Genomic DNA, 258,255 nt, shown 5'->3' on the forward strand with positions numbered 1-258,255 from the left:
TGGAGCTCTGAAAGGAGCCACTGGTGTAAAAATTGAGTGCCGCTGTCACTTTCACAGCCACTGGCAGTGGATGCCCTTCATGTCCCTGTGGCGCCAAATCCTGCAGCGGGTGGCAGATGTGACCAACTAAGCTGCATGCCTCCGTGGCTTACAGAGAGTGGAGAGGACGGAGAAGGAAGTAACTGAGGTGCCTTTGCTGTGCAGAGGGAGGAGCAGCACCCTCTGGGAGAAGGGACGGCTGGGGCTCCTGCACACACCGCCGAATAGCAACAGCGAGCCATTGCTGGTTGGCGCAATACAGTCCGCAGAGGGAGTCACATATCATCATCCCTAGACATGTGCAGTCTTCGGCGAAACTGGTCTCGGTCGAGTGCAGGAATGAAAGACAGCGTTTATAGACCCCGGGTCTAGCTAGGCGCCAACCAGCGATGGCTCGCTGTGGCTCTTCAACGAAGTGTGCGAGAGCCCCAGCTGCCCCTTCTTCCATAGGTGCTGCTCCTCCCTCTGCACAACCAGGCACCTCAGTCACTTCCTTCTCCGTCCTCTCCACTCTCTGTAAGCCACGAAGGCATGCAACTAGGTCACCAGGCTCCATGATCCTGATATACCCTTCCTGCAGGATAAAAGAGAGAGGTGCATTAGTCAGCATGGGTGTACTAAGAACCTGTCTTGGCCCCTTAACGCATCCCAGAGAGTGCCGGCCACCACTTGGATGGCCAGAGTTTAGTGCGCTGCATGGCTGCCTGAAACCCCACCCACCTCCACCCCACTCCACCCGTCCAATTGGTGGCAGCTTTGCCCATTGGACTGCATGCTGTGCTCTCAGCTCAGGCACAGGCATTCTCCTAACCCGCGCTGCAAGGCTGCACTGTTAGCTTGAACCATTGGGGAGACTGGTCCAAACCGGGATGATGACATTGCAAGGGGCTGTGAGCGCCTCCACCAGTGACTGATCCATGACCAGCTTTAGCAAGGAGATTGTACAATGTGCCCAGTCATCCAACTGTTCTGCAGTCCACTAAAATGCTCATGAGTTTTCAGTCTGTGCAGAGGGGTGAAAAGCTCTGGATCACTTGGTGGCACTTTGATGCCTCTGCGTTGCTTGAGCAGGCAGAGAAGCTCAAGGTCCAGTCGTATCAATGTGGCTGCGCCTGAACTGTCTCAGCTGCAGAGGAATGGTCATTTTATACAAGGTTCCCCTAATGCGTGGCCGCTTTCTTCGGCCACCCCCACCCCCTCCACGCATATACTTGTGCATTACCTTCAACCACATGACAGCCCTTTCCACCCCCCCCTCAACGTGCCACAACCGCAGAGCAGCCCTTGCCCCCTCCCCCAAATGCACCTTACCCTAAGGCCAACACTTGCACCCCCTCCCCAATGCGGCTCAACCACAGAGCAGCCCTTGCCCACCCCACCCCACCCTTACCAATCAAGCGGACTGCTTTGTCCTGGACGGCGTCAATCTTTTTGAGTATTGTTGGAGCTGCACTCATCCAGACAAGTGGAGAATATTCCATCACACTTCTAACTTATGCCTTGTAGATGGTGGACAGACTTTGGGAAGTCAGGAGGTGAGTTACTATCTGCAGAATTCCCAGCCTCTAACCTGCTTTTGTGCCACAGTATTTATATGGCTGGTCCAGTTCAGTTCCTTGTCAATGGTAACTCCCCCAGGAAGTTGATAGCGGTTGGTTCAGTGATGGTAATGCCATTGAATCTCAAGGGAGGTGGTTAGATTCTCTTTTGTTGGAGATGGTCATTGCCTGGCACTTGAGTGGCGTGAGTGTTACCACTTAGCAGCCCAAGCCTGAATGTTGTCCTGGTCTTGCTGCATATGAGCACGGACTCCTTCCATTTCTGAGGAGGTACATATGGTGTTGAACGTTATGCAATCATCAGTGAACATCCCCACTTATGACCTTAAGAAGGGAAGGTCAATGATGAAGTAGCTGAAGATGGTTGAGCCAAAGACACTAACCTGAGGAACTCCTGCAGTGATGTCCTGGGGCTGAGATGATTGACCTCCAACAACCACAACCATCTTCCTTTGTGCTAGGTATGATTCCAATCAGCAGAGACTTTTCCCCCAATTCCCATTGACTCCTGTTTTGCTAGGGTTCCTTGATGCCATACTCGGTCAAATGCTGCCTTGGTGTCAAGGGCGGTCACTCTCACCTCATCTCCTGAGTTCAGTTCTTTTGTCCATGTTTGAATTAAGCCTGTAATGGGATAAGGAGCTGAGTGGGCCTGATGGAACCCAAATTGAGCATCAGTGAGCAGGTTATTGTTGAGTAAGTGTTGCTTGACAACATGTCGATGACCCCTTCCATCACTTTGCTGATTATCAAGATTAGAATGATGAGGCGGTAACTGGTTGGGTTGGATTTGTTCTGCTTTTTGTGTACAGGACATAGCAGGGCAATATTCCACATTGCAGAGTAGATGCTAGTGCAGTATCTGTTCTGGAACAGCTTTGCTAAGGATGCAGCTAACTCTGGAGCACAAGTCTTCAGTACTATTGCCAGAATATTGTAAGGGTCCATAGCCTTTGCAGTATGCAGTGCCTTCAGCTGTTTCTTGATATCACATGGAGTGAATTGAATTGGCTTAAGATTGGCACCTGTGATGCTAGAGACCTCAGGAGGAGGCCGAGATGGATCACCCAGTTGGCACTTCTGGCTGATGATGTTTGCAGTACTTCAGCCTTGCCTTTTACACTGATGTGTTGGGCTCTGCCATCACTGAGGATGGGGTATTTGTGGAGCCTCCTCCTCCTGTTGGTTGTTTAATTGTCCACCACCATTCACAACTGGATGTAGCAGGACTGCAAAACTCAGATCTGATCCGTTGATTGTGGCATCGTTTATCACATGCTTCTTTCACTGTTTGGCATGCAAGTAGTCCTGTGTTGTAGCTTCACCAGCTTGAGATCTTATTTTTAGGTATGCCTGGTGCTGCTCCTGGCATGCCCTCCTGCACTCTACATTGAACCAGAGTTGATCTTCCTGTTTGATAGTAATGGTAGAGTGGGGGCCATGAGATTAGAGATTGTGGTTGTATACAATTCTGCTGCTGCTGATGGCCCACAGCGCCTCATAGATGCCCAGTTTTGAGTTGCTAGATCTGTTTGAAATCTAGCCAATGCCCTTCTTTGATACTTCCTTTGCACATACCCTGTGATGGAGTCATATCTCATCAACCTTAGTCTGAACTGCCAGATTTTGGGTAGCATCTTCTTTCATGTCCAGAGGGTCTATGATCTGTTTGAATCAATCCCATAACATAGTCTGAAATTTTTTCGCAGGCCAACGTTGCTGCCAATGTTTCTTTTTCTATCATGGCGTATCTCTGAACTGTTTCTGTTAGTGACCTAGAAGCATAGTAGGCTAGGTTAAAAGTTGTTTAATCCTTTTGAAAGCATTTTGCTGGTTCACAATCCAGCACAATTCTTGACCCTGCCTCAGCAACTGTCTCAATGGTTCATTGACCTCTGCTAAATTTGATAGGAACTTGCCGTCTTGGTTGACCATCCCAAGGAATCTTTGAAGCTCAGTTATGTTCCTGGGTTGTGGAAATTTTCTGATTACTTTTGTTTTTTGTGGATCAACTGTGATTCCAGTGGCTTGTACTTTGTGACCTAGAAACTTGATCATGGATTTGGCAAACTCACATTTTTCATTCAATGTTAGATCTGCATCTTGTAAGATTCTCAAGCCCGCTCTCAATCTGCAGTCATGCTCTTCTCTCATGGAGACATGTATAAGTATGTCATCCATATGGCACATTACATCTTCCATGCCTACTCGAATGTGAGACATTGAAAATTTCTGGAGCGGATGCTATTCCGAAGAGCAATCTATCGAAACAAAAACAACAGAATGGTGTTATAAATGTGGTCAGCAATCTGGATTCATTGTCCAAAAGCAACTGCCAAAATCCACTGTTTGAATCCAATTTGGTAGATAATGGACTCTTGGTTAGTTTGGCAAGGCTCTCATCCACTGAGGCCATTGGGTGGATCTCACATTCCATTGAAGATAGGCTTGCGGTGGACCGTGGTAGAGAATCCCCTGGTAGATTTCTCAACTAGTACATCAAGGAAGGGGAGTTCATCTGACTAATCCATTTCATTGGTGAAAGGTAAGATTGTCAGTCAGGCTCACAATGTGGTGCATTTGCCACACTGGACACTACATATATTAATACATAGGGCCTTGTTCTTTGCAGGCAGAAAGAACATGTACATGCATTGCGCCTGTTTCAACTAAACAGAATAAGTGACAGCCATTCACTAACTAATTCCTCAGGGCAATGCCTTGACCAATCAGGGTCAAGTTGCCTGGTTTAAATTTAAAACAATGTTTGGCAGTTAACTGTCAATCACCATCAGTGGTGCATTCTCCAGTGCAATGCAACTTGCCAACCAATCATCACTCTCTTCACATACAGTAAATAATTGTTGTTTTCCCCCTTATATTGGTATTCATGCAAGTGGCCTGATGAGTGCAAGAAAAAAGCTGGGACATGTCTCTTTTTTCAGCAATATTCAAGATCCTACTGCACCAAGTAATGTACTGACCTGGTCTTTTTAATCTTTTTTGTGTAAACATGAAGCAGTTCTACACCTTGTGAACCTTTTTCTCTAGTTGTCCCAGTTCTGGCGCTGTTGTAAGCCTTCTGCACTCTGCAATGGTTCAGGGAGTGATAGTGTGGGTTCCATGCTTCTACTGAGCGCTGGAATTGTTCCTGCTTCTGTACTGATGTTTGTTGATTGTTGGGCCTATGCTTACTGCTGTCCAGTCTCTGTCTTTGCCTGTGTCTCAGCTTGTATCTGCTGCTCTTGCAATGTTTCGATGTCTTGGTGTCTTAATTTTTTTATTGCTTTTGCCCTTCGAGAATCTCTTCTTTCCAGCCCTAAATCTTTTTTTTAAGGAATGTTGGGTCTTTTACTCACTGCCACCATGTTTTGTTGTGCGGTTGGGGCCTAAAGGATGGTTTTGGGGATTTTCTATTCTCCCAAGTTATGCTACCCGAGTCTGTAGTTTCTAAAGACCATTACTCTTCATTTACAGCAAGTATTTAGACAGTTGGATCTCTACACTTTTCCTCCTTCTTCCTCCTTCTCCTCTTACTTCTGTCATGTGATCTGACATCATTATTACATCAGCATCACGTATGCCTCTGATGTTAGCCCTTTACTCTACAACTCCCAGTCAGCCATGAGATAGAAATAATATTGGAGCCTCTACCTTCACTATCCATAGCTCCAGACCACAACATGCATGTAAAAGAGCATGTTGCCACAGCAACTCGGACTCCCAGTGTGAACTGTCACATACCACCACCACTCCAAACTCATATCAACCTGCTTTCATTTCTCCCTATTCCTCCTCTTTCTGGACTACTCTTTATTCCAACGCTCTCTGTCTTTCTCAGTCTTCTATGCACATGGTTTCATGCTTCATCCTGGTCCCCCTGCCCTTGCCAAATTAGTTTAAATTCTTCCCTACAAAACCCGTTATCTTCCCTATGAAGACATTGGGCCCAGCCCAGTTCAGGGTCAGATGGGGAAAAAAGTCCATGGCACAATAACACAGGGACTGGAAAGAGTGAGGTTCATGGTCCAAAGGGCCTTTTCTCCATCCAGAAATTCTTTCGAAGAGTTTAATCCAATAGTGTTTAAAAAAAATTCTTCGTAAAGCAGATCTTTTCCTTTTGCTTCACAGCGGTTACTGAGGAAGAATCCAAAGCCATGAAAAGCCAGAAGAAATTATACCTGGTCACCCTGCTTCTCTTTGCTTGTGTTATCCTGTACAGACAACTTAAGGTCATCATCCACTTTCAACAAATGACGGGTATACCTGATGCTGATTACCTCAACCCAGACACAACACCCGGGCTCATGTTTATAGATTGCAGCAATAAGGTGGCGCCTTCAGCACTGGCACTTTGCTCCGTGGAGTCAGCAGCTCGTGCAAATCCTGAGAAACCCATTTATTATTTCATGAGTGGTTTCAGTGGGAATTTATCAGATTATCCAAATCAATCCATGACCTTCCAAACTCTTTTATCAATGAAAAACATCATCCTATTACCCTTGAACCTCAAAACACTCTTCGAAAACACCCCTTTGGCTGATTGGTATCAAAAGGTAAGGGATCACGGAGCTATCATCAGCTCATACATCAAACTGATCACAGCTGTAGTTTAGCTTGATTTAAGTAAGGAGGCTTTTTCTGATTATAACAGTTGAAGGAAATCCAGGGGTGAAGAATGACCACGTGCTTTATTGAAGATTCAGGTGTTGACTTTCTGCCGTCATCTCACAGGTTTGAAACATGCTCCGCTGCACCCACACCCCGAATTTTCACCACTCCCTTTCCAGAGGCTGTGCCAAAATGCATCCCCCTATATTTCTCTGAAAAGAGAAACATGTTGCCAAAGCTTTGCGTAATGCACTTCATCAGGACAAATGCAAGAATGCCAAATTTAAAACAATCACAACTATTTATATTACAGTAGAGCAAGGTGCTGAATGGTTGGCAAGTTAACTCTGATTGGCCAAGGCATTGCCATGGGGAAAGCAAAGGGGAATTATAGGCTCTCCAGCTCCCAGGTAATTGAAGAAAGGCTCCAGGCTTGGACATGTTCCTTTTGTTCACAGAGAACAGACCACTGTGTATCAATGTATATCACATTACGTCAAAGTCACTTCTGAGATAGAGCAGCCCAACATGCTTCCTTCCTCAATGTACTAGTTGAGAGATTTGCTAATGGGTTCTCCACTACTGTCTAGCACAAACCTACCTTCACCAGTCAATATACATGCTGGGATTCATATAGCTCCTCCGCTATAAGATCGGCCTTATTAAAAATCTTGTAAATAGGGCCTTAGTCATTTTTTTTATTCTTTCATGGGATGTGGTCATTGCTGGCAAGTTCAGCATTTGTTGCCCTTGAAAAGGTGGTGATGAGCCACTGGCCTGAACTGCTGCAGACCATCCTGTAGCAGTTTGTTACAATTGAGTGGACATATCAGAGGGCAGTTAAGAGTCAAATACATTGCTGTGGATCTGGAATCACATACAGGCCAAATCAGATAAGGACAGCAAATTTCTTTCCTAAAGGACATTAGTGAACCAGATGGCTTTTTAAGACAATCAATGATAGTTTCAGGGTCGCCATTACTCAGAATAGCTTTCAATTCCAGATTTTTTAAATTAAATTTTTTCTTTTAGTAATTAATTGAATTTATATTCCACCAGCTGCCATGGTGGGATTTGAACCAGTGACCCCAGGGCATTAGCCTCTGGATTACTAGTCCAGCGATGTTACCACTACACCAGTAGCAGGGGTGGCATTGGGAGGCCTGCCCACCCTAAGTGGCCAATTAATGGTTATAAAGCTGGCAGTCTGTCAAGAGGGGTTGCCTACCTTACCCTACCCTGTGCCCATCAGAGGCCTTCCCCCTCCACCCCCACCCAGGATCTTCCAATCCCCGCACTTCTCCTGCATTCCTCAGCCCGGTCCAGCCCAGCACCCCCCAACTCCCCTTAAGATCTGGGCTCCATCGCAACATGCCTTCTTCAGGACTGACTGCAGTCACAGGAGAGGGCAAGGCTTCCTTGGCACTGCTGGGACCAAAGAGCTGCTGGGCATTGAATTGGTCGGTAGCTACCGAGGATGGACTTCCTCCACAGATGGCCGTTAAGTGTCCGCAGGTCAAGCCGGCTAAACAGACCCAGAGTTCCCTCGACTTTTACACCAGGGCGCGGGGATCCTGCCCTGCATCGCCCACCCCCATTAAACCCAGCCCCATTAACTCTGTTTCTCTCTCCACAGACATGGAGTACTGTTTTCTGTTTTTACTTCAGGTCAGTACTTTGTTTTTTAAAAATGCATTAATGCCCTATCTGAGCTGTCCTCTAGTCTAGAACATTAGTGAATAAAATAAACCTTGGGGAACCTGACTAGTTATTGGACCCCAATGGATGACTCACTGCTTTTAAAACAGTCTGATCTGTTGCACTCTTTAAATATAGATACTCTGTTTGCTTGTACCAAAACAATGAAACCTCATCAGCAATCGATGATTTCTCCAGGACCACAAGCAATTTTTCAGGACGTAGCCTGAAAATATGCTCCCTAATCTCCTTCAGATCCCTAGAATTTATGCCATTTGATCCCAAGGCATTTGTTATTCTTCGATCTCCGTAAATTGACTTCAGACTCCTTTCATATATTAGGTATCTCACAACAAATGAATCTCCAGTTAGTACTCTGCTCTTTAGTGAATATGCCTCAGAAATGTTCAAAATACAAATGGATCTCTGTGGGATTGTTCATGATAAGATGGATGCATAGTTTTATGAAGACAGCATTATTATACCACGTGTTACGTAAAGAATTTGATGCCCCATGACATTATCCACAGAATTACATTGAACAGCATCAGAATTTACAACATAGAAACCAACCAGTCAGCCCACTTGGTCTATGCTGGTGTTTATGTTCCAAATGACCCTCCTAACATGTTATTTAGTTCATCTCACCCGATCAAAATATCCTCTAGTCATTTTTCCCACAAGTACTTACCTAACTTCTTCTAAATGCATCGATGCTATTTTTGCTATTCATGGCAAATTGGACACAGTTTTATACAGGCAGCAGTGTTATACCATGTGTTATCTGTTATGAGTCTGTGCCATTTTGTAAAGGGAGAGCCGGAAGCCAAGGCTTAAACAGGTTTTCTGCTGTAAGTCTGGTGAAGTTACAGTGTTGGACTGGGAGCAGTTCTGGGGAACTACTCAGGCATAGAATCATAGAACCATAGAAGATTAGAGGACAGGAGCCCACTCGGCCCATCATACCTGTGCCAGTTCACTGCTAAGTCAAACAAAAACTAACCCCACTGCCTTGCTCCCTCCCAAAGCCCTGTACGCAAACTGTAGAAGTTTATATTGTTTTGAAATGAATCAACATTAATGAGTAATGAACCTAAACAGCACTATGATTGTAAAATTAATTCAATATAATGCTAAAATTCGAAACTTGATCTTTATAATTAAAGGGAGATAAACTAGCTAAATATGAGAATAAAACAAATAGAGTAATTCAGTCTTAAAACTGAACTGTCGATTTTCCAAAGTATGAATTGCTACATCAACAATGTACACCAAAAGTAATAGGATATGAACAAATAGAAATCCCAACATTGAAACATCAGCTGGGCTGTTAACAGAGCTGTTAACATAGGATAATAATAATAATAGTCTCTTTTCACTAGGATGATCTATAAGTTCTCCACATGAAGAGAAAACATGTTTTAGCTATTCACGGAACAAGGCATTTACTGTCCTTACCTAATTGCCTTTGAGAAGATCATCATGAGCCAGCATCTTGAACTACTGCAGTGCATAGGTGTGGGCCTCCTTCTGAGATTCCCACCATTACAGATGCCAGTCTTCAGGCAATTTGATTCACTCCGTGTGATGTCAAGCAATGGCTATAATACTGAAAACTTATGCTCCAGAACTAGCTGCATCCTTAGCCAAGTTAATCCAGTACAGCTACAACATGGGCACTGAGGTGTCAGCTGTGGCTCAGTTCATAGCACCCTCGCCTTTGAATCAGAGGGTTGTGGGTTCATGTCCCACTCCCGGAAAACCAAGAACTGTGAATGTACTCGAAAGAGTTACATGCGATCTGTTGATAACTCGAAAGAGTTACAACATGGGCACACAGCTGACCTGAATTAGGGACTGTGCTTGATTTATCCCTTGTTATTGTTAATTGTTTTGACTCTACAAGAGTTACAACATGGGCATTTTAAAGTTTTTCCTTGATTTTTACAGCTGACCTGAATTAGGGGCTGTGCTTGATTTAGCCCTTGTTATTGTTAATTTAGTTAATTGTTTTGACTCTACAAGAGTTACAACATGGGCACCTAGCTAACAATGTGGAAAATTGCTCAGGTATGTCCTGTCCACAAAAAGCAGGACAAATCTAATCAGTACCCATCAGTCTAATCTCAATCATCAGTGAAATGATGTAAGAGCCAGTGCTATCAAGCAGCAATTCATCAGCAATAACCTGCTCAGTGATGCTTAGTTTGGATTCCACCAGGGCTACTCGACTCCAGGCCTCATTACAGCCTTTGTCCAAACATGGACAAGAGAGCTGAACTGCAGAGGTGAGGTGAGAATGACTGCTCTTGACAGCAAGGCAGCATTTGACTGAGTGTGCATCAAGGAGCCCCAGTAAAATTAAAGTCAGTGGGATTCAGGTGAAAAGGTTTCCACTGATTGGAGACATAGCTAGCACAAAGACAGTGGTTGTGGTTTTTGGAGGCCAAATATCTCAACCTCAGGATCATTGCAGGAGTTCATCAGGACAGTGTCCTAGCACCAACTATCTTCAGCTCCTTCATCAATGATCAAGCCAGGTTGAAAAGTAAGCTGTGGGGAGGACACAGAGGGGATGCAAAGAGATATAGACATGTTAAGTGAGTGGGCAACAAGATGGCAGATGAAGCATAATATAGGGAAATGTGAAGTTATTTACTTTGGTCAGAAGAATAAAAAAGCAGAATTTTTTTAAAAGGTGAGAAACTCCTAAGTGTTGATGTTCAAAGAGACTTGGGTGTGCTTGTACAAGGAACACGGAAGGTTAGCATGCAGATGCAGCAAGCAATTAGGAAAGCAAATGGCATGTTGGCCTTTATTGCAGGGGGATTGGAGTACATGAATAAAGAAGCTTTGCTACAGTTGTACAGGGTTTTGGTGAGACCATATCTGGAGTACTGTGTGCAGTTTTGGTCTCCACATTTAAGAAAGAATATACTTTCATTGTAGGTGGTGCAGCAAAGGTTCACTAAATTGGTCCCTGGGATGTGGGGGTCATCCTATGATGAGAGACTGAGTAAATTGGGCTTATATTCTCTGGGGTTTAGAAGAATGAGAGGCGATCTCATTGAAACCTACAAAATTCTGTTCTGATTGTTTCCACTGGTCAGGGAATCTAAAACATGGGGGCACATGGAGGATAAGGGACCAATCATTTAGAACTGTGATGAGGAGAAGTTACTTTACTCAAAGGGTTGTGAATCTTTGGAATTCTCTACTCCAGATGGTTGTGGATGCTCCATCGTTAAATACATTTAAGGCTGGGGTACAGATTTTTGGTCCCTCAGGGAATTCAGCGATATGGGGAGCAGGCGGGAAAATGGATTTAAAGCCCAAGATCAGTCATGATCGTATTGAATAGTGGAGCAGGCTCAATGGGCCATGTGGTCTACTCCTGCTCCTATTTCTTGTGTCCTTCTGTTCTTCCCTTCATCATCGGGCCAGAAGTGAGGGTGGTCGCTTAGGATGTTCGCTGATGATTGCACAGTGTTCAATACTATTTATAACTCCTCAGATAATGAAGCTAAATGCTGACACAAATTGCTTCAGTATCTGAGTACTGAACATTGTATGTTCATCAGCAAATATCCCCAATCCTGACTTTATAGTGGAGGGATAGTCATTGACAAAGCAGCTGAAAGTGGTTGGACCTTGTGCGCTGCCCTGAGGAGCTCCTCCAGCAATGTTCTGGGGCTGAGATCATTGGCTTATAACAACCACAACCATCTTCCTTTGTGTTAGGAATGACTCCAACCACTGGAGAGTGTTCCCTCTGATTGCCATTGACCTCAATTTTGCTAGGGTTCCTCAAAGGCTGCCTTGATGTCAAGGGCAGTCACTCTCACCTTATGTCTGGTATTCAGCTCTTTTGTCCATGTTTGGACCAATTGGCTGTAACAAGGTCTGGAGCAATGCTCCCTCTAAGCTGCATGAGTGTGCACCTGCCCTGCAATTGGAAATGTGCCGCATAATGTATAGGTTGTACACAAGCAACATTCCCATGGCTGTGCATCAATCTTAAAGCGCAGGGCAACAAGCCAGTGGTGCAAAGCAAAGAGAGTTTGGAGGCAACATTTGTCTGGAGAAGATTATTGGTGAGTAAGTGTCACTTGACAGTACTGTCAACATCGATTCCATCAGTTTTCTGATGCTTGAGAGTAGACTGATGGGGCAGTAATTGGCCAGATTGGATTTGTCTTGCTTCTTTTGTGAGATCATGTTCCTGAGGCAAGGACGCAGGAGACCATGATCTCAAATGGGAAACTCCACAGATCATGGGAAAGCTTGTAGGAGGCATTCAGCAGAGACTGAGGCCTTTTCTGTAGAATGAGAGGGAAACATGCAGAGTCAGTTCACCCAGACTGCCTTCACAAATCTTTTTTTTATTTGTTCATGGGATGTGGGTGTTGCTGGCTAGGCCAGCATTTATTGACCATACCTAAGAGTCAACCATATTGTGTGGGTCCATAGTCACGTGTAGGCCAGACCAGGTAAGGATGACAGATTTACTACCCTAAAGGGCATTAGTGAACCAGATGAGTTTTTATGACACTCAGGAATGGTTTCATGGTCATCATTAAACTTTTAAATCCAGATTTTTATTGAATTCAAATTTCACCATCTGCCATGGTTTGATTTGAACCCAGGTTCCCAGAGCATTATGCTGGGTCTCTGGAATACAAGTCCACTGACAATACCACTATGCCACCAGCTCCCCAATCTTGTATTGGCTGGTGAGAGGGTGAGATTGGTAGAAGGCTTGAGGCAAGTCACCTCCCTGTCTTCCTTATCATTTCATCTGGCAAGTGGAAGGTGGCCTAAGCAAGCTTATACTTCCAGCCTATCAGTGGAAGGATCTCGAGAACAAGTGAACAATTATATTTCAATATTAGTTTAGAAACAGCCATGGAGAGAAGTAGCGAGTGATTCAGCAGTGTTGTTATTTTGTAAATTATTTTCTTGGAAGAAAGCTTCAGGCTTCTCTGTGGATGGTTTTAAAGACTGAGAGGGTTAAAGGAGAAAACGTTGGGTCGTACTGGGCAATGGAAGAGGGAACACATCTCAATGATCACCTTTAACTCTGTGTAATGCAGGTAGACCCAGATTTGGAACAATACTGGATTCACGTGCTCTCAGACGCCTGCAGGCTAGCCCTCCTGTGGAAATACGGTGGCATATACCTGGACACAGACATCATATCCTTGAAGCCGTTGACTTTCACAAATTTCATCTGTGCCCAGCAGGAAAATCTAGCCAATGGTGCAGCTCTGGGATTTAGCCAACACCACAGTTTCACACAGGACTGCATGATAGATTACGTCAACAATTATCAAGGTGAAATCTGGGGTCACCAAGGCCCTTTGCTAATGAGCCGTGTATTGAGACGCTGGTGTAAAACAGACGACCTTGATGAATTTATTGGTGTAAAGTGCAATGACATTTCTTACCTGCCTCCAAAGTTTTTCTATCCAATTCCATACGATGAGTGGGAAAAATACTTTGAACATTGGACACTGGAGAATATCAGGGCCACTTTCTCAAATACATACGGGACACATATCTGGAATTTTCTGAGCTCTGGGAAGCAGGATAATATGAATCATGGGAGTGGAGCACTATTGGAATACTTCTTCCATAAATATTGTCCGAGAACATATAAGACTTTTTACACAAAGCAATGATTTAATTCGAGCTTCTGTTTTGCCAATTTGCATATAATGTTTATTGAAGAATTTATTTCACACTGATTCGCAGTTTGAAAAATGTCACCAACAGTTCCCCTACTAGTCCAGTAATTCCACTGTCTGGTTTGGTACTGAGTCACTCAGGCCTGAAAGGTTCCAGATTCATTTCCCACAGCCTACCTGGTGAAGCAGTCTCCAGATTGGATGGAATTTGGAACATTACAATTGGCCAAAAGGCACCTGGACTAAGTGGAGAGCATTAGTATCCAATGTTCATATTGTTGTTCACTGTCCATGATTTTATTGGGAGATGCTTGTGTGTATATGTTGAATGAGGGTAGGTTCTGACTTGGCTATGAAGTGCCATTTGGTTGAATTCTTTGCTGAGCCTCACTAAGCTTGCATGTGAAGAATCAGCACTGGAGTGAAGAACTGGCTTCTCTGACTCTGCCCACCAACATGAGACAAAGCTTTTAAGGAGTGAATTACAAAAATTGGACAAGGACAGAAGTATACAATTTAATCCCTAGTATAGTAATGGTACAAAATAAATATCAGAAAGCTGGGAATGATAAAAAGTAATTCAGTACATGGCCAAATGTAAACAACTTCCAAAATTCACAGAACTGGTAAGGACATAAAATAGTAGTGTGTAGGTGGAAGAATGAATGCAGACCCTACTCTCCCCTATCACGAACTCCAATACATCTGCTTGTTCTCCGGAGCATTCTACAGCATTTGTTCATCACCCTTAAAAGTAAACGAATGAGATTCGACAGCATTGCAGTTTGCTTTCCACAGTTGACATATCCAGGCACCCAAGCATACTTTAGTTATAAATATTCAAAGAGTATTAAATGGAGGGGTGGTACCAAAAAGGGGATTTACACATGGAGGCAGAGAGCATGGCTAAGGTACTAAATGAGTACTCTGCATCTGTCTTTACCAAGGAAGAAGATGCTGGCAAAGTCAAAATTAAATAGGTGGCAGTGGGACGCTGGATGGGCTAAAATCTGACAGAGGAGGTATTAGAAAGGGTGGATGTACTTAAAGTTGATAAGTCACCAGGACCAGATGGGATACATCCAAGGGTACTGACGGAAGTAAGAGTGGAAATTGTGAAGGCACTGGTGATAATCTTCCAAACTTCCTCGGATACAGGAGTGGTGCCAGAAGACTGGATTTTGTGTTTTATGCCCCAGAGATATTGAGAGATGATACACCAGCTTCTATATGTGTAACGGGAGCTTTATTCAATTCTTTAAAATGTCCGCTCTTTCATGGTTACAGCAGCTTACCTCAGTCTAGTTTCTTTTTCTAAGTGACTACACCCAGGTTTAACCAATCATATACGTGAGCTGTCAACAGTCAACAGATGCACACAACCAAACACCGAACAATTGGACACCACAATGAAGAATTGCAAATGTTGCACCCTTGTTCAAATTAAAGTATGAGGGGTAAGCCCAGCAACTACAGGTCACTCAGTTTAACCTCAGTGATGGGAAAGCTTTTAGTAATGATAATCCAGGACAAAAATGTGGATTAATTAAGGAAAGCCAACACAGGTTTGTTAAAGGCAAATCATGTTTCACAAACTTGATTGAGTTTTTCAATGTGAGGGGAATATTGTGGCTGATGTGGTGTACATGGACTTCCAAAAGACATTTGATAAATTACCACATAACAGACTTGTCAGCAAAGTAGAAGCCCATGGAATAAAAGGGACAGTGGCAGCAAAGATACAAAGTCAACTGAGTGCCAGGAAACAGGGAGTAGAGTTGAACCATTGTTTTTCAGGCTGGAGGAAGAATACGTTCCTTCAGGGTCGATACTAGGACCACTAGCTTTCTTGATCTATATTAATGACTTAAACATGGATGTGCAGGGCACAATTTCAAAACTTGCAGATGACACAGAGCTTAGATGTTTTGTGGGAGGAATTCTTCCCCTCCAGCCAGAGGTGGGGTTTGTGGTGGGCAGGGGTGGAGAATATGCCAGAATGAAAAAAGAATTGTCTCCGACAATGAGAAATGATGGTGGGAACATGCAGTCCCAAGTGTCATGGCAAGTTGCCTTTCCTGCTGAAGCTCATTGGGAATTGATTTGCATGTCATGCATGCTAATTAAAACAGCACCCCCCCCCCCCCCCCCCCCCCCCCAAGCATCTCTTCCGCTCTGCCAGTGGGAATTCACACTGGTCCAATTCACGACCAGAAAAACCTGGCATTCACATGGTGAGAGAGTTTAGCTCACTTACCCAGGAAGCCACAGCCAGGAACACTGGAGAACCACAGGATCCCAAGTATGATGCGCACCAAGGAGATGAGCAGAGCTCGGGGGTAGGGTGTTTGAAGACATGGTGGAGGGGGGAAACCAGGAAATGTTGGAGGGGTGTGGGGGAGGGAGTTTTTCAGAGGGAGGGAGTCAGTGCTGTCAGTGCTGGAATCTTGGCGGGGAGTGGGGGGTCGAACCGAGGGTACTAGTGGTAGGAGGGTACTGTCACTGTGAGAGGAGCAGTGGGATGCAGTAGGGTGAGAGGGTGAGGGTCCTGGTATGGTGGGAGTAGTTTTCGTCTGGGGAGGGGGGATCATTCACAGAGATAAGAATTTTCACATAGATCTAGGGAGTGGGCAGGGTCAAGATGAGCATGGGGTCTGTGACAGGTGTGGGCATTTGAAGTGTATCGGCAATGGGCTCTATGGTGATGGGGGAGGTTCAAGGGTAACTGATGGGAGGGTGAAGGTAACACCCGGGGGATAGGTGGGTGTCAATGGTGATAGGGGGATAGGAGGTGGGTTACAGGAGGAGGGTAAAAGGTGGTGGACATTGTCTGGAAGATGATGTGCACCATCCTGAGGCAAAGGCAGATCAGGATGTCTACGCCCTAGTTGTCCAACAGAAAAACTTCTAGGTTAGGAGGAGGATCATCAGTTGGGTGGAGCTGAAGGTCAGCTCAACTGGACAACTGAAGGGGAACCCTGATATTCTATCCTGACATGGCAAAGGTCTTTCTAAAGGGTCTAGAGGGCAGTGGAGGGAAGGGGAATCGTGAGAGTGGGAGGCTTCTCGCAGGTGGTTTGCTGGAGCTTTGGCAAAGAGTGATGCCTCGATGCGCAGGCATAATTCAGGTGGACCTTTGGTCCCCCACTGGAAGGGAGGGGAGTGTGGACAGCCAGTAATCCAAGCAGCAGCAAGAAAAGCCACAGAGACCTCCATAAAGTGAGATGATTCATATATTTATAAGGGTGCGATAACCATATACAATTAACGTTTCGAGTCCATATGACTCTTCATCAGGACTAAAGAAATATAGAAATGAGGTGAAATATAAGCTGTTTGAGGGGGGTGGGACAGGTAGAGCTGGATAGAGGGCCAGTGATAGGTGGAGGCAAAGAAGAGATTGCCAAATATGTCATAGACAAAAGGACAAAGGGGTGTTGACGGTGGTGATATTAGCTAAGGAATGTGCTAATGGTGACATTAAGGGTAGAAAGCAGGATGAGCAAGTGGCAGATGGCCCTAGTGGGGGTGGGGTGGGGGGAAGGGATCAAAATAGGCTAAAAAGTGGAAATAAAACAATGGATGGAAATAAATTTTAAAATAATAATAGCGATAGGTTGGAAAAGAAAAATATATTTTAAAAATATATAAATTATTAGAAAAAAGGGGATCGGAAAGGGGGTGGGGATGGAGGAGAGAGGTCATGATCTAAAATTATTGAACTCAATATTCAGTCTGGAAGGCTGTAAAGTGCCTAGTCAGAAGATGAGATGCTGTTCCTACAGTTTGCGTTGAGCTTCACTGGAACATTGCAGCAGGCCAAGGACGGACATGTGGGCATGAGAGCATATATATTTTTAATATATTTTTCTTTTCCTACCTATTTCTATTATTATTTTTAAATTTATTTCCATCTATTGTTTTATCTCCACCTTTTAACCTATTTTGATCCCTTCCCCCCGCTAGGGCTATCTGTCACTTGCTCGTCCTGCTTTCTACCCTTAATGTCACCATTAGCACATTTCTTAGCTAATATCACCACCGTCAACACCTCTTTGTCCTTTTGTCTATGACATCTTTGGCAATCTCTTCTTTGCCTCCACCTATCACTGACCCTCTTTCCAGCTCTACCTGTCCCACGCCCCCTCAACCAGCTTATATTCCACCTCATTTCTATTTTTCTTTAGTTCTGATGAAGAGTCATACGGACTCGAAACGTTAACTGTGTTCCTCTCCGCAGATGCTGTCAGACCTGCTGAGTTTTTCCAGCTATTTTTGTTTTTGTTTCAGATTTCCAGCATCCGCAGTATTTTGCTTTTAACTATATACAATGATTGTACACCTGTGTGAATATAATACTTCCTAATTTTTCTTACCCTACCACTAAGTCTAGGTGCTTCCCTGACATCTGCAGCAGAGATGGAGGCAGCCTGCTAACTACTATGCCCTCTTGTCAGTGATGATTTTGACAGGCGTCCTCTGGAGGGGGTTCTTTGGGTCTCTTGCCCTGGGGCAGGTGCACCCTCAGCAGTTTCAGAGGCTGGAGCCAATGGGGTCGCAGCCAGAGGGGAGTAGGAACACATGGATGTCCTTGGAGTGTTCTAGTGGAAGCCTCAGGGGTTCCCGCTGACTCTCCTCCTCCCTTTGGGTGCCCGAAGGCCCCTCCCTGACTCCGTGAGAAGAAAAGGCACCTGGAGCAAGGTCGAGGTGGCCCACCCCACTCTCGTCTAGCCACTACACAAGCTTGCCCATGGCTAGAGCAATGGAGTGCAGATCAGAGCGCATATCCAGCAGAAACTCCACATTCTGCTGGACCAGGGTCTCCATGGCATCCGCCATCCTCCCCACGGAGACCTCCATGCACTCAGATGCCAGAGCCACAACATCAGGGAGCACATGGATGCGCCCCTCCTCTCGTGCCACTCCGTTGAGGGTACCTGACACCTCTGCCTGATGTCCCCCTGCGTCTCTTTGATACTCCAGCATCTTTTCCATGACCTCTCCCAAAGGCTCATCCTCTGACTCAGACTGAGCAGGGGCCTCTTCTCCAGCAGTCCTCCGAGTGCCCGAGATCTTGGCTCGCACTGCCTCACCTGCTGAGGACACACATATCTGTGAGGTGACCACCAGGATGAGTGTTTGAGCCTAACCTAAATATATCATGCTCCAAGGTGTATGTCTCTGGGCTGGTGGAGGGTGCAGGTGAAAGCTGTGATGGCTCTACAGATGTGAAGAAGTGCTCGTCATCATCAGAGCTGTCCTGGGGGCTGGGGCTTACTTCTGAACCAGGGGGCTGGCCTCCCCCTGTTCCTACTGGCACCTGGAATGGAAAGAATAGAGAATGAATGACAGTCTAGGCTGGCTCCTACACTGCACACAGCATCGCCCTCAGGTTCCGATTTGCTGAGACTGAGCATGCCTCCATACTGGATGCTTGGGGAGGCCGACCTAGCCCTCGGCACAGGCATGGCCACAGTCACCCCTGCCAGCTCAGCAGCTTGCTGCTCAACTTGTGTGAGGGGTTGGATGTCGGGCATGCCCTTTCCCCTCTTCTCAATCTTTCACCTGTTGTGCACTGTCATCCCTGTATAAAGATAGATGGGTTACTTCTGTTGCGAGCAGGTTGCATGCTGCTAATTCTGTGGCAAATACATGACCTCCTGACTCCCCAAAGCCTGTCCACCACGTACGAGGCACCAAGTGAGGAGTTTGAGGGAATATTGTCCACTTGCCTAGATAAGTGTAGCTCCAGTAGCACTCAGGAAGCTGGACAGCATCCAGGATGAAGCAAGCCGCTTACTGACACCCCATCCAGCACCCTCAACATTCAGTCCCTCCGCCACTGAGCCATAGTGGCAGCTGTGTGTGCTATGTGAACAATGCACTGCTGTTAGTTCCCAAGGCTACTTCAGCAGGCCCCTCCAGACATGTGAGCTCTAGCAGCTAGAAGGGCAAAGGCAGCAGAGGCATGGCATCAGTAGCATATGCAAGTTTCCCTCTATTCCAACCTCCCCGCCATCCCACCTCCCCCACCCACTCCCATATGGCTGTGGGGCTTCAGTGCGGCTGGGTCAGCAGCCCGCAGTCGGCTCCCCGCCAGCAGACCACACGTGCTGCAGTGGGGTAATGAGATAGCACCCCAGCACCTTCCCAAGGGCTTTTAAGGATGGGCAACACAGGTGCTGGCCTTGTCATTGTTGCCCACGTCCCATGCCAGATTCAGAAAAAATGGTGAGATGAGTTTAGAGAGTAGAAGGTTCACTTACCTTACCGAGGCAGATTAAATCATTCATCCACTTCCGCCACATCAGGATGTTCCTCCTCTGCATCCCGCTGGCACTGACCACCTGGCGACCTCTTCCCAGGTGGGTGCAGTCAGTCAGGTGGGCCTCCTGTTCCCATCCCTTGGAAAGAGGACGTCCCTCCTGTCCTCTACAGCCTGGAGGAGTCTCCAGGGAGGTATCACTGAAGCTGGACTAGCCATATAAATACTGTGGCTACAAGAGCAGGTCAGAGGCTGGGAAACCTGCAGTGAATAACTCATCTCCTGACTGCCAAAAGCTTGTCCACCATCTACAAGGCACAAGTCAAGAGTGTGATGGAATACTCTCCACTTGCCTGGATGAATGCAGCTCCAACACCACTCAAGAAGCTTGACACCATCCAGGACATAGCAGCCCACTTGATTGACATCCCTTCCACAAACATTCACTCCCTCCACCACCGACGCACAGTAGCAGCAGTGTGTACCATCGACAAGATGCACTGCAGAAACTCACCAAGTCCCCTTAGGCAGCACCTTCCAAACCCATGACCACTACCACCTAGAAGGACAAGGGCAACAGATACATGGGAACATCACCACCTGGAACTTCCCCTCCAAGCCACTCACCATCCTGATTAAAGCAAAATACTGCGGATGCTGGAAATCTGAAACAAAAACAGAAAATGCTGGAAAAATTCAGCAGGTCTAACAGCATCTGTGGAGACAAAAAGAGAGTTAATGTTTCAAGTCCATATGATTTCTTCAGAGCTAAAGAGAAGTAAAAACGTGATGAAATTTATACTGTTTAAGGGGGTTGGAGCAGGTGAAGCTGGATAGGAGGCCAGCGATAGGTGGGGACAAAGGAGAGACTGACAAAGATGTCATGAACAAAAGAACAAAGTGGCTGTTAATAGTAGTGGTACTGGCTAAAGGAGGTGCTGATTAAGGTAAGAAAGCAGAATGTGATAACAGCAAGACAAGGGTAAGTACTCTGAAAAGAACAACATGAACAAGTGATACTCACGCTCCTGACTTGGAAATATATCGCCGTTCCTTCACTGTCGCTGGGTCACAATCTAGAAACTCCCTAACAGCACTGTGGGTGTACCTACACCACAGGGACTGCAGTGGTTCAAGAAGGCAGCTCACCACCATCTTCTCAAAGGCAATTAGGGATGGGCAATAAACACTGGCCTAGCCAGTGACACCCACATCCCATGAATGAATTAAAAAAGCGTGAGGCCAATACTTGGTGTCTCCTCGAGGCCATTTCAGTGCCATGAAGTTCTGGCGCATTGTTTCACTGGCTGTCCAGGTGCCTTTTAAATATGGTACCCGGACATGACAATGGGGTACGCAACTTCCTGCCCGCCCCACCACGAGACGCATCATGAACTGCATGCATAATTAATCAGGTGGGGAGGGCACGATTGCGCAGAACAGATAAAACGTTCTTTTACCCGCCCGCTACCGCACTTAGTGCAAATCTGGGATGATTCCGCTCCGAGTAAAAAGAGCCCTTTGGAGCAGTTGTGTTTTGCTTAGCATTACTATAGATCTGAAAGTGTGCTTGTGAGCTAGTGTGTGGGTGTACTCAAGAATCAAGGGGGAAGGAATCTCGGAAGGTGGGAGTGAAATCCTGTGTGATGGGTCATTGTTAAAGTCGTCCAAGTGGGAGTGACCTTTGGAGAGAATTCCAAGGAGAGGTCTTTGAAGGTGAAACTGGGAATCCCTGGTGAGACAGAGTTTCAATGAGATTGTTTGGCTTGGTGTTTATTGACATCTGGGTGGGTTCTTGAGAAATCCATGGACTCTGTCTCGGTTGCATCTGTCTTTTACTCTGCAGTGTGTTGTGTTCAACCACAGTTCGTCTGTTAATTCACATGAACCTCATACTTACCCTGAATGTTAGAGTATAAGATACATATTATGAATAGTTTTATCTTTCTGAACTTGTATAGCAAAGTTTGTTTTGTTTGTTCAAAACCTGTGGAATCTTGTGGCTTTATTCCCAAAGCAGGTGCCTTGAATCTCAACCTTCATCTACTTTAAACAAAAACTTATTAGTCTCTAACCGGATATTTCCCCACATCCCAGGGTCTGGCCAAAGATCATAACAAAAGTGGACAGCAAACAAACCAGTAGCAACATGAGGCAAAACTATTTTTATACAGAGTGCAGTTAGGATCTGGAATGCACTACCCCAGAGTATGGCTTTACGAAGGGTATTGGGTAATCATGTGAATGGAAAAAAATTGCATGGCTACAGGAAAAGGGTAGGGAAGTGCGACAAGCTGAGTTGTTCTGCAGAGAACTGGCATGGGCATGATGGGCTGAATGGCCTCCCGTGCTGTAACCCATTCCATGATTCTAGTTCCCTGATGTTTGACCATATTTGTCCTTGTTTGACCTGTAAACTTCAATCCTATTCCCAACCAGGTTTATATATATCCAAAAATGTTTTGGATTTCCAGCATCCGCAGTAGTTTTTTTGTTTATATATATCCAGCTGCTTATTGAAGGCATACATACTAAGAGCTTTAAATATTTTATTGAGCTCTCGTGTTCACTATTACTTTCCATCACTTTGACAAAATTTGAAATATATCTTGTTCCGGTTGTGAATTCTTTAACAATAAAATCAAACTATGTACACCTAAATAGGTTCACAGAAATCTTTTTAAATTATGCCAAGAAAAAGAGGATGGTAAGGGAGGAAGTGGATATATTAACAACTGTCTATAATTGAGGACAAGAACATGTTCAAAGATTATTCTGCTCCTCAAAAGCACTTAAAAAATGGGAGCTGGAATAGGCTAATTGGCCCTTCGAGCCTGCTCTGCCATTCAGTAATTGCCATTACTGAACTACTACAACCATCCCACTTTCCTGCACTATCCCCATTTCCCCTTATGCCCTAAGTATCCAAAAATCTATCTTTGTCCTGAATATACTTAGCAAGTGAGCAGCCACCGCTTTCTGGATACAGAATTCCAAAGATTCACAACCCTTTGAGTGAAGACATTCTTCCTCACTTCAGTCATAAATGCTGACCCCTTATTCTGTCACTGTGACCTCTCGTTCTGGATTTACCAGTATCTACAGTTAAACCTTTTAAAAGAAATGTTTCATAGAGATCATCTCCCATTCTATAAATTCTAGAGAATATAGGCTTAGTCTACCTAATCCTTAGGAGTTCCCAGGTTTCAGACTAGTAAGCTTTTGTTTTCACTCCCTCCAGGGTAAATACAATCTCCCTTTGGTAAGGACAACAAAGCTGTACACAATACTTCAGGTGTGGCCTCAGCAAGGCCCTAGATAATTGCAGTAAGACTTTCTCACTCCAATCCCTTTGTCATGAAGGCTAATCTACCATTTGCTTTCCCAATTGTTTCCTGTACCTGTACATTAACTTTCTGTGATGTGTGTACAAGGACACCCAGGCCCCTCTGAACACCAACATTTCCTAGTCTCATATCATTTTAAAGCTCTGTGTAGTTTCAGTTCAGTCCCTCTGGAATTTTCTGAAGCTCTTTCCTGGCCCCACCCACACCCCCCCCTCCCCACAACGTGCATGCCCGTAAATCACAGCCTCCCGTTCCCCTCTACATACTTGCTGACATTCCGATTGCTTTCCTTTTCCTTGCCCACTCCGGCACGTGCTCAATCATCCCCCAATCGCTTGAGCTTCCCCCACTTTCCTGCATTTCCCACAACATCTTCTCTGCCACCACTTGCGCCCGTGCTTTTTTTGCATTGCGCTCCATTTTGATACTGAGTCAGGCTCAGCTGCTCACGGCCGCCCCGCCCTTCACCCCAAGCAGCCGCCTTCACTCAGTGCTCTGAAATGGAAAGGCAGAGGGGAAGGAAGTTTCCTGACAATCCGGGATAAGGAATGGTGATGAGAGTGTAGAGTGAACTTCCTCGAGTTAGGCCAAATCCAGGGAGCGATTGTGTGAGAGTGGGTCTGATGGGTGTGTGGAATTTTTATTCATTGCTCAATACAGTTAATTTCTATTATCCAGCATGAGTGGGGTATGGGTGATGCCATCGGTTAATCAAAAATGCCGGTTACTTAAGAGTTTTTGCATTTTCAACTAATCAGAGAGCTCCTGGGTGATCTTGTGGTGATGCGGGTGTTGAGGTCTCTTGAGAGGTGCGGGAGCGGAGTGCACAAACCTAGTGAGCAGAGCCAAGGGAAGATGGCGCTCCAGAAGCAGAACAGTGGAAGGCTGAAACCAGAGCAAGGGCAGACCGCTGATAACAACTACCCATGAGAATTTTTAGTGGTTGTGTGGGAGTGGGGACATTTTACTGTATTCATTTTCTAAAGTTAATTGTGTGGAGGCGTTGCGGGGGTGGGGGAGGGTGGTGGCAGTGAGAAGGGTCACCAAATTGAAGATTCACCTAGGGCACTAAAACACTCTTGCACCAGCCCTGTTTTGAATTCATCCATTCCAGAACCCTCCCAGTCACCCTGAATTATTTTAAAGTCCTATTGCTCCACTGTGAAATGATAAGGCAGCAGACGTACAGGGAAGTCCACAGATTGATGACAGTCAGAAACTTGCAGGAATTGATATAAACAAATATATTGTGATAGATAAAATAATGGTTGAAGCCCGACAAATGTCCAGATCCACATGGTTTCCACCTGAGATACTGGAAAAGGTAGACAAGGAAATTGGAGAGACTTTAATATAAATCTTCTGAAATTTACTAAATTTAGTGGTTGTACAGGATTGAAGAATCCTGCTTCAGACACCATGAAGTAGGCTTCCAGTCTGGAGTATGTTAACAGCAAATCTTTATGAACAACTTATAAATATGTACATATTTACAGTAGAAGGTACAGGTATGGAGCTGACTTCGTTCTAGGTTTTAACCCAACTGTGTCCATCTTCAGATTGACCCTGACAGTGAGAAACCAATGAACTACAGGCTACTGAGTTCCATGCCAATATGGGAAAAAACATGCTGCTATCCATTATCAGAGACAGAGCAAGTAAACACTTGGAAATATAAAGGTTGATCCAGACTGCCAGCATGGTTTTGTAAAGCAGTTCTATTCTAACAAATATAATTGATGATTTTGAAAGATTCACCGAGGTGATGGATATAGAAGGACTGATTGACGTTGTATACATGGGTTTTCCAGAGGGTCTGTGATAAGGTTCCACACAAGAGATTGCCAGCTAACATTGAGATGTATAGAACTGCAGATGCTATAATGAATGGATCGGAAATTATTGGGCAATGGAGGCTGAAAATTGGGATACAAACATACAAACATATGAAATAGGAGCAGAAGTAGCTCCTTGAGCCTGCTCTGCCATTCAAGAAGATCATGACTGATCTGTTTGTGTTTCGAATTCCACATTTCCAATTACCCCCGATAACCTCTGATTCCCTTGCCTAAGGAGAATCTATCTACCTCTGCCTTAAAAATATTCAATGAAGGCAATTTCATTGCCTTCTGAAGCAGAGTTCCAAAGTTGCACAACCTTCTGAGAGAAAAGAATTCTCCTCATCTCTGTCCTAAAAGAGCAGCCACTAATTTTAAAACATTCCTCCCTAGTTCTGGACTCACTAGCAAGATGAAACATCCTTTCGACGTCTACCTTGTCAATACCGTTCAGGATCTTATACTTTAATCAAGTCACCCCTCACTCTTCTAAACTCCAATGGAAACAAACCCAGTCTGTCTAAACTTTCCTCATAAGACAACCCACCCATTTTTTAAAAAATCATTCACAGGATATGGGCTTTGCTGGCTGGGCCAGCATTTATTGTCCATTCCTAGTTGCCCTTGAGAAGGTGGTGGTGAGCTGCCTTCTTGAACTGCAGCAGTCCATGTGATGTAGGTACAGTCACAGTGCTGTTAGGAAGAGAGTTCCAGGATTTTGACCCAGCAACATTGAAGGAATGGCGATATATTTCCAAGTCAGGATAGTGAGTGACTTGGAGGGGAACTTCCAGTTGGTGGTGTTCCCATCTATCTGCTGCTCTTGTCCTTCTAGGTGGTAGTGGTCGTGGGTTTGGAAGGTGCTGTCTAAGGAGTCTTGGTGAATTCCTGCAGTGCATCTTGTAGATGGTACATATTGCTGCTACTGTGCATCAGTGGTGGAGGGAGTGAATATTTGTGAATGTGGTGGCAAACAAGCGGGCTGCTTTGTCCTGGATGGTATCCAGCTTCTTCAGTGTTGTAGGAGCTGCACTCATCCAGGCAAGTGGGGAGTATTCCATCACACTCCTGACTTGTGCCTTGTAGATGGTGGACAGGCTTTGGGGCTTTAGGGGGTGAGTTACTCGTTGCATGATTCCTAGCCTCTGACCTGCTGTTGTAGCCACAGTATTTATACTGGTCCAGTTCAATTTCTGGTCAAATGGTAACCTCCAGGATGTTGATAGTGGGGGATTCAGTGATGATAATGCCATTGAACATCAGGGGGCGATGGTTGGATTCTCTCTTGTTGGAGATGGTCATTGCCTGGCACTTGTGTGGCACGAATATTACTTGACACTTTTCAGCTCAAGCCTGGATATTGTCCAAGTCTTGCTGCATTTGGACATGGACTGCTTCAGTGTCTGAGGAGTCGCAAATGGTGCTGAACATTGTGCAATCATCAACAAACATCCCCACTTCTGACCTTATCATGGCAGGAAGGTCATTGATGAAGCAGCTGAAGATGTTTGGGCCTAGGACACTACCCTGAGGAACTCCTGCAGTGATGTCCTGGAGCTGAGATGACTGACCTCCAACAACCACAACCATCATCCTTTGTGCTAGGTATGACTCCAACCAGCGGAGAGTTTTCCCCCTGATTCCTATTGACTCCAGTTTTGCGAGGGCTCCTTGTTGCCACACTCAGTCAAATGCTGCCTTGATGTCAAGGGCAGTCACTCTCACCTCACCTTGGGAGTTCAGCTCTTTTGTCCACGTTTGAACCAAGGCTGTAACGAGGTCAGGAGCTGAGAGGCCCTGGCAGAACCCAAACTGGGCATCAGTGAGCAGGTTATTGATAAGCAAGCGCTGCTCAATAGCACAGTTGATGACCCCTTCCATTACTTTACTGATGATTGAGAGTAGACTGATGGGGCAGTAATTGGCCAGGTTGGATTTGTCCCGCTTTTTGTGTACAGGACATACCTGGGCAATTTTCCACGTAGCCGGGTAGATGCCAGTGTCGTAGCCGTACTGGAACAGCTTGGCTAGGGGCCCGGCAAGTTCTGGAGCACAAGTCTTCAGTACTATTGCCGGAATGTTGCCAGGGCCCATAGCATTTTCAGTGTCCAGTGCTTTCAACTCGTTCTTGATATCATGTGGAGAGAATCAAATTGGCTGAAGACTGTGATGCTGGGAACCTCCGGAGGAGGCCGAGATGGATCATCCACTCGGCACGTCTGGCTGAAGATTGTTGCGAATGCTTCAGCCTTATCTTTTGCACTGCTGGGCTCCTCCATGATTGAGGATGGGGATATTTCTGGAGCCACCTCCTCCAGTGAGTTGTTTAATTGTCCACCACCATTCACGACTGGATGTGGCAGGACTGCAGAACTTTGATATGATCCGTTGGTCGTGGGATTGCTTAGCCCTGTCTATCACTTGCAGCTTATGCTGTTTGGCATGCAAGTAGTCCTGTTTTATAGCTTTACCAGCTTGACATCTCATTTTTAGGTACGCCTGGTGCTGCTCCTGGCATGCACTCCTGCACTCTTCATTGAACCAGGGTTGGTCCCCTGGCTTGATGGTAATGGTAGAGTGGGGGATATGCCGGATCATGATGTTACAGATTGTGTTTGAGTACAATTCTGCTGCTGCTGATGGCCCACAGCGCCTCATGGATGCCCAGTCTTGACTTGCTAGATCTGTTTGAAATCTATCCCATTTAGCACAGTGGTAGTGCCACACAACACGATGGAGAGTATCCTCAGTGTGAAGGTGGGACTTGGTCTCCACAATGACTGTGCGGTGGTCACTCCTACCCATACTGTCGTGCACCGATGCATGTGTGGCAGGCAGGTTAGTGAGGATGAGGTCAAGTATGTTTTTCTCACCACAGACCGAGTCTAGCAGCTATGTCATTTAGGTCTTGGCCAGCTCGGTCAGTAGTGGTGCTACTGAGCCACTCTTGGTGTTGGACATTGAAGTCCCCCATCCAGAGTACATTCTGCACCCTTGCCACCCTCAGTGTTTCCTCCAAGTGATGTTCAATATGAAAGAGCACTGATTCATCAGCTGAGGGAGGGCGGTACGTGGTAATCAGCAGGAAGTTTCCTTGCCCAGGTTTGAACTGATGCCATGCATCAATCTATCAGTCTAGTAAACCTCCTCTGAACCGTCTCCAATGCATTTATATCCTTCCTTAGACCAAAACTACACACGTTATTCGAGATGTGGTCTCACCAATGCTCTGTATAACTGAAGGATAACATCCTTACATTTATATTCAATTCCTCTCATGATAAAGGGTAGCATTCCATTAGCTCTTTTATCCTGAGGGAAGAATCAATCCTCAGGATGAAAGAGACATTCTCAGATTGGTGAGCAGTGAACACTGGGATTGATGCTGAGGCTCCAGTTTCCTATTTATAAATGAATAGTGAAATAAAAGGGCTTTGTCCAACTTGCTGATATTACTAAACTAGGAGGTACGAGAAAGTAGAAAATTGCAAATTGTACAGATTAAATGAGAGAGCAGACTGGTAACAGGTGCATATGACCATAAGATCATAAGATGTAGGAGCAGAAGTAGGCCATTTGGCCCTTCGAGCCTGCTGCGCCATTCAATGATATCGTGGCTGATAGGATAGTCCTCAAATCTCAAAGCTACTGCGGATGCTGGAAATCCAAAACAAAAACATCGGTGGAGAAGAAATCAGTTAACGTTTCGAGCCTTCACGGCCGTTCTGCCGAAGGGTCGTGAAGGCTCGAAACGTTAACTGATTTCTTCTCCACCGATGCTGCCAGACCTGCTGAGTTTTTCCAGGTAATTCTGTTTTTGTTTCGGATAATCCTCAACTCCACTTTCCTGCCTTTTCCCCATAACCCTTGGTTCCATTACTGATTAAAAACCTGTCTATCTCCGCCTAAAATATATTTAATGACCCAGCTTCTACAGCCCTCTGTGGTAAAGAATTCCACAGATTAACTACCCTCTGAGAGAAGAAATTCCTCCTCATCTCTGTTTTAAATGGACGACCCACTTACTCTGAGATTACGCCCTCTGGTCCTAGACTCTCCCAGAAGGGGAAACAACCTCTCAGAGATAATATATTTTAGACTTAAGAAAAGCAGATGGGAGTTTAATGTAAATAGGGAAACAATGATGAACATATTTTTGGGCTCCAGATACATAGGTAATTATGAGATAGTTCATTGGTGCAATACATGTTAAATAAACATTGGAAACTTCACATCATCACAAGTGGTCTAGATATAAAAATTAGGAATTGGTATTGCGATTATGAAAAGCAGTGCTCATCAGTTTTGTGTGTTCCATGTTTGGTAGAGCTTGAAATGAAGGGATTGAATAATGATGGGAGACTGGTCAATTTGGAGATGTAGAGGCTGGGGTTGATCTGATTGAGATGTTTAAGATTGTGAAGGCAATTGATTGGGTCAAGAGTGATTGACTCTTCCCTCAGGTAGAGGACTGGAGAAGAAAATTACCTTGGAATTTGAGTACAAATCGTAAAAATGTAAATCCAGGAAAACTTATTCACACAAGGGCTTATGACAAAAAAAACACAGTCCCAGATGGCCACAGATGCAAAGTGAATTGAGGTGTTGAAACAAGAGATAGATACTTAATTGGGAATGAAAGGTTGTAGAAAAGGAAGGGAGTTTGGAGTAAAAAACATAGAGCTGTCATGGTTAACAGAAATGGTCCAACTGCCCACTCCTACTCATATGTTCAAGGTGGCTGCAGGCTTTCAGCTTGTGTTCAGAGACTACCATTAACAAAACATGGAAAATGTCTTGATTGCTTTTAAAGTAAAGGAGGCATGTCCAAGTATCGTGTCTCCCACAATATCAATGCTCATAGTCCCTCAGGATGCATCAGTTGAAACTATTTAGCATGTCATTGTTACCTTAGTGCTGGGATGCTTGGAAATCATCACAATCATAGCAACCCTTGTTTTCAATGCAACAATAAGAAAGCAGGAACAAGAGGGAAATCAGAAGGCATCAGAGCCGGATTGGACTTACCGGCCATAAAATCATTTGTATAATCTCTCCAAATAATTTAACCCTTAGAGTTCAGCTATCTTTCTGGTACACTGCACTTTCACATAGTCCATCTCTGACACTTCCCTTCCCTTCCTTAACCTCTCTATCTCAATTTCTAGTGTTAGACTGTCCACCAATATTCATTACAAGCCTACCGACTCCCACAGCTACCTCGACTACAGCTCCTCACACCCCGCTTCCTGTAAGGACTCCATCCCATTCTCTCAGTTCCTTCGCCTCCGTCGCTTCTGTTCTGATGATGCCACTTTCCAAAAAGGTTCCTCTGACATGTCTTCCTCCTTCCTTAACCGAGGTTTTCCACTCACAGTGGTTGACAGGGCCCTCAACCATGTCCGGCCTATCTCCCGCGCATCCACCCTCACACCTTCCTCTCCCTCCCAGAACCATGATAGGGTCCCCTTTGTCCTCACTTATCACCCCACCACCCTCCGCGTTCAAAGGATCATCCTCCGCCATTTCCGCCAACTCCAGCATGATGCCACCACCAAACACATCTTCCCTTCACCGCCCCCCCCGGCGGCATTCCGCAGGGATCATTCCCTCTGGGACACCCTGGTCCACTCCTCCATCACCCCCTACACCTCAACCCCCTCCCACGGCACCTTCCCATGCAACCGCAGAAGGTGCAACACCTGCCCCTTTACTTCCCCTCTCCTCACCGTCCAAGGGCCCAAACACTCCTTTCAAGTGAAGCAGCATTTCACTTGCACTTCCCTCAATTTAGTCTACTGCATTTGCTGCTCCCAATGCGGTTTCCTCTACATTGGAGAGACCAAACGCAGATTGGGTGACCGCTTTGCGGAACACCTTCGGTCTGTCCACAAGCATGACCCAGACTTCCCTGTTGCTTGCCATTTCAACACACCACCCTGCTCTCATGCCCACATGTCCGTCCTTGGCCTGCTGCATTGTTCCAGTGAAGCTCAACGCAAACTGCAGGAACAGCACCTCATCTTCCGACTAGGCACTTTACAGCCTTCCGGACTGAATATTGAGTTCAACAATTTTAAATCATGAACTCTTTCCTCCATCCCCACCCCCTTTCCAATCCCCCCCTTTTTTTTCCAATAATTTATATAGATTTTTCTTTTCCCACCTATTTCCATTATTTTTAAATGTATCTCCATCCATTGTTTTATCTCTACCTTTTAGCCTATTTCGATCCCTTCCCTTCACCCCACCCCCACTAGGGCTATCTGTACCTTGCTCGTCCTGCTTTCTACCCTTAATTAGCACATTCCTTAGATAAAATCACCAGCTTCAACACCTCTTTGACCTTTTGTCTATGACATCTTTTGGTTATCTCCACCTATCACTGGCCCTCTATCCAGCTCTACTTGTCCCACCCCACCTTAAACCAGCTTATATTTCACCTCTTTTCTATTTTTACTTAGTTCTGTTGAAGAGTCATACGGACTTGAAACGTTAACTGTGCTCCTCTCCACAGATGCTGTCAGATCTGCTGAGTTTTTCCAGGTATTTTTATTTTTGTTTTGGATTTCCAACATCTGCAGTTTTTTGCTTTTATCACTGTATGTCCTGCTGGTTTTGGGGCTCTGTTTGGTTTCTTATTGCTGTTGGGTTGGGGTTCCCTTGGATTCCATTTTTTTTTTAGCTCTCCTGGGTTCTTTCTTGGTAAGTACCAGGGAATTTTCACAGGAGGTGCACAATGAGTGTAGCCAATGGTCACTTTAATTTTAAAAATTCAGCAGATTTTACTGAAATGAATGAAAGAATGGAGATTAAGGTTTGTAGAAGATTATTCCAGTCTCTAATTGTTAATTGGTTTTCTAATCTCTGCTGTGTTTTTCATTCCTGATGTGTTTGGGCATCAGTTGTTGTCTGATAAGGCTCCTGTGAAGTGTCTTGTGATAAGGTGCTGTCTAATTGCCAGTTGTTGTTGTTGTTGTTGCTCTCCAGCTGAGATTGTCCCGCGGGGGGGGGCGGGGCGGGGCTCCTGCGCTCTCCGGGTGATTGACAGTCGGACAGACCGCGGCTGTGCGGAGTGACGCCAGCCAGCTCAGACCGGAACCTGCGCGCCACGCGGAGCAGGCCGGGGGCTGTAGTCCTCCCCGCCCGGAGCCAGCCGGCTGCGCGGGCGGCCGCGCCGGGCTGGAGGACTCCAAGTGCCGGCGTGCGCCGCGGCACGGGGCCGCGCCTGCGCGGTGAGCGGGCAGCAGGCGAGCTGGAGACCCAAACAGTGAGGGGCTGATCGGCGTTTCGCGGAGGCTCCGGGCGGCCTTTGGCGGCGGTAATGTCCCCCTGGGCCTGCTTGTAGAGGCTGTGCTGTAACCTACACCCTCAGAGAGCATTAGCACTGCCTGACTGGCACCCATGGAAATGGCTCACATTCGAGACTTCAGTATACAGGTAGGAGCAGGGGCAGCTGCTGGCATCTTATTGGATGTGGCTTGGCCCTGGGTTTTTTCCCCTCTATTTCTCTCCTCCCCACCCTCTTACTTCAAAAAAAAAATACAGATGCCTTCCCTCCCTCCCCTTCCCTTCCCTTTCAGTCATGTCAATGGTCGCTTCCATGTGTTCACATTCCTGGTGGCAGGTGCTCAGGGTTGGACCAGCCCTGTCGTCACCCTCGAAGGATTCTCTGATCGACGTGTGAGTTGGTATTGCCCACTTGATCAAGTGTGTGGCTTCAAGGAACCTTCCTAAAATTGAAGTCAATGGGAGTCAGTAGGGAGGGGGAGGGGGAGGGGGGGGGGGGGGAGAAAAAAAAACATCTCCACAGGTTAGGAGTCATAGCTAGCACAAAGGAAGGTGGTTCTGGTTGCTGGAGGTCAATCACCTCAGTCCCACGACAATGTTGCAGGCGTTCCTCAGGGTAGTGCCCCGGGCCCAACCATCTTCAGCTTCTTCATAAGGCCAGCAGTGGGGATGTTTGATGATGGCAAAGGTGTTCAGTGCCATTCGCCACTCCTCAGATACTGCAACTGCCTGTGTCCATGGGCAGCAAGACCTGGACGACATTCAGGCTCGGACTGATAAGTGGCATTTGTGCTGCCCAAGTGCCATGCAAGGACCATCTCCAATATGAGAGTCTAAACACTTTCTCCAGATATTTAATAGTGATGCCATTTTTCAATCCCGCACCATCAACATCTGGGGGTTACCATTGACCAGAAATTGAATTGGACCAACCATACAAACACTGTGGCTACAAGAGCAGGGCAGAGGCTGGGATTTCTGTGGCGAGTAACTCACCTCCTCACTCCCCAAAGCCTGTCCGCGATCTACAAGGCACAATTCAGGAGTGTGATGGAATACTTTCCACTTGCCTGAATAAGTGCAACTCCAACAACACTCAAGAAACTCAATACCATCCAGGACAAAGCAGCCTGCTAGATTGGCACCCATCCGCCACGTTAAACATTCACTCCCTCTACCATTCCCGCATAATGTGTACTATTTACAAGATGCAGTGCAGCACCTTGCTTCATTGACAGCACCTTCCAAACCTGCGACCTCTATCATTTGGAAGGACAAAGGTGGGAACACCTCCACTTGCAAGTTTCCCTCCAAGCCACACACAATCCTGTTTTGAAACTACATTGTCATTCCTTCACTTGCTGGGTCAAAATTCTGGATCTCCCTCCCTAACAGCCCTGTGAGTGTAACTACACCACATGGACTGCAGCAGTTCAAGACAGCTCACCACCATCTTCTCGAAGGCAGTGATTGCTTGTCTTGCCAGCTGTGCCCACTCCCCATGAATTAATAAAAATGAAAGCACCTTTCTCATACCCACACAAAAAGATGAATCCATCCTCTTGTTGTAAAATGGAGTTTTACAATAAGATATCGGTGTTGGTTGGAAACCTTTCTTTTTATTTGAAATAGCCTGACTGATATGTTTGCACTAATCCTGTGGCAAAAACTGAGGTGTTTTTAATTAGCACTGCATAAAGCTAATTTGATAAAAGGTAATAAATTCATTCCAGTGCCTTAGAACCAAGGGAGCTGTGGACATTTTCTTTTGGACAAATCCAAATGTATCAGCAGTTTGTAACAAAATGTTCTTGTGCGGGAGTCTGACTATTGGATCATCTTGCTGTGATTGTGGTAGAGGCTTCTCCTACAATGTATGTGCTGACCATGGTCAGTTCTGCTTTTCTGCTGTTTTCTACATTTTTTCATCATTAGGTCAGGAGCCAAGGCTTATGGTTCAAGACAACTTAATGCAGGCTGTCAGGGAATTTCAGGTGCTACTTCTCCATGATTTTGTTAACCAGCTTGTAAGATGCAATAGTAAATAAAGAAAAATCTGAAATAAAAGCAAAAAATGCTGGAAACACTCAGCAGATCTGGCAGCATCTGTGGAGAGAGAAACAGAGTTAAAATTTCAGATCTGTAACCTATCATCAGAAAAGCCCAGGGCCAGCAGCATCAACATTGAAACCATGATGTTGAAAACCCAGCAATGGTGAACTGGATATTTAATCAGACTAGTTTGTTACATATGCCTGAAGCAGCTTTTACAGGCATTTGAAAGAAGGTAAGCACAGCAGAAATGCTTCAAAGATATTCTGGATGGCACCATTAAGAACGGCAGCGTTCATATCTTCCTTTTCAATCACTTGTATGTGACCTGGTAGAGGGGCTTGAAGAGACAACATGACCAACTGGACAACAGGGGAAAAAATGAAAGTACATGTGAACTGGCAGAACCGTTCTGCAATCAATCAACTGATCAAGGTGGACTCGTATGCCTATCACGCTTTGGACTTGTCATCTCAGAGCCATGCATGCTGCCAATGCCGCATCTAATTTAGCTGAATGTTCCAGCCTATGATGGCGATGAGATAGATGTTGGCACTATAGTGCAATGGACCAAGGTTAAAGAGAGAAATCAAGAAATAGTGATTGCGTGATGTAACTTTTTGTGTTTAAAATACTGCAACTTGGAGGATGTAGTTCAGACTGACCCTTGTTGAAACAGTCAGATACAATCACTGGTATCAGTGCCTAATTGTTATGGATGGAAAGAAAGAGAGGGTATTAAAGGCAGCCACTAGTAGATGAGAAAGCCTGGAATCTATCATTGTTGCATACCTAAATAAACATCTGGATTTCTTTTTCAGGGTAAGATGCATCAAAGGGCATTGCTTTTGAATGTTTCCCTTTGCTTGTTATATGTTTCCTTTTTGAGCAGTGTTGTACATTAGAAATCACTGCAGATGTAGTCCCAGCAATACTGTTTTAGCCACGTGTAATAATGTCACTGTATTAGAAAATGCATTATCTATCATATAGGTAAATGTACTTGTATATATATATTTCCTTAGCAAACATCTGCCATCATCCAATGCTAAACTTTGCAGTTCCACTCTTTTGCCAGAGCTTGGAATCCTGGTATGAATTTATCAGACACACAGCATCTTAATGCAACTTATGAGTTTCCGCCCAGCCAGTATTTTGATTTTGGCAGAATGATTGCCTGGAATTTTGACTTGCACAAGACATGGGAGACCCACTCCTTGGCCTTTGTTATGACGTACACTGTTGGAGCTGCTCTCTATTGGCTAGGCTTTCTATTGCTGGCTTGGAGCAGTTAACCTGGCCGTGGTGTCAGCTCCTCTTTCCATACAATGTTGTTGGTGTTTCCATGGTGCTGAAGTCTGGCACTTTCATCCGCCTTTCATACCATTTTAGGTGATGACCAACAAGCAGTAACCGAGGAATTAAAGCACGCAACAATCAAAAACGTACGTGCACAATCTGCCATTACGCCTTAGCCTTTTTTGGAGTTTGTTGGTAAAGTGCTAACATTCACTTGCTTATGAACCATGCAAATATGAATGTTGAAATCATGCATCCAGCAACTGTTTCTAACTCATTTTCGAATCAAAAATGCAATTAGCTACATCTGGATTGCCAATAGTGGCTAACATATTGGATAATGCTGGTTTGGAATGCAAACAAAAACTGGATCAGAGCAGCAGTAGATGTACTTCTCTTTATTCTCTTATGGTCTTATTGTTAACTCATCTAACAGCACCCTCCATTTTAAATCAGTGTTTGAGCTTTTAATTGTAGAATTGCTCCCCTTTAACCAAGCCACTCATCTGAGTGAAAAATTTGTTCATAATCTCATGTAAGTTCTTCATTTTCCTTATAACAGAACTTTTTAATTTGTTCATGGAATGTTGGCGTCGCTGGCTAAACTAGCATTTATTGCCCATCCCAAAGGGCATTTTAAGAGTCAACCACATTCTGTGGAGTCACATGTAGGCTAGACCCAGGTAAGGACTGTGGATTTCCCCCCCCTAAAGGGCATTAGTGAACCAGATGGGCTCTTACGACAATTGACAATGGTTATTATTAGACTTTTAATTCCAGATTTTTGAGTTTAATTTAAACTCTGCCTTGGTAGGATTCAAACCCAGGTCCCCAGAGCATTACCCTGGGTCTCTAGATCACTAGTCCAGTGACAATACCACTATGCCACGACATCCTAAACAATATGTGAGAATAAGTTGTTGGTCAATAGTACCTTAATTTTTCTGTTTTGTATTTACTTCATGGATGCTGGTGATTTCAGTCCTCAATCATCTGATAATCTAATTGCAAATGATGATGAAACAACTGTCATATCATGTCATAATGCCAGGCACCAATGTTGAAAAGGGGGATAGGAATCTTCCAGTTACCGACTCGCTGATTTATTTCTCAATTTAACCTGTAAGATGGTTGCAATGCCATTATTAGTTGTAACCTGTGAATCCTGTTCATCAGTGACAAGTAGAGCAGTCAGTATCAGCACAATACCACAAAATATGTAGTTAGAACCTCAAATGAAATCAAACTCAAATATGTAAAGATTTTGACATGAGTGTTTTGCACTATACATATTACCTTGCTAAATTTTAGTGCCAGGCTTTTTTAAAAAAAAAATCCAGTCATTATCTTCTGGCTCCCTGACCTCTAATTGATCTCAAGAACTGCTCAAGAGCAGTTAGCCTCCAATTAACCTCAAGAAGGCACGGCATTTAGAACTTGTCTTAAAGAGAAGTATATATGTGTGCCTTAGCAGATAAAAAACCTGTACCTTACTATGATATTCATGTCCATATAAAAAGCATATTCTTTGAGTTACTGTAAGCAGCATCAGGTGATATCTCCCAGTATAGATTATAACTAATAACAGATGCCGGGGAGGGATTTCCAGGCTGTAATCTAAAGTGATAAGCAGGCTACTGCTGTAAAGTGCCTGAACTTATCTCTCCTGGCTACAAAATAATCCTGAAATGCCTTTCTGCATGTGATGTTCACCCCTCTGTTGAGTAAAATGGCAAAGAATAGTGAATACTAATCAGTCTACCCCTGGCATTGCAGACAGGGAGTCAAAACCGAGTGTAGTTTTCAAGTGAAGTGGGGTTAGAGGATGGAGGATAATTGAGCCAGTGACAGATGTATGTCTGTTCTCATTTTAAAGTCAAAGTTCTGTCCCTTATTTGTGCATAATAACCTTGATTTTTATATAATACTTAGTTACATAGCAACACTGAGGGCAATTTGAGAAACAGGGAAATAGCATTGGTTAGAGTATAGAGGCTTCTCTGCAGTACAGGGTGAGGAACTGCGGATGCAAAACCAAGAGGCTCCAAACGCCACCACTGGCAGGGGAATATCATTACAGCATGAGAAGTTCACTTCAGCAACTTTCGTTATCATTATGGATACAGGAATTCATAGAGTAAAAGCTGACACAAAGATCTGAAAATAAGCAGTAAGTTCTTGAAAACAGGAAGTGTGTGTAGGTGTAAGATTTCCCATTTGTTATAAACAATTCCAAGTTATGGTAGACAGAAAATGCCAGAAATACCCTGATTAGGCAGCCACTGTAGATAGAGAAACGGTTTCTTTCTCTACTTATGCTGCCCTACCTGAATATTTCCAACTCTTTCTGTTTATATTTCATATTTCCAGCATTAACATCATTGTGCCATCATAAAATGGAGCTCCGTTCCTCACTTTCTATCCTCTACAAGGAGAGTAGGAAGGGATAGCTGAAGATGATGTTCCTGGATTGATTTGGCCCATCTGCTCTTTGCCTGGCATATGTTGTCTGCAATCTGACAAGGGCAACACGGCTAATACTTTTCCCACGATGCTCAGCAGGGAAATGGCTCAATAGTTGTTGCAATCGCTGCAATCACCTTGTACAGGGTCACAATCTTTGGATGACGCATATCCTGGGGCAGTGTCCTCCCTCCAGCAGAGACAAATAAGTTTGTGCAGATACTGCAGGGGTGCTGATTTTCCGTGCTTGATGAGTTCAGACGATATAGCATCATCACTTGCAACTTTGCCTATGGTAAGCGTCTAAGCACCTCCACTGTGGGTCCGCTATCTATCTCTGCCATAACAAACAGGCATTCTGTAGTGTCTAGAACTTCCTTGGTAACTACATTCTCCCGAGAATACCACTCAAGGTAGTGTTCCACCCATCTCTCCAACTGTTTATGGCAGTCACAGTATCTTTACAGTGCCGAAGGAGGCCATTTGACCCATCAAGCCTGCACTGATGAGTCCTTGATGACCTCCCCTGTCTTTGTTTTCAATGGAGACGTTTTCTTTGCTGATGGACGTGTTGCCTTTTTTATCCCTTCATACATGCACCTAGCATTCCATGTGTTGAAGGACATCTGGCTGTTCTGGCAAAGTTGTAATCAATAGTTAGTGCCGCACCACCGAGCAGCCTGTTGGATTTTGAGTGACTCATAGTGCATTCTGAATATTCTCGCTCGGATCTCTCTTGTAAATGACGAGATCGGATCACTTGGCTTCAATGACAGGTCCCATCACAGTGATTTTAGCCTTGAACCAGTCAGCAATCTTTCACTCTTATTTCCCATGTTGTTGACAGTGCAGTATTGTAGATGGTGTCTTGAAGTAGGTTCCATTCCACCTCTGTACTCTGTGTAGGAATGCCAGAGAGCGCCTGTTCAATTGAGTCGAGAAACTGTTGGGTTTTGTCTGGTTAGGCAGTATGCCTCACGATGATACAAGGACGGCAATTGAATAAATAAACTTCATCCTAACCCTGATGCACCCCAGTGAGTGATCTATATCACAGTCAGCACTGTGGTGGCTGCATGTGTTCAGAATGCTGTTGTGAACCCGAAATTTCTTAAATAGTGATAGGCATTAGAAGATCCATAAATGTCAATATGTGGAGATGGACAAAAGTAGAAAAAATAAGAACAAGGTGAGAGGGGACTGGCTCAATGGAACAGGAGCAGACTGAATCATATGCTGAAAGAGTCAATCACTGGCCGGGCAGCTAAATTCATGTGGCAAACCTGTTTTAATACTTTCCTATAATGGTGTTCTAAGTAGGGTATATTTTTCTAATGGAGTCTGATATGATTCAACAAGTTAATGGGGAAGTTACGTGAACTTTTCTGGTTTAGTAGCACCAAATTGCCACAGTCTCCCAGTGTCAGGGTCTCCTGCAATGGGCACTCAAACTTGTTAGATTCGATTAAAGGCAAGGAATATCCTTGGCTTTAAACCCAGCTTCACCAGCATTTGTTAAACCCAATGTAAAAATAACTTGCCTTTATTGGAGCTGCCAGAATAGTCTCTAACTTCAGTGTAAGCAACTGAACAGATTGATCGAGTTATGAAATATGATTGAATGTTATAGAAAATTTTAATAGGATTTAAAGTCTGACTGAGAGATATCCAGGTAAAATTTAAAACTCTTGCCACGTGGTACGGTGCATTATTCTGCGCAAGTAAGACTGTAAGTAAAGTTTGAGATGCATGACACTGTCCATTAGGTTGGGTAATTGCCTTCCAATACTATACTAGTTTTAGGGTGCTTAGAATAACAGAAGTTACTGATTGTTTGCTGTGGTTCAACAGTATATTTGCTTTGTTGTCAATTCCTGTCAGACTGCTGTAATTCTTCCTTTTGCAAGCCTCTGCATCACTATACAGCAAAAACTGTTGACTAGGGGCTGGTTTCAAATCTGTAATAGATTGATGGGCTCAGAGTATAGAAGTGAACCTTGAGCAGCTTACAATAGATGCATCCATGAGGACCCTGTAATTTTATTACAGCTCAGAATTATCCCTGGCCAATATATGTACCAGTCCATACAGGATAGAGGCAATATTACATATCATTCCATTTGTTCCAGGCACCATTCCCTAGAAGAATCAGTGATCCCTGCTACATGCTCAGTGATTGCTGTTCCTCATTGTATATTGCTCCCACCCCACTGTGGGTTGAAAGAGTGTCTGAGAATAAGAGAGACAGAGAATATTTTGCTGTTTTATAACCTTCATGCTACCAGTGATCTCATTGAGTGAGCTGAACTGATTCCAGATCTGGGAAGAGGCATGTGGTAAACCATAGAATGTTGCAGCTCAGAGACAGCTATTCGGTCCATCGTGCCTATGCTGGTTCTTTGGTAGAGCTATGCAATTAATCTCAATCCCCTGCTCTTTCCCCATAGCCCCACAGTTTCTCCTTACTCTATCAAACTATTCATGATTTTGAACACCTCTATCAAATCTTCTTAATCTTCTCTACTCTGTGGAGAACAACCCCAGCTTCTCCACATAACTTAGTCCCTTATCCCTGGTACCATTTTAAAAAAATCACTTCTGCATCCTCTCTTAAAGCCTCAACATCCATTCTAAAGTGTTGCACCCAGCAATAAACAAAACATTCCCACTGAGGCCTAACCAGTGGTTTATAAAGATTTAGCCTAACTTCCTTGCTTTTGTATTCAATGCCCCAGTTAATAAGGCCGGGGAGTCCATGTGCCTTAGTTTTAACAGCTGCCTTAATTTGTCCTGCGATCTTCAAAGATTTGAGACCCCCCCAGGTCTTGCTGTTCCTACACCTCCATTGAAATTATACCATTTAGTTCATATTGCTGCTCTTCATTCTTCCTTCTAAAATGTATCACTTCAGTTTCATCTGACCATTCCTCCAGTCTGTCTGTCCTCCTGAAGACTGTTACTGTTTGCCTGCTTATTTACTACATTTCCAGTTTTTTACCATCTGCAATCTTTAAAACTTTGAAATTATGTCCTGAGGAGATTTGATAGAGATAATCAAAAACATGACCGGTCTGGACAGAGCAGACAGGGAAAAACTGTTCCAATTGGTGTAAGGATTGAGAATGAGAGGGCACCAATTTAAGGTAATTGGAAAAAGAAGCAATAGCAACATGAAGAAAAACATTTTCACGCAGCGAGTGGTTAGGATCTGGAATGCATTGCTTGAGAGTGTGTTGAAGGCAGGTTCAATCGAGACATTCAGGAGGGAATTGGATTGTTTATCTGGAAAGGAAGAATGTGCAGGGCTATAGAGTGAACGCAAGGGAGTGGCACTAGGTGAATTGCTCCTTCAGAGAGTCAGCACAGACACAATGGGCCAAATGGCCTCCTTATGCGCTGAATTCTTTGATTCTGTCTACTGAAGTCCAGGCCATTTACATATGTTTATACATTAATTTTACATCAATATATATCAAAAAGAGCAGTGATCCTAATACTGATACCTGGAGCACACAAGAGTATACTGCCATCCTGATGGGGAAGCCTCATTCCTTGACTTTGACCAATAGGGTAAGTACGAGGTGCTTGCGACCTGTGTAGATGAGAACAAGGGCTGCAGGGTGGATGAGCAAACTGACCATAGCACCTTGGTGTAGGATGCCATTAAAGTGGGGATGTCAAGAGGAATGTAGTAGTGATAGGGGACGGTCTAGTCGGTTCACAACCACGATCAGGATCTCCAAAGGTTGTGTTGCCTGCCTGGTGTCACAGGTGTGACATCTTGTGGCTGGAGACAAACTTGGAGGGAGAGGATACAGTTGTCATAGTGGTGCAGGAACCAACAACATAGAACTTGGAATGATCTACTGAGAGAGTTTGAGTTGTTCAAAACACAGAACCTCTAAAGTAATTATCTGGATTCTTACCTAAACCACCTGCCAATTGGCATAAGGTTAAGCAGATTAGAAAATTAAACGGATGTGGGAAGTGATGTGGGAAGAAGGGGTTTTGATTCATAGGGCACTGGCATCAGTATTTGGGAAAGAAGGAGCTGTTCCACTGAAACCAGTCTGGGTTCAGTGTCCTGGTGAACGATATAACTAAGTCTATAGTTAGAGCTTTAAACTGAAAGAGTCAGGGGAGGATTCTAGTGAAGGAGATTTAGAAATTTATGGAGAAAAGTCGGGACAAGAGAACAGTCTAACGGTTTGGATAAAAACAAGTGGAGTGGGTTAGGAAGTAGAGAGGTCAACAGTAATAGGGCATCAGTGAATAAGATTCATGCAAATAATCAGAAAAAAATTAAATTAAAGACTCCTTGCAAATGTTTTGTGTATTTACATGAAAAGATAGATGAACTAATGGCACAAATAGGGAAAGATGATTTCAGTCTAATTGCTGTTACAGAGACATGGCTACAAGGTGACCAAGGTTGACAAATAAATATTGTGGAAACACAGAATTTCAACAGACAGAATGGAAAAGGGGAGGGAAAGCCTGGGTAGTAAGTGATGACATAAGAGCGTTGGTGAGAAAGGACCTTGGGGGGAGATTAGGAATAACAAAGGTCAGAAAATGCAAGTGGGACTAATTTAGAGGCAGCTGAACGGTAGTTATACTGCTGGGCCGAACATTAAGCAAAGGACAGCATGTCTCTTTTTTCAGCAATACTCAAATAATTGGAGCTTGGAGCAAAGGCAATATAATAATTCTAGGGGACTTTAATCTTATATAGACTGAACCAATCAAATTGGCAAAAGTGGTCTGGAAGATGAATTAGTAGAATGCTTTCAGGACAGTTTCTTTGAACAATACATTGTGAATCCAACTACGGGGGATAAAGCTATTTTAGATCAATTACTGTGTAATGAGGCAATGAGTTTATTAGTAATCCTAAAGTTAATCATAAATACAATTGAATTTTTTATTAAGTTTGAAAGCGAAACACTCAGGTCCCAAGCAAGAATCTTAAACATAAAACAAAGCCAATTAAGTGGGTATGAGGGGGGGAGCTGGCTAAGGTTGTTTGGGCAAATGGACTAAAAGTAATCATGTTCAATAAAGATGCGTTCCATTTAAACAAAAAAACTTAGCAAGAAAGATCTGTCTGTGGCTTACTGGGGAAGTTAAGGATAGTATTAGGTTAAATGAGACTTATAATGTTGCAAAGAACAGTAATAAGCTGAGGATTGGCAGTGTTTTAGAAACCAGCAAAGGGAAACCAAAAACTTGATTTTTAAAAGGGAAAAAAGAATAAGAGTAAACTAGCCAGGAATATTTTTTAAAAACAGTTTGTTAGAGCTTTTACAAGCATATACAAAGGGCAGTAGCAAAAGTAAACATTAATCCCTTAGAGGCAGAGACAGGAGAAATTAACATGAGGAATGAGGAAATGGCAGAGACTTGAACAAATATTTTTGTCTTTGTTCACATCTGACATTCCAAACACAAAGGGTTAAGCAAGGGGCTCATTAGAACGAGGGACTTATGGTAATTATTTTCAGCAGAGGAAAAGTATTGGAGAAACTTAAGGGACTAAAAAATAGCAAATCCCCAGGGCCTGGTTGCCTACATCCTAGAATTCTAAGAGAGGCATGTATTGGTTTTGATTTGCCAAAATTCCCAGGATTCTAGAACCGTCCCCGCTGATTGGAAGTTAGCAAATGTAACACCAAGATTCAAGAAAGGAGGGAGAGTTAAAACTGAGAACTACAGGCCAGTTAGCCTGACATCAGTTATCAGGGAATGCTGGAATGTATTATTAAGTCTAATCAATGCAATTAGAAAATCATTTAATGATCAGACAGAGAACCATGCTTTTACAAAAGGGAAATCATGTTTGACAAAATTATTCATTTTTGAGGATGTAGGGTAGATAAAGGGGAATGAGTAGATGTACTATACTTGGATTTTCAAAAGACATTCAATAAGGTGCTGTACAAGATAAGGGCTCATGGAGTTGAGGGTAATATGTTAGCCTGGAAAGAGGATTGCTAGAGGAAGCAAAGAGAAGGGATAAACGGGTCATTTTCAAGTTGGCAGGCTGTTATGAATGTTGCAAGGATCAGTGCTGGGGCCTCATCTATTTACAATCTATATTAATGATTTAAACAAAGAGACCGAGAGTAATGTATCTAAGTTTGCTGACGATAAAAAGTTAGGTGGGCATGTAAGCTGCGAGGAGGACACAAAGAGATATAAACAGATTAAGTGAGTGGGCAACAGGGTTGTAGCTGGATTATAAAGTGGCAAAGTGTGAGATCATTCACTTTGATCATAATAGAAAAGCAGAATATTTTAAAGAAGGCTTTTTAAGAAAGCTCCCCCTTGAAAATCATGTTCTGAGGGTCTTGAACAAGCAACACAGAAATTTAGCATTCAGGTACAGGAGAGCAAGCAATTAGAAAGGCAAATACCATGTTGTTCTTTATTGCAAGGGGATTGGAGTACAAGAATAAGGAAGCCTTACTACAATTGTACAGAGACCACACCTGGAATACTGTGCTAAAAGCAAAAAACTGCGGATGCTGGAAATCCATAACAAAAATAAAAATACCTGGAAAAACTCAGCAGATCTGACAGCATCTGCGGAGAGGAACACAGTTAACGTTTTGAGTCCATATGACTCTTCAACAGAACTAAGGAAAAATAGAAAAGAGGTGAAATATAAGCTGGTTTAAGGGGGGTGGGACAGGTAGAGCTGGATAGAGGGCCAGTGATAGGTGGAGATTGCCAAAGATGTCATAGACAAAAGGACAAAGAGGTGTTGAAGCTGGTGATATTATCTAAGGAATGTGCTAATAGGTGACATTAAGGGTAGAAAGCAGGACGAGCAAGATACAGATAGCCCTAGTGGGGGTGGGGTGGGGGGAAGGGATCGAAATAGGCTAAAAGGTAGAGATAAAACAATGGATGGAAATACATTTAAAATAATGGAAATAGGTGGGAAAAGAAAAATCTATATAAATTATTGGAAAAAAGGGGGGATTGGAAAGGGGGTGGGGATGGAGGAGAGAGTTCATGATCTAAAATTGTTGAACTCAGTATTCAGTCCGGAAGGCTGTAAAGTGCCAAGTTGGAAGATGAGGTGCTGTTCCTCCAGTTTGCGTTGAGCTTCACTGGAACAATGCAGCAGGCCAAGGACGGACATGTGGGCATGAGAGCAGGGTGGAGTGTTGAAATGGCAAGCGACAGGGAGGTCTGGGTCATGCTTGCGGAATACTGTGCGCTGTTTTCATCTCCATATTTAGGAAAAGGTATATTTACACTGCAGGCAGTGTACAGCGAAGGTTCATTAGATTGATTTCTGGGAGGAGAGGGTTGTCCTGTGATGAGAGGCTAGTTAATTGGGCCTATACTCTCTGGAATTAAGAAGAATAGGAGGTGATTTCATTGAAACATACAAGATTCTGAAGGGGCTTGACCGGGAAGACACTGAGGTTCTCCCTCGTTGAGGAATCTAGAACATGGGATCGCAGTCTCAGGATAAGAAGCTGATCATTTAGGACTAAAATGAGGAGAAATTTTTTCATTCAAAGGGTTGTGAATCTTTGGAATTCTCTACCCCAGAGAGTTGTGGATGCTCCATTGTTGAATATATTTGAGGCTGACATAGACAAGATTTTTGGGGTCTCAGGGAATCAAGGAATATGGCGAGTTGGCGGGAAAGTGCAGTGGAAGCTGAAGATCAGTCATAATCGTAAAGAATACGGATATATGATGTACTCTTGCCACCACTTCTTATGGTCTTTTTTTCCATATGAAAAACAACTGTTCGCCATTACTAGATGTATCCTAACTGGACCAGGTGGCTATTCTACTTTGAGGACTACCAACCTTTTAATTACTACCTCTTTTTTTCTTATTTTATACTATCCCAACATTGTTGCTGCCTCCTCCTTTACTGGTACATTGGCAGGGTTTTCTTCGCCAGTGAAGATATTTAGTGTATTTAGTACCTTAACCATGCTCTCTGCCTTCACAAGAAATCTTTATTTTTGGTCCCTAGTCAGCCCCACACTTCTTTTGACTACTTTTCAACTATTTGTCTATATAAAAGACTGATTTTCAAACCATGAAGGATTAGAGATCCAGAGATAAGCACTAATGATACTTCTTTCAAGCTGGCATGTGTTTCTCTGTTTTCCACTTGCTAAAACCGAAGAGTAGCTGTTCCTGGACTGGCTAACTCGTGTAAACTCTTCAGCTGTTTTAAATCTCCCTTGTGCTGGGAGATTTGGAAGATTTGTTGTGATTTTTTTTTTCCCCCCCTCTATTTAGGGATTGGGTTTCATTTGTCACTGGCCTTGTGTCTACTGAAGATAAAAACCCAGAGCTGTTTTTTTTTGTGAAATACCCTCTCTCAATTTTAACACATTCTACAGGGTCGTGTCCTGTTCTGTGGTCCAGTTTTGCAGGCACTGGCTGTCCATTGGCATCTGACCCAAATGACTATTCTTCATATACGATCCAAGATAGGAGTAGGTTATTGAATTATGAGAGACATCTGACCCCAGTCCAACCACACCTGCACCCAGTTTACACACTACAGCTTTCCACTGTAGTAGAATTGGCTGTACGATCCCTGGCTGATGGTTTTTTTTTCCTCTATTTCCCAAGCCAGGGAAATGCTGATGCTTTTTATAGCTTCTTAGCTGGGAAATCAGCTAATTCAGCACAGACCAGGGTTCGAACTGAGATTCCCTGTTCTCTGTGATGGCTCATTTCTACACTCAGCCTTGCATGTGCCCACTGACCTATTTGTGACAAAAACAAAAGTACCTGGAAAAACTCAGCAGGTCTGACAGCATCTGCGGAGAGGGATACAGTTGATGTTTCGAGCCCATATGACCCTTCATTAGAACTAAGACATATAGAAATGAGATGAAATATAAGCTGGTAGAAGGGGGTGGGACAGGAGAGCTCAATAGAGGGCCAGTGATAGGTGGAGGCCAAGAAGAGACTGCCAAAGATGTCATAGACAAAAGGACAAAGGGGTGTTGACAGTGGTGATATTATCTAAAGGATGTGCTAATGGGGACATTAAGGGAAGCAATCTAGTGGCAGATGGCCCTAGTGCGGCTGGGGTGGGGGGAAGGGATCGAAATGGGCTAAAAGATGGAGCTGAAACAATAAATTGAAATAAATTTAAAAATAGGAGGGAAAAGAAAAAATTTCTAGTTGTAAAAACATTATAAATTATTGCAAAAAGGGGGATCGGAAAGGGGGGGAATGGAGGAGAGAGTTCATGATCTGAAATTGTTGAACTCAATATTAAGTCCGGAAGGCTGTAAAGTACCTAGTCTGAAGATGAGGTGCTGTTCCTCCAGATGGCGTTGAGTTTCACTGGAACATTGCAGCAAGCCAAGGATGGACGTGTGGGCATGAGAGCAGGGTGGTGTGTTGAAATGGCAAGCGACAGGGAGGTCTGGGTCATGCTTGCGGACAGACCGAAGGTGTTCCGCAAAGCGGTCACCCAGTCTGCGTTTGGTCTCCAATGTAGAGGAGACCGCATTGGGAGCAGCGAATGCAGTAGACTAAATTGAGGGAAGTGCAAGTGAAGCGCTGCTTCACTTGAAAGGAGTGTTTGGTGAGGAGGGGGGAAGTAAAGGGGCAGGTGTTGCACCTTCTGTGGTTGCTTGGGAGGGTGCCGTGGAAGGGGGTTGAGGTGTTGGGGGTGATGGAGGAGTGGACCAGGGTGTCCCGGAGGGAACGATCCCTGTGGAAAGCCACCGGGGTGGGGGGTGAAGGGAAGATGTGTTTGGTGGCGGCATCATGCTGGAGTTGACGGAAATGTCGGAGGATGATCCTTTGAACGCGGAGGGTGGTGGGGTGATAAGTGAGGACAAGGGTGACCCTATCATGGTTCTGGGAGGGAGAGGCAGGTGTGAGGGCAGATGCGCGGGAGATGGGCCGGACACGGTTGAGGGCCCTGTCAACTACCATGGGTGGAAAACCTCTGTTAAGGAAGACATGTCAGAGGAACTGTTTTAGAAAGGGGCATCATCAGAACAGATGCGACGGAGGCGAAGGAACTGAGAGAATGGGATGGAGTCCTTACAGGAAGCAGGGTGTGAGGAGCTGTAGTTGAGGTAGCTGTGGGAGTCGGTAGGCTTATAATGAATATTGGTGGACAGTCTATCACCAGAAATTGAGACTGAGAGGTCAAGGAAGGGAAGTGTCAGAGATGGATCATGTGAAAATGATGGAGGAGTGGAAATTGGAAGCAAAATTAATAAATTTTTCTAGATCCAGACAAGAGCATGAAGCAGCACTGAAGTAATCATTGATGTACCGGAGAAAGAGTTGTGGGAGGGGGCCTGAGTAGGACTGGAACAAGAAATGGCTCGCCTCACTTCCTCCAAATAAAAGGTGTGGCTATGGGTACCCGCATGGGCCCCAGTTATGCCTGTCTCTTTATGGGGTATGTGGAACATTCGCTGTTCCTCTGAAGTGTCTTCCTTCTTCCTTAACAGAGGTTTTCCACCCACGGTGGTTGACAGGGCCCTCAACCGTGTCCGGCCCATCTCCCGCGCATCTGCCCTCACACCTTCCTCTCCCTCCAGAACCATGATAGGGTTCCCCTTGGCCTCACTTATCACCCCACCATCCTCAACGTTCAAAGGATCATCCTGCGACATTTCCGCCAACTCCAGCATGATGCCACCACCAAACACATCTTCCCTTCACCTCCCCTGGCGGCTTTCCGCAGGGATCGTTCCCTCCGGGACACCCTGGTCTACTCCTCCATCACCCCCAACACCTCAACCCTCTCCCACGGCACCTTCCCAAGCAACTGCAGAAGGTGCAACACCTGCCCCTTTACTTCCCCCCTCCTCACCATCCAAAAACCCAAACACTCCTTTCAAGTGAAGCAGCGCTTCACTTGCACTTCCCTCAATTTAGTCTACTGCATTCGCTGCTCCCAATGCGGTCTCCTCTACTTTGGAGAGACCAAACGCAGACTGGGTGACCGCTTTGCGGAACACCTTCGGTCTGTCTGCAAGCATGACCCAGACCTCCCTGTCGCTTGCCATTTCAATACACAATCCTGTTCTCATGCCCACATGTCCGTCCTTGGCCTGCTGCAATGTTCCAGTGAAGCTCAATGCAAACTGTAGGAACAGCACCTCATCTTCCGACTAGGTACTTAACAGCCTTCCGGACTTAACATTGAGTTCAACAATTTCAGATCATGACCTCTCTCCTCCATCCCCACCCCCTTTCCGATCCCCCTTTTTGCAATAATTTATAATTTTTTTACAACTAGAAATTTTTTCTTTTCCCTCCTATTTTTAAATTTATTTTGATCTATTGTTTCATCTACACCTTTTAGCCCATTTCGATCCCTTCCCCCCCACCCCACCCGCACTAGGGCCATCTGTCACTAGATTGCTTCCCTTAATGTTTCCATTAGCACATTCTTTAGATAATATCACCACTGTCAACACCCCTTTGTCCTTTTGTCTATGACATCTTTGGCAGTCTCTTCTTGGCCTCCACCTATCACTGGCCCACTATAGAGCTCTCCTGTCCCGCCCCCTTTTTACCAGCTTATATTTCATCTCATTTCTATATGTCTTAGTTCTGATGGAGGGTCATACGGAATCGAAACATCAACTGTATCCCTCTCCGCAGATGCTGTCAGACCTGCTGAGTTTTTCCAGGTATTTTTGTTTTTGTTCTAGATTTCCAGCATCTGCAGTATTTTGCTTTTACCTATCTGTGAAGTTCAGAACAGCATTGTTTTTGTTCAGTGTTGAGCATTTTTAAATAAATTACCATTTCGTGTATTTGGACACTGGTGGATGATAGTTCTGAATAGAGACTTGTGGCTGGGTGCTCAGTTTATGCCTTCTCCAGAGCTTCTCCACGATCTGTTTGGGAGTGTATGGGTGGAGCACAATAACACACAAACTTGACAACATGCAGCACAATTAATCTTGAGAAATTTCTGCACATGGACTATTACACCCTAAAATTTGCTGGTTACAGGACACCTTTTCTCTTCCTGAGCTAAGGAATGTGGTAATGTAGTGGTTATGTTACTGCACATTTTAGCCCAGTTACCTCAAAGATATATTGTTCTTCAATATTTACTGTTGATAGTAACAGCAAATTGGGGTGATGTGTATGAAAAGTAGAAAGAAAGCCTCTTACCTATCCAGTGTCATACTTGACCTTTCATTCCAAGAATCCTTATTTTACCTGCTAAAAATATAATAACATTTTCAAAACCTTCTGAAGAGCCTTGTTCAGATCAACTACAATCCCCTTGTCTACCAGGTCACTGTTGTCTTCAAGAAACCCAGCAAGTTAGTCAAACAATAATGGCTTTTTCCTCATTGACTTTTAACAAGTGGGCTTTTCAACCCTTTACCTCACCTGCTGGATCTATCAAAATTGTTTCAAAAACTTTCCTTCCAGCTGACTGGTTTACAGTGTGTCTTGCTGTTTTTTTTCCAAATCCTCCTGATTTTAGTGAACTTGCAAAAGTATCCATTAAAGCATCACTAATTTCAGTCCCCATCTTTTTTGAGAAGTGCACATTGTGTTGACCAGGTCCTCTGTCTCTTAAGATCATCAAGTGAGTGGTCAGAATTTGGAATGCATGCCCAGTCGGGCGGTGGGAATAGATTCATTAAAGCTTTGTAAAGGGTCTTGAATAATACTTGAAGAAAAGATTGCAGGGATGTAGGGAAAGAGTAGGGGAGTGGGACTAAATGTTTTGTTCTTCAAAAGAGCTGGTGCACCTGCGCTGGGCTTTTATGCTGTATTATTCTATGATTCTAATTGGTTGCTATCCCAAGACCCAAGTTTCTTGCTATAATAAATAAATAAAAACAGAAAATGCTGGAAATGCTCAGCTGGTATGGCAGCATCTTGGAGAGGGAAACAGGGTTAACGTTTCAGGACTGTGACCTTTCATCAGAAGTCAAAGAAAGTTTTGATCACTTTAAGTCTCGAGCATTGCGAAATAGACATAAGTGTGCACACTCACCTTGTAGGAACGTGCCGATTATCTAAACCCGGAGATCTTGGGTGTGTGTTGGCAAGACTAGAGATCTAGGGTCCCCCAGGTATGTACTGAGATACTTCTGGGGTTTAAATAGTTAAGAATTGTGTGGCTTACCAACACAGAGCACTAGTCAGCGTCCGTCCCACTGCTAGTTTTTTTATTCATTCAAGGATGTGGGCTTCGCTGGCTGGGCCAGCATTTATTGCCCATCCCTAACTGCCCTTGAAGGTGGTGGTGAGCTGCCTTCTTGAACCGCTGCAGTCCATGTGGTGTAGGTACACCCACAGTGATGTTAGGAAGGGGGTTCCAGGTTTTAGACCCGGCGACAGTGAAGGAACGGCAATATATTTCCAAGTTGGGGCGGTGAGTGACTTGGAGGGGGAACTTCCAGTTGGTGGTGTTCCCATCTATCTGCTGCCTTTGTCCTTCTAGGTGGTAGTGGTCGTGGGTTTGGAAGGTGCTGTCTGAGAAGCCTTGGTGAATTCCTGCATTGCATCTTGTAGATGGCACACACTGCTGCTACTGTGCAGCAGTGGTGGAAGGAGTGAATGTTTGTGGATGTGGTGCCAATCAATCAGGCTGTTTTGTCCTGGACAGTGTCAAGCTTCTTGAGTCCAGCTAGGACCGTCTGACCTCTTATGGCACTGCTTGCAGGGCTGTATGGGGCAGTGGGAAGAATTTCAGATCCCAATAACTGATTACATTGAACCTCACCACCTGCACCCCACCCCCCCCAAATACCTCCTGGGTGACAGATCAGTGGTGAGTCAGTGCACTCCCTCCCTGTAATAATTGCTCCTTTTCATTACAAATCCTAATGGCTTTATCCTAGATCCTGCACACGGGCCAAAATGTTTCCTGACAACCTTTGAAGGCGAACTATTTGTGCATGTTTCTTATACACAACAAAGCTTAACTTGATTTATGGGTTCAAACCCTGTCAAGGAGTTGAGTACAAAATCCAGCCTGCAAGAGCACTAAATTGTAGGAGGTATGAATCTTTGAGTAACAAATTATATTAAGGCCCCATATGCCTATTCTGGTGATTTATATGCATGTAAAGATCCCATAAATGCTTTGAACCAAGCATGCCCAGTATCCTGGCCAAAATTCCTCTATTAAGCATTCTCACAAACTGTTTAACTGGTAATTCAACTTGCTGTTAAATATATTATGTCATTCCATGTGATGAACTTATAGGTTTTAGAGACAGAATGAGGCATATTCAAGCATGCCCTTAGAGGGCCACCATAATTTTGAACTTGTTCCTTGTCTGCCAGCATACTCATTGGAAGACAGCTAATGATTGTGCCTGTGGGTGAACGGTAGTTAGTGCAGGACAGGATTTGTGCAGCAGAGCTTTGGACAATTGTGTATTTATGGAGGATGGGAGGTCAGCAAGAAGAGCATTTGGGTAGTCAAGTCCAGAGGTGACAAGAGTGTGTATAAGGGGTTCAACCTACTGGAATCAGTACCCAAACAGGAATATTCATCAAGGGCACCAGATGAATCCTTAAACTTCAATTGCTGGCCAACAACTTGTCTGGCATTTCCCACCCAGTTTATGCCTCTGAGTTTGGCTCAGCAAGCTGTTTTACATCTACCAATTTGAAATTTATTATTATTTTTGCAACCAACCTCCCATCCTTATTAGCACAAGCTACAGAGTGAATTAAGTTACATTTTCTTACCAATTATAAAAAAAGTAATCTCAGACAACATAGCCATAAACTAACAATTGTTTAGTATCATTAGAACCATAGTTAGCAGAACTTAAACAGTGTGTGTGCAAATAATTAATTGATAAAGTTACTTCACAAAATAAGTAACAGAGGTTATAACTGTTAACGGATTATAAATTTACAGTAGAGATCAGTATCTGAGATTGACATAAATTGGCGATCTTAATTTAGGATTAGACCTTGATAGCTGATAACAAAGTCAGATGGTCAGTCTGTTGCACTGGTTAACATTTATATGTTTGTAATTAGCATTGTTTCCAGAATTTTCACAATGTCATCCTTATGAACTAACATGGAAGCAGTGACTGGCTCACCTTCCTTTGGAAAGGCATCAGGGTGATTAACCTTCTATGTGTAGGGATGCTACTGAATCCTATGCTCCTGTGTAAATTCAGCTACCATGTTGGTAGCTGTATCTGATGGGCTGTCTTAAATTTCACTTCTCTTGATTGCAGAACCTTGTTTTTCTAAGTGACACATAGACTTCTGTGACATTCCCTCTCTTTTGGAGATGCACATTCTGAAATTACAGGAACATCTTTCCCTATATACTGGACCAGCTACTGTACTCTATGCCTTCTACTATAAGAAATACTAAAAAAAAACTAAAATTAAATTTAAGAACTAAGCACTGAAGATTGAAAACTTAAAACTGGTCTTGAGAATCAAACACAGCACCTTTTGTGTGCACAGGGATTCAAGAATTGTGCCTTTGGACTGGGATAATTACAAATATCACTCCATTATATAAGGGAGACTGAAACTAGTGTTATGATCCCAGCTGATGTTATTAATGGACGAGTCAGATTCCAGAATGGAACCTGGCCTTAAAGATCTTTTTCAAACAGTGGAGGATACTTACTGAAACAGATTCACAGGAGTCTGCTGTTAACTTTTTAACAAAAAGGTAAAACATTTATTAAAGAAGAAACACTAACTATATTACACTATACAACACAAAGGTTGGAAAGATTTCAAAACAGACACTAAGGAAAAAATGATTCAAACTCACACTATCCCTTTTATCCCAGCAATACCCTTACAGACCCAACACTCCAGTGAAAAGATACCACTATTTCCACACCAAGGATAGAGCTGGTTCAGTTGCAGAGAGGCTTCTTTTCCAGTAGGCTTCTGAACATTCACTAGAAGTCTTTGCACAATTGGTAGCTCCCTTGTGATAGCCAGAAAGCTCACTCTAAATTCACGAGTATTCTAACTTTAAAGCAATACACATGAGTTCCTTAACAGTCTGGCATCATTTCCAGCTAGAGAGAATCTTAGACCTTTTCTGTCTTCACTCTGGTAAACACATACCAACTGAAACTAAAAACTGCTTTTCTTGCCTCTCCCTGTGTCTGAGTCTCTCTGATCCCCAGTTGCTAGGTAACAATTTTTTCCTACTTTTTTTTTGTTTTAACTTCCCTAAACTACTAGCCCCTTGATAACCACCTCTTCACTTTAAGAGTCATAAAACCTCATTAAAAATGCATGTATACAAACAGGCCTCCAGATTTGCTGGATCCATCTCAAAAAGAAATTCTTAAATTGAAACCAAACCCAGGTTTTACCTTTCTTAACACACACATTTTTAAAAAATAAACTTAAAGCTATATCTTGTTCCTAACACCCACAAATGCAAATATAACTTACTGAAAACTATCTCTAGTTCCTAACACTAGTTGACTCCATACCTGTGCTTAATTGACATCAATTGTAGTAGGGAAGTTACTGGAATCTATCATTAGGGACAGAGTGGCAAAGCGCAGTCAAATGTATCAATTAATTAAAGAGCATGGACATGGACTTGTAAAGGGTAGGTCACACCTGGCAAATCTAATTGAATCTTTTGATGAGGTCGCCAACATGGTGGGCAGGGAATGTCTCTGGATGTTGTCTGTACGGACTTCTAGAGGCATTTGATAAAGTTCTGTAATTTTTCTCATTCTATTGATTCCTGGAATTAGAGGGCTGTCCTTTGAGGAAAAATTGAGTAGAATGGGCCAATATTCTTTGGAGTTTAGAAGAGTGATACATGATCTCATTGAAACATATAAGATTCTGAGAGGGCTTGCCAGGCTAAAAACTGACCATTTCCCCTACATAGAGAGTTTAGAATTCATGATCTCAATAAGGAGTCGGCCATTTAGGACTGAGGAAGAGAAATTTCCTCTCTCGGTGGGTTGTGAATCTTGGATTTCTCAATCCCAGAGGGCTGTGGATGCTCAGTTGATTGGTATATTCAAGGCTAAGATTGATAAATTTTTGAGCACTAAAGGGAATCAAGGGATGGGAGGGAAAGCAGAATTGATGTGCAAGTTCAGTCATCATCTTGTGGAATGGCAAAGTAGGCTTGATGGCCTACTTCTCCTATTTCTTATGTTCTATACAAAATTATTAGCAAAAATGAGAGTGCATGGAATTGGAAATAACTTGTGATGTTGGTTAATAATTGGTTGGGAGGTGGGAGTTCTTTCTTTGAATTGGCTGGATATGAAAGATGATTGACCCAGGGATCTATACTGGGGTCTCAACATTTCAACACATGTATTTACTGGATATCTGGAATTCCCACCCCCAAAAGATGGTGGATGCTGGGTCAATTGAAATTTTCATGACTGAGATGATAGATTTTTTTTAGATAAAGGTATCAAAGGATATGGAACAAAGGAGAGTAAATGGAGGTGAGGTACAGATTACCATTATCTTCTTGAATGACAGAACAGGCTTGGGGGGGGTGGGGGGCTGAATGGCCTTCTCCATTCCTAATTTTCACCATGCCTGGAAGAAAGTTTTATTACGTAGATAAAGGAGGCCTTGTCTTACGCTTCTCGTTTAGCAGAGTATCACTCCAGATTTTTCTTTTGGCTGTCTTCTATATTGCTATAATTTGTGTGGAACTCAGAACAAGAAGTTTTAGAATTGCTGGATGCTTTTTGAAGGTCAAGGAAATAACATAAGAAGTAGGAGCAGGAGTAGGCCATTCGGCCACTCGAGTCTGTTCCATCGCTCAGCAAGATCATGGTTGATCTGATTGTGACCTTAACTCCACTTTCCAGCCTGTCTCCCATAACCCTTGACTCCTTGTCAATCAAAATCTGTCGAACTCAGCCTTGAATATATTCAATTACCCAGCCTCCATTGCTCTCTAGGGAAGAGAATTCCAAACACTAATGACCCTCTGAGAGGAGAAATTCCTTCTCATCTCTGTCTTAATGGGAGACTGCTTATTTTGAAACTGTGTTCCTTAGTTCTAGATTCCCCTGCTTGAGAAAACATCCTCTCAGTATCTACCCTGACAAGCCCCCCTCAAAATCTTATGTTTCAATAAGATCACCTCTCATTCTTCTAAACTCCATTGAGTATAAGCCAAACCTGCTCAACCTTTCTCCATAAGACAAACCCCTCATCCCAGGAATCAGCCTAGTGAACCTTCTCTGAACTGCTTCCAATGCAAGTCCCTCCTTAAGTAATCCTAATTTTGATTTCTTACAGAATGCCCGCATGGATCCTGAAGAGCTCTTTACAAAGCAGGAGCGGATTGGGAAAGGCTCATTTGGTGAAGTGTACAAAGGAATAGAGAACAGAAGTAAAGAAGTTGTGGCAATTAAAATCATTGACCTAGAGGAGGCAGAAGATGAGATCGAAGACATCCAGCAGGAGATTACAGTGCTTAGCCAGTGTGATAGCCCGTATGTCACAAAGTACTACGGCTCTTACTTAAAGGTAAGAAAGGAGCTTGGAGTAATGGTTAAATAAGATAGCATCACTACTCACACCTACATATCTATATTCACTGAATGCTCAACTCAGAGCTTTATTGCCACTGTTGTGTTTTTTTTAGCTTCGAAGCTATTTAAATCCTCCAATGCACAACTTCCTAACTGACTGACAGACACAATGCAAAGAATTCAGACAGTAGGTGTATTACCCCAGGGAGGATGGGAAGAGATAAGCTTGCTAGGTTCTGGGAAGTTAGACCAGGCAGAGCCTAGCAAGAATAGGAGGTGGGTATGGAAAATAGGGAAAAAACTCTAACTGGGGGGGGGCTAGTCAATGATACTAAAATGCTAGGGTTTTAAAAATATATATTTTAAATGTTTCTACAGTGAGCCTACAAAAATTGAGAGAACTTTCATAGTGCTCTTCATTTCTGTCCTCCGGGAATAAATCTGTGTAAATCATTTTTGGCTTGATGTACGACCTGAGAAGGACCAAACAGCCACCCAGCCATAGAGATTTCATTTTTTTAAATTAATAGTGCTGGAGAGTTGCCATTGCAACACATCGGTTCAGAGTGCATGTTCTTGGAATTTCTCTTTTGCTGAGCAGGTAGTTTAAAGTTGGTGGTGATTCTTCTATCCAGCAAAGAGTACTGTTTATCTGTGCAAGTCTTCCATTCAGTCCCTGACTCAAACTTCAAACTTTCAAAAATATATTAAAACAAATTAAAGGAATCTTTTCTTCTATATTCCCCTTGATCTTGGCCTCTCTCCAAGGGCGGCATCTAGGGATTTATAAGCACCTGTTTGTTTTTGTTTTGTCTAGTTGTTGCTTTGCCAGTTGCCCCTTTCAAACTAGTTTTAACATGTATGCAACTTTTGCATCCAGTTATAATGCTGGAAATGTGCCGGTCCTGCTCCAATACAGAGCTGCTAGTTCTGTCACTTGAAAAACTTGATAGACCTGAACCTGGATTTTAACTGCAAAGTTGGGTGGGAACAGAATCAGACAAGGACAGCTTGATGCCACGCTCCTGCCCACAAATCATTTTGAGAAAGCTACTGCCAAGGGACGAGGCAGTAATGCACCCACAGGTGGCTGGTAGCCAATTAACGGGCCTATGAAGGCCCCCCTCCTGAGCTGACTGGAATTTTCCAGTGGGCAGCTGGGCCCCACACTGGCAGTTAAGGGAGTCAGCTTGCAGGCATTGGGGGGGGGCGTGTGGTGCAGGGGTGCAGTGCTTCATGCCACTAGGCGCACCCCCTGCCCCCACCATGGCAGTTTGGCCACAACTGAAGCTGATGGCTGTCGATTGGAGGGGTTAGCCTTCCATAATGATGGCCAGGCAGCTGTGGCCTTTTTAAATTTATCTTTTCTGGTCTTTAGAGGGTGCCTCCATTGTGAGGCTCTCTCTCTTTCTCTGTCTCTCTCCCTGGGGTGGGGCTGCCCATTGTTGGAGGGCCTCCTATTGGCCCTCCAGCCTCAGGGACTCACCTGCCATCCTTAATTGGATGACGAGTACACTCCCTGGCTACCAATTGGCCATCTGTACAAAAATCACAGTGGACATGTCACAACCACACCATTTGGGGCCAGTATGCAAAATTGATCCTATGTCGTGGTCCCAACCCTTGAACAAAAATTCAGCCCTTGGTGTTTGATTATTTCACTATATTTGACTAGTGGTTCCTCTTTGAATTTGAGAGATCAAATTTTCAAAATCCAGTTGGAGAACAGAGTCTCCTTTATATAGTGGATTTCACTAACTCAGTCTAGTGTCTCAAAGTGTTCATAGCCTAAGAAGCACTTTCAAAGTGTGGTCACTATTCAATGTAGGAAATGCAACAATCAATTGCACACAGCAAGCTCCCCCACACAGCAATGAGAGAAATAACCAAATAATCATTTTTGGTGGTGTTGGTTGAAGAATAAATGTTGACAAGGACACTTGGATAACTCCCCTACTCTTCTTTGAAAAATGCCATGTGATCTTTAATGTCTACAGAGGACAGACAGGGCCTTGGCTTAATGTCTCATCTGAAAGGCAGCACTTCCAATGGCGCAGCTTTCCCTCAATGCTGAAGTGTTAGCTTGCATTGTGTTCTCAATTTTCTGGAACGTGACTTGATCCTTTGATCTTCTGACTTAAGCAAGAATGGTACCACTGAGCCACGGCAGAAAGCTTACTAGTACAAAATAATAAAGTCGAAAAGAAGATCTGTTTTAATCAGGAGCAATTGGAAAACCCCATGAGAGGAGGTAGGATGAACTCTCAGAAAAGCAGGTAGTTAATACTGGCCAGTTGAATATTCCTTTAAGTAATACTGTATATTTAAAAGCCAATTAAAAGATTAGCTTATTTCTTAATGTTGCAATCTCCATAATTTTGTTCACTCGAGGAATTAGGTAGACAGTTGTCTACTGTGTATGTGGAACTATATTATGTGTGTGCTTGTTTCATCTTTTGTGATGCTTTTATCAAACTTGGTGAACTGTAAGATCTTATGAAGGCATGGAAGAAGCCTAGTAGCTCGAAACAGCTACCAGTGCTTTGTTTTCCAGGCATATTACCTGATCTCAAGGTAAGAATAGACACTCTAAATTATTGGATTAATCTCAGGGAAAATCCTAAGATCTAATAGCATACCAAATTCAAGTAAAATAGGCTTCTCTTGAAAATCTTTTAGATCCTGGACTAACCTTTTTAGAAGCTAAGGCCTTGAGTTTATTCCTTCCTTGACATTTGTTTGCTTTGTTCAGCTTGGCTGCCCTTTCCAGTACTATACAAGCCTCTGCCCATTTGTGAAATTATGTCGTTGTTTATATATTTTTAGACGGTATGATAAATGGTCAGGGTGGTGCATTACTTTTACCTTTGCATGCGGTTAGTAGTTGGATACACTGAAGAGTTGCATACTGGACATTTTGAGGAGTTGAGGGTTAATAATCAACCTTCCTTGTTTCTTAGAGCAACAGGCTTTACAGTGTGGAAAGGATGACTTTGAAGTGGCATGAGAAGAAAGCATGGCTTATCTTCTGCTCCAATTATCTGCATATTATCCACCAGAAATCCTTATGCAACAAAATGATTGGAACACCTTGTAATAAATATAAGCAGAAGGATCTATGAACTATCGTATAGAAAGATAATAGTTAATAAAGTCTCCACTTCAAAGGATTCAAGGCAGTTAAGTTAGGAAGACTTGTTTTAGAAAAGTAACTTTGAAGTAAACAATTAGAACTATTTATGTAAACAGACTATTTTTGCAGGATTCGGGATAGATGCATCATGAGATCTTATCTGTGACATGTACCTTCGATGTTAGCAAAATATGGCAAGTAATAGAGCATGGTTTTCAGCAGTTTTTCAAAGGATTCAAAAGATAGAATTTGAAACTAAAAGCCACTCTGTGTACAGTATAGATTGGTCATCTATACTGGATATCAATTAAATCTATTCCGTGTACTCCTCCCTCAAGTGTCTTGTGCTTAATTAAAACATGTCATCGTGAAACAGAGAAGGCAACAGGTTGACTAACAGTTGAATGTTAAAATGACTTGGTGGTTATGCTGATGCTGGGTGTACGAGTGGAGGAATGGTATACATCTCCAGTGAAGAAATCTGAAACAAAGTCAGAATTCTGCTGCGAGATAGTGAATAGTGGTTATTGGAACCCGTTCTCCAAATATGTGCTACCAATGGACAGCCTCCTCCATCGGCTCTGCACATCAGGAAAGAACAGGTAAGCTACCAGATGCAGAATTGGTAGTTAAATGCTGGAGCAGATACTGGTGGTTTAGGCAACATTGGGCAGGGGGGATGGTGAGTGCTGTTATCTGAGATCTGCTCAGACGCGTTGTATTAGCTGTTTTTTCACTGGTTCCTGGAAAATAAATTTTGTATTCCTGAGATGACTATATTTTGCAACTGTGAATCACAACATTTTCAAAATTTGCTTCAGAAAATACCATTTACCTAAGAACATAAATTGGAGCAGGGGTAAACCATGTGGCCCCTCAACCCTCTTCCACCATTCAGAATCATGGCTGATCTTCTGCCTCAATTCCATTTTCCCATCTACTCTCCATATCCTTCGATTCCCTGAGAGACCAAAAATCTGCCTATCCCAGCTTTGAATATATTTAACAATGGAACATCCACAACCCTCTGGGTTAGAGAATTCCAAAGATTCACAATTTTTTTGAATTAAGAAATTTCTCCTCATCTCAGTCTTAAGTGATCGGTCCCTTATCCTGAGGTTGTGCCCCTGTGTCCTAGATTCCCCAGCCAGGAAAAACAACCTCTCAGCATCTACCCTGTCAAGCCCCTTCAGAGTCTTGTATATTTTAATGAAATCATCTCCTGTTTTTCCAAACTCCTGGGATTATAGGCCCAATTAACTAGCCTGTCATCATAGGTCTACCCTCTCCTGCCAGCAACCAATCTAGTGAACCTTCGCTGTACTGCCTCCAGTGTAAGTATACTCTTCTTTAAATATGGAGACCAAAACTGCACACAGTATTCCAGGTATGGTCTTGCCAAAGCCCTGTATGTTTGTAGCAAGACTTCTTTATTCTTGTACTCAAATCCCCTTGCAATAAAGCCTAATATGCCATTTGCCTTATTAATTGCTTGCTGTACCTGGATGCTAACCTTCAGCGTACCTTGTACTAGCACACCCAAGTGTTTCTGAACATCAACATTTAAAAGCTTCTTTCACTTTTGCCTCACATCTTTGGACACGAGTCCCCCCCCCCCCCCCCGCACCCCCTGCTCAATGGACCCTTTCACCTGTCTCCAATAATCTCCCTCTACCTGGACCCATCCCTCTGGCCTCTTGCCTGTTCTTGATCCTTACAGTGAGAACTGTCAGCGTGACATCAGCTGTCTTAATTTCTCTGCTCCCATCACCTACTCTAACCTGTCTCCTTCTGAACTTGCTGCACTCCGTTCTCTCAGGTCCAACCCTGACTTTGTTATCAAAACTGCTGACAAGGGCAGTGCTGTTGTTGTCTGGTGTACTGATCTCTACCTTGCAGAGGCTGAGTGCCAACTCTCAGATACTTGTTCCTGCCTCCCATGGACCATGACCCCCACCATCAAACATCAAGCTGTTGTTCCCAGGACCGTCACTGATTTCCTCCTCTGGAGATCTTCCCTCCACAGCCTCCAACCTCATAGTTCCTCAACCTCATACAGCCTGCGTCCACTTCCTTTCCAAAATCCACAAACAGGGCTGTCCTGGTAGACCCATCATTTCAGCCTGTTCCTGCCCCACGGAAATTAGTTCTTCCTATCTTGACTTTTTTTTAATTCCCTTGTCCAGTCTCTTCCCACCTACATTTGTGATTCTTCTGACACCCTACATCATTTCAACAATTTCCAGTTTCCTGGCCATAACCGTCGCCTCTTCTCCATGCATGTCCAATCTCTCTACACCTCCATCCCCCACCGGAATGGTCTGAGGGTTCCCCGCTTCTTCCTTGAACAGAGGCCCGAACAATCCTTTCCACGACGACTCTCCTCTGCCTGGCTGAACTTGTTCTCTCACTGAGCAATTTCTCCTTTAACTGGTCTCACTTCCTCCAAATAAAAGGAGTGGTTATGGGTACCCACATGTGCCCTAGTTATGCCTGTCGTCTTGTGGGATACGTGGAATATTCCTTGTTCCAGTCCTACTCAGGCCCCCTCCCACAACTTTTTTTTTTCCAGAACATCGCTGACTCTATAGGTGCTACTTCTACTTCTAGCTCTCATCCAGAACTGGGAAAAATTCATCAATTTTGCTACTAATTTCCACCCCTCTATCACCTTCAAGTGGTCCATCTCCAGCACTTCCCTTCCCTTCCTTGTTTTCTGTCTCTATTTTTGGGGATAGGTTGTCTACTAATATTCATTACAAGCCCACCGACTCCCACAGCTACCTTGAGGAGGTGACCAGGTGTGTAGATGAGGGTAGTGCAGTTGATGTAGTTTATATGGATTTCAGCAAAGCCTTTGACAAGGTCCTACATGGGAGACTTATAAAGAAGGCAAATGCACATGGGATACAGGGTAATTTGATAAGGTGGATTCAAAATTGGCTTAGTTGTAGGACTCAGAGGGTGATGACAGAAGGCTGCTTTAGTGACTGGAAGCCCATGTCCAGTAGCGTACCACAGGGATCTGTGCTGGGTCCCCTATTATTCGTCATTTATATAAACGACATAGGTGACTATGTGGGGGGTAGGATTAGTAAATTTGCGGATGACACAAAGATTGGCCGGGTGGTTAACAGTTAGGTTGAGTATCTTGGGCTACAGGAAGATATAGACAAGATGGTCAAATGGGCAGATAAATAGCAGATGGAATTTAACCCTGAAAAGTGAGAGGTGATACACTTTGGAAGGAGTAATTTGCTAATTAAGTATTCAATGAACGGCATGACACTAGGAAGTTCTGAGGAACAAAGGGACCTTGGCGTGTGTGTCCTTAGAACTCTGAAGGCGGAGGGGCATGTTAGTGGGGTGGTGAAAAAGGCATATGGGACACTTGCCTTTATCAATCAAGGCATAGATTACAAAAGTAGGGAGGTCATGTTGGAATTGTATAGAACCTTGGTGAGGCCACAGCTGGAGTACTGTATGCAGTTCTGGTCGCCACATTATAGGAAGGATGTGATTGCACTGGAGGGGGTGCAGAGGAGATTCGCCAGGATGTTGCCTGGGATAAAACATTTAAGATGTGAAGAGAGGTAGGATAGACTTGGGTTGTTTTCGTTGGAGCAGAGAAGACTGAGGGGCGACCTGATCGAGGTGTACAAGATTGAGGGACATGGACAGGGTGGATAGGGAGCAGCTGTTCCCCTTAGTTGAAGGGTCAGTCACAAGGGGACACAAGTTCAAGGTGAGGGGCAGGAGGTTTAGGGGGGATGTGAGGAAAAACTTTTTTACCCAGAGGGTGGTGACAGTCTGGAATGCGCTGCCTGGGAGGGTGGTGGAGGCGGGTTGCCTCACATCCTTTAAAAAGTACCTGGATGAGCACTTGGCACGTCATAACATTCAAGGCTATGGGCCAAGTGCTGTTAAATGGGATTAGGTAGGTAGGTCAGGTGTTTCTCACATGTCGGTGCAGAATGGGCCACAGGGCCTCTTCTGCACTGTGATTCTGTGACTATACCTCCTCATTACCTTACCCCCTGTAAGGACTCTGTTCCACTCTCCCAGTTTCTTTGTCTCCATCGCATCTGTTCTGATGTTACTTTCCACAACAGCACTTCTGACATGTCTTCCTTTTTCCTTAACCGAGGACTACACACCCACCCCACCCGCACCCAAACCCCCGCTCAAACAGTGGTTGACAAGATCCTCAACCACGTCCGACCCATTTCCACACATCAGCTCGCATCCCTTCCCGAAACCATGGTAGGGTTCCCCTTGTCATCACTTTCCGTTCCACCAGCCTCCACATGCAAAGGATTATCCTTCCCCCAACTCCAGCAGGATGCCACCATTGAACACATCTTCCCCTCCCCTGTAAGCATTTCGAAGGGACCATTCCCTCCACGACACCCTGGTCTGCTCCTCTATCACCCCCAACACCTCATCGCCTTGCCATGCAATCACAGGAGTTGTAACACCTGCTCCTTGAACTCCTCTGTCTCCACTGTCCAAAGCCCCAAACGCTCCTTCCAGGTGAAGCAACAATTTACCTAGTCTTCTTTCAATATAGCCTACTGTATTCGCTGCTCACAATGCAGTCTCCTCTACGCTGGGGAGACCAAACGCAGACTGGGTGACCATTTTGCAGAACACCTCCAATCAGTCCGCAAGCGCAAACCCAACCTCCAGTTCGCTTGCCATTTCAATTCACCGCCTTGGTCTCATGCCCACATTTCTGCCCTCTGCCTGCTGCAGTGAAGCCCAATGCAAGCTTTAGGAACAGCACCCCATCTTCCGATTAAGCACTTTACAGCCTTCTGGACTCACTATTGAGTTCAACAACTTCAGACCATGAACTCTGTCCTCCATTTTGTATTTTTTTCCCCAATACCAGTCTGTATCTTGTTTGATTTCAGACAGCACTGACCTTTATTCTGCTATTAACACCGACTCTGGACCAATCCTTCGTTTCTTTACTACTCTCTTTACCTTTTGTTCCATGACACCTTTGTAATTTAATCTCCCCAACCCTCTAACCTATCCCTGACCTTTTCTTTTTGCTTGACCTAATCCTCCTTTTTCAATAGCGTAAAACACCTCCCATTTCTGCCTCTCTTCAGTTCCAAAGAAGAGTCCTATGGATTTGAAACATTAACTGTTTCTCTCTCCACAGATGCTGCCAGACCTGCTGAGATTTTCCAGCACTTCTTTGTTTTTCTTTAAAAGCTTGATGTCTTTTTAAAAATATTCTGTTTTTTGTGGCTGTTTGCCTTAGATAAAAGTTGCAATTTTTTTTAAAAAACATTTAAAACCTGATAGCTTTTTACACAAATGAAGCTTATTAACTCTTGCCTTTCATATCTTTTTCTGTTTGACTGCAGGGGTCTTTACAAACATCAAGTCCTATCTTATTGACCAATCTTTAAGTCAATGTTAAATATTTCTAACACTTTCTGTGGATAAAAATCCCAAAAGTTCATAGTTTAATCTAACCTGTATTTAAATTATATTAAATTCTGTGTTTTAATTAAAGTTTTTCTTAATATATCAAATTTCTTAATATATTTGAAATTAAGTATCTTATCTTTGGGAGAATAAAAACCAAGGCCAAATCCAGACCAAGAGGCTGAGGCCTGGAAACACAGATAATTATGTGGTGCTCAAATACAGAACTTTAATCCGTATTAATTGTGAAACATGTAATTTTTTTTTTTAGTGCTTTCATTATATCAGATGCCACACATTTAGCCTATGTTTTCCAGGCTGACATTAAAAAATAGGAAAGTTTCAATGAAGTGTTTGGAACATTCAATTGATTTATCTTATCCTTGTTAAGAATTGTGCATGACTGGATTAAAATTAATAAATTTGAATTGTAAAAACTTGGTATGTCATGAGAAAGAAATTTAGATTGATTTAGAATAAATTATAAGTGTGACTCGGATGTGCTTTTTACAAAAATATGATCGGCAGGTTGTGTTCTCAAAAACATCCTGCAGAAAAATTATTCAAATGCAGTGAACAATTCTGAATAAAAGATCTGAACTTTGGCCAAACCCTTTGCTTATGCTAATTATTTTTGCCAAATGAAATATAGAATTCGATTTAATCTTCTCAATTCAATATCTTATAGTTTGATATTTAGTGAAAAGATATAAGTTAAACCATCTGTTTGTATGGTGTCTAGAACCCCTACAATTGGTCACTCTCGGACAATTTTTGAAAACAAAAGTAATTTATATTCAATAAATAATGTAAAATGTATTTTATACCTGTCATGAGGGTAGATAGAAAGAACTTGTAAGCAAAATGTTCATGTTTAAAGCTGCATTACCTTGAAAGAACATCTGCTTTCTGAACAAAATGGAGGGTCTTTAAGGAGGGGTGATACACAAGAGGCCCGAGTAAGGATCGAATGAAAAATTAGGGAGGGGGTTTTGAGGAAGTAACAGTGATAGGAAGGAATGCTGCCATGAAAGTTTTTAAACTCATATGGGACAACTTTAAATTTGAGTTGTGGGGGCAAGAAGACAATTATAGGTCAGCAAGGTCATGAGTGGTGGGTGGGCTTGATGTGGGTTTAAAACCCATCTCTTTGACCAATCTTCTTTGACTTGCCACTCATTTTTTTTCGGTAGCAGCTCTGCAAAGCCCTTTGGAATTTTTCTTTCCATTAAAGGTGCTATATAAATGTAAATTATTGTCACAACCTTTTCATCTCATATCAATGAAATTGGCTGAATAAAGTAATTATTTTAATCATACCAAGGTATATTATGTGCCTGAGTAGCAGAGCTACTTGTGTGCACTTTTATTTAAAAGCAGCTGAACCGAATGCAGAAGATTTTTAAGCCTCTGCATGTTTCCAGCACCATACCCCAGTGTCCCAAGCCCTCTTGATTCCTCGGTTTTTCCAGTCCTCATCTTTTTCCCCTGTGATATTCCATGGAGTCCAGTTCTACTCCAGTACAAATATATTCTAGTCCATCGTATGCCTCCTTGTCTGAGTGTTTCCTAGTTGTCATGCCACAGCAACCAAGTTCTCTCAGACCTTCATCCCTTGAATAAGCAAAATATTGCAGATGCTGGAGATCTGGAATAAAAACAAAGTGCTGAAAAAACTCAGAAGGTCTGGCAGCATCTGTGGAGTGAGAAACAATTAACATTTCAAGTCCAATAAGACCGTGCTTTGGAACTGAAGAGAGACTGAAATATAATGGGTTTTATGCTGTTGAAAAAAGAGGGAGGGTCAGGTGAAGCAAAAAGGGAAGGTCAGGTAAAGGATGGGGGAGATTAAATTACAAAGATGCCGTGGAACAGAAGGTAAAGACAATGGGAATAGTAAAGAAACAAAGCATTGGCCCAGAGTAGGTGTTAATAGCAGAATAAAGGTCAGTGCTGTCTGAAAGCAAAATGTGAGAACATCTCTTGAATCCTCCTGACCTTAACCTCTTTTTTGTTATTTCATTCCACTCCCTGACCATTTCCAGGCATTTGTCTCCTTCCCTCCCCTTCACACCCCTTTTCCAGCACCAACCTTCTACATCTAGCCTCTGATCTTGCTGTGTACCTTAACTAGCAAAAGTGAGATTTTAATTGGACCAGTGAAGCAGCATGTGTGAGAAATAGAAAGAAATACTGGAAATGCATAGGAGAGAGAGAAGAGATGACAGAATGAGTGAGATTGAAGCTATGAGGAAAAGAACTGGACAGACATCTTGTTGAAAAATGTTCATAAGCCATACAGCGAAAGAAGAAAGGTGAAAGACAACATCAAAGAGCATGACATGAAGAGTTGGAGTGGAAAGGAAGAATTGGGATTCCCAGTAGGAGATGGGGTAGACCACTCTAGTGGTTAAACAACATTTCACAAGGCAGCATCACTTTGAGATATAGAAAATTTGTCCTGTGGGGAAAAGGGCGGAGAAAGAAAGAGCAATGCCACACAAAATCAGCTTTCTGTGTGGCATGGTGTCAAGCTTTGTCATTATATGGTTGTATAAACTTATATAAGCTGTGTCCTCTGACTCACTGTGAGCAGTGGCATGGTAAATTTTAAAACATGTAATATTCATTACAAAGAAATATTGAAACAAGGGCATCTTCTCAAATCATTCAGTCTCAATTCCAAGGAAAAGCCTTGGACCCTGTCAGAAACATTATTAGCATCTGTCTTTGAATCATTCTGTTAAAATAATGTTGCTCACACTAACCTTTGTATCCCTGTTCCAAATCACACTCATCACAAACATAGGAATGCTCCTGGATACTTTGAAAGACATCAGTTTGGAGTTGAGATCTATAATCAAAACTAGATTTCAGTGCAATGGCATAGAATGTTTTGGTGTCACTGAAGTGTACTGGTGCCCAGGTTTTACATCCTTAAGAGAAATTATACTTGACTTGAACTTGAACTCTTCCAATCTTGCTGTTCCCTAAGGCTGGGTCTGCTATTCTTCCCATTCTGGACTGTGTTTATTAGCTCAATGATGGCTACAGAGCTCATTAAGGTGTTGAGAACCAGTTGCCTGTTACTGCTTTTTGCATTCTGGGGAGAGTTCCAAGTGAGTTGTATAAAGTTCCCCTTGCTTCTAATCGCAATTATGTTGTTTGTTCAATCTCCAGGGCACAAAATTGTGGATAATCATGGAGTACCTGGGTGGAGGCTCTGCGTTAGACTTGGTGAGTACTGTTTGTCTGAATATGTCCCAACTCAATATGCTAATAGCACAAGATTAGGACACTGAGCTGTAAACTGCAGATTTCAGTCCCAGTTTCAATGTGAAACAATATCACTGGAATATGCTAGTTTCACTGAAGGAGTAAGCGTTTAAACCCCACTACCAGGTTGGTCTGCTGACTGCAACACAGGAGCACTTGACTCTCAACCAAGTGATCTATATTTGAATTCCAGACTCAGTGTTACTTTACCTGCACTATGCAAGACCTGGGTCCCTGATCTATAAGCTGTCAGTTATTCACCTTAATGCTCACTCATGCCTGGTTTAAAAAGTAGTTAAGCATGGTCACAGCCATGTATCAATGGATTTATGTAGTTGCTTTGTGAGCTTTTAATTTGCTGTGGATAATACTTTGACCACTGTCAACATAGCTGCATTTGTGATCACATGTTCCTTGCCCCCTCTCCCCATAAATCATGTTCACTATTTAGGAGTTTGCTTACTCAGTTGTATAATGGGCTTGCATGTTTGGTGGCTGATCAAATAGACCAGGAGTGTCCCAGGTTCAATATTTGCTGAGTTTTCTGATCTCACTCCGTGGTGGGATGCTGAAGGGAATGATGACCCTCGCTGTCAATGCTCCTGCTTGGATGAGGTACCTGAGGGCACCCTGCCTCTGTGGAACCGTACTTCAGACAGAAGCCTATGCATTCAGCAGGGGAGGAGAAATTTGACAAAATATTGAATAGCTAAAAAAAGTTTGCTTATGTCACTTTCCATCCCCCACTCCTACTGATAAAGACCACTGTCTATGGGGAAGAGAGAATTGTAACCTGAGTGATCTCCCTTGGTTTCTTCCTGTCCTTACATTTTCTTCAGCCAATTTTCTCTTCTCCCTAGTAAAATCATCGATTACTTGCCAAGGTATGGTTGTACAAGAGGTACCTTGCTGCCCTGTGTAAGTGACACTTTTACATGAACCTTGACGGTATTTATTAATGGCATTTGACCAGTGGAACATCACCACTGAGCTTGGTCCTGTCTTCCCTGGAATCCGTACCTACACATGCACTTGCAGCTGGGTTATTGGCCAGTAGTCGTGAATGATCAGGGAATCCTGGCTGACTCTTACCCTCTGTAACCCAGGGTCGGTTGAGATCAGATAGATGGGATTACCACCATCTAGAAGTTCTCCTCCAAGCCACACATCACCCTGACTTGGAAATATATCGCTGTTCCTTCACTGTTTCTGGGTCAAAATCCTGGAACTCCCTCCCTAACAGCACTGTGGGTGTACCTACACCACATGGACCGCAGCAGTTCAAGAAGGCAGCTCACCACCACCTTCTCAAAGGCAACTTGGAATGGGCAATAAATGCTGGCCCGGCCAGCGAAGCCCACATCCCACGAATGAATAAAAGAAATATAACTTACTGCAGACTGGTAATTGAACCAAAGATTTTTCGACTTAATATAGCTGAGTTACTCACTGGAAACACTTCCTGGTTCGCCAGGGGAGCTCTCTATTGTTAATGAACAGTTGTGATCTTTGCAGCTGAAACCAGGCCCTCTGGAGGAGACTTACATTGCAACAATCCTACGAGAAATCCTTAAAGGTTTAGACTATCTACACTCGGAACGGAAAATTCATCGAGACATTAAGGGTAAGAGCACCACAAGAGATGGGATTGGGCAGCATGTTGTTCTGCAGTAAGCAGGGCAGCAACTGTGCTTCGTTGTTCGACAATTTTATAACTTCTGTGTTTTGATTTCCAAATTACTACTTAGGAGGGAAAAGAGAGACACCATCAGAATCCTCACAAAATCAGGGAATTTGCATTGTCAGGAATTATTTTCTGATGAGCAGATTGGGAAAGGAAGACTTGTATTTATGTAGTGCTTTATCGCATCTTAAAAGTCTCTAGAAATGGCAAGGTCTTGGTTAAACATCACAGCTCTGAGAATGGAACGGATCCTCAGTGCTGCACAGGCATGTGAGCCTAGGTTAAATGTCATGTCGAGTGAATCCTAACCACCTAACTCAAGAGAGTAGAGACCAACGGAGCAAAGAGAGGTGGATCCTAATGCAGAAAGAAGCTGGGAAGAGAAGAATGAATGAGAGAGAGAGACCTTATTGTTAGGGAATGACACAATAAAGAGAGAGGCACAAACTTTGCTGCCTCTCATTTCCAGTTGCAGCCTCACCCACCCAACTCTCACACCCAGCTCTGACCCGACACATTTTAGTTGCTGCTTGTCCTGACTTTTTTTTTATAAAAAGAGAAATACTAATGGACTAGATCAGTGAGGGAAGTGTCCAGAGTGAGTGGGGGAGGCAGCCAGAAAAAGCTGAGCTTGGAAAAAGCAAAGTACAGGAAGGTCATGCAGCACCTAACCTGTGCTAAACCTGGCCCCAGAGGTTTTGACAATGAGACAAAAAGTGAAAATGCTCTGTTCTTCATTCATGCATTCCTCACACATGGTTGGAACTTGACCATGCTTCATTAATTTTCTCATTAAAGTGTGCATTTTGACACCATGCTGAGCAAAGTCTCATGACCTCCTGCCCCTTGCTTTGCTGAAGCCCCTGGACCTGCACCAATTTATTTTTAACCTCTGAAGGATGCCTATTATCTGAAAAATAATGAAAACCTTACAAGGTCATAATTTATCTTTCCCCACCACTGAGATTCTTCAACTCAGTGAGCACAAAAAATCTTAGAGATTCTTTTTGTGAGGCATGGCAAATGTATTTTACACACTTATCCTTACATGCCCATATTTTAACTGAGATAGGAAAGGAAAAAAAAATGGTCACTGATTGTTTTTGAGCATTTATTTCTTGGGGTTCTTTTCACAATTCTCGTTTTCCTTGATTGACCTCCCGACCACAGGTTTGGATGAATATACACATAAATAAAATCCATCCATTCTAAAAGCCTGACTTTTTTAATTCCCTCCCTTTCCCAGCCACACTTCAGCTATTTTATGCCCTGTTTAGGATCCTTTCCTTGGGTTCATGTTTTGTTCCCAGCCTACTGGCGCACACTCTCATTTTCACACATTATCTGAAGCAGGGATATGGTGGCTGCAATAGAAAGCAGTTAGTTTTGATGTTCTGTCTGTCGTGTCTCCACAGCTGCTAACGTATTACTGTCAGAGCAAGGTGACGTGAAGCTTGCAGACTTTGGGGTTGCTGGCCAATTAACAGATACACAGATAAAGAGAAACACTTTTGTGGGGACGCCCTTCTGGATGGCACCAGAAGTCATCAAGCAGTCTGCATACGACTTCAAAGTGAGTGAGCAACCACGCACAGTTTGGTCTCTGTAGATTTGTGTTCCATTTGTTCCTCCAGGTTCAGTCCCTTTGCTGTTCACACTCAACCAGACACTCACCTGAATCATGCTTAGACTGAAGAATACAAATTGAATTTCAAGCACAAGTAATATCTAGCATTCTGAATGAGAGGGTATACCAGTCCAAGGACAACGTTTGAACGGTATCTGTTCCAACTCCCCAAACCCACTTCGTGCTTCCCTGAGATGCTCTGTATCGGGGACGGGAGTGAACTCCTGTTGAGGTAGGAATGGTTCTGGAGAGAAGGGTGAGGGGAGAAAGGGACTAATTTAAGATTCATCCATTCTGAGATTTGAACCCATGACCTTCTGGTCTGGAGGCAAGTTCTGCCTGACATCCTGGAGTGGTTTTACTCGGATTGGAATGTGGAAGAACCGAAAGAGAGAAACCTGCAAACGTTTATTTATTTAGGAAAGTCCGGGTTCGAGAAAAGCAATATAGTCTGTCAGGTCAGTTCCAAAGTGCAAAAGAAATACGCCATTTTAATTCCATACCTATCAATTACATTCCTCACCAAATATCCATTCATTGACTTTTACTGACACTTACAGCCCTCGGTCCCTTCTGCCCTGGTCACAGTTCACACATTCATCTGTTTGATGGAATTAAATCCAAATTATTCAAATTTCCTCCTGAGTTTGTCTACTCCTCTTAGCATTCTGAACACTTCAGTTGCCAGCTCTCATAGCCTGTCCTTGTAGCCCAGATGCCTAATCAAAAATATCATGTTAGTCACCCTTCACTATAGTGTCTGTAGTTCACTAACTGGAATTGTACAATACCATACTAATAATCTCCCCAAATTCAGGGTCACTCCCTGAGTAATACTATCTCTATTACTGCCAACAGAATTTATATGACCTTATTAATTTAGGAAAAAGTTCAAAGGCACTTTACAGAAGTGTATGCCCTATCCCTCTGCCTATATGTCCTAAGATTATATTTGGTTTCTTCACTGTTGTTCCCTACTATGCTTAAGGTTTCAGCACTCTCTACCCCCACCCCCAGACACATCTCTTGTGTTGTGCCCCCAACTATCGCAGCTTAATTTATATTTTTCTGTTTAAATCCCTTCCCCAATCTCATTGCATTTATCAATATTAAGTAATAATTGACTCGGTACAACCTACTTCAGATCTATCCAAACACTACCTCTATTTTGCCCGCACATTTCCTTTTTGGTATCAATGAGTAAATCTTGATTTTTCTCATTCTGCAGTTAACCCTTAAAAAATAAACCAACCTACTGAAAAAAAAAGCGGAAATGAATGATCACACCATAATGAGCTGCATTGAAATCTGACCTCCTGAAAAAATGGCAACAGCCCAATGGAGCTCTGACCTTTCACCTATGGGTCATGGGTTTTAATCCAACTCAGCTGGACCAAAATCCTAAAGTTCTAAAGCAAAATTATTTTTATGTTCTGTAACCTGCATTTGTATACAGCCTCCTAACTTGTCACGTCTATCATTGACCAAAAATGTAATCTCTGCTCATGCATGTATCTGTTTCCCACCCCTCCTCCCCCTGCCAAACGTGTATCTATGGCTTTATTTTTCTCTTTCCCTCTGACTATCTGTGATGCGTTTTCTCACTCCCTCTCTCACGTACACTCTCCCTGTATCTGGTTTTCACACTTTTGTTGCAAAGTGTATCTCTGATGTTTCTCTCTCACTCTTTGATTGCCTGTGCCTGTGTTGTTCATCTATCTAGCAGGTAATGTAATGGTTTTAACTGGGTCACTATAAAAGTTACTTCAATTACTCTTTATTTAAACAGTTGATTGAAACCAGTAGGTAACAAAAGAGTTATGAAATGGCTTCTCGCCAAATGAACAGTTTTAGGAGCAGCTCAGCTGACCAAACCCTTCCTCACAATTGAACAAAGATTGATTATTTCCTTGTAAGTTATGAGAAGGGAAAGAGCAAAGGTTTAGGAGAGCTAAATGAGCTCCCACCTCGTGGGCTCAGACTCTCAATCATCAGCGCTTCTGGCCAGAGTTTAAGATTCATTCGATGGCAACAAGTAGAAAGGAGTAGGAGCAGCAGCAAATGTCCTTTACAATCGGCCTCTGCCCAGAGCTCAGTCTGAAAGTCACAGTGTATGCTGAGAATCGGTGTGTGGCTTTGAGTTTGGCATCTGACCGATCTAATATGGAAATATAGTGACTTCAAGGCACTTGTTGCAACAGCAAGGCAGAGTGGCATGGTCACTGGTAGATTTTGAATCCCACGCCATTGGGAGGTCTTCCATTCCTGCTTCTGCAAGACTTCCACAGCCTGGCATCATTTTAAAAGCTTAGACAATACCAGTTTTGAAAAAAAATCAACATTCTTATTTTTAATTTGGCAATAAAAGTGAACATGCAGTGAGACATCTCCCTGCTGTTCCAACACTGTCACCGTGATAAGTGGAAAAATTCACCAAGAAGAATAAGCTGGTGGAGGTAACCAAAGTAATTCTGCTAACTTGACATTTGCATTGTGTCTTTTGAGTTGACTTATAATGGAGGCAAATGCAGGAGCTCTGGTGTTTATATTTAGGATGGAGCTTCTCATTCTCTGACTTGTTCATTTTCAGGCAGATATCTGGTCCCTTGGAATAACTGCAATTGAATTAGCAAAGGGCGAGCCCCCTAATTCAGAGCTGCATCCAATGCGAGTTCTTTTCCTGATACCTAAGAACAATCCCCCAACTCTGGAAGGAAACCACAGCAAGCCCTTCAAAGAGTTTGTAGAGGCCTGCCTAAACAAGGATCCCAAATTCGTAAGTGGAATGACATTGTTTTGTAGCGAAATGTATGCATGGTCCAGAATTTCAGTATAGTTGCTGCTTCACTTGTTGTGAAGAAAGATAGAAATAACTTGTGCTCATTTAGTGCCTTTGTGTCCTCAAGTTGTCCAAAATCTTGCCACAGTCAGTGAATTACACTTGAAGTGTAGTCACTCTTTTAGTAAAGCCAATTTGCATACAGCATGCTCTGATGTACAGCAGTGGGGTAAATGGCCAGATAATGTTTTGAGAGTTAAATGTTGGCTAGGACACGGGGAGAAATCGCCTGCTGATCTTCAAAAGGTGCTGAGAGATTCTTTACATCCGCCCGAGGAAAAAAGACTGTTCAAGCAGTCTCAGTTTAAAGAAGTTCCAAAGAAGAGCTGTATTGGACTCAAAACGTTAACTCTGTTTCTCCCTCCACAAATGCTGTCAGACCTGCTGAGATTTTCCAGCACATTGTCTTTATTTCAGTTTAACATGCTTTCTTAAAGGTGGCAGATCCAACAATGCAACACTCTCCCAACATTACACTGAAGTGTCAGCCCATATTATGTGCAGGAGAGTAAGGCTTGAAACCACAACCTCTGACTCCAAGACAAGGGTACTACCACTCAGTCAAGGCTGGCGCAAGGAGGTGTTAACCCAAGGAGGGCTTAAATAGAGAAATGCCTGAACCCACATTATTGTTATCTTAAAGTTCTGGGAATAATGAAAGAACGGTCAAGGTCTGCAGTGATGTGGAGATTTAAAGAAATGAATATCAGTTAAAGTTTCTTAAATGATCAAATAATCTTCTTTTAATGAGGACATAGATTGTATTAGAAAAATCAAGGCGAAGCAATAGTTCAAAGGCAAATAGTCATCATGATGGAGTTTACTTCGTCTTCGAAGGTTATTTTCTCTCCATTTCTCCTTTCCTCAACTGAAGCTTGGTTTGGTTCCAGAAGAACTGGCAGTCCTTTAGTTCTTTCCCAAGAGAGTATCATAGCGGGAGTATCTCAGTACTCATCTCACTGGTGCCCATGCATGTGTACTTTCCAAAAGTTATCACTGGATAGGAATGAGGAGCAGAGATCTGTTTCTGTGATCCCTAACCTCCCTGTCAACCCACCCAGCCCCTTCCCACTCTCCACCTTCCCATCACAGGTACGCTGCAATGCACAAGCTACTTTGGCTTGTCTGCATGGCTTGATATTGCACCCATTCAGCTTGTTCTGATTTTGAACGGCTCCTATCATTGGATGTTGATAATCTGCTGTGCTATTAAACCTCCTAATTTGTTTTTTTCTTTTTTGCAAATGGTTCAGGTTGTGTAGTTATCCATAAAATAAGATAAAAGAAATTAGTATCAAGTGAAAAGAAAAAATATACAAATGCAGGGAAACATGGAAGACTGGGATAGCTATAAAAATCAACAAAGGGTGAAAAAAGGGAATATGAACAAAAAATTGCAAGAGAGACAAGAGTGGAGTTGCGGTGAGCAGAAATTAAAAGAATGTACATTCTGAAGAATGGAAACTGAGAGAAAGGATGTGCAACTTGAAAGTGAGAAACCAGTTGGGTGAAGAGAGGATATTGCAAGTGAAATTTAATCAAGATTCCATGGGACTGTAAAGCTTTACTGCAGCTTCTGTTTCTTCAAATTCTAGAGACCAACGGCAAAGGAGCTCCTGAAACACAAATATATCCAGCGCTATACGAAGAAAACTTCCTACCTAACGGAACTGATTGACCGCTACAAGCGCTGGAAGTCGGAGGGTCATGGCGAGGAGTCTAGCTCTGAAGACTCGGACCTGTAAGTATGCCTGCTTCCTGGGATGAAGCAGTGGGGACAGCATCACCCTAACTGACCAAAATACAGAACAATTGGAGTGGGATGGATCAGTATTCAGTCTAACCTGAAAGTGATATAGCTATTCAGGAATGCCATTATCATTTCAAGGTGCATTTGCATTGCTTTAATTCCCCTTTCTAGTCCCCTTCATTAACCGGACAGTTGAATTTTATATATTTCTGTAACCTGTTCCCATTGATTGTGTTGGTTTAGATTTTTTTTTAATTCTTACAAGTCTCAGTGTAAACTGTGTTGCTGCCTGTATCAAGCTCATCTTTATCCATATAAATCATGCAGTAGTACCTGCATCAAAAAATTACAGAATGAGTGTGTAAATGGCAAATGAATTTCAATGCAGGTAAGTCAGGTGGTACAGTTGGTAGGAGAAATAAATACTGACCCACATTTTTAAAGGAATTGAATTGAAAAGCACAGCAATTATATTAAACTTAAGGAGAGGCAGTAGAGTAATGGTAATGTCACTGCACTAGTAATCCAAAGACCCAGGCTAATGCTCTGGGTTCAAATCCCACCATGGCAACTGGTGAACTTTAGATTCAACGAATAAAATGGGCAATATAAAGCTAGTCTTATATTACTGGTACCATACCAGTACTGGTAACCATGAAACTATCATCAATTGTTGTAAAAACCCACCTGGCTCACTAATGCCCTTTAGGGAAGGAAATCTGCTATCTTTACCTGGTCTGGAGTCATGACTCCAGGCTCTCAGCAATATGGTTGACTCTTAACTGCTCTTTGAAATGGCCTATCAAGCCACTCAGTTCAAGGGAAATTAGGGATGGGCAACAAATGCTGGCCTTGTCAGTGACGTCCACATTCCCATGAAAGAATTTTTTAAAATATACATATAAAACCTTGGGTAGACTGCAATTTGAGTACTGTCCATAATTCTGGTCCCTGTATTACAGAGGTATAAAGTGTATCGAGGCGCTGGAGAAGTTGAAAAATAAATTTACAGGAATTAAATGTGATTGAGAGCTTAAAATGTCAGTAAAGATTGAACAGGCTGGCCTATTTTATTCTGGAAGCGAGAAGGCTGAGCTAATAGTGCTATCGAGCAGGCCCTCTCATCTCACCAATTAGGCTGTTCATCCAGACCACTCAAGTCTTAATTCTTTTTTTTTAAACATGGATTCTCTCTGCAGCTCTGCTTTTCTTTCCCTATTTTCCTATCATAGACACATTACCCACTCAGGGGTAATCTGCACCTACTCTTTGCCTTCCATAATCCTAAAGCTGGGAATGTACGGGTTTGGGGTTCTTTTTAAGAATCAGTGACTGTGTGATACGCCTGCATTCCATGTTCTAAATGCTAACCTTTGTTCATCATGCACAGTTTCCCATCTAGGTAAGTTATTTTCTGCACATGAGAAAAGAGTGCACTGAGTGTGAATGAGCACTAGAGTTGGTTCTGTAGCTGTCCTGATGATTCAATAGGTCAAGGCAGCACCATATGTAATAAAACCCTTCTTAGCATCCAAGCCTGCTGAATTAATTAAACTTCAGCTGGGTGGCAGTTGGTAGCAACTAGGCAAAAAGAGGGTACTTTTAAACTAAAATGAACACTGATTCTTACGCACTGACTAGTGCAATGATTCCCGCTGATAAAGGATGTGTATGGAAGCCGAGTAAGCACAGGATTGTATTTGACCTGTCTTTACCCCCAACCCCTGCCACGGGTTAGCTAGCTTGTTGATGCTGTCAGGTTGAGAAAAGTCCGAGGAGGTGATCAACACCTAAGGCACCAAATACTGCCTTCAGGAAAGGGCGGGGGGATGGTGGCGGCGAGGGAAGGAAATTGAGAATATATTAGGGAGGGGAAAGATGCCCTTAGCAAGACTGGAGTTAGCTGTGCTGTTGCAGTCACCAAGAAGTTGCCACACAGTGACTGTTCTCACTCTATTAGATTGATGTTCATTCCAGTACTGTACTGGCATTACTACAGTGAGCACATTCTTTGTTTTAAACTATTTTCTTCAATTCTTTTACTCCTCCCTACACCAAAAGTTGTTCCCTTCCTTATTCAAGGACAGTTCCAGTATCCAGGAAACCATATTTTCCACATAAATAGGGACAGTGAATGTTGACAGGTTTGTCCAACTATGAAGGGCACTGCAGCTAAATCACATTCCATCTTCACCCATCATCGACAATTACACTGCCAACAATTGAACAACATTTAGGCATGGAATTATTTTTGATACTTCTTTGCTAACCGTAGTGTTTTTTGGCCAATTGTATACTGCTTGATCTAACATCAGCTGACACTCCCCCATTGACCAAGGATTGCATCTGCGAAATTGCTGGTGTTTATGATTCATACAGTGACTTGACCTATTGACTTTAAAAGCCCCCATGAGTGCTGCCTGTAAATGTCTTTGGGGTGAAGTGGGACCTTTGCCACGGGTCATACTGTGTTTGACACTGGGGAGTTGGTTCAAAGACAGAGCAGTTTTCTTCGGGGAGGAAGAGGGAAAAGCAGGGGTGTGTGAGCTAATCTATAAATGTAAACTGAAGAGCCCTGTATGGGGAGATCTGAGCATGTTAACAGTTACCAACTATCTGGTTGCAGGGAGGCTGATGCAGATGAGCGGGATCAGTGCCCAGTTTGGACTTTCCCCACTGTACGTCCCAGCACCTTAAGCAAGCTTCAGAACGGAATGCCCGTTCCAAGTTCTCAGAAGGTGAGTGTGTGTACTTGTCTACTTCCCAAACCCTCTCACTATCATTATTGTAATAATCAGTCCAGTCACTTTTCCCGCAGTGATATACTCTTTGTTATGAGGACTTGCAGGGCAGAATGTAATGGGTGTACTGCCTCCTAGCATCCCTGTGCTCCCATTGCTGTAATGGGATGAAAGGTAGTGAAGTATATTTTCATCTTCAGTCCCTAGGTAATGCCCAGATGCGAGATTGGGCGGTCTCCATTCCAGGAGTGAAATCCTTCCTTGACATTCCACCATGCTTTATACCCCGTTGCCACAGACACAAATCAATGCTTATATGTGCTGCGATATGGAAGTAATGTAACTGAAAAGCCCATTCCACTCAGCTTTTCATGACCATATTTTGTTGCAGTTACTGTGCAGATTTTCATAAGCTCCACCTTCACATCTGTGTTATTTAATGCCCACTGGACATAGGCACCTTCCTTATGAACTGGCGTAACTCATACGGCTTTCAATGTAGAAAAACACCTCAAGATCAAACATCACAGAAGCACAATTAGATAAAAATGGACACCAAGGGAGGTGGGTATTGTGGCGGGGGGGGGGGGGGGGGGGGGGGAGGTAACTAAAAGTTTGACCAAAGATGTATGATTTAAACATGGTCTTAAAGGAGGAGAGGAAGGTGGAAGGGCTGAGAAAGGGAAATTCAGAGCATGTGATCTAGGCCCCTGAAGATACAGCCACAAAAAAAAAGGAAATGCACAAGAGGTGGGTGCCTGAGCAATGGAGAGTTCTGGATTGGAAGGGGACATAGCAGGACTGGAGGAGGTTGTGGAAATATGGAAGGGGAAGGCAATGAAGGGATTACACATGAGGATGTGAATTTTAAATTGGAGGTATTCGTGGACAAGGAGCCAGTGCAGATCAGTGAAGATTTGGGAGATGTTGAGTGGAGCTTGATGAAGGATATGATATTGTCATTCTGGCAGCGGAACTTTGTATGTACTGAAGTTTAGAGAGTGCAGGACAGACCAGGCCAGGAGATTGTCAGCTCCAGCCTCGATAATTCCAACAAAGGCATGGATGAGAGTTTCAGAAGCAGATGAGCTGAGGCTGAGGTAAGGACAGAGGCAATATAGGTTACAGAGCTGGTCTTGGAGAGGATATGGGGCCAGGATCTTAGTTTAAAGTCATAAAGGATGTCATGGTTGAAAATTGTCTAGTTCAACCTGAAGCAATGGCCAGGGGAAGGAACCATACAGTGGCAAGCGTATGGAGTTTGTAATGGCGCCCAAAGGTGATGGCTTCTGTCTTATCAATGTCTAACTTGAGAAAATCGCAGCTCACTCAAGAATGATTGCTGGAAGTGGAGTACGTTAACACAAGGCAGAGGGATCGAGAGAAGTGATGGAAGGACAGGCTCTAATGTTGTCAGTGTGCACATGGAAGCTGGCCATATTTCATTGGATGATGTCGCCAAGGGACAGTGAGTAGATGAGGAAGAGGAAGGATGGACCTCTGGGGAACTCCAGGAAAAGAAACCATTTCTGGAGATGCTTGAGCTACAATTAGTTAGGTAAGAGTAGATCCAGATGAGCACTGTCCCACTGAGCTGGACAGCGACAGAAAAGAAACATCAAAGGATGACCATGTCAAAGAGTGCAGGGGAGAGGAGATGGAAAAATGCACCGTGCTCACAGAGGTATCATTTGTGACTTTGACTATGAAAGTTTCAGTGCTATGGTGGGAGTGGAAACCAGATTGGTGAGATTCAGACTTTGAGTTGCAGGAAGAATAGATGTGGATTTGGGAGGCAACAAGTTCAAAGACTTGGAGCCACATCTAGAAGTTAGTGTTTCAGAGGTACTAGGGGAGAAGATTGATGAGGGAATTTTTTTTTTAAAAACAAGTAGCTAAGTTCTAATTATAATAATTATGATTGCGAGAGTTGTAATTGCCTCTTAAGTACTCCAATAAGAGACTGTTAATTGTACTATGTTCTGCATATTCTGGCTGATGACTAAGGCCAGTTGTACAGTCAGCAAGGTTCCTGTGAGGACTAGGTCGTGATTAGGTGATGCCAAACTGGAGTTTTAAAAGCCTGTAGCTTGTACGAGGAAGGGAACCCCGAGCAAGTTAACGAATTTCATTGGTTCTAAAACAGTGACATTACTCTTTATATCATCAGTGAAGGGGAAAGGAAAGAGCATGTTTAGAGCTCATGAGGAAATTTCAGAGAGGTGCTAACTATAGGAATAAACAGAGACAGGAGTCTACGTAATACAAACATATGAATAAGGAGCAGGAGTAGGCCAATCAGCCCCTCGAGCCTGCTCCACCATTTAGTAAGATCATGGCTGATCTGTTAGTAACCTGAATTCTACATCCCACCTACTCCTGATGACCTATCACCCTCTTGCTTACCAAGAATCTATCCACTTCTGCCTTAAAAATATTCAAAGATTCCAGCACTTTTTCAGGAAGAGAGTTCCAAAGACTCACGACCCTCTGAGAGAAAATATTTCACCTCATCTCTGTTTTAAATGGGCAATCCCTTATTTTTACATAGTGACCCCTAGCTCTAGATTCTCCCACAAGAGGAAACATCCTCTCCATATCCACCCCATCAAGGCCCCTCAGGATCTTATATGTTTCAATCAAGTCATCTCTTACTCTCCTAAACTCCAGCAGATACAAGCCTAGTCTGTCCAACCTTTCCTCATAAGACAACCACCCATTCCAGGTATTAGTCTGGTAAACCTTCTCCGAACTGCTTCCAACGCATTTACGCTTCCTTAAACAAGGCGACCAATACTGTACGCAGTATTCCAAATGTGGTCTCACTAGTGCCCTGTACAACTGAAGCATAACCTCACTACTTTTGTACTCAATTCCCCTCGCAATAAATGATAACATTCTATTAGCTTTCCTAATTATTTGCTGTAATTGCATACTAGCATTTTGTGATTCATGCACTAGGACAACCAGATCCCTCTGACTCAGATGTCTACAGCACAGAAGGAGGCCATTTGGCCCATCGTGTCCGCGCCGGTCAACAAGGATCTGACTACACTAATCCCATTTTCCAGCGCTTGGGCCATAGCCCTGGAGGCTATGGCAACGCAAGTGAATATCTAAATACTTCTTAAATATTATGAGAGTTTCTGACTCAACCACCCTTTCAGGCAGTGAGTTCCAGACTCGCACCACCCTCTGGGTGAAAAAATTTCTCCTCAACTCCCCTCTTAGCCTTCTACCTCTTACCTTGAATCTATGCCCCCTGGTTATTGACCCCTCTACTAATGGAAAAGTTGCCTTCCTATCCACCCTATCAATGCCCCTCATAATCTTATACACCTCTATCAGGCCCTCTCTCAACCTTCCTTGCTCCAAGAAAAACAACCACAGCCTATCCAATCATTCCTCATAGCTCAGACCCTGATGCCCAGGCAGCATCTCCTCTGCACCCTCTCCTCCAGTGCAATCACATCCTTCCTATAATGTGGTGACCAGAGCTGCATGCAGTACTCCAGTTGTAGCCTAACCAGCGTTTTATACAGTTCCAGCATAACCTCCTTGCTCTTGTATTCAGTGTCTCGGCTAATACAGGCAAGTGTCCCATATGCCACCTTAACTACCTTATCCACCTGCCCTGCTACCTTCAGGGATCTATGGATATGCACACCAAAGTCCTCCTGATCTTCAGTACTTTCCAGGGCCCTACCATTCATAGTGTAATCCCTTGCCTTGTTAGCCCTCCCCAGGTGCATTACCTCACACTTTTCCAGGCTGAATTCCATTTGCCACTGCTCTGCCCACTTGACTGGTCCATTGATATCCTCCTGCAGTTTACAGCTCTCCTCCTCACTATTTACCCCCCTACCAATTTTCATGTCATCCACGAACTTCTTGATCATACCCCCCTACATTTAAGTCCAAATCATTTATATACACCACAAACAGCAAGGGCCCCAGCACTGAGCCCTGAGGAACCCCACTGGAAACAGACTTCTAGTCACAGAAACATCCCTCTACCATCACCCTCTGCTTCCTGCCTCTCAGCCAATTTTGGATCCAACGTGCCACTTGGCCTTGGATCCCATGGGCTCTTACTTTCCTGACCAGTCTGCCATGAGGGACCTTATCAAAAGCCTTGCTGAAGTCCCTCATCAACACTCCTGGTTACCTCCTCAAAAAATGCAATCAAATTTGTCAAACACGACCTTCCCTTAAATCCATGCTGACTATCCCTGATTAATCTGTGTCTGTCCAAGTGCAGATATATTCAGTTCCTCAGAATTCTTTCTAGTAACTTCCCCACCACCAAGGTTAGACTGGCCTGTAACTTCCTGGCCTATCCCATCCTCCCTTTTTCAATAATGGGACAATGTTAGCAGTCCTCTGGCACCTCACCTATGGCAGATTTGAAAATTACTGCCAGGGCCCATGATATCTCTTCCCTTGCCTCCCTGAACAGCCTGGGATACATCTCATCCAGGCCTACAGATTTATCCACTTTTAAGGCTGCTAAATCCGCTAGTACCTCCTCTCTGTTAATTTCCTCTAATATTTCACAGTCCTCCATCCTGATGTCTATACCTGCATCGTCCTTTTCCATTGTGAAGACCGACGCAAAGTATTCATTGAGGACTGTACCCACAACTTCCGGGTCTCTATGGTCCCTAATTGGCCCTACTCTTTCCCTAGTTATTTTCTTGCTCTTGACATTTTTTAAAAACCCCTTTGGTTTTTCCTTTATTCTACCCACCAATGCTTTCTCATGTACTCTCTTAGCTTTCCTAATTTCCTTTTTAAGTTCCCCTGTGCACTTTTTATACTGCTCTAAGGACTCTGCTATATTGAGCCCTCAATATCTGCCATAAGCTTCTCTCTTTTTCTTAATCCTAACCTTTATGTCCCTTGACATGGGCCCCACCGGCTCAGCAGCGGGCAGACAGCCAACCCCTGCCACCGAAACGGGGCCTGCTGCCATTTTGAGTGGGCGGGCCAATTAAGGCCCACCCAGCGGCCTGCCCGACAGGAAGCACTATGTGCTTCCTGTGAGTGGGGGAGGGAATCCCCAGCTGACAAAGTGCGCTCTTTTGCGCATGCGCACAAAAGAGCACACTGCTCCCTGAGACTAAATGCTGTCTCAGGGAGATTAGTGACAGTGCACAAAAGTTAAAAATAGAGAAATAAAAATATTAACATGTCCCCCCCATGTGACAATATCACACGAGATGGGACATGTTAATAAATATCACATTACATTTATTAAAGTTTTTAAAAAGGAACATGAAACCTCATCCCGCCGGTGGATGAGGTTTCATGTATTATCAGAAGCCCGCTGGGGCTCCTGGCCTGCCCACCAGCCTTAAGGTTGGGCGGGCAGGTCCTTTAATTGGGTTAATTACCCTGTCAATGGCCTCATTTGGCCATTGACAGGTTGGCAGGCGGACAGCTGATTTCACTGTCCGCCCGCCTTCCTGAAAATTTAAAGGGACCGGGATGACGTCGGGGGTTCCTCTCGACGTCATCCTGCGTCATTTTCCCGTCGGCAAGCGGGCCCCACCCCCAAATCACCGACAAGAAAATTCGGGCCTTTGTCTTTACAGGAACATATTTGCCCTGTACTCTCGCTATTTCCCCCTTGAATGCCTCCCAATGCTCTGACACAGTTTTATCTGCAAGTAGCTGCTCCCAATCCACTTGGGCCAAATCGTATCTCATCTTAGTAAAATTAGCCTTTCCCCAGTTTAGAACTTTTATTCCCAACTCAACCTTATCCTTTTCCATAACTATCCTAAATCTAACTGAGTTATGGTCACTATCTCCAAAATGTTCCCCTACTGATACACCTTCCACCTGTCCTGGCTCATTTCTGAATATTAGATCCAGAACTACCCCCTCCCTTGTTGGGCTTTCTACATACTGGCTAAAAAAGCTCTCCTGGGTGTAACTTAAGAATTTTACTTCCTCCCTGCCTTGCACACTAAAATTATTTCAGTTAATATTTGGGTAGTTAAAATCCCCTACTATTACTGCCCTATTATTCTTACACTTCTCTGAAATATGATTACATAGTTGATCCTCTATCTCTCCCCGACTGTTTGGGGGCCTATAGTACACACTCAACAGCGTGGTTGCCCCTTTTGTGTTTTTTACTCCTACCCATATGGCTTCATTTGATGATCCTTTCAAGATATCCTCACTGCTATAATTGATTCTACCCCCCCAACTCCTCCCCTTCTAATCCCCCTCTCTATCTCATCTGAATACCCTATAACCAGGAATGTTGAGCTGCCAATCCTGCCTTTTTAGCCAAGTCTCGGTCATAGCTATGATATCACACTCCCATGTGCCTATCTGTGCCCTCAGCTCGTCTGTCTTATTCCCCAGGCTCCTTGCATCAAACCTTGCTAAACTCACTTCTTTCTTACCCAGCCTATGTTTCCTCTGCCTTCCAGACTCACTCACTAGCATTTTAACTTCTAATTCCATCTCAGCTTCTCTCCCCTCTGAACTGCTTTTCAGGATCTCATCCCTCTGCCAATTTAGTTTATATCCTCCCCAGCAGCATTAGCAAACCTCCCCGTGAGGATGTTGGTCCCATTCCTGTTCAGATGTAACCCATCCAACTTGTACAGGTTCCACCTCCCCCAGAAATGGTCCCAATGCCCCAAGAATCTAAAGCCCTCCCTCCTGCACCATCTCTCCAGCCACACATTCATCTGCTTTATCCTCCTGTTCCTATACTCACTACTGCATGGCACCAGGATTAATCCGGAGATTATTACCTTTGAAGTCCTGCTTTTCAATTTCCTACCTGACTCCCTAAAGTCTGCTCGCAGGACCTCATTTCTCTTTCTTCCTATGTCATTGGTCCCAACATGGACCACGACCTCTGGCTGTTCACCCTCCCCCTTCAGAATGCCCTGCAGCCATTCCGTAACATCCTTGACCCTGGCACTGGGAGGCAACATACCATCCTGGAGTCACGTCTATGGCTGCAGAAGCACCTGTCTACTCCCCTCACTAACAAATCCCCTACCACTATTGCCCTTCCACACTTCCTCCCGCCCTGAGCAGCTAGACCACCTACTGTGCCATGGCCTTGGCTCTGGTTGACCTCCACAGAGGAACCATCACTCACTTTCCACTGCCAAAATATGGTTTGCGAGCGAGATGCACTCGGGGGATTCCCTCACTACCTGTCTGTTCTCCTCCTTCTGTCTGGAGGTCACCCATTCCCTCTCTGCTTGCACTTCCTTAAACTGCGGGGCTACCACGTCCTGAAACATGCTATCCATGAATCTTTCAGCCTCGTGAATGCACCATAGTGCCCTCAGCTGCCGCTCAAGCTCCAAAACCCAGAACTCAAGTTGCTCTAGTCAGAGGCAACTCCCGCACACGTGGTCTTCCAGACCACCAGGAGCATCTAGGATTTCCCACATAGCGCAGGATGTGCAAATCACGGGACTGAGCTCCCCAGACATATCTTAACTAAATAAAATTTGGACCCTTGCTTTTATTTTACCCTCACTCCTAGTTGCTAGATCCTCTAGATGGACTAGATCCTACATGCTGCTGACTGCCTGTCCTAGGGTCCAGTCCTCTTGCACTCTCTACTACACCTCAGAGCTCTGTAATCTCCCACCATTTAGATGATGTGCTTCTCTTTTATTCTTTATGCTAAAATGGACAATTTCACATTTCCCACATTATACTCCATCTGCCAGATCTTTGCCCACTCACGTAACCTATCTATCTATATCTGTTAGAGGCCTCGTTATGTCCTCTTCACAACTTACTTTCCTTCCTATCTTTGTGTCATCAGCAAATTTGGCAACCATCCCGTCAATCCTTTCATCCAAATCATTTATATAAGTTGTGGACAGTTGAGGTCCCAGCACTGATCCCTGTGGCACACCACTCATCACATCTTGCCATCCTGAAAAAGACCCATTTATGCCTACTCTGCTTCCTGTTAGCCAGCCAATCTTCTATCCATGCCAATATATTATCCTCTATACCATGAGCTTTTATTATCCGGAGTAACCTTTGATGTGGCACTTTATCAAATGCCTTGTGGAAATCTAAGTACAGTACATCCACCGGTTCCCCTTTATCCACAGCACATATTACTTCCTCAAAGAAGTCCAATAAGTTGGTTAAACATGATTTCCCTTTCACAAAACCATGTTGACTCTGCCTGATGACCTTGTGCTTATCCAAGTGCCCTGCTATAACTCCTTTAATAATAGCTTCTAACACTTTCCCAACGACAGATGTTAAGCTAACTGGTCTGTAGTTTCTCGCTTTCTGTCTCCCTTTTTGAATAATGGAGTTACATTTGCTGTCTTCCAATTTAATGGAACCTTCCCTGAATCTAGGGAGTTTTGGAAAATTAAAACCAATACAGCAACAATCTCACAAGCCACTTCTTTTAAGACCCTAGGATGAAGTCCATCAGGACCCAGGCTCTTGTCAGCCCACAGCTCCAACAATTTACTCAGTATCACTTCTCTGGTGACTGTAATTTTCCTGACTTCCTTCCCCACTTCCATTTCCCGGTTTATAGCTGCTTCTGGGATGTGGTAGAGTGGTTGAGGTCAGAGGTGAGAAATGCTGCTGCCCGAGTTTGTTTACCATTCTTTTGTATTTTGTTTTAATGAAGCCCTTGGAGCCCATGAAACGACAGCCAAAATCAAAGTGCTTGACGACGCTGGTCAACCCCATGTTCAGAGAGGTAATGCAGCTACTGTATGTGACCAAATGTGCTTGTGTGTGTGCCTGCTTGTATACACCAGCTGAAATGCTTCTAAAGCCAGCTAATATCAGCAAAGAGAACAAGGAATTCCTTCCTCGTTGAGTAATACCAGCAGAATCCTGAGGGAGTAAGTTGGTTGGGTGCCTATCTTTGTTGACATCACTAAGCCCATTCTTCCTCCTCCCCCCCAGGTAATTGTATGGTGTGGGAATCTTCAGCAGCACTAGAGTGAACAGAACTTATCAAAAAATAGCTTGTCCCCTGTGTGAATCCTGAATGGATGCACAGTGCTGAGATCAAAGACCTGATTTCACCAAGGATCCTCACAAACAGTAGAGAGAGAACACATGCTTTCATTCTGCAAGCGTGGGCTACATTCATGCTTCAGCTGCAGAAGTAAAAGAACATTGTTGTAATCAGCTCCTTCCCATTGATCCTTTCTGTCTGGACTGGATTTATATGCAGCTCCCAAAGAGAAAATAAATCCGTGTCTAATGTGCCATTCCCATTTATTGGATTTTCAGCATGTTCAAAGAATGCTGTCTGTCCCCAAAAATCTGCAAATAAATACACTGCACAAAAGACACTGAGGCACACATATCAGGAGGCCCACTCCTGTGACTAGTCTGTGCTTGGATGGGTGATCTCTTCCACTGATCATACTCTCAAACAGAGACTGACCATTGGTTGAGGTACCAGAAAGAAGCTGAGTTGCCGGAGAGCAGGCCCATCTTTTATTTGGCAAAACCACCTGTGAATATTTATTCTTTCACGGAATGTAGACGTCGCTGACTAGGCCAGCATTTGTTGCCCATCCCTAATTGCTCTTGAGAAGGTGGTGGTGAGCTGCCTTCTTGAACCGCTCCAGTCCCTGTGGTGTAGGTACACCCACAGTGCTGTTAGGGAGGGAGTTCCAGGATTTTGACCCGGCGACAGTGAGGGAACGGTGATATATTTCCAACTCGGGATGGTGAGTGGCTTGGAGGGGAACTTCCGGGTGGTGGTGTTCCCATCTATCCGCTGCCCTTGTCCTTCTAGTAGATGGTAGAGATCATGGGTTTGGAAGGTGCTGTCAAAGGAGTCTTGGTGAATTGCTGCAGTGCATCTTGTTGCTGCCACTGTGTGTCAGTGGTGGAGGGAGTGAATGTTCAGGGTGGTGGATGGGGCCAATCAAGCGGGCTGCTTTGTCCTGGATGGTGCCGAGTTTCTTGAATGTTGTTGGAGCTGCACTCGTCCAGGCAAGTGGAGAGTATTCCTGACTTGTGCCTTGTAGATAGTGGACAGGCTTTGGACAGTCAGGAGGTGAGTTACTCTGCAGAATTCCCACCTCGCTGTTGTATTGTATGATGCCAGTTAGTTAAGACCTCAATTGTAATGAAACTTTTATCAGGAACTACCTGCTGTCAAACAAAAACAAAAATACCTGGAAAAACTCAGCAGGTCTGGCAGCATCTGCGGAGAGGAGCACAGTTAACGTTTCGAGTCCGAATGACCCTTCGACAGAACTAAGTAAAAATAACTGTGTTCCTCTCCGCAGATGCTGCCAGACTTGCTGAGTTTTTCCAGGTATTTTTGTTTTTGTTTTGGATTTCCAGCATCCGCAATTTTTTGCTTTTATCTTGCTGTCAAACTAAATTTGCCAAGCCAACCTTTTGGCATGGAAGGTTTTGTACCAGTGTCTATGCCACAGAGTGATATCAGGAAAGTATCCCTGGCTCTCCATGTGGTGGGGTCTGATCCTTGGTTACAGAGATGAGTGTATATCCGTGCCCTTATAACTTAGGGTTCTCTGTTGTTGATTGAGGGCTCTTTTGTCTTCTGGCAATGGCTTGATGTTCCACATTAATTGTGTCATATTTTATTTTGCTGAAGCTACAAGAAAAGCACAAAGTCAGCGGTGGGAACCTGGGTGCCATTGAAGAGCTGGAGAATGCTTTTAACCTGGCAGAGGAGTCCTGTCCGGGCATTTCGGATAAACTGGTAGCGCACATGGTGGAGCGGGTACGAAGGTCAGTAAAACACGAAAAGGAAGCCGTATTCACAAATACATTAATAGATTAAGGGACTGAGTGTTAGATTTTCATGCAGTATTAGCAAATCCTCCTTTTCTTTTATGAGCTGGTGCGTTTTAATGTGTTGGGATTATACAAAAGCCGCATGAAGTAATCCTGGTCCCATTTAATGGCTGCCTACAAAACAAGCTTGTTAGCGCACCAAACCAGTCTGAAGCATAAATAACACCGTCAGTTCAGTTCACCTGCCTTTGGCTACTCTGAAGCTGGGAGCACACTGCACCTTTTAAGGTGCTTTACATTTTCACTGAAACAATTCTACTTTGGGCCTAAGGGTGCCAGTTTTAGTCATGCAAACAGGGGAGGTGGATTGACAATGTCCAGGCTCATCCATGCAGGATCAGACAGCTGACAGAAGAGACTTGCAATGTCAGCTTGGCCAACTCAATAGCTCACTCAGCTCTTGAGCCAAAATTAATATGGACTTGAACAAATAAACTAGTGCCGTACCAAGGGAGTGTTGCATTGCCAGAAGTGCTATCTTTCTGATGTGACACTAAACTAGGTCACTCTACACCTGTTCAAGAGGATGTCAAAGATCCCACAGCAACATTCAGAGAGAAAGGGAATCTTTATGGCCTGGTCAACATCATTAAACAGATTAAATGACATTCAAAATGACAATTCAACTCACTTGGTGCTTGAGAGGTCTTGCTGTGCACACTGGCTATCATGTCTGTTTACAAAGCAGTAAATGCTCTTCAAAAGCAATTAATTGTATTCTATAAGTATATCAATGGGAAGAGGATAACCAGGGAAAGAGTAGGGCCCATTAGGGACCAAGGGGGCAATCTATGGGTGGAGCCAGAGGACATCGGTAGAGTATTGAACAAATACTTCACATCCGTCTTCACCCAAGAGAATGAGGATGAAGGGATCAAACTCAGGGAGAGAGACTGCGAGGTTCTTGAGCAAATTGATAGAGAGTGACAAGGTATTGGAGGTGCTGGCAGGCTTAAAAGTGGACAGATCTCCAGGTCCGGATGATTTGTGTCCCAGACTGCTGAGGGAGGCAAGGGAGGAGATCGCAGGGGCTCTGACCCAAGGGCTCTGACCCAAATTTTTAATTCCTCTCAAGCCACGGGGGAGGTGCCAAAGGACTGGGGAACAGCTAATGTGGTTCCGCTATTTAAGAAGGGTTGTAGAGAGAAGCCAGGGAGAACTACAGGTCAGTGAGTCTCATGTCAGTGGTAGGGAAACTATTGGAGAAAATTCTGAAGGAGAAAATCTATCTCCACTTGGAGAGGCAAGATTTGATCAAGGATAAGTCAGCATGGCTTTGTCAGAGGGAGGTCATGCCTAACAAATTTGATTGAATTTTTTGAGGTGACCGGGTGTGTAGATGAGGGTAGTGCAGTTGATGTAGTTTATATGGATTTCAGCAAAGCCTTTGACAAGGTCCCACATGGGAGACTTATAAAGAAGGCAAATGCACATGGGATACAGGGTAATTTGATCAGGTGGATTCAAAATTGGCTTCGTTGTAGGAGACAGAAGGTGATGACAGAAAGATGCTTTAGTGACTGGAAGCCAGTGTCCAGTGGCGTACCACAGGGATCTGTGCTGGGTCCCCTGTTATTCGTCATTTATATAAATGTCATAGATGACTATGTGGGGGGTAGGTTTAGTAAGTTTGCGGATGACACAAAGATTGGCCGGGTGGTTAACAGTGAGGTTGAGTGCCTTGGGCTACAGGAAGATATAGACGGGATGGTCAAATGGGCAGATAAGTGGCAGATAACATTTAACCCTGAAAAGTGTGAGGTGATACACTTTGGAAGGAGTAATTTGACAAGGAAGTATTCAATGAACGGCATGACACTAGGAAGTTCCAAGGAACAAAGGGACCTTGGCGTGTGTGTCCGTGGATCTCTGAAGGCGGAGGGGCATGTTAGTGCGGTGATGAAAATGGCATATGGGACACTTGCCTTTATCAATCGAGGCATAGATTACAAAAGTAGGGAGGTCATGTTGGAGTTGTATAGAACCTTGGTACTGTGGAGTACTGTGTGCAGTTCTGGTCACCACATTATAGGAAGGATGTGATTGCACTGGAGGGGGTGCAGAGGAGATTCACCAGGATGTTGCCTGGGATGAAACATTTAAGTTATGAAGAGAGGTTGATAGACTTGGGTTGTTTTTGTTGGAGCAGAGAAGACCGAGGGGCGACCTGATCGAGGTGTACAAGATTATGAGGGGCATGGACAGGGTGGATAGGGAGCAGCTGTTCCCCTTAGTTGAAGGGTCAGTCATGAGGGGACAAAAGTTCAAGGTGAGGGGTGGGAGGTTTAGGGGGGATGTGAGGAAAACCTTTCTACCCAGAGGGTGGTGACGGTCTGGAATACGCTGCCTGGGAGGGTGGTGGAGGCGGGTTGCCTCACATCCTTTAAAAAGTACCTGGATGAGCACTTGGCACTGCATAACATTCAAGGCTATGGGCCAAGTGCTGGTAAATGGATTAGGTAGGTAGGTCAGGTGTTTCTCACATGTCGGTGCAGACTCGAAGGGCCTCTTCTGCACTGTGTGACTCTGTAGAAAAAAAAGTGCTTTGGGATATTGAGGGTGTGAAAGGCAGTATATAGAATCAGAATGGTTACAGCACAGAAGGGGGTAATTCGGCCCATCGTGCCTGTGCCTGCTTTCTGCAAGAGCAACTCAGCCAGTCCCACTCCCCAGTCCTTTCCTTGTAGCCCTGCAGGCTTTTCTCTTCAGGTGCTTCTCTTTTGAAAGCCCCGATCTGAGCCTGCTTCCACCACATTCTTGGACTCTGCATTCCAGGACCTAACCGCCCAATTTCAATTTATTTTATTGTCCATACAGAAACTCATTTCGGGCACATTGCTCATTCGTTAAAAAATTACATATCAATGAATGATAACAATAAAGGCAAGAAAGTTAATCCTATCACAGTGACCTAACTTTAACTAAAATATGTATTTAAAACTATTCCAATACATTAAATCAGTCAGAGAGTCCCACCCTGAATTCACATCCTCATCCATACATCAAACCCCTGTTAAACTTTCTTATAGAGAGGGGCTCAAATGAGTCCAGGAACCAATTTGTCCTACATCTGAGGGATTGTAGCCTTTTCCCTGAACGCAACCAGCAGTAATACTGAGACAGGGGGTGATTCTCATTGTTTATGACACTCTTTACTTTCGTCAAAATTCTTCGAGAGCAAATTTAATCTAGAAAGATCTGCTCATCAAATACCCTTCCTGCCTGTTTCAATAATCTTTGTACCCTTAAATAGTCTGCTTTCCTAAGATACCACTTGCTGTGTAAAAACATTTTTCCTCATGTCACCTTTTTTTTTTTACCATTCACCTTAAATCAGTGTCCTCTGATTTTCAATCTTTTTGCCAGTGGGAACAGTTTCTCCCTATCTACTCTGCAGACTCCTCATGATTTTGAATGTCTCTATCAAATCTCCTCAGTTCCCTTTTCTCAAAGGAGAACAGCCCCAAAACCTGTCTACCATCTACAAGATGCAAATCAGGAGTGAGAGGCTTATTGGGACAATAGAGGGCTTTTACTCATCAGCACTCTGAGGGAGCTGCTCAAAGCCTGGTTAATATAAATGCAAGTTATTTTTGTTCTTTGTTGGATGTGGGTTGAAGAAGGCCGCAGAAGTTGAAAGGAGATTGTGCTGAACCTAATGTGCTTTCTCAATTTATATATTACCTGCACGGTCTCCCAACCATTCCCTCTGCGGTGGACAAGATACCCCCAAAATTAAGACATCCCTTCCCTTGGTGGATAGGGGACATTAAAACAGGGGGAATTACCTTTGGGAATATTGGGAGTTCAGTAGGAAGTGCCTGTGGGTGGTTAGAGTAACAACCGTATGATGTACCCAGTGTCCATTTAAGGAAAGTATTTCAACCATTCACTTTGTGATTCTACTCTGAGAAAACAGCTCCAATCTCACCTTTCCCTGTTGCTCAAACATTTGGGTACTATGAGGATCTGAACCTAAGCTCTGATATATGTGAATTATTATTGATAAAGGTACAATGAGAAATTTATCAAGTTTAGTTTTTAATAACAAACTTAAGCTAGGTTACTGTTTTCAGTTGTGCAGTAGAAATGGGGAAATAAAGTATCATGTTTAATTGAACAGTTCCACCCAGTGTAGGATTTTCTGAATCCCTATTAAATTATCATTGAATCCTTAGTGGTCAGACAGCGCATGCACTAAGTCTCTTACGCGACTCTGTTTTATCGATTTTTAGATTTTTTATTAATCATGTTCTGCAGCTCATGTCTATTCCACTCAGCTCTAATGCTCATTCCAGGTTGCTGTTTGCCATGCTCGCTGTATCTCTGTGCAACACTCGTCTTTTCTCTTCTGCTCTCTGTCTCTTGCTGTACATATCTCTCTGTCTTGTGGGGGAGAAGACAAGAAACCCTGAGAATAGACAGTGTTAGGGAGAGGAGCGCATACATGGGGGATCAGTAGAGTAGGCACCATGAAGATGGAGGTGACAGTAGAGTGAGATGGAAATCAGAAAAGGGGACAAAACAAAAAGAAAATATTAAATACCCAAAACTTGTATGTTGGACAAAAAGGACCTTACATATTTAAAACAGTAAATTATTTAATTTTTAACGTATTAGATAGTGACACACAGGATCTAAAATCACAGAAAAACATGGTGGTTAGCATCATTGGGAAATTCATCTGAAACTAATAAACAGAAATTTTTGTTTCATATTGACAGTTGCAGTCTTTGTTTGTGGTGAAATAAATTTAAGGCACACACACAACATTCGAATGTAGTATCTGGAGACGATCATTATGGTTTATTTGGCCTGCCCCAAAGATCAAACAATACCAAACTTTAACCTGGATAAACGTGAGAGGTTGCAATTCACTGAGATAAACCGAAACATCACCTTGTGCTTTAGAAAGTAAACTGAATGGTGCAGAAGAGCTAATCATTAAAAGCAGCATCTCAGGTCAGCAAAGCAATTAAAAGCATTACCAAAACACCAGGATTTATTTCTGGGGTATAGAATTTGAAAGTAAAGTGATGTTAAACTCATATTGGACCCTAGTCGGGCTGGATTTAATACACTGTGCACAGTTCTGGACTCCATTCTATTAAAAAAGCCATAGAAGCATTGGTGAAAATGCAAAAAGATTTAGAAGCAAGGTCCCTGAACTGAGGGATTGCAGCTACTGGGAAAGGTTGAACAGGTTGGGGCTCTTTTCTTCAGCATAGTGGTTATGTTACCAAACAAGTAATTGAGAGGCCTGGACTAATGATCCAGAAACATGAGTTCAAATCCCACCATGGAGGGATTAATTATACGTCCCTTAGGGGGGAAAAAATCTTTACCCAGTCTGGCATTTATGTGACTCCAGACCCACAGCAATGTGGTTGGCTCAAAACTGCCCTCGGAAATGGCCCAGCAAGCCACTCAGTTGCATCAAGCCACCCAACGTCGACCTAGGCATCAGATACAACAAAGGCACACCCTGCGCAATTAGCCCTACAAAGTTCTCTTCTAACATCAGGGAACTGGTACTAAAATTGGGAGAGCTGTCCCTCAGATTAATCAAGCAACAGCCCGACACAGTCTGCTCTCAGAATTGGAGGGGGTGAGGACCAGGCTTAACAGTAATGTTCTTTCATGGTTAAAAAGCCTGACCATACCACCTGGGCAATTGAACGGTGCGCCTGGGAAAAGTCAGCCCCTCCGCTTGGGGATGGAAGATGTCGAGTGGGTGCCGTTTGTAGCCTCCACGAGATGAGAATTGCACTGTGGGTTGGAGCTGCCTCTTTTGACTTGTTCCTCTTTCCTCTCACTTCCCCCCCCCCTCCCCCTTCAGGTATTCGCTAAGCGGATCCAGCAAGAATTCAGCGCGGTGAAGATCTCGGCACCTCCAGGGGCTTCCCAAGTGCCCCGTGACCCAGCACCCAACAACACCCCTCCTGCTGCAGTTAGGAAATCCTGTGGCTGCCGATGCCAGTGCTTCATGGCCATGGCGACGAGACTCGATCGCACTGTTGGATCAGAACTAAAAAACCTTTTACTTTTGACACTGCTGCCATGAGGGGTGGCACCAAATAAGAGGGGTTGATATTTTTTTTGTTTTGATTAGAAGTTATAATATTTTTACATTTTCTTTATATACAGAGAAGGTTAATTGATGGTGCATATCAAGCTGTATTAGTAGAAATGTACTATGTGAAAAAGAGACAGTACCTCTTTTGCTTGCCTGTCTAGGTTTTGTTTCAGAATTCAAGGTCAATTTTTTTTAATGGTTTTAAAAATAAATCCACCATGTATAAGGGTGCAAGAGCATGGATTAAATGCATTCAGGATAGAGGATCCTATGCAGTGGATAACCTTCCCTGAGCTACTCCTTTTAAGATGAGACTACATTGTGCTGCTAGTTAAAATGAAGCGATTAGGTGAAGTAGCGAGAGGAGTTGATGGTGGTGCTTATTCCAGACTTAAGGTTAGTCAGGTCACACCCTCATTTGAAAAATTCCTCACTCTTAGGGGCAGTCTGGCAACACAGTCAATATGTGTCTTGCCTCTTGAGTCAGAAGCCTGTGTCTTTCAATCACTACAACCTCGCTGGCCCCATCGAGGAAGGTTTCTCAGAAGTGTGGCAACCTGCTGGATGGAGCCCTGCACTGAAGCAAGGCTTACCTGACTCTTGAGTGGTACCGAGTTGCAGGAGGAGATTCAGGTCAGCAATTGAAAAGACTAGCTCAGACTGGCTGGACGGGAGAATTTGTGAGATGCAGAAAGGAGTGAAAAAGCTTTTATTTTTAAAAAAAACTAACATGAAACTCCATCAGTGACAAGAATGTTACTCTTGATAATAATATGGCTAATCACTCAGTCTAAACCAACACTATAGCTGCCCTCCAATTACAGAAACATGACCCTACATCTTTCTTAAGGCCCCAATTTACTGAGACCTGCAGAAGTGATTCTGTCTCTTTCAAGAACAGTTCCACAGTGCTAAAAGGTAGGGTTGCCTGAAAGGGTTCAGTTTATATTTGTGTTCAGTAGAGCAAAGCACACCCATCAGGGATTAAGCCAAGGCTCTCTGTCCTTGTTTTTCTTCTCCCTGTTCAGTGCCGGAGATCAAGGTAATATCCCCAGACCCGGAATCTCAATGTCTGGGGGAGATCTGGCCTGAAGTGTTACTTGAGCAAAAAAACCAATGGACCAGAAGTTACTCAGATTGGATTGTACAGAAATTTAAAATTGGATGTCTGAAATCCAAATCTGGAACTGCCTCTGCGCTGGCCTTCACTTTGAACCCTTTGTTTCCAAACATTGAGCAGTGGCAGTCAGTGGCCTGTAGACAGTTAGATGTTTATGGACAGATTTAAGAGGTAGATTCCTAAAATGTTTTGCTTCTGTCCCCATCCACTCCAATTTGTACTATCAGTACTCCAGAGAACAGGAATTTGTAGGTGTGTTGAAGAAGTGTTACTTTAATCCACTTTACAGCAAGTGAGTTGCTGTCGCCAATGGCTCTCTATGTTCTGGGGGTCCTTGGGAAGTGTCTTCAGTCTTTCAACTGAACCACTGTTGGCCAATGTCTTTAATGGCATCGACATGGACTTTCCTACTGGATAAATAGGGGGAACGTTAGCAGGATGTGTTGACAAATTGAGCTTTGAGCTCTGGTGATGCAGTTTTTATCCATCTAACCTAAAAGGAAGTTTCTTTACTGCACTTCATGTAGCTGACAGCAATTACCATAATTTCCTGTATCCCACCTTAATTTGTGTTTTTTTTTTAAATCTAGGTACACAAATGTTTCATTGTGCAAGTAGGAAACATTCAGTTTAGATTCTGTTGTATAACTTGGGATCAGTATTAATTCTGAATGGATCCTCTGTACGGCCCAAAAGGGCAAGGCAAGTTAGATGGGTTGTTTTGCTTTTACACCTTGCATTAGGAAGAGAAACAAAATAACTGATGATACCACCATGAAATATGGACAGCCATATTGTTCTGCTAGTACAATGGAAGCTTGATACAAATGCCATGATGTAGCAACTAGGAGGAGACAGTGAAAGGGCCCAAGTGGAACAAGTGAGGGTCACAGATTATTTGGGAGGTTGGGGGAATAGATATAGGATCTCAATAACCCCCTATACAGATAACAATGTTAAGCAAAAAAAAATTTTGAACAGTATTATCCAAGGGTGGACAGAGTTAGTATTAAGGCCTGGGAGTAACTGGGATACTGCAGCTGTATGTAAAGGGAAAAAGAAGTGTGCGCACCAGTTTTAAAGGTACTATTGGTAACATCCAGATAAAGAACTGACCAGCATCAAAACCTGCAGTGGTAGCATTCCTGTGGGGATCTCCCAGCATGACTGGCAAATCCCTAACAAGACGGTGTGAAGGGCCATTTGCCTTGTTTCTCCAGGTTTTGCCTCGGTGTTACAGCTAGAGATATTGAGAAACCCATCCTGGTGTGTTTTTAGAATTTGGTTTGCTATTGGACACAAAAAAATGATTCAAAAAATGTCATTTGCTGGCTTCACCTTTCATAAAAAGCCCCTCTATCTTTTGGGACTCTGGGTCTGCCAACCTGCTGCCTGCTGTTCCAAATTCCAGATACCTGCACCTCATTGGTGACTTAGTTGATACTCTGTGCCCCCTCACTGTGTCCCCAATTAGACCCGCCATTTGAATGGACAAATGAGTGAACATGAAGAACTCTAGTTTTTAAAACTCCATAGCCATGTCAGTGAAACTGGGGATTGTGTTCCTGTATGTCCAGTGTTTGTATACTGCGTGTATTAACAGTGTACAAGTGCACATCTGGTCCTTGCAACCCATTTATTACCTATTTTAAAGTCCAGTTTAGGTTTGGTTGTAGTTATTTATGGTGAAGGAGGGTATCCGTGCTCTTGGAGCTGCGGATCGCGTTTTATATACAGTGTAATGGACAAGAATAAAATATAAGAATGGGCCTCCTGCAGTTTGGCTTTATTTAAAGCAGCATCTCCAAGGTGGATCTGGTTTCTACCATGCATGTGTGAGAAAGAAAATTGGGCTTGGATTTGTACAATGATTGATCGGTTATTTTGATTTTGGTGATGAAGAATGAAGGCCCTGAAGAGCTCACCAGTCGTTTTTGAATAGTGCAGTGGGATCTTTAATGTCAGCTGAACTGCAAAACAGACAGGGCCTTGGTTAATATCCCAATCTAGGGCAGGACTTCCTCACTGCTGCTATCAGGATTGTTCAACTCCTGTGCCTTTTTGAATTACCGGGGAGCCTACAGTTCCCCGTTGCTTTCTCTAGGGTGATGCCTCAGCCAATCAGAGCTGACTTGCCAATCAATCAGCACCCCTTTCTCCTGTATTATAAATTGTTGTGATCATTTGAAATTTGGCATTCTTACAAGACAAAAAGCTTTGACAACATCTCTCTTTTCAGTAATATCAGGATGCCCTCATTACTGCACTATTGTCAGCCTCGATTTTGTCCTGCACTCAAGCTGCAGCTTTCTGAGGCAGTTGAGCGTGCTACCAACTGAGCCAAACTATCCTGATTGCTGAAGTACTTTTCTTTTGGGAGAAGGAATAGCTTATTCAGCCAGTCATTCACAGAGATCTCCACTCGCTGGTATTTGAAGCTTTATGCTGTAGTGATCACTACTCCCAGAAGGCAGAATAATGAGCAGCTTTTGCTGTTGGAGACCAGGACCTGATAGTGCTTGATGTGGTCCAGCCAAATCTGATGATTAATTACTAAACCTGACTTGTCCAACATGTGGCCTGTGTGCCAGATTGTGGCCCGCAAAGCCACTGTTCAAAAGGCTGGATCAGACAGGTAAGTGAAGTTGATTCTGCAAGGGGCTGCTTCCCCCAATCACTGGCCCCTCATCTCCCATATTTGCTTCTTATAGGCTCACTAGTGCAGGGGGCACAGGGAAGGAGAGAATGCCTGTTTACGTGCAAGGGCTCATCTGGGGAAAGGGGGAGACCGAGGGACGCCAGGGGAGTGCGGATAGGGTGCCTGGGGGAGAGGGAGGGGAGGACAGGAGCACGCATGCACGGGGGAGGGGGAGGACGAATGTGCATATGTGGGAGGAAGGTGGGTGTGCCTGTGCAGGGCAGGAAGAGTGTGTGTCTGGTTCACTTGCTGAATTCTCACACCCTCATCCCCCACAGTGATATTCACACCCATTCACAGTGGGTGGGGGGCATGGAGCACCCTAAGACTAGGAGTGAACTGGACACACACTGACCCTTTCGCACTCTAATGGTCATCTTTATTAATTACACTTTTCTAAATTACCAATTTATTACTTTGATACTGCTTTTGTTTCTGCTCAGCAATTGGTTTCTTTTGTTCATACATGAATTTCAAAAAAAGTGAGTATCTTTCTGAAATTTGGTCATCGGCCCCTTGAGAGAGAAAAAGATGGAAGTGTGCCCACACCCCCACAGGTTGGGCAAGCCTGGGCTAAACCTATTGTCTACCATAAATGTTCAAGTCTGCATCCCTTAGACCTAAGAGGATGAGAGAGAATAAGGGTTTTTATCTGGGACATGAGGTGATGGTGTATCCATTTGCCATGATCAATCACAAGAAAAATGTTGACCTATTGGAGAAGTCTGGAAAAGGATACATACCTGATTTTTGAATTTAGGGGGTTGTATGGACAGATTACTCAAACTACAAGTGAAGAGGATGAGGATGAATTTATTACTGATTGAGGATTTGGTGTGGGCCAAGCCCGGTCAGGGTAGGGTGAGCTCTAACAGTGTGTAGCTGCACAAGGCTAGCAGTTCCATCACCTGTGGAATCAGTCAAACTTCAATGGGAATATGGACTGTGTGTTAACAGTGCTGGGAGACATCCGAGCCTATCATGTCTTCAGCAGTAGCATATGCATACTTTTTAGCCGGGTTTACGAATAGCAGTTATATCTCTCCCTGCCCAGGGACTCTGAAGCCACATTTGGGATTCCACCTTACAGCCTCCTGATTTGAACGGCTTAACTACAGGCTGCCCTTATCAACTGAGCTGACAGCACTTTTTTTAAAAATTCTTTCATGGTGTGGGTGTTGCTGGCCAGCATTTATTGCCGATCCCTAATCACTCGAGAAGATGGTGAGCCACTGTAGGCCATGTGGTGCAGGTACACCCATGGTGCTGTTAGGGAGAGAGTTTCAGGGATGCTTTTCCCCAGTTTCTCCTTGGCTCCAAATGGTTTTGTTTGGTCTTTCAAAACAGGCTTTTTGTTTTTAGGATAGTACATGCAGTACAAGGTACTGCTGCTAGATGGTGCTGTTAGAGAGGCCTCCTAGCTGAAAGTTTGTGCAGTACAATTCCTCAGAATTTAGCCAGCCTGTTCCACCACTGAATTTGATCACAGCTGATTTATCTCAACCCCATTTACCCACCTTGGTTCTCTAACTCTGGTTAACCTTGCCTAATGAAAATTTTCAGTTTCCCCTCTCAACTGCAACAGCTTTTTGGAAGAAAGTTCCAGATGACAGGTCAGAGTCAGAGGTCTACACAGAAAGGCCCTTCGAGTCTGCGCCAGTCAAACAAGTACCTAACTATTCTACTCCCATTTTCCAGCACTAGGTCCATAGCCTTGTATGCCATGGCATCACAAGTGCACATCCAAATACTTCTTAAATGTTATGAGGGTTTCTGCCTCTACCACCCTTTCAGGCAGTGAGTTCCAGATTCCCACCACCCTCTGGGTGAAAAACTTCTTCCTCACATCCCCTCTAAACTCCTGCCCCTTACCTTAAAGGTATTCCCCCTGGTTATTGATCCCTCCACCAAGGGGAAAAGTTCCTTCCTGTCTACCCTATCTATGCCCCTCAATTTTATACACCTTAAATCATGTCCCTCCTCAATCTCCTCTGCTCCAGGGAAAATAACCCCAGCCTATCCAATCTCTCCTCATAACTAAAACTCTCCAGCCCAGGCAACACCCTGTTAAATCTCCTCTGTACACACACTCTAGTGCAATCACATCCTTCCTATAAAGCAGATTCCAGAACTGCACGCAATACTCTAGCTGTGGCCTAACCAGCATTTTATACAGTTCCAGCATAACCTCCCTGCTCTTATATTCTATGCCTCAGCTAATAAAAGAGTATCCCATATGCCTTCTTAACCCCCTTATCTACCCACCCCACTACCTTGGACATGCACACCAAGATCCCTCTGATCCTCGGTACTTCCCAGGGTGCTACCATTCATCGTGTATTCTCATGTCTTGTTTGTCCTGCCCAAGTGCATCACCTCACACATCCAGATTAAATTCCATTTGCCACTGATCAGCCTGTCTATATCCTCCTCACTATTTACCACCCCACCAATTTTTGCGAACTTACTGATCAACCCTCCTACATTCAAGTCTAAATCATTTATATACACCACAAACAGCAAGGGACCCAACACCGATCCCTGTAAAACCCCACTGGATACAGGCATCCAGTCACAAAAACACCCCTCAACCATCACCCTCTGCTTCCTGCCACTCAGCCAATTTGCCAAATTGCCTTTAGGCTCTTACCTTCGTTATCAGTCTCCCATGCAAGACCTTATCAAAAGCCTTGCTGAAGTCCAAGTAGACTACGTCAAATGCATTGCCCTCATCTACACATCTGGTCACCTCTTCAAAAAATTCAAATTGGTCAGACATAACCTCCCCATAACAAAACTATGCTGACTGTCCTTGATTAATCCCTGCCTCTCCAAGTGTAGATTAATTCTGTCCCTCAATTGCTTCCAATATTTTCCCCCACCACTAAGGTTAGACTGACTGGCATGTACTGGTTTATCCTTTCCTCCCTTCTTGAATAATGGTACCACATTGGCTGTCCTCCCATCAGTGGGTTGAACCTGGCGCATGCAGAGGACTGCAGCGAGTGACAAACGCAAGTGCCAATGGTTGGTAGCAGTGGGGTGGGGGATATAATGGATAAAAGGAATAGGGAAAGGTAAGGGGAGCCCAACAAAGTTACTCTGGCTGGAGGAATGGCATTGGGGCTGGGATGGCATGAGAGATGAGGATAGTATAAGGAGGGATGAATGAAGTATGAGATTGGGATGGTAGGAGGGGGATGAAAGGATTGGGATGGGTATGGCCTGAGAGCAATTACATGGGAGAGGTGGAATGGTGATTTAAAGAAATATTGTTGCAATAAAGATAATTTCACTGTAAATGTTTTGTAAGTCTCTGCTGAAGGGGTTTATGAATGGCTGTTTGTTTATCCTGATCATTTCATAAGCATCTCAGACTTCCCAATGTTATTATAGGGCTCCAGTTCTATCATGGTTACTGTGAGTGGGCATAGACAGGGTTGGGGTGGTGAGGGCTAGGTGTTCAGCACTCTACAGACGTGGAACAAAAAACAGAAAATGCTGGAAAAACTCAGCAGGTCTAACAGCATCTATGGAGAGAAAAAAAAGGAGTTAATGTTTCATGTCCATAAGACTTCGTCAGAGCTAAAGAGAAGTAAAACTAATAAAATTTACACTTTACGGGGGTTGGAGCAGGTGAAGCTGGATAGAAGGGCAACGATAGGTGGGGGCAAAGGAGAGATTGACAAAGATGGCACGAACAAAAAGGACAAAGGGGGTGTTAATGATAGTGGTACTGGCTAAAGGAGGTGCTGATGGTGGCATTAAGGTCAGAAAGCAGAATGTGATAATAGCAGGACAAGGGTAAGTACTCTGGAAAGAATAACGTGAACAAGTGACAGATGGCCCCTGTGGGTGTGGGGACGGTGGTGGGAAAAAAAGATTGAAAATAGGATAAAAGATGGGGATAAAACAGTGGATAAATATAAAAAATAAAAAATTATGAATATTGAAAAAAGGGGGTGAGGATGGAATTCATGGTCTGAAGTTGTTGAACTCAATGTTAAGTCCGGAAGGCTGAAAAGTGCCTAATCGTAAGATAAGGTGCTGTTCCTCCAGTTTGCGTTGAGCTTCACTGGAACATTGCAGCAGGCCAAGGATGGACATGTGGGCTTGAGAGCAGGGTGGTGTTGAAATGGCAAGTGACAGGGAGGTCTGGGTCATGCTTGCGGACAGAGCGAAGGTGTTCTGCAAAGCAGTCACCCAGTCTGTGTTTGGTCTCTCCAATGTAGAGACCACCACATTGGGAGCAGCGAATGCAGTAGACCAAATTGAAAGGTGCAAGTGAAGCGCTGCTTCACCTGACAGAAGTGTCTGGGCCTTTGGATGGTGAGGAGGGAGTAGGTAAAGGGGCAGGTGTTGCACCTTCTGCAATTGCATGGAAAGGTGCTGTGGGAGGGGGATGAGGTGTTGGGGGTGATGGAGGAGTGGACCACGGTGTCCTGGAGGGAACAGTCCCTATGGAATGCTGACAGGGGTGGGGTGGTGAAGGGAAGATGTGTTTGGTGTGGCACCCTGGTCCACTCCTCCATCACCCCCAACGCTTCATCCCCCCCTCCCACAGCACCTTCCCATGCAATCACTGAAGAGTCAGACAGACTCAAAACATAACTTTTTTTTCCTCCCCACAGATGCTGGTAGACCTGTTGAGTTTTTCCAGCATTTTCGGTTTCAGGCTTCCAGCATCCACATTTTGCATTTAGTGTACAGAGGTGGGCCTTCTAACCTACCTGTCCACCTATATTCCCACCTCAGGTTGCCTGCAGGTGGTGGCCTCAACTCTATCCTGTCCCTGCCATGAAGATAGCATTGGGTGAGTATGAGTACTGCCAAGCAGGAGGCAGATTGATGCTGTCAGGAAATGGCTAGACTCTCAAATCCTACCTCAAAAAAGGAAAATCCAGCCCCATAATTCAGAAAATATGGAGAATGAAAAAAAAAAGTGGAAGTACTGATTAAGGCATTAGAGTGCTGGAAACAGAGGATGTCCCCGAGGGGGTAAGGACATAATCCATTTGGTTAGAGTTAAGAAGCAAAAAGTGTATGATAGAGATCACACAAATGTGAAAGAACTACAGAGCAGTGATATTGGGATACTTTATTAGCTCAAATGATATTTGGGTAAACGTTCGAGTAAAAGGGAAGGAGAAGGGAGAGAAATTCCTGGAATGGTGTTCAGGAGAACTTTCTTGATCGGAATGTTCTCTGCTCATCTAGAAAGGAGGCATTGCTGGGTCTGATGCTGAGGAATGAGGTGGACCAAGTGTCAGTGGAGGAACATTTGGGTAAGAGTGATCATATAAAAAGGTTTAGATTAGTAATGGGGGAGAAGAGCAAGCAACAATATAAACAGAACTTCTAAATGGGAAGAGCTAACTTCAATGGGATTAGACAGGATCTAACCAGAAAAATAAAACCAAAGTTTGACAGGAAAAACTAACAGAACAATGGGTGATCTTTTAAAGGAGACACATTTCCGGTACAGGCTAAGTACATTCCAACAAGGGTGAAAACTGAGGGAAGCAAAGCCAGGTCTCCTTCGATGAGAGAGAATATGATGCAAGAAAAAAAATCAAATGTCAGGTGAAGGGTGAATTCTTCAAGCAAGAACCAATGAAGTGAAGAAAATAAGACTGGAAGGAAACAAAAACCCAGTACCTGTATACAAATAGTAAGAGATGAGGTAGATCCTATCAAGGACAAAGGTGATGTGCTTAGAAGTGCATGGCAAGGCTAGAATACTTAATGGGTACTTTGTATCAGTGCTTACAAAGGAAGAGTTTGCTGACAATAATTGTTAGAGGTAGAGATGGTAGGAGGTAACAGATGGAATGAAAATTAAGAGGTAAGTGGTACTGAAGAGGTTGGCTATGCTTACTCTGGATACTTCACCTGGTCCAGACGACTTGGATCCCAGATTACTGAATGGAAGTGGGGTGGAGGTAACAGAAGGGCTCACCTTAATCTTCCGATGGTTCCCTCGATACAGGGGAGGTGCCAGACAATTGGAGAATAGCAAATATGACACCCTTATTCAAGAAAGTTTATAAGGACATTCAGCAACTACAGGCCAGTTAGTTTATCAGTGGTTTTTGAACCTAGAAGAAAATTGACACTTGAGTTAATGAAGGAGAGCCAACACATTTGTAGATGGCAGATTGTACTGGACTAATCTATTTGAATTTTATGATGAAGTAATGGAAGTTTGATGAAGGGAATGCTGTGGATGGTGTCTATGAATTTTAAAGCATTTGACAGTGTACCACATGCAAGGCTGGTTAACAAAATAGAAGCTCATGAAATGGGAGGGTCAGCGCAGGCTTGGATTTTAAAAAATGGCTCAAGGACAGAAAACAGCAAGTTGTGGTAAATTGTTGTTTTTCAGACTGGAGGATGGTAACTTGTGGCATTTCCCAAGGACAAATGCAATGATGCCAAACTTGGAAATGTGGCAAAGTAAGGATGATAAAAATGGACTTCAAGAGGCCATAGATAGGCTAGCAGAAGGGGCAGACAAGTGGCAGATGGAATTTAATACAGAGAAATAAGGGGAGATGCATTTTGGCAGAAGGGATACAGGAAGAGGCAACATAGACCTAATGATACAATTCGAAGTGTCCAGAGACAGAGTGACCTGTGAGGTTTATGTGCATGGATCTTTGCTAAGTGCTCTCTACGTCCTGCCCTGTTCAAAGTGGAGATCACGAGGCATTGGGTAGCGTCCCTGCCTCTGATCCAAAAGCTACAGGTTCAAGTCCCACTCCCACTCTAGCTATTGATGGCCAAATAGGTTGCGTATTAATCTGTAAGCCCTTCCAACACGCACCAATGGCAGGCAGAGAGAGCAGGAGAGAATGCTAGTCAGTCATGTGCTAAAAGAAAATTGGAGCCTCTATCATCGCTATTTGAGTGCTCTGGACTACAACATGCATGTAAAAGTATGTTGCCAGAGCAGCTTACAGTCCTGGGGGAGGGTACAGTTAGCTCAATGGATTAGATTGGTGGCAACACCATGGGGTTCATTTCCCATTTTGGCTGGAGTGGATTCAGGATCTGCCTCCTTGTCCTACCCATGGTAGAGATGGTGGTACTGTGGGTCACACCTGCCTTTGGGCAGAGAACAGAAGGAGTAGGATGAGGAGTTAGCAAAGTATATGGGATCTTTACCATCATGAATAGAAGTCTTGAGTGCAAAACCAGGGAAGTTGTGCTGAGCCTGCAAAGGTTCAGCTGCAACTGGAGTATTGCACCAGTTCTGATCATCACACTTTAGGAAAGGCGAGAGTCTTCAAGAAAGTGTGATGATATTTACCAGAATGGTTCCAGGGATAAGAGAATTTAGCAGCAAGGTTAGGTTGGAGAAGCTGAGGTTGTTCTCCCTGGAGCAAAAGGAGGTTGAGGGAAGATTTAATAGAGATGTACAAGATTACAGCAGGTTGGATAAAGGTAAACAAAAAGCTGTTCTTGGACTGGGGGGTGGTGAAGACACAGATTGAAGCCATTGGGCAAGAGATACAGGAAGGATGTGAGGAAGCATTTAAAAACAAAAAAAAAGTGTAATGACCTAGAACTCACCGCTCGAGAGAGTGGTGGAAGCAGAGACCAATTATCTCAAAAACAATCTGTGGGCATTCAAGGGAAAAAGCTTGCTGGGCTATGGGGATAGATCAAGAGGCATGATGGAATGTATTGTTGTACAGAGCCAGCATAGACCCTATGGGCTGAATGGTACCCTTCTGTGCTGTTGTGACTGACGGGTCATAACATGGCAGCTTGAGAATCTGAATTCAAAGAATGAAAGCGCTCATATCAGTAACCTTTAACCTTTCAGATGTGTAAAAAAGAAAGAGAGGGAAACCAATTATTCTTACCTGGTCTGGCTTCTATGTGACTCCATACCATCCCCAAAGTTGTTGAATCTTAATGGCCCTCTGAAGTTACGTGGCCAGGCATTCTGTTGTATTAAACTGCTACCAGCAGTTCAAAATAAAAAATTGCCCACTACCATCTTCAGTAATTAAATGCCAGCCTTGACAATGACACAGTCTAAGAATTTTTTTGTTAAAATATTTCTGGCCATCAGGCAAAGTCGACTCAATGGGCACAAACTAGCCAAAAAACCATGACAAACACCACTCCAAAACCTAGGGAAAAATAGTGTGTGCAAGTCCCAATTAATCTCACTATTGGAAACAAACTTCCAAAGCTGTTAGCAGATTTCAGCTACAGAGAAGTTCTTAAGGGACAGTGTCCCAGAGGAGGTAGAAGGTAACTAATCAGGCAATCTTTTTTGCATATATGTAAATGATAACATCCCTCAGCGCTCACTCCATTGGTGAAAAAGGTGCCAGTTAATTGTTGGCTACTGGATTGAAAAAGGATTCTTCTGATGTGGGTGTCACTAGCATTATTGCCCTCAAGGTGGGGGTGAGTCACACCAGTCCATGTAGCATAGGTACACCCATAGCTCTTTCTTTTCCTCCCCTGTAATGGTTTGATACAACTTACTAGATCATTTCAGGGGGCAATTAAGAGTCAGCCACATTGCTGTCAGTCCGAGTCATGTACAGGCCAGGGATATTCCTCCTCGCCCCCAAAGGACAAATGGGTTTTTCACAAAAATCTGGTCGCTTGATTATTAAACAAACATTTTATTCATTGAATTTAAATCCCTCGCTCCCCCCACCCCCAGCTCCTGTGATGGGATGTGAACTCATGGCTTCAGACCATTAGCCCAGACTTCTGGATTACTGGACCAGTAATATTGCCGCTGCGAATGAAATGCCTCTATCGTAATCATGAGTTCTCCCTCAAAGTTAGAGGGGAACGACCAATATTTGCTACACAGTATATCCTGGTTTCAGGTCACCTAACTCACTCTAGCCACAGAATAGATCTCGGAACATGGACTTATAAATATACCAGCAGGGTTTCGCTTAACTTTAAAGCCAACATTTCCTAGGTAGACCAAGTTTGCACAAATTCAAACTCTGGTGTAACTCAGGGGTCAAGCAAGATCCAAACTAAATCCTTAGACAAAAAAAGTCAGTTTGCTATAAAGTCATTCTATTTTGCTTCAAGCATCTAAAATCATCCCTTTGGAATTTGCTCAAGCTAATTAAGTAGTTTTTTGTAGTTAGACCCATTTTAATCATCTACCATTTGCACAAAATGGAAACTGACCTACCCTTGTACCCCTAGCTCAGGTGATGGGACAGCAAACAGAACTTGTGGTGGTGCTCAGCTCCGCCTGGGACTCTGCAGGTAAATGTGGAATATTGTGGAGTAACTCACGCATCGTAAACAAGCTAAATGCTATTTTCTCATATGGCGATTTGGATCCGCATTCATAAAGACAGGCAAAAGCCAATGCTGGGAGCTGAGCCTCGTGCACTTTGGTAGAGGCCAACTTAATGAATGCCAGGTCTGAGTAGGCGCTAGGTCCTTTATGGATCACCCAGGGCTCAGTCCAACTGCAAGGGTCCTGCGGGAATGTACTGAGATAAATTCCCAAGTGGAGCCGTGAAGCTGGGCTTGTTGGATGAGAGTAGAGGACCCAAGTTGGAGCCTGGAAGCGGAGATTCAACCACTTCAGAGGTGGTGTCAGCTGGTTTTCATAGTCGAAACCATGCTTGACTGATAGCTCTTCACTCCATGGGACTGTGGGAGCTGGAAAGCCAATGACACTCCCATGGCATCCCCGGGGTGGTTCCACCAGTTTTGGGATGAACTGCCCTTCCAGGAAGGCAGCACCACCATCTGCACTGAGTGCCTGAGCCCTAAAATTCCGCAATGTCCTGGCATTACAATACAGGACATTGTGGCCATTCTCCTCATCCACTGAAACCACCTGGCACTCCACAGTCTCCAGATTGTCTATAAAGTCCCCAAACTTCCAGACCTTGCCATGGTCATCACTGTAGAAAGTGAAGGAATGAGGACTGGTCCTACAGATTCTTCCAAAACACTCTTTTGAGTCAATGCGATAGGCATATGCCGGGATAATAAGCCTCCCAAATTTGAGCTGGATACCATGCCCTGGGCCTAAGGCGAAGGTTGCCCATTCTTCAATGGAGCAGCCAATGGTACAGTCTGTCAGATCAGTGAGGGCGCTCCAGCTCTGGCCCTGGTCAGTGCTGCTCACACAGCAGAGGCGAGTCACATTGTTGCCAGTGATGAGTTGATATGATTCTGTGGTGTGCCCCAGGATGGCGATGAAGAGAAGGAAGAGGGTGTTGGTGGAGCTGTCATACACAGGGCATGGGTTCATGGACCTGTGACCCTTCAGGTGGGCAGAGTGGAGAGTTTCCATACCCTCCCACTGAAACAGAGAGAGAGAGAGTTAAAGTGAGAAGTGGCTTCAAGCTGGAGACAAACAGCACAGGTTTCAGATCACTGTCCATATAAATGTAGCCAGATGGAATCTCACAGGCTGTCCCAGTGTGACTACAGTGGGATGGAGATCAGCAGCAACCCTGGAGAAATGCCAGAAACACATCTTCTTTTGATGTTTACATCAATTTTTCACCAATTACAGTGGGAGATTGAGACCCCTGTTTCCAGTGAAATTTCAGCCCTGCTTTTATTTATTAAAACTCTGGAGGTGAAGTGGACAAAGCTAATTATGCATAAATTCAGACACAGCCTTACTGTTCATGTCTTCAAATCTCTAACCATGGAGCTCCTCACCCTTTAAGCAATCTATACACCTTTAAAAGCCAAACTGGGTTCTTGATTTACCCCAAATTCTCCCTTCCACCTTGCCCTCTGTGGGCCCATTGTGACAATTTCAAAAATTCTCACATGAAATGCTGAACTATCGCCCCTTAACTTCTAACCCATTGTTTTCCCACCTCACCAGCCTGAGTGCTCCCTGCCCAAGTTGCTCACCAAACCCACATTCCTTCTCTCCCCCACCCCCACCCCACTCAGGCACTAATCCAAATATTCACTTTTCTCTTTCTCACCCACCATATTCTCATCAAGTTATCCACCTTCAACTGGTCAAAGTCAATTGTTTAAATGTTTAAACTGTGGTCAATTCACAAAATTTTCATAATTTGCTCTTTACATGTTTTAATTGTTAAATTTCCCTACAGTGAGCTTACACAAAGTTCAGCTCTTAAGGAAGCTGGTCTGGAGGCTCCACAAGTTGACTAGGTCTCCCAGTATTAACCATTACCATTCCACTGCACCTTTAGCATACTGTTGAAATTAAACTGCAAGGTCAGTCTACAGCAATATCTCTGTCAGGAGATAAGGTTATAATTATATTAATATGTAACGTGGGAACTAGAACAGGCAAGTTGCAGGGGTTATATATACACAGCCATCTCCAATTATAAACAACCTATTTATATCTGTGTGACAAATCATTTAACAGTTTCTACATAGAACTCACATGCAAATCATCAGAAATAACTGTTTTGCATTGTCTTAACTGGCTCAAATAATTTTGACCTTGGCAATGTGAATATTACAAATGCCTTCAACATCCAAGGCTCAGGAGAAAGAGAAAGAACAAGGCAAAACAAATTGGCAGGATTGGTGCAATATTTACAGCAGTGTGTGATGTTAAATGCATAGCATAAAGGACAAATTGTAAGTTGAATTTTAGATGCAAATTCAGTTTGGATTGGATGATATGAAAGCCATGACTGTGATATGGCTGAAAGATAGTCAGAACTGACACCTAAAAATCACCAGGTTATATGGTCTACAAAATGGTGGAGGGTAGAATAGCCTTAGTGATTAAGGATGAAATGGCTTCAATGATGAGAGGATATAATGCAAGGGAAGCGGGAAGTGGAAACTTTACAGAGACAGTAGTGGCTGTTGGGTTATAGACCAGCTCAATGCAGTTCAGAAGGAGATCATTGCATAAGGAGAATAGCATGTCAGATAGGTCCCAAACTTCATGAGTTTGTTCAGGAAAGTTTTCTGCAACACTGAGAACCAATATTTCTCTCATGGCATTAACAGTCTAACATGTGGGAACATTTATTAAATAGTGATATTATTGATTTCAACAAGGAGTTTGAAAGGGAGAAAGTCATTATTCTAAATTTACAGATTTCAATGGAATGGGACAGTAAAGTTTGCAGATGACAAAAATAGGTGGGAAAGCAAGTGGTGAGGATGACAGTCTACAGAGGGATATAGACAGGTTAAGTGAGTGGGCAAGATTATGCATTTTGGCAGGAAGAAGAGGAACTGAATATTCTTTACATGGAGAAAGAATGCAGAAAGCTACGGCAGAGAGGGATTTGGGAGTCCTTATGCATGAATCCCAAAAAGAACGTACAAGTTCAACAGGTAATAGGGAAGGCAAATGGAATGTTGGCCTTTATTTCAAAGGGAATAGAGTATAAAAATAGGGAAGTCTTGCTAAAACTATACAAGACACTGGTTAGACCACATCTAGAATACTGTGAACAGTTTTGGTCCCCTTATCTAAGGAAAGATATATTGGCATTGGAGGCAGTCCAGAGAAGGTTCACGAGGTTGATCCTGGGTATGGAGGGATTTTATAAGGAGAGGTCGAGTAGGTTGGGCCTGTACTCATTGGAGTTTAGAAGAATGAGAGGTGACCTTAGGGGGTTGTTTCCCCTTCTGGGAGAATCTAGGACCAGGGGCCATAATCTCATTTAAGACCGACGAGGAGGAATTTCTTCTCAGAAGTAAGTGAATCTGTGGAATTCTTCACTGCAGAGGGCTGTAGAGGCTGGGTTGTTAAGTATATTCAAGGCTGAGAGAGAAATTTTTTATTCAGTAAGGGAATCAAGGGTTATGGGGAAAAGGCAGGAAATTGGAATTGAGGATTATCAGATCAGCCATGATCTCATTGAATGGCGGAGCAGACTTGATGGGCCGAATGGCCTACTTCTGCTCCTATGTCTTATGGTTAAACTGGCCAAGTCTAAAATTGATAAAATGACAGGTGACCAAGAGGTGTTCCATAAAACATTTGATACGATACAGAATCAGTTTATTCCTTTAAGGGGTAACAGCCAGGAAAAAAGCCATGGGCGACTAAATCAGCAAGAATCACAAAATTTTTTGAAAAAGCATACAACATTGCAAAATGTAGCACAGATCCTGACAAATGAGGAAGACACAAAGAACAGCAAAGTGATAAAACGGAGAGCTGCAAAAAAAATGGAACATGAAAAAAAAACTTGGAAAAATTGACTAGTGGTGTCCCCCAAGATCTGCATTGGGGCCTCAACCATTCAGCATATTTACTAATGATTTAGATGATGGAAGAGCAAACTACATATTAAAATTGGCCAAAGATAAAGATAAGCAGCATTGTAAAGAACGTAATTTTATCACTTCCATTTACAAAGATATTGATAGTTTCAATAAATGAGCAAAAACAACATCAAATGCTGGAAACAGTGGCTGTCTAAAGAGATTTAAGGTCCATGTATATAGATCATTAAAATGTCAAACTGGTTTGGAAAATAATCACATAGGCTAATGGAATGTTAACCTGGATATCTTATAGGAATAGAGGGTAGAAGCTATGCTTCCGCTGCACCAAGTCCTGGTTAGACTACATCTGGAGTCACTGAGCAGTTCAGGTGCCACACATTAGGAAGTATATATATTGGCCTTGGAGGCAGTGTAGTGTAGTGTAGATTTCCCAGAATGATAGTTAAACGGCGGGGGTGGGGGTGGGGGGGAGAGAAAGAGAGGGGGATTTAATCAAAAATCAAGATATTAAGGGAAGAGAGGGTAAGAGAGAGAAAAAGATTTCCCAACCAGTGAATTAGGGGGCAGTGTCTACAAACTAGAGCCAGCCACCTCAGGAATTAAAAACAAACATTTCTACACAACAAGGATGGTAGAAATTCTCTTCCAAATAGCACGTGGTGCCTGATTGTGTAAAGTTAAAAATAGGAGATTGGTGGATTTGTTTTATTCAAAAGATATAAAGAGATATGGAGGTGGTCACCATTGGCATAACAGACTGGAGGGGAATAGCCTATTCTTGTGGCCTGGATAGGAAGAGATGGATCTACAAATTCAGAGCTGGAAGTTTTAATAAACAAACATAGTCAGCTTTTGAAATTGGGTGGGGAGGGGGGTGGGCAGTTAAGTAAAAAAGTTCAGCTCTTCAAAAGGCCAATTGATGGGCTGCCCCCAGTGTGGGTGCGGGGACAGCGAGGTCAATCCGAGTCTATTACACAGTGGGTTAGGGATTCACAATTGGGCTCAGTACTTCTGGGCAATCTGGTGTAAACCCTGACCCAGTAACTCCTGGTTGAGTGGGTGAATATCGGGTGCGAACAGGATTATGAGTGAGAGCCTGTCTGGTTCACACACACACACACACACACAGGGGGTGTGTGTGAGGCTTGAGGTGAGTGGGAAGGGGAGGCACTGGCCTTACCAATGTTCAAACTCACCTCCACATGGGTCCGGCAGACCTTCCCCCGGCGAAGCACCAGCAGGTTAGCGTCAGCATCAGCCGGGCGCACTCTCTCTTCAGCGAAGGCGAGGATGGTCCTGGAGTCGGGCAGGTAGATCAGAGCCGGGATCCGGTATGTGAACCCGTCCCTAACCTGTTCAAACAATACGGTCTGAGCTGGGAGATAGCGGGAGGTCATCTCACCGGGTCAGCGCTGTCGGTGGGTTCAAATAAGTGGACAATTGGGAGGCAGCTTGCCCACCTTATATCATTCAACACAGGGGCTGAAATCGGAAAAAACTATTCTAAGATCCACTCTGCTGATTTTTGGTAATACTCCGGCTGAGTGTTACTAACTGGTCACTGGCTGCCTGTCACGCTCAGTTCATCCCTTTTACTGACCCAGCATTTACCAGCCCTGTGTCTGGAACCAGAACAGTCCCCATTGTTAACCCAACAAGGACAAATACGCTGAGTGCTTCTTTTCAATGAAGAAACCAGTTGATCCCGTGGATCGTCCCACACAGTCAGGTTCACCCAACCACACTGAAACTCATCAATGTTCACTGCAAATTGTAAATTAAGGAAGATGGGGGGATCACAGGTCAGGTTTAAACAGGAGGATTCACACATCAGATATTCACACCGATTGCTAAAAGCTGGTACCTGTTCGAAAAAGGTGCATCTGAAACAGTTGATGAGAAGAAACCAGCTCCCAAAAAGCCTTAAAGAAACTGGCAGCAAAGGTGGAGGAAGGAGATTTACTCCATCTACATCTACAAAGTGATGAAGCAGGTTCACCCCAACACCAGCATCTCCTCCAAGGCCACGAGCATCATGAACTCCTTCGTAAGCGATATTGTCCATCGCATGGTGAGTGAGGCTTCTCACCTGGCCCCATTACCACAAGCATCAGCTCCCGGGGAGGTCCAGACCACCATGTGCCTGCTGCTGCTGCCCGGGGAACTGGCCAAACACGCCATGTCGGAGGGCACAAAGGCGGTGGCCAAGTACACCAGCTCCAAGTAAAGCCCCACAATGGACTGAAACGGGGCATTAAAGGGAGCAGGAACAAACACTGATTGGCTCCTTTCACCAGATCCCATTTAACACCCCCCCTCACCCCAACTCCTCACTGGTGTCCCATTTAACCCCCACTCTTCTTATTTATTATTTGATGGGATGTGAGTGCCACTGGCAAGGCCAGCATTTGTTGGTCGTCCCTAATTGCCCTTGAGCTGAATGACTTGCTCGGCCCTTTCAGAGGGCAGTTAAGAGTTAACTGTTTGGGCTTTGAAATGCAACAGTTCTACATGTCCTATCTGGCTTTCCACAGTCATGTGACTGCCATGAGACAAGCTCACTGTAGGCTGTCATCTTAGATCAGTTCAGTAAAGACCTACAGTGAGAAGCTCTGTAGTCTTTACACACAAAACATGGTGTCGAGAAGTGGAGAAAGACACACACACATACACACACACACACACACACACACGTGTTCAAATTTGCTAAAAGCTGCTGAAAAGGGGCCAGGAAAACCAAACATAAACCAAAGGCTGCAATAAAATACTGAGTGAGTAAACTTCCCCTCCCCAGCTCCTGTCAAAATGAAAAGCGATAAGTGGGAGAACTGGTAGTTCTTCCATTTGCAATGGCAAAACTGTTGAACTTGCAACAGGTTTAATTAACAAGCCAGAGCCCATAAAAGTAGCCACATTCTTAACACTGCTGGGCAGGGACTGCTACAAATTGTATACCACCCTAAATCTATCTGACAAACAAAGGAAACAGATGGCAGAGATTTTGAGTGCCTTGAATGCACATTTTGAACCCTGAATGTACATTACTTATGAACGCTATGCGTTCAACACGAGAGCTCAAAGTGCAAACGAGCCCATTGAACAGCATGTGACTGCAGTAACACAGCTTGCAGAATCATGTGAATTCGGGCAGCTAAAAGATGATCTTTATATTTATTCATTCACGGGATATGGGCTTCGCTGGCTGGGCCAGCATTTATTCCCCTTGAGAAGGTGGTGGTGAGCTGCCTTCTTGAGCCGCTGCAGTCCATGTGGTGTAGCTACACCCACAGAGTTGTTAGGGAGGGAGTTCCAGGATTTTGACCCAGCGACAGTGAAGGAACGGCGATATATTTCCAAGTCAGGATGGTGTGTGGCTTGGAGGGGAACTTCCAGGTGGTGGTGTTCCCACCCATCTGCTGCCCTTGTCCTTCTAGATGGTAGTGGTCGTGGGTTTGGAAAATGCTGTCTAAGGAGCAGTGCATCTTGTAGATGGTACACACTACTGCTTCTGTACATTGTTGGTGGAGGGAGTGAATGTTTGTGGGTGTGGTGCCAATCAAGTGGGCTGCTTTGGGATGGTGTCAAGCTTCTTGAGTGTAGTTGGAGCTGTACTCATCCAGGCAAGCGGAGAGTATTCCATCACACTCCTGACTTGTGCCTTGTAGATGGTGGACAAGCTTTAGGGAGTCAAGAGGTGAGTTATTCGTCACAGGATTCCTAGCCTCTGACCTGCTCTTGTAGCCACAGTATTTATATGGCTCATCCAGTTCAGTTTCTGGTCAATGGTAACCCCCAGGATGTTGATACCCACTATCAGTGATGGTAAGGCCATTGAACATCAATGGATGATGGTTCGATTCTCTCTTGTTGGAGATGGTTGTTGCCTGACACTTGTGTGGTGTGAATGTTACTTACCACTTGTCAGCCCAAGCCTGGATATTGTCCAGGTCTTGCTGCGTTTGGACATGGACTACTTCAGTATCTGAGGAGTCGCGAATAGTGCTGAACATCGTGCGATCATCAGCAAACATCCCCACTTCTGACCTTATGATGGAAGGAAGGTCATTGATGAAGCATTGATGGTTGGGCCAAGGACACTACCCTGAGGAATACCTGCAGTGATGTCCTGGAGCTGAGATGACTGACCTCCAACAACCACCTTCCTTTGTGCTCGGTATGATTCCAACCAGCAGAGTTTTTCCCCCCTGATTCCCATTGTCTCCAGTTTTGCTAGGGCTCCTTGATGCCACACTCAATCAAATGCTGTCTTGATGTCAAGGGCAGTCACTCTCCCCTCACCTCCAGAGTTCAGCTCTTTTGTCCATGTTTGAACCAAGGCTGTAATGAGGTCAGGAGCTGAGTGGCCCTGGTGGAACCCAAACTGGGCATCAGTGAGCAGGTTATTGTTAAGCAAGTGCTGCTTGATAGCACTGTTGATGACCCCTTCCATTACTTTACTGATGATCGAGAATAGACTGATGAGCTGATTTAAGATCAAATAGTCTTAAGCATGCAAGACACTGCAGTGAGACAAAGTCTACTGAAAGAGAAGAAATTTGCACTTAGGAAAGTGATAGACATGTGTAGAAATGTAGAGCTTGTAAAACGTCAGTTAGAGCACATGTATGGTAGAGAAGACCAGGAGATACATTACACTGAGACACATTCCAGGCCGAAAGGGCAGATCAATCGCAGACAAAGAGCAGGATGCAAATACTGAGGACATCACACAAAGGAAAAGAAGGATTCCCAGCGTAAGGAAAGCAGTGCTTTAACTGCAAGAAGCAGAATCATTCACACACAGGTGTTTAGTGAGCAAAAAGCAAAACAAGCTTATACAGATGGCTACTGAAGGGATATCAGCAGAAGAACCTGATGAAAAACTATACACGATACAACAGGTTGGTTCCATCAAGTCTACAGGTGAGAAATGGTTTGTGACTGTTACTTTCCTTCTGATGTCACCATTGTATCAAGTGAACAAGAACTGTCAGATAGACACTGCTGTGTCATGCAACATAACGCCCTTCACAGACCCGTGCAAAGTAGCTCAAAATGGTGATCCATCTTAGATCAGTTGAATAAAGAACCTACAATGACAAAGCATTGAGAAGCTCTGCAGTCTTTAAACAGGAAACAAGTAAGTTGCTGTTGATTTGGAGTCACATGTGGGCCAGGCCAGGTAAGGACATAAGTGAACCAGATGGGTTTTTATAATGTTAGTTGTCATGGTCACCATTACTGACACTAGCTTTATATTCCAGATTTTATTAATTGAATTTAAATTCCACCAGCATTAACCTGGGCCTCTGGATTACCATTCTGCTGCCATTTCTTCACCAGTGTCCCATTTAAACCTCACGCTTGATACTTGCATATTGAAATGGTCTCCCACCTGAAACAGCTGCCCAGGGCCTAACCTAAACTGGCAGCACCCAGAGAGTAGTATAAATGGGGCAGTAAGTAACCAAGCCTCATGTTCAGTCCACTACCACCCCACTCCCGCTATCCAGGCACATATTAAATTGGTCTCCATGTGTCTATATGTGCTGGAATCTCCCTTCTAACACTGTTGATCCCATGCTAAATCATTTGTATAAGGTGAACCAATTATTGTATTCCTTATAAGACCTGATATTTTACTCTGTGTAATGTGGCAGAAGTGCAGGCCATTTTGTAAAGGATTCACTGCAACAATATATTTATTTATAAAGTAGGTTGATATTTCCTTTGAATGATACTCATCTTGCACATTTGGAAAGGGTCTCAGATTTGGTTCCTGCTCTCTCTTTGAGGATTAATGGGCACTTTATGCTCAACACAAGTCCGAACATACAACCGAGGCTCTGGAGGTGGAATCTAACTGTAACTATTTCCAGCTGCTGTAACTGTTCCTTTTCGCTTGTAAAAAAATCATGTTCAAATCCCCCCATGGGCTCACTGTTTCCTACATCCGTAACCCCCCCAACAGTCCTACAGCCTTACGAGAACTCTACATTCCTCCAATTCCAGCCTGTTATTTATCCCGCAATTCCTTCGCCCTGAGAACTTTCAGCTGTCTAGGCCCTAAACTTTGAAATTCTTTTCCTAAACTTCTAACCCTCTCTATCCCCCCTCTCCTTCTTTAAGATGATCCTTAAAAACTAGCTCTTTGACCAAGCTTATGGTCACATTTCCTCATGTCTCCTTCTTTGACTGTCAACGTTTGTCTGATTGCACTAGTGTGCGATGCCTTGGAATCTTTAACGACATTAAAGGTGTTACAATAAAAGCAAATCATTGCCGTGGAATGGACTTGGCCTTGGGAAATCAATTAGATCTTCAATTTGGCTCATTCTTAAAGACAACCCAACCTAAGTTTTCCATACAGTTGGCTATTTTGACTCAGCTCCTGTATAATGTCAGCTGTGGCATAGTGGTATTGTCCAGTGTAAGCCATCCCATGACCCAGGTTAATGCTCTGGGACCAGGGTTCAAATCCCACCATAGTAACTAGTGGAATCTAAATTCAATTAAAAACTGGATTGGTTCATTTGTCCTTTTCAGGGAAGAGAGCTGGCCAAATGTCCACCCACCTTACCTTTCTGATGCAGGATCACCTACCTGAAACGGTAACCCTGCTTATCTCTCCATCAGTGCTGAGTATTGCCAACGTTTTCTGACTTTATCTTATATTTCTGTGTTGATTTCTGAAGCAACCGAGCCAGTGCTCAGTTGAGAACGATCACGAAAGTCAGTAAGACGAGGCTGGGAGGGTGCTGCCCGCTATATTAGTTAGGGCTGACCCATAGGTGTGCAGGATGTGGCCTAAAGCAATAGTTAAGCCGGATACATTTGCAAATCAGGCAGCTAATGCCTATTTCAGGCCCCGTTGTGAAATTGCGAATGACTGGAGTGTGCACCATGTGTGTGTGTTTTTTCAGGTACTCAAGAACCAAACCAGTGAGATCGCTGGACACGGCATCAACAAGGCAAGTTTAAAAGGATTTTGAGTTGCCATATTGTGGATCTGGGAGGAGCATCCTAACAGTGAACCCATTTGCTGTGGCTCTGTTGCCTGCCTCACTGGGCAACTGCCCCAGCACCAGGATCACGATTCAGATGCAATCCAATTTCTAGGCCATAAATTTGACTTAGAATTCTCAATGAAGACACTCCATAATTTATAATTCTGACAGATTTTAATGTAAATCAGATTTAGCAATGAAACAGACTGTACAGTAAAAGTGCTTTAAACAAAGGTCAATATACCAAAAGGACATCAACTTATATAGCACCGTTGATATAGGAACATTTTTTAAGGTGCTTCATAGCAGCAATTATCAAACAAACTGATGCTGAGTCACATATGGAATGTTTTTAAATTAATTCATGGGATGTGGGCTTCACTGGCTAGACCAGCATTTATTGCCCATCCCTAATTGCCCTTGGTGTGCTGCTTCCTTGAGCCACTACAGTCCAGCGGAGGTGGTGGCATAGTGGTATTGTCACTGGACTAGTAATCCAGAGACCCAGGGTAATGCTCTGGCGACTGGGGCTTGGATCCCACCACGGCAGCTGGTGGAATTTAAATTCAATTAATAAAATCTGGAATATAAAGCTATTCTCAGTAATGGCGACCATGACACTATCATTGATGGCTGTAATAAACCCATCTGGTTCACTAATGTCCCTTTTGGGAAGGAAATCTGCCACCCTTACCCATTCTGGCCTATGTGCCACTCTAGACTGCCCACTGGAATGGCCTAAGAAGCCACTCAGTTCAAGGGCAATTAGGGGTGGGCAACAAATGCTGGCCTTGCCAGCGACCCTCACATACCATGAAAGAATAAAGAAAAGGCAGCTGAAGGCACAGTCATCAATGGTGCAGCGATTAAGATGGGAGCAAGAGGTCAGAATTGGAAAGGTACAGAAATCTCAGAAGTTTGTAGAGCTAAACTTGAAGAAGTTACAGAGAAAGGGAGGGATTTGAAGCAAGGATGGGAGTCTTAAATTTGAGGTGTTGGTGGACTGGTATCCATGAAGGTCAGCAAGCATAGCAGTGAGGCTGAATGGGACTTGGTGGGAGCTAGGATATGAGCAGCAGAGATTTGGACGAGATTAAGTTTACAGCTGATGCAAGGTCAGCCAGGAGATATTAGAATAGTTTGGAGGTATCACAGGCGTGGTTGAGGGTTTCAGCAGCAGATGAGCTGAGATAGGGACAGAGAGGAGCAATGTTACAGAGGCGGAAATAAATAGTCTTGGTGATGGAATGGGGTCGAAGTTCTGCTCCAGGTCTAATAGGATAAATGATACATTAGCAACCAGGTTGGCTAACTGTAGCTAGTTCTGCTCTATCGTGTTTACCATCTCAAGCTTGTGATCACCAAAATTATTCAAAATTCTCCTTTTATACCCTCGAATCCATACCTACCCATCAAATGATTATAACAAACAGGAAGAATTAAACACAAGTGCAACCATTAAGTACACACGCACAGAATTATAGAAATCTGGAACTTTCTACTGCAAAAGAAACATTGAAAGGAGTTGGAATCATTGGGTAACTCTTTAAAAGAGTCAGCACAAGCACAATGGGTTGAATGGTCTCTTTTCTATGTTGTAAGATTCTATGAACCTGGGTGCCAGAGATGAAAGCACAAAGCAATAAGCCACTGCATTATTTGAGTAAGTGCCAACAGCTACAAGGGCTAGCTTGACGTTTATTGGGCATTTGCCTCAGAATCAGAAGGTTGGGGCTTGAGAACATTATACATGCTGACCCTTCAGTGCAGTACTAAGAGAAGGCAACATTGTTGGAAGTACTGTCTTTCAGACGGTGCACTAACCAGAAGCCGCATCAGAAACAGAGGATCCCATAACAGTTTTCAAAGAATCACCTGCTACATTCGCATACAATACAACAATTACATCTGCAAGATAATTCATTGGCTGTGAAGAGCTTCAAGACCAACAGACCTACCTACATATCTACCTCTCCCTTCCTTCCTATCTCCTCCTGGTTGATTCAACTTCCCTCTGAAATGCTGAACAAGTTACTCTAGTGAGTGAGCGTGGACTTTATTTGAACAAAGAGCAGGTGAGCGTGGACTTTATTTAAAATTAAAAAGAGCACGGAGAGCAGCTGATTGGTGAGTTCGATTGGTAAGTATTTCTAGTCTTTTGATTGAAATTAAGGTCTATAGTTAGTGTTTAGATTTCTAGTTTTTATTTTCTCTTTCTTAAAAATAGCCTAAGTATAAGATCGATACTGGTGTAAATAATTAAATTCAATAAAGTGTAAAGAGCAGGGATATTAGAGTAATTAATAAGTTTAAATTAAATAAGATAGCGATGGGTGATGTGCTGCTGCAGCATGTGGGAGCTGCTGGACACCAAGGTGATCTGGAGCTTACACATCTGTATTAAATGTCTGCAGTTCGAGGAACTTCGGATCCAAGTTAAGGAGCTGAGTCCGAGCTGCAGACATTGTGCCACATCAGGGAGGGGGAAAGTTACCTGGACACTGCTCCAGGAGGTGGTCACACCCCACAGGTTAGATAATTCAAATTTGGTCTGTGATCAGGGGCAGGAGAGTGTGACTGCAGGTGAGGCAGGTGTGGGGGCCCACGGGGTGGTGTTCAAGGAGCCTCGACCCCTGCAACTGTCCAACAGTTACGAGGTTCTTGCAAGCTGTGTGGATGAGAGCGGGTACTGCGGGGAGGATGAGTGAACTGACCACGGCACCATGGTGCAGGGAGTCATTCAAGTGGGAGGAGGAAATAGGAATGTAGTAGTGGTAGGGGACAGTATAATTAGGGGAGAGATACTGTTCTCTGCAGCCATAAGCTAGAGTCCTGAAGGCTGTGTTGCCAGCCCAGAGCCAGGGTTAAGGACATCTCCTCAGGGCTGGAGAGGAACTTGGAGTGGGAGGGGAGGGATCCAGTTGTTGTCATCCACATTGGTACCAACCACATTGATAGGACTCGAAAGGAGGTTCTGTTGAAAGAATTTGAACAGTTAGGAGCTAAATTAAAAAGCAAGAAAAGTAATCTCGGGATTACTACCTGATCCATGGGCAAACTGGCATAGGGTAAATAAAGTCAAGGAGTTAAATGTGTGGCTCAAAGATTGGTGTGGGAGGAATGGGTTTCAGTTCATGGGGCACTGGCACCAGTATTGGGGTAGAAGGGAGCTGTTTCAGTGCGATGGGCTTCACTTGAACCATGCTGGGACCAGTGTCCTGGTGAATCAAATAACTGGGGCTGTAGAGAGGGCTTTAACTAAATAGAGGGTGGTGGGGGGAGGGTTCTGGAGAGGGGATAAGTAGGCTAACAAAGCAAAAGGATATGGTGGCATTGTAGGGCAGCTATTTAGGTAATGATACCCAGAGTGTGACAGGAAGGGACAGAGTGTACAAACATTTATAAAAAACAGCAGCAAATAGGGTCAAAGGGAGAAAAATGGTAATAAAGGGAAAATTAATGGCTCTTTACTTAAATGCACATAGTATTCGGAACAAAATAAATGAATTAACGGTAGAAATAGCGATTGATGGGTATGATCTTATAGCCATTACGGAGACATGGTTACAAGGAGATCAAAGCTGGGAACTAAATATTGAGGGGTATGTGACTTTTCAAAAGGACAGACATAAAGGGAAGGGTGGTGGGGCAGCTTTGTTAGTGCGCAATGGAATAAGTACAATAGCAAGAAATGATCTTGGATTGGAAGATGTAGAATCCATATGGGTGAAGGTAAGAAATAACATGGGGAAGAAGACACTGGTGGGAGTAGTTTATAGACCCCCTAACAGTTGCTATACTGTCAGACAGAAAATAAATCAGGAGATAATGAGGGCATGTAAAAAAGGCAGTATTAATCATGGGTGATAAGAATTTGTAGAGTATATTTGGGACAGTTTCCGAGAACAATATGTTGTGGATCCAACCAGGGATCAGGCTATTTTGGATCTGGTAATGTGTAATGAGGCAGGTTTAATAAATGATCTCAGACTAAAAGATCCCCTAGGAATCAATGACCATAACATTCAAGCATTCAGTTTGAGAGTGAGAAACTTGGGTCAGAAACATCTGTGCTAAACTTAAATAAAGGTAATTACAAGGGAATGAGGGCAGAGCTGGCTGGAGTGGATTGGGAAAGGAGTTTAGCACAAAAGGCAGTTGATGAACAATGGCAGACGTTTAAGAAAATAGTTCATGACTCACAACAAAGATATATCCCAGTGAGGAAGAAGGATTGTAGGAAGGGGATAAACCAGCCATGGCTAACCAAGGAAGTTAAGGATATTATCAAAGTGAAAGAAAAAACATACAATGTGGCAAAGATTAGTGGTAAGCCAGAGGATTGGGAAAGTTTTAAAAACCAACAGAAGATGACAAAAAAAAAGAGGGAGAAAATAAACTTTGAGGGTAAACTAGCAAGTAATATAAAAATGGACAGTAAGAACTTCTTTAAATATATAAAAAGGAAGAGAGAGGCCAAAGTCAACATAGGTCCCTTAGAGAATGAGGCTGGGGAAATAATAATGGGGAACCAAGAAATGGCAGAGGAGTTGAATAAACACTTTGCATCAGTCTTCACAGTGGAAGACACTAATAGCATTCCAAGAATACTAAATAATCAAGGGGCAAAAGTGAGGGGAGGAAATAAATACAATAACTATCACTAGAGAAAAAGTACTAGGAAACTAATGGGGCTAAAGGCCGATAAGTCCCCTGGACCTGATGGGTTGCATCCGAGGATATTAAAGAAAAGAGCTGCAGAGATAATGGATGCACTGGTAGTAATCTTCCAATAATCCTTAGATTCTGGAAAAGTCCCAGAGGATTGGAAAACTGCCAATGTAACACCCTTATTCTTAAGGGTGTTAAGGGAAGAAAAGGGAGGGAGACAAAAAACAGGTAACTATAGGCCAGTTAGCTTAACATCCATCATTGGGAAAATGCTGGAGTCTATTATAAAGGATGTAATAGCAGAGCATTTAGAAATGCATAATCTAATCAAGCAGAGTCAGCATGGCTTCATGAAGGAGAAATCATGCCTCACAAATTTATTAGAATTCCTCGAGGAGGTAACAAGCAGGATAGATAAAGGGGAACTAGTAGATGTAATATATTTGGATTTCCAAAAGGCGTTCGATAAGGTACCATACAAGGCTACTTAATAAGATAAGAGCCCATGGTGTTGGGAGTAGTATATTAGCATGGAGGGAGGACTGGCTAACTAATAGATGACAGAGAGTTGGGATATGGGGGGTATTTTCAGGATGGCAACCTGTATCTAGTGGAGTGTCACAGGGATCAGTGCTGGGGCCACAATTATTTACAATATATATTAATGACTTGAATGAGGGAAATGAATGTACTATCGCCAAGTTTGCGGATGACACAAAAATAGGTGGGATGACAAGTGGTAAGGATGACAGAGTCTACAGAGGGATATAGACAGGTTAAGTGAGTGGGCAAAAATGTGGCAGATGGAATAGAATGTGGCAAAGTGTGAGGTTATTCACTTTGGCAGGAAGAATAGAGGAGCTGAATATTATTTAAATGGAGAAACACTGCAGAAAGTTGCAGCACAGAGGGATTTGGGGGTCCTCGTGCATGAATCACAAAAAGCTAACATACAAGTTCAGCAGGTAATAGGGAAGGCAAATGGAATGTTGGCCTTTATTTCAAAGGGAATGGAATATAAAAATAGGGAAGTCTTGCTAAAACTATACAAGGCACTAGTTAGACCACACCTAGAATACTGTGATCAGTTTTGGTCCCCTTATCTCAGGAAAGATATACTGGCATTGGAGGCAGTCCAGAGAAGGTTCACTAGGTTGATCCCAGATACGGAGGGATTTTCTTATGAGGAGAGGTTGAGTAGGTTGGGCCTGTACTCATTGGAGTTTAGAAGAATGAGAGGCGACCTTATTGAAACATATAAGATCCTTCGGGGCTTGACAGGGTAGATGCTGAGAGGCTGTTTCCGCTTGTGGGAGAGTCTAGGACCAGAGGGCATAATCTCAGAGTAAGGGGTCGCCCACTTAAAACAGAGATGAGGAGTAATTTCTTCTCTGAGAGTAGTGAATCTGTGGAATTCTTTACCGCGGAGGGCTGTAGAGGCTGGGTTGTTAAGTACATTCAAGGCTGAGATCGACAAATTTTTAATCAGTGAGGGAATCAAGGGTTATGGGGAAAAGGCATGAAAGTGGAGTTGAGGATTATCAGATCAGCTACGATATCATTGAATGGTGGAGCAGACTCAATGGGCCAAATGGCCTACTTCTGCTCCTATGTCTTATGGTCTCTGTTTTATCAAACAGCTACAAGAATACAGCCCAAGGTTACAGCAGTTGAAGAAGGCAGTTCATCACTCCTCCTCATGTTGGGAGGGTTCAGAGATATGTTGGCACATTGCAGAAATGCTGCTTGCCAAAAGATTTGATGAAGCATAGTGAATAGTCTGTAGTCATCAACAGTTGTAATTGTGATAGTCAGTATTGGTACTGCAATATCTGGGCTTTATTGGTCTGTGAATGTCTAAGTTTTAGATTAACCAATTACCGTAATGTAGCTGAGAGAAGGGATTCACGAGGTTTTGGATCAACTAGGAACTCTGATAGGTTCCAAATATTTGCCACTGTTAAGTTAATAATTGGGTTTCGTATTTATGATTGATGAAAACAGAAAATGCAAGAAATACTCAGCGGGTCAAGCAGCATCTGAGGAGAGAGAAACAGAGTTAATGTTTCAGGTGTGAACATTACAAACCTGAAACATGAACTTTGACTTTCTCTCTCCACAGATGCTGCCTGACCTGCTGAGTATTTCCAGCATCTTTTATTATTATTTCAGATTTCCAGCATCACAGTATTCTGCTTTTCGCTTAGTACTTGTTTTTGGGCTTCCAATTAGGTATCTTGATATCCTGTTTGATTTGGCACATTGAGGAGAGCAGAAACTAAGTGCAGTTCTAGATTCAGATTTAGGAATATGAAAGGGTTGTAAAAGGCTGGGGGGTGAGGGGCTGTATTAAATTGCTAGGGTTTGGTAGGCCTGTCAATCATACTTGTGCAACAGCATCATCCAACATTAGCATAAGACAAACCTGCAGCAGTTGCTCAGCCGACACATCACCATTTCCCTACTAACATCTACCAAAAATACAACCCAACAATCCATTTATTATCTGTATGCTGCATAGAAGAACCTCCAGACTGCTGATTATCATGAGGATGGAGAAGAGAATGATGTTCCACAGCACAATGTTGTTGGGTTTTTCACAAATTGCCCAGAGTGAATGATCATACAGGTAACTTTCAACACTGCAGGCAAAATACACAAAGCACAGTAAACTGTTAAGTCCGTAGTTACACATGAGAGATCAGAAAACCATTAACATATGATCAAAGACGAGAAATTAGAACACCATGTAGCCATCTCCAGGGGTGTAGTGCCAAATTTTGAGGTGCTGGAGCTCTAAGAAAACGTATTGGCCATGTCATTTCTAAATCTACTATTACATTGTTTTCCTTTGTATTAATCATTTGAGTCCCCGAATGTCAGTAAAACTATGCTTTTTAAGTGCCAGTAGATATTTTCTTTCTAACCATATATTTTGAAACATAGCTAGACTTTCATTATGCAACAGAGTAATTATTTAATTCAAGCCTATTAAAAACCATGAATTGCAGAAAACTTTATTTACTTCTGACGGGGAGATGGTATAGAGAGGGGCCACTGCTTTTCTCAATTTATATTTATAGCCTAGCCTTGGGTGTACAGGGCACAATTTCAGAATTTGAAGATGATACAAGACTTGGAAGTGTTGTGAACGGTGAGGAGGATATGGACAGGCTGGTGGAATGTGCAGACAGGTGGCAGGTGAAATTTAATGTAGGGAAGTATGAGATGATACATTTAGGTCAGAAGAGCAAGGACAGGTGACAGAAGATAAAGGGCAAAATTCTAAAGGAAATTCAGAAACAGAGAAGGACCTGGGTGTAGATGTGCATAAATCACTGAAGGTGGCAGGGCAGGTTGAGAAAGCAGTTAATAAATTATACCAAATCCTGGGTTTTATAAATGGGGCACAGAGTATAAAAGCAAGTAAGTTATGAACCTTCATAAAATTCTTGTTCAGCCTCAACGGGAAGGATGTAAATGTTTTAGAATGGTGCAGAAAAGATTTACAAGAATGGTTCCGAGGATGAGAGACTTCAGTTATATGGATAGGTTGACGAAGCTGGGGCTGTTCTCCTTGGAGAAGAAAAGGCTGAGAATTTGTTAGACGTGTTCAAAATCATCAGGGGTCTGGATAGCGTAAATGGGGAGAAACTGTTCCCATCAGCAGAAGGTCGAAAACCCTAAGGTGATTAACAAAAGAACCAAAGGCGACATGAGGAAAAGCTTCTTTATGCAACAAGCAGTTTGGATCTGGAATGCACTGCCTGAGCCTGTGGTAGAGACAGTCAGTTGCAGTTTTCAAAAGGGAACTGGACAATTATCGGAAGAGAAAAGATTTTACAAGGCTACAGGGAAAAGGTCGAGGGAGTAGGACTAGCTGAGCTGTTGCGGAGAACTGACACAGAGACAATGTGCTGAATGGCCTCCTGTGCTGTAACCAATCTTTGATTCTAGTACAGATACATTCAAGGAAGTTGATAAACACATGAAGAAAGAAGCTGATGGTTACCCTGATAGTGTGATCAAGAAGGGTGGGAGGAGGCTTGCGTGGAACATAAGCACCAGCATAGACTGGAAAGTAGCAAGTATAACCACCCCCCTTTCAAGAAAGGAGGGAGGCAGAGAACAGGAAACTATAGGCCAATTAGTTTGACGTCTGTTGTGGGGAAGGTGTTTCAATCATTAAGGAGGTTATTAAAGATCAAGGTAATCAGGAAGAGTCAGCATGGTTTTATGAAAGGGAAATCATGTTTAACCAATTTATTGGCGTTCTTTGAAGGAGTAACATGCGCTGTGGATAGAGGGGAGCCTGTAGATGTGCTGTACTTGGATTTCCAGAAAGCAGTTGATAAGGTGCCACATCAAAAGTTATTGCAGAAAATAAAAGCTCATGGTGTAGGGGGTAACATATCAGCCTGGATAGAAGATTAGCTGGCTGACAGAAAACAAAGTATGCACAAATGGGTCTTTGTCTGAATTGGCAGGATGTGATGAGTGAAGTCCCACAGGGGTCTGTGCTGGGGCCTCAACTTTTTACAATTTACATCAATGATTTAAATGAGGGAAGTGAAGGCATGGTAGCTGAATTTGCAGATGACACAAGGATAGGTAGGAAAGTATGTTGTGAAGAAGGCACAAGGAGTTTGCAGACGGATAGAGATACGTTGAGTGAGTGGGCAAAAATCTGGCAGATGGAGTATAATGTGGGAAAATGTGAAGTTGTTCACTTTGGCAGGAAGGATAAAAAAGCAAGAGTATTACTTAAATGGAGAACAACTGCAGAAGTCCGAGGCAGAGACGAATCTAAGTGTTGCCATACATGAGTCACAAAACGTTAGTATGCAGGTACAGCATGTAATTAAAAAGACTAATGGAATGTTATCCTTTTTATTACGAGAGGAATTGAACATAAAAGTAAGGATGTTATGCTTCAGTTATACAGGGCATTGGTGAGACCGCATTTCGAATACTGTGAGCAGTTTTGGTCTCCTTATTTAAGGAAGGATGTAAATGCGTTGGAGACAGCTCAGAGGAGGTTTACTAGATTGATACCTGGAATGAGCGGATTGTCTTATGAGGATAGGTTGGACAGGCTTCCACTGGAGTTTAGAAGAGTGTGGCACTACCACAGATTTTGAACAGATCTAGCAACTCAAGACTGGATATCCATGAGGCATGTCAACCTGGTGAAGCTATAACACAGGACTACTTGCATGACAAACAGCATAAGCAACAAGTGATAGGCAGAGCTAAGCAATCCCACAACCAACGGATCAAATCTAAGCTCTGCAGTCCTGCCACATCCAGTTGTGAATGGTGGTGGACAATTAAACAACTCACTGGAGGAGGAAGTTCCACAAATATCCCCATCCTCAATGATGGAGGAGCCCAACACATTAATGCAAAAGATAAGACTGAAACATTTGCTGCAACCTTCAGCCTGAAGTGCCGAGTGGATGATCGATCTCAGCCTCCTCCGGAGGTCCCCAGCATCACAGATGCCAGTCTTCAGCCAATTCGATTCACTCCACGTGATATCAAGAAAAGGCTGAAGGCACAGGATACTGCAAAGGCTATGGGCCCGGAAAATATTCCGGCAATAGTACTGAAGACTTGTGCTCCAGAACTTGCTGCACCCCTAGCCAAGCTGTTCCAGTACAGCTACAACACTGACATCTTCCTGGCTATGTGGAAAATTGCCCAGGTATGTCCTGTATGTATACAGGTATGTATACACAAAGCAGGACAAATCCAACCCAGCCAATTAACGCCCCATCAGTCTACACTCGATCATCAGTAAAGTAATGGAAGGGGTCATCTACAGTGCTATCAAGCGGCACTTGCTTCGCAATAACCTGCTCGCTGATGCCCAGTTTGGGTTCCACCAGGGCTGCTCAACTCCTAACCTCATTACAACCTTGGTTCAAACATGGACAAAAGAGCTGAACTCCCGAGGTGAGGTGAGAGTGACTGCCCTTGACATTAAGGCCGCATTTGACCGAGTGTGGCATCGAGGAGCCCTAGCATAACTGGAGTCAATGGGAATCAGGGGAAAAACTCTCCGCTGGTTGGAATCATACCTAGCACAAAGGAAGATGGTTATGGTTGTTGGATGTCAGTCATCTCAGCTCCAGGACATCACTGCAGGAGTTCCTCAGGGTAGTGTCCTCGGCCCAACCATCTTCAGCTGCTTCATCAATGACCTTCCTTCCATCATAACGTCAGAAGTGGGAATGTTCGCTGATGATTGCATGATGTTCAGCACTATTTGCTACGCCTCAGATACATCTGTCTATGCCCAAATGCAGCAAGACCTGGAGAGTATCCAGGCTTAGGCTGACAAATTGCAAGTAACATTCGTGCCACACAAGTGTAAGGCAATGACCATCTCCAACAAGAGAGAATCCAACCATCACCCCTTGATGTTCAATGGCATTACCATCACTGAATCCCCCACTCTCAACATCCTGGGGTGGGTTACCATTGACCAGAGATTGAACTGGACTAGCCATATAAAAACTGTGGCTACAAGAGCAGGTCAGAGGCTAGGACTCCCTAAAGCCTGTCAACCATCTACGAGGCACAAGTCAGGAGTGTGATGGAACACTCCCCACTTGCCTGGATGAGTGCAGCACCCACAACACAAGAAACTTGACACCGTCCAGGACAAAACAACCTTCTTGATTGGCACAAACATTCACTCCCTCCACCACCGATGCACAATAGCAGCAGTGTGTACCATCTACAAGATGCACTGCAGAAACTCACCAAGGCTCGTTAGACAGCACCTTCTAAACCCATGACCACTACCACCTAGAAGGACAAGGGTAACAGATAGATGGGAACATCATCACCTGGAAATTCCCCTCCAAGTCACTCAGCTCCCTAACGGCACTGTGGGTGTACCTACACCACATGGACTGCAGCGGTTCAAGAAGGAAGCTCACCACCACCTTCTCAAGGGCAATTAGGGATGGGCAATAAATGATGGCCCAGCCAGCAAAGCGCACATCCTGCGAATGAACTTTTAAAAAATCCTGAATGGTCTCAACAAGGTGGACGTGGAAAGGATGTTTCATCTTGTGGGTGAGTCCAGAACTAGTGGGGAATGTTTTAAAATTAGGGGTTGTCCTTATAGGACAGAGATGAGGAAAGATTTTTTCTGAGAGTTGTGCAACTTTGGAATGTCTCAGAAGACGGTGGAGGTGGGGTCATTGAATATTTTTAAGGCAGAGGTAGATAACCTTTGATTCCGTTGCCTAACAAGAATTTATCAGGGACTGATGGGAATGTGGAATTCAAAACACAGATCAACCATGATCTTATTGAATGGCGGAGTAGGCTCGAGGGGCCGAATGACTTACTTTACCTATTTTGTATGTTTGTAGGTGGGCCAAATGGCCTGTTTGTGCTGTAAATTCCATGTAAAGCTGCCAGTAGGGAATACAAACATTATGAAGCAGCTCTGAAGAGGAGTCATATGGATTCGAAACGTTAACTCTGTTTCTTTCTCCGCAGGTATGGCCAGGTCAGACCTGCTGAGATTTTCCAGCGGTTCCTGTTTTTTATTTCAGATTTCCAGCATCCACAGTGTTTGGCTTTTATAATACAACCACCGTACTGCATTTCACATCCTCAGGCCATCACAACCGAGGAATCAATGTTCACCAGGCAAACGCAGCAGGGTGTTTGGGGGATGCTGATGCTGCTTTCGATCCTGGGAATCTGGAGCTTCAAACACCCTGAAATGCCTGTTTATGGGAAAGCTATGTGCAGGGAGCTGTAGGGTCCACGCTATTTTAGTCAGGGAGCTATACAGGAGGGTCACTGCTGTCGCTGCTGCACGTTGATTCAGAGACATTCAGGTGAGGCCCTGGACCCTGGGTGCGGCCTTCCCTCCACCACCTCCTAACCTCGCCAGGCCACACCGCAAGCTCCGGACGTTCCAGCCAACTCTTACCATCCGGCCTGAACTCAAACTCCAGGAACACATGGCCAAACTTGCTCTTGTGCCCCGCACAGTAACGCAGGTAGAAATCACCCGACATGGTCCCCGCACCAGCCACCTCTGCACCAAAATTCACACAGTCTCACGTGGTTGTGAGAGGATTTTGTTCAAGTTCTGATTGTTGTCATCAGTAAGCCAAATCCCCCCTGCATGTGTTACTCCCAGAAACAAATAGCTTCAATATTGGGGGCAGTGAGGATTAAAATCCAGTCAGACAATTAATGGGGGTGGATTCCACTGAGATCAGTGGCAAGAAAAATCAAGTGGGGCGTACAGATGTTGGAGTGGCGCTCCGGGAGCTCTACACCCCTGACCAGCTCTGCTCTGATTGTTATACTGAGCTCCGATCAATTGGTGTAGCTAATTAACCTGAAGCGAGATGATATAAATACTTCTGGAATTCATTTACAGTGAAAGAACATCTATCTTTTGATGGAACGGTGCTATAAGTCACTTATTGAAGACAACCTCTTTCATAGATACCAAACCCAGCATCCTTCACATTACCTGGCATTTGTGTTCCTGCTGAGGAATGGATAGCCCCACTGCTGGACCTGGGTCTTGTTGGATAAGGTGGTATTAAACAAGCAGAGGGGCCCGTTTACGATTCCAAGAGCAGATGCACCAAAGCAGGCACTTGAACCGATGATAGCTAGTTTGGACCAAATGATAGACACAAACATCTGCAGACAGGAAGAAAAACAGTTACTTGACCTATGATATGCCTTCCATTCCCTTAGTTTTTCTCGAAGCCTATTTTAATTACCTTTTAGCTCCCGTGCCTCCAAATCTGTTCGATGCCTCAACAAAACCGGACTGGTTTGCCTCTAGACTTGGACAATTGAAGCAGCTAAGAATACAATTGTCAGTGATCTGGCTTCCAATCCCAGTCTGAGCCGGGTTGGCTGCTGTCAGCCATGATGATGGCGGAAGTGTGTGTGTGTGAGAATGAGCGAGCGTGTTCTTCTGTGTGCGAGTGAGAGAGTGTGTCTCTAATGAAATAATGACCCCGCAATCAAAAAGCCTGTTCACACTTTTTCAGCGGTGATTTTTTTTTTGGAGGGTGCAGATGGTTTGGATCTGAACTCCAGGAAGTAGTAAACACTGTCAATAGATGAACCCAAGGAGGGGGAAAAGTGGCAGAAATGGGGTGAAAACAACTGGTCTCAATTCCTGGAACAAAATGGTTGTCCGTGTAATCATTACAATGAGTCGCACACACCCTCAGTGTGATCATTGCAGAGTCCCACAGAGCCCGTTTGTACTTAAGGAGAGAACTTGTGTTGCATTCCACATGTGACAAAGAGTTTGAAAGATTTGTCACTCTCAGAATGGAATCAGTTAGACACTGATATGTGGGTGGGCGGTCACACTGAGGCTTACCTTAACCCTTGGACTAGTGCAGAAACAGCAGCAACCATCAGCAGCAGCAGCTTTAATGGAAAGTGAAGCCAGAATAACCTGGGAAGAACAAAGTCAAAGAACTACAATCTCAGTCCACCAGCATTGGGGAATCAGCACAAACATTTTGTCTATACAGAATAATTATTATTACAAGCCGTCTCTATTCTCATACAGTTGAGAAAGAGATCCAGTTTTCTGTTTTTAACCTCACAATTGTACGTTTCCATTTGAGGCTTACGTGTTGGCTGTACTGTATAGTTTTGCCGAAAGGGGCTATGAATTAAACTTCAGGACAATGTTATCCATCAAATGAAGCAGACCTCTACAATTACTCTGGGGCTCTTTCACCCATGTGTAGTTTTAGTGCAAACTCGAGGTGTTTGTCTTTCTATAATCAGTGCTGTCCACTAAAAATGGCTAACTAACCACAAGTGTTGCTATGATGACACTCATTAGCCACATGCACTAACTTTAGTTCATGTTTACACACCCTGTGATTGTGAATAATGGAACCACACGCCCACCCACTGTCTATTACTCAACTATTTATTTACTAATAATGCATTTTTACCATTTGAGCTCCCAGTTCATTATGTATGGCCAATGTATTGAACACTCTTCTGTATTGTAAAAGCAAAATACTGCGGGTGCTGGAAATCTGAAACAAAAACACAAAATGCTGGAAAAACTCAGCAGGTCTGGCAGCATCTGTGGAGAGGGAAACAGAGTTAACGTTTCGAGTCCGTATTGACCCTTCTTCAGAACTGTTCTGTATTGGTCAGTTTTCATTGTCCTTTGCCATCAACCCTTTGAGTCCATTGCCCCTCTTAGTTTGGTCTCAACTGTAAATATAACCAATCTGCACTGAGTTTGTGTCCCAAGTTATTAATGTAGCTTTAAAAAACCGAATAATCCCACTTCCGAGCACTCACTCAGTAATCCCCTGCTCTGTCTCTCTAATCGTTACCAGAGGTTTCTATCCCTCAGCTAGATCTGTATTGCGACCCAGGTTTGGCCGTGAATCCTCACAGCTTTTAGCCTTTTCATGTAGAATTTTGACAGATATATTTTAAAAGTGGAAGTAACACAACATCCGGAGGTTTGCCACGGTTGTCGCTTCCTCCGAGTGGACGAGGACTTTGGATCAAGGCAGTAACGGGACAACAGGGAATCCTCAGCTGTACTCCTGACAGTTAATTCCATAGTTTTACACAGAATCAGGGCCAATGGAGCTGTCTGTAACTTCTTGAACGGTAGCCTGTTGCCAATCAGTTTCAAGTGGCAGAAAGGCGACAGAGACGGATATCTGGTCCATGCAGAAGTGGACTACACCTTCATGCGACTAACTTCTCCATGGTCTGTATGGGAAGCAGCTTTGAACTGATGAAGTGTCTCGGCTTGTGCTGCCAGAAAGTCCATTCAGCGGCAAGAAGAGTCTTGTGCCGCTGGACATCTCACTATGCCACCCCTAAAGCTGCTCGCCCCCTTCTCCAATCCCCCTGACCCCACGCCCTGTTGGGTTAAAGTGTGAGGTCTTACCATGATCCCGCTGCCCCACAATCCGGGCAGTAAGTGGCCCTGCAAGGTGATGTGTGCGTCCGTCAGGTATTCCGTTTTGCAATTTGGGAAGAGCAGGAAGACACTGGCACCGCTGGCGATGAAAGCCAGGGGTAGCAATGCTATGCTAATAAAGCGAGCGCAAAGTCCGGAACACATCTCAGCTCACCAGGGATAACTGCAGCCTCTCCAGTCCTGAGCTGTAAATGCCACTCGAACCCCACTAAGCAGTTTAGGGTAGGGCTGGGAAAGTAACCTCCAGAGCAATTTTGCAACATCCAGTGCGCAGGAGTGCAAGCAGACATTGGGCAATCTGGAACCCGGTCAACCAATCCACAACCAGGAAAAATGCTAAAAAAAAAAACACAGATTTAATGAGGCAACAGCTAAAGAGAGTGGTCATGTATAAAGATGTCATTTCCCCCTGACATTGGTCGTTTCTTGCAAACTGGCCTGATGAGTGCCAGATGAAAAGCTTCAACAAAAAACATCTTTTTTCGCAATACTGGGCTAACGGATATAGTAAAGAAACAAAGGTGATCAAACACACACCAGGATGACCACATTGTGAGCAGTGAATACAGGATGCTAAATTGAAAATATAAGTAAATTACTGTTTCACTTGGAAGGAATGTTTGATTCTTATATACATTGTACCTTATTATAATCCAGAGAAGTGTAGTCACCATTGTTATGTGGCCGATTTACACTTTGCAAAGTCCCACACAATCAAAGTACATGATTGCAGAGGTAGATACACTCACCTTTTCCGTCATTCAGTGCTCTTGAATGTTGATTGAAATTATATTCCAATGCTCTAAGGGATATTTGCCATCAGCAGCAAATGTGGGAGAGAAACAGGCTGTGATTGGAGGAGCAGCAAACACCAGCAGCAGTGAGTATGCTAGGAAAAAACAGGCTTTTGTGAGGTTGGGGAAGGAGAGGCTGCCAGGGCCATGGGGGCAGGAGAGAGAGACTGTTGGTGCCATGGGAGAAGGGGGGAAAGTGTTGAGGCCACGGAGGAAGGAGGGAGCGAGACAGAGGGGCCATGGTGGAAGGAGGGAGAGAAGGAGAGAGAGAGAGAGACTGATCAGGGGAAGGAGGGGGAGACTGTCGGGGCCATGGGGGAAGGAGACAGACAGAGAGAGAGAGACACAGACTCTGTCGGGGCCATGGGGGAAGGAGAGAGAGAGAGAGACACTGTCAGGGGAAGGAGGGGGAGACTGTCGGGGAAGGAGGCACTGCCATGTCTGGGGTCAGGGATGGGGGAAAGGCTGGTGTGTGCACACGTGCAAGAGTGTGGGAGGGAGGGAGAGTGCACACGTGTGTAAGGGAGTGTCTTCTCACTCCCAATCTTAGAATTCTCACTCATCGTCATCCCCTCGCCAACCGGTATACACACCAACACACAGAGTGGGTGAGGGTGGGCGAGCACCTCAAAACTGGGAGTGAGCAGGACACACATTCTGAACTTGTCACATTCTAATGGTCACCTTTATTAATTACTCTATTTTTAATTATCAATTTACTGCTTTGACCTTGTTTTGTTTTTGCTCAGCAAGTTGTTTCTTTTCTACATACTCAACTTTTTTTTTGAAATCCATGTATCGTTCCAAAATTTTCTCATCAGCCCCTTGAGAAATGGAAATATGGGTCCTCCCTTGCAAAAGGTTGGACAAGTCTGGGTTCGATCATTAGTTTGGTGTTTGTGGAACCTTGTGAAAACTGGATCCTATTTGCCCACAAAACCTGCAATTCATTTCAGAGTCTTGTTGGTGCTCAGCAACAACACACGTTTCTATAAAATGCATTATCCTTTTAATAAGTTGCTAATAGAAGATTGCACTCAACTTTAGCCCATTCCTTCAACAGAGCTCACCTCATTATAAATACAGCTTAGAAAGTACACCTTAAGAAGCTCCTGTTAAAAAGCAAACTATAAATTTTATTGATTGAGGTTACAAAATGTGACACTGGTTGATGCAATTCTGCAATGTACTCTTCATATTACTCAGCAGTTTACTGATTCACTTGGTCAGATGTATGGGGACTTGTCTGATCTGAAGATCATGCCCAGCCAGCCGGCAGAACCTATCGAGGGGTACATCTTCACACTTCAAAAACATTGAACAATAACTGAAGCAGTATAAAACCAATAAGTAATGACATTACAAGACATGATTTTATATTTTGTAGAGTTTTGGTTGAAGAATTGAGTCCAGGATCTGGGAGATGCAGTGTTTCACTGCACCCTTTTCACATAACACTGCTTTCTTGGACAGTTACAAGATGGGAATTCTGGGCAGGATCATACTTCTCAATCTGATACAGTTACAGCCCAAATACAAGGCAGCAATGGGTCTTTTAAATAAGTGGCCAAAATGCAAAATGGAATAGTTTGTTGATCAACTTGCAATCAAACGAATAGCAGATCTAGGATCTCTTGCACAGTCACAATATCGCCAACATGTTTATTATATATTTTAAATATTGCCATATTTTATCTGGGGACTTGAGAAGTGGCTATTTTTCTTCAATTTGTACTTATTTTCATGGATTTGGACCCTCTTTAATGTTGGTCACTGCCAGCAGAATGCACAACTCCTTTTGCCCAGTGTGGAACATAAATACAGTACACATACTCTCCAGCTGATAAACCACAGGGGTATCAAAAACCTTCACTGGGCCAACACTGGAAAAAAAAAATGCTGCTATGAAACATTGCTCATCACACCTAACTAGACACGGCAGTGCAGCCTGTTCCAACATGGCTCTCTCCTCCCCCCCCCCCTAAAGATATATCCACCATATGTATCCTTTCCACATGCACACAACCCATTTACCATTACCTGACCAATATTCTCACACCTCTTCTCATTGTTATCTACCTTCCCTGAAACAACCCATTCCCAATGTTCCCTGAATTCCCAAGTGTTTGCCCAGATGTCTGGTCATTTCCCCTCTCCAAAGTGTACATTAATATACTCGCTGTCCCAAACACAATCCATTCCTCCCCCTTCCCACCCAACCCCTCCCCACCCCATACAAACAGACACACAATCTTCCCAATATGATTCACACTCTGAACAGACAAAGCCTCACACCAACACCTGGGGTCTCCAACTGTGATAAAAATTTGCCAGAGAAGACACGATCATTGAACTGAATGTCAAATCCCCCCCTCCTCTATCAGGCATTCTGGGGCTGGTCAGGAAGAGTGAACAGTGTTGTGAAACACTGATCACCCCCTGCAGGACATACCAATATCACTCACTCCCAATGTGCTACACTCCATTCTACACCCCTCTTGCTTTGTGGTGGAAAATTCCTCCATGTTCTTTACTGCTGGGGGTTTTGAACCCAGGAACTGTGCTTCAACTGTCCGTCTCTCTTCCCCACCCTTCCTCATCCCCATCATCTGTTATGGTCAAAGGCTCATATGGATCTCGAACCATTCTTGTTGTGTGGGTTTCTGTATAGGATCTCACTGAGCTTAGCATGAAGGATCCTGGATCTACACAAATCAAATCTCTCATCTGATTTTACTGTCAGGAGCTCTAGATCCTGGGGTGCCTCATACAATCTCTCAAGCTTTTACCATCACACACAACAGAACCATGAGCAGAATCTTCAAGAAATTCAGGAACTGTGCTGAATTCCTCGAAATCAATGTGCTTATACCCAGCGTCAATCACTTAGTTCTCAACACTGCATGGAATTATGCAGCTGTTTAGAATCCCTCAGAGCTAATCTTGCTGTCAATGTGAGGGATTCCATGAATTATGGATAGGACTCATCCCTTCTGCCAAGTGGCCTGATTTGTCTTGGGGTTCCCTAAAGAATTTGTTCAGGAACTGTGCTGACCTTCTCGGAATGGTGTGCTTAACCTATCAAAGCAATTATTCCACAGCAACTCTCGTGCTTCAAAGAGCAGACTGAAGGACGATTGGAGGCTTCTCACCTCCGACATTAGATGCACCAGGTGATTACCAGATAATGCTGTAAACCTTCCCGCCCATAATATGGCTCATTAATTTCAAACACAGGCCTGTAATTTGGGTTGTCTGATGGCATTAGGGCAATCGAAGATACATCATAGTGAACAACAGCAAATTCCTACCACGTACTTACAGCCTAAATAAGTAACACTACCAAGAGACAAAGTCAAATCTTTTCAGACGACAGTTGGTCTTATCCCATTTCCTGTTTCCCCAGCGTTTGGTGATGTCGTCTGGCCTTGGTGGGGGAATGCTTCCTCCTGGTATCCACACAGAGTAGTACTCCTGTGAATTTTGGTTATGGCAACTCAATAGCATTGCCAAGACCAGATATCGTAGAAAATTAAGGGTGCTATTGCTTGACACAGTCAAAGGTAACAGTTCAAGCAGAGAATGGTGGGTATTTAACAAAAAAAAAAATCACATTCAGTGTTCTCTGGTCCAGTAAAAAGGGTTCTTCTTTTGGGAATCAAAAAGTATTAAGAAATGAGTGTGGATCTCAAAATTTCTTCACAGGTCAGTGGCCTCAGTAGGTCCAGTAAAAGGTGAAGATATGTATTTTCCTTTGTTCTGGCTGAAGCCAGGTTATCACCATTTCCAACAGGCCAGGTCTTCCAATATTTGTATAAAATCTTTTGAACTCCCCAAGTTAGTTTCTCTCCTGAACAAAGACAGTTTCCTGAGGGCACAGCCCAGCTTCCTGCAGTGTAATTTCATAGTCCAAGTGCGAAAGCTTTCTACGTGGGAAGTTGGTAACCAGCTCAAACCGCTCATTTGGATATCCCTTCGACTGGATGTGTTTTACCAGTGCCTGGGAGAAAAACAAGGAAAAATAAGGACACAGGGCTACAGGAGGGAATCTTGCTCAGTTGTATGCAGCAGTCTTCACAACGCAGTTCTAAAATGAACCTCTAGACCTCATTCATAGCCTCGCTGTACAATAGTTACTCCTGAATTCTACTTCGCAATGAACCTGATGTCACCCCAATAAGGACATCTAGCATTCCTCCTTCCCTACCATGTGTCAGCACGCAACCCAGTGTAGTAACTTAGTCACTGCATTTGTGTCTGCTGTCCAGTAACTTAATAGCCATCCAAAGATCTACATGTGACTGTATAAACACTGTAGTCAGCAGCATTTTTGTTTATTCATTTATGGGATGCGGGCATCGCTGGATAGATCAGCATTTAATTCACATCCCTAACTGTCTTCAAGTAGGTGGTGTGAACTGCCTTCTTGATCCGCTGCAGTCCATGTGGTGTAGGTACACCCACAGTGTTGTTAGGGAGGGAGTTCCAGGATTTTGACCCAGCGACAGTGAAGGAACGGGGATATATTTCCAAGTCAGGATGGTGAGTGGCTTGGAGGGGAACTTCTAGGTGGCTTTCCCATGTGTCTAATGCCCTTGTCCTTCTAGATGGTAGCGGTCATGGGTTTGGAAGGTGCAATGCAAGGAGCACACTGCTGCTACTGTGCGTCAGAGGTGGAGGGAGTGAATGTTTGTGGATGGGGTGCCAATCAAGCGGGCTGCTTTGTCCTGGATGGTGTCAAGCTTGAGTGTTGTTGGAGCTGCACTCATCCAGGCAAGTAGAGAGTATTCCTGACCTGTGCCTTGAAGATGGTGGACAGGCTTTCGGGAGTCAGGAGAAGAGTTACTTGCCGCAGTATTCCTAGCCTCTGACCTGCTCTTGTAGCCACAGTATTTATATGGCTAGTCCAGTTTAGTTTCTGGTCAATGGTAAACCGCGCTCGCCCCCAGGATGTTGATAGTGGCGGATACAGTGATGGTAATGCCATTGAATGTCATGGGGTGATAGTTAGATTCTCTCTTGTTGGAGATGGTCATTGCCTGGCATTGTGTGGCGTGAATATTATTTGCCACTTGTCAGCCCAAGACTGGATATTGTCCAGGTCTTGCTGCATTTGGACATGGACTGCTTCAGTATGAGGAGTCACGAATGGTGCTGAACATTGTGCAATCATCAGCAAACATCCCCACTTCTGATGTCCTAGGACTGAGATAACTGACCTCCAATAACCACAACCATCTTCATTTTTACTAGGTATGACTCAAAAGAAGATGGTTGTGACAGTAGTCCAACCACCAAGCCACTCAACATCCTCTCTTGGAAATATATCACCATTTCATCACTGGGTCAAAATCCTGGAACTCCCTCCCCAAAAGTACTGTGGGTGCACCTACACCACACTGACTGCAGCCATTCAAAAAGGCAGTTCACCACAACCAGCCTGGCCACTGTAACTTTCACTGTTGAGCACAATCAACAACCAGGATTGATGTTACTATCATGCTATAGGATTGGTTACTTTTGGTATAGTGTTCCTCGTGAGAGAATAGAGTTTATCTTTCAGATTAGCTTCCTTGTCAAATGGAATTAAGTGACATCACTTTTAATGAAAAAAGTTGAGCTATAGTCCCTTACTGCTCCCACTCTGCCATAATCACAGGCTTCCAATGATTGGAATGATCCACCTGAAGGTTGTGTCAAACACAGCAATGTTTTTGTAAAGTATTTAATTCACTCCCAATCAAAAAAGTCAGCCAGGAGGGTAGGAATTTTGCACATGGTGCAAGAAGAATGAAGTTAGGGTTGTGATTGGGCTACTGCCCAAATGGATTGTCGGGGGGGGCAGGGTACTGGTAAACACACACTAATCTCACTAATCTTTTAACAAAAATAGAACATGCTGGAAAAACTCAGCAGGTCTAACAGCATCTGTGGAGAGAGAAAAACAGGGTAGATGTTTTGAGTCCGTACGACTTCAGAATGTTCATAAAAAGGAAACACAATGAGGGAAGAAGTTAAGTTCTAAAATTGTTGAAATAGCACTCTGGTATTGTGCAACTGAAAAAGCTCCCTAGAGACACAACCAAATTAATCCAATAATTGTCCAGCTGGGTGTTGTCCATTTGATGTGCGGAACATGGTATGAACATTTTAACACACCCACCATTCTGGTTTGCTGTAATCCTAGGGGCAATACTGCAGTGGTTCCCCCCTGGTTTTGATGCTGAACTTATCATTTGTATGTGCAAGATGAACAATTAGGGAAATGCGCTCTTCTATCTCTATAGCCTCACTAACTTAGTGTAATTGTAATTTCTAATAAGCAGATAGAACCAAATAGATGAGGCTGTAGCTCACCTTCACAAGGTGCTTCATTATATTCATGTAATACAGATAAGATGGGCTTATGACCAAACCACTACATTTCTACCAAACTAGCTGAGACTGTACCTCTCCAGTTCATCACAGTAAGGATCTATGGCTGCATAGTTGGTCAAGTACCTAAAATGTTTTCTGGTTCAGCTAGTATAAATATTCTATTCAATCTTCCAACTTCCCCTAAACTTCAGGAAGTAGGCAAAGTAATTACTGACCAGTAGTTTTGCTTGAGCTGGGAGTGCAATCTGTTCCCTTTGTCCATTCGGATATCGCAGCATCAGACTTGCCTTTGGTCCTGTTTTAAGACAATAACATACAAGATGACATTATATTTATTACCCCATGTCAGTCAGTACAGTGCCAGCTCATTTGTGTATGATTCATGTGGCCAGCAGTAAATTAAACTAGCCGCTTTCCCTCTGGTGTTCTAAAAGTGCTTAGGGAACACATACAACATAACCTTACAGTCATTACACAACTGTTGATTCAGTCCTCCTTTCAAATCTGAATGTGATCTTTAACACACTACAGACTTCAAGAAAAGCAAAATTTCAAAATTATGCACATAATTAAACTGCTAAGAAATCAGGTGGCAGTTCAACTTTGCTGCCAGAAAGGCAAATTAGTGCAAGATGGCAGCTGCTACAGGTTCATCACAATTAGGGTCAATGTCTTACTATTTCTGGGACCAGCACTAATCTAGTTAACACAGTTTAATTGGGGCATTAATTTGGTAGTCCCAAGTATCTTTTGTCATCCTTTTCATCCACATATAGGAATAAAGAACCAGGCTACTTACTGACTGCTTAATTGGTATGTTAAGTTATTCTTTAAAAAGCAATCAATCATTCATCACAGGCCATTGGATGTTCGGGTTAGCAGTTAAGAAAAATCCTACAGCTGTTATACATGATCATAAACAAGGTCCATCCTCAGTGCCAATGCACTTGTCTCAGAAGCAAAGCAATACATGTCATTAGATTTGCTGTGTAAATCCACATACAATGTGAGTCACATGCAACTTGATTTATTTTCCTTAGCGCTTTTAAAGAGCAGAAACGTCGTGATGGGATGAATGGTTTTCTTCTTTGCTGTATAATAAAGACAGGGTTAGCATTGCAGAGCTTCTATTCGCCATGATTTTAGCTCTATCAGCAGATGTTCACAAATACATTTTTGCCTCTTGCTTATTTCTTCAAGAACACTAATTCTCCTAGGGCCAGCAATATTACAGAAATGGTTGACATACAAAACAGAAATTGGCCATTTGGCCCAAACAGTCCATGCCACTTGAGCCTCTTCCCATTCTTCATCTAACTGCATCAGCATAACCCTCTATTTCTTCCTCCCTCATTTGCTTATCTCAAACTCATCTATACTGTTTGCCTCAACCACTCCGAGTTGTCACAAGTTCCACATTCTTACCATTGCTGGGTAAAGAGGTTTCTCCTTAATTCCCTATTTGATTTATGGATAACTATCTTATATCAATGGTGTCTTATTTTGCTTTTTCCCCCACACATAGAAACACCCTCTGTGCCAACTCTATCAAAACCTTTCATAATTTTAAATAACTCCATTAGGTCACCATCCCAGCCTTCCCATTTCAATATTAAAGAAACTTAAGGCTGTTCATTCTTTCCTGATAGCAGAACTGCAAGGATATGCCTAAGTAATTACAGATGGAGTTGGACCCATTTGGAGTATGGTCATCAGTGGTGTCCTGTAAGGGTTGGTGTTGGAGCCATTGCTCTTTAGTATTTTTTTTATCAGCTGGATGTAGGTACTTGGGTCACAATCTGCAAGTTTGCAGATGGTATGAAAACCCCTGAGTGTTAGGACTGTAGGCAATGCTTAACAGATTCAGACAAATCCTACGTTGGGAAACTGGGCTCATGACTGGCAAATGATGCATAACTTGGATAAGTGCAATGTTATGGATGTGGACAGGCTGATTGCTCAACATGCATACACACAACATGCATATACACTTCAGGGAAAGGCATTCAAGAAGGTGGAGAAAGAAAGCTGGACATTCTAGTGCGTACATCTGTAAAAGGTGCATGAACAATGCTGTGAAGTGATAACTACAGTGAATGAGCATGTTGGGGTACATTAATAGGATAACTGAGTATAAGATAAGGCATACTATCCTTGTAGAAGACCTTAGTCAGGCCTCACTTGGAATAATGACCAGTTTTGGTCTCTTTACACAGTGGATGATATTGGGCTTTTGGAAAGGGGTAGATGAGGGCCACTAGACTAATTTCTAGTCCAAAGCAACTAAGTTATCAAGATAAGCTAAGAGCTGAGAGTTCACACTTTAGACAAGTGCAGATTTTAAGGATGATCTGATTGAGATTTATAATTAAGGGAATAGGTTGTGTTCAAGTTGACAATTGGTTCCAATTAAATACATTAGGGAGGACCAGGGGTCCCAATTTTCAGTTATGTAAAATCTAGGCTCGATGTCAGGAAGTGGTTCTTTGCCCAGAGAATAAGTGAACATTTAGAACAGGTTGTTGGGGAAGGAAACAGTTAAAGGAGTTCAACTGTTAATTATTAGTTAACAGCCTAAGTACCCATTTGGTTGTAAAAAAGGGAAAACAGGTGGACTTATTACTACTGAATTCAAGGTACGCACCTCGAAATAAAAATACAAATTGCAAAACAGTTGTGGCAGTTGTTTCAAGTTTCCCTCTGGGATTTGAGCAGCTTAGCATTTACCATCTGTTGTGCCATAACAAAACTGCAGGATCTTTGTGGGATGTATTTGAAATTCCTTGATTAGTTTGGAGTTGGTGAATTTTAAAGATTATGTGTACAAGAAGCACTTTGAATTCAGGAGTTGTTGGGAGGTTCTGTTTAAAAAGTGGAGTGACTGCAAAATGGCATTGACAGTTACAAAGACTTGTCTGGCCACTGAAGTTATAATTTAGCTTTATTTACCTTTTGTAAACCAACCAAAGTTAATGGAATTGGCAGATAAGTTACAATTAGGGTTACCTGCAGGGGTAAGGAAATCAGACATTATTGAAGGCATAGCACAGCATTTAAAATTGGAAGGAATATCTGAGACCCCGAATTCTCCAAGGGGTGTGTCATTGGAATGGGCTCAAATTCAGTTGCAAATGGAAAAAATTGGAACTGGAGACAGCCGAAAAAGAAAAAGGGCATTGCAAAGGGAACAGGCAGAAGGCAGGAGAGAGAATTACAAATGGCAAGGTCAGAAAAGGAGGAAAGTGAGACAGTGAATTCAAGATTAAAATGCTGGCAGTTAAAAAAGAGACACCAGAAAGTGAGAAAGGACTTAGTACCAGATCAGAACCTAGTGGGGAGATATTTAAATTTGTACAAGCTCTTTCAAAATTTGAAGAAAGAAATGTTGAAGCATTCTTGATTTCATTTGAGAAGATAGCTAAACAGGTGAAATGGCCACAGGAAATCTAGACATTGTTGTTACAATCCAATCATCTCTATCTCTAATGCCTGTATCCACCTGTCAAAATTACTTTGTTTTACTCTCTCAAATTCAATACAAGTTTGCCCAAGCAAACAGGTGGGTAGCGCACATGAGGTTTATACTTCACTGTCAGAAATGTCGGTGAGCTATGATGTGGTTTAAAAAAAAATGCTATTTTGAGTGCACGAGTTGCTTCCCGAGGCATACAGGCAAAAATTTAGGAATATGAGAAATCAGCCTGGGCAAATTTATATTGAGTTTGAGTGTGTAAAACAAAGTAATTTTCACAGGTGGATACAGGCATTAAAGATAGAGATGACATATGCAGCTCTTAGAGAGGTAATTCTTTTGGAAGAATTTAAAGATTCAATTCCTTCGGTAGTGAGAACTCATGTAGAGGAACAGGCGGTCCAAACGGTAAGACAAGCAGCAGAGATAGCTGATGGTTATAAATTAATTCATAGAGCTAAACCTTTCTGATTCTTCTAAATCAGAGAAGGACTGAAAGTGGGAAGGTGAAAGGAAGGTGACTAGTCAGGGAAGAGGTGGTGGTGGAAATTCCCGGGAAGTTTTTTCTCAGAATAAAATGGAAGGTGCTGAGGATAGAGGTGACGCTCAAAAATTGAAGTGTTTTCATTGTAGTAAAGTTGGACATAAGAAGTTAGTGTGTTTGGATTTGCAGGGAAAATCTGTTGGGATTATTGGGGTGCAGAAAAGTTCTGAAAGTAAAAGTACTGTGTGTTCTGAGGTTCAGGCACAGGAAAAACCAGTGGTTTGTGTACAGGTAAAACAGGAAGAATCAGTGATACGTAAAGAAGTGGGAATGTGTTCACAACTTACCCAAGAGAGCTCTGAGGAGCAGGTTGCAGAAAAGTTTAAAGATTTTGTACGTGAAGGAGAAAGTCTTTCCATGTGTACAGGGTGGAGTAGATAAAGATGTTAATTTTGAGAGACACAGGGGCTAGTCAATCCTTAATGTTGTGGGATAGTGACATTTATTATTCAGAGGGAGTATTGCAGGAACAGGTGATAATAAGTGAGGTTTCATGGAGATGCTAAACCTATTCCAATGTGGAAGGTAAATTTAAAAAGAGTAAATGGAAAACAGGTGAGGTGATTATTGGCGTAGTGGAAAATGTGTCCATTGCAGGGGTTTAATTTATTTTGGGTAATGATATTTCTGGATCACAGATGTGAGTGTTGCCTATGGTAGTTGAGCAGCCTGTAGAAGTGTTTTCCATAGTTGCAGAGAGAGCATCCTGGATTGTTTCCAGATTGTGTGATAACACGATCACAGGCTCAAAGGTTGAAACAGGAAGAACAGGAAGTTAAAAGGCAGAGAGGAGATGTGGAAGTCCAATTTGCTGATACTGTGCCCGATAAGCTTGTTCAGAAAGAAAGACTGGAGGACAATGCAGCTGAGGTGTTTAACTCAGGGCAGTTGGTGTAGTTATAGAAAAAGGATACACAAATAAGACACTTATATCAGATAGCTTACTATGAAACAGAGGCAGAATGATTCCAGAATGTTACTACCTTAAGGGTAATGTTTTAATGAGAAAATGGCAACCGTTATCATGTTTCAGCAAATGAAAGCTGGAGGGAAGTGCATTAGGTTGTTATACCATTTGGATATGGAAATTAGATTCTGAGAATTGCTCATGAAATTCCAATGGTGGGACATTTAGGAATTAGACACAGGCGAAAATACAAAAACATTTTTATTGGCCTGGACTGCATAGAGATGTTCTACAGAATGTGACTACATGTCACACATGTCAGGTGATAGGGAAACCACAAGTAGTGATTAAGCCAGCACTTTTAATTCCAATTCCAACATTTGAATAACCTTATACTAGGATCATGATTGATTGTGTAGGACCCCTCCCTAAGACTATAAGTGAAAATCAGTACTTACTGACAATAATGGATGTGTCTACAAGGTTTCCTGAAGCAATACCTTTGAGAAATATTACAACAAAGAGTTGTGGAAGAGTTGACTAATTTTTTTTTACAAGATATGGTTTACTTAAGGAAATACAATCAGATCAGGGTTCAAATTTCATGTCACAGCTGGCTAAGGAATTAATGAACAGTTGGGGGATAAAACAGTTTAAGTCAACAGTTTACCATCCTGAGTCACAAGGGGCTTTGGAAAGATGGCATCAAACTTTAAAAACTATGATGCGGGTGTATAGTCAGGATTATCCACAGGATCGGGTTTGGGGAATTCCATTCTTGCTATTTGGAATGCTCCTAATGCATCAACTGGTTTTAGTCCTTTTGAACTAGATTATGGTCATGAGCTGAGAGGACCATTGAAATTTATTCATGAGATATTTTATATATACATTCAAAGGGGAAAATATGTATAAAGGAGATAAGGCCATGTATAAGAGGAAGGCATTCTAAGATCTAACAAGTGTGAAAAGCCTCCAGCCTCTATGTACCAAGCTGCTGCCTATAGGAACCGAAGCTAAGAGAATTCACTGAGTATCCCTGTCCAGGGAATCGTGTGCCTTGTCTGAGTCTGTTAAAATCTATTTTGTTTTTACTCTTGCCTTAACAGGAGTGTAACTGGGAGTCAGATTAATTAGGGGAGCTAGGACTTATCATAGTAGTAATTTGTAAACCTATGTGCTTAAAATTATTTCTTTTATAATAAATGTTTAATTTAGTTTTGTAAAAAATCCTCAAAGACTCAGTGGACTTATTACTACTGAATTCATGGCACGCAGCTCAAAATAAAAACACAAAATTGCACAACAGTTGTGGCAGTTGTTTCAAGTTTTTCTCTGGGATTTGAGCAGCTTAGCATTTACCATTCACTGTGCCATAACAGGTTTAAATGGCGCCTCCAGAGTTTGGTATTGCTCTGAGGTCAGTTTTGTTAAAAAGTTGGGCTGTCTTCAGTTGGAAGTAGACCTAGCAATATTTTATTGGCACCATGGAGGGAAACTTGCAGGCATCTTTATGATGCATGTGGATGATTTTTTTTGTGGGGTGGTAGTAGCGAATTTGAAACGGTTATCATTAATGGGCTCAGAACAGAGTTTAAAATTGGAAGTCAGGCTTCTGGTGCATTTAATTACATTGGATTGGATCATATGTCATTTTACATCAGCAATCCTACTTAGAGAATATCAAGCCCATTGCAATTTGTCATGATAGGTCATCCCAGAAAGATACAGCAGCATCTGAAATGGAAAAAGAGGAACTCAGAAGTCCAATTGGGCAACTCAATTGGCTAGGCAAATAAACAAAGTTGGATAAAAGCAAAATACTGCGGATGCTGGAAATCTGAAAAACAAAAATTGCTGGAAAAACTCAGCAGGTCTGACAGCATCTGTGGAGAGAAAGCGTTAACGTCTCAAGTCCAGGTGACTCTTCTTCAGAACTAAGGTTGGATGTCAGTTTTGGAACTGAGCACTAAAGTGAATGATCTCAAGGCTGAAGAAATCATTCGAGCAAACAAAACATTGACAAAATTAAAAATAGAGCAGTGTGTTTTGAAATTCCCATCTTTGGGTGATCTTAGAAAAATGAAACCAATTGTGTTCAGTGAGGCATCTTATGCAAATCTATGTGATGGATTTTTGAGTGCAGGAGGATTTGTAATATTTCTCATGGGGGGAAAAAGGCAAATGCTGCCCTTTGGCATGAGAATCTAAAAAGATACAAAGGGTTGTTAAAAAGTACATTGGCAGCAGAGACTCCTGCCTTTGTTGAGGTAGTAGATGTGGCTTTTTTTATATCAAAGATGCTGGCAGAAATTTTAAATGGAAAAGGGTATTCAGGAACGGTACCTATCAAATGTCTCATCACTTTGGGAAAATGTTCACTCTACAAAGTACGTTAACCAAACGAGATTGCGAATTGACATTGCAAGCTTAAAACAGATGCTCAAGAATAAAGAGACTGCCAAGATTAAATGGATTGATAGCAGTTACCAATTATCTAGCTGCTTCACGAAAAGAGGAGTGAGCTCCAAAAAGTTATTAGAGATCCTCAAAGAGTCTTTTTCTTCAGGATAAAAAGGAATATTCCTTTCATGTGGACATATCTATACTATTTTTTAGAGGGGGAATAAGGTGCATTTATTGAATAAAAAACATATATTCATGTTTGTTATTTTTTGATTATATAAACTTTCTTTATAAGGAGGGAATCTGTTGGGGAAGCAAACAATTAAAGGAGTTCAATTGCTAATTATTAGTTAACAACCTAAGTACCCATTTGATTGTATAAAAGAAATAACAGGTGAGACAAGTTCTCCCTGGACAGAGTTTTATGCACCAGAAATAAAACTGATGGAGTCAGTTTTAGTCTCGGTCTTTATTGCCAAACAGCTAGTGAAGCTTAACACAGACTGCCCGCTCATGTGATGACCATTAATTCACTGAATTCCTTCAAACAAGAGCTGTGTCCATTTCTAGTTGGCATGGACAAAAGGTAGGCACTTCAGGGAATTCAGGGCCAGAGCGATCTCCTGAACGGGTTTCGTGCACCTAGATGAGTCAGAGGAATTATCCAGATTTTTACCCCCAAATTGGCCTGGTTACTATCTGCTTCTTTGCCTCCCTCAGATCATCACCTGGTTTCAAGTAGGATGAGGACTGTATACAGTAATACACAAGGTATCACAATTGTGTGGGACAGACTGAATGGATCAAAAGGTCTTTACCTGTCATCGCTTAAATGTTCATATCCTCAGAAGTCTTTTTTGCACTCTCCCAGACCTCAGTATCCTTAATATATCATGGTGACCAGAAGTGAGAACAATATTCCAAATGTTTAGTACGAGGTGAGCATTTATTCAGATTTTATATATTTGCATATATAAATCTGTGTGAATCACAAACATTTAAGTTGTTCTGACAACTGTTGGGACTCACAAGTGAGGGTGATGTGTAGTTGTGAATGGTCCCAAGTTTCAGATGAGACATTAAACCCAGGACTTGTCTGCCTGTTCATGTGGATGTAAAGATCTCATGCACTATTCGAAAAGGAGCACGAGAGCTTTACCAATGACTTAGTCAACATTTATCCATTATCCAACACTATTAAAATAGATTAATGGGTCAATATCTCATTGCTATTTGTGGTAGCCTGTTGTGTGCAAATTAGCTGCCATGTTTGCAACAAAACAGTAGCTATACTTCATCACCAATTCATTGGCTCTGAATTGTTTTGGGGCTTTTCCTCAGGACGTGGAAGAGGAAATAAAGCAAAGTAATAATTTTGCATTCCATAACAGGCAGTGTTGTGGCTGAAGTATTACGGATCCATCTCCTGGCTGCAGGCAGGCCTGGTGGTACAACATGCAGGGTCTAGGAGCAGTAAGTTGAAAGTGGCACCCAGCTTGTGAGCTGAGTAACCAGAAATTTAGGATTGCTTAATCTTTTGCTATAACAAAAGAGCTTTTCAACATTTCCAAACACTCCGATTATTTAACTTCTACTATGAATGATAATTGTTGTCTTATTGAAGTAAAAGGCAAGAACTCCAAGAAGTGGAAAACAGATTTAGGAGGCTTACAACTGTCAAGACAGCCAAGCCGATCAATACCTTTTTGTGGAACACGGAGAGGTCCATTGACTTTTGTGATTCAAGCTCACCGCAGACTTCTTTTCCATGCTTAACATAAGCCCGAAGCTCCCAATTATCCACAGGCAGACTGTATGGCCTCTGTTACTAATTAATTTGGGATACCAGGTAAACACTAGACTCTCTGATAACATAATATATATTAAATATTGACAAGACCATGGATGTCAGGCTAAAACCACAAATAAAGTTTTGGAGAAAATTAAAATATAAAAACCAACAGACTTTTATCTAGGTTATATTAACTGACATAATTCAGTCTACTTCTCAAAACAATAAAAGTCAAGAATTATTTTGCAGTGTTATCTTCTTTGGATCAGACACCTATTGATGAGAAGCTTCATTATGGATTAATAACTCAAAGTTCTTTGCAAGCCTCTGCCCTTGTAGTCAAAACATTAGAAGGGAATTGACAAACTACAATAAGTATGTTATACTACAAAGAGCATGTCATCACCCAATTACTGGCAGCTTTTGAAACAGAATAGTCAATGATCTAAAACTTCAAAAGGTACCAGGGAGGACCCTTTAGAAGCTTTCTTCAAACTATCCATCCATTCTCAGACAGAGCTTGGCAACAAGGCCCCCTGTTGAGGGAGACACTGCAGCACCAGTCCCTTCAAAGGCCTGTGTCACCTGAAATAAAGTAGACTGTAAATTTGAAATGATCAAACTCCTGTTAATATAATTCTCATCACCAGTACGGAAGAATTTTACACCCTTGTGGCTGGCTCCTGACTAAAAAGAACTCCCTCACATGTAGTTGAAGGACAATGGAGAAAACAAAATCCAAAGTTATGCTAATTACAAAAATATGAGCCACTGTTCCTGGGGTGAGGTCATCTTGTGGAGTGTTGGTAAAGTCCCTACCTCGAGGACAGTGAGGGACTTGAAAGTTTGTTCATAACATGGCCAAACAGGTTGATTATCAGCCTGTAAATCCTTCCAATATACCTGATGGCAGATGGTAAGAGCGGGAGAGTTTCCTGGTCAGCCATACTGCATAAGGCAACAGCAAACCACTGCAGTACTTTGCCAAGCATAATCATGAACCAATCCAATGGAAGTCTATGGTCACCAACATCCTTTTAAGACATGGTACCTGAAGGAGGTGGACCTCCTAGACTGAGTCCTAATATCAATAATATTTGGACAGCAGGACAGTTACTGATTTAAAACAGTCATAATAACTGACCTAACTACAAAACCCCCTCTGGCTCCACACAAAAAAGGACATGATGATATTAAGTGCAACAGACCTCTGATCATCTCAGTTTTGTGGGTCACAAGGTGATAAGGGAGTGCAATCTGTGACATTGAGACCAAACGCCAATGAAATGTGTTGCTCAGGTCATGTTTCGGCTAATTTTATAGCAACAGGCAATTGAAAGGATATCAAATACCTTTCTCAGACAGCACTATTTTAAAACGCTGCCATACAGACCACAGCAGGAAGAGTGCCGCCATCAACATTCAATGGCATTACCATCACTGAATCCCCCACTATCAACATCCTGAGGGGTATAAATATATGGCTACAAGAGCAGGTCAGAGGCTGGAAATTCTGCAGCGAGTAACTCAACCCCTGACTCCCAAAGCCTGGCCACCATTTACAAGGTACAAGTCAGGAGTGTGATGGGATACTCTCCACTTGCACGGTTGAGTGCAGCTCCAACACCACTCAAGAAGCTCAATGTCACTCAGGACAAAGCAGCCTGCTTGATCAGCACCCCATCTACCAGTCTGAGCATTCACTCTCTCCACCACTGACGCACAGTGGCAGCAGTGTGCATCATCTACAAGATGCACTGAAGCAACTCATGAAGGCTCCTTTGACAGCACCTTCCAAACCCGCGACTTCTACCACCTAGGGCAGCAGATGCAGGGGAACACAGCCACCTGCAAGTTCCTCTCCTAGTCTCACACCATCCTGACTTGGAAATGTATCAAAACATCCTTTACTGTCACTTGTTCAAAATCCTGGAACTCCCTCCCTATCCATACTGTAGAAGTACACGGTCTGCAGCGATTCAAGGCAGCGGCTCACCATGACCTCGTCAAGCACAATTAGGTATGGGTAACAAATGCTGGCCTAACCAAGGATACTCACATCCTGTGAAAGAAAAACAAAATTCCACCCAGTTTGTTATTTGAGTCAGATAATTCCTTCAAATATTGTTTTAATTTTCATATTAAAATCAATTCACTGAATTTCCAGTGATATTTGTTGCTTTTAGACAGGATTAGATTTTTTCTCGTGATTGGAAAGAACAGTATCTCAAGCTGCTCTGATCCCACATACTTCAGCAACTTCTGGGGAAAGGGAGGGAGTCAAGGCACTTGCAATGTTGATGATGGCTAACATTTTCTGTACAGCCTTTTCCATAAGAATATCAACATTCCCTATTTGGGCATTATTTTGGCCAGCTCTGGATTGGACACTGGGTCAATCTGCAGCCAATCATCACAAAGATCAGTACAAGAGGCCAAACAGCCCATCCCTCCACAGAAACTTATGGTCTCTTCTATAACTGTACGATTCTTGCCTGCGTTACTACCAGGAGGCAGTTTCAGCTAAGAATCATTGTTTGTGAAGAAGTGCTTTTTGACAGCAATTCTGAACTTGGACTTTTATATCCATGCCCTTTTGTCACCAAATTAAGTAGAAATTGTGCTCTGGATTAACCTTATCTATTCCAATTGGCAGTGTATACTTTTATACTGCTTCTCATTTGCTTAATTTCAAGAAGCATTTGAATTTTTCCTGAAGTTTTCAGGTATCCATGCGCTTTTCCCACACAAAATCTTACTTCCTGTTGTTGCACTACTGTGCTGTTCAATTAAAGGTCTGACTGTTAGGTGATAATGTATAATCTTCTCCTCACAGCTCACTCAAAACGCTTTCTAAAAATTTTTCATCCTCTTCTTTTCCTCAGCAATTGTCCAAAACAAAGGTTTAAGCAAAATAAAAATTCAAAGCAATACAAACTTCACAATAACATGATTATATTTATCCATTATATTTCTTTTTATACTTGATATCTTTATTATTGCATCTACCTCAGTTTCAGCCTACTTGAAAGCCTGTGCTTCCATGTCAATAATTACGATAGGGATTTCAATCTCGTGTATTCTGAACATGTGCAGTTTGCAGAATTTTCTAACATGCAATATGTATGGACAGGAGTTGGAGAAGTAGAGTGTGTCCTTACCTTCTGTGAGGATTTGAGATTTTCTTCACCCAAGATTTCGAAAGAAATTAACGATTGAATTCTTTAAGCTTTGACTTCAGCTTCATGATGAATTTATATAAATATTGGCCTTTATTGCAAAAGGTACAGAGTGTAAAAGTAGGAATTTTTGCTACAACTGTACAGGACATTGGCAAGACTACATCTAGAGTACTGTGCACAATTCTTGTCTTCTTACTTAAGGAGGGATATACTTGCATTGGGAGGCAGTTCAGAGAAGGTTTCCTAGGCTAATTTCTGGGATGAAAGGGTTGTCTTATGAGGAAAGGCTGAGCAGGTTGGGACTTCAGAAGAATGAGGTGATCTCACTGAAACAAGATTCTGAGGCTGCATGACAGGGTCGATGCTGAGAGGTTGTTCCCACTTGTGGGGGAATCTAGAACTCAGGGGCACAGTTTCAAAACAAAAGAGGTCTCCTTGTTAAGATGGAAATGAGGAGGAATTCTTTTATCAGAGGGTTTGTTAGTGTTTGAAATTCTCTATCCCAGAGAGCACTGGAGGCTTGGTCATTGAATATATTCAAGGCTGAGTTGGACAGATTTTTGATCTGCAAGAGGGTCAAGGATTATTGGGGAGGGGACAGGAAACTGGAGCTAAAGCCAAGATCAGCTCAACCATGATCTTATTGAACGGCACAGCAGGTTTGAGGGGGCCAAATGGCCTATACCTGCTAATTCTTATTATGCTTTCCCATTGTGGACTCCACAAAGTAAACAGCCCAAGAGATGGATGAACAGCAGCAGCTTTTACTCTGAATATGCTGTTGATAGGTATAGAAGACAATGAAAAGTTGCCTTATAGGGAATGGGTTCTAAGAATTTTTAATGAAAACCTGGGAACTTCATAAACAATGAACCTGAGGTGCTTTTTTCCTTTTTGCTTGCTTATGGAAATTTGTGTAAACTTAATAGGTGAATGAATATCAATAAATTGTTCAATTTATGATTTTCCATCCATTAACTTTAAGCAGAACATTTGCATTTAATGCTTCTGAAGGCAAGAAGCAACAGCTAGAACTGGAAGACAATGGAGAAAGAATTAATAGGAGCGCCTCAGTGTAAAATGGGCCGTGGATGGGTCAAGGAAATGGTGACGGAAGGGGGCGGGGGAGAAGACAGGCAGGAATGGTGTGGGGGGAGAGGGACTGATACTTCAAATGAATTCTAATAGATTAAAAGAGCTCTACAGCAATTTAAGTCCCATTTTCCTGGATTTCGAATGAACGGAAGATCATAAGCTAGGTTGCACAATTTGTCGATATGCGGTCATCTATTAATGAGCTTACAAAAATTTCTACAAGTAATACTTCAAACATTCATTTTTTTAAAATTTGTTCGTGAGACGTGGGCATCGCTGGCTAGGCCAGTGTTTTGATTACACATCCCAATTGCCCTTGAGAAGGTGGTGGTGGTGAGCTGCCTTCTTGAACCGCTGCAGTCCGTGTGTTGTAGGAACACCCACAGTGCTGTTAAGAACAAAGTTCCAGGATTTTGGCCAAGCGACAATGAAGGAATGTTTATGCTCCCTTTCCAGTACTGCAGAAATCCCCCATGCTCCAATTACCCACTCCCCAGTCATGCAAGATCTATCTCCATCTTCAGATTTCTTCTACCACAATTGCAGATCCCAGGACTTCCTTTCAGAGTTCTCAAATCTGTAAATCACATTCTTAGTGGTCCTTAATCCCAGAACTACCAACAATATTCCAAGCCACGAGAACTCTCTCCCCAATGCCCTTAGTTCCCAAAACACAGATCCAAAATCTGGTTCTTTATTGCTAGAATTTCAGTCTCCAGTGTTCCTGAAAACCTGGGACCTTGTGAACACAACCTGGGAGTCCACCTCAAAACACCACTAACCCCAGAGGTCATAACCCAGTAACTACCAGATCCAGGGGTGCCCCCAGTACAGTATCCCCAGGCAGTACGGCTTTGAATACACTGGCAATTTCATAAAACCTCCAGTTCACTTCACCAAGCGACATCACAAGTGTTCTGGCTAGTACATCAAAATAAGAGTTTAATGTTTATAAATTTTCCGTGTTTTGATAATGTAACTCCAGGAAAATCAATCAAAACAGCAGTGCGAATGTCTCTTAGCTACACCAAGGGCACCAACATACCTGCCTTTCCCAGCTATCAAGGCATTTCTTTCCTTCAAAACAAAACCTGGACAATATTGACAAAACTCTCTTTTCAGGATATTTCTAGAAAAACATTACTACTTAGCTGATCAGAGATCTTGGCTTACACAGGATCATGAAGGCAGCAGATAAAATATAGCATCCCATTCTACAAGCTGATCATTCAACTTCAAAATATAGAGTTAAATTGTTGAAGGGAATCTGTTCATCAGCTCACCAGTTCATCAATGTGTTTTTTTTAAACTATATTATTCATTATATACACAATATACATGAACAAGGAAAAATAGAAATAAGTCCTTACCACTGGTATCAAAATACTCTGCTGTGTCTATCTCCTGCTGCTTTGTTGAGGTTGCTGCGTCTCCCCCTGATTGAATTTTCTCAGACATGTCCTTGTAGGAAAATTCTAAACCAGTGTCTTTCCCTGTCTCAGTCCTTTCAGTTAATTCTACACGTGGCTGTTTACAGCTCACATCCTTGCGGGGTGACGGTTTCTTTTTTGTGCTACTTTCCTCTTCCCGTTCTTCATCCGATCCATTGATTGAGATGAACCCTTCACTATCCGAGAATGCTTCTGCTTCCGACTCCTCATCTGACTGATCTTCATTCTCTGGGCTAGAGGACTCATAGTGCGTCTCTTGTAGAGATGCCTTGATTGCTGCTTCTAGCTGGCTATCTTCGCTGGCATCAATTAAACTCTCCTAACAGATCAGGCAAAACAGATCAGCAATAAATTACTGTAGGCAAACCATACAATGGATCAAACTATTTAAATTGTTGAAAAAAAAATCACCCCAAAATTCCAAAACACAGACACCCAGGGCTTCCTTTCCCTCCACCCCTCAAGTTAACATTCACTTGGCCAACATACCCCTTAGTCTGGCAACCCACATACATCAGGCTCCATGGAATACTATGTTTCTCGCCCTCGAAGCCAACATCAGGGTACTTATAAAGTGGACTGCCTTCAGCATACACAATTAATCCAGGTAGTATCCGTGCCTCTGCATACTTACCGAACGCAGACGTTTCTTTGGTGGGCTACAGGAAAGTCCATCTAACAGACCATGTTCTGTTAAAAACCCCGTCACCTGTTCCAGGAAGGAATTCACATCCAAGTTGCGCCACTCAACTAGCTTTTGACCTGAAAAAGATAATTTGGGTAGGGGGATGGGTGGGGTGCAGATGATGAGAAGGGAAGTGAGGGGGAATATTTATATTTGAATTCACTGACAATATTAAACAATAGCTTTCAGGTTCACTGCGGAGAAATATAAACAAACATTTTCAGCTTTCCGATTATAAATCCCCATTAATATTTGAAAATGTTTCCTTTAAGTTCTGCACCATGATCATTTATAGTTTGGTTACTTATCACCCTTCATATTTCTTTGCTAGACAAAAAAAATGAATGCCAATCACAACGGACTGGCATCTGCATATTTTGGAAACCGATTGCTTGAACTTCTCATCAAGAAAGGTTCTTTATTGCTTCTTAATAAATGTTATTCAGCATTCATAGAACAATTGCTGCACTGGCATGAGCCTAGCCTTCGAAAACAAATGAGGCACAGCACGTGAAGCTCAGCTCTATTTTACGCACAGTTTCTTGATGTTAATTTTCTAATTTTATGTCCCGACACATCATCTACACTCCTCCAACACCAGAATTCTCCTTGTTCCTTCCATTGGTAGCTTCTCCTTTAGTCAATTAGCTCCTGGCCACTGGAATTCTCCACCCACCTTGTCACCTGCCTCACTTTCAAAATCTTCCACTTCAACTGTACCTTCAGTATTCCATCTGAGCCTCTCTGCTCTTTCCCCCACATTTGGTATCCACTGGTATGCAATAATGAATTATTGTAAAGTGCTCACATGCCCTCCTGTACGAGAGGAGCACTAAATAAATTAGGTGTCGTGAAAGGTACTAACCAATCATTTGCTCAATGCTCAGGTTGAGTTCCGCCAGACCACTTGGTTCCAGATCTCATTACAGCCTTGATCCAAACGTGGACAAAAGTATTCAGGCAACAACGAGAGTGACTCTCTTTGGCATCAAGGAGCCCTAGGAGAACTGAAATGACTGGTAACCAGGGGGAAAGCTTTCCACTGGCTGAGCCAATCATCTCAGCCCCAGAACACTGAAACAGGTGTTCCTCAGGGCAGTGCCCTAGGCCCAACCATATTCAGGTGCTTCATCACTGACTTTCCCTCCATAATAAGATCAGAAGTGGGAATGTTAACTAATGATTGCAATGTTCAGTCCTATTTGTAATGCCAGAGAAAAAGAAAAGGCTCTGTCCGCATGCAGCAAGAGGTTATGATGAGCTTATATAAGACACTGGTTAGACCTCAGCTGAAGTATTGTGTACAGTTCTGGGCACCACACTATAGGAAGGATGTGAACGCACTGGAGAGAGTGCAGAAGAGGTTTACAAAGATGGAGGCAGGGATGAAAAACTTCAGTTAAGATAGATTGGAGCAGTTGGGACTGCTCTCCCCAGAGAAAAGAAGGCTAAGAGGAGATTTGATGGAGGTGTTCAAAATCATGAGGGGGCTGGATAGAGTAGATAGGGAGAAACTGTTCCCGCTCATAAAAGGATCGAGAATGAGGGGGCACAGATTTAAAGTGATTTGCAAAAGAAACAAACGTGATGTGAGACAAAACTTTTCCACACAGCAAGTGGCTCGGGCCTGGAGTGCATTAGCTGGAAGTGTGGTGGAGGCAGGTTCAAATGAGGCATTCAAGAGGGCATTAGATGATTATTTAAATAGAAACAATGTGCAGGGTTACAGGGAAAAGGCAAGAGAATGGCATTAAGTCATAATGTTTATTTGGAGAGCTGGTGCAGACACGATGGGCCGAATGGCCTCCTTCTGCGTTGTAACAATTCTGTGAAGATCTGGACAGCATTCAGGCTTGTGCTAATAAGTGGCAAGTAACATTTGTACCTCAAATGTCAAGCAATGACCATCTCCAACAAGAGAGGATCTAATCACTAGCCTCTTTACATTAGACAGCATCACCATCTCTTAAGTCCCCATCAACATCATCCTGGGGTTCACTATTGACCAGCCATATAAATACTGTGGCTACAAGACTAGATCAAAGGCTGAGTATTCTAAGGTGGGCAACTTGCCTCCTGACACCCCACTGCCATTCCACCATCTTCAAGGCACAAGTCAGGAGTATAATGGGATATTCTCCCACTTGCCTGGATGTGTGCAGCTCCAACAACACTCAAGGTGGTCCATACCGTCCAGGACAAAGCAGTCCACTTGATCAGCACCCCATCAGCCAACCTTAAACATTCACTTATTCCACCACTTCTATAAGAGACACTGCAAAAACTCACCAAAACTTCACCAACAGCACCTTCCAAACCTGTGACCTCCAATGCCTAGAAGAACAAGGGCAGCAGGCACATGAGAACACCACCACCTGCAAGTTCCCCTTCAAGTTACAGATCATCCCAATTTGGAACTATATCGCTGTTCCTTCCCTGTCACTGGGACAAATCCTGGAACTCCCTTCCGAATAGCACTGTGTGTGTACCTACACCATATACTGCAGTGATTCAAGGTTACTCGCCCCACCTTCTATGGGGCAGTTAGGCATGGGCAATAAATGATGGCCAGCACAGAAAGAGGCCATTTGGCCAACGGGTCTGTACCTGCTCCTTGACAAAGCTATCCAATTAGATTAATTCTTTTCTTTCCCCATAGCTCTGTATTTTTCCCCTCAAATTAGTTATCCAGCTCCCTTTTGAAAGTTATTATTGAATCTGCTTCCATCATCCTTTCAGACAGATGAAACTTGCCTTAGTTTTCGGCGTTCCATTCAGTCAGCTCGCCAACACACAGGGAAAGCATCTCCACCCTCAACAGCCTCCAAACCAAGCTACTGAGACATCCACACAGATGGGGGTTTCTGTTTTCCCAATTACAGGGTGCATTGTCTCCTCTACTGGATGCATTGTTCAACAGAACCAAGGTTCTGGATACACCACTACTGATCCCCACCCCCAAACATGTACAAAGAACTATGCTGCAGCCTTGGAGCATGCAACAATAGTAAGCTTCCCCACCCAGTCAGTACCAACCTACTGTTCACAGCTTTTGGCTGAAGCTAAGGGGCAAGTTTCCCAGCTTTCGTAATCAGTTCAACCTCCCCAGATCCCATCAATAAACCAGGCTGCCTGGTCAATTAGCAAAGGTGCCACGAACCACTGCAGACCTGCCTACCCAGGGGGATTCAGCAATGGTAATGCCATTAAATGTCAAAAGGGAGATGGCTAGATCTGCTCTTGGAGATGGGTTATTGCCTGGCACTTGCATGGCTTGAATCTTACATTCATTTATCAGCCAAAGCCCGAATGTTGTCCAGGTCTTGCTGCATATGGACACTGACTGCTTCAGTACCTGAGGAGTTGCAAATGGTGAACATTGTGCAATCAGCAGCAGCAAACATCCCCCGCCCTCTGAGCTTACGAAGGACAAAACAGCTGAAGATGGTTGGGCACGGGACACTACCCTGAGGAACTCCTGCGGCGATGTCCTGGCATTCAACAACTACAACTATCTTCCTTTGTGCTAGGTATGACTCCAGCCACTGGGGAGTTTTCCCCCGATTCCCATTGACTTCAATTTTGCTAGGGGTCCTTGATGTCACACTTGGTCAAATACTGCCTTGATGTCAAGGGCAGTCACTCTCACCTCACCTCTTTTGTCCAAGTTTGGAGCAAGGCTGTAATGAGATCAGGAGCCGAGTGGCTCTGGTGGAGCCCAAACTGAGCAACAGTGAGCTGGTTATTGCTGCACAAATGCCGCTTGATAGCGCTGTCAACTTTGCTCATGATTGAGAGTAGACTGATGGGGCAGTAATTGACTAAGTTAGATTTGTCCTACTTTTTTTTTTTTACGGACAGGACATACCTGGCAGTTTTTCACATTGTTGGGTAGATGCCAGTGTTGTAGCTGTACCGGAACAGCTTGGCTAGCAGCATGGCTAGTTCTGGAGCACAAGACTTTGGTATTACTGTCTGGATGCTGTCAGGGCCCATAGCCTTCAGCTGTTTCTTGATATCATGTGGAGTGAATCAAATTAGCTTTTAATTCCAGATTTTATTAATTAACTAAATTCCACCAGCTGCTGTGATGGGATTTGAACCCATGTCAGAGCATTTAGCCTGGGCCTCTGGATTACTGGCCCAGTGACATTACCACTATGCCACCGCCTCTTCCAATTACAAGCCCAAGTAGCTATTAACTCTGCTGGATTGTCTATTTTAAATCTATACAGCAGTGTTGATCCATCCAAGTGGAATGTATCAAACATCACCCCTATCTAAAGAAAGTACCAAATTCAAATTTACTACTGCGAATTTGTGCCAAAATTCAATGAACCAGGTTAAAATAAACTATTAACAGTGCTTTAATCACATCAATAAAAAATGCTATGGGATTAATTTTATTTTTAAAAGGGGCTCTGTTGATGAGATCCTCTTCTAAAAGGGGTTCTATCAGAAAGTCTCCATACTCCAAGCAGTGTAGCACAGTCACCACTGAAACACTGCAAGTACAAAACTGAATTTTTCTTCGAATGCCGAGGTGCTTCTATTCAATTTTATAGCCATGTAGGCTATAAAAAGCACCATTATTTTATTTGAGAAGCTTTTGAAATTCTAAATGAAAGGACACCTACCAGTGCGGGGATCTAGTATAGACACATAAGGGAAGTCTGAGAGCTGATAGAACTGGACGTATCGTTGTCCTTCTTCACTGTCATGGTATACCTAGAAAAGAGACTGGCTGTCAAACCTGGGTCACACAGAGATTGTTCACTTGAAATAAATGCTAGTTACTAATGAGAAGAGAGTAAATGGGTACATCAGGCTATAGAGAATGTCAAACACACTGTGTTAATCTATTCATTCAGATGAAATCAAATAACTAAAGCTCTGTCAGGTGGTTATTTCCATTTCATTTCTGAATGATATGCTAGTATCCCAGAATTCAACAAATGCCCCCCTGGGTAATTATTTAACCTGAGGATGTCCAGATACTGCAAAAGACAACACCATCTGAAGAATGAGAAAGTCCTTAAACACTAGGATAGGTGATCAATTTTTCATCTTGTCACCCATTTGCCAAAAATGGAAGGTGGAATTTTTAAAGAGGATTAACTCTCCTTCTACAATTAATCTGAAATGCCAATCTTCTTTTGCTGATGAATGCAAATGGGTAATGTCTGAGGATTTTTTCAAGTGGAAGTGTGAATCTTCATGGAGTGCTGGAAATATATTCTTTTAAAAATAATTATATGGTTTGTGCAGTGCATCTGCCTGGACTGATTTTCTCAATTTAAACACTGCCCTTGTTGTGGGTTCCCCTTCTATCCACACCACATGCTATATGCTCCAGTTCAGAACCAGAGATAGCTAGAAAGGATTATGACATTAAGAGCTTAAAGTTTCACATACAGTTTTAGGAAAGGCACTTTAGAAGTCTTTTAGATAATGAGTAGAAGTGAATTCAAAACGATTTGAACCTATTAAGTGGATGGGCTGAAGGAAGAATAAGGGATTTTAAAGTATGGAAAATTCTGCCCATAAGAATAAGAATGATAAAATATGAAACCATTAGAATAGACAATTAGTTGTCAAAGATGGAAAAATAAACAATTTGGGTGCTTTTGAAATTTTGAAAACAAATTTAACTTAGCACAGTCAGTCACGTACTGGGATACTTCTCAAAGGCATTTCATCAACAGCAAAAGTAAGTTGTTCTATCACATGTAGTTCAACATCGAGAGCACATTTAGAATAGTGAATGGTGCTTTCAGCATTCTACCTTTAAAAGGATATCCTGGGACTGGATTCAGAGTGGAACTACGAGGATGATTCCCAAACTTAAAATTCCAAGTTATCAAGAGAGATCTACAGAACTGAACTTGTTTTCAAGAAAATATCAGGAGGAGGTAGATCCATGCTTTTAAAAAATGCTGAGAGGAATAAATAAATGTAGATGTTGGCAAGCTATTTAGCATGAACTGTAAAATTAACAACCTCAAACATGATTAGATCAAGGTGAATTTCCACCCCCAAATCAGATACGAATATTAAACTCCCAAGTAAATAAGCTTGTGCATCAATTAGGATCTTCAGAAAAAAATATGGCTGGATGAACATCTGGTTAGGGACAGTTTCAGGATTCCAAATACAGTCACTCAGGCATGGGAATATCAGGTCAAGGAAAGCAAATGGGGAAAGGTTAGGCAGGCAAATATTTGGAGTCATGCTTGATGTAGTTTAGGGAGTTGGAAGAGTCTTTGTCAAACATCCCCTCAGGAAAATAACTGGCTGGGTAGAGGGCATCATGGAACAAACTATTCAGGATGCGAAAGAAACAAACACAATTGAAGGCTTTTCCCGATTACGGCTTTATTTTCATATCAGCTTGGGCCTTATGAAGAGACTTTCAGTAAAGTTGAGAGCCTAGAGATTTTCTAACTCAAACAGGGCTGCAGAAAATTTCATGCTAAAAGCTTAACTCACTGTAAATGCATGATCTTAAAGGGCAGAACCAATTAGCTTCTGCAATATTTAGTTCAGATTCAAGCTCAGAGAGAAGAGATTGGAGATCAATTATCGTTCAAACAGAATATTTTTAAGAAAGGGAAGTAGACTACAAGTGTGTGACAGAAGGAGAAAGCAACTAAGATGACTTGATTTCATACAGGGCAGGGCCAAGAGATGACCCTAGTTCTGGCAATCAAGATGTAGAAACAGTTTGGGTAGCAATGAGAAATATACTTGTAGGAGTAGTTTAATCAGCCTCCTAACAATAAACACACTGTAGGACTGGGTGTATAAGAAGAAATAATGAGGGCTTGTGAGAAAAGTACGGTGATAATCATTGGTGATTTTAATCTACATATAGATTGAACAAATCAGGTTGGCAAAGGTAGCCTCGATGACAAGTTCATAGTGTTTTCGGGATAGTTTCTTAGAGCAGCACTTTTTAGCACCAACCAGAGAGATACTACATCTAGTAATGTGCAATGAGACAGGATTAATTAATGACCTCAATAGTGAAGGTGCCCCTTGGTGGCAGTGATCAAAATCTCAATGCAATCAATCAGAGTCAACGTGGTTTTGTGAACGGGAAATCATATTTGACTAAGTTATTGGAGTTTTTTGAGGGAGTGACAAGCAATGTGGATAAAGGGGAACCTATAGATGTGCTGTACTAGATCTCCTGAAAGCATTTGACAAGGTGCCACATCAAAGGTTACTACACAAAATAAGAGGTCATGGTGTAGGGGGTAACATATTAACACCAATAGAGGATTGGTTAACTAATAGGAAACAAAGAACAGGCATAAATGGGTCATTTTCAGGTTGGCAAGATGTGATGAGTGGAGTGTCACAAGGATCAGTGCTGGGGCCTCAGCTATTCACATTTTATATCAATGACTTGGATGGAGGTACTGAATGTACGGTTGCTAAAGTTGCTGATGACACAAAGATAGGTAGGAAAGTAAGTTGTGAAGAGGACATAAGGAGTCTTCAAAGAAACATAGATAGGTTAAGCGAATGGGCAAAAATTTGGCAGATGGAGTATAATGTGGGGAAATGTGAAATTGTACACTTTGGCAGGAAGAATAGAAAATCAGCACATTATTTAAATGGAGAGAGACTGCAGAACTGTGATAGAGGGATCTGTGTATCCTGGTACATGAATTAGGGAAAGTTATTATGCAGGTACAGCAAGTGATTAGGAAGGCAAATGGAATGTTGTTGTTCATTGCAAGGGGAATGGAATATAAACGTAGGGATGTTTAGCTACAGTTGTATAGGGCATTGATGACATCACATCTAGAGTACTGGGTACAGTTTTGGTCCCCTTATTTTAAGGAAGGATATAAATGAATTCGGAGCAGTTCAAAGGAGGTTCACTCGACTGGGTGGAGGGTGGTTATCTTACGAGGAAAGGTTGGACAGACTGGACCTGGATACATTGGAGTTTAGAAGATTGAGAGATCATCTTGTTGAAACATAAAAGTTCCTGAGGGGTCTTGACAGGGTGGATGCTGAAAGGACGTTTCTCTTTGTGGGAGAGACTAGAATGAGGGGACATAGTTTAAAAATAAAGGGTCTCCCATTTAAGACAGATGAGAGGAAATTTTTTCCCGAAGGTTGTGAATCTTTGGAACTCTTTTCCACAGAGAGCAGTGGAGGCAGGGTCATTGAATATTTTTAATGCAGAGGTAGATAAATTCTTGACTAACAAGGGAGTCAAAGGTTATCAGGGGGGTAGGCGGAATGTGAAGCTGAGGCCACAATCAAATCAGCCATGATCTTACTGAATGGAGGAGCAGGCTTGAGGGGCCGAATGGCCTACTCCTGCTCTTAATTCATATGCAAGCAACAAATACTTTTTGGGTCCCACCTACTTTAATCTTTTAAATTTAAAAATATACATCCTTAAAGCCGAATAGTTGAAATTTTAAAATGTTTTGACCACTGGAATTACCCAAATATCGTACAAAGAAATATCACTGGGGAACTCAATCCATCGTGGTGGATGTACCACTTGCTCCCAGCCTAGGGAGTGAACGAGCAATTGCACTGAACGCATTACTTTCAAGATAGAAAAAGATAAACACTCAAACAATGATGGGAGTAAAACATAGAAACGAATATCAGAGCGAGAGGGAGCAAAAATACACAGGAACAAAGTCTCAAAACAATGGAGGGGAAAATGAGTGATTACTACAGTTGGATTGGGCAGATTTTCTCTTGTTGCACCTACATGCGAAGAATCACCAAGGTGTAGTGCATGGAGAAAAACTAGGCAAGTAGGATCATACGCACAAAATAGAACAGCACCTCATCTTCCGACTAGGCACTTTACAGCCTTCCGGACTGAATATTGAGTTCAACAACTTTAGATCTTGAACTCCCTCCTCCATCCCAACCCCCTTTCCGTTTCTTCCCCCTCCCTTTTGTTTTTTCAAATAATTTATATAGATTTTTCTTTTCCCACTTATTTCCATTATTTTTAAATATATTCCACCCATCGTTTATTTCACCCTACCCCCACTAGAGCTACCTTGATTGTCCTGCTCTCCACTCTTAATTAGCACATTCTTTTAGATAATATCACCACCTTCAACACCTCTTTGTTCTTTTGTCTGTGACATCTTTTGGTTATCTCCTCTTATCACTGCTTGTTTGTCCCAACAACGCCCCCCCTCCACCTTAAACCAGCTTATATTTAACCCCTTTCCTATTTCTACTTAGTTCGGTTGAAGGGTCATGAGGACTCGAAACGTCAACTTTGCTCTTCTCCGCCGATGCTGCCAGACCTGCTGAGTTTTTCCAGGTATTTCTGTTTTTGTTTCACACAAAATAGAGCCTGCCTGATTTTCTATATGTAACAGATGGAAGATTGGGTGGGCTCTTATAAATTCATGAGCTTCTTCTGGCCCTGTACCCAGCTGGGTGTAAAACAAACAATATCTGTCACAGCAAATACAAAAGAAATAGATGGAAGAAAACATCAATTTAAACGTGCATTAATTTCATTGGAACAAAATTTACAGGAAAGTGAATTATTGTGATTGGCATGCAGTTAAACAGTTTCTTGCATTTCATCAGCAATAATGTACTGAACCTTTTTCACTAAAACCCTTAACACCAACAATCGCCCGCCTTTTGGTACCTGCCAAAAGATGAAATGCTCTCGAATGATGGTTTTCACAGCCTCATTGCTCCAAACATCACGATTCAAACACTGGCAAGCAAAGTCTTGCACATTTTGAATGTTTACCATTAACCACTTGTTCTGCAGCTGTCCCGACTCCTTTGCCTGTTCAAAGAGAGAAGAAACGAATGACTAGAAGATTGCAACTTCATGGTTTGTATTAAGTGCTGAGCTGTATCTTGTACTGGAAATTAAATGCTTCAAAAATACATTCCAGGGAATTACCACATAAAATGTGTAAAGGGAGGCATCTGTAGTGTCTCAGTCACATCTTGCTCCAGTTTTTTTGTACTGCTGGCTTGAGATAGTCAGGGAATAGACCTGGTTCAGGAATAAATCTACAATATTGTAAAGAACATTTCTTTTTATTTTGTGTTGGACTATGGATTAAAATTACAATGGCTGCAGTTTGAAAGCCATATCCACTGGAACAGGATGAGAGATATATGCAATGTTGCTGTCCTGGAACAAAGTGTGCCATGAAAGACAGGGTGGTGCCAGAAAGGAGTCCTGTACCAAGGGAGCTGTCTGGCAACAACGTTTTAATTGGTTCTTGACCAGTAACCAGTTTTGAGAGAGGGCAATACAGCAGAATAACCCCTAGCCTGAAAGGAATAAGACCTAAAGCCCCTCTCTCCTGTGTGTACAATTCTAGTAATTCTACAATAGCAGCTAGCTGGTTTTTTTTCTCATCATATCTCTATAATCTGCTCTCTGAAAATCTCTGTCAAGAGGCAAAAGGAGAAAATCACTGTTAGAGACATTGAAGGGCAAGTGTTCAACCAGTAAACTAAATACTGAAAGTGCTGGAAGACCACCTCGTGTCATTAACAAGAACTGAAAGGAATTTGGAAGACATCGATCAAAATCAACCCACTGAATCCTGTACTCCCAAATTAGTGCTATTGAACTTTTTTATCCCACCCTTAAAATCTACGTTTTTGTGCATTGTGCCGTGTGTGTGTATTGGGGTTTAAGAAAGGGTAGAGTTTAGGTTATAGAGTTAGAAATTAGCAGTTCATATTTCTTTCTTTTGCCACTGGTTAAAGACGGTTTGTTCAATACACAGTTATTTACTTATTAAGTTTACAAACCTGGTGCTCATATTCTATTATCCTAAATTAAACAGTTAGGTAGAATTTGGGTAATCTGGTGGTTTGGTCAAACTTTTCACATTTGTCACAGCTTGGGGAACAGTGGGACTTGATATTACAGTGCACTGTCCCCAGTGAGTCATGACAATATGCTCTGGACTTTAGAACTGGCTGATGAAACATAAAAGGCTTTTTGGGCTGTACACGACAATATTATACCACTGTAGATCAGTACAATGCTGTGCAGCATTCTACTGTAGAGTGGATGTAGACTTGAAGGAAACACCTGAAGGGTTCAATCAGCTAATGGAACTTTGTCTTTTCAAGTCTTGCACTTCATTTGTATCAGCATTCCATTGTAGATGGCTTTTTTTGTGAGCTAGATGTCTGATACACACAAATTAAGCACCACGTTTAAGAGACTTCAAATCAAGCTATTGAGAAATTTACATCTACATGTAGGGTTCCTGTTTATCCAAATTGGAGTGCCGCTTGCTCAGCTAAGACTACCCTACACATCAAGGAATTGGCTTGTACGATTCATTGTACTGAGTGGTAAAAATCTTGGCCTCTGCTGACACATCTATCCTTCAGGTTCCATTAGTGAGCAAATCATTATTCAAGGTGCCCTGGAATACTTCAGAGCTATGTGGTTGATCTGTCAGATTACCAAGTATACCATGGAAAATTAACTTGGTTCCAACTTTCATTGCCATCATGATCTCACCAAGTGGGCAGTTACTAGTTGGTCATTAGACATGTAATGTGTGTTCATTTCAGCCACCGTTAAGTGAGCCGAAGATACTAGGATATCCTCACAACTGACATGGTAAGTAGCTCAATACAAGTGTTCTGCAATCATCCTCTTGACCACTGAAATATACATACATACCCCACTGAATGAGTAAGTTTTGGCATAGTGGTAGCAAAAGACTACTCTACAATCAGCCCCCTCGCCCCACCCTGCACCCCACCACCAACCCATTGTATAGGTTTTGATACCTGACAAACCCTTCCCGCCATTTAGGACTAACCATCCTATCAGCTGGTATAAAGATGGTTACAGATCATTCACAATATGGTTGTTGATTGTTAATCATACACTTGCTTGAGATCTTTGATGAGGTAACAAAGAGGGTTGATGAGGGTAATGCTGCTGTGGTGTACATGGACTTCCAAAAGGCATTTGATAAAGTGCCGTACAGCAGACTTGTCAGCAAAGTTAGAGCTCATGGAACAAAAGGGGCAGAGCAACATAGATATGAAATTGGTCAAGTGACAGGAAACAAAGAGTAATGGTGAATAGTTGTTTTTCAGACTGGAGGAAGGCTTATAGTGAAGTTCCCCAGGAATCAGTGTAAGGACCCCTGCTCTTCCTGATATCTATTAATATCCTAGACCTTGGTGTATAGGGCACAATTTCAAAATCTGTAGATGATATGAAACTTGGAAGCATTGTGGACTATGAGGTGGACAGTGCAAAACTTCAAAAGGACATAGGCAAGTTGGTGGAATGGGTGGACAAGTGGCAGATGAAGTTCAATGTGAAGAGATGTGAGCAATTTAGTTTGGTAGGAAAAACGTGGAGAGACAATATAAAATAAAGGAAACAATTCTAAAGGGAGTGCAGGAGCAGGGGGACCCGGGTGTATTATGTGCATAAGCCATTGAAAGGTGGCAGAACAGGTTGAAAGAATTTAATAAAGCATAAAGTCAAAACATCCCTGATAGTTTTACCTTAGTTCACGGTAAATACAAACAAGCATATGGGAGCTGGTTTTTGTGTTGGCAGAAGAGAAATATTATAAATCCCGAATTAGAACAAGGGTCAGCCAACAAACAAGAGAGGAACCAAGTAAGCAGGTGCCAGCTTTGGTTATAACTGTAATTGTGTTGCTACTCAAATGTTATAGATACAGAGCCATTGTTTTTTTTGGTCAATGTGGGCTCAAGCTTCTGCTGGGGAAATCAAGCTGAAATCACCATGGGATTTACACATGTCATTTATAATTTGCTTATTACCTGAAGTTGTATTGTAAATAGCACGTGAAGTCTCAGAGCAAAATAAAATAAAGTTTTCATTTATAAAGCGTCACATCAAGTTTGAAGTGGCATTTCAAACAATGCAGTACAATGACTGTTATGCAGGAGCTGGCACAGAGGTTGTATGCCCTCAAGCTCCTTCATCTGAAATTTCCTCATGTACCAGCCTTAAAAGACAAATCAAATTGGTGCCTTACTCATGATGAGGTTTGTTTACTTGATCAGGTCCTCTGTAGCTGACAGAGAATCCAGGCCAAGGACCTTGAAAGAACTCAATTTATTTTTGTCCTGTTTGTATTGCTTCATCTTCAAGTGACCCATGAGTCCTTAGGCTAATGAGATGAATACAATGAACCATTCTTCCTTTACCACAAGGCAAATCTGTCTTATCTATTAAGAATTACTGAAATGCTAGGTGGATGACCCATCTTGGCCTCCTCCTGAGGTTCCTATTATCACAGATGCCAGTCTTCGGGCAATTCAATTCATTCTACATGATTAAGAAACAGCTGAGAACACTGGGTACAGCAGGGGTCCCTACATCCTAGCTGTAATGTTGAAAAATTGTGCTCCAGAGCTAGCCACACCCCTAGGCAAGCTCTTCCAATACAGCTGCAACATTGGCAGTCACCCAACAAAGTGAAAAATTGCCCAGGTATGCCCCATCAGTCTACTCTCAATCATCAGCAAAGTGATGGAAAGTGTCATTGACAGATGTATCAAGCAGCTCAGTTTGGGTCCTGCCAAGAACACGACTCCAGACCTCATTTCAGCCTTGGTCCAAACATGGACAGATCAGGTGAGAGCGACTGCCCTTGTCAACATGGCAGTACTTGACCAAGTGTGGCATCACGGAGCTTTGGTAAAATTGAAGTAAATGAGAATCAGGGAAAATTCTTTACTGACTGGAGTCATGCCAAGCATAAAGAAAGATGATTGTGGTTGTTGGAGGCCAATCATCTCAGCCCCAGGACATCAATGCAGGAGTTCCTCAGCATAGTGTCATAGGCCCAACCATCTTCAGCTGCTTCATCAATGACTACTCCTCCATGAGAAGGTCAGAAGTGGGGAGGATGTTTGCTGATGATTGCAGCATTCAGTTCTATTTGCAACTATCAGAAAATGAAGCAATCAGTGCCTACATGCACCTGAACAATTGTCAGGCTTGGGCCAAGTGGTTCATCAAACAATGAATTTGCATTTATATATAGTGTCTTTCAAATCCTCAGAAATTCATCATTAATGAAGGTTTTTTTTTTTTTTGCATCTTATCCCAGAGGGACCAGCGTACAATAAGTTCAAGAGCAGCATTCAAGCCTTGAATGGATGTGGACTTCGTAGAGAATTAAAGTTAGGTAGTGTTTGTCACAAAGAACAAACTTCTTGGAAGGAAGCTTTGGCATTGGAGAGGAGGCAGGAGGAGGAACAACTAAGTGGAGCCAAAGGGTACTGGTTTGACAAGCAAGAGACAAGATTAAACAGAAACCTTGAAAAATTGAAGCAGCAAGATTACACTTACCAAAAGAGCATGGAGATCAAGACAAAATGAATCAATTGTGAAGGAATGACATTTGCATGCAAATGATCAAAAGGAAGCAACATTACCCCAAATCAGTGTCACAATTCCCTCAGTACCAAGACCACAGCCTGCATTTGTACATCACTTTTAATGTGAAGAACATCAAAACGAACTTCACAGAGGCAGAATCAGATGTCTAACAGAGGTTTAAAAAAGGTAAGTTTTGGGGAGTCTTGAGGGTTCCAGTGGGTCGGGAGGGTTATAAAGGTCACAAAATTTAGGGAAAGTTCTAAAATAGGTGAAGTGCTGCAACTGATCGTGGAATGAAGATGCAAAGGAGGCCAGGGTTGAAAGTAGAGTCTAAGTGTGCAGTGCTGGTGGAAGACATAAGACCAGCAAAGCTTTGAGTGGTAGCGTTGTAAATTCACTAGAACAAACTGAATGTGTTTCGGGGTTTGGTGACAATGAAGCATAGGATCAATAAGGGTGCAAGATAGGATTTGGGAAGGGCAGTTTTGGATGAACAAGAGTACAGCCAAGTGACAGTAGAGAAGAAAGACAGTGAAGAGGAAAACAGTTGACTGTCATGAACACAGGTACAAAGGAGGTCACTGGGAACTGACCAGAACAGTCTTAGTGCTATGGTCATGGTGGAAACTGAACTCAAAATGATCTTAACATCAGTGGGGTTGATATATTACGTTGTGTGCTTAAATAAGCTAGTAATCCAATGCTTCCATTTCAGATGCATTTCAATTATTTTTAGGAAGAGTTAGCGATAAAACAAGTATCTAATGAACATCGTTTACAAAGTTATTTGATTTCCTGTGACATGTAGCTTCCTGTAACTAATTAATTTATTTGAATTTTTGCTGATTCTTTTCCAATTTGCCTCCTCTGTCTATGCCTCCCATACTTTTGTACTGCTTAGCATTCTCAGCCCGTGGATCTTTCTGCTCTCTTCTAAACCTCTCCCACTTCTTTGTAGAACTATGATGTATTTTGACTTTTGGTTCGTATGTTCTAGTCTGCTTACCTTTCACAGATCTCTATCCTTCTCTCTAAGTTTGTTGCATCATACAAGCTATTTATTCACCTATCATTTGTGCCAGTGACTGACAGAAATCATGCACTAGGATTTACTTCCCAGCATAGGCATGATGGGCCAAATGGCTTCCCTTCTGAGTACAGATGTTGAACAATTTCTAATCTAAGCTGCACTGAACCCTCCAAAAGAAATTCTATAGATAATTTTAACATTTTCCATTTAGTGAGAGTCCCATCACACCTTGCAGAAGCAAAATACCAAAAATATGTTCTCATCTTGCATCCATAGGACAAAAAAATGAGTAAATTGGTTGAAATTTTCACTTGTAAGATTACAAAATATCTAAGTAAATTAGTAGTGCAATTAAGTTGGTAAATATCCAGGAAGAATGAGTAAAGCACAAAAAACTATGCAAATTGATCATTTCCTTCTCTGCACTGCCACCACCGCCCCCACTCAAATGCTGGGATAGTAGAAACCAAATCATCCAAGTAAGCTTTGTGAACTTAAACACATAACAGGTGGCTTAACGTGAGATCTCAGAAGTGTACCTGGGATTAGTTTGCCTGTTTTCAGAAATAATATCAAGGCTCCTTAAATATAAAGAGAAAATGCTGGAAATACGCAGGATCAGGCAGCATCTGTGGAGAGAGGAACAAGAATTACCTTTTCAGGTCTTGTGATCTTTCATCAGAACCTGAAAGAGATCTGAAACGTTAACTCTGTTCCTCTCTCTCTCTCTCTCTCTCCACAGATGCTGCCAGACCTGAATAATTCTAGCATTTCCAGTCTTTATTTCAGATTTGCAGCACCTGCAGTATTTCATCTTTTGTGATCAATATTCATTTTATTTGCTTAAGTTGGGTCCAAATCTAGATTCTGCATCACTATGGGAAGAGCCACTACCCTGCAGATCACGAGCTGAATAAAATCACAGAATGGTTACAACTTCTAAATACCCATCCTTCTAGATTTACATATTAGACTTTCCCCGAATAGATTCAGGGCAATTCTTTCCTTGTTGATGCATTTTGTGGGGTTCAAAAGGAAGAGGTTGATCATAATCAGGGCTTCCCAATTTTCAGTAATGTGGTCATTCTTGATTCCTGGGATTTGGCATCCTATTTCTTCAGAATTAATCACCGATCCTACACTGGCTGATTTTACTGGTGTCATACATTGGTTTCTATTCCCATTTCCATCAAGATGCTATTCATTCCTCTATCACATGATGATACATCAAGGATGTTGCAACATCCAGTTGAGCAGCAATACCATCTTTACATTAAGTATTTTTAAAACTTAATTCTGCCTCCTCTGAACAACTTGGGAGAAAATACTGAAGTTACTAAATGTACAACAGGATAAATTTGATTATCCTCAACATCTTAAGTTACCTCTAACATTCAGATAGGTCCATCTGTAGATATAATAGCACAGAAATTTATTTCTGGGGAAAGGCCATCGTTCTATCTAGTTTCTTTCTCTCTCAATTCCATCTCTTTCCAGAGACGTATCACTACATATCATTTAGAAAAAAATCATCAGCCATAAGCTCTTTCATGTACCAGGAACTTTGTCTATTTCCTTTTTAGAACCTTAACTTCCTACTAAATTCCTGTGCTGTTTGTTTCATATGATAATATTCCCAAAGGAATTCTCTCAGTAGTCTGTGTGTGTATTGACCTTGAAGCTCATGCTGAAGTTTCATATATGGCAGGAAAATTTCTGCATAAACTTCCAACTTATCAAGCCCCTTCATAATCTTAAGCATTCCAGTAAGTCTCCAGACTAATTTGCCACAAGTCTCAGGATACACAGCCACTCTTTCTCTCTAAATTCTGTGATTAAGTGGCAGTGGAGACTTTCCTGCTCACAAATCCAACTGCTGCATATCCTCCATGTTGATGTTCTTGTGACTATTCCCTATGTGTTATCATTTGCAAATTTCACCATTTTTGAACTGATTCTAGTCTCCAGGCAATAGTTGTGGCTCAGTTTTTGACACAGTCACCTCACAGATTATAAGGTTTGCAGGTTTAAGTTCCACTCCAGAGACATGAGGACAAAAATAGAGGGTGACACTCCAGTGCAGTACTAAGGGAGTGCTGCACTGCCAGAAGTGCCCTCTTTTGGATGGGACATTAAAACAAGGTCCACTCTGCCGAGTTAGGTGGATGTAAAAAATTCCCATGGTTCTATTCAAATAAGAGTAGGGGATTTTTCCCCATGTCCTGGCCAACATTTATCCCTCATCACATTCTGTTTGTGGAACCGTGCTGTGCACAAACTGGTTGTCACAATTCCCACATCTGAAATTCAAAAGAACTTCATTGGCAGTAAAGTGCTTTGGGACATCATGAGATTGTGAAAGTTGCTGTATAAATGCACATCCTTTTTTCAATTATGAAAAATTATGAACTAATTTCTTGCTCCCAGTAGCAGCTAATTCTCAGACAGATGTCTCCTTTTTGAAACCAGGAACTAATAGTAGTTATATTACTCCAGATGTCAATACTTCAAGGCCATGTATAATCATAAACTCACTTCTTTCCATTCATAAGCTATACTCTTCCCTGTGCATTTGGTTTTCTTTGCACCATGATGAACCCACGAAGATAGCATGACTTCATTCCTCCAATTTGTTCCCAGAGATACTACCTATTCCTTCTTCCAAATCTCATTCACTTTACAATTAACGGTATTAAGCTCCATCTGCCATCTCCCTGTTCAAAAATTCAGCTGCTTCAAATCCTTCTGAGCCTATGAATAATGCTCCTCTTTTGGCACTGGTTACACTTGACACCATCTGTGGATGTAGATATCTTTGGACTGGTTTCAATCTCAAAGCCTAGTAAAAATTTTGAACCATGAAAGTCAGTAGCAACCAATTACCAGGCAGCTGTCTTCTGACTTATTGCTTTCTTTCAACTAGTCATTCTGTCAATTCAGAATAATCTAGCCATCCTAAAGACTGGAACCTTATAATGTAGTCTCTTTTGTGGTGGTGTCATAGGTTTATTAAAATGCAAAGTTAGCATCCAATCTCACTGCTGTCCACAAAGTTAGCATCAACAAATTTCCAATGGAATCTTGAGACACCAGCTGGAACCACACACAGAGGCAGCAAGGCAAATAGGTTTTGCAGGGTTTCGGCAGAAGGATCTGGGGAGGAGGAAAAAGAATCTGAATTTGTCCATGTGTCTGGAACCTACGGACTTTCAGAAACAGATTCCAGACTGTGCTGCATTTCCCAAGTTCCAGCTGGAATTCATACAATCATCTTTCTGACTAGCAGATGCCCCAGATATTTCACCCATGTTTGTTGTGGGCAGGATTGCATTCCACTGGAATGGGAGGTGGAAGGGGGGTGGGATGGGGGGAAATATTGGGACTGGACGTTGAGCTAGCCTATATATTGAAGGGGCAATTTGTGTCTTATTGGTAGACCCATCATAGACAGACTTGATGGTTGATGGTCTACTTAAATGTGTTGTCAAAAAGGTAACATTGCTATTGCAGTATGTGTATCTGGCTAGTGATGAGTAGGTTGTCCTCTGGCTTATGTCCATGGCCAGGTCATCTTGTCCCAAAACTTGGTCTGCATGTGAGCAGAGTAAATGAGCTGCTTGTTTTTAAAACAGGCCATCAGTCAGTCAGCTATTGAAGCATCTTTTTCAGAAAGGACTTTCAACCTCCTGTTGATCAAACCAGGCTTAATGCTACTGCTCAATGAAGCCAATGTCTTAGATATAGCACTTTGAAAAATGCCAGAGTTGGAGTCATTTTTGAGCAATACGATCTAGCCCAGTGCTTCAGTAATGATCCAGCACAGCTGCAAAGTCATAATCTTCAACTGCTTGACATGGAGGCTCACTGGTTCTCACCAGGATACAGCAGAATGGTGAGCAACGGTATTTTGGTCAACTGATGTAATGGCATCTGTCACAGGAGACAATGGACTGCACACAGGAGTTCGTCACTTCTGGATTGAACATCGTTTATTGCGGCTGTAGAGGCCACTTAAGTGTGTGGCAGTCCCTTCCGCTGCTGGCACTGACGAATAACAATAGCCCAAGGTCAAGTGATGTTATTTCCCTCCGTTGGGCTCTCTTTTTCGGCATCTGGTCATTTCTTTAGTCCTCTGCTTTCTCCATGCCCTTCCTGACTGCTTGTCTCCAGGAGCATCAGTCAGCAGCGAGGACTTTCCATGCATCGACTTGACCCCAGTCAACTTGAAGTCTCACTTGCAGACTTCCGTGCATCGCAGACATGGGTGACCTGTTAGTCACGTGCCAATAGCAAGCTCACCATAAAGCATGTCTTTGGCAATGCAGCTGTCATCCATTCTGTTCACATAATCCAACCAATGGGGTCGTTCCTGACTCAAGGGGGCAAACACTGGGGATCCCTGCACACTGGTGTACTTCAATTTTTGGTACTCTGTCTTGCCAGAAGATGACCAATATTCTGAAGCAGTGGAGATGGAAGCTGTTCAACCTTTTCTTGGCTTGCATAAGTTGCCCATGCTTCGCTACTGTAAGGAGGGTGCCGAGAACACAAGTCTGGTACACATGGAGCTTTATATTTTTGGTTAGTTTACAGTTGGCCCGTACTCAACTTCTCAACTTTGACATAACAGCTATGACTTTAGCAATCCTGGTGCTGATTTCAGTATCAAGGGACAGGTTGTTTGTAATTGCTGATCCAAGTTATGTAAAGAAGTCAACCTCCAGGGTGAGATTGTTGATGTTGATGAAGGTCAATTAGGTAATGACATATCCAGTAGTCTGCATCAAACATAGCTCTGGTGATTTAGGCATCCTGCAAATCCCACTTTCAAATGATGTAGGTGCCAGTAGAGAGAGCATGGTGGATACACAACTGTGTGTATTAACCTGGCTAATAAAAAGTGTTGAGCACTAGTTTGTGCTCTATGTACCTGTAAAATCTAACACCATTGCCATTTATAATTTTTATGTTTGGCCTGACCAGTCTAAGTTGGTACAAAAACAAAAAATGCTGGAAAATCTCAGCAGGTCTGACAGCATCTGTGGAGAGAAAGACAGTTAACATTTTGAGTCCGTATGACTCTTCTTCAGAGAGGGAGAAAGAGGAGTCTCTGAAGAGTCATACGGACTCGAAACATTAACTCTGTCTTTCTCTCCACAGATGTTGTCAGACCTGCTGAGCTTTTCCAGCGTTTTGTTTTTGTTTGATTTCCAGCATTCGCAGTATTTTGCCTTTATCTTACAGTCTAAGTTGGTGTTTACTCTCCACATGAGCAGCAGTCCTAATCCCATATGACCATTCTGCTTCCATATCATTTATCAATAACTTAGATGTTATTCCATACCATCTAACAAACCTATTCCTAAAGGCTAACACAGTTTCTGCTTCAAACAGTGATTGCATTCAACATCCTCTCAATCCTGTGTAAAAAAAAAAGGTTGTCTGCTCTCAGTTCTAAATCTCTTACATTTAACCTTGCATACCTGTCTTTTCAATCCAGATCCTTAAATCATGGGAACAGTCAGTTTCTATGTACTCTGTTCTGTACCTTCATAATTTTAAAAACCTCCATCAAATTCCCTGGTTACCTCCTGTTTTAATGAAAACAGCCTCATACCATTGCAGCAAGTGTAAAAGGAGGTTCATTCTCCATTTAAACTGTATCTGGATGGGGAGTACTTGATAGAGTGAGGGCAAGGGAATCTTTATTTATGTGCAAAAAAAATTTAGATGTATACTTTAAAAGCTTTCAAGTTATAAGATTTTAAAATCCTGAGGGAGAGGTCATCAGCCCCAGGAAGCAATTGGGAACTTGCACTAAGTAATGGTCTGGCTCCACCTAGAGTACTGTCCACAATTATTGTCACTGTACTACTATGAGAACATCTTGGCTTAGGAAATGGATGACCAAATTACTATTTCTGAATAGGCTTTGAAAAACAGCTTTGGAAATTGCAAATATTTACACCAGAGAATAAGTGGCTAGATGGTATAGGGTTGTTACAGGTTCTAAGGGGTGTGGCCAAATGCAAGGAACAATAGACGTGCTACATAGAGAACGCAACATCATGGGGATTAGCATTGACCAGAAATTGAACTGGACTGGCTATGTAAATACTGTGACTACAAGAGTAGGTCAGAGGCTAGGAATCCTGCAATGAGTAACTCATCTCCTGTCTCCCCAAAGTCTTTCCACCATCTACAAGGCACAAGTCAGGGATGTGATGGAATATTCGCCACTTGCCTGGATGAGTGCAGCTCCAACAACACCCAAGAAGCTTGACGCCATCCAGGACAAAGCAGCCTGCTTGACTGGCACCCCTTCCACAAACATTCACTCCTTCCACACTGGCGAACAGCGGAAGCAGTGTGTGTCATCTACAAGATGTACTGCAGAAACTCACCAAGGCTCCTTTGACAGCACTTTCCAAACCCAAGACCAACACCATCTAGAAGGACAAGGGTAGCACATACATGGGAACACCACCACCAGGAAGTTCCCCTCCAAGTCACTCACCATCTGGCCTGGAAATATATCACCATTCCTTCACTAACGCTGGGTCAAAATCCTGGAACTCCCTCATTAACCACATTGTGGGTGTACCTACACCACATGGACTGCAGTGGTTCAAGAAAGTAGCTCACCACCACCTTCTCAAGGGCAACTAGGGATGGGCAATGAATGCTGGCCTAGCCAGCGATGCCCACATCCCGTAAATGAATTTTTTTTTGTAAAAAGTGAGGCACAGTAACATGTGGTCATGATCAAACTTTTAAGGCCAACCTTATTCTATGCATTCCCAACATTGACAATCACTAATCAAAAACAACTATTTTTTTTTACTATGCCCTTGAGGTGTTATGAAACATTTTTCCACATGAAAGGGTTATATTTACGAGCAAGCTGGTGTTATCCAAAATAGAATTATTTTCTTCTCCAAAAGAAACCTTATTGTAATTAATGCACTTAAACCCACACAAGAACCACCAAAATCCAGACATCACATTTAAAAGCAATCATAAACATAAAATGATCTACTATTTGGTATTTCAATGACAAATAATAGAATGAAGGCATATAATGCCAGCCCAGTAGGAGCTATTAGGGTTCATATACTTAAATTACTGATGCCACACAAACCTCTTCCAGTCAGGACATCGCCTTGGAAGCAATAAGAGCAAGTCAGCAGGTCATCCTTTTGCACTGAAAACAATGCATGATGGAGGGCTCCCAAAAGGCTTACAAGTTAAACAAGACAATACTGAATTTAAGCAACTAAGTGTGTAGCGACCAAATGATTAGTTTCATGACTTTGTTGGGAAAGAAAACACTACCAACAGAAACAATATTGCCCCTGCTTATCCATAAAAACGTCACTCCATTCCTGTAATTGTTACTCATGATTATAGCTCCATTCCTAACCCTCACCGTTTCAAAGCTGCCTTTGTGCATTAGGTCTATGGGTGGTCTGAAGAGGTCTGCCAGAGTGGTCAGCTTCTTGTCCACCGGACCACCATTCCGCAGCTCCTGCTCCTGTCTGACTGTAAACACATTACCACAGAATGTTAGTACACACATTTATGGCCTGCTCTTTTTACACACAGAACAGTTAACACAGTGTCTTAAGGTTGTAATAAGGAGGTATTTCAGTGACACCATAAAGAGAGTGAAGCAATATTCCAGTTCACCATCTTATAACACATTCCTATCCTTTTCTTTTAATGTTCTGTTTTTCTGTGATACAGATTTCATTTTTTAAGCTTTGCTGTTGAGAATTTTAAATATATTTCCATTTCCCACTTGCTACTTAATCAGGATTGTTTTCTAGAAAGCCACTCAGGATAAGTGCACCAAGAACAAAGAACTTTAAAATCAGATTGGTAGTTGATTGCTCCAAGTAGGTGTATTTTGGGTTAAATACGCATGTGTTTGTATTATACATTAGTTATCGCTCTTTACCCTGTTAAACCAAGTCATCACTTTCTGTATGTTAGACAGGGTTCACCTCCCTCTCTGAATAACCCTATAACCATTATTTCAATTTTCCATGCAGTCAGGCCACACAGCAGATGGCATTCGCTTGCCACATTAGTAAATGAGCCAATGTCATAAAAGTAACAATTTAATATGCAAAATTCTCATCCTGTATTTAATAAGACTTTCTTACAGACAACAGTATAAAATAGAGGGAAGGGGAGGAAAGGAGAAAAAGTCAGACTCAAATGACAAATAACAAAATCAGGAAATGAAAGGGATAGAGGTATACAACGTTGTTCCTACAGATATTTAGATTCAAGAGCCTTTTATTTACTTGGATAGACGCTGCAGGAAAAGCTATAGCCTAGATTTTGTGGTGAGCAGCGAGGATGTGAGCTCGCCATTCATAACATTTCAACTTTTCCAGGGACTTTGTAAGTCTTCACACTGCAAATTGCAGTAATCAAGAATCGGAACAGCCCAGCGGCTTCTGCAAAGGGTCTGGGGCCTGAGACAGCAAAACAAGCAATGGCATGTCTCAACCGGATTGAAGAATCATAACAGAGACACTGAATCCGAACCAGGTGTAACTTAGGATGTTCAATTCAATGTAAAATCATGCACTGAAAACAAAAAATGGACAGAAAAATGGGATAGAGGGAGGGAAAGAGAAAAACCTTTTTTGTTTAAATCTAAGAATACAAATTCACACTTGTAAAAAGTAAACTTTCAACGTCAAAGGTTGTTTGGCAGTAATTAAAATTTGCCATGCTGTTAAAAACTCATTTATACTTGAATGGGCAGGCCCTAACTTTTTCTGGCATGTTTAATGGGTTCCTAGTGGGTAAGCAACTCAACTTCATGCTATTGCATGCATTTCAATGCCAAGTCAGTGAGCTACAGGTGGAGTGAAGCTTGTGCAAAAACAGAGAAACTTTCTGATTTCCATGTTTAACTGCACACATGCTGATGCCGGAAGCTCAAGTCCAATTTAATCCTGAATAACTCAGCACTGAAAGCCTCTCCATAACTCTTACCACAAAATTCGAGTCAGTAAGCCATCTTGATCAAATCTAAATCTCTTGCATCAAAATTCACAACTAGATCAGAGCTAGAACTTGAATTCTGTCACATGGTTTTACCTTGAAGTAATTTTTAAATTTTATTTATAAAAGTTAAATATTCAAATGCTAACACTCGTGATAGCTGTATATCCCATATGAATAATCATTTCTGGGCCACTTCCAAATTAGGGCAGAGACATGGGCCAGGATTTTCAAAAGTCCACCGACTTTCAGCAGGACCAGAAAATCCCACCCATAGTATTCCAACATTAGCTTGTTACCCTACATCCTGGTGCTTTTTCACTGTCAGCCTATTGTTCTCACTCTGAACCAGTCATCTTTTCCCACCTATTTTTAAATTTATTTTGATCTATTGTTTTATCTCCACCTTTTAGCCCATTTCGATTCCTTACCCCCACCCCACCCCCACTAGGGTCATCTGCCCCTAGCTTGTCCTGCTTGCTACCCTCAATGTCCCCATTAGCACATTCCTTTGATAATATCACCACCGTCAACACCCCTTTGTCCTTTTGTCTATGACATCTTTGGCAATCTCTTCTTTGCCTCCACCTACCATTGGCCCCCTATCCAGCTCTACCTGTCCCACCCCCCTCTACCGGCTTATATTTCACCTCATTTCTCTATTTCCTTAGTTCTGATGAAGAGTCATATGGACTCAAAACGTCAACTGTATTCCTCTCTGCAGATGCTGTCAGACCTGCTGAGTTTTTCTAGGTATTTTTGTTTTTGTTTCAGATTTCCAGCATCCGCAGTATTTTGCTTTTATCTCTGGGAACTTACTCTGTCTACTTCAACAATCCAACTAACTTCGCTTAGACCAGTTACTTGCCTAGTTTTCTTACTCCCAAAGTAAATCTGTGCTGTAAAGAATAACATTCAAATCATGGTTTAAAGTCAGAATCACTTCCTATTCTCTCCACCAATCAGTCTAGCAATCAAGGGAAAACAGAGGAACTTGCTAGAACAATGGAGGAGGACCCAGTGTGTACCAGGACACTTGTATCTCAAGTATGGCAATAATTTTAGAGTTACCTAGTTGTACAGCACAGAAACAGAGCATTTAACCCATGTGGTCCATGCCAGTATTTATGCTCCAGACAAGCCTCCTCCCTCATCACTTCATCTCACCCAATCAGCATATCCTATTCCTTTCTCCTTTGGGTGTTTATCTAGCCTTCCCCTGAAGTGCAGTTCAGCATCTCAAATTCATATCTTACCTAGCAATTGTCACTAGAGTTGGAGACATGTAACTAGATATTCCCCACTTTGCAAGTCCAGGGGCTGCTCCCATGCTTGGAGCAATGTCCAAACACCAGTCAATATTTGCACTATATGTCCCACCTCACTCCTTTCAATTTCTGGTGCTGTTAACTAAATAAAAACTATCTTGTGCATCCAGTAGTAATTCAGCACTTATACTGCAGATTAGATCAGCCTGTTGATAAACAGAATGCAATGGTACAATGCTCACCTCAATTAGGAGAACCATCAGTTGTGAGGGTGAGTGCAAAACCTTATGTTCTTACAAAATTACACTTGACAATTCTGCTAGAGCTAGGATTCTGAAATTAATTTTCCATCCGGATTCCCAGACCTAATATTTACATATTTGATATTGGCATCAAAGTGTCAGAGAAGGCAAATCAGTAATTATATTTTCTCAAGTGTGTTTAACATACTTTCTAAAAAGATAAAATGAAGTTTACAAACAGGGCAATGACAGCTGCAAACCTTACTGATCTTTGTTGTTATATTGATAGGGCATGCAAATTGACTCAGTTCCTCACTCCAATGGTAACAAACTGGAATGTGAATTGTGTGCAACTATAATCATATCTAAAATGGTGTCCTTTAAAACAAGTTTCTGTCCAAAATAGAATCTAGCACTGCCACCCAGCATAAAGAAAGATGCAAGGAAACATTTGTGACAGTAAACCTAATCAACGGTACTGGATTGGGAACAAGTATGGCTGAGACCACAAATCATAACTTGGAGATAAAGCTCTACAATGGCCTTGCTGCTTGGTATGTGAAACACCCAATGCTCGATAGCCAGGAACTAACCTGGAATCTAGTGGTACTACTTGGGTCTGGATCCTATTTCCAATGAAGGAAAAGTCATGTTACGCTCTTATTTCTGCAGACTCAAGAATAAACACAAAATGTTTGAGATCCTCCACCCCCGTTGTTTCACATGACAATGCCCACATAGGCTAATTGTGACAAAAGGTTAAAGTATAGGCAGGCAATTTATTAATTACATGTTCATTATTTTTAATTATATGCAGGTGGTGGCATTAACTGGAGATTGACTCGAGTCCCTATTAAAAAGAGAGACACACAAACTGTGGTTGTTAGTTTGGAGGTGCATGCTTGTAAATGTGTAACTCTAAATACAATTCAGTGTGAAAGATTCTATCCTCCAGTTCTCCAGTTCTATCCTTCACCAACTGGCTTTTTGGAATAGAACATGGGAGCAGAGAATGGTTATGGATAGATGAAGATTGGAAGCAGTTTATGATCTTCCTACTATGTATGGTGAAGCAAAATTTCCTTCTCACTTTCACAGTTCCCTGTTAAAATAATATACATAAAAGGAATACTCACTTGTTTCAGTCTGGAAGTCTCTGAATCCATCAAATATAGAGCGTGCAGGTCGTCGTCGTTTAGGAGCTGTGGAATGCACAATTATGTTTACTGTGCATCAAAAACTACAGGGTCGCAAACAGCATTTAAAGCTAGATAAAATTAATATAGGGAGGTGGGGAGGATGCAGGGGGGGGGCAAGCTGGTCAGAGAGAAGGCAGGGCAGAGGGAACCGGTCAACCACCTGGCTTGGTTGTAAGCTGGTTTAGGAGGTCCTCAGGAGATGATATGGCACTACATAAATACAAGCTCTTTCACAATATAATGGAAACCACCCAAATTACAATCTACATAAATATGAGCATTTAGGAGGATTTACCTGTCAGTAATCTACATCAGACACAGACAGCAGCTGTGTGCCTGTTACATTGGGGGAAAGCAATTAAACAGAGAAACTGATAGTTTAGAGAAATATTTAGTTTGAAACACCTTACCCCCAAACAAAGGTTCAGGTTCCACCAGGATTTCTTGCTTTTGTGGAATTGGAGCTCGCACTTCATCCCTAAAATGATGCAAAATGAACAAGCATCAGACTGAGGAAGAAACTACTGCATCCATCAGCCTACGCTCAAGATTAACAGAACTCAGTGAAGCCAAGACCAGGAATACTTTAGCAAGACTTGTTATTGTAACAGTGCACTGAGCAGTGAATATTCCTCAAATGCCAAAACGTGTTTGTTGTTGTCCTGCATCTGCTTCCAGGTCAGAACTGTAAAACCATGTACAATACCTGTGATTGAATTCAGGATGAAGTGAACATTACGTTCCATTATGCTGATAGATTGTCATTATGCAGTGAGATTGCAGAGCTCTGAGATGCAGAGGGATCAGAGTGTCCTAGTGCATGAATTGCAAAAGGTTAGAATGCTGGTGGAGCAAATAATTAGCAAAATTAATAGAATGTGATCGTTTATTGAGAGGGGAATTGAATACAAGAGTAGGGAGGTTATGCTTCAGTTATACAGGGCATTGGTGAGACCACATCTGGAGTACTGTGCAGTGTACAAGTCTCCTTATTTAAGGAAAGATGTAAATGCATTAGAGTTCAGAGAAGGTTTACTAAATTGATACCTGGAATGGATGGATTGTCTTGAGGAAAGGCCGGATAGGCTTGGCTTGCATCCGCTAGAGTTTAGAAGAGTAAGAGGCGACTTGATTGAAACATACAAGATCCTGAGTGGACTTTACAGGATGGATGTGGAAAGGATGTTTCCTCTTTGGGAGAATCTCAAACTCGGTGTCACTGTTTCAAAATAAAGGGTTGCCCATTTAGGGCAGAAATGAGGAAAGATGTTCTCTCTCAGGAGGGCTGAGGCACTTTGGAACTCTCTTCCTCAAAAGGTGATTGAGGCAGAGCTCTTGAATATTTTTTAAGGTAGAGGTGGGTAGATTCTTGATAAGCAAGAGGTGAAAGACTATTGGGGGTAGGCAGGAACGTGAAGTTGAGGTTCAAATCAGATCAGCCATGATCGTATTGAATGTTGGAGCAGGCTTGAAGGGCCGAGTGGCCCACTCCTGCTCTTAATTCATATGTTCGTATGATAGCTTTGCTTACTCATGTAACCTCTGGAAGAGCACAGCAAGACTATTTTAATGCAAAATAACAAATCAAAAGCCCTTCAAATCAAATCCTTTCCCAAATTCCATCTTGATCAGTGTATTCCCAGTTTAACAAGCAATAAAGCAGTAATATAAAAGCAAAATGCAGCAGGTGCTGTAAACCTGAAATAAAAACAGAAAATACTGGGAATACTCAGCAAGTCTGGCACCATCTGTGGAGAGGAAAACAGTTAATGTTTCAGGTCTTTGAACCTTCATTAGAACTGAAAGAGCAGCTCTGTTTTTCTCTCCAAAGATGCTGGCGGACCTGTTGTGTTCCTGACATGTCCTGTTTTATAAGAAAGAAATCAGCGCTGGAGCTAGTTCTGGAAAATGAAATGGAGCAAGTTGAGCATTTTTCAGTGGCATCAGGGTGACCAGCCATTCCTTATTTTACGGGATCTTCTTGCATCAGAGTCCACTGTCCCGTGTCCTGGACTGCGTGGTGCTGAGATGCTGTTTGTACTGCAATTTGGACCTTGAAATTTCTCACATGCACGGTATCTGCTCTCCCCAGGCTTCGGCAGCACCCCGTTGACACAGACCTCTGTGGCGGGCTCGCTCTTATTTCCTTTGCAAGAGTTGGTCACTGAGTAGGATGGCATTTTGAGGATAGTGGTCATATCAGATATGGAGTAGTTATGGAAAAGGTCAAGGTGCATTCAAGTGTAAAAATATTTAGCAGACTTCAGGGTGACAGATTGGTAAAATGTGTTAGGCACATGACAAATGAAATTTAAAAAAGAAATGTATGTGATACATTCTGGTAGGGAAATAAAGGGAGGAAATATGAGCAAATGGTACAATTTTGAGGATGCAGGGATAGAGACACCTGGGAGGAGGGAGGGGAGTATGTACACAAATCTTCGAAGATGGCAGGACAAATTGAGAAGGCTATTAAAAAGCATATGGGATCCTTGGCTTTATTGTTTGAGGCATAGAGTGCAAAAACAAGGAAGTTATTTAGGAAACGCTGGTTAGGCCTTCACTGGAGTATTATGTTCAATTCTGAGCACCAAACTTCAGGAAGAATGTCAAGGCCTTGAGAAGGTGCAGAAGACATTTACTGGAAAGGTGCCAAGGATGAGGGTATTCAGTTATGCAAAGGGATGGGGTTGTTCTCCTTAGAGGCAGAAGCTTAAGGGGAGATTGATACAAACTGTTCAAAATCATGAACATTTTTCAAAGAGTAAGGAGAAAGTGCCTCCAGTGGCAGATGGTTAGATAACCAGATTTAAGATGATTGGCAGAAGCACTAGTGGCAAGATGAGACCGTTTTGTTTATACAGAGCAAGTTATGATGATTGGAATGTGTTGCAAGAAGGAGATGTGGAAGCTGATTCAACAGTTACGTTCAAAAGGGGACTGGATAAATATTTGAAGGGAAAAATATACAGAGCCATGGCGTAAGAGTAAGGAACTGGGGTTAGACTGCTCTAACAAAAGAGCCAGCATAGCCAAGATGGATCACATGGCCTCTTTCTGTGCTGTATCATTCCACGATTCTATGGCTGCCTCTAACTAATTCTTCCTACTACATAAGCTCTGTGACATTCTATTACAATAGGCAACCATTTCCAATGGTCCAATTTTGAAAAATCACTAGTTCCCACTACACCTAAAGGATCTTGTGTTTACACTTCCTCAAAGCTCAAGGGGGTCTTCCATCTGCAGCTAAGTTATTTCTCATTAGGCAGGAGTTCTCAACTTGGCCAATCAATCCAAAATCCAAAGCTTCAATGCTCTCTTCCCAAGCCCCTCTCTCAAAAGAGGGCAAGCTCTCTGGGCTGGATCTGCCATTCATACCTCTTCTAGACATCTTTTGTTTCTTTATTTATCCCATTACCACTTCCTTTGGCCATGAAACCTTTTGTCATTTAATCGATCCTGCCTTCCACCTTATCACAGGCCTCCCCTTTTGGTCACCTTCTCACCCCTCTTCACATTCACTTGCTCAAACATATTACATCTCTAACTTTTCCCAGTTCTGATGAAGGGTGTCTGATCTGAACCATCAACTCTGTTTCCCTCTCCTAGATCCTCCAAAGCTCCTAACTATTTCCAGCATCTTGTTTTTATGTTAGGCAAGTTCCCTTGTTGGCCCTCCACACACTGACAAATACCTGCTAGTATATGTTAACCTCACACATGCTATAAACTGACAATTTACATTTACTGCACACATTGAAAACATTCTTAAATGAGTCCAGATGTCTGCATTCTGTAACCTGAGAACTGAGAGCAAATATGAGCCATGCAAAGAGAACTCAGACTGCTTGCCATGAGGTAGAAATCACACATCCAAAGAACACAAGCTGCAATCAGTTAGAGGAAAGGAATTCCCAACCAAAAAACACAAAGGTGACCCAAGCCATGATCAGAGGCATCAGGACCTTTGTCAATTCATGCTTGCGGTATGACTGACTCCAAGGCAGAGGGGTCAGGGATAATGATATTAAAACATAGGACCATATGTAAAATAAGAGATCATGTTGACTCCCAGCAGCTACTAAATTCTGATACATACTGAGAAAAGTTTTGGGGTACTAAGCTTTTTTAAAGCATAAACATTAAATCACTTTTACTCATGCGATAGACTTCAACATTCATGATAAAGACATACACTGCAAAAACAGAAGGTGTGGCTCACAAGCCCAAATAAAAGCAATAGCTTGGCATCATTGTGCTGAGATTTTTATTTCAATCTTCCTGATGACTTCCTGATGGGGCACTCCTCTGAATGATGTTTGCAAGCACACATTAGACCATAAGACATAGGAGCAGAAATTAGGCCATTTGGCCCATCGAGTCTACTCCGCCATTCAATCATGGCTGATAAGTTTTTCAACCCCATTCTCCCGCCTTCGCCCTGTAACCTTTGATCCCCTTACCAATCAAGAGCTTATCTATCTCGGTCTTAAATACACTCAGTGACCTGGCTTCCACAGCCTTCTGTGGCAATGAATTCCATAGATTCACCACTCTCTGGCTAAAGAAGTTTCTCCTCATTTCTATTCTAAAAGGTCTTCCCTTTACTCTGAGGCTGTGCCCTCTGGTCCTAGTCTCTCCTACTAATGGAAACATCTTCCCCACGTCCACTCTATCCAGGCCTTTCAGTATTCTGTAAGTTTCAATCAAATCCCCCCTCATCCTTCTAAACTCCATCGAGTATAGACCCAGAGTCCTCAAATGTTCTTCATATGTTAAGCCTTTCATTCCCGGGATCGTTCTCGTGAACCTCCTCTGGATCCTCTCCAGGGCCAGAACATCCTTCCTGAGGTACGGGGCCCAAAATTGCTCACAATATTCTAAATGTGGTCTGACCAGAGCCTTATAAAGCCTCAGCAGCACATCCCTGCTTTTATATTCTAGTCCTCTCGAAATAAATGCCAACATTGCATTTGCCTTCCTAACTACCGACTCAACCTGCAAGAGAATCCTGGACTAGGACTCCCAAGTCCCTTTGCACTCCGTTTTTCTGAATTCTCTCCCCATTTAGAAAATAGTCTATGCCTCTATTCTTCCTACCAAAGTGCATGACCTCACATTTCGCCACGTTGTATTCCATCTGCCACTTCTTTGCCCATTCTCCTAACCTGTCCAAATCCTTCTGCAGCTTCCCCGCCTCCTCAATACTACCTGTCCCTCCACCTTTCTTTGTATCATCTGTAAACTTAGCCAGAATGCCCTCAGTTCCTTCATCTAGATCATTAATGTATAAAGTGAAAAATTGTGGTCCCAACACTGACCCCTGCGGAACTCCACTAGTCACCGGCTGCCATCTTGAGAAGGACCCCCTTATCCCCACTCTCTGCCTCCTGCCAGACAGCCAATCTTCTATCCATGCTAGTACCTTGCCTCTAACACCATGGGCTCTTACCTTACTGAGCAGCCTCCTGTGCGGCACCTTGTCAAAGGCCTTTTGGAAGTCCAAGTAGATAACATCCATTGGCTCTCCTTTGTCTAACCTACTCATTACCTCCTCAAAGAATTCTAACAGATTTGTCAGGCATGACCTCCCCTTGATGAAACCATGCTGACTTTGCCCTATTTTACCATGCACTTCCAAGTATTCTGAAATCTCATCCTTAATAATGGACTCTAAAATCTTACCAATGACCGAGGTCAGGCTAATCGGCCTGTAATTTCCCGGTTATGTCTTTACACTATGTCAAAGGAGGGCAAATGAGCTCCATAGAAAACAAAAAGAAAGTGAGTCAAGCACTGCGATTTATAATACCTTGGTTATACATGAAACTTGCAGCTTAAATTTGGAAGCTATCCATATCTCCCAAGCAAATGTTAGTCAACATTTCATATAACAGGAGTTTGCTTATTGTCTCCTTTATAATATGGTAACTGAATTCTAAGAATAAAATTCAAATAGGGGAAAGAAACTAAGACTATAAAGGTATAAAGGTCCTTCTGGCCAAGTCAGAATAAGAGGAATCAGAACCTGCGTCAATTGATGTTATACCTTGGACAATCAAATGTAGCACAGAATGATGTTGGGCATAGGTAGCCATGCTATGAGAGGGACAGCATGAATACAAACAGATTCCACAAGCAGCATCGACTAATTCTGACCATCCATAGGCCTAGTACGCAGCCTGCCCCATTTTCAAATTACTGACCTTTAACGCCTTTCCTTAATCATCAGTGAAGTTCCATGTCAGAAATTGAAGTCACAATTTTCTCATTTTTGCCAATGTAGCAGTGTGCATATGTAGCTGCTTCTTGCTGCCATGACATCACCAACGCCCCTCCCTCCTCCTTATGCAAAATGGGACAGATCCAAAGCAATGGGAGCTCCACTTCTACTTGATGAAACTGTGCAACGCAAGTGTACATCAGTAATGTTGTGGGTATCCTATTTTTAGGCTGTTTTAACTGCCAAGCATTCCACACATACACACTAAAGGTGGAAAACTACTTGGATATGTAGGAGTTATTTTCTATTTTTACCACAGCCCCTATATGGAATACCACCAAAAGCCCAGTTTAAAAATTGTAAGGTCATCCTTGAGCAAAACAATCAATCTGGTTCAGATTTTCTACTGTGAATAGAAGTACCCCAACAGGATGCAGTAGGCTGCACATGGCCCAGTTCTCCAGTACAGTCGGAACCAGGTTGGCTCAATTGGCAGCACTCTTGCCCCAATCAGGACAAAGTTCAGCCTAACTCCAGGACTTTTGACATAATCTAGATCAATAGATTAACACTTCAGTGCGATACCAGGGGTGCTGCATTGTTGGAGGTCTTTATGAAAAGTTAAACCAAAGCTCTGTGTGCCTATTCAAGTGAACATAAAAGGTCCCATGCTGCTATTTGAAGAACAGGGATCTCTCCTGATGTTCGAGCTATCACTTATGCCTCTATCAAAAGCAGATTTACTGGTTATTTAGATCATTGCTAGGACCTTACTACGTGTAATTTGACTGTCTACATAACAAGTGACTCAATATCAAAAAAAAACAGTTCGCTGTTTGTGGAATGCTGAGGACATGGAAGGCAGAAAGTTAACATGGAGATAAATCAAGGAATTAGGAAGGAAAATGGTAAGTTTATCTAGAATAAAAACAAAATGCTGCAAACACCCAACAGATCATGCAGCATCTGTGGAGAAAAAAACAGAGTTAATGTTTCCGGACTGTGGCCTTTCATATAAGAGTAAGGAAGCCTTACTGTGATTAAACACCTGGAGTTCTGAATAGTTTTGGTTTCCTTACCAATGGAAGAATTTGGTTGCAATGCAAGAGGGCTTTCCAATGAGGAGTTTGAATATTAAAGCCTACATTCTCTGGAGTTAAGAAGAATGAGAGGCAATCACCTTGAAACATATAAAATTTTTTGTGCTCGATAGGGTAGACACTTGCAGGCTGTTTTCCTCAGGATAAGGGGTCAGCAATTGAGGTGAGACACACAAAGAAATTTCTTCACTCAAAGGGTAATGACTGTGCGATTCTCTATTCTAGAGGGCTGTGGAGGCTTAGTCATTGAGGTCAATAGACTTTCGGGTACTGAAGGCATCAAGGAATATAGGGATGGTATGGGAAAGTGGACTCTATATCATGATGATGGCTGATTGATAAGACCATAAGACGTAGGAGAAGTAGGCCATTTAGCCCATCAAGTCTGCTCTGCCATTCAATGAGATCATGGGTGATCTGATAATCCTCAACTCCACTTTCCTGCCTTTTCCCTATAACCCTCGATTCCCTTACTGATTAAAAATCTATCTCAGCCTTGAATATACTTAATGACCCAGCTTCTACAGTTCCCTGCAGTAAACAATTCCTCAGATTAACTACCCTCAGAAGAAATTTCTCCTCATCTCTGTTTTAAATGGGTGGCCCCATACTCTGAAATTATGCCCTCTGGTCCTAGGCTCTCCCACAAGGGGAAACAACCTCTCAGCATCTACCCTGTCAAGCACCCTGAGAATCTTATATCTTTCAATAAGGTCGCCTCCCATTCTTCTAAACTCCAATGAGTTCAGGCCTAACCTACTCAATCTCTCCTCATAAGAAAATCCTTCCATACCCAGAATCAACTGAGTGAATCTTCTCTGGACTGCTTCCAATGCCAGTATATCTTTCCTTAGATAAGGGGACCAAAACTTCACAGTATTCTGGGTGTGTCTAACTAGTGCCTTGTATAGTTTTAGCAAGACTTCCCTATTTTTATACTCCATTCCCTTTGAAAAAGGCCAACATTCCATTTGCCTTCCCTTTTACCTATTAAACTTGTATGTTAGCTTTTTGGGATTCATGCACAAGGACTCCTAAATCCCTCTGTGCTGCAGCCCTCTGCAGTCTTTTTCCATGTAAATAATATTTAGCTCCTCTAATCTTCCTGCCAAAGTGCACAACCTCACATTTTCCCACATTATACTCCATCTGCCACTTTTTTGCCCACTCACAACCTGTCTATATCCTTCTGTAGACTCCTTGTGTCATCCTCTTGCCTTCCCACCTATTTTTGTATCACCTGCAAATCTAGCAATAGTACATTTACTTCCCTCACTTAAGTCATTAATATATTTTGTAAATAACTGAGGCCCCAGCACTGATCCCTGTGGCACTCCACTAGTTACAGGTTGCCATCCTGAAAATGCCCCCCTTATCCCAACTCTCGGTCTTCTATCAGTTAACCAATCCTCTAACCATGCTAATATACTACCCCGCAACACCATGGGCTCTTACCTTATTAAGTAGCCTTACGTGCAGTACCTTGTTGAACGCCTTTTGGAAATCCAAATATATGACATCTATTGGTTCCCCTTTATCTATCCTCCTCAAAGAATTCTAATAAAATTGTCAGGATTCCCCCTTTATGAAGCCATGCTGACTCTGTTTGATTAGATTATTACATCCTTTATATATGCTTATATTATAAATATAACATTTATAATATAAATAATAACAAATAACATTTTCCCAATGACAGATGTTAAGCTAACTGGGCTGTAGTTACCTGTTTTTTTGTCTCCCTCCCTTTTTGAATAAGATTGTTACATTGGCAGTTTTCCAATCCTCTGGACTTTTCCAGAATCTAAGGATTCTTGGAAGATGACTAGCAGTGCATCCACTATCTCTGTAGCTACTTCCTTTAATATTTTAGGATGCAACCCATCAGGTCCAGGTGACTTATCGGCCTTTAGCTCCATTAGTTTCCCTAGTACTTTTTCTTTAGTGATAGTTATTGTATTTATTTCCTCCCCCTATTTTGTCCCTTGATTATTTAGTATTGGAATGCTATTAGTGTCTTCTACCATTGAAGACTGAAGCAAAGTATTTATTCAACCCCTCTGCCATTTCCTGGTTCCCCATTATTATTTTCCCTGCCTAATTTTGTAAGGGGCCTATGTTCACTTTGGTCTCTCTCTTCCTTTTTATATATTTAAAGAAGCTCTTACTGCCCATTTTTATATTACTTAATAGTTTACCCTCAAAGTTTATTTTCTCTCCCAGGTTTTTTAGTAATCTTTTATTGGTTTTTAAAACTTCCCCAATCCTCTGGCTTACCACTAATCTTTGCCACATTGTACACCTTTTCTTTTAATTTGATAATATCCTTAACTTGTTTGGTTAACCATGGTTGGTTTATCCCCTTCCTTGAATCTTTCTTCCTCACTGGGATATATCTTTGTTGTGAGTCATGAACTATTTTCTTAAATGTCTGCCATTGTTCAACCATTTTTTCTGCCAAAATCCTATCCCAGTCCACTCCAGCTAACTCTGCACTCATTCCTTTGTAATTACCCTTATTTAAGTTTAGCACAGTTGTTTCCAACCCAAGTTCCTCACTCGCAAACTGAATGCCAAATTCTACCATATTATGGTCACTACTTCCTAGGATACCTTTTACACTGAGGTCATTTATTAAACCTGCCTCATTACCAGATCCAAAATTGCTTGAATCCCTGGCTGGATCCACAACATATTGTTCTAGGAAATTGTCCCGAATACACTATGAATTCTTGCTCATGTCTATCTCTGCCAATTTGATTTTCCCAATCTACAAGATTAAAATCACCCATGATTAATGTACTGCCTTTTTTTTTTACATGCCCTTGTTATCTCCTGATTTATCCTCTGTCCTGCAGTATAGCTAATGCTTGGGGCCGAAAGACTACTCCCACCAGTGTCATCTGCCCCTTGTTATTTCTTACCTCCACCCACATGGATTCTACATCTTCCGGTCCAAGGTCCTTTCATGCTATCGTACTTATTCCATCTCGCACTAACAAAGCTGCCCCACCACCCTTTCCTTCCTGCCTGTCCTTTCGAAAAGTCACATACCCCTCAATATTTAGTTCCCAGCTTTGATCTCCTTGTAACCACGTCTCCTTAATGGCTATAGGGTCATACCCGTTAACCTCTATTTGTACCGTTAATTCATTTATTTTGTTCTGAATACTATGTGCATTTAAGTAGAGAGCCATTAATTTTTCCTTTTTACCATTTTTTTTCCCCCATGACCCTATTTGCTGCTGTTTTTTTTTAAATGTTTGTACACTCCATCCCTTCCTGTCACACTCTGGGTATCATTACCTAAGTAGCTGCCCTACAATGCCACCATAACCTTTTGCTTTGTTAGCCTAGTTATCCCCTCTCCAGAACCCTCCCCCCGCCCCTCTATTTAGTTAAAGCCCTCTCTACAGCCCTAGTTATTCAATTCGCCAGGACACTGGTCCCAGCATGGTTCAAGTGAAGCCCGTCCCACTGAAACAGCTCCCTTCTACCCCATTTCTGATGCCAGTGCCCCATGAACTGAAACCCATTCCTCCCACACCAATCTTTGAGCCACACATTTAACTCCTTGACTTTATTTACCCTATGCCAGTTTGCCCATGGCTCAGGTAGTAATCCTGAGATTATTACCTTAGAGGTTCTGCTTTTTAATTTAGCTCCTAACTGTTCAAATTCTTTCAACAGAATCTCCTTTCTAGTCCTATCAATGTTGTTGGCACCAACATGGACGATGACAACTGGATCCCTCCCTTCCCACTCCAAGTTCCTCTCCAGCCCTGAGGAGGTGTCCTTAACCCTGGCATTAGGCAGGCAACGCAACCTTCAGGACTCACGCTCACAGCTGCAGAGAACACTATCTATCCCCCTAATTATACTGTCCTCTACAACCACTACGTTCCTATTCCCTACCCCCAATTGAATGGGTCCCTGTACCACGGTGCCACGGTCAGTTCCCTCATCCTCCCCGCAGTATCCACTCTCATCCACACAGCTTGCAAGAACCTCGTAACTGTTGGACAGTTGCAGGGGCCAAGGCTCGAACGCTACCCCATGGGCCCCATACCTGCTTCACCTGCAGTCACACCCTCCTGCCCCTGATCACAAATTCAAATTACCTAATCTGAGGGGTGCCTCCTAGAGCAAAGTGCCCAGGTACTTATTTCCCTCCCTGATGTGGCGCAATGTCTGCAGCGCGGACTCCAGCTCCTTAACTCAGGTCCGAAGTTCCTCAAGCTGCAAACACCTAGTACAGATGTGTTCGCTCTGGATCACCTTGGTGTCCAGCTGCTCCCACATGTTACAGTAGCAACACATTACCCATCCTGCCATCGTCAATGTATTTTATTCAAATAATTAATTACTCTAGTATCCCAGCTCTTTAAACTTTATTATAATTATTTTTTATACACACCAGTATTGATCTTAAGAAGCCACGTATCAGAAAAAGAGAAAACAAGACTAGAGACTAAACACAAACTAAAGACCTTCGTTTTACTTTAAAGACTAGAAATACTCAATGAGTATCACTCCCTCGCTCTTAAAGGCCACATTCCTTCACTGTTAAAAGGACCCACTGCTTCTCTCAAGCGCTCTTGCTGTAAATGACTCCACTGCTTTTCACAAGCACTCTGGCTCTAAGTGGCCCCGCTGCTTTTCACAAGCACTCTCTCTCAAGGGAATACTTGGCTAATTCCTGCTCCTATCTCCAATGTTAAAGTTGTATAAAAGCAGTTCTTTTTCTGTGACCCCAAACAAGAACTCACAAAACAAGGGGTTACCAAAACAACACCACCAGATCAATCTTTCATTTTTTGAAGCAATATTTAAATTTTACCATCCACAAACACTTTGGCATGCCATTCAAGAGCATGGATTTGTACCAAATAGCATGAAGGACAAGGGCAGCAGATACATGGGAACACCACCTGGAAGTTCCCCTCCAAGTCACTCACCATCCTGACTTGGAAATATACCACTGTTCCTTCACTGTCGCTGGGTCAAAATCCTGGTACTCCCTCCCTAACAACATTGTGGGTATATCTACACTATAGACTGCAGCGGTTCAAGGCGGCAGCTCACCACCACCTTCTCAAGGGTAATTAGGGATGAGCAATAAATGCTGGCCTAGCCAGGGACACCCACATCCCATGAATGAATATTAAAAAAGGTCACTTAACTAGCAAGAGAAATGAAGAAATTGCATGATTACTAGTCTCTCTTTAGACAGACACGAGATATTCCCATTCTTAGAATGCACTTTGCATAGTTTATGCGGCAAATCTCAGTTATTTTCTGCTGGTGGACGCATTGGTACAAGTTCAGCAAATAACTTTCTACCCCTCCTCCTTCCAGAGGAATGCAACAGCTTATCTGAAGTGGAGTACAAACAATCTAAATACATTTCTGACATATGTCAAAGAAGCTTAATTTAAAAAATAAAATCTAGATCTCCCAAAGGCGAGAGAGCAACCAATAAATTATTAGACCTGTTACTTTAATATCTGTGTGGAGATGTTATTGGAATCTGCAAGGGCAGAAATGTGAACTGATCAGAGCCAACATGGATCTGTAAAGGGCATGCCATTTCTAATTAACTTAATTGATTTTTTTGAGGAAGTAACTGAAGTAGTGGACAGTTGAATGTCTGTGGGTAAAGTTTATTTGTTAAAGTACCACAAAACCAAGTTAGCTAAAATGAAAGCTCATGGAACTGAAAGCAAATAATTGCAATTAGGAGAATGTTTAGGCAGTAGAAGACAGAGTGGGCTTAATGAGTACTCAAATTGGAAGGTAGCGCTCAACTACTTACTATATTCATTAATGACTTTGATGACATTATGGAGCCATATACCCAAGTTTGCTGATGATGCAAATATTGGTGGAATAGTAAATAGTGTAGGTGGAAGCATAAAATTACAGACAGACATCAGCAGATTAAGCAAGTGGATAAAACTGTGGCAGATAGATTTCAATGCAATTAAGTGTACAAAGAAAGGATAGATCCAAATATATTTTTAAAATGGTGAAAAACAAGGAATAGTGGAAGCCCTTTCCTGCTCCAATTAATTAACAACGTTTTGTCTTTCACTCTACCTGCCACAAATTTTTCCCACTGTTATTCGGCATCACTCTGCCCGATTCACTCACTCTGCAAGTCTCTTCCCTTTTTTTATTTGTCTCCACTGCCTCTGTATGGTTCTCAGACATCTTTTATTGATGTACTCAATATCTAGATATTGCCTAAGGTAGAAAAGATGATGGAACCAACATGTATTAAGCTGGAGCAACATGGTGGAGAGAGACTGTCAGATGTGCAATTAATGCAGAGAATGAGGGGCTGTGGGTGGAAAGAGAGAATGATTTGCAGCATATGAGGCAAGGATGGAGTGGGAAACCTGCTGGGAGGGAATCATGGACCATTAATGTGAAACTGTGGAAGATAGTGCCCTCAGTGAGGAATCAGTCAGTGAGCCTGGGAGGATTTGTTACGTGTGGCTAGACTTGGGCAGCATTCATGTTGGAGCGAGAAGCAGAGAGGGAGGGATGTGTGCGAGCATGGTGCTGAAATCTGTGAATTATCAAGGAGGGGATGGAACCAAAGTGCTGTTCCGCTGAAAACAGTGTGGAGAAATGGCTGGAGTGTTGGGCCAGGTGGAGTTTTGGATGAGTGGAGCTTGGATATAATGAGTGGCAGGATTAAGGGTTATGGTGATAACGAAACACTTAGAAATTGAGACTAGAAGCAATCCAGGATAACAAGCCCAAGATTTGAGAACACAGTATCTAGCCAGGACTGAGGTGCTGTGGCAGTGATGAGAAGCAGAGGTGATGGATAGCAAGTAAAAAGTCCAGAGAAGGCACAGCTGAAAGTTTAAGATACAATTTAATGAGAACAGGTTGCAGGAGATGGGGAGTGGATTTGAGGTGACAATTACAAAGAGGCCATTACATCTCTTCAGAGTGACGGATGCTCATGCTCAACTTAACTGGAGCAAAATATTTTAGAACATCCCAGCTTCTCTTTTCCTATTCCCTCAACTTTTTATTAAAATGGGCGTTTTTTTTCTCTAGATGGTTATTACCACTTTGTACTTATATTGTATCACCTGGTCAGACTTTTAATGTTTCTGGCTCATGTTATTGTATACCTCCCCACCCCCCCACTCAGATAGTTTCAGTGTCTCACATGTTTCTTTGATATACTTATCTCTTACCTAGCATCAAACCGATTATTTTGTGGCCAAGCTGCTAAGTGACTATTTTGGCATCAGCCCTTACCCCTGTCGATGAGTGTTGGCCACTCCTGAGTAATATTAAGAGAGATAGGAATGTCATCTTGGATAGATGAGGAAAACCCAAAATTGTTAGGGTTCTAGATCTAGATAATATACATCCAAGGATGATTAAAGGAGGAGGCAGGTATTCCGTGAGCCCCTTGCCCATATTTTCAATTGTTCAATAGGGTCAGGGTGGTTCCCTTAAGACTGTAGGCTAGCTCGCTTGGTTACATTTTCAAAAAAAGAGACAAGTTTAGAGCCAGGCAACAATCAACATCCATTATTAGGAAGATGTTAAATGGGATAAGAAACCCTTTAGATCACAGGGAAAAGGAAGGGGCCTTTAGAAATTCACAACATGGCTTTTGTAAAAAAAAAAAGGTCATACAGAACAAATTTGAAGGATGTTCTTGAGGAATTCATTACGACAATGCATGATGGAAATCTGGTACACATTGTCTACTTGGACAATCAGAAAGCCTTTGGCAGGACACATCACAAGATGGAAACTTAGATAGATAATTGATTTATTGAAAAATCATGTTGGCAGGCACCAAATTATGATGCTATGAATAAAACAAGCAAGCATCATTCATAACTTGTGCTTTCAGTGGCAATTTGAAACAGTTGATTAGGATTTGGCTCCAATCCCATAACCAAAAAGTTGACTCTTGTGGTTCAGCAGGGAGACATGTTATTCGTAGTGTTGCCCAGGGGCCAGCCCTAGGTTCATAGTTTTTATTAATGGCCTGAATAGGAATATTCTGAGCATAGTAAGTTTGGAGGTGACACCAAAATTTGCATAATGGTTAAGATGGTAGACGATTGTGATTAATTCAAAAAAGGTTTAAATGTGCTAGGGAATGGGCCACACAGTGGTAAATGGCATTTAATTTAGATAAATGCAGTGTGTTGCAAAGCCATTCTTCACGTCGAAAGTGACTATGTATTTATTAGCTGCAAACCACTGACTACATTTAAAAGACAAAAACACAACAGCTGTTAAGATGGCGGCTGTGAGTCAGGTGATTTTGCAACTTCTGCACAGACTCAGAAGTATCTCAAATCTCTGGAAAGTTCTTAATTAAATGAACATGGGTGGGGTGCCATCCCTTTAACAGACATACTGGAAACTAAACCATTTGTGGAATTTACACCTACTATTGTCTGTGCCCTTATTAAAACTCAAAATCCAGACTCCATGTTGTTTCATATACTGATGGTGTGGTCTATCTTATCTAGAGAGACTGTGGTCTGACTCAGGTAGTTACTTCAAACTGATTTATTTACACTATGTACACTATATATACACACATGATGAATTGCTCAGTAGGTACATCTCTCCTGAGTGCTGCCTGTTCTACCTGCTGTGCAGAATCTCTAGCACATGACTGATGTCACCGTTACATCTTGGTCTACATCACATATCTATTAACCCATTGCACTACACCACCCCCCCGACCGAGCCTGTCCCCCACGCCCCCCAGTATGCTATCAACTTATGTAATAATGATGATAGCAGTGGCGGAGTGGTATTGTCACTAGGCTGGTAAGCCGGAGGCCCAGGGTAACGCTCTGGGCACCTGGGTTAGAGTCTCACCACAGCAAATTGTGAAATTTGAATTCAATAAACATCTGGAATCAAAAGTCAAATGATGGCCATGAAACAATTGTCAATTGTCATAAAAAACCATCTGGTTCACTAATGTCCTTTAGGGAAGGAAATCTGCATGTGACTCCAGATCCACAGCAACATGGTTGACTCCGAAGTACCCACTGCAAAAGTCCAGCAGGCCACTCAGTTGTTCCAAACCGCTACAATGTCAACAAAAAGGGATGAAACCAGACGGACCAGCTGGCATCGACCTAGGCACCGGAAATGACAATGGTAAACTCAGCCCTGTCGACCCAGCAAAGACCTCCTTACTAATATCTGGGGGCTAGTGCCAAAATTGGGAGAGCTGTCTCACAGACTATTCAAGCAACATTCTGGCACAGCTACTCTCAGAATCATGCCTTACAAGTAATGCTCCAGACACCACCATCACCATCCCTGGGTATATCCTGTCCCATCGGCAGAACAGACCCTGCAGAGGTGGCAGTGCAGCGGTATACAGTCGGGAGGGATTTACCCTGGGAGTCCTCAACGTCGAATCCGGCCCCCATGTAGCCTCATGGCTTCAGGTCAAACGTGGGCAAGGAGACCTCCTGCTGATTACCACAAACCGTCCATTCCCCCTCCACCGATGAATCAGTACTTCTCCATGTTCAATGCCACTTGGAGGAAGCATTAAGGGTGGCAAGGGCACAGAATGTACTCTGGGTGGGAGGCTTCAATGTCTATCACCAAGAGTGGCTCGGTACCACCACAGGAGGCCGAGCACTAAAGGACATAGCTGCTAGACTGGGTCTGCAGCAGGTGGTAGGGTAACAAAGAGGGAAAAACATACTTGACCTCATCCTCACCAACCTGCCTGCTGCAGATGCATCTGTCCAGGACTGTTATGCCCGATGCAGTTGGTAAAGCGGAGTTATTTAAAACTCCCCAGAGGGAAAAACTTAAAATTATAGGTTATGACAGTTGTTTAAAGCGTTATGTTTGAGATGCAACTCTAAATTTAGGAATCAGGCCACCAGTTCAAGGCTTTACATTAAACTAATTGAAACATTTTATTAATTTACGCAGGGTAAAATGTATACACATGGTTACAAATTTCTATCATAGTTTTTAACAAATTCCCAAACTAATCTCCATTATGGCAACAGCAACCCATAGACTTAAGCAAACACCAGGCAAAGTATTTTCACCGTATGAATTCAAAATGAGGTTCTTTTCACTGTGGAGCCAGTTGGAGGCTTGCAGCTGCCTTTTGATCTTACATTGCCTCTGCTCTGCACACCCGAAAACTGAAGTTACACCTGCCCCAACTGATTGTCTCACCAGTCTCTGAACTTTACCTTTTAACAATGAAACCCCATTCATTGTACCAAATTTTATTGGTAATATAAATATATTTGCTGCTCGAAAGGTGTCAAGGTTTCACCCCACTTCTTGAATGCTCTATTCAAAAAAAATGCAAATGCACGCTATCTCTTACATATCAAAATTAGCACACATCAAAGCACCCAGACTAGCTGGCTTTAATCCAATTAAGACACACCCACAGACTAAGCCTCTTTTAAAAGAAAAATATTTTCCAAAATAGAAAATACATTAATAGCTTCATGACAATGACAGTATCGGTAGGAGTGACCACTGCTTAGTCCTTGTGGAGACGAAGTCCCGTCTTCACATTGAGGATACCCTCCATCGCGTTCTGTAGCACCAGCACTGTGCTAAATGGGATAGATTTCAAACAGATCTCGCAACTCAACTCTGGGCAACCATGTGGTGCTTTGGAAACAAAAACAGAATTACCTGGAAAAACTCAGCAGGTCTGGCAGCATCGGTGGAGAAGAAATCAGTTAACGTTTCGAGTCTTCACGACCCTTCGGCAGAACTGAAGCATAATTAGGAGAAACCTCCACCAATGTGGTGCTTTGGGCCATCATTAGCAGCAGGAATGTACTCAACAACAATCTATAACCTCATGACCCAGCATATCACCCACTCCACCATTCAACCCAAGCCAGGGAATCAATCCTGGTTCAAATAAAGAGTGCATGAGGGCAGGCATGCCAGGAGCAGCACCAGGCAAACCTAAAAAGGAAGCACCACCCTGGTGAAGTTACAACATACGACTACTTGCATGCCAAACAGCATAAGCAGCAAGTGATGGACAGGACTAAGCTCGAAGCACTGCAGTCCTGTCACAGCCAATTGTGAATGATGGTGGACAATTAAACAACTTACTGGAGGAGGTGGCTCCATAAATATCCCCATCCTCAATGATGGGGGAGCCCAGCGCATCAGTGCAAAAGATAAGGCTGAAGCATTCGCAACAATCTTAAGCCAGAAGTGCCAAGTGGATGATCTATCTCAGCTTCCTCCGGAGGTCCCCGGCATCAAAGGTGCCAGTCTTCAGCCAATTCAATTCACTCCACGTCAAGAAACGGCTGAAGGCACTGGATACTGCAAAGGCTATGGGCCCTGCCATTATCCCAGCAATAGTACTGAAGATTTGCACTCCAGAACTTGCTGCACCCCTAGCCAAGCTGCTCCAGTACAACTACAACACTGGCATCTACTCGGCTATGCGGAAAATTGCCCAGGTACATCCTGTACACAAAAAGCAGGACAAATCCAACCCGACCAATTACCGCCCTATCAGTCTACTCTTGATCAACAGTAAAATGATGGAAGGGGTCATCAACAGTACTAGCTTAGCAATCACCTGCTCACTGATACCCAGTTTGGGTCCCGCCAGGGTAACAGAGCTCCTGACTTCATTACAACCTTGGTTCAGACATATACAAAAGAGCTGAACTCGAGGTGAGGTGAGGTGAGAGCAACTGCCCTTGGCATCAAGGCAGCATTTGACAGAGTGTGGCATCAATGAGCCCGAGCAAAACTGGAGTCAATAGGAATCGAGGGAAAACTCTCCGCTGGTTGAAGTCATACCTAACACAAAGGAAGATGGTTGTGGTTGTTGGAGATCAATCAGTTCCAGGACATTGCTGCAGGAGTTCCTCACAGTAGTGCCCCAGGCCCAACCATCTTCAGCTGCTTCATCAATGACCTTCCTTCCAACATAAGGTCAGAGTGCGGATGTTCGCTGATGATTGCACAATGTTCAGCATCATTCGCAGCTCCTCAGATACTGAAGCAAGTCCAAATGCAGCAAGATCTGGACAACACCCAGGCTTGGGCTGACAAGTGGCACGTAACATTTGCGCCAGACAAGTGCCAGGCAATGACTATCTCCAACAAGAGAGAACCCAACAAGAGAGAACCCAACCATCGCCCCTTGACATTCAATGGTATTACCATTAGTGAATCCTCCACTATCAACATCCTGGGGGTTACCATTGACCAGAAACTGAACTGGACTAGCCTTATAAATACTGTGGCTACAAGAGCAGGTCAGAGGCTAGGAATCCTGCAGCGAGTAACTCATCTGCTGACTCCCCAAAGCCTGTCCACCATCTACAAGGCACAAGTCAGGAGTGTGATGGAATACTCTCTGCTTGCCTGGATGAGGAGTGCAGCTCCAGCAACACTCAAGAAGCTGGACACCATCCAGAACAAAGCAGCCCACCTGATTGGCACCCCATCCACAAACACTGATTCCAACCACCACCAACGAACTGCAGCAGCAGTGTGTACCATCTACAAGATGAACGACAGAAACTCAAGGTTCCTTAGGCAGCACCTTCCAAACCCACTACCACTACCATCTAGAAGGACAAGAGCTGCAGATAGATGGGAACACCACCACCTGGAAGTTCCCATCCAAGCCACTCAGCATAGTTGTTCCTTCACTGTCGCTGAGTCAAAATCCAGGAACTCCCTCTGTTAACAGCACTGTGGGTGTATCTACACCACAGGGGCTGCAGTGGTTCAAGAAGACAGCTCACCCTCAACTTCTCAACGGCAATTAGGGATGGGCAATAAATGCTGGACTAGCCAGCGACTCCCACTTCCCATAAAAGAATTATTTTTTAAATTTGCTCTACCCCTCCTCCCCCAAAGTCCACCCATTACACGTTAAGTCTTTGGAATGCCTTCACCACTCAACCTGACCACATTGTTGTGACTGCTAAGCGGGGCAGATGGTCTTGAACTGGATCCTGGGGTGGGTCAGCATCTTGCAAGCCGCTTGAAGTATCTTTGGGGGTCTCCATCCCACATCGTGTGGTAATCAAAGCCTTGTGTTCTCATGGACACCAATGAAATCAGGTCTCTCTTGTTACCTCGGAAAGTACCAGATAGCGTTTGACTAGGATCGTGGATGCTCTGTTCTTTGAAGGACCATCCCTTCTGATTTACGATTCTGTATCCAAACTCTCTGGCCCAGTGTTAAGGGGACTAGGGTCTTGGCTCTATGTCTGGAGTTGCACCAATGCTGCTGCTTCTCATGGAGGCCAGCCTCCCTGTTTCTCACCCTCTTGTGGGACAGTAGGGGTAACATTCCTTGGTAGCAGAGGAGCTCGAGTCTTCCGACGTCAGCCCATGAGCAGTGAGAAACCATTAGCTAGAGGCCATCTCTGCAGTATAGCAGGGTTGAATGAGAGTCAGATTCTTGGTCATGAGGGTTTTGATGGTCCTCACCCCTCTTTCAGCCTCTCTTAGCTTGTGGGTGGAGGGGACAACTGGTGACATGCATGATCCCATTGTCATTTACTAAAGTGGCGAATTGTAACCCGTTATCGGAGACAATTTCATCTGGAAATATAGAACATGGTCTGCAGCACCCTGACTCAGCGGTGCCAAGTCTGGCCACATCCAACCACCTGGAGCAGTAATCCATAGCAACAAGGTATATTTTGGAATGAAAATCAAGGTCGCCGAGCTCCAGTTTCTGCCAAAGTGTGTCTGGGAAGCAGGATAATACTGGGGTTTTGTGGATATCTGGATGTTAATTTTGCAGGTGGCAGGGGAACACAAAATCTCGACAGCCTGTTTAATGCCCAGCCACCACACAGATTGCAGTGCACATCTCTGCCCTTTGCAACCCATGGAACCTATGGAGGATCTCTTCTTGCGACGGCTTAGAAACAACCAGGCAGTGATCAAAAACCAAGAGATCATCCACTGATCTTCGTGGCGTTTGCATGGGTGCAGGTCAGTAGGGCTATACTTGGACCAAACCTTCTGGCAGAGTTCTCCTATTAGGACACACTCCACATCCTCTTTCTGCGCTCTTCGGATGCCTTGCAGCTTTCTGGCAGAGATCGGCAAGAGGTTCATTACATTCGATGAGAATGCTTCAACCTCGGAAGCAAGTATGAAGCCCTGGGTAACAGCTTAGTCCACTGTGGCTCTGGATAGGGTATCAGCCATGGTTTGCAACTTTCCTGGAATGTCCACAGCTATGTACTGGTAACACATCAATCGAAACCTGAACCTTTGAATGTTGGGGCATTTTGAGGATCTCTGGCTGAATCCTAGAGGACAATTAACAGTTTGTGGTCAATGAAGATTGATAAGCCAATCAGGTAGTAGGAGAACCTCTCTACTGACCATATGACTGCCAGTGCTTTCTTTTCCATGGTGGCATCACGTCGTGTACAGAAAAATATTTTTTCCAACATTTCTGACATACTGTCAAGCTTGTGTGGGCCGTGTGTATGTTTGCAGGTGTGTGAGATTAATTTGATTAAACTGAAGACAGTCAGACTGCAAGGTTTAAATCATCAAAGAGTTAGGTGTAAAAGCAGGCATTTTGAAGTGGAGATGAACAAGCCAACATGGGATACCGGTAGATACAGCATGAATAGGAATTTGCATTAGGAGATAAATGAGGAGTTGAATTTTTAGCTATTGAATTTCAAAGAGAAATAAAAGGAAGTTTTATAACTGGCAGAAATCATAAATGAATAAAGCAAGGTTAAGTTTATTTTTCCTGAAAGTAGTGGTCGTAAAGACAACATGAAAGATTTTTATATTCTGGGAAAGATAACTTCCGAAGAAGGTTACGAACAATGGGTTTAAAGATGAAAGAGAAAAAATATTTTCGGAAAGATTGAAAATTGTATGAGAGGTGTGGCCATATGAGATCTTGAAGAGTGTGCTGTACGAGGACAGGTCTGTGAAGTAAGCAGCCTCTAGCCACTCCAGATGAGTGTTTTGTTTGTTCCAGAAAGCAAGGTTTTGGTACAAGCCTGGGATTTCCATTGTTGAATGAGAGGGAGACAGAAGCCTGCAAAATACCTCCCATATAACAACAGTGGATGCCTTGCAGTAATATTACTGGATTTTTAAAAAAATATAGATTAAGCATTTATTGGGGCTGTTACCTGAAAAAGTGTTTATTTGTGAGTCTAGCTAAGTAGAAATCTTTTGGGAAGTGTTTCAAGACTAAATTCAACTGTGTAACTGTAATCTCGTGTGTTTAAGTTTTTCTTTTGTTAATAAATGTTCTAATTTAATGTTTAAAATCTCCAAAAGTGGTCGTGGACTCTACTTCTGACTTCAGTACACATACCTTCTTGTAATAAAAATTGCAAATTTTTGTGATAGCTTTACCAAGTTTTCCCTTTGGGATTTGGTCAGCCCAGCAATTACCACCTGCCATATCGTAACAGTTGCTCTGTTTCTGTCAACGCTCTGGGGACATGTATACAGGCTGTTGACATTCTGCTGGGCTTGAATGAGAACAACTCCAAAGCCTGTTGAGGATGCATCAGCGATCACTACTGTGGGCAATGTTAGATCGTAAATATGCCAGCACAGCTGAAGAGGCCAGCCTTTCCTTGATACATTGAAATGAATTGGTTTGTTCAGTGCCCCAGAACCACTGTTGGTCCTTTCACAGAAGATCTCTTAAAGGTTCCGTAATGGTCGTTAGATTTGTCATCCTGATTGAACCTCTGGACATCAGTGACACACTTCAGTTGTGGCAAGTCACTGATGGCTTTCATTTCTTGAGGGTCTACCATGATACCCTGTCTTTGAATGATGTGCCCCAGAAATTTGATGGTGGCTTTGGCAAATTCACACTTCTCATTTAAAGTGAGGCCAGCCTCATGCAGGGCTTTGAGAATCTCCTGAGCCCAGTGGTCATGCTCTTGTCTTGTGGATCCATGGATGAGGAGATACTGAAGGTAAGGCAGTTAAAACAAAAGCATCCAAATGGGATGATAAATCTTAACAGCCTGGACTCCTGGTTGAGGGGTATTTGTCAAAACCCATTATTGCCATCAAGTTTGGTGAAGAGGATGCTGTTGATAATCTTTGCCAGGCTGTAATCCACTGACGTCATTGGGTGGATTTCCCTCTGGACTGCTTTGTTTAATTGCAGGAGGTCAACACAAAGTCTGAGCTGACCATTCGGTTTGGGGACTTTTAAAAGCCCCAAACACCACCAGATTGGTTCCATGACAGGTGATATGATATTTCTGTGCAGCATTCAGTCAAGTTTCTCTTTGATGTTCAGCAGCACAGGACGTGGTACCCTCCTGAGGGTAAATAGGCACATCTACCAAGCTCCTGGAAGAGTTGTGCAAATTCTTGGTAGAATTCAGTTCTGTTGTCTGGTTGAAGAACTTAGTCCATTTTTTGTGGGATGCCCAGTTGCATGCACACATTTCTGCTGAGTTAAGAGGTACTTTGATTACTTTGATCTAAGTGCATGCTATCTCTTTAATCACTTGTGTCCAACTGAGAGTGTGTGCTGTTGTGTATGCATTCTGGCTGGTGAGTAATAAACCTCTTGCATTTGCTTATGATAATTATTTTTTCCTCTCCACATCCATTCTTGTTAATTCCACTCCAAATCTAATATGTCTGCACATCCATTGTGAGCTAGTATCTGTAATTATTTAAATAATAGCAACCAATAATCCAAAAGAATAAAGAAGATCTCTGTGATCTATCACCCTTTGTGACAAAGAGTGGCTGTGATCTCACCTTTCACCTGCAGATGCACACCCCTGGGCCTTGAAGTCCGATGTTTGCTGGCTGGACAGGAACGGTATACAGCCATGCTAAATGATCAGCCATATGTAAACACCAGCACCAGAATCAAGCTTATAGTGGGTTTTAAAACATTTAACTTCCAAAGTGACGGATCAGAAGTCTTGTTGATGGTCCTGTACTTCTCCCAGGAAGCCTGAAATAGCATTGGTTTGTTTGTGGTCTATGTTTTGGGTGACCTGTAAGCCATATTAATTTTGTTGTTTTCTTCCCTTAGTGGAGTTTTTAAATTTACAGACTCACTGGAAGTGCCCTGTCCTCCCTCATAAACACTCTGCGCCCCTTGCTGGACAATCTTGCCATCTGTGCTGCTTCTTTGCGCTGTAGTGTAAGCACTTCAAGATGGCTACTGTAGGGTTTCCCACCCTTTAGACTAGTTTGGTGGTCTAGTACATAGGCGAGGCTGCCACTTCTGACCTTAGTTGTTAGTGGACCTCTGTCAGCAGGCGAGACGCTGATTCCGCTTCATTAGTTTGGCCTAGCTAACGCTGTGAAGAGGTCGATCGAGAGTGTGATCATCTTTCCCCATGTTCGTGACAACTAGCTAACTTGAATGGATCAGTAAGGAGCGATTCAACAGATCGCCTGGTTTGTGGGATTTCTGGTTGAAACGTATTTGCCAAGCAACATGGTTCCTTTAGAGTAAAAGCTGATCAAAGTCGTTTGGAACAGATTTGAAAGTTTGCATAAGTCTCTTCTACCCCCATCAGAGAAGGATCTTGTCAGCGATAGACCTTACAGCAAAGAGGAATGAACTAACCTGGTGTTTCTGCTCTTTGGTAAGGAGACCCGAGGCTGCTCGGTACCCGAAGCTCTCTCACCACATCGTCCAATGTTGGCCTCTGTGCGGGCCCGAGAATTTCAAATGGGCGAGGAAGAGACAGTGACTGCTTGTCGAGTGCCGCCATCACTCCCGCTTTCCTGTTAGCCTCCTTCTTAGGTATTCTTGTGAGCTGTCATTCCGATCAAGGTTTGTTCCAGTTGCAGGCAGTGGGTGTTCTGTCAATGGCACCTTCACTTGGCTAGATTGGTGTCACCACCGCTGTGACTATGTTTTATATACTAGTGGTGTGGTCTATCTTATCTTGAGAGACTGTAGCCCAACTCGGGTAGTTATTTAAAACTGGTTTATTTACACTATGTACACGGTATACATGATGAGCTAAGTAGGGCATGTCTCTCCTGAGTGCTGTCTGCTCTATCTGCTGTACCGAGTCTCCAGCATGTGACTGATGTCACTCTTAGATTTTGGACTCTCTGTCATTACCATAACTATTCTATTAACCCAATGCACCACACATTTCCGAGCTCAATACTTAGAGAGCTGCGGAGAAACCAGTTCAACATAAGCAGGTGTGAACATCAATCATGCATCTCCATTGTGTAGCAATGGCTTTTAACTTTGAGATTATTTGAGTGGACCACATGATCAAAATTACTACATAAAACAAATCTTATTAATTCAAGAACCAAGGAGAAACAAGCCGATCAGCACAGAGGAGCCAAAGGACAGCAGGTCTTTGAATGGACTCTCTATCTCCATCCATCCTGCAAGCTCAAATCTGGTCTGCTGTTTCACTACACACGCACAACAAGCAAGAGATTTTTGAAACATCTACCCAGCAGCCGCTGTCTCTGGAAAAGATAAATTGACCACCCACATCTTTAAACCACCTCAATGCCAAATCCTGAGAGGCTATCAAGCTCACAATGCCAAATCCTGAGGGACTATCAATCTCAGTCTGGATCAAAGTCACCAACCTACAAGATCTGAATAACTTTAATCTTTATTGGACTTTAAAATATCACTTAATGTACCCTTCCACTCTAATTTATTGGTGGGTGTGTGCACGCTCACATGAAATCAGAGTGTGTACATGCGTGCAAGTTGGAGTGGTTTTATTATTTTTCTTAGACCACAAGTACAATAAATATTTTAAAAACTCAAGGAAATGTGTCCATGTGTGTCTTTTATAGTTACAGGACTTAAAACAGTTAAATAGTCACCAAATTGACAAGCATATCCTTTTTTTAATAAACCTGTTGCGGCCAAAGAAGAAGTGGGAAAAAGAAGAGAGCTATTCCAACTCTCCTCACCTGATTGTTTTGCATGTTGATAAGGACAACAGAATACACATCATTTGAATACAACAAGACTGAAAGAGGTCAAGAGAAAAAGTGATCCTGGTGTTATTGTGCACAGGTCACTGAAGGCTCATGACCTATGAGGAGAAGCTATATCGAAAGCTAACATGGTATTGGTTTATATTAATAGAACCATTCAATACAATCAAAGGGCACCATTTTGATACTATGCAGGTCACTGGTTAGACAACATTTAGAATACTAGGATAAAAACAAAAAACTACTGCGGATGCTGGAAATCCAAAACAAAAACAGAATTACCTGGAAAAACTCAGCAGGTCTGGCAGCATCGGAGGAGAAGAAAACAGTCGACGTTTCGTGTCCTCATGACCCTTCAGCAGAACCGGTTCTGCTGAAGGGTCATGAGGACTCGAAACGTCGACTCTTTTCTTCTCCGCCGATGCTGCCAGACCTACTGAGCTTTTCCAGGTAATTCTGTTTTTGTTTTAGAATACTAGGCCCAGGTTTGGTCCTTCAATATGGTGGGTGATACAGTGGACTTGGAAAAGGTCCAGAAGAGAACTAAAATAATGATTCTTAGCTTAAAGAACCTCAGCCACACAGATAGTCACAAGGACCTTGGTCTATTTATTTTCAAGCAGCACAGACTTAGAAACTTATGTTGGGGAGAGGCAGTCTGAAAAGTTCTGCGACAAGACTGATTAAGAAAGGTGGTAGTACTGAGAGTCAGGAGAACTAATAGTTGGGAAGTGGAAATAGTAAGAGTTGAAAGACTGTAATATGAATAGCTGATCAAAGTGTAAAAAATAATTGAAGGGCTGGATATCATTCCTATTGATAAATTATTCCATTTTAGCAAATTGGAGAAGGCCAGGGGTTATGAGCTTAAAGTAAGCAAGAGCAGGAATAGACTGAGGAAAAGGACAGTCCAAAATCAAATGGGTAGCGAGCCTCTGGAAAGCTTCTCTGCATGCCTTCAACGAGGAGCTGACTGGAGTGAAGACTGCATTATTACATAGAATTTCTGCCACACAGAAACAGGCTGATCAGCCCAACAAGTCTTAACTGTTGGCTATGCTCCACACAAGCCTCCTGCCACATTACTTCAGTACGCCTCATCATTCTTTAAGCCTATTACTATCCTCTTCATCGTTTACTACATTTACAAGTTTTGTATCATTTGGAATTGTACCACTTGAAATTGTAGCCCCAAACCCAAGTCCAGGGGAATTAGTATGTAAAAATATACACAGGGTTAAATACAAGAGCTTCAGGGTCATCAGCAAATTAAATTTTTCTTTAAAAATGGGTGAAGTTGTGAAATGCAGTACTGGAATTAGAGACTAAAGCAGAGATCATGTCAAGTTTTGAGAATAGTTGAATAGGCGATTGAAGGAAAAGACAATAAAGGCATAAGCAAACAGGGCTGGCACATAGATTAAGACTACGATTCGTGTCAGAATTTCTGTAATTCCCGAGAGGGGGCAAGGAACATTAAATTGCACCAATAAGCAACCCAATATATTTATAGGTTATCCTGTCGAAATCAGCAACAAACTAAAGTTTGAGCTTAATAGGATTGAAGTTTGTACAAATATTTTATCTTCAAGTCCTTAAAATGTGTTCACCTACTGATGTGCTGCAAGTAATTTTTGAACACTTGGAAAGGAAAGAGCTCGAAGGGACTGGGCTTAAAACAGATAAGCACATCTAAATGGGCACAAATGCCTGCTGGAGCTTTAGTCTGTTACCTTGTTGGGTCTCTTCAGCTGGTTTATGCTGTCTCAACACAAGCCAGAGGGTACGTTTAAGTGTTACACCATGAAACTTAAATGAGATTCAGCAAAATGTTTTAAAGTGCTGGTCTCTGCCTTTGTCAATCTGCTCAACTTTTAAAGAAGTTTCATGTAGTTTGTACCTATTCCACTTACCAACAAGTCCAGTGACCAGCTAAAGATTTCCTATAGACAGGTTGAGGTGTGATCATGGGAAGCATGCTGGTAGAGAAGTGGGAGGCAAGGCTAGATGAGATGACAGAATGAGAGAGTAAAACAAAGTCTGAAAATTAGGTGAGTTCATGCACTTCGGATCTAGAAAGTATTCTGATCTATCCTTTTTAAATGATGAAATGCTGGAAACAGTGAAGGTCCAGAGACCTTGGGTTCTATGTACATAAATAATTAATATTTTCTGAACAGATATGAAAATTAATCAATAGGCTAATGGAATGTTAATTGTATAAATTAAGGATAAATATATATAGGTGGGTGCATCCATTGGATAATTACTTGTGCACATATAAAGAGTATATATCCCCTTTAAGGGGCTTTCAATTAGTTAATTAATTTATGTTTCTTTACTGGTTTGAAAACAGCATAAAGAAACACTATGCCAGTATCAGCCGTGGCTCAATTGATAGCACTTTTGCCTCTGAATCAGTGGGTCATAGGTTCAACTCCCACTCCAGACACGAGCACAAAAATCTGGGCCGACACTCCAATGCAGTACTGAGGGAGTGCTGCATTCTTACAGCACTTGTCTTTCTGATAAGGCATCAAACAGAAGGCCCATCTGCAATCTCAGGTGGATATGAAAGATCCCATGGTGTTGTGAACAACAGGGGAGGTCTCCCCAGTCTGCTGGCCAATATTCATCCCTCAATCAACATCACAAAAATAGTTTATCTGGTTGTATTATGTGCTGTTAATGGGAGCTTGCTGTGTGCAAATTCACTGCTGTTTCCTACAACAATTACCTCAATTCAAAAGTATAATGAAACATCATTTCCCCCCCCAAAATATTATTCTAATTTGAAAAGTTTCTGCTAAAGATTTTTTGTTACAGTATCCCTTTAAGGGGTGGTTCTTGAATTAATTTGGTTTTATTCAAACAGTATAAAGAGAGACTTGTTGACACTGGTGGTGGGTTGCAGTATTAGGAGCTATTGATTATATTTGTTACCTCCGGCACAGAAGGTGGATGGAGGTAACGTTACTCTTTTTGTAAACAATTATTTCAAAAATTAATGGATGGATTTCAATGAAGCTTGGTATACAGAGTCTGGCCCAAAAAAGAATGTGTTTGTTTTTGACAATGATGCAGGTCCGGATGCTGCAATTTTTCAAAGGGTCCATTAACATTCGGAGATAAGGTGAACTGACATTTTTTTTTAAAAGAAGCTTGTTGGTTGTTTTATTTAGAATGCTGTTTGTTTTAGAATATTCTACATTGTCTCAGCTGCTGTGGTGGAATTAGTCACAGCTGTCAAAATGTGAGCAGAGTTTTCATAACAGGTTGTTGGGTTTGGATTGGCCTGAAGCCTTCTCAGTGGCATGGAAGCTCTTAATAAAAAAATTCTTTTTCAGCTTTAGGGTAGTTGCAGAGCATCAACCGGGCAGGTATAAAAGCCTCAAGGAAGAACTGCATAATTGTGAAGAAATCTAAAACCGAGTGAAGACTGACTACTGTCTCCTTCACCATCTGGCTGCAAGAGGTTTAACATGGAATGCTAGCCTTGATATCCAGAAGATTAGAACACAAGGGGGTAGAAGTCATGTTGTAGCTGTACAAAGACCTGGTTAAACGACACCTGGAATGCTGAGAGCAATTTTGGGTTCTGCACCTTAGAAAGGATATACTGGCCTTGAAGGATTTACCAGACTGATACCTGGACTCCAAGGTTTAAATGATGAGGAAACTTCAGCCACCTTTATTATACTCCTCCCAAATTACTTCTGCCCATGACTCTCTTCCATACTCTTGCTTTCTCTGTCTCTAGATGATGCTATCTTCTATACCAGTGTTTCTGATAGATCATTTTTCCTCAACTATAGGTTTTCTTCTATCCTGGTTGGCAGAGTGCTCAGCTGTGGCCCTCCAAATCACACACCTCTATTCTCATTATTTTCCCTCCCTTCCAGAACCACGATAAAGTTGCCCTCATCCTCACCTTTCACCCCATCATCCTCCACATTCATTAGCCATTCTCCATCATTTCCTGCACACCCAGTTTGCTGGTCACAACCACATATCTTCCCCTCGCTTTTCAGTATTCCGAAGGGACTGTTCCCTCCATGATACCCAGGTTCATTCTTCCATCACCTCCAGCACCCCATCCCCTTCCTATGGCACCTTCCAGAGCAAGCAGAGGATGCAACAGCTGTCCTCTCACCTCCACCCTTCTCACTATCCAGGGCCCCCAAACACTTCTTCCAAATGAAACAATTATTTACTTGTACTTCTTTCAATTTAGAATATTATATTTGCTGCTTATGATGTGGTCTCCTCTACATTGGGGGACTAAACATGGATTGGGTGACTACTTTGCAGAACAACTTCGTTCAGTCCACAAAGGTGTTTCCAGGCTTTCAGCTGCCTGTCATTTTGATTCTCCAGCCACTCCACTCTGCCACCTGTTCTTGGTCTGCTACACTGAAGCTCATCAGAAGCTTAAAGAACAGCAAGTTCATTTTTCAAAGATTTCACAGCCTTTGGACTCAACATCAAGTTCAACATTTTCAGATAATAACTTCTGCTCCCATTATTTTCAGCATCAGGTGCCCATCATGATCCTGTTCATTAAATTACTCCTGCCTTCCACCCCATTACAGATATTCTCTTTTGTTCCCTATCCCCTCCCCCTTTCTCTGCACCTGTTTTCACTTAAAACCTGTTACATCTGTAACGTTTTCCGATTTTAATGAAAAGTCAAGATGTTTTTCTCTCTCTCCACAGATGCTGCTGTTCTGCTGAGCGTTTACAGTATTCTCTGTTTACATTATACTAGGGTTATATTCCCTGGAATTTTGATCAGATCTGAACCATCTAAGTTTTCATGACATTATGGGGAACTGATAGGGTAGCTGGAGAAACTAGGTATCGTGGCCAAAGAATTAGGGCCAGACCTTTCAGGAACGAAATTAGGAAACACTTCTATACTCAAAATGTGTTTGGAAAGTTCAGAAGTCTTCTGCAAACTGCATTTGCTGATTTAACTGTTGGGTTTAACACTGGAGATGGATAGATTTTTGTGTCAAAATGGACTAATCGACTCCCTCTTCACATTAACCTGCATCTAAACACCCATTTTGCATCTACGTAATCTTACTCTTCCTGTCATCCTTTACATGCCACTTCAACGTTTGTCAATAAAAAAAATGAACTAAGCAGGTCTGGCAGCATCTCTGGAGAAAGAAACAGAGTTAACACTTTGAGTCCAACATGACTCTTGTTCAGAACATTCTTTGGATGTTTGCCAAACCTCCACCTTTTGTCTCATCAGCAAATTTGGAGATTGCATTCCTTATATCCAGACCAAATCCTCAATATTATACACCAAAAATTAAAAAGTTTAACTAGCTCTGACCCAACTACTTCCAACTCTTCTTCAGTCTAAACATCATCAATGTACCCCTTTTCTACATCATATCCCATTACAGTTATTAATGCACCGAACTTTCCAATTTTGCTTTAAATAGTTTGTGCCCCCAAGCATACCATCAAATCCCAATTTCTTGAAAATTTGACCTGTATTCTTTTCCCTGATTTTCTAATTTAATGCTTTTATAATCTCTGCCTCTTTCATTTCTTTTTACTTCCTAGCTTGTTTCTTTCCCCCTCTCTCCTAATATTTCTCAATTTATTTCAGGTAATCCTACTTGCACTCTAACTTAACCCAGCTCTCCCCGTCAAGTCTCAAACCAAAGCTTGCTCTACAAATCTATTTAAATCTTCCCCCACAACTATATTGATCCTCTGCACAACCACACTGGTATATTTTTCATTCAAATACAGGTGATTACTTCGGTATAGCATTTTCCAAGTTCTAAAAAAAAACACCCTGATGCCTGAAGGATGAAAGCCCTGCACTTCTGACCCAACCATTCAGCCACACTGACTTTACTGGTACTCCTCTCCTTAACCTACCCAACATGTGGCACATGAAACAATCTTTAGATTTATCACCGTTGAGTTAGTATTTTTCAAAATTGGTTCCTAACTCAAACTGTCTGCAAGATCTCAAACATCCATCTATTTATGTCATTGGTCCCAACCTGGGCCCGGACTTTCGCTGCTTTGCCTCCTTTCCAGAAGTTTTTTTCACCCCTCCCTCATGCTCTTCACACTATCACGAGAGAGAGAGCAACCATTGAGTCTTCTTGTCACAAGTGAAACTGTTGTCTGTATCTCATTACCATCACTTTCCTATTCTTATAATCTATCCACCCCTCAACTCCTTAGGCAGTCCCTCATTTCATGATGTCACTATATTGCTCAGGACCATCCTGAGTTGCTGTCACTGTCCAACACTCATCTTGTAGCCTTTGTGTATCTTGGAGCCAAGTACTCTGCACCAGTATGGACCAGAATTAGTGAAACACAAATTGTTGGTATCCAGCTGAACACTGCAATACAGAGCATTACTGGAATGCTCAAGTTGATTAAAAATCTTGGAAGCCTGTGCTATTGCACATCGCTCTCCCATCATTTGCTATAATGCCACAACCCTCCTGGATAACCAGAAAATTGAGGAAAAACAAATGATTCCATATCCACCAGGACTTCAACAATGTCCCTCAATATCATTTGGATTTTTTGGATCAAAGCAATTAATTTTGAATATAACTTCAACCCCAAAGAAGCTTGAAAACCAAATGGAATTCACAAGATTTCACTAACGAACATTTCACGAATACCCCGATACAGAACATCTGTGGCTTTGATCTTCCATAAAGCACAAAAGCAACCCTAAACCACAACTGCGCAACCATGGCAGAAATAAAAAATTAAAAATTTTCCAGTGTATGGCCACTTAAGAGCTGCACATTCTAGCGTAGCGCCAACCAGAGAGCAGGCTATACTAGATCCAGTAAAGTGGAGACAGGACTAATTAATGACCTCATAGTAAAAGACACCCCCGAGGTAGCAGCGATCATAATATTATTGAATTTCACATTCAATGGCAGAGATTCCAGAGGGGTTGCACACACTGCCATGAACACTGGAGAGTCCATGAGCACACAGAGAGGCTGGTGACAGACATGGAGAAACAAACCAGCAGCTCACCGATGGGATACTGGGTACGTGTCCTGAACTGCACTGCCTTGTCTGCGAGCCCCAGGGCCTAGAGCAAGACGGGGACAAGGTGCTTGGAGACACATTCAGATTCTGGTTCCTCTCAAGAAAGCAGAGAGGGCAAATGGACCTGGCAGATGAGTAGCAGCTACCACCATCATGGAGCACCTCCCAGGGCACTTCTGCTGAGGACAGCCCTCTTCCACCCCTCAGATGCCAGAGTGCTGTGGCGAGAGGTGAGCTTCCTGGCACTGTGAAAGAGACTCCCACCACACCAGGGCCCACACATCTTCAGACAACCAGTTCACACTCACCAAAGTCATCGCAGGAAGAAGGGCAGATGGTCAGCAGCCTGTTTCCAGCACAGTCTGGCAGTGGGTGGGGGGAGGAAGCTTTATTTACCCGACAATTAATTTTGTAGGTACTCTGTTTAAATGAGGAACAATGATAACCATAGCCAGCAAGATTTGAAGCTACATGGGTGACTTCAATGGATTTGCACCAGACCTGCGAGGGACACTCTTCTGAAAGTGGATTTTAAAGAAAAAGCAGCTGATTGGTGAGTAAATCCTGGGAGCAGACTCGGAGGGAGGAGCACTGGAGCAGTGAGTATAAATCTAGCTTACCTGGGGGATTCGCGGCCTTGTCTCCAGGGAGCAGATTCGGAGGGAGGAGCACCGGAGCAGTGACCTCGGGGCACAGAGTAACTGAAGCCAAAACTGAAAAAGTGACATCACAGGAAAGCTGTGACCTGACTGGTTGGTAGGAAATCTGCATCAAATTTGAAAACAAAAACTACAAAGCTAATTAATAAATTAATTATCTAAGTCGAGATGGCTGGGCAGGTGATGTGCTGTAGCTGTATGATGTGGGAGCTGGCAGATCCCATTGTGAGCCGCAGTGACCACATCTGCAGCAAGTGTTGGTTGCTGGAGGAACTCCGGCTCAGAATTGATGAGCTGGAGTCCGAGCTCCGGACGCTGCGGCACATCCGGGAGCAGAAGAGTGACCAGGACGCTTTGTTTCAGGAGGCGGTCACACCCGGTAGATTAGGTACCTCAAGTTCGGTCAGTGGTCAGCAGGGTGTGACTGCAAGTGAGGCAGGTAGAGGGATCCTGTGTTCAGGAACAGAGGAGCCTCAGCTCTTGACCTTGTCCAACAGGTACGAGGTACTTGCTCCCTGTGTGGATGAGGAACAGGGTTGTAGGGAGGATGAGCCAGCTGGCCACGGCACCGTGGTACAGGAGGCCATTCAAGAGGGGGGAGCAAAAAGACAAGTGGTAGTTGTAGGGGATTCTATAATTAGGGGAATTGATAGCATCCTTTGTAAGCAGAATCGAGAGTCCCACATGGTATGTTGCCTGCCCGGTGCCAGGGTGAGGGACATCTCTGACCGGTTTGAAAGGACATTGGAGAGGGAGGGGGAGGATCCAGTTGTTGTGGTCCAGGTCAGGACAAATAACATTGGTAAGACTAGGAAAGAGGACCTGTTTGGGGATTATCAGGAACTAGGAACTAAATTGAAGAACAGGTCCTCAAGGATTATAATCTCCGGATTACTACCCGAGCCACATGCAAATTGGCATAGGGACGCGAGAATAAGGGAAGTAAACACGTAGCTAAAGGAGTGGTGCAGGAAAGAGGGGTTCCATTTCGTGGGGCACTGGCATCAGTATTGGAACAGGAGGGATCTGTACCGTTGGGACGGTCTCCAACTGAACCGATCTGGGACCAATGTTCTAGCGAAAAGGGTAAAGAGGATGGTCAATAGGACTTCAAACTAGAAAGTGGGGGGGGGGAGGGAAGGATAAAACTCCAAGAGGTATGACTAATGGGAAACAAAGCAGCAGGTTAGCGTGTGGGGGCGTGGATTCAGCTTCATGGAAAATTATGAAAAAACTAAAAAGGAGAGGTTATTAAAGTCTCCAGAACACAAAATAGGACAGTGTGTTTGGAAAGGGCTAGGAATCTAACTTCAAGCACATCAGATAAAGGGACGACAATGAGAAAGGGGACGGGAAATACAGGACTGAAGGTGTTGTATCTGAATGCACGCAGTATACGAAATAAGGTAAATGAGCTTGTGGCGCAGATTGAAATTGGCAGGTATGATGTGGTGGGCATCACGGAGACATGGCTGCAAGGGGATCAGGACTGGGAGCTAAATATCCAAGGATATACATCCTATCGAAAAGATAGGCAGGTTGGCAGAGGGGGTGGGGTTGCTTTGTTAGTAAGAAATGAAATTAAATCGATAGCAAGAAATGACGTAGGGTCAGATGATGTAGAATCTGTGTGGGTAGAGTTGAGGAACCACAAAAGGTAAAAAAAACCATAATGGGAGTTATGTACAGGCCTCCGAACAGTAGTAAGGATGTGGGGCACAAGATACACCAGGAGATAGAAAAGGCATGTAAGAAAGGCAAGGTTACAGTGATCATGGAGGATTTCAATATGCAGGTAGACTGGGAAAATCAGGTTGGTAGTGGATCCCAAGAAAAGGAATTTGTGGAATGTCTACGAAATGGCTTTTTGGAGCAGCTTGTGGTGGAGCCCACTAGGGAACAGGCAATTCTAGATTTAGTGATGTGTCATGAGGCAGATTTGATAAGGGAGCTTAAGGTGAAGGAACCCTTAGGAGGAAGTGACCATAATATGATAGAATTTACCCTGCAATTTGAGAGGAAAAAGCTGCAATCAGATGTAATGGTATTACAGTTGAATAAAGGCAACTACAGAGGCATGAGGGAGGAGCTGGCCAGAATTGACTGAGAGATGAGCCTAGCAGGAAAGACAGTGGAACAGCAATGGCAGGAGTTTCTGGGAGTAATTTGGGAGACACAGCAAAAATTCATCCCTAGGAAGAAGAAGCATACTAAAGGGAGGACGGGGCATCCATGGCTGACAAGGGAAGTCAGGGACAGCATAAAAGCTTAAGAGAAAGCATACAATGCGGCGAAGAGCAGTGGGAAACCAGGGGATTGGGAAGCCTACAAAGGCCAACAGAGGACAACTAAAAAAGAAATAAGAAGGGAGAAGATTAAATATGAAGATAAACTAGCCAGTAATATAAACGAAGATTGCAAGAGTTTTTTTTAGATATATAAAGGGTAAGAGAGAGGCAAAAGTGGACATTGGGCCGCTGGAAAATGACGCTGGAGAAGTAGTAGTGGGGAACAAAGAAATGGCGGAGGAACTGAATAGGTACTTTGCGTCAGTCTTCACAGTGGAAGACACGAGTGACATCCCCAAAGTTCAAGAGAGTCGGGGGACAGAGGTAAGTATGGTGGCCATTACCAAGGAGAAGGTGCTAGGAAAACTGAAAGGTCTGAAGGTGGATAAGTCACCTGGACCAAATGGATTACACCCCAGAGTTCTGAAGGAGATGGCTGAAGAGATAGTGGTGGCGTTAATGGTGATCTTTCAGGAATCACTGGAGTCAGGGAGGGTCCCAGAGGACTGGAAAATCGCTAATGTAACCCCCCTATTTAAGAAGGGAGTGAGGCAAAAGACAGGAAATTACAGGCCGATTAGCCTGAGCTCGGTCGTTGGTGAGATTTTAGAGTCCATTATTAAGGATGAGATTTCAGAATACTTGGAAGTGCATGGTAAAATAGGGCAAAGTCAGCATGGTTTCATCAAGGGGAGGTCATGCCTGACAAATCTGTTAGAATTCTTTGAGGAGGTAACGAGTAGGTTAGACAAAGGAGAGCCAATGGATGTTATCTACTTAGACTTCCAGAAGGCCTTTGACAAGGTGCCGCACAGGAGGCTGCTCAGTAAGCTAAGAGCCAATGGTGTTAGAGGCAAGGTACTAGCATGGATAGAAGATTGGCTGTCTGGCAGGAGGCAGAGAGTGGGGATAAGGGGGTCCTTCTCAAGATGGCAGCCGGTGACTAGTGGAGTTCCGCAGGGGTCAGTGTTGGGACCACAACTTTTCACTTTATACATTAATGATCTAGATGAAGGAACTGAGGTCATCCTGGCTAAGTTTGCAGATGATAAAAAGATAGGTGGAGGGACAGGTAGTATTGAGGAGGCGGGGAGGCTGCAGAAGGATTTGGACAGGTTAGGAGAATGGACAAAGAAGTGGCAGATGGAATACAACGTGGGGGAGTGTGAGGTCATGCCCTTTGGTAGGAAGAATAGAGGCATAGACTATTTTCTAAATGGGGAGAGAATTCAGTAATCTGGAGTGCAAAGGGACTTGGGAGTCCTAGTCCAGGATTCTCTTAAGGTTAACTTGCAGGTTGAGTCGGTAGTTAGGAAGGCAAATGCAATGTTGGCATTTATTTCGAGAGGATTAGAATATAAAAGCAGGGATGTGCTGCTGAGGCTTTATAAGGCTCTGGTCAGACCACATTTAGAATATTGTGAGCAATTTTGGGCCCCATACCTCAGGAAGGATATTCTGGCCCTGGAGAGGATCCAGAGGAGGTTCACGAGAACGATCCCAGGAATGAAAGGCTTAACATATGAGGAACGTTTGAAGACTCTGGGTCTCTACTCGATGGAGTTTAGAAGGATGAGGGGGGATTTGATTGAAACTTACAGAATACTTAAAGGCATGGATAGAGTGGACGTGGGGAAGATGTTTCCATTAGTAGGAGAGACTAGGACCAGAGGGCACAGCCTCAGTAAAGGGAAGACCTTTTAGAACAGAGATGAAGAGAAACTTCTTTAGCCAGAGAGTGGTGAATCTATGGAATTCATTGCCACAGAAGGCTGTGGAGGCCAGGTCATTGAGTGTATTTAAGACTGAGATAGATAGGTTCATGATTGGTAAGGGGATCAAAGGTTACGGAGAGAAGGCGGGAGAATGGGGTTGAGAAACTTATCAGCCGTGATTGAATGGCGGAGCAGACTCGGTGGGCCGAATGGCCTAATTTCTGCTCCTATGTCTTAAGGCTTATGGTTATGGTCTATCACCTGGAAATGAATCAAGAAATCACATTAGACACATGTGAGTTCACACTGATGATTTTCATATGCGTTTTTTGATTCATGATATTAATTACGTTATTAAATGAGTGGTCTTTGAAAATGATGTTATTGTGTTATCAATATTATCTGCGAGAATCGATGGTTTTGATTTGGATAGATTAGATGGTGTTATGGTAGTTTGTCTTCACGTGGGTCCCTCTGCGCAGCATTATTTGTTGACTCTACATTGCCCTTACCAGACCAGGCCCCAGTATTCACCAGAGGGAGATAACACGTGAAGCTGGCAAGGACCAAGGTGTTGTTGTATTGCAGACACATTGCTTATGGAATCTTCTCATTGCAAGTGAATCTCATCTCCCTGGCAGCCATACCCTCACACGGACCAGCATACACATCTGGCTGGCATGGCTCACCCTCCTTTTCATCAGTCACCATCATCAGGGCTGTCTCCATCAAATTGTCCTCTGCCAGGGCTTCCCCTCTCTGCAGGTCAGGTTATGCAACACACAGCATACCACGACCATAGGTGGCATTCTACCAGGTGCATGTTGCCAAGCGCCACCTGATGTGGCAAGACACCGGAATCAAATTTTGAACAGACCAATGGTCGGCTCAATGATGGCTCTAGTGGACGAGTGACTTTCATTGTACCTCCTTTGAGTGTCCATCTATGGGTTCCATACCAGTGTTATCAGCCATCTCTTAGAGGGCATCCTCTGTCCCCTAGAGGCCAACCATCCAAAGGTTGTGGCCCGTTGAACATCCTGGCAGTTCAGAGTGCCTCAGCATGTAGGCATCGCGGCTGTTTCCCAGATAGCATGCACAGACCTTCATGTTGTGCTGCCTTTGGTGGCTGCACACTAAGGGAATGATCACAGAATCACAGGGTGCAGAAGAGGTCCTTCAGCCCATTGAGTCTGCACCAACACGTGAGAAACACCTGACCTACCTACCTAATTCCATTTAACAGCACTTGGCCCATAGCCTTGAATGTTATAACGTGCCAAGTGCTCATCCAGGTACTTTTTAAAGAATGTGAGGCAACCTGCCTCCACCACTCTCCCAGGCAGCGCATTCCAAGCTGTCACCATCCTCTGGGTAAAAAAGTGTTTCCTCACATCCCCCTAAACCTCCTGCCCCTCACCTTGAACTTGTGTCCCCACGTGACTGACCATTCAACTAAGGGGAACAGCTGCTCCCTATTCACCCTGTCCATGCCCCTCATAATCTTGTACACCTCGATCAGGTCACCCCTCAGTCTTCTCTGCTCCAACGAAAAAAACCAAGTCTATCTAACCTCCCTTCATAACTTAAAATGTTTTATCCCAGCCAACATCCTGGTGAATCTCCTCTGCACCCCCTCCAGTGCAATCACATCCTTCCTATAATGTGGTAACCAGAATTGCACACAATACTCCAGCTGTGGCCTCACTAAGGTTCTATACAACTCCAACATGATCTCCCTACTTTTGTAATCTATGCCTCGATTGATAAAGGCAAGTGTCCCATATGCCTTTTTCACCCCCCACTAACATGCCCCTCTGCCTTCAGAGATCTATGGACACACATGCCAAGGTCCCTTTGTTCCTTGGAACTTCCTAGTGTCATGCCGTTCATTGAATACTTCCTTGTCAAATTACTCCTTCCAAAGTGAATCACCTCACACTTTTCAGGGTTAAATTCCATCTGCCACTTATCTGCCCATTTGACCATCCCGTCTATATCTTCCTGTAGCCCAAGACACTCAACCTCACTATTAACTACCTGGCCAATCTTTGTGTCATCCACAAACTTACTAATCCTACCCCCCACATAGTCATCTATGTCGTTTACATTAATGACAAATAATAGGGGACCCAGCACAGATCCCTGTGGTACGCCACTGGACACTGGCTTCCAGTCACTAAAGCATCCTTCTGTCAGCACCCTCTGTCTCCTACAACGAAGCCTATTTTGAATCCACCTGATCAAATTACCCTGTATCCCGTGTGCATTTGCCTTCTTTATAAGTCTCCCATGTGGGACCTTGTCAAAGGCTTTGCTGAAATCCATATAAACTATATCAATTGCACTACCCTCATCTACATACCTGGTCACCTCCTCAAAAAATTCAATCAAATTTGTTAGGCATGACCTCCCTCTGACAAAGCCATGCTGACTATCCCTGATCAAACCTTGCCTCTCCAAATGGAGATATATTCTCTCCTCCAGAATTTTCTCCAATTGTTTCCCTACCACTGACGTGAGACTCACTGGCCTGTAGTTCCCTGGCTTCTCTCTACAACCCTTCTTAAATAGCGGAACCACATTAGCTGTTCTCCAGTCCTCTGGCACCTCGCCTGTGGCCAGAGAGGAATTAAAAATTCGGGTCAGAGCCCCGACGATCTCTTCCCTTGCCTCCCTCAGCAGTCTGGGACAAATCACTCGGACCTGCAGATTTGTCCACTTAAGCCTGCCAACACCTTGTCATTCCCTATATCAATTTGCTCAAGAACCTCGCAGTCTCTCTCCCCGAGTTCCATGCCTTCATCCTCATTCTCTTGGGTGAAGATGGATGTGAAGTATTCATTCAACACTCTACCAATGTCATTTGGCTCCACCCATAGATTGCCCCCTTGGTCCCTAATGGGCCCTACTCTTTCCCTGGTTATCCTCTTCCCATTGATATACTTATAGAATATCCTGGGATTTTCCCTACTTTTACCAGCCAGAGCTTTCTTTGCTCTCCTCATTGCTTTCTTAAGTTCCACCTTGCAATTTCTGTACTCCATTAATACCTCCGCTAATTTGCTGCCCTTGTACCTGCTAAAAGCCTATCTTTTCCTTCTCATCATATCCTGAATCTCTCTGGTCATTCATAGTTCTCTGGGCTTGTTACTCCTTCCTATCACCCTAGAGGGAACATGTTAAACCTGTACCCTCCCCATTTCCTTTTTGAGCGCCTCCCATTGAGCTTCTCTAGATTTCCCCACAAGTAGCTGTTCCAAGCCTACCTTGGCCAGATCCTGCCTTATTTCACTAAAATCCACTCTCCCCCCCCATCCAAAACATTTTTTTGCAACTTGTCTATTTCTTTGTCCATAACAAGCTTAAATTGTACCATGTTGTGGTCGCTATCACTAAAATGCTCCCCCACAGCCACCTGTCCGGCTTCATTCCCCAGAATTAGACCCAGGACTGCGCCGTCCCTTGTTGGACCCTCTACATATTGACCTAAATTGACACATTTCAAGAAATCCACTCCATCCAAGACCTTAACACTATGCCTATCCCAATTAATGTTGGGAAAGTTGAAATCACCTAATATAATTACCCTATTGTTATCGTTTTTACACACCTCTGCAAATTATGCACATATTTGCTCTTCAATTTCCTTTGACTATCTGGGGGTCTATAATAAACTCCTAACAATGTGGCTGCCCCTTTTTTATTCCTAAGCTCTACCCACAAAGCTTCATTTGATGCCCTCTCCAAGATATCATCTCTCCTTACTGCAGTAATTGACTCCTTAACTAATAATACAATGCCTCCTCCTCTTTTACCCCCTCCCCTGTCTCGCCTGAAGATTCTATATTCCGGACTGTTGAGTTGCCAATCCTGCCCTTCCTTCAACCACGTCTCAGTGATGGCTACTATATCACAATTCCACGTGTCGATCCTCACCCTTAACTCATCCGTTTTACCTGTAATACTCCTGGCATTAGAGGCCATCCAGCCTTGCCTTACTCCCTTGAATCTTAATGCAGCTATACACCCTCTGCCTTGATTGTTTTACTGTATTATGATGTGTCCCTATTCTGCTAACATTGTGACCCCTCCCCCTTCCGAATTAGTTTAAACTCCTCCCAACAGCACTAGCAAACCCGCCCACAGGATGTTAGTCTCACTCTGGTTCAGATGTAGACCGCCCCACTTGTACAGGTCCCACCTTTCCCAGAAACGGTCCCAGTGATCCAGGAATCGAAAACCCTCCCTCCTACACCAACTCTTAAGCCACGTATTCACCTGCGCTATTCTCCTAATTCTGAGCTCGCTAGCACGTGACACTGGGAGTAATCCAGAGATTACAACCCGAGAAGTCCTGCATTTTAGTCTATTGCCTAACTCCCTGAATTCTTGATGCAAGACCTCATCCCTCTTTCTACCTATGTCATTGGTACTAACTTGTACCATGACCTCTGCCTTATCACCCTCCCCCTTCAGGATGCCGTGCAGCCGGTCAGTGACATCCCGGACCCGGGCACCAGGGAGGCAATACACCATCCTGGAGTCACGTTGACGGCCACAGTAGCGCCTATCCGTTCCCCTGACTATAGAATCCCCTATTACGATCGCTCTTCCTCCCCTCCTGTACAGGCAGGCTGCTTGTGGTGCCAGAAGCTTGGCTCTGTCTGCACTCCCTGGAGGAACCAGAGCCCAAATCAGCCTCCAAAATGGAATGCTGATTTGTGAGCGGGACCCCACTGCGGAACCTGAACTACCTGCCTGTTTCTCTTGGACGGCCTGGTGGTCACCCATTCCCTTCCTTCCTCAATTCCTTCAGCTGCAGTGTGACCACCTCTTTAAACGTGCTATCCACAACGCTCTCAGACTCGTGGATGCTCCACAGTGTCCCCAGCCGCCGTTCCAGCTCTGAAACCCGAGCTTCCAGGAGCTGCAGCTGCACACATGCTGGTCCGGGGCACTGGAAATGTTCCCGGCTTCCCACATGGAGCACACCACGACTTTGAGCTCTCCTGCCATGACTTATCCCTTTAAATTAAACCTTTTAAATCAATTACTCTAGGGCCCTTCTTTCCTGATCTTTGTTACTACAGAATATACAAACTATAAACCACAAAAAGACCTTAAAGCATAAGCAATAAAAGTAGTAAATACTTACCCGACCCTACCCACTACTTACCAGTCATTCCTTTCCCTTGTAGCCTCTACTGCTGCAACAGGGCAAGACCACTCTCTGAAGATTTAAGAAGTTGGATAGCTTCCGATATTCTTTCCTGTTTACAAATGCCCCTGTTTGTCCAGAGGGCACTTTAATGGCCACATGCGTATAGTCTATTATGCCCTGCACCTTTGGAAGACCAGGGATACTGTCAAAGGCTCTGTCTCTTTCAGCTTGACTGGCGATGTCATCAGTAAATGAAATAAATTCATGAGAATGCCTGAACAGGGTAACTGTCACCAACTTAATGCAGTGGTGTGTGGCCAACAGAGATCCCACACAGGTCTCCTGTTGACACCTGGAAGCCTGTGACAAAAGAATTCAGGGCCACCATGACCTTCAAGGCCACAGGCATCGGGTGCCCACCTACACAATTCCATACAGTGTTGGCAGCTAGCATGTCACAGATTGCTGTGACCGTTTCCCCTGACAGTCCGAGTCTTGGGAGCCAGTGGCACTCTGTCATTTGCAATATGTGAGCCCTGGCCGGTAGATACTATTGGCTGGATACTGCCTTCTCCTCCGTCTGCCTGGCAGCTGCTGTTGTCTCTCCTCTACAGACCCTTGCTCAGCATCAGGTAAGCCAGCTGGCTGGACCACAGGGTGCACCTCTCCTTGGATAGCTGCCCTCCTCCATCTCTCCCCCTCACTGGAGGAGGAGCCTCCCACAGAATGGACCATTCCCAATAAGTACAGCGATATTCACAAATGCTGCAGTGCACAATTTTGGTGCACCACTTCCTGGCTGTTCCCTATCCTTCAGGAAATGGCCTAATGGAGTTCTAAATTGAGGGAAAAATAAATGTAACCACAATACCAAGTCTCCCTGACCTGTCCTGGTAAAGTCAGCCACAGTGAAGCTTGTAGCCTTTATACCCGCCTTTGCAGCACTTCCCAATGAAAAACATAACTCCCACTGAACGCATTTCCCGTGCACTGTCCGCATTATGGCATAGGCAACGTATCATTCAGGTCAATTGGTCTTGTTAACAAGCTCAATTGCCCTTTCATGAGTTTATTAAAAATGGCAGACGGGCTGCCAATTTTGGCACCTGCCTGACTTCCGTATTCTGGGAAACCGTTGTGTTGATATCAGATTTGCAACCACACATCATCACTCTGGATTTTAGGCATGTGTGGGACAGCAGCAATCCCAACTTTTGTTCGCAAAATTCAGACCATAGTATAGCTCCACACCTACATCTGTCATATGAGACACTACATATTTGTTCGACAGTTCCAGTAACTCAGGGATTTCATATAGCAGTGCCTCAGTTTGTTATCCCTGTTAAATGGTCATCATTTCTCTCTTTTTACTTTATCTGTTCCCAAGCTGTCCAGCATTGCCTCTTGGATAACCACAATGTGAAGAGTATTATCCAGAAATAACTCATCCTTTTGGAAGCTGCAGAGTATGACCACTTATTTCTCAAGCCCACAGAAGCTCCACTTCAATTTTCTGACCAAGTTTAATGGACTGCTCTAGAATACAGTGAGAAGCCATGGTTGTCTACATTGTGAGGGTTCAGTGCACTGCCATAGTCTTTCTGCCAAACAAAGAAATGATGATAAAGTGTTGGCCTGAACTTCCACAAGCACCAAAGGCTTGTAACAGCAAACTCCTCTAATTCAAGTACTAAAGTTGGGGAAAAATTCCTGTCCAACAGCATTTCAAGTGTGAATTCTCAGTGGCTAAACACCACACTTTTCTGGCCTCTCAGCTCAGCGCAAATATATATCATCTTAACATACACAAGAGCACAACTGCCACTGGAAATAAAACTGCCAGCGGACAGATAATCAAACATCTTTAGCAGCCAATTTATTACCTATTATTGCCTTAAACAACTTGTGTTGAGCAGCTAAAATTAAAACACATTTAAGTGGCACACACTAAAATGTGTAAGTGAATATTTCAGAAGTTAGATGTTAATGAAGACAGTCTAAATGCCGCACTTCAATATTGGTGGCGTAGTCTTTCAAGCAAATCCCAAAACGGAGGCCCCTATCTGCCTGTTCAGGTGGACATAAAAAGTTCCAATGACAGTATCGAGAGCCCTGGGATTCCAATATCCCAGGCAACAATCCTTTCTCATCCAATACCACCAAAAACAGTTCAACCAGAGGTTGTCCTCTTTTGTGGGTCTTTTCCGTACGCAAGATGTCTGCTACATTTGCTTACACTGCAGTGACAATACTTAAAAAAAACGCTTCATTGTATGTGAAGTGATTTGGGCTGTCCCAATGATGTGACAAAGCATTATGTAAATGCAAGTTCATTTTTTCTTATAGCCTTTGAATTACATATGCACCAAGTGTGGGGGTGCCACGGAGGGAAATTAAAGTAGCATGTAAGCCAGGCCCAAAAATCAAAACAATAATTCAACTAAACAGATTATATCATATTAAATAAACTAGAACATACTGTGGAGGCGGTCTACTTGCTGATGTCCCTGCTGTACTGGTACTGGGCTCTTCTGCTATTCCACCACCATCCAAGTACATTGTGACAGCCATCTCCAGATTGTTGCCGCATGCTTCTAATATGTGCTTCCCAACACTTTCACTGGCACCTAAATCACATAAAAACTTATTAGAGAGCTCAAGATATTACCACAATACTTAAGTGTTTAATGGCATATATGCTATTTCACTGTTTAGAAATATACAGGTCATCCATTACCCTATAAGCCACATAAGTAAGCCACTTCATTTTAGTTGCCACGATGTCAAGGGTGCAGTTGTTACCAATATGCTATGGTTAAAAAAAATACAAACCAACGACATCTTTGATGAATTAAAAGTCTCTCATGTCAAATTGCTACCAGGGGACCTTTAAGCACCAGTACTCACCTCTGCATTATACACAGTTACGAAGAATGTACAACATAGGAACAGGCCAATCAATCTGTGCTGATGTTTATGCTCAACACAGGTCTCCTCACACTCTATCTATTTCATCTCAGCCATTCAGCAGATCTTTCTATTCCCTTTTCTCTCCTGTACTTGTCTAGTTTCCTTTTCAGTGTCTAAGCTACTCTCCTCAATCACTGTTTGAGTTAATGAGTTTAAATTCCAATCACTGAATGAAGAAATATCTAATTTCCCTGTTGGATTTATTAGTAACTATCTTGTATTGTTGGTCCCTGCTTTTGGGTTCTTCCACAAGTGGAAACATTCTCTCCACATCTACCCTGACCAACCCATTCATAATCTCAAAAACCTCCAATGGGTCGCTGAGTCTTCTCATTTTCGAATGAACAGGATCCCTATCTATTAAAACTTCCCTAAAAGCTGCAATCTCTTAGTTCTGGCATCATCCTTGTAAACTGTTTTCGCATTTACTCCAACAATTCTATGTCCTTTTTAATAGTATGGAGTCCAGAACTGTGCGCAGTGCTCTAAATGCAGCCTGACTAGGGTCCAATGAGTTTAACATCACTTCTCTACTTTCAAATTCTATACCCTTACAAATGTTACCAAAGCATTTGGATTTATTTCCAATTGCTTTGTTTACCTATGATGTTGCAAATTAAATAATTCGCTCACCTAAATGCCTAGACCCCTTTGCTCTTTTACCTCGTTTACAGAGGAATGTCAAGGCTTTGGAGACAGTGCAGGGGAGACTTACTAGAATGGTACCAAGGACAGGCAACAACAGCTTTGTCGAATGATTAGAGAAGTTGGGATTGTTCGTGGCAGGGAAGATTAAGGGAAATTTAATGAAGATGTTCAAAATTATGAAGGGCAGTGCCTTCACCTGATCCAACTAATACCTGTACTATTTTTCTTCCTTCAGTGCAAGGATATGTTTTATATACAACACAGAAGTGTTTACTTTCAGAATTAAAAGCTATCGATATCCTTTTGGCAGCTTACAGTACACTTCGTTATATACTTGGCTGTAATTAGGAAGTCATATTCAGTCTGCTTAATGCAATCACTAGAACCCTATAACTGCTTATCTGAAATCTAGCCTTCTCACTGACAGCAGTTCTGAGCAAGTCTCATTGACTGCACACTTTGTAAACCTAGTTTGACTTACCTTTTCACAGACTCTTTTAGCAGCAGGAATCAGGCCTCAAAGATCTATTAGGGTACACAAGTGAGGATTCAAAGGGGCCTCTTAGTAGTTAGTATTCAATCTGAGTTCCACGGCAGCCATTGCTGCTACCCCAAAATCTCGCCTCATGTCCCACAGCCTGGGAAGCCCTGTCCTAACTTGTGGTGCCCAAAATCAAGCTGAATTGTACTGAATTTTATTCTAATGACTAAATAAAAACCTTGCTATATGTAAGTAATGTTTCCTGAATCCTGCTGCCAGGCTGTTGGCTTTTGCTACACGTAGAGTACAATTATCCGTATTCAGAAGTCTAGACCCAAAATTAGTGTAACCACCTCCAATGGTGCTGACTTCATGCCAGTAGCTAGCTCTTTAGCTCCCACAATACAAAACTAGGAGTTTCATCTGTCAGCATTCTTCCTATGATGCATTTGGTAATTTGAATTTGGCACTAACAGTATTATATGCTAAATCTACCAACAGAGAAGTATTGTGAATGGTACTTTCTATACTGTTGGGAGTGGCAAATTCAGACAAATTAAGCCAGCAATTCTGGAAAAGCAACTGTTTCCACTCTTGGTGTCATACTCAGTGGAAGTCAAGAGAAGGCAGCAGATTGACACTGGAGTTAATCGGTCTAGCAGGAAGCTACTACATTAAGGATACAGGTACAGTGTTGTACCTGTAGCACATATAGGTAGTCTGAGTGAAGCACTGGTGCTCGGCTGTGCAGATGAAATGTCCTTAAATCATACTGTTAATATACTGACATTTTTGCCAGTAGTCGTTGCTTTCACTATGCTTCGCTAGTGACATCGCTGTACTTGTTACTTAAAAACGTAGTAGTCCTCACTTATAACTTCCCCAGCTCAAGGTCTTCTGGCAGAATTCCTCACTTGAGCAAACAAACTGCAATTTACTCCTGTCACATCTGCCATGAATAATATTGATCTGTGTTGATTCCCCTACACTGTGGCATATTCAAACAAAAGATGCCACAGCCATGATCAGCAAAGCTGCCCTAAAGGGATGAGCCTAAACCCAGTCTCCGTGCACATATCACATGCAACATTCCTATGTCACATTAGAGAAAACAGACTGTGCGCCTGCGCTGTAGTTCAATACACAGTGCACACACACAATGCTAGAATCCACATGACTAACACAAATACTGCACAGAATTATGTAGATATATCTCAGTACATAGCTGCTGTATCCATGTACTCTATATCAGGCTACAAATGCATGCCAGAACATACAGTCCTATTGTCTGTGAATGCTGCTCTAGATAAACACAAATGATACAACTTGACATGTTTAACAATCACAACATACACAAGAACAAGGTGCACACAGTGGTACAGAATACAATTCAACATACAGGCAAAATTACATAATTAAGCTGTGCGATATATCATAGCAATTAAAAATGGTTTTGCGTGATGAGAGATAGAGTAGTTCACTTGGTTAGGTGGGGAGTGGCACAAAGCAAATGCACATCTCTGACTAGTTGGTAGTTACTGCTTCAAAGGGAGCTGTCTCACCTCTCTACATGGGTTGCTTAGCATGCATTTCAGGTAAGAAGCATTATGCATATTGGCTGTTTTACCCAGGACAAGGGCTCTCTCCCATTACAGCAACGTAATTTTTCTCTACAAAAATTGAATGGGAAACTTATGGGACAATCCTTGTACCTTTGAATTCTGCATTGACAGCTTTGACTAATTATGGAACTTTATGACCTTGTTTTGTCTCAGCTGAAGATCCTTAAGGGTTCAGTCTCATATAAAACTCCTCACTGTGGACAACTGAGGACTGTTACAAATTATAGATGTTCAGACATTGTACAATCAAATGTTCTAAACTAGCCAAACCTGCTTTTTTGTTTCACCTAGCTTACGAATAAACACAACTTGGTTTTTATCCTGAGCTGCAGTGTCTCAATTCCAAGAGATCACAGAAATGTGATAGCAATCACATGCTGCTCCCTGAGCAGATATGAACAGTAAGTCAATCCATTGTTAACCTAGAGCATGTTGCATCCAGATTAGCTTGTACATAAAATACATTTCTCTCCACAAGGAAGCAAGAGCTTGCCTGTGGGAAGGGACCTTTTATGCTGGGAGCAAGGGAAGTAGTGAATGTCAAAATCAATACCGTTTGGTTGCACTTCCTTCCAACATCCAAACAGGACATGTGAACTTGGAGAATTTAAAGTAGTTTTGACTTTCAACAAAAGAAACATGTCAGCGTCAGGGATATACAGGTCCATCTGCCTGACACCCATCTTTTGATCCTAAGAGGCACCCCTTAATGATCACCAGGAAAGAGCAACAGAACCATATCTTGCATTTTCAACAAGGTGAAAAACTTTGAAGCTGGCTTGGGTTTGTTGTAAGGTGTTGGGGTAGTTCGATGGGTCTTATTAAGGTATTTGTAGTCTTAGGTAGTTCAACAGTAACTATTTATTAACTACTAGAAACTATATACATAGGTACAGTAAAGGTCCAAGTTACGAGCTGTCTCCATGCTTGCTTCTACACACAGCTCTGTCCAACACTACACTGACCCCTCGGTGCAGGTCATGTGTTCTCTTACATCACTGTGTGGGTGGTACTGAACTCAGTCCCACGTTAAGTCTATATGTTCCAGGCCCTTATACGACAGGGTTCACAATCATAGGTAGCTCCTCACGTCTGGAGAACTTGAAGGAAGCAGGAGTTATTCAGTTGTTGTAGCACACACAGGAACTAACAACATAGGTAGAACAAGGAATGAGGTTCAGCAGGTTTTTGAAGAACTAAGATACAAATTAAAAAGCAGACGTCCTCAAAAAGGTAATAGTACCTGGGTTACTACCTGAACCACATTCAAATTGGGGTAGGGGGCAAACAAATTTGAGATTTAAACGTGTAGCTGAAACGACACTGTGGAAGATGAGTGATTCATGGGGCTCTGACACCAGCACCAGGGAAAGAGGAAGCTATTCCATTGGAAAAGGCTACACATCAACTGGCAGGGATCAATATACTGGTGAACTGAATGACTAGGGCAATGGATAGGTTATTAATCTACTAAGGAGAATGGGAACATAGGAAATAGGAGTAAGCCATTCGGCCCCTCAGGTTTGCTTCACCATTCAACGAGATCATGGCTGATCTCTACCTCAATGCCATTTTCCCACACTATCCTTGCAACTCTGTATATTTTTAATATCCAGAAATTTATTGATCTCAGATTCAGATAATGGTAAATTTATAGGCCTGAAGGGCAGGCTGATGATTTGGGTAAAATTGCAGAGATTGTGCTGAGAGTATTAATAAGGCATCAGCGATTAAGGTCACATCCGGGAAAAAAAATATTAAAAAATTAAAATTAAGGGCGCTATATCTGATTGTATGATATATGGACTGACCCCAGGGCCAGAGAGAGGGGAGGAGGGGGTTTGGCAGGGGGACTGACTTCAGGGCTTGTCTGGATGAGGAACAACACTGACTACAGGGCCAGGGGTGGGGGTAGGAAACAGACCCCAGGGCTTGGGGCGGCGGAGGAGGATTAGATTAGATTGACCGCTGGGACAGGGGTAAGGGGGGAACTGAGCCCGAGCCGGGAAGGGGGGGGGGAAGCAGAGTGAGGGGGTGTGGTTGGGCGGGGGTGGGCGGGCAGGGAGGGGGTGTGGTTGGGCGGGCAGGGAGGGGGTGTGGTTGGGCGGGCGGGCAGGGAGGGGGTGGGCGGGCAGGGAGGGGGGAGCTCGGGTGGGGGTGGGCGGGCAGGGAAGGGGGAGCTCGGGTGGGGGGAGCTCGGGTGGGGGTGGGCGGGCAGGGAGGGGGGAGCTCGGGTGGGGGTGGGCGGGCAGGGAGGGGGGGGGGAGCTCGGGTGGGGGTGGGCGGGCAGGGAGGGAGGAGCTCGGGTGGCGTCGGGGCCGAGGGGGGGGTCGGATGGCGTCGGGGCCGAGGGGGGGGTCGGATGGCGTCGGGGCCGAGGGGGGGGTCGGATGGCGTCGGGGCCGAGGGGGGGTCGGATGGCGTCGGGGCAGAGGGGGGGGTTTGGATGGGGTGTGGGCAGAGGGGGGGGTTGGATGGGGCGGGGGGGGTGGGGGTTGGATGGGGCGAGGGGGGGGTGGGGGTTGGATGGGGCGGGGGGGGGGTTGGATGGGGCGAGGGCAGGGGGGGGTTGGATGGGGCGAGGGCGGGGGGGGTTGGATGGGGCGAGGGGGGGGTTTGGATGGGGCGAGGGCAGGGGGGGGGTTGGATGGGGCGAGGGCAGGGGGGGGTTGGATGGGGCGAGGGGGGGGTTTGGATGGGGCGAGGGCGGGGGGGGGTTGGATGGGGCGAGGGGGGGTTTGGATGGGGCGAGGGCGGGGGGGGGTTGGATGGGGCGAGGGCGGGGGGGGGGTTGGATGGGGCGAGGGGGGGTTTGGATGGGGCGAGGGCAGGGGGGGGTTGGATGGGGCGAGGGCGGGGGGGGGTTGGATGGGGCGAGGGCGGGGGGGGGGTTGGATGGGGCGAGGGCGGGGGGGGGTTGGATGGGGCGAGGGCGGGGGGGGTTGGATGGGGCGAGGGCGGGGGGGGTTGGATGGGGCGAGGGCGGGGGGGTTGGATGGGGCGAGGGGGGGTTTGAATGGGGCGGGGGGGGTTGGATGGGGCGAGGGCGGGGGGGGGTTGGATGGGGCGAGGGGGGGTTTCGATGGGGCGAGGGGGGGGGTTGGATGGGGCGAGGGGGGGTTTGGATGGGGCGAGGGGGGGTTTGGATGGGGCGAGGGGGGGTTTGGATGGGGCGAGGGGGGGGTGGGGGTTGGATGGGGCGAGGGGGGGGTGGGGGTTGGATGGGGCGAGGGGGGGTTTGGATGGGGCGAGGGGGGGGGTTTGGATGGGGCGAGGGGGGGGATTGGATGGGACGAGGGGGGGGGGTTGGATGGGACGAGGGGGGGGGTTGGATGGGGCGAGGGGGGGGTTGGATGGGACGAGGGGGGGGGTTGGATGGGGCGAGGGGGGGTTTGGATGGGGCGAGGGGGGGGGTTGGATGGGGCGAGGGGGGGGTTGGATGGGACGAGGGGGGGGTTGGATGGGACGAGGGGGGGGGGTTGGATGGGGCGAGGGGGGGGTTGGATGGGACGAGGGGGGGGGGTTGGATGGGACGAGGGGTGGGGGTTGGATGGGGCGAGGGGGGGGGTTGGATGGAGCGGGGGGGGGGGTTGGATGGGGCGAGGGGGGGGGTTGGATAGGGCGAGGGGTGGGGGTTGGATGGGGCGAGGGGGGGGGTTGGATGGGGCGAGGGGGGGGGGTTGGATGGGGCGAGGGGGCTGTGGGGGTTGGATGGGGCGAGGGGGGGGGTTGGATGGGGCGAGGGCGGGGTTGGGGGACTAAGCCAGGGACAGGTAGGGAGGGGGCAGTGGGGCTGACTCCAGGGCTGGGGGGGGAAACTAAGCCAGAGAGGGGGAGGGGCGGCGAGCTGTCAGGGCTGCTGGGCCCCTCCCCACGTCACCCCCCACCCGCTCCTATCCGATCAGCACTTGCGGCCCGTGTGAAGCCGCGGCTCTGGCTGCCCCTATCCCTCCCCGGGCAGTGCCCTCGCCCCCCGCCTGCTCTCTGGCCCGGTGCTCCCATTCCTCGATGAGTCAGTCTCCTTGCGGTCAGTGCCGGCCCCCGGACCCGCTCCCTCAGCTCTTTACCTGTAATGGCTGTGAACTGCCGGATTAACCCCTGCAGCGCCGACCCGGTCGACCCCGCTCCATCACCAACAGCCGCCATCTTACCACCAGCGCCCACGCAGGCGCAGTCCCTCCAACAAACACAACCTCTCACCCCGGCTCGGGCCCTGATAGCAGCCGCTCCAATCCCATTGGTCGGTAGCGAGCGGTACCCGCCAGACAGTCGCCGCATTGCACCTCGGGAGTCACAAACCCCCACGCCTGCGCTCTGAGCGATGTGCTGATTTAAACCTATCGTGCGCCATATTTGTTCAAGGCACAAAAGACATTGGCCACTATCCATTTAAAGGAGCGCGCCTTCATTGTTTGCAAATTAGCAATGACTGAGCATCGTGATTTATGGCGAGGGGTGGTCGATGGTGTTACCACTTAAGAATTTTTTTTGCACAACGTTCAGAGCAATGCCGAATTCCCGTTATATTAGCTGCTGTTCAAGGCGATTTATTTGTAATTTATCACATACAAAAGTTTTAGAAATTGAAAACAAAAACAAAAATACCTGGAAAAACTCAGCAGGTCTGGCAGCATCTGCGGAGAGGAACACAATTAACGTTTCGAGTCCCAATGACCCTTCAATGGAACTAAGTAAAAATAGAAAAGAGGTGAAATATAAGCTGGTTTAAGGCGGGGGGGGGGGTGGGGGGAGGTGGTGGGACAGGTAGAGCTGGATAGAGGGCCAGCGATAGGTGGAGATAACCAAAAGATGTCATAGACAAAAGGACAAAGAGGTTGGACAAAGAAATTGATCCATGGGGGTCAGAGAATTCTGGCCCAACTTATTATCTAGGCTCCCCAAAGTCTGTCCACCATCTACAAGGCACAAGTCAGGAGTGTGATGGAATACTCCCCACTTGTCTGGATGTGTGCAGTTCCCACAACACTGAAGAAGCTGGACAGCATCCAGGACAAAGCAGCCCGCTTGATTGGCACCACATCCACAAACATTCACTCCCTCCACCACTGACGCACAGTAGCAGCAGCAGTGTGTACCATCTGCGGAAACTCACCAAGGCTCCTTTGGCAGCTCCTTCCAAACTTACAACCATTACCATCTAGAAGAACAAGGGCAGCAGATAGATAGGAACATCACCACCTGGAAGTTCACCTCCAAGTCACTCATCACCCTGACTTGCAGCTATGTCACCTTCCTTCAATCTTGCTGGATCAGAATCTTGAAGCTCCCTTCCTAACAGCACTGTGGGCGAACCTACAGCACATCGGCTACCACAGTTTAAAAAGACAGCTCACTGCCAGCTTCTCAAGGACAATTAGGGATGGGCAATAAATGCTGGCCTTGCCAGCGACACCCATACCCCAGGAAAGAATGAAAATAAATTATCTATTAAATATATGATCGAGACATTATGCTTGGATTTTTAACAATTTCTTTCAATATTGAGGCCTTTTGCAGAAGGACAAAACTTAAGTTTGAATGGATTCTAATGAAAGATAATTGACCTGAAACACAACTCTGTTTCTCTCTCCACAGAAGCTGCCAGACCTACTGAGTATTTCCAGCACTTTCTGCTTTTATTTCAGATTTCCAGAATCTGCAGTATTTTGCTTTTGAAAAGCACATTACATCTGGTCGACTCAAAGTGGTATGTTTTCTCAGCCTTACCTAGACTATGATATGAAAATAAGCAGTTACCCCCAAAGTGCAATGGCACATAAAACTGCTGGAATTTAAGAATTTTAGGTGCATTTGTTTGTTCGTTTGTTTTCACTGTAGCCTTAGTTGGCATGGTCTTGCTTCTTCACTGGCTTTCTTTAAGCCTCCCTCAGTCCACATCTCGATGTTATCCATCCATCCAGTTTTTTTTCTTCCTCTTCTGTTTTTACCCTCAATTTCTCCTTCAATTGTTGCTGGGACAAGGCTGCTGGGTCTTCGTTTCCAATGTCCCGTACTTGGCTATCTTTCCCTCTAAATGTACCTAACAAATCTTTTGATTCCTGAACCACGACTCTTGATATAACCCACACATCTGTCTTTCTCTCCATCCCGCTGATTCTGAGCATCCTCTGCCATACCGACAATGCAAAAGCTGTTATCCTCCTCTATTCCTCTTTCCTCAGAATCTAACTTCCCCATCCATAGAATGCAACACTCCACACTAGTGACTGTACTAGATTTTTTTTTAGTTTCATGCTGACACTTTTGAACTTCCAAATGTCACTGGTCATGCCTCTCGCCATAGCTAATCTAACCTGGATTTTATTCTTGGGTGTAACTTTGACATCTATCATTGAGCCAAGGTACTTGAAATTATCCACTGACTCTATCTCGGTACTTCCACTCTTGACTTTTCCAATGCCACTTAGAGCCATAATGCTGGTCTTCACCTCATTTATGTTCAATCCAGTAGACTAACCAGGTCTTTGGACTAGGCCTGCCATGGTCTCTAGCTCTTCCTGTGTTCTGGCAATGAGTGTGCTGTCATCTGCATACTTGAGATTCCATATGCTATGACCTCCTATGATGCAGCCACATCTCTCTGGCAACTCTTCCAGCATCATCTTCATTATTTTCCCTGCCACAGCATTAGACAGCATGGGTGGCAGATGGCACCTGTTATGACAGCGGACTAATTAACAACAGGCAATTTGAACTTTTGAAGGAAGACCTGTGTCTTTTTTTAAAAGAAATGCAAGTAAAGACACTGAGCAAAAGATAGCTAATAATGTAAAGTAACCACTTTCTGGAAAATTCCTGTGTGGACTATACATGACCGACTGGTCCTGCGAGGACATGGAATGTTGCAAACCTGAAAGGTGTCATGGCCTTCTTCAAACAGAGACACTTGAAAGGGAGATGGGAAAGGTGCAAAAGGCTGAACTTTAATTACCTGTGGTTGTAGAGACTAAAGACTGATTTGCATGTCCCAGCACACATTTGAAATCCATTGTCAAGGAAACAAGAAATTATCATTTTTTTTCTGGTAATAACCCTGGTATATTTTATGTACTGGAAGTCAGGCTGTAATTAGATTAAGAACTAAAGTGATGGCAAGGGTCTAAAGTCAACTGTAAGAAGTTGTTTTGATATGTTAAGAAAGCAAGAGGAACTTCAGAGTTTTACATGAAGCAATAACAGGAGTGTTTTTGAATTGAGTTGTTGCAGTTCAAAGGGGAATATATGCAGATTATAAAAAGATGTAAGGAAATAAGGTAAAGATAGAGTAAGTTTGGTTTTTTACAAATCTAAGAGCTAAAATAAAGAACAATTTAATCAATTCTGGGAAGAAAACATTTCTGAAGAGACTGGTTGAGATAATAGAAAGATCAAAGGGAAGGAATGCATTTAAAGAAATACTGGAGCCTATGTGATGGGGTAGTTGCTTAGATTTCTCAGAAGACAGCAGGGTAGCTGGTCAGAACTCCCAGAAGACAGTGTAAACAAGGCCAAACGGAAAGAACCAGTTGCTGCCAGCCTCAGAGGACACCCCAAGGAAAAATTGCTGTGTGGTAAAAATGACTGGACTTCTATTGATTTTAAAATCTATAGGGACGGTTGCTGAACAGAAAAGGGGAAGGTTAGCTCTGAGGGTAGTTCAGTTAAGATTTGTGGAACTGTTTTAAAGTCCTGTTTACAGTGTGAAGCCATTTGTGTGTTGCAGTATAAATGTGTTTTCTTTGTTTTTTCTTTATTCTTTTAATAAATGTTTATTTTACTATAAAATCATCACAAGTAGCCTGGGACATCATTTCCTGATTTCAGAACCGCTCCTCATACTATACAAATTGCAAAAAATCATTTTGGCAGCTGTTTCAAGTTTTCCTGTGTGATTTGAGCAGCTAGGAATTTACCATGTGCCGTGCCATAACACCATCTCCGGTTGATTTATATCCCAAAATGTGTAAATGGTCTGAGATGAAAAGAACATGGACTCTGGGTGCAAGTCATAGTTTTTGCCCTTCCAGAATACATAGGGAAAAATCAGTTAAAAAGCTTATGAGCTGGTGTGTGACAGCAAGCAGAAGAACAAGTCAGTCACCCATCTACAGCTTGCAGGTGAAGGCTCTCCCTCTCTCTCTCTCTGTCTCTCTGTCTCTCTTTCTGTCTCTCTGTTGCTGGAGTCAAGGCAGCAGAAACCACAATCTAAAGGAGATAGGGCAGGCCTCCAGCCACCCTGCAAAAACAAGTGTCTCCAAACTAACTGCAAAACTGCCAAAGTCAGCTCTACTGGAATCGCCCAACTTAACAGCTACAATGTACCACCAATGGACATGCCAAAGACTGATATGTATATTTTTTTAAACTTTGATTTGGACTCTTAACTTCTCATTTCTGATCTACGTGTATGTGCGTTGCATTTTTATTATTTTCCTCGGGTTTTAGTAACTAATAAACTTATTCTTTCCTTAACTCAAGAAAGCTGGTTAAATTGGCTCCTTTTAAAAAATAAATACATTTGGACTGGGAAAAGGTATCCACGGGGGAAGAGATCTCTCTTGAATTAACCTTATTGCGACCAGCCAAGGGGGTTGAATAAAGAAGGGGAACCAGATCATTCCTCCCCAGCCAGGAGCATAACAAAATTGGGGTCCTATTCGGGAAATTAACAAATTGGGGGACATCGCCCAAATTGGGGGCTCGGTGCCGGAATAGTTCCCACAGACAAAATGAAAGAACTAGAGTGGGGAAAGTAAATTGTTCCTTTGAAACCCATTTTAAAATAACACACAAAGATTTTCTTGACTCTGTCCTACTAAAGTGTGAAAATGTCTACAGTTGACGTCAGTGTTTTTACAAACAGAAGGGACGTTACTTATGAAAATTTAACAGGTCTGTTATTCAAGAGTTAAAAAAGCCAACGAGGTGTTTAGGATTACAATTGCACCCGAGAGCCAGAAAACCCAAAATATTAAAAGGGGTGGCCAACAATCCACAGCTGGAAATTGAGGACGATGAAACAATGGAGTAGCAATGGAGAGATTAACATTGGAGCAGTGGAAATTAAAATTGCAGGAAAGAGAAAAGGAAAGGGAAAGGGAAAAAAAGGAAAGGCAAGAAAGGGCACGGAGAGAAGAGAGAGAATTTCAGGACAGAGAACGAGAAAGGGATATTAAACTAAAACAGCTCGAGCTGATAGGCAGCTGAGTGTCCCTTGGAGACACCACTAGCTCAGACTTAAGGTCTGAGGCAATCCAGTTTGCTCCTTAATCCCTAAGTTTGATGAAGCCGAGGTGGAAGCCTTCTTTATTTTTTTCGAGCGGTTAGCACAACAGTTAAAGTGACCAGTCCAACACTGGTCCCTATTACTGCAGAGTAAACATTCAGGGAAAGCTCACGAGGTTTTACTCCCTCTTGCCTGACGAAAGTGCCACTGACTATCAGGCAGGAAAAAGGGGCATTTTAATTGCATATCGGTCAGTGCCGGAGGCGTACCATCAGAAATTCCATACCCTCAGGAAATGGCCTGACCAGACATTCCTGGAATTTGAAAGGCTTAAGCAACTTGCTTTTGACCTGTGGGTGTGGGCATTTAAAACAGAAGCCACTTCCAAAAACCTCCGTGAAATAATTCTCCTTGAGGAGTTTAAAAAATCCATACCCTTCCCAATAGGAACACACCTAGAGGAACAGCCAAACTAGCTGATGATCATGAGCTGATTCACAAACCCTTGTTCCAGATGAGACTGCCTCCCGCCCCCCACCCCCAGTCACCCCCAACCAACTGGAAAGGGTAGAGGTGGAGAGAGTGATAGAAAACTGAGGCCCATGGGAGAGAGGGAAATGCTGGGGTCCCTCCTCAGGACAGAAAGGGCAGTGCTGAGATGAAAAGTGAGGCCAAGAAGCTTGTGTGTTTTAACTGTCAAAATGTAGGGCACCTCTGGGCCAACTGCTGGAATTATGGGTAAAATCAGTGGGACTTATTGGAGCACATACATTGGTGCAGAGAATGGGAGTCAGTCAGAGAGCATAGCAAACCAGGCTATGACTCTGACTGCAGCTGCGAATCCCTGTTGATACATTCCTGAGAGTGCGGGTGAGGTTAAACAGATGCCTGAGCGTTACAAGGATTTTGTATTCGAAGGAAGTGTGGCCACATTTCCCCAGAGTGAGGCGATTAAGCCTGTAGTGATAATGAGGGATACAGGCGCCAACCAAACTCTACTGCTGGGAAAAGGCATAGGCTTCCCGCCAGAGAGTGCAGTAAGTGCCAGGGTGTTGGTAAAGGGATTGAAGGAGGGTACATGCCCATCCCCTTATACCGGCTGCATCTGGAGCGTGACCTTGTGTCAGGGTCAGTGACCGTGGAAGTCGTTCCCAGTTTGCCTGTGGATGGGGTTGGCCTGCTCCCTGACAATGACCTGACAGGATCAAAGGTAATAGTATCCCCAGTGGTCTCAGAGAAGCCAACTGAGGTCAAGGAGACAGAATAGCTGCAGGAGAAAGTGTCTGGCATTTTCTCTGACTGTGTGGTGACATGGTTGATGGCCAGACAAGCTCTGTCAGTGGAGGCTGAAGTGGCACTGCAGACAGAAGACCTTACAGTCTGGTTATCTGAAACCTTTTTTCGGGTGTCTAGAAGACCTTAAGGAGGTAATAAATAAATCTTCCTTGGTAGCGGCCCAGCAAGCTGACCCACTCTTAAAAACATTATCTGAGACGGCACACATTGAAGCTGAGGCAGAATCAGTCCCTGAATGCTACCGCGTTAAAACTGAGGTGCTGATGAGGAAATGGCAACCCCCTCACAGAGCTGCAAACGAGGAGTGGGCAGTGATTCTCCAGGTAGTGGTGCCGCTGAGGTACCATGGGGAAGTATTACAGCTAGCTCACGAAATTCCAATGGCTGGGCATGTCGGTATACTCAAAACCCAAGCCCGCATCAGCCAGCATTTTCACTGGCCACACCTCCACAGGGATGCAGTAAGATTTTGCAGAACCTGCCACACCTGCCAGGTTGTGGGAAAACCCCAACCTGCACCTATGATTCCCATGCTGGCTTTTGGGGAAATCATCCAGCAAGGTGTTAGTGGACTGTTTGGGGTTCTTACCCAAAACAAAAGGGGGCCAGCAGTATACCCTCACCATATCTGCCAAAACAGTGGTGCAGGAATTGACCCAATTCTTTACCAGGTATGGTCTACCCACTGAGATCCAGTCGGATCAGGGCTCAAATTTCATGTCCAAAATATTCCAGGGAGTCATGGGTAACCTGGGCATGAACCAGCTGAAGTCTTCACCATAGTTGCAGGGGGCACTAGAACGGTACCACCAGATCCTAAAACATTGATCAGGACATACTGCTATCCCCATGACTGGGATAAAGGACTAGGTTTTCTTCTGTTCACCACCAGGGACTCACCCAATGAGTTCACCGGCTTTACTCCGTTTGAATTAGTTTACGGGCACCAAGTTCAAGGGCCTCTGAAACTAATCGAGGAGAGGTTTTTGGAACAGAAGGAGGAATGTTAGACTACGTGGCAGTGTTCCGTGAGCAACTCATGAGATCCTGTGATGTGGCCCGAGAACACTTGAAAATCTCCCAGACAGCTACGAAAAAGCAGGCAGACAAACATGTCAGGCCCCGAACCTTTCAGCCAGGAGAGTATGTGTTCGTGGTCCTACCAATACCAGGTGAACCCTTGAAAGCCTGGTTCAGTGTCCCATTCAGAGTAGCAAAGAAGTCCGGGGAAGTAAACTATCTAATTGAGACCCCAGACTGGGGGAAAAAGCAAAGGCTGTGTCATCTCAACCTGTTAAAGCAATATCACAGCCAAGAAGGGGACAAGCAGGTGATGGTCTGTCCCATTGCCACCGACCTAGAGGATGAGGGTAGCAGTGAGAATGAATTGGAGGGAGGCGTGGGTGAGGTCCACAATGAACCCCCTACTACCCGGCTAACCAACACAGAGATACTCGTGAATTTAAACTCTTTATTCACCCACTGAAGTGCAGAACAGCAAGCAGACTTGACGGGGCTGCTCATTGCATTTAAAGGCTTACGCAGAGGCAAGACAGGCTGCACCACCCTAGCTCCATATAATGTGGATGTGGGTAAGGCCCCTCCCATAAGGCAACATCCCTGTCGTCTAGGCCCAGAAAAGCTGGCCCAGGTTTGGGAGGAGATTAACTACATGCTGGAGCACCAACTAATCGAGCCTCGCAGCTGTAACTGGAGCTTCCCAGTTGTGCTCGTGCTCAAGCCAGATGGCTCCACAAGGTTCTACATTGATTACCGAAAAGTTAATGCAGTGACCAGAGGTGACTCCTACCCAATACCACGGCTGGAAGACTGCATAGATAGGGATACTGAAGGTATACTGGCAGGTTCCTTTGACTGCCCACACAAAGGAAATCTCACCCTTCGTAACTCCAGATGGGTTATACCAGTGTTGAGTGATGCCATTTGGACTCCAAAATGCCCCAGCCACCTTTCAAAGGCTGATGAACCAGGTAGTGGTGGCTTATCCAATTGCGTAGTGAACCTAGACGACCTGCTAGTGTACAGCGACACCTGGGAAACTCACTTAGAGCAACTGGAAGCCCTTTTCCAGAAAGTACAGTCAGCTGAATTAGTGGTCAATCTCGCAAAAAGCAAGTTCGCTCAGGCTCAGGTGACCTATCCAGGACACGTAGTGGGTCAAGGACAAGTACTGCAAAGATACAAGCAGTAGCACAGTTCCCCATTCCCACAACCAAACGGAAAAGTGTGAGGTTCTTGGGGATGTGTGGATTCTACCTCAAGTTTGTCCCAAACTTCAGCACAGTAGCCACCCCACTGACAGACCTGCTACAGAGAAAAGCACAGGTGGTATGGACTAAGAAATGCCAGACAGCTTTCAAAAAGCTGAAAGACATTTTAATAGGCGAACCTGTGCTTGCAGCTCTGGACTTCAACCAAGCATTTAAAGTAGCCATTGATGCAAGTGACATTGGGCTGAGGGCTGTCCTCCTCCAGAAAGATGAATCAGGGAAAGACAGACAAATCAGGTACTTCTCCAAAAACTAAACAAGCATCAGAAACCGTACTCCACAGTAGAGAAGGAAACCCTTGGCTTGTTACTGGCTCTCAAACTCTTTGAGATGTATGTCTGAAATGGATACAGAGAGACCACAGTTTATTCTGACCACAACCCTTTAACCCTTGTGGAAAAGTTTAAGACACAAAAAGCCAGGTTATTCCGTTGGAGTTTGTTTCTCCAACCGTACCACCTAAAAATCACCCACATTGCTGGGAAATCAAATGTGATTGCAGATTCCCTGTCCAGAACTTAAAGAGACCCAGTTAGGACTGAAAAGATAATATTGACCAATGCTAGGAGAAAGAATGTGTGTGTGTGCTTGTTGTTTTATATTTTTCTCCCTTTGTAATGAAATGACATTGAATCTCATTTCATTTGTAGTGCAGGGGGCAAGTGTTATGACAGCAGACTAACGGTATCAATTACCTACGGGCATTTTGAACTTTTAAAGGAAGACCCATGTCTTTTTTTAAAAGAAATACCAATAAAGACACTGAGCAAAAGATAGCTGATAATGTAAAGTGACCATTTTCTAGAAAATTCCTATGTAGATTGTACTTGACCGCCTGGTCCTGAGAGGACATGGAATGTTGCACACCTGAAAGATGTCATCCCTTTCTTCAAACAGAGACACTTGAAAGGGAGATAGGAAATATGCAAAATACTGAACTTTAATCACCTGTGGTTGCAGAGACTAAAGACTGATTTGCACGTCTCAGCAGACATCTGACATCCATCTCCTGATGATTTATATCTCAGAATGTGTAAATGGTCTGAGATGAAAAGAATGTGGACTCTGGGTACAAGTCATAGTTTTTGCCCTTCCAGAAAACACAGGGAAATATCAGTTAAAAAGTTGATGTGCTGGTAGGGGACAGTGTGGGACAGTTTGCAGAAGAACAAGTCAGTCACCCCCTGCAGCTTGCAGGTGAAGGCTCTCTCTCTCTCTCTCTCTCTGTTTCTGGAGGCAAAGCTCAGCAGAAACCACAATCTAAAGGAAATAGGACAGCCCTCCAACCACCCTGCAGAACCAAGTGTCTCCAAACTAACTGTGAAACTGCCAAACTCGGCTCTACCATAATTACCCAACTTAATAGCTGCAACATACTGTCATCTAAGCCCCACAGTCAAGCCAAAGACTGATTCACTTATTTTTTAAACTTTTATTTGGACTCTTAATTTCTAATTTCTAATCTGTGTGCATGTGTGTTGCATTTTTATTACTTTTCTCGGGTTTTAGTAACTAATAAACTTACTCTTTCTTTGACTCAAGAAAGCTTAGTTAAATTGGCTCCTTCTAAAAAATAAATACATTTGGACTGGAAAAAGGTATCCATGGAGGGAAGGGATCTCGTTTAAATTTACCTTGTTGCTACTGACCGAAGGGATTAAATAAAGAAGGGGAGCCAGCTCATTACTCCTCACCCAGGAGCCTAACAAAATTAGAGTCCCGTTATAGGGAAGCTAAATTCGGGGACCTCACCCGGGGACCGGTCATGACACACACCTGCCTGACTCCCTTCTCAAACTGGAATTGGTTTATATGCCTATCACCAACTCTGATGACTCTTGAAGCATTTCTGTATAGCTTTGTATTAGCCACTGGGTCTACCAATGTCAATATGTGTCTTCTGTAGAGCAACATGCTGGACAGTGTGGAAAGATTTGCATAGTCTATAAACATTAGCCAAAGCTAGGCTTGCTGCTTATTTTCACAATTCTCCACGTATTCATAGTTGTAAGGAAATACTAAATTGCTTAAAAGTGCATTTTTGCAGCAATGAATTTAGATTATTTCTAAAGTTAACATCAGCAGTTAAGAAAAGTGATTATTTTCTGGAGAAGTTAGATGGAATGCACCTCCAAGCAATGCAAGCCAAAAAATGCATAAATGAATTTGGTACAAGATTTAAAGTATGTTGTTTTGTTTATCTGCTGCTACTTTATTTTTCAAAAATAACGACTCTCCCATGACAGTAGTCATAGTGTGTTGGTTGTTACGTTATTTTTTGACTTGTGGCACACAAAGCAAAGCATACCAACTATTTCACACAGATCATTTTTTGAGGGGCTTTGACAAAGAGGTCAAGCTGATTTCTCATCTTGAGTAGGTACCTCACAGCTTGGTCCTGGATTTTGACTTTGTGCCTCCCATGCTATGCCTAGGAGTTCTGAATCGTGCTTAGAACAATTCTAATGTAAAAGGCTTACTCTACATTGAGACTTTGCTGTCATTGAAGAAAGGTGAAGACCACAATGCCCCTTACTGCCTTCTCATTTTGCACCCAGGGTTCAACTAACAATATGGAACTGATGGCCTTTCCAACTTCTAATCAACATTTTTGAGATCTCCTGAGTGTCATACACTTGTCACCAACCGTTATATCCTACTGGTTAACCCACTGCTCAAGACGATGAGAACACACTGGATTCCTAGCTGAGGACAGCAACAACACAGTATCATCTGTGAAAAGGGGTTTGCAATTCTTTCAGGGATACCCAGGACACTCCACACCTAAGAACTCCAAGGCCTTGCTTTCATTCAAGACATCATGTTGAAATCATCAAATAAGATGGGTGCAGGTAAGAATTTTTACTTCACTCTTCCTTAAGGAATAATCGATTTAGTTAATCATCCAGAGACCCATGCACAGATTTTGGTGCCTGACGACAGAACTTTGATAAAGTCAATTTAATTGCATAGATTCCAATTTCTTCATGAGGGCTGAATGAGGCACTAGAAATGAGAAGGCTAAAAGAAGATTTCAGAGAGATTTTTAAAATTATAAATGCATGGCCCCACCTCTGTGTCATAAATTTATAGATTCTTCTAAGTTTAAAATAAGAAAAGATAAGGTCACTTCTCACAAAAAGGCTCAATTTTTTTCTAAACTGCCTTATCAATAAATGGAAAAGCAACAACATTAACCAATTCTTTAAATTGTTATGCTATTTACGTTCAGTCCAAAAGACTCAATTTGTTTTTAGACTAGGCCTGGCATAGTCTCTCGCTCTTTGGACTAAAAGTTTTTAAAGTTAATAAAGATGGGACAGGACAAATAGAAGCAGATTGTTTACTATAGTTGAGGAGTCAAGAACGAGGAGCTTTAGATATAAGATTAAATGTTTAGAACAGTGGGCAGGGGAAGCTTCCCAAAGGAGAAAGTAAATAGATTTTTGAGGTTGGAATTCACTTAAAGGGCTACTGATTATGGCAGAAAACATGCTAAAACTTAAAAATGGATTGAACAGGTGTGTGAAGTAAAAGAGGTTGAAGGGATATGGAAACAGTATGGGTGAATGCAACAAAAGAGTATTTGCTCATGCAGAAGGTCAATACCAATATAGACTCACGCCTTCTCCTCCCTCCCAGAAACATGATAGGGTCCCCCTTGTCCTCACTTATCACCCCACCAGCCTCCGCATTCAAAGGATCATCCTCCGCCATTTCCACCAATTCCAGCATGATGCCACCACCAAACACATCTTCCCTTCCCGGCGGCATTCCGTAGGGATCATTCCCTCCGGGACACCCTGGTCCACTCCTCCATCACTCCCTACTCCTCAACCCCCACCTATGGCACCTCCCCATGCCCACGCAGAAGATGCAACACCTGCCCCTTCACTTCCTCTCTCCTCACCGTCCAAGGGCCCAAACACTCCTTTCAAGTGAAGCAGCATTTCACTTGCATTTCCCCTAACTTAGTCTACTGCATTCGTTGCTCCCAATGCGGTCTCCTCTACATTGGAGAGACCAAACGCAAACTGGGCGACCACTTTGCAGAACACCTGCGGTCTGTCCGCAAGAAAGACCCAAACCTCCCTGTCGCTTGCCATTTTAACACTCCACCCTGCTCTCTTGCCCACATGTCTGTCCTTGGCTTGCTGCATTGTTCCAGTGAAGCCCAACGCAAACTGGAGGAACAGCACCTCATCTTCCGACTAGGCACTTTACAGCCTTCCGGGCTAAATATTGAATTCAACAACTTTAGATCTTAAACTCCGCCTCCCCCCATCCCCACCCCGTTTCCTCCCCCTCCCTTTTGTTTTTTTTCAATAATTTATATAGATTTTTCTTTTCCCACCTATTTCCATTATTTTTAAATCTACAACTAATACCTTGTCAGTCTTTCCACCCCACCCCCACTAGAGCTGTACCTTGAGTGTCCTGCCATCCATTCTTAATTAGCACTTTTCTTAGATAATATCACCACCTTCAACACCTCTTTTATCCTTTTGTCTGTGACATCTTTTGATTATCTGCTTCTATCACTGCTTGCTTGTCCCTACAACCACCCCACCCTCAACTTCTCTCCCCCCGCCCCCCACCTTAAACCAGCTTATATTTCACCCCTCTCCTAACTATACTTCAGTTCTGTTGAAGGGTCGTGTGGACCCGAAACGTCGACTCTTTTCTTCTCCACCGATGCTGCCAGACCTGCTGAGTTTTTCCAGGTAATTCTGTTTTTGTTTTGGATTTCCAGCATCCGCAGTAGTTTTTTGTTTTTACCAATATAGACTAGTTGGGTTTAATAGTCTGTTTATAACTTTGGTGTGAATGCAAGGCCACCATTCTCACAATCAGACATGCCATATTCATGGGACAGTCTTTCCACCAGTTTGAAGTATGGAACATCAGCAACTGCTACTTGCTTGCCCAAAACCCAATGACAGTAGGCACCAAGGCTCATACATGAGTGGGTTCTCACACTCAGTCTTCAGTTTCCAGCAGCTGCCACATGTCCGAGTGTTCTTATCAGCTATACAGTGGACATCTGCCTTTAATGTGCTGGTGGTTGATGCAGGTCAACTTGTACTACTCCCAAGCTCTTTCCCCATAACTGCACATTTTTCCATTTGAAGTATATATCCAATTTCTTTTTTGAATGTTACTATTGTTGTGGTGAAAAATTACCACTTTCGAGTATTGTGAGATTCAAGCAAGCAAGAACTTTATGACAAGCATATGCTGGGAGGAACACAGCCTGATTCTACTGGGAGTCTCTCGCTGATACCAAGGCTGTGTAACCTATATTTAGCTATATATTTATAGCTTTTAGTTACATCCTTCAGTTACATACATCACAAAACCTAATGATTGTTCAGGCCGCAAATGTTCTCTTTTTTCTCACTGGGAGGCTGCTAATATCTAAGATGTGGTCTTATTGCCCTAACATTTGTTTACCCATCCAGTGAAGGTCATTAAGTTTTATGACGTGTGATTTTTAGCTGGGTTCCCACAGTACTGGCTACATATCCATCATGCCTGGTGTTGGCTATATTTCCCATCATTCCTAGAAAGAGCTCTCACTACATTTGTTGATTCCAAAGATGTTAATTTGTCTATTCTAAAACCTATTAATGTACAATTTAATATCAATCCTAATACGAAATCATTTCAGTAATCCCACTAAACCTCTTCCCACCTTCCCCCCCAACCACCCTCACCCTTAAAGGCAGTTTATTCCAGATCATAATGATGCGCTGCACAAAAATATTGCTTCTCCCCAATGGTTATTTTCCTAATTATCTTAAATATGTGCTCTCTGATTACTGATCTATCTGCCACTCAAAACAGTTTATTCTCATTTACTCTTATCAAAATCCCTAGTTATTAGGCATTTTATTGAAAGCTGTTTTTGCAGTACAATAAATTTCTCTAGTCTGCCAACTATGCCATGGCTTTGCTTGTGGTTAAAATGGACAGCTTATCCAAGCTTCTGTTCTGACTACATTTGGCCCACGATACAAATAACCTAGTCAAATTCCCAAAATAAGATGTCAACTAAGATGGGTCAAAATTAAATCTGTTAGGAAATAATGCAGAAGAACATGGATTTCAAAGCCTTAAGGACTCAAAGTGAGGAACTCCAAGAATTGAAAAAAAATTATGGGTTCATTCACATCTATCTATAGTGTGTTAAAATTCATGTATGATCCAGTGAAATTATGTATACATTTCTGAAATTAGCTGTTACATTTTCCTGTATTGATAGTAGGTGACATTCAAATAGGAGCCCCGGTGTTAATTTTATGACTTCCAATGGTTCTCTGATGTCCATTACAGAACCTGCTACTGCCTGAGGCCCCATCTGCTCCTGTATTGGAACTTAAATTTTTAAATTGCTAAATTTATAAGTCCATTAATTAACTGCATCTTTGTCATTGAGAGCCCTAGCCATAGTTTTCTTAAAATATCTGCAACGAACCATTGGTCTCCACTGCATCCTGTCTATTGGCTCCATCCTGGCTCTGATAATTGTTGGCCACTGCACTGGATTGCCTATGCTTCCGGTCTGACTGCATCCAGCCCAGCCCAGCCCCAAATATTTGCATTTCTTAATTCTTTCACAGGACGTGTGCGTCGCTGTCTAGGCCAGCATTTACTGCCCATCCTTAATTTCACTTGAGAAGGTGGTGGTGAGCCACCTTCTTGAACTGCTGCAGTCCACAGGGTGCAGGTCCACCCACAGGGCTTTTAGTAAGGGAGCTCCAGGATTTTGGACCAATGACAGTTTGATGGAAGATCGGAAGGAACAGCGATATAATTCCAAGTCAGGATGGTGTGTGGCTTGGAGGGGAACTTGCAGGTGGTGGCGTTCCCATGCATCTGATGCCTTTGTCTTTCTAGGTGGTAGGGGTCGTGGGTTTAGAACGTGCTGTCTAAGGAGGCTTGGTGAGTTCCTACTATGTATCTTGTAGATGGTGTACACTGTTGCCACTGTGTGTCAATGGTAGAGGGAGTGAATGTTTGTGGATGGGGTGCCAATCAAACTGGCTGCTTTGTCCTAGATGGTATTGAGCTTCTTGAGTGTTGTTGGAGCTGCACTCATCTAGGCAAGTGGGGAGTATTCCCTCACATTCCTGACATGCCTTGTAGATGGACAGGCTTTGGTGGGGTGGGGGGTCAGGAGGTGTGTTGCTCGTCACAGAATTCCCAGCCTCTGACCTGGTCTAGTAGCCACAGTATTTATATGGCTACTCCAGTTCAGTTTCTGATCAATACAGCACCTTGACAGTGAGGAATTCAACGATGGTTATACCATTGAATGTCAAGGAGAGATGGATTCTCTCCTGCTGGCAATAGTCATTGCCTGGCACTTGTGTAGTGTGAATGTGACTTGCTGCTTATCAGCCCAAGCCAGGTCTTGCTGCATATGGACATGGACTGCTTCACTATCTGAGGAGTCGCAAATGGTGCTGAACGTTGTGCAATCATCAGCGAACATCCCCACTTCTGTCCTTATGTTGGAGGGAAGGTCATTGATGAAGCAGCTGAAGATGGTTGGGCCGAGGACATTACCCTGAGGAACTCCTGCAATGTTGTCGTGGGACAGGTGATTGACCAACAACCACAACCATCTTCCTTTGTGCTAGCTATGACTCCCAACCAGTGGAGAGTTTTTCTCCGGATTCCCATTGACTCCAGTTTTGCTAGGGCTCCTTGATGCCACGCTCAATCCTATGTTGCCTTGATTTTGAAGGCAATCACTCTCACCTTACCTCTTGAGTTCAGCTGTTTTGTCCATATTTGGACAAAAGTGATAATGAGGTCAGGAGCTGAGCGGCCCTGACAGAACCCAAACTGAGTCAATGAGCAGGTTATTGCTAAGCAAGTGCTCACTTGATAGCACTGTTGATGACCCCTTCCATCACTTTACTGATGATCGAGAGTAGACTGATAGGGTGGTAATTGGCCGGATTGGATTTATCCTGCTTTTTGTGTGCAGGATATACCTGGGACATTTTCCACATTGTTGGGTAGATGCCAGTGTTGCAGCTACACTAGAACAGCTTGGCTAGGGTCGCAGTTAGTTCTGGAACATAAGTCTTCAGTACAGTTACTGGTATGTTGTCAGGGCCCATAGCATTCAGCCATTTCCTGAAATCACTTGGAGTGAATCAAATTGGCTGAAGATTGTCATCTATTATGCAGGTTACCTCAGGTGGAGGCCAAGATAGATCATCCACTTGGTACTTCTAGCTGAAGATTGTTGCAAATGTTTCAGCCTTCTCTTTTTGCACTAATGTGCTGGGCTCCCCCATCATTGAGGACGATATTTGTGGAAACTCCTCCTCCAGCTGGTTGTTTAATTGTCCACCACCATTCATGACTGGATGTGACAGGACTGCAGAGCTTAGATCTGATCCATTGGTTAAGGGATCGCTTAGCACTATTGCATGCTGCTTACACTGTTAGATATGCAAGTTGTCCTGTAGCTTCGCCAGGTTGACACCTCATTTTTAGGTATGCCTGGTGCTGTTCCTGGTATGCCCTCCTACACTCTTCATTGAGCATGGGTTGATCCCCTTCCTCGACGGTAACGGTAGTGAGGGAATATAGCAGGCCATAAGGTTAGATTGTGGTTGTATGCAATTCTGCTGCTGATAGACCACAGCACCTCATGGACGCCCAGTTTTGACTTGCTAGATCGGTTCGAAATCCATTCCATTAAGCAAGTGGCTGTGCCACACATCATGGAGGATATGCTCAATGTGAAGGTGGGACTGTGTTTCTACAAGGACTGTACAGAGGTCACTCTTACCAATACTGTCATGGACAGATCCATCTGCTTCAGGTAGATTGGTGAGGATGAGGTCAAGTAGGTTTTTCCCTCTTGTGTGCCTCTGGTGGGTCTGTCTGGTTGGTGGGACAGTACATACCCAGGGATGGTGATAGTCTGAGACATCATCTACAAGGTTGCATGAGTATGCATATGTGAGACTAATACTTTATTAGTCTGTGGAACAGCTCTCTCAGATGTCAGTAAGGATGACTTTGCAGGGTTGACAAATCTGGGTGTACCATCGTCATTTACAGTGTCTCAGTTGATGCTGGCTGGCCTGTCTGGTTTCATTCCATTTTTTAGGCTCCATAACGACTTACTACAAATGAGTGGCTTGCTAGGTCATCTCAGAGGGATTTAAGAGTCAACCACATTGTAATTGGTGTGGAGTCATATGTATGCCAGACCAGACAAATTTCCTTCCCTAAAGATTAGTGAACCAGATGGGTATTTACAATAATCAATGAGTGTTTCACGATCGCCATTACTGAGACTAGCTTTATAATTTCAGATTTATGAATTGGATTTAAATTCCACCAGCTGCTGTGGTGGGATTTAAACCCGTGTCACCAGAGCATTAGCCTGGGCCTCTCGATTACTAGCTGAGTGACATGACCACTTCGCCACCACCTCCTCACAATGCTTCATTGGCCAACTTGCCTCTCAATAGTCAAACTATTCCTGTGTGGTCTGACCCCCAAAAATTGTATCCCACCCATCCACCACCAGCCTTTTCATGAACAGTGACCTCTATGTCCAACCAATACACAGCAATAAAGCTAACTGAATGTTGAACCACATAGCTAAAACAGTTCAATATAACTCAGAAATTCATGATCAAACTATGCAGTGCTCTGATCACACCACAGCATTCTGTCACTGCCTCCAGACTAACACAAGGCTGATCCCCTGGTATTGGGGGTGAGGCATGCAGGTGTTTCAGCCTAGAAAGGAGTCACCTGCAAGGTGATCATAGAGGTGTACAACATAGTAAGAAGTATGGAAAAGGCATATCTGGAACGTTTAAATTAAATTGTGGAAGTAGGACAGTGACAGCTTCAGCCTAGTAAAAGATGATGTTTGGTATGATACCTACAAGTTCTTTCCTGTGCAGAGTTATCAACGTATGAAACAGACTCCCAGGTAGTGGAATTGAACATCCTAGGTGCACTTAAAACAATTGGATGCTACAAAAAGGGTACTTATAGATTTTTTCTGGGTGGATTAATTGTTTTGAGCCAAATTGTCCTCAATAATTATGATCTTGTGAAAAGTAGCTTGAAAACTGCTTCCTGGCTTTCACTTGAAGCTGGGTTTTGAAAGTGAGCAGGTGGAATTACCCAAAAAGCTTCCCAATGACATGGGAAATCTCTTAATATAGTTCCAGTTTTAAGAATAGGGATTTCACCTGAGAACACTCTTTTGGGTAACCCACACCTTCCCATATCAAAAGCAGGTTCCTGCTGAAAGCTTATAACCAGCTTTAGAATTGAGAACATGGAAGCTCCTTGCCTTGAAGTTGAAATGATTGTTCCCCTACAAACAGGCCATTTAATGTTACCAATTCCAAACCCTGGGTACCCACTCCTTCACATACCTCACCCTTTCCCTACCATCTCAGTCCCAAAACCAGTGCCCTCATATTCTCTCTGATTGCTGGCTGACAAAGAGCCAACTACTCACCATTTCACTCCAAACATCTGTATCTTGTGCATCCTGTCCACTTGAGCAAATGGACACTGCTTTAGTATTAAATTCTCAGTCAAAAGATAGCACCTCAGAATGCAACATTTGGTCTGTACTCAACTGAAATTAGCTTCAATTGCATGTTCAAATCTCTGCAGCATTACTTGTATCCACAACCTATTAACTCCACCTGAATTTTCACCGAGTTCTCGCTTTTTCAAAAAAGAACATCAAATCTGTTTGGGTATTATCATTCTTCCTTCTTCCCCTCTGCTGTTTTAGTTCTACTCTCTTCTGGTTCAGACCCTGGATTAACATCAGAAATGTTAATCTGTCCTCTTCCCTGAAGTATGTAATTGCAGCAGCTCTGATTTTACTTATGATTTCCAGAATTTTTCTTTCTCT

At 43.4% G+C, this 258,255-nt stretch overlaps 5 protein-coding genes across 7 annotated transcripts in view; 2 read left to right on the forward strand and 3 right to left on the reverse strand.

Moving 5' to 3' along the window:
* The window catches only part of LOC144693630 (lactosylceramide 4-alpha-galactosyltransferase-like), an 18,228-nt gene extending 3,857 nt beyond the window's left edge, over positions 1-14,371 (forward strand). Inside the window, exons 2-3 of the mRNA XM_078563463.1 lie at positions 5,730-6,154; positions 13,001-14,371. Of these exons, the coding sequence (XP_078419589.1) occupies positions 5,756-6,154; positions 13,001-13,588 (987 nt within the window). The 5' untranslated portion in view covers positions 5,730-5,755 and the 3' untranslated portion in view covers positions 13,589-14,371. The remainder of the gene's footprint in view (positions 1-5,729; positions 6,155-13,000) is intronic.
* A 17,903-nt stretch (positions 14,372-32,274) lies between these two features.
* Positions 32,275-98,925, forward strand: stk25b (serine/threonine kinase 25b). Of its 2 annotated transcripts, none has more exons than XM_078563464.1 (11): positions 32,275-32,484; positions 56,404-56,634; positions 68,398-68,454; positions 70,009-70,117; positions 71,593-71,750; positions 74,395-74,580; positions 76,239-76,384; positions 79,020-79,131; positions 87,794-87,865; positions 89,759-89,895; positions 95,801-98,925. In XM_078563464.1, exons 1-11 carry the CDS (start codon positions 32,449-32,451, stop codon positions 95,838-95,840), a joined length of 1,284 nt encoding a protein of 427 aa, XP_078419590.1. In that variant the 5' UTR covers positions 32,275-32,448; the 3' UTR covers positions 95,841-98,925. The 2 variants fall into 2 exon arrangements, with proteins under 2 accessions (XP_078419590.1, XP_078419591.1); XM_078563465.1 differs by lacking the exon at positions 32,275-32,484 and adding an exon at positions 32,644-32,727.
* Positions 98,926-109,057: 10,132 nt separating this feature from the next.
* On the reverse strand, positions 109,058-114,470 carry neu4 (sialidase 4). The gene is made up of 2 exons (XM_078564488.1): positions 114,270-114,470; positions 109,058-110,176 (listed from the first exon to the last, which is right to left on the reverse strand). The coding sequence occupies exons 1-2, from the start codon at positions 114,468-114,470 to the stop codon at positions 109,058-109,060; spliced, it is 1,320 nt and encodes a 439-aa protein (XP_078420614.1).
* A 12,745-nt stretch (positions 114,471-127,215) lies between these two features.
* LOC144694295 (transmembrane 4 L6 family member 19-like) lies at positions 127,216-136,499 on the reverse strand. The gene is made up of 4 exons (XM_078564628.1): positions 136,488-136,499; positions 134,146-134,223; positions 133,270-133,445; positions 127,216-127,393 (listed from the first exon to the last, which is right to left on the reverse strand). The coding sequence occupies exons 1-4, from the start codon at positions 136,497-136,499 to the stop codon at positions 127,216-127,218; spliced, it is 444 nt and encodes a 147-aa protein (XP_078420754.1).
* A 1,148-nt stretch (positions 136,500-137,647) lies between these two features.
* On the reverse strand, positions 137,648-238,745 carry ubxn7 (UBX domain protein 7). 2 transcript variants are annotated; one of them, XR_013579578.1, is made up of 12 exons: positions 238,583-238,745; positions 231,274-231,421; positions 186,007-186,074; positions 185,534-185,599; positions 181,293-181,405; positions 168,106-168,252; positions 163,082-163,172; positions 158,394-158,521; positions 157,679-158,078; positions 149,507-149,570; positions 143,126-143,205; positions 140,481-140,532 (listed from the first exon to the last, which is right to left on the reverse strand). XR_013579578.1 is itself a non-coding variant. In XM_078563466.1 (11 exons), the coding sequence occupies exons 1-11, from the start codon at positions 238,659-238,661 to the stop codon at positions 140,371-140,373; spliced, it is 1,482 nt and encodes a 493-aa protein (XP_078419592.1). In that variant the 5' UTR covers positions 238,662-238,745; the 3' UTR covers positions 137,648-140,370. The 2 variants fall into 2 exon arrangements, 1 of the variants encoding a protein (XP_078419592.1); XM_078563466.1 differs by lacking the exon at positions 149,507-149,570 and having other exon boundaries at positions 137,648-140,532.
* Between the last annotated feature and the right edge of the window lie 19,510 nt (positions 238,746-258,255).

Source organism: Cetorhinus maximus, chromosome 19, assembly GCF_964194155.1.
Source record: "Cetorhinus maximus chromosome 19, sCetMax3.hap1.1, whole genome shotgun sequence".
Classification (NCBI taxonomy): Eukaryota; Metazoa; Chordata; class Chondrichthyes; order Lamniformes; family Cetorhinidae; genus Cetorhinus; species Cetorhinus maximus.

Coding starts and splice junctions, on each gene's coding strand:
- stk25b (XM_078563464.1), top strand. CDS start 32,449: ATGGAAATGGCTCACATTCGAGACTTCAGTATACAG. Junction 56,635..68,397: donor ACTACGGCTCTTACTTAAAG/GTAAGAAAGGAG, acceptor TTCAATCTCCAG/GGCACAAAATTGTGGATAAT. Junction 76,385..79,019: donor AGCTCTGAAGACTCGGACCT/GTAAGTATGCCT, acceptor ATCTGGTTGCAG/GGAGGCTGATGCAGATGAGC.
- neu4 (XM_078564488.1), bottom strand. CDS start 114,470: ATGACCTCCCGCTATCTCCCAGCTCAGACCGTATTGTTTGAACAGGTT. Junction 110,177..114,269: donor TCTGCCGGACCCATGTGGAG/GTGAGTTTGAAC, acceptor TCTCTGTTTCAG/TGGGAGGGTATGGAAACTCT.
- LOC144694295 (XM_078564628.1), bottom strand. Junction 133,446..134,145: donor GCACTAGTCCAAGGGTTAAG/GTAAGCCTCAGT, acceptor TCCTGTCTGCAG/ATGTTTGTGTCTATCATTTG. Junction 127,394..133,269: donor AGCAGGAACACAAATGCCAG/GTAATGTGAAGG, acceptor TTTTGCCTGCAG/TGTTGAAAGTTACCTGTATG.
- ubxn7 (XM_078563466.1), bottom strand. CDS start 238,661: ATGGCGGCTGTTGGTGATGGAGCGGGGTCGACCGGGTCGGCGCTGCAG. Junction 158,079..158,393: donor CAAAGAAACGTCTGCGTTCG/GTAAGTATGCAG, acceptor CTGATCTGTTAG/GAGAGTTTAATTGATGCCAG. Junction 140,533..143,125: donor CAGCTCAAGCAAAACTACTG/GTCAGTAATTAC, acceptor TTTTTCTCCCAG/GCACTGGTAAAACACATCCA.